The 228,333-nt window shown below is 38.6% G+C and overlaps 1 protein-coding gene, 3 long non-coding RNA genes and 2 pseudogenes across 7 annotated transcripts; 4 read left to right on the forward strand and 2 right to left on the reverse strand.

The window, feature by feature from the left end:
• The window catches only part of LOC129037595 (ribosomal protein uL30-like), a 4,107-nt pseudogene extending 3,989 nt beyond the window's left edge, over positions 1-118 (forward strand).
• A 1,460-nt stretch (positions 119-1,578) lies between these two features.
• Positions 1,579-88,574, forward strand: LOC134739589 (uncharacterized). Of its 2 annotated transcripts, XR_010126400.1 has the most exons (8): positions 1,579-1,676; positions 13,137-13,253; positions 34,465-34,705; positions 34,951-35,069; positions 39,698-39,838; positions 47,377-47,473; positions 48,425-48,582; positions 55,498-67,784. It is a non-coding gene; the product is annotated as an uncharacterized LOC134739589 (long non-coding RNA). The 2 variants fall into 2 exon arrangements; XR_010126401.1 differs by lacking the exons at positions 34,465-34,705; positions 34,951-35,069; positions 39,698-39,838; positions 47,377-47,473; positions 55,498-67,784 and adding an exon at positions 88,414-88,574.
• On the reverse strand, positions 82,298-90,719 carry LOC129037597 (uncharacterized). The gene is made up of 3 exons (XR_008502848.2): positions 90,298-90,719; positions 88,394-88,530; positions 82,298-85,755 (listed from the first exon to the last, which is right to left on the reverse strand). It is a non-coding gene; the product is annotated as an uncharacterized LOC129037597 (long non-coding RNA).
• Positions 90,367-188,667, forward strand: TNPO1 (transportin 1). 3 transcript variants are annotated; one of them, XM_054489913.2, is made up of 25 exons: positions 90,367-90,905; positions 122,566-122,679; positions 125,418-125,493; positions 129,946-130,095; positions 136,218-136,324; positions 139,970-140,103; positions 146,984-147,065; positions 149,956-150,078; positions 151,568-151,686; positions 156,794-156,854; positions 157,414-157,582; positions 161,412-161,564; positions 162,419-162,644; positions 164,116-164,287; positions 166,150-166,236; positions 167,447-167,554; positions 167,685-167,843; positions 167,924-168,011; positions 170,792-170,890; positions 171,389-171,484; positions 174,329-174,404; positions 175,296-175,395; positions 178,039-178,113; positions 179,640-179,782; positions 183,005-188,667. In XM_054489913.2, the coding sequence occupies exons 1-24, from the start codon at positions 90,891-90,893 to the stop codon at positions 179,745-179,747; spliced, it is 2,697 nt and encodes an 898-aa protein (XP_054345888.1). In that variant the 5' UTR covers positions 90,367-90,890; the 3' UTR covers positions 179,748-179,782; positions 183,005-188,667. The 3 variants fall into 3 exon arrangements, with proteins under 3 accessions (XP_054345888.1, XP_054345889.1, XP_054345890.1); XM_054489914.2 differs by lacking the exon at positions 90,367-90,905 and adding an exon at positions 122,274-122,428; XM_054489915.2 differs by lacking the exon at positions 90,367-90,905 and adding an exon at positions 122,297-122,432.
• LOC129037596 (large ribosomal subunit protein eL33-like) lies at positions 153,208-153,525 on the reverse strand (annotated as a pseudogene).
• A 9,686-nt stretch (positions 188,668-198,353) lies between the features above and the next one.
• LOC134739590 (uncharacterized) lies at positions 198,354-210,346 on the forward strand. The gene is made up of 2 exons (XR_010126402.1): positions 198,354-201,023; positions 207,071-210,346. It is a non-coding gene; the product is annotated as an uncharacterized LOC134739590 (long non-coding RNA).
• Positions 210,347-228,333: the final 17,987 nt, after the last annotated feature.

The raw sequence follows: 228,333 nt of genomic DNA on the forward strand, positions 1-228,333 counted from the left end.
CCACCTCTCAGTGGCCCGTCATGCTACCAAAAATAGAGTGAACTTCCTCAAGGAGATGGGCACACCTGGCTATCGGGATGAACGCATCAATCAGCTCATCTGCCAGCTGAACTAGACCCAGGTGCCAAAGTGCGGTAAATTTTTATCAATGAAGTGGAAGCATGTGTTTTGTTGTTTTAGGAATTTTTATCAAGTATCTTCAGAAAAGATTATTTCCTGCTTTATCTTCAAAAACTGAAAAAGGAAGGGTCAAAGAAAAGACATTAGCTGGCCGGGAGTGGTGGCTCACACTTGTAATCCCAACACTTTGGGAGGCTGAGGCGGGTGTGTCACCTGAGGTTGGGAGTTCGAGACCAGCCTGACCAACAGGAAGAAATGCCGTCTCTACTAAAAATACAAAAATTAGCCAGGCATGGTGGTGCATGCCTGTAATCCCAGCTACTCGGGAGGCTGAGGCACGAGAATCACTCAAACCTGGGAGGTGGAAGTTGCAGTGAGCCGAGATCACGCCATTGCACTCCAGCCTGGGCAAGGAGCAAAACTCCGTCGCAAAAAAAGAAAGGAAAAGACAGTAGCTTATGTTCATGGCAAGCACCTCTCATCACAGTCCAGTTCCAAGGAAAAATTCCGGCGTTTTCTACATGGGTGCTGCGTCGTCTGAAATCAGCACATTCCATGGAAGAAGGAGTCCTGCTTTGTTGCATCTATCCTAGGGTTTAATGTTGGTAAATGAGTCACTCTAGCATTTGTACAAGGCTCCCTAAGACTCCTGCAGCAGTCGACCAAGCCCAAGGACATAATTGAATCTGGAGAGTCCTGGGGGCTTGTTTTGAAAAAGACTTGAAATACACATAGGAAGTAAGGCATAAAAATAAATGTTCACTTGTCTCTGCAAAAAAAAAAAAAAAAAAAAAAAGAACTACAATATCAACTAAATGCAGACCATGCAATGAAATCTGTGAAATTTGCAAGAATGATATTAATGTTGTTATAAAAGGTTAAAAAATACAGTCCACATGTCACAATTTTAACAATAAAATAGGGGAGTTTTTGTTTTATTCTTTGGTTGTACATACTCGCTCCTGCGGAGTGTGAGTCTAGACAAAAACTTAAGCATTTTTAAAGTAGTGGTCACAATTCTTAAAACCAGATTAGCCATACTTTTTTTTTAATAAAATAATCATTTTGAGACTTTAGTGGCTTATTTAATTATTCATTTGCTCATAAAATGAATTTATGAATGCTTTTATGAACAAAGTGGCCCTGAGAAAAGGCCTACGGCAACTTTCCTTCCCTTTCACTAACCTTCCCAGTTTGATGGAATTTTGCAATTCTGAGGACATTGTATATTAAGCTTGCAAATTGCTAAGAAACAACGTTGAAAGAATGAGCACTCCTCTTTTCTGCCCTGAAATCAGCCTCAATCCTCCTTCTTAGGAAAGCTTTAAGTTGGTCAAGAACAAGATTTGCCCTTAACAACAAATCAGTGCTATTGCTAGGTGATTGTGACATAGGTAAAGCAACCTCCAATCAGAGAGAAGCCTCTGAAGTCTAACTGTGACATGTCTCTATAAAGATGAGCAATCCCAGTGGGGAGGTTCCAAGATGGCTGAATAGGCTGCAGCTCCCAGCATGAGCGACGCAGAAGACGGGTGTTTTCTGCATTTCCAACTGAGGTATTGGGTTCATCTCACTGGGGCTTGTCAGATAGTGGGTGCAGCACACGGGGCAGGGTGGGGCATCACCTCACCCAGGAAGTGCAAGGGGTCCTGGAATTACCTTTCCTAGCAAAGGGAAGCCATGACTGATGGTACTTGGAAAATCAGAACATTCCCACCCTAATACTGAGCTTTTCTTAGCAAATGGCACACGAGGAGATTATATCCTGCGCCTGGCTCAGAGGATCCTATGCCCACAGAGCCTCGCTCACTGCTAGCACAGCAGTCTGAGATCAAACTGCAAGGTGGCAGCAAGGCTGGGGGAGGGACATCCGCCATTGCTGAGGCTTGAGTAGGTAAACAAAGTGGCCTGGAAGCTCGAACTGGGTGGAGACCACAACAGCTCAAGGAGGCCTGCCTGCCTATGTAGACTCCCCCTCTGGGGGCAGGGCATAGCTTAACAAAAGGCAGCAGAAACTTCTGCAGACTTAAACGTCCCTGTCTGACAGCTTTGAAGAGAGTAGTGGTTCTCCCAGCACAGAGTTTGAGATCTGAGAACAGACAGACTGCCTCCTCAAGTGGGTCCCTGACCCCCAAGTAGCCTAACTGGGAGACACCTCCCAGTAGGGGCTGACTGACACCTCATACAGCTGGGTGCCCCTCTGAGACGAAGCTTCCAGAAGAAGAATCAGGCAGCAACATCTGCCATTCTGCAATATTTGCTGTTCTGCAGCCTCCTCTGGTGATACACAGGCAAACAGGGTCTGGAGTGGACCTCCAGCAAACTCCAACATACCTGCAGCTGAGGGTCCTGACTGTTACAAGGAAAACTAACAAACAGAAGGGACATCTACACCAAAACCCCATCTGTACGTCACCATCATCAAAGACCAAAGGTAGATAAAACCACAAAGATGGGAGAAACCAGAGCAGAAAAGCTGAAAATTCTAAAAATCAGAGCACTTTTTCTCCTCCAAAGGAATGCAGCTCATCACCAGCAATGGAACAAAGTTGGACAGATAATGACTTTGACAAGTTGAAAGAAGGCTTCAGACGATCAGTAATAACAAACTTCTCCGAGCTAAAGGAGCATGTTCTAACCCATCACAAAGAAGCTAAAAACCTTGAAAAAAGATGAGAAGAATGGCTAACTACAATAAACAGTGTAGAGAAGTCTTAAATGACCTGATGGAGCTGAAAACCATGGCATGAGAACTATGTGACACATGCACGAGCTTCAGTAGCTGATTCGATCAACTGGAAGAAAGGATATCAGTGATTGAAGATCAAATAAATGAAATGAAGTGAGAAGAGAAGTTTAGAGAAAAAAGAATAAAAAGAAATGAACAAAGCCCCCAAGAATTATGGGACTATGTGAAAAGACCAAATCTACACCTGATTGGTGTACCTGAAAGTGACGGGGAGAACGGAACCAAGTTGGAAAACACTCTGCAGGATATTATCCAGGAGAACTTCCCCAACCTAGCGAGTCAGGACAACATTCAAATTCAGGAAATACAGAGAATGCCACAAAGATACTCCTTGAGAAGAGCAACTCCAACACACATAATTGTCAGATTCACCAAAGTTGTAATGAAGGAAAAAAATGTTAAGGGCAGCCAGAGAGAAAGGTCAGGCTACCCACAAAGGGAAGCCCAACAGACTAACAGCAGATCTCTCGGCAGAAACTCTACAAGTCAGAAGAGAGTGGGAGCCAATATTCAACATTCTTACAAGTATTTTCAACCCAGAATTTCATATCCAGCCAAACTAAGCTTCCTAAGTGAAGGAGAAATAAAATCCTTTACAGACAAACAAATGCTGAGAGATTTTGTCACCACCAGGTCTGCCTTACGAGAGCTCCTGAAGGAAGCAGTAAACATGGAAAGGAACAACCGGTACCAGCCACTGCAAAAACATGCCAAATTGTGAAGACCATCGATGCTAGGAAGAAACTGCATCAACTATCGAGCAAAATAACCAGCTAACATCATAATGACAGGATCAAATTCACACATACCAATATTAACCTTAAATGTAAATGGGCTAAATGCTCCAATTAAAAGACACAGACTGGCAAATTGGATAAAGAGTCAAGACCCATCATTGTGCTGTATTCAGGAAACCCATCTCACGTGCAGAGACATACATAGGCTCAAAATAAAGGAATGGAGGAAGATCTACCAAGCAAATGGAAAACAAAAAAAGCAGGGGTTGCAACCTTGTCTCTGATAAAACAGACTTTAAACCAACAAAGATGAAAAGAGACAAAGAAGGCCATTACATAATCAAAAAGGGATCAATTCAACGAGAAGGGCTAACTATTCTACATATATATGCACCCAATACAGGAGCACTCAGATTCATAAAGCAAGTCCTTGGACACCTACAAAGAGACTTAGACTCCCATGCAATAATAATGGGAGACTTTAACACCCCAATGTCAACATTAGACAGAGTAACGAGACAGATAGTTAACAAGGATTTCCAGGAATTGAATTCAGCTCTGCACCAAGTGGACCTAATAGACATCTACAGAACTCTCCACCCAAATCAACAGAATATACATTCTTCTCAGCACCACATCACACTTATTCCAAAATTGACCACATAGTTGGAAGTAAAGCACTCCTCAGCAAATGTAAAAGAACAGAAATTATAACAAACTGTCTCTCAGACCACAGTGCAATCAAAATAGAACTCACGATTAAGAAACTCACTCAAAACCGCCCAACTACATGGAAACTGAACAACCTGCTCCTGAATGACTACTGGGTACATAAAGAAATGAAGGCAGAAATAAAGATATTCTTTGAAACCAATGAGAACAAAGACACAACATACCAGAATCTCTGGGACACATTTAAAGCAGTGTGTAGAGGGAAATTTATAGCACTAAATGCCCACAAGAGAAAGCAGGAGGGATCTAAAATCGACACCCTAACATCACAATTAAAAGAACTAGAGAAGCAAGAGCAAACACATTCAAAAGCTAGCAGAAGGCAAGAAATAACTAAGATCAGAGCAGAACTGAAGGAGATAGAGACACAAAAAACCGTTCAAAAAAATCAATGAATCCAGGAGCTGGTTTTTTTTGAAAAGATCAACAAAATTGACAGACTGCTAGAAAGACTAATAGAGAAGAAAAGATAGGAGAATCAAATAGATGCAATACAAAATAATAAAGGGGATATCACCACCCATCCCACAGAAATACAAACTACCATCAGAGAATATTATAAACACCTCTATGCAAATAAACTAGAAAATCTAGAAGAAATGGATAAATTCCTGGACACATACACCCTCCCAACACTAAACCAGGAAGAAGTTGAATCCCTGAATAGACCAACAACAGGTTCTGAAATTGAGGCAATAGTTAATAGCCTACCAATCAAAAAAAGTCCAGGACCAGATGTATTCACAGCCAAATTCTACCAGAGGTACAAAGAGGAGCTGGTACCATTCATTCTGAAATTATTCCAATCAATAGAAAAAGAGGGAATCCTCCCTAACTCATTTTATGAGGCCAAAATCATCCTGTTGCCAAAGCCTGGCAGAGACACAACAAAAAAAGAGAATTTTAGACCAATATCCCTGATGAACATCGATGCAAAAATCCTCAATAAAATACTGGCAAACCGAATCCAGCAGCTCATCAAAAAGCTTATCCACCATGATCAGGTTGGCTTCATCCCTGGGATGCAAGGCTGGTTCAACATATGCAAATCAATAAACGTAATCCAGCATATAAACAGAACCAAAGACAAAAACCACATGATTATCTCATGTGGTTTATCACAGATGCAGAAAAATCCTTTGACAAAATTCAACAGCCCTTCATGCTAAAAGCTCTCAATAAATTAGGTATTCATGGGACGTATCTCAAAATAATAAGAGCTATGTATGACAAACCCACAGCCAATGTCATACGGAATGGGCAAAAACTGGAAGCATTCCCTTTGAAAACTGGCACAAGACAGGGATGCCCTCTCTCACCACTCCTATTCAACATAGTGTTGGAAGTTCTGACCAGGGCAATCAGGCAAAAGAAAGAAATAAAGGGTATTCAATTAGGAAAAGAGGAAGTCAAATTGTCCCTATTTGCAGATGACATGATTGTATATTTAGAAAACCCCATCGTCTCAGCCCAAAATCTCCTTAAGCTGATAAACAACTTAAGCAAAGTCTCAGGATACAAAATCAATGTACAAAAATCACAAGCATTCTTATACACCAATAACAGACAAACAGAGAGCCAAATCATTAGTGAATTCCCACTCACTATTGCTTCAAAGAGAATAAAATACCTAGGAATCCAACTTACAAGGGACGTGAAGGACCTCTTCAAGGAGAACTACAAACCACTGCTCAACGAAATAAAAAGAAGACCCAAACAAACGGAAGAACATTCCATGCTCATGGATAGGAAGAATCAATATCATGAAAATGGCCATACTGCCCAAGGTAATTTATAGATTCAATGCCATCCCCATCAAGCTACCAATGACTTTCTTCACAGAATTGGAAAAAACTACTTTAAAGTTCATATGGAACCAGAAAAGAGCTCACATTGCCAAGACAATCCTAAGCCGAAAGAACAAACCTGGAGGCATCACGCTACCTGACTTCAAACTATGCTACAAGGCTACAGTAACTAAAACAGCATGGCACTGTTACCAAAACAGAGATATAGACCAATGGAACAGAATAGAGTCCTCAGAAATAATACCACAGATCTACAACTATCTGATCTTTGACAAACCTGAAAAAAACAAGAAATGGGGAAAGGAGTCCCTGTTTAATAAATGGTGCTGGGAAAACTGGCTAGCCATATGTAGAAAGCTGAAACTGGATCCCTACCTTATACCTTATACAAAAATTAATTCAAGATGGATTAAAGACTTACATGTTAGACCTAAAACCATAAAAACCCTAGAAGAAAATCTAGGCAATACTATTCAGGACATAGGCATGGGCAAGGACTTCATGACTAAAACGCCAAAAGCAATGGCAACAAAAGCCAAAATTGACAAATGGAATCTCATTAAACTAAAGAGCTTCTGCACAGCAAAAGAAACTACCATCAGAGTGAATAGGCAACCCACAGAATGGGATAAAATTTTTGCAATCTACGAATCTGACAAAGGGTTTATATCCAGAATCCTCAAAAAACTTAAACAAATTTACAAGAGAAAAATCAAACAACCCCATCAAAAAGTGGGCAAAGGATATGAACAGACACTTCTCAAAAGAAGACATTTATGCAGCCAACAGACACATGAAAAAATACTCATCATCACTGGCCATCAGAGAAAAGCAAATCAAAACCACAATGAGATACCATCTCACATCAGTTAGAATGGCGATCATTAAAAAGTCAGGAAACAACAGGTGCTGGAGAGGATGTGGAGAAATAGGAACACTTTTACACTGTTGGTGGGACTGTAAACTAGTTCAACCATTGTGGAAGACAGTATGGCGATTCCTCAAGGATCTAGAACTAGAAATACCTTTTGACCCAGCCATCCCATTACTGGGTATATACCCAAAGGACTATAAATCATGCTGCTATAAAGACACATGCACATGTATGTTTATTGCGGCACTATTCACAATAGCAAAGACTTGGAACCAACCCAAATGTCCATCAATGATAGACTGGATTAAGAAAATGTGGCACATATACACCATGGAATACTATGTAGCCATGAAAAAGGATGAGTTCATGTCCTTTGTAGGGATGTGGATGAAGCTGGAAACCATCATTCTCAGCAAACTATCGCAAGGACAGAAAACCAAACACCACATGTTCTCACTCATAGTTGGGAATTGAACAATGAGAACAGTTGGACACAGGGTGGGGAACATCACACACTGGGGCCTGTCATGGGATGAGGGGAGGGGGGAGGGATAGCATTAGGAGATATACCTAATGAAAATGATGAATTAACGGGTGCAGCACACCAACATGGCACATGTATACATATGTAACAAACCAGCACCTTGTGCCCATGTACCCTAGAACTTAAAGTATAATAATAATAATAATAAAGATGAGCACTCCCACCTATTCTTGGGCCCTTCTTCTCTCCATTCGTAACTGATCAGAGGAACAACATCCACAATGGCTAGGTCCACCACCAAAAAGTATAAGTACTCCAAAAGACATCAAACCCCAACCTCCAGAAAGAAAGCAAAGAAAGCACATTCCAGCATTGATTTTGGCCACGGAAATTACTCATTCTTCATAAACAAGGTCCTAAAGGAAGTGATGTCCCATAGAGGCATATCATCTCACACCTTGGACCTCATGAATGCTCTGATTAACTTCTTCTTTCAACACATTGCCATAAAAGCTTACAGGCTGATGTATTCCAGAAATTGCTGTAGTCTCCCCCCTGAAGATATCCTGAAGGCTGTGTATTTGCTGTTGCCTCAGAAAACAGCTAACTATGCAGTGGCTTTTGGAAGTGAAGTGGTCCACAGATATGTCCACTCCTAAACTGCATGTGCCAGCTTCATTGATCAAACTTATCATCCAAATGATCACCTCAACATTGAATTCATTCTTTTTTATTTATTTATTTTTTCTTCCAACTTTTATTTTAGGATCAGGGTGTACATGTGCAGGTTTGTTACATGGATAAGTTGCATGTCACTGGGGTTTGGTGTACGAATGATTTCATCACTCACATAGTGAGCGTAGTACCCAATAGGTAGCTTTTTATCCTCACCCTCCTCCCACCCTTCACCCTCAAGCAAGTCTTGGTGTCTATTGTTCCTGCCTTTGTGTCCATGTATACTCAATGTTTAACACCCACTTATGAGAACATGCAGTATTTGGTTTTCTGTTCCTGCACTAATTCACTTAGGATAATGGCCTCCAGCTGCATCATGTTGCTGCAAAGAACATGATTTCATTCTTTTATGGCTGCATAGCATTCCATGGTGTATATGTACCACATTTTCTTTATCCAGTCCACTGTTGATGGACATCTAGGTTGATTACATGTCTTTGCTATTGTGAAAAGTGCTGCAATAAGCATGCACATGCATGTGTCTTTATGTTAGAATAATTCATATTCCTCTGAGCATATATCCAGTAATGGGATTGCTGGTTCTAGTGGTAATTCTGTTTTAAGTTCTTTGAGAAATCACCAAACTGTTTTGCACAGTGGCTGAACTAATTCGCATTCCCACCAGGAGTGTATGAGTATTCTCTTTTCTTCACAACCTTGCCAACATCTATTATTTTTTGACTTTTTAATAATAGCCATTCTGACTGGCGTGAGATAGTATCTCATTGTGGTTTTGATTTGCATTTCTCTAATGATGAATGATGTTGAGCATTTATTCATATGCCTGTTGGTTACCTGTATGTCTTCTTTTAGAAGTGCTTGTTTATGTTCTTTGCCCATTTTTTAGTGAGGTGGTTTCTTTTTTGCTTGTTTAAGCTCCTTATAGATTCTGGATATTAAACCTTTGTCAGATGTTTAGTTTGCAAAAATGTTCTCCCCTTCTGTAGACTATCGGTTTACCCTGTTGATGGTTCCTTTTGCTGTGTCCCAGCTCTTTAGTTTAATTAGGTCCCATTTATCAATTTCTTTGTTTTGTTGCAATTGTTTTTAGAGCCTTTGTCATGAAATCTTTGCCGAGGTCTATGTCCAGAATAAATAGTATTTCTTGGGTTCTCCCTATTGAGTCTTTATAGTTTTGGGTTCTATGTTTAAGTCTTTAATCCATCTCAAGTTGATTTCTGTATATGGTGAAAGGTATGGGTCCAGTTTCAGTCTTTTGCATATGGCTAGCCAGTTATTCCAGCACCGTTTATTGATTAGGGAATCCCTTCCCCATTGCTTATTATTGAGTTTGCCAAAGATTGGATGATTGTAGGTGTGTGACTTTATTTCTGGGTTTAACATGCCTCATTGGTCTATGTGTCTGTTTTTATACCAGTACCATGCTGTTTCAGTTACTGTAGCCTTGTAGTACAGTTGAAGTCAGATTTCCTCCAGCTTTGTTCTTTTTGCTTAGGATTGCTTTGACTATTAGGGTTCATTTTTGGTTCCATATGAATTTTAGAATTTTTTTTTTCTATGAAGAATGTCATTGGTAGTTTGATAGGAATAGCAGTGAATGTGTAAATTGCTTTGGGCAGTTATGGCTATTTTAACAATATTGATCCTTCCTATCCATTAGCATGGAATATTTTTCTATTTGCTTGTGTCATCTCTGATTTCTTTCAGCAGTATTTTACTGTAATTCTTGTTGTAGAGATCTTTCACCTCCCTGGTTAGCTGTATTTCTATGCATTTTATTCTTTTTGTGGTGATTATGAATAGGATTGCATTCTTGATTCAGCTCTCAGCTTGGACATTATTGGTATATAGAAATGCTGCTGATGTTTGTACATTGATTTTGTATACTGAAACTTTATTAAAATTATCAGTTCTAGGAGCTTTTGTGCAGAGGCTATGGGGTTTCCTAGGTATAGAATCATATCATCCATGAAGAGAGATAGTTTGACTTCGTCTCCTCCTATTTAGATGCCTTTTATTTCCTTCTCTTGCCTAATTGCTTTGGCTAGGACTTCCAGTACTCTGTTGAATAGGAGTAGTGAGAGTGAGCATCCTTCTCTTCCATTTCTCAAGGGAAATGCTTCCAGCTTTTGCCCATTCAGTATGATGTTCACTATGGGTTTGTCATATATGGCCCTTATTATTTTGAGGCATGTTCCTTTGATGCCTAGTTTTTTGAGGGTTTTTAACATGAACAGGTGTTGAATTTTATCAAAAGCCTTTTCTGCATCTATTGAGATGATTATGTGGCTTTTGTTTTTAGTTCTGTTTATGTGATGAATTGCATTAATTGATTTGCATATATTGAACCAACCTTGCCTCCTAGGGATAAAGCCTACTTCGTCAAGGTGGATTAGCTTTTTAAAGCGCTGCTGGATTCGATTTGCTAGTATTTAGTTGAGGATTTTTGCATCTGTGTTCATCGGGGATATTGGCCTAAAGTTTTCTTCTTCATTGAGTTTCTGCCAAGTTTTGGTATCAGAATGATGCTGGCTTCATTGAATGAGTTAAGGAAGAGTCCTTCCTCCTCAATTTTTTGAAATACTTTCGGTAGAATTGATACCAGCTCTTTTTTTTTTTTTTTTTGTGGTAGGGCCTCACTCTGTTGCTCAGGGTGGAGTGCAGTGGTGTGATCACAGCTCACTGCAGCCTTGACCTCCTGGGCTGAAGCGATCCTCCCACCTCAGCCCCCCAAATAGCTGGAACTATAGACATGCACCACCACATCTAGTGAATTTTGTACTTTTTGTAGAGACAGGGTCTCTCCATGTTTCCCAGGTCAGTCTTGAACCCCTGTCCTCAAATAATCCCCTGACCTTGGCCTCCCAAAGTGCTAGGATGACAGGCATGAGCTGCTGTGCCTGGCCTACCAGATCTTCTTTATATATCTGGTAGAATTTGGCTATGAATCCATCTGGTCCAAGGGTATTTTTCTGGTTGGTAGGTTTTTTTATTAATGACTTAATTTTGGAACTCATTATTGGTCTATTCAGTTATTAAATTTCTTCTTGGTTCAATCTTGGAGGGCTGTAGGCTTCCAGGATCTTACCATTTCTTCTAGGTTTTCTCATTTGTGTACATAGAGGTGTTCATAATAGTCTCTGAGTGGTTTTCTTTTGTATTTCTGTGGGTTCAGTGGTAATGTCACCTTCGTCACTTCTAATGCTGTTTATTTGGATCTTCCTTTTTATTACTATCTTATTTATTCTTTAAAAAACCCACTTTTGGTTTCATTAATCTTTTGCATAGATTTTTGCATCTCAATTTTGTTCAGTTCAGCTCTAATTTGCGTTACTTCTTTTCTTCTGCTAGGTTTGGAGTTGGCTTGCTCTTAATTTTTCCAGCTCCTCTAGGTGGGATGTTAGGTTGTTAGAGATTTTTCTGGTTTTTGACATAGGCATTTGGCACTATAAACTTTCCTTTTAACACTGCTTTAGCTATATCCTGGAGATTTTGGTGTGTTGTATTTTTATTTTCATTAGTTTCAAAGAATTTCTTGATTTCTGCCTTTATCCAAAAGTCATTCAGTAGCAGATTGCTTAATTTCCATGTAATTGTATGGTTTTGAGAGATCTTCTTGGTATTGATGTCTATTTTTACTGCTCCATGGTCTGAGTGTGTGGTTGGCATGACTTCAGGTTTTTTTAATTTGTTGAGAATGGCCTTATGGCTGAGTCTGTGGTCAATCTCACAGTATGTGCCATGTGCAGATGAAAACAATGTATATTCTGTTGTTGTTTGGTGCAGTGTTCTATAGATGTGTCTGTTAGGTCCATTTGGTCAAGTGTCAAGTTTGGGTCCCAAATATCTTTGTTAGTTTTCTGCCTTGATGATCTATTTCTTGGTATTTTCCTGTTTCTCTTATCTCTAGAGATGAATATTTTCTTGCTATTTTGCCTTTTAGCTAGTTGGCCATTTAGGTTTACCTGACACCTGATTCCCACCCAGACTTCTGTCAAAACCTTGTTTTTCCTATGAATATGTAAAGCTCATTATATAAATTCGATGTCTATTGTACCGTAAGTTTTTGTTAACTATGCACAGGATGATTTTATTCAGCTAAATATGACCATCAGATCATAATGACTTTGAATTTATTGAGACATATTAAGACAAACATCCTAATAAGTATACTAGCAGTGATAAATTTCCATCAAAAAGTATTTCACAGAGCAAATTTCATTCAACCAATTTAGTTCCTGAATGAATTCTTGAAAGAGCATATTAACTATTAAAACTATTTGTTTTCATTCTTATTTCTGGATTTTCCACCAGTTCAGTTCATGTCCATGTAAATTTTCTTGAAGAAAATTTCTTAAAGGTTTGGTTCATTGAGGTTAATTGTTCCACATTTATAACATAGAACACTCATGAAGCTACCACCAAATTTATGAACTTAAGAACCTCACAAATGTCTCTGAAGCTCTTTCCCAATCCCATCTGCCTGTTCACTATCTTGAGTTTTGTCTCTTTCCCATTTTTTCTTTGTACTGTTGCTACCTATATGTGTGTCTCTAAAGAATAGGTTTAATTTTGCTTATGTTATAACATAGGGATCATACTACATGTGTTCTTCTGTGCCTGGACTTTTCTTTCAACACTATGTGTCTAAGATTTGTACCTATTGATATATGTGGCTCTAGTTCATTCTTTTTACTCCTATGCTATAAGATTCTATAGTATAAACATACTGCAATTTATTTACCCATGCTCTAGTGATAGAGGTTTAGCTTGTTTTCAGTTTTTTACTATTATGAACAATGATGCTACAATAATGAGAGTTGTAATAATAGCTAAAAATATAGCATTTGGATTGTGCCCAGCACTCTATGTATATTAACTTATTTAACCCCCATGACAACCTTGTAAGGATAAAATAATTGTTCTCAACCCACAGGTCAGGAAAATGGGGCACAGAGAACTACGCGATTTATCCAAGGTCATACAGCTGTGTAAAGAGCAGAACTGGGATTTGATCAGGTTAACAGTCTCTGTGGACCCTCTGCTACATGCTGTGAGTGTTGTTATAAATGTCTTCTGGTACACATGTCCAGTAATTTTTTAGGAAAACTATCAAAGCATGGAATTGCTGGATCACTAATATGCCCATATTCAACTTTATTAAATATTGCCAGGCTGTCTTCTGTTGTATCAATTTACATTTGTAATCGATGAAAGTAATTTAGGTTCTTCTGGTTACAAGGAACACATAAATTCCCTCAAGAAAAAGTGGTTTATTATACGTATACAGTGGGATTGGAACTGAGCCTATTCTAGGGAATAACCACCCCCTCGTCTCTCACTTAGGACCCACTCTGTTCCTCCTGGGGTGGCTTATTTCTGCATGCTTCCTTATCAGAGTTTCAGGAAATAAACCCGATGTGCTTCACTTACTCTATTTGAGTCAGGCCCAGAGAGGGGTTGCTGGCACTCTAAAGATTGGCTTACCTTTATCACATGCCCACATCTACCTATTAACTGTGGCTTGGTGACAGAAGGGCTTCATGGTCTTCCAGAGGTCAGCAAATTATAGCCTTTTACTTCAGGGCCCCACTAGCTAAGAAGTTTTTATATTTTTATAGGGATGTTTAAAAAAAATTTTTTTATAGACTGTTCAACAGGCCTAATGTCGTCCACAAAGCCTAGGATGTTTATTTACTATCTGGCTTTTTACAGAAAAAGTTAGCCAACTCTTGATATGTACAATGCTGCTACTTTTGCAGAATCTATAGTAAGTCAGGTTTTCTAAGGCTTTTTTAGTTCAGTTCAGTTCACAGATATGAAAAGTTCGTAGCTGGCTTTTCACATCACTGGAATGAGAGGGATGAATACAAATGGCACTCAACAATTGGGGCAATGGTCTAATCATTCACAGAAAATATTTATTTCAAATTGAGGTGTTAACATTAAGTAAAGGGAACTAGGAACTTTTCCATATGTTATTATCTCTGTTTTGTGTATGTTTTATAGCATTTTTTTAAAAATAACATTTCAAAATAAGATCAAGATTCTTGGGAAAAAAATTCTAGAAATGACTTTAAGACTGATTTTATAAATGCATGTGTATAAAAATATAAAATATTTTTATATAAAATGGTAAAATATAAAATTTACATAAAATTTAGCATTTTAACCATTTTTAAGAGTATAGTTCAGTGGCATTAAATATATTCATATTGTACAACTATCACCATCATCCATCTCTAGAACCCTTTCATCTTCCCAAAATGAAACCGTACCCATTAAACAAAATATCTCCACTCCTCTTCCCCCGAGCCTCCGGCAAATGCCATTCTACTTTTTGTCTCTATGAATCTGACTATTGTAGATACCTCATATAAGTAGAATCAGACAGTACTTGTCCTTTAGTGACTGACTTATTTCACCTAACATAATGTCTATAAGGCTTATCTATATTGTAATATGCATCAGAATTCCCTTTCTTTTTAATGCTGAATAATATTTGATTATATGTAGACACAATATTTGTATTATCCATTCATCCACTGATAGATATTTGGATTGCTCCCACCTTTTGGCTATTGTGAATAATGCTGTTATGAACGTGAGTGTATAAATGTCCATTTGAGACCCTGTTTTCAATTCTTTTGGGTATATACTCAAAAGCGAAATTCCTGGATCATAAGGTAATTTTATTTTTAACTTTTTGAGGAATCACCATACAGTTTTTTACCAAGGTCATAACATTTTACATTCCCAGCATCATTACACAAGGGTTCCAGTTTCTCCACATCCTTGCCAACCCTTATTTACTGATTTTTTTAAATAATACCTATTCTAATAGGTGAAAAGTGGTATCTCCTTGTGTTTTTTTATTTGCATTTCTCTAGTGATTAGTGATGTTGAGCATCTTTTTATGTGCTTTTTGGCCATTTATAGTTTCTTTAGAAAATGTCTACTCAAGTCCTTTGCCCATTTTTAAAATTGGATTGTATGGTTTTTTTGTTGTTGAGTTGTAGTTCTTCACATATTCTTGATATTTCTCCCTTCTCAGATATCAGATATCTCTTTCTTTCTTTTTTTTTTTTTTTTTTTTGATACAGGGCCCGGCCATGTTGCCCAGGCTGGTCTCAAACTCCTGGGTTCGAGTGATCTTCCCACCTCAGCCTCCCAAAGTACTGGGATTACAGGCATGAGCCACTGCACCTGGCCGTTGATACACAAAGCTTTTGATTTTGATGAAGTACAATTTGTCTACTTTGTCTTTTGTTGCCTGTGCCTTTGGTGTCATATGCCAGTTTATTTTCGTATTGCTCCTTTATGAGAAATATTTTCTATAACAATATTAATATTTAAAAAAATATTTTGGAGTCAATTCATAAAATTAACATAGCTTCTAAAATTTAAAAAGAGTCTTATACTAGCTAACACCCTAATTTTGACCCTTCTGAAGGATCAAATACATATTTTTTACATCGATAGGCCATTTTTTCCACTATTTTTTTAATCTTGGACCCAAGTAAGCTGAGACACTTAAATGGCAAAGACAAAGTAGCATAGACTGGTAGTAGTCATCTAATATACATTTATTCCTTCTCAGAAATAGAACCCACAATTTTCAGCTGAGCACATGGCCACCCAGGACAAAGACTACATTCCCAAGACTTACTTTGAGCTGGATGTGGCCCTGTGACCAAGTTCTGATAAATGGGAATGCATATGCAACTTACAGGGAGTGTCCTTAAATAGCCGCAGGGTGTTTTCCTTTTCCTGCTGGCTGGACTGAGGATGTGAAGGCTGGAAAGGAACAGTTCTCTCAAACTAGGAGTTGAACCTGTGTATTAAGGATGGCAGAGCAGCATGCTGGAGAGAGCCTTGGTCTCTGATGATTGAACTGCCATTCTAGCTCAGGACTGCTTCTGTTTACATAAGAGACATAAGCTTTTAACTTGTTTAAGCCATTGTTATTTTGAGTTTCTATCATTCACAGTCAAACCTAATTCTAATATAGACATCCAGAAGACTATGGACTGCTACATAATGTGGTTAGTTTTATTAAATAAAAACATATTAATCTAGAAATGGAGGAAGATGAACGTCTTATGTATTTGCCAGACAATGTTGCTGGAAAATGAAATCTTGCGCCTCTTAGCAGTCTTTTCTCAGGGAGATGGGAGGAGCTTGCTTGTTTTTAGTCTGTTGCACACATGATATGATTATGAAACACTGTGTAAAATGCAAAAATATGTGAGAGATTCAAAGAAGATAGGAAACAGAATTTTCCCCTATGTCAACAACATGAGCAATATGTGGATTTTGTCATAATTTGAAGCTAGTGGCACACGGTATCATAGAAGATGCCACACACCAACAAGAAAGAATAGTGCTGACTTTTCAAAACAAATCACCCAAACAATAAAGTTCTATCAAATTTACAGATTATTCTTCTCTAACTTAAGAAATCTTGCTTTGGAAATAAATAATATACTATCTTATATAATATATATGCTATAATTTACTATAATTGTTTAAAGACTTGCTATGCACACTGCTAGCTTGTTCTTGTATGAGCTAAATGTGTCAGAAAGTACTGGGGAATAGGAAAGTATCACCAAGTAAAATAACACCTTACATATGGTGCTTATAGTTCATTTATGCATTCACAAAGTATTGAATGCCTTCTTTGCACTAGGTGCTGAGAAAACAAAGACTAGTTACATCCCATTGAAAGTTTAGGATCTTATGAAACAGCAAACTGAAAAGAAAATAAATTACTGGGAACGGCTGACATGCATTGAGCATCTGACTCTCATGTAGGCATAATTCTAAGAACTCCATGTTTGTCACCTCAATATAAAACCCAAAGCAACCACATGAGACAGACACTGTTATCACTTCACAGACAGGAAACCTGAGGAATGAAAAAAGCTAAAAAACTTGCAGAGGTCACACAGGTAGTCATTTTAAAAAGGTGATTTATGGCCGGGCGCGGTGGCTCACACCTGTAATCCCAACACTTTGGGAGGCCGAGGTGGGCAGATCACCTGAGGTCAGGAGTTTGAGAGCAGCATGGCCAACATGGGGAAACCCCTTCTCTACTAAAAATACAAAAATTAGCCGGGCATGGTGGCACAGGCCTATAATCCCAGCTACTTGGGAGGCTGGGGCAGGAGAATCGCTTGAACCCAGGAGACAGAGGTGGCAGTGAGCCAAGATCACGCCACTGCACTCCAGCCTGGGTGAGACAGCAACACTCTGTCAAAAAAATTAAAAAAAAGGGCAACTTACACTCACATACTCTGGCTTCAGAGCCCACAACACAATGCAATACTGCATCTCATATGGAAGGAATCATGTAGAAGATGCTGTGGAACATGGGAGAAACATCCAACCCACACCGGAAAGCCATTTTAGAGGGGATGATGCCTGACCTAGGTCTTGAAGGATGAGTAGAAAATTCATGTAAGGCAGAAGGAACAATAACTGCTAATGCATAGGGCAATAAACAGCATAAACTTAAGGTAATTGCAGTTTAAGTGGCTGCAAATAAGCACAGAAGGGAGGTTGGTGAAAATGAGATTAGAGAGGCAAATATCTGTCAGCTAACTTATCGCTTGAATTTGATCCCAGTACCTATGAGAAGATTTATAGAAGGACTTTAAGAAGGAGAAATGTGATTTCATTTATATTTAGATTATTCTCACAGTAGTAACATGGAGGATGAATTAAAGCAAGGTGAGTCCAGTGTGCATACTACTGGAATTATCCAGGAAAGTCTTGATGAGGGCCTGAACCAAGCCAATGGCAATGGAGATGAGGAGAAAGAGATAAATTTGAAAGGAATTTTGGAGGCAGAATCCACAGGAGATACGTAAAATGTGTGCAATAACAGAGAAACCGCCAATTAGGGATTCCCAGAGCTCTGGCCCAAGAGACTGGATGGATCCAAGACATTAAGCACAGTTTACTTAGCAGTTCCATGTGAAATATCTAGACGGTATGCAAGGAAGTTGTAAATGGTGCCACATAAGAAGTATTACAAGAGTGTTCAAAGTACAGAGAATCTGGCAAAAGTCAAATGACCTTGGGCAAGTGACTAGCACTTGCTAAAAGCTTAGCTAGAAGAGGACAGCTTGAATTTTTAATACTCCAGATCATTTTTTAATCACAGCTCTGTGCTGTGCCACACAGCATGTGTTAACAGATTTTTCTCACCTCTGACAGCTGATTATTTCAGAAGACATTTGGCAGTATGGGGAATAACTAGCAGACTATGTAAATATACGGGAAGAAAATAGCAACCTATAAATATAAGTCAGGTTGGAAGGTTATTCAGCTGCATCCAAAATAAAGAATCTAGAATATAATTTGGGTTATTTGCAAAAGGAGAAAGTGACCACTGATTGATTCTAGCCTGAGTTTGGAAGCAACAGAGACATTCCTAGAAGGAAAGAAAGCACATGTTGCTTTGAAATTGATCTTTAACTGTTTATTATTGAGGATGATGATTCTTCCAAAAAGCCTCTTTTTAAAACTAAAGAGCTTTTGATTGCTCAGCAAATGAGAAAACTATTAGATGGAAAATCATCAAGGATATAGAATATTTGAAAAATATAATTAACCAACAGAACCTAATTGACATATAAAACATTCCACCCAACAAAAACGGAATAGACACTTTTTTCCAGTGCCCATGGAACATTCATTCACCAAGGTAGACCATCTCCTGGTCCATAAAACCTCAACAAATGTTTTAAAACTAAAATCATACAGAGTGTTTTTCTAACCATAACAGAAACAAACCAGGAATCAGTAATAAGATAAAATTTTCTTAAAATACTTAGAAATTAAACAACACACTTTTAAATGACCCATGGTCAAAGATGGAGTTCAAACAAAAATTTTTAAACACATGGAATTTCAATACAATTAAAATTACAACATATCAAAATATGTGGGATGCAGTTAAAGCAATGCTGAGAAACTTACAGCACTTACATTTCTAATGCTTACATTAGAAAAGAGGAAAGATCTCAAATTAATAAACTAAGTTCCCACCTCAAGAATTAGAAAAACAAGATCAAAGCAAACTCAAACCCAGCAGAAAAAAGGAAATAATAAGAGCAGAAATCAATTAAATAAAAAATAGGAAAATGATAGAGAATGTCAATGAAATTAGAGGGGGGTTTAAAAAAAATCAATAAAATTGATAATCCTTTAGCGATACTGGTAAAAAATAAAAAAAGAGAAGACAAAAATTATCAATAGCAGGAATGAAATAAGATATCACTACAGATCCTGCAGGAATGAAATAAGATATCACTACAGATCCTGCAGCCAGTAAAAGGATGATAAGGAAATACTACATGTATTAGTCCATTTTCACAGTGCTATAAAGAACTGCCTGAGACTGGGTAATTTATAAAGGAAAGAGGTTTAATTGACTCACAGTTCAACATGGCTGGGGAGGCCTCAGGAAACTTACAGTTGCGGTGGAAGGTGAAGGGGAAGCAAGGCACCTTCTTCACAAGGCATCAGGAAGGAGAAGTGCCAAGAGAAGGGGGAAGAGCCCCTTATAAAAACCATCAGATCTCATGAGAACTCACTCACTATCACAATAACATCATGGAGGAAACCACCCCCATGATTCAGTTACTTCTACCTGGTCTCTTCCTTGATGCATGGGGATTATGAGGATTATGGGGATTACAATTCAAGATGAGGTTTGGGTGGGGATGCAAAGCCTAAGCATATCACTACATAACAACCTCACGTTCATGTAGTCAACAACTTGGAAGAAATAGACCAATCAATTCCTTAAAAATAACAAACTACCCATACTCTGCCTAGATTACATTGATAACTAAATTACCCCTATAGCCATTAAATCAAATTTATAATTTAAAAGCTTCTGAATAAGAAATCTTGGACTCCCAATTTCTGGTCCAACATATAAGAAACTTTGACATGGTCACTCTGCCCTAATCACAAGTAAAAAAGCTGAATAACCTGAAAAATCAACAGCTCCTCTTAGGTCCATAAGAGAAGTGAGCTTGTAGGGCAATCTGCTGCCCCCCAAATTGGGAAGACAGGTAAATACAGAGAATCATAATTTACCAAAGCAGGAGTTCATGAGCAGAAACCTATGTGGAACTGGTGACAGGGTGAGAGAACCTGAACTGTAGTTGACAAATTGCTGGAGGCTCAGTGTGGACAAGTCTGGAAGATAAAAACTCCAGGGATACCCAGTCAAGGGGATGGGGAAGATGGCACATTTTTGTGAGAGTAAATGTCAGAGAAACATCCCTTAGTGATTCCAGTAAAAGGAAAGAAAATGAGTAATTGTGAATGCTCTAGAGCATTCTGTTCTTCTTAACAAAGCCTGCCCTCGGAAGAAACAAATCACAGCCTAACCTGCTGGGGTTTTATCAGAGTCTAGCTGACCTGGGGGAAAGGAAATATCCAACCAGCTGGTTCAAGCCTTCTTAGTAACACAAGAAAAATACCCAACTCAAGCCTCCTGTAGCCATCCTGTCCCACCTAAAGGGGAAAAACTGAGAACCACTCCCTAAGTTTACAGTCCAGAGGCATGGGCTCACTAAAAGACTGAGACCTAACCATAGGGCTATGGAAGGCTTCCCCTCACCCCACACCTTACTACCACATTACTAAAGGCTTATTTACGAAGTTCTCTTTACCCAGTACATCATGTCAGGCTATCAAAAACAAATTACATAGAAAGAAAAAAAATGATTGCTATTTACAGATGGCTGATAAAGACTACAAATCTGTGACTAGCATCTTTTTTTTTTTCTTTTTTTTTGAGACAGGGTCTCACTCTATCTCACTGTGTCGCCCAGACTGGAGTGCTGTGTCACAATCTCGGCTCACTGCACCCTCCACCTCCCAGGCTCAAGCAATTCTCTTGTCTCAGCCTCCAGAGTAGCTGGGATTACAGGAGCATGCACTACCACTCAGCTAATTTTTGTATTTTTAATAGAGACAGGGTTTCACCATGTTGGCATGCCTGATCTTGAACTCCTGACCTCAAATGATACATCTGCCTCGGCCTCCCAAAGTGCTGGGATTATAGGCGTGAGCCACGGTGCCCAGCTTCAGGCTCACTTTTAATGATGAAAGACTGAACACTGAATATTTTCCTCAGAAGATTGAGAACCAGATAAGAATGTTCACTTTTATTATTTCCTCTAAACATTGTTCTGGTGATGCCAGGAAAATTATGCAAGAAAAAAAAAGACCTTGAGTTTGAAAAGCGAAAAATAAATTATCTTTATTTCAGATGACATCAAAAAAGAAAAAACTACAAGGTATACTAAAAGGTGAAAAACATAATGTGAAAAAACAGAGTTAAGTATCAGAACCAGACCCAGATATAGCAGGGATGTTGGAATTACCAAATTGGGAATTTAAAACAACTATGATTAAGATGATAAGGGCTATTTAATGTGTAAAGTAAACACTATGCATACAGACGGGCAATGTAAGCAGAGAGGTGAAATTCTAAGAAGAAGCCCGAAAGAAATGCTAGAGATCAAAAACACAGAACTACAGAATAATGAGCTTATTGGCACATTGGACATGGCTGAGGAAGGAATCTCTGAACTTGAGGATATCTCAACAGAAACTGCTAAGACTGAAAAGCAAAGAGAAAAAAAGACTGAAAACTCCCCAGAATATTCAAGAACTGTGGGACAACTATATAAAAGGTATAACACACACGCAATGACAATACAAGAAAGAGATGAAAGAAGGAAGGGAAGAAAAATACCTGAAACAATAATAACTGGGAACCTTACCAAATTAATGTCAGATGCCAAACCACAGATCTAGGAAGCTCAGAGAGCACCAAGCAGGATAAATGTCAAAAAACTATGCCTCAGCATATTCAAACTACAGAACAACTAAAGATAAACCAAAAATCAGGAAAGAAGCCAAAGGGGAAAAAAACACCTAACTTACAGAGAAGCAAAGATAAGAATTACATCCAGCTTCTCAGAAACCATGCAAGCTGGAAAAGAATGGAGTGAAACATTCAAAGTGTTGAGATAAAAAGAAAAAAAGCCAATCTAGAATTCTGCAAAATTATATTTCAAAACTGAAGGAGAAATAAAGACTTCCTCAGACAAATAAAAATGGACGGAATGGATTGCCAATAGATTTGCCTTGCAAGAAATGTTGTAAGTTCTTTAGAGAGAAGGGACAATATGTAAGTCAGAAACTCATATCTACATAAAGGAAGAACAAGAAAGAATGAATAAGTGAAGGTAAAATTAAAAGTTTTATTTGTTCTTATTTTAACTAATCCCACAGAGAAGAGTTTGTTCAAAAAAATAATAGCAACAATGTGCAATAGTTCCCACTTATCTGCAGTTCCCCTTTCTTCGGTTTCATTTACCTATGGTCAACCAAGGTCGAAAATATTAAATGGAGGCTAGGCGCGGTGGCTCACACCTGTAATCCCAGCATTTTGGGAGACCAAGACAGGTGGATTGCTTGAGGCCAGGAGTTTGAGGCCAGTCTGGCCAACATGGCAAAACCCATGTCTACTAAAAACGCAAAAATTAGCTGGGCCTGGTGGCGCATGCCTGTAATCCCAGGTAACTCGGGAGGCTGAGGCAGGAAAATCACTTGAACCCGGGAGGCGGAGGTTGCAGTGAGCCGAGATGGCGCCACCGCACTCCAGCCTGGGCAACAGAGTGAGAGACACTGTCTCGAAAAATAATACAATACAATACAATACAATATTAAATGGAAAATTCTAGAAATAAACAATTGGTAAGTTTTGAATTGTCCGCCGTTCTAAGCAATGTGATGAAATCTCATGCCATCCTGCCTGGGGCGTGAATCTTCCCTTCATCCAGCGTATCTATGCTGTATACTAGCGGTCCCCAACTTTTTTGGCACCAGAGACCGGTTTTGTGGAAGACAATTTTTCCACGGACGGCAGGGTGGTGAGGGGATGCCTTCCGGATGAAACTGTTCCACCTCAGAGCATCAGGCATTAGATTCTCATAAGGAACACTCAATCTAGATCCCTCGCATACCGGTTCACAATAGGGTTAGCGCTCCTATGAGAATCTAATGCCAGCTGCTGATCTGACAGGAGGTGGAGCTCAGGCGGTAATGTTTGCCGGGTGCTCACCTCCTGCTCTGCGGCCCGTTCCTAACAAGCCACAAACAGGTCCAGGTCCGCGACCGACGGGGGTGGGGGACCTCTGCTGTGTACCCTAACCACATGTCAGTCACTTAGTAGCCATTTTGGTAATCAGATCAACTGCCTCAGTATCGCAGTCCTTGTGCTTGGCCCCAAAGCACAAGAGTAGTGATGGTGGCAGTTTGAATAGGCCAAAGGGAAGCCTTAAAGTGCTCCCTTTAAATGAAAAGGTGAGTTTTTTACTTAATAGGGAAAGGGGAAAAAACAAAATGCTGAGGTTGCTAAATTCTACAATAAGAATGAATTTCAATCCGTGAACTGTGCAGAAAGAAAAACAAAATGCATGCTAGTTTTGCTGTCAGACCTCAGACTGCAAAAGTTACAGCCACAGTGCATGATAAGTGCTTTGTTAAGATGAAAAAGGCATTAAATTTGTGGGTGGAAGACGTGAACAGAAGTGTGTTCCACTTGATGCCAATCAGTGTCAGTACTATCTTTGATTTCAGGCATCAACTGGGGGTCTTGGAAGGTATCCACTGAAGATAAGGGGGGACTACTGTATTTGATTATGTATCCTTCTGTGTTAGTGAAATGAATGCAAGCAGTGATACACACAGGATGGCAGGGAGGAATTGTGATTATTTTTTAATTATAAGGTACTTGCACTAATTGTGAAGCAGTATAGTGTTATTTGAATGTGGATTAGTTGTGAATATATATTGCAAACTCTAGGGCAGCCACTGAAAAAAAGGTAAAAAAAAAATACAACTGATATGTGAAGAAAGGAGAAAAAAAGAATCATAAAATATTCAATCAAAACCACAAAAGATAGAAAAAGAGTGGAAGACAAAAAGGGAATAAGAAAAAAGGGAACAAACAGCAGTAATAAGTATGCTAGATATTAATCCAAATATATTACTAATCACTTTAAATGTCAGTGGTTTAAGTGTACCAATTAAAAAACAGATTATCCAAATTGATCAAAAAAACCACCCAACTCTACATTGTCTGCAAGAAACCCACTTTAAATAGAAAGACACACATAGATTAAAAGTTAATGGATAAAGAAAGATATACTATGCTAACACTAACCAAAACAAAGCAGGACTAGCTATATTAATGTTAGAGCAAACTTCAGAGCAAGGAAAGTTCTCAGGGATAGAGAGGAGCATTATTACATAATGATAAAGGGCCTAATTCTCCAAGAACACATAACAACCTGTCACCTGACAAGCACGCATCAAAATAAAGGAGGCAAAAACTAATAGAACTGCAAAGAGAAAGAGATGAACCCACTACTGTAGTTAGAGGCTTCACTATCCCTCTGTCAGAAATGGACAGATCCATTAGGCAGAAAATCAATAAGGACATAGTTGAACTCAGTGACCCATCAATCAACTGGATATAGTTGACAAAAACCTGCACACGGATGTTTATAGTAGCTTTATTCACAGTTACCAAAACTTGGAAAAAAACAAGATGTCCTTCAGTAGATGAATAAAGTGTGGTATATCCAAACAATAGAATATTATTCAGCACTAAAAAGAAATGACTGTCAAGCCATAAAAAGACATAGAGGAAACCTAAATGCTTATTACTAAGTGAAAGAAGCCAACCTGAAAAAGCTACGTGCTGTGTGTAGCTATGTGCTATGCTGTGTGTCACATACTACAGTATATGACATTCTGGAAAAAGCAAAGCTACAGAGACAGTGAAAAGATGAGTGGTTGCCAGGGGAGAGAGGAATGAATAAGCTGAGGATTCGCAGGGCAGTGAAACAACTCTGTGCAGTACTATAATGGTACATACATGTCATTATACATTTGTGTAAATCCATGGAAGGTAAAACACCAAGAGTAAAGCCTAATGTAAGCCACAGACTTTGGGTGATAATAATGTGTCAATGTGGGTTCATCAGTTGTAACAAATGCACCACTCTGGTGAAGGAAGTAGATAATGGGGAAGGGTACCCATGCGTGGGGACAAGAGAGCATGTGGAAAATCTCTGTACCTTCTGCTCGATTTTGCTGTGAACCTAAAACTGCTCTAAAAAATAAAGTCTATTAAAAGAAAGGAAGGAAGGAAGAGAAAGAGGAAGGAAGGGAGGAGGGAGGGAAGGAAAGAGGGAAGGAGAAGCCGATCAATTGTCAGATGGTTTCACTGTGGAATTCTACCAAAAATTTAACACCAATTTTACACAATCTCTTCCAGAAAACAGAAAACTACAGACTAGTATCTTTCATGAACCCAGCCACAAAATCCTCTAAGATATTAGAAAATCAAACTCCACAATGTGTAAAAAGAATTATACACCATGACCAAGAAGGATTTAGTCCAGCTATGCAAGAGCTTTTGATATGCAAGAAGTAGAGTTTTTGTTTTTGTTTTTGTTTTTTTTGAAACAAGATCTCACTCTGTCACCAGGCTGGAGTGCAGTGGTGTGATCATGGCTCACTGAAGCACCATGTCTGATTAATTTTTAATTTTTTTAGAGATGGGGGGTCTTGCTATGTTGTCAAGCTGGTCTCGAATTCCTGGGCTCAAGTGATCCTCCCTCCTCAGTCTCTCAGAGTGCTGGGATTATAGGCATGAGCCACCCTGCTAGCCTAAGAAGTAGAGATTTTGATAAGGCATTACAGAAGACTCACTCTTTGTTCTAGGAAAGCCTACCAGAAAGGGTCTTTGGGTATGCAAGTCACAGGCCATAATGAAAAAATAGTTAAGAGAGTACCTCTCAAGGAAAAAAGAATGCTCAAGCTGAGATGAGAAAATGTTATCTATGTTATAGGACGAGCTGATTTTCTGCAAACACCATTTCCTTTGGAGGCATGTTTTCTTTTGGACTGTGGTTTTAGACTAACTGTGCCTAAACACTACTATTGGTCCTTGTGCATTTTTGGTGGATAGTTAATCCAAGACATAAAGGACCTGTTTTCATGAAACACCTTGCAATGATCTGGGCATAGGTGGTGCAGCTTCAGGGCCCTGGCAATGACGTAGGACCCAAAAGTTAGAGAAAGGGCTGATTTCCCTGTGAGAAATCAGCTGCACTGGGTCCGGCATCCCTTTAGCTCCTAGCGTATTTGTAGCTTCAGGGAAAAAAGTATATTCCAGAAAAAAAAATGGAGGCTGCAGACATGGACTCAGTGAAGCTGGAACACGAGAGAGAACACAGCAGTCCTATGTGATGATTGCTCCTAACAGGCTGGACTGTGGGCATGCATGAAGCCAGGGGCCCTTTGGAGAATGACAGAACTTTCTGTGGGAATTTTGCCAGAAGTGTGAGCTACAGGAACTTTGAGTTACTAAAGTTAAAACTGCAAAAACTTAAGATTTTACCCCATCCCTGTGAGTCCTTCCAATGGGCATCTTGTTTTTTCCCTTCTCACTACCACTGGTGGTCTCTCCAGCAGAGGAGGAAGAAAAATCACTTATCATTAAATTAATCTCTGCAGAGATGCATGCTGATCTCCCATCAGGTCAGCCTTTGAGAATGTTGTTATCAAACAAAATACCTCTCATCCCTGTCTGATAAGATTTGCATTTGGATTACTCCACAGTTAAAAGGCTTTCAAGAAAAATAACAGATACAATTTAATGTGGTAGCCAGCCTCCAGATGGCTCCCTAATGACTCTTGCCTCCTGGTGCTCATTACCTTCCTTGTATAGTTCCCTCCTACAGTATATCAGGGTTGGTCTGTGCAACCAACAGAATCCAATGGAAGTGACAATGTGCGACTATCAAGGCTATGTCACTTAAAACATTCTACCCTCTTCTTGCTTTCTCTTTGATCATTCATGCTGGGGAAACCAGCTACCATGTCATGAGAATACCAAAACAGCCCCACGGAGATATCCAAGTGGTGAGGAACTGAGGCCTCCTCCAACTGCCAGCATCAACTTGCTAACCCTATGAGTGAGCCTGTTTGGAAATGGATCTTCCAGCCCCAGTAAAGCCTTTTGAAGACTACATCCCTGATCAACATCATAACTGCCAAGTGATGGATTAGCAAATCTCATGGCAGACCCTGAGCCAGAACTACCCAGCTAAGCTATTTCTGAGTTAATGACCCTCAGAAACTTTGTGAAAAATAAATTACTGTTCTTGTTGTAAGTTTTAGGATGATTTGTTAAGCAGCAATATTTAACCTATACACCTAATTTATATCTACATGAATAAGACAACAAAGTAATCCTTCCAAAATGAAGAAAAAGACTTCCCCCACAACACATTTTATCTTCTACCTTTAGTCAACTAAAGCAAATTTCTGGCACTTTTCAAATTAAGTCACATTTTTGTCTCCACTTAGAGACAACTGTGTTCAAAAATATAAAGTCTGGGTCCAAAACACCCACCATAGCACCATATAGGCAGCTAGCTAGGCTGCAAGGACTGCTAAATTAATTTAACAAAGCAGGACAAAAATTAGTCTAAATAGTATCTATGGGTAAACAACATCATTATACTCAATTATCTGACTCAGAAGAATAGCCAAAAAATCTGACAATAATTTGATTTTAAAAGAGAACTATGATAAAATGCTATTATTAGAGAAAAACTAAGTGGTATATTTTCTAAAGCAAAATATCCACAGAAACAAACACATTCAAAATATTTTATTGAAACTCCAAGGAAAATGCTGGCCTTCACATAAGGTGAAGAGCTTCAATAAATCTCAGAGGACTAACTGCAATGTTAGAGGTAAATCAGGATGTGATAAGTAGTGCAAAAAGAAATCACCAGAACCCGAGATAACTACCCAAGTTTTGGAGGATCTCAAAGATGAGATAATGTGTTGTCATCCTGTGTGGCTTTGTATTGTAGTGTACGCTTCATGTGTCTGTCTCTTAACCTAAATTGTAGCTTTTAGAAGGTACAGACTCATTACCTAGCTGAATTTACTGCTCATAGTAAGTGCTGTAGTCTGAGTTCTCTAGAAAAAAAAAAAAAAAAATGAGCATGAGGCAAGGCTTATGGACAAGCGTAATCCCAGGGCAGCAAGAGAAAAGGAAAAGACAATTGAAGCAGCAGAATATGGGAAGCAAATGTAAGATAATGCATTGATCACACTGGCTACTATTTCAAAACAAGCATTGCTTGACTCCCACTTGGCCATGCAGGACCTGTCTGGGCAGGCTATATGGAAAAATCATAACTCAGAACAGTCCACTGCAGGGAGAAGTAGGGAGGGAATTTTTCTGCTAGCTCCATCCTGATTCCTATTTCCCCTTAATCAAAATTTGCTCTATGAGGAGCGGATTCCTCTGAACATCCAGGCTGTGGCCACTTCAGCAGCCACTAGCAGCTAGTCTTCTATGTAGGACTTCATAGAAATCTAGTAATGGTAAGATAGGCCAGAGATTCTGAGTGTTAGCCTCAGGTAAGAGAAATGCATGGGCCCACGTAGAGCTCTTCACCACAGTAGCTATGGCAAAGCCATAAAAACACAAGGCTTTAGAAGTCAAGTAAGACTGAGATTGCATTTGATATAGCCACTGTTGGTAGATATCTGTGGCTAGACCCTTCTTGTAGTCTGAACGACAAACAGGAAAATAACAGGTACCCAGGATAGCTTCAAATTTCAGTTTTATCCAACTTAATACATAAATCTAGCTTATCTAGTCAGCTTCAGCCAGCTTTTACCCCATACCAGCAGGGCATCATTGTCTCCGAGATACGGCTGAGAGACAAAAAAATGTATTGTCAGTCTTCTATCAAAATTGATCTTTCTAGGAACAACCATCAGGTTTTGGTCAAATTGCTCTTCTCAAATCTTCCCAATGTTTCAGGCTGGTTTCAGAATCCAAAAAATCCAGCCATCTCCTGAGTAGCAGCCCAGGTTGATTCATTTTATGCAAAGTTTTAGTACATGAATTGGAAATACTAGTAAATGTACATTTTGTGCATAAAATTTGAAATAATTCAAATTCTCTATTTTTTAAAAGAAATTGCATAATTTTGAAGCTTGTAAATGGTATTTATATTATTGCCATTTATTGGATCTACTTTAAATGGCAAACAAGCAAACCTACTGTCATTTTTCAGAATGAGTCATGAATTATGTGAGACACTTTAAAACATATATTCACAATGCATCTTCCTGGTATTTTGCTAGTGTTAATATCATTTTACAGATGAAGAAACTGAGTCATATGGTTGAATTTTGGGTCTCAAAGCCAAAGTGTTCGAACTCTAAGTCTTTTCCATTATATTACATCCGTGGTTTCATTCCTACCAATTTGGTGTTATGATCACATGTAATAAGCAAAGTTGATCTTCACACATCACATTAATAAAAACATTGGCTGAGCCTGCAATATTCTACCCATTTTGTTCCTTTAAGTTGATTTTAAGCTAGTAATAGATATTCTTTTTATAGTATGGGTCAACTACACATCCATTTATCTACTCTAAATATCAGCAAGACATTTATCTACAAGTTCACCATTTATCTCCAAGAAAGTAATAATGGCAATAACCATAAGAATACTAATATTTTTCATTTTTTGAGTACCAGGTACTGCCTTGGAGTCTTCACATATATTATTTCATTTAATTCTCACAACAGCCATGTAAGGCTGTACTATCATCATTTTCATTTTATAGATAGGAAAGCTGAGGCTCAGAGACATTAAATAATTTGGCCCAAATCACATAGCTAGCAAGACTATACTTAGTTCTGGACTCAGATTTTTTACCATTGATCCAAAGTACATTATGTTTGCAAAGTACATTATATTTCCAAAGTATGTTAGAACTAAAAACAAAAATGTTTGTATTATTACGTGTGCATTAACTCATTTAATATTTATCACAGCTCATTTTATCATTATCGCAGCTTGTTTTACAGATAAGGAAACAGAGGGTCAAGGAGTTTAGATGTCTTTTCCAAGTCAAAAGATATATTTTCTTATAGCTAATGAATGTCAGAGCTGGGAGTCAAAGCTCTAGACTCCTTGGTCAGGGTTCTTTGTATGCACTGTTTCTCATTAGAGACTATCAAATGCTTGGTTGAAATCAAGACTATCTGTATTCAACTCATTATTTGCTAATCTATCATCCTAGAAACACCATCTAAAAATTAGTATCCGCAAATCCTATTAAATAAAATATCACTTAGAACAGTTGTGTTCACAAGTTCCTGCCCTCTGAATTAATGAGCAACTTCTATCTTCACGGTTGTAACTGTAGATTTATGCTGCGGCCCTAGGCAAATTTCAGAGAAAAGAGCGGTAAATGAGAAAATGATAAGATCCTTACAGTAATACTGAAAACAGGAGTATGGCAATAAGGGTCCTCAAAATAGCTGACATCTTAAAGGGAAACTAACAAGAGTGTTAGAGAAGGGAAGATAGGACAAGGAGGCTAGAGATGAACAAAAACAAAACACCACACAATGAAGGCACCTTGACACACTGATAGAAATACAAAGAAAGTTCTCTTGAAAAGTTTCTGATACTTTATTAAAATAATGGTTTATTTAGTAGGATTGGGTTTGGCCATATATAACAGAAAGACCCAAAGTAACAGTGGAAATAAGATGAAAGTGTATACCTCTTTCACATAACAGAAGGCCAGAAATTGGTAGTTCAATGCTAGTGTTAAGGCTTCATGGTGTTAGAGGCCCAGGATCTTTCTACATTAATGTTTTGCCATTTTTGGCTTCTATTCCCAATGTCACCTCATGTTCCCAGAATAGCTGCTGGAGCTCCAGGCATTAGGTATACATTCCAGGCAATGGGAAAAAAGAAGGGGAAAAGAAGGGTCTACTCTCTCCTTTTAAAAGAGATTTTCCCAAAATAACCCACAACACTTGCATTTTTATCTTTTTGAGCAGATAATCCACCCACACCTAGTTGCAAGGAAGGCTAAGTCCATTATTTGGTGTATTGCCCCCATATAAATGCAAGATTCTGTTCGTAAGGAGGAGAGAGAATGGATATTTGAATGTACAACCAGAAGGCTCTGCCACAAATGGGTAAAGGGTAAATATAACAATAATGAGATACAATAATTTACTTGAGATACCTCCTCAAAGACATCCACATCAGGATATTCCAATACCATAAGTAGGTATCATAATATATTTTAGATTTATAAAATTTTTAATGTAAAATCAATTTAGGAACTTTTGTAGTAAGAATAATGGGAATAGATTGGCTATGAAGCAAAAAATAAGAAAGCTAAGTTTTGTATACTAAAATCATAATATTCCTCTAATCTGGCAGTTGGCTTTTGTCCTCAGGCTGTGGTAGCTGGACACATATGATAAGAAACCTTTTACATTTAGTGTCATCTTCATTCTCAAATTGTTACACTACAGATTTCTTAAATTGAACTTGTAGCAGCCTGCTTTTCTACTTAACTATATTCATATTTCAAGCAAGCACAGCTCAAATTTCAAGGGAAAACTCTATCAAAAGTGACATTTAACTCCTATACATTCAAAATACTGCATAGAAATTAACCATTCACCTCTTTCTAAAATCATGTGGAAATATGTGATTAAAGTGAAGGAAATTTTGAAAAATTAAGACATATGATGCATTTCTATGCAAAAATAATTGTTTTTCTAAATAAATATAACTTTTTTTTTTTTTGGCAGAGATCCAGAGGTCTCACTATGTTGCCCAGGCTGGTCTTGAAATCCTGGCCTCAAGTGATCCTCCGGCCTTAAATGATAATAAAATAACTAACTTAATGACAACAAATAATTAACACTTATTAAATGATGATTATGTACCAAGAGGAGAGCTGAGTACTTTATTTATTCAGTCATAAACTGTAACAGCTTCAGTGTATTGTCTTAAAATTTCATGGCTTAGGCTCTGTCTTTCATTTATCCTTTTCACAAACATTTGTCAAACACTTACTAAGGTGCCTAGCCCTATACTAAAAGATAAGGATACAGATATAAAGGAAAGAGACTATCCTAAGAAAGCTCATAGTACTTAAAAAAAAAAAAACTGGAAAAGGGGAAAAATAAAATGAGTATATTCTAAATCCTGCATGTACTGGCTCTGGACTAGACCATCTTGGTTCAAAATCTGGCTCTATGAGTGTCTCTCTGTAGGACTTGAAGAAAATCACATAATTTCTCTAGGTTTCAGTGTCCTCTGCTGAAAAATGGAGATTACCAAATTATTGAATGAGATAATCCATGTAAAGCACTTAACTTAGTGTTTGGCACAATGTAAGCGCTCAATAAGAGTCTGTTGTAATTATTATTTGCTTGTGTAAATGATAGCATCCGGGGGCTAAAGGAACACTAGAAAAGACACTGAACTCAGACATGAAGCTGAGGAGACGTTAGAAGGAATGATAGCTAAGTGGAGTATTGAAGGATATGCAAGTCAGCTATTCCCCCCAAGTTCTCCTGCTTTCCAAAGGCAACCTTCTCTTCAATGCCCAAATGACAATAGCCTGACCTACATCCCTGTAAAAGCAGAAAGTCACATCTTTCATTTGGTTACTTTCTCAAGTACAGCAGTGAAAACCTGAGGAATGATGGCAAGTTCTGCAAAATCTTGGGATACCCCAGACAGATGCTGTTTCTGGATTATTGGGCTACTCCGTGCACAGCACTTCCGCTCAGACCTAACCCCCTGCCCTAGACTCTTTCTGCCTTCCCAGTGTCATGTAGACCCCAAGCATGGACATAGATCCTTTCATTAATGCCCCCAAGGCACATCTAGGAAGGGGCTATCCCTTTAAATAAGGCTTCACTGAAAGATTTGAAAGAATAGAATACCCCTAGAAGGCAACCTATAGCATGACTAAAGGTGGTTACTTTGAAAGCCACAGCCCAAACACAAGTTGACTGTCTCTACCTGACTCCCACAGGTTTTTTTCTAATAGGAGTGGGAGTCAGTTGCACCCCCATCCACAGAAATCTTCAGACACTTCCATATACCAGGTGCACCCCCATCCACAGAAATCTTCAGACACTTCCATATACCAGAGGATAATCTCAATTCCCTCTTTGCTCCCAAGAAACAAGGATTGATTGCTTTCACTCCATTGTCCAAGACCCTTTTCTGTTTCACCTCAGGATGGCAGGAACATGAGAACCCAGTTCCTTCAGGGTGAGGCTGCCCTCATCTCAAAGACGCACCCGGGACAATCACTAGAGTGAGTCTTTAAACATTTCTCCAAACCAGGGCTGTTCCTTCTTAAATAGCTTCTGTGTAAGACACCAATGGTCCTACACAGATGAACACCAGTTCATCTAGCTTCAAGCCGCTCTATATCCTTATCACAGAATTCTATTTGCCTTGAGGGGAAAGGAAGTCCAGACCTGCATGATCTTCCTGCCATGGTTCCCAACCTTAAAACGACACTGCTTGAACAAAAAGACACGTAATTCCACTAACACAATAATTTTCATGTAAAGGATAGTCTAAATCCAGATTTGGGATTTTTTTTCATTAACTTGCTAATACACTACATTTATATTATTAAACAAACACTTAATATCTTACTCTAAAACTTTTGCATTTGAGATTATTACTTTACATCCTGGGCTTCCCCCCAAAAAATGGATAGGTGTTTGCCCTACAAATACATTACTAAAATAATTCACTCAAGCTGTCCACACTAAAACAAAGGGAAGTTTCACCCCAAAGACAAATGCTTGCCTGTTAACTGTCTCATTTTCTGAGTTCTGCTCTCAACTAGATTATGTGTTAGGATTCTTACTGCTTTTCCACAAGTGTATGCTTCAGTAGTTTAGAATGGAAATAGCCCAGAGCATTTTAAAAGCAGTACGGAACTGTCTTAATAAAAGGCATTTTAGCATTCTACTATTGAACACAACAATAGCCCTTGGCTAGGAACTCTTTGAGGAATGTTAGACATATAAAGTAAAGCCCTGTGGTGGTTAATTTTAGGTGCCAACCTGACTGGATTAAGGAATATCTAGAGAACTGGTTATGGATCATTTCTGGGTGTGTCTGTGAGGGTGGTTCTGGAGGAGACTGGTGCATGAGTCAATAGACTGACCAGTGAAGATCTGCCCTCAATGTGAGTTGGCACCACCAAATTGGCTGGGGATCCAGATAGAACAAAAATAAATTTCCTCTCTTCTAGAGCTGGGATATATTCTTCTCCTGTCCTTGGATATCAGAACTCCAGGCTCTCTGGCTTTTGAACTTCAGGACTTATACCAGTGGCCCCCCGGGTTCTCAGGCCTTCAGCTTCAGACTGAGAGTTAAACATCAGCCTCCCTGGTTCTGAGGGCTTCGGACTTAGACTGAGACATGCTACAAGTATCCTGGGGTCTCTAGCTTGCAGATGGCCTGTCGTGGGGCTTCTCAGCCTCCATAATCATGTAAGCCAATTCCCCTACTAAATCCCCTCTCATACGGCTGTATCTAAATCTATCTATTGATTTATCTTGCTTTCTTTCTATCTACTTAAGAACCCTGACACATGCAAAGTCCCTGTCTAGAGACCAAGGAAAACCACTTTTTGGATAGTCAATAACTATTTGGCATTCAAATATATACCCCAAAAGATTTTCATTAACATTACTCAAGTAATGATTTTAAACTCAGTGATTCATTATCTTCCCAGTATTATGCTGCAAGTGTTTGAGATCAATGAAAAGTACCTACACTAAAAACAGATCACCTTCTTCAAAGACTCAAAAGTGTTACAATTTATCAAGACACAGCTTGACAAAAGAGTCACAGGTAAGAACAGAAGTTTGTACAGCAGAAGTGTGTGAACTTTCAAGTATAAATTATAAATGGCATTGCAGATTCCACATTGGTCTTTTGTAATCCAAAGATCCAGACACCATGTTGAGAGGACACTCAAGCAGCCTCATGGAGTGGCCCATGTGGCCAGAAATTAAGACTCTTAGCCAACAGCCAGCACCAACTTACCAGCCATATGAATGAGATACCTTGAAATTGAATGTTCCAGCCTCAGTCATGTGTCCAGATGATGTAGCCACAGCTGACATCTGACTGCAAACTCATAAGAGACCCTTGAGCCAGAACACCCAATCAAATTACTCCAAAATTCCTCACCAATAGTAACTGTTAGAGAGAATAAATGACTGTCGTAGTTTCAAAAAAAAGAACAGAACAGAGGTTTGAAAAGAGGAAGTTTCTTGTTCAAGTAGGTAAGTAGCTTGTTCTACTTACTAGCTTTGTGATCTTTAGCCAATATATTTAGCTTCACTGTGCCTCTTTTTTCTCATCTGTAAAATAGGGCCAGGGGTACACACATCACTAGGTTAATGAAGGCAGTGTTTGTCAAGGATCAGCAACAAAGCCTGGTACACAGTAGGCAGTCAACAATTACTAGATCATATTGATTCTAAAATGCACACTTATTTTCACATTTTAATATCTCTGAAATTGAAATGGATCTTATATTGTGTTATGGTTTAATGACAGTTTTTTTCTCTTTCTTAACGTGCATAAAATAACAGTACATCTTATAGTCGATGGCATCTTAAGTTGATGAAATGCAGTAATTTCTTCTCTCTCTTACTACTGTATCCAAGAACGTATTTTACTCCCTCACAAACCCGACAAGTAACACAGAAAAAATAAAAGCAGCACTATAACAAGTGGTGCCTTACAACCATTTAGAATAACTGAGAACAATTTTTTCCCATTTCACCTGACTATTTCACTTTTAGAGCTGTAATAAGAGCAACTGAGATTTTTGTGAAATAACAAACAGTATTGTTTAAAAGGGCTCTTTTTGCCTTTTTCACAGACGGGCCTTATTTAAATTAAAAAAAAACAACAACAACTAATTTTGACCAGGCGCAGTGGCTCACGCCTGTAATCCCAGCACTTTGGGAGGCTGAGGTGGGTGGATCACCTGAGGTCAGGAGTTCAAGACCAGCCTGGTCAACATGGTGAAACTCCATCTCTACTAAGAATACTGGCACGCACCTGTAGTCCCAGCTACTCAGGAGGGTGAAGCATGAGAACCGGAGCTGCAGTAAGCCAAGATCACGCCATTGCACTCCAACCTGGGCAACAAGAGCAAAACTCCGTCTCAAAAAAAGCAAAAAACAAAAAACTTAATCTCTGACTGTATGTGTTAGGGTTCTCCAGAGAAACGGAACTAGAGAGGAGATAGATATATAGATAGAGAGAGAGAGATATATATCATTAGGAATTGGCTTACATTATGATGGAGGCTAAAAAGTACCGTGATCCACCGTCTGCAATCTGGAGGCCCAGGAAAGCTGACAGTGTAGCTCCAGTTAGAGCCTGAAGGCCTGAGAACCAGGGTGTAAATCCTCATCCAAAGGCTGGAGAAGGTGAGATGCGATGTCCCAGCCCAAGCAGGTGGGCAGCAAGAAAAAAGGTGAATTCTTCCTTCCTTCTCATTTTGTTCTCTTCACACCTTCAACAGATTGGATGATGCCCACCCATATTGGAGAGGGCCATCTACTTTAATGAGTCCACGAATTTGAATGCTAATCTCATCCAGAAACATCTAGAAAGACACAACAGAAATCGTATTTAGTCTAGGCACCCTGTGGCCAGTCAAGTGGATACACACAATTAATCATCTTACTCTAGATAACATACTTCTATGAGAGAAAATAAATTCTTCTTATTTTAAAATGTTCCATTTATACCATACTGGTTGGTTCTGCCAAATCATCTAGTATTTTTAAGCATGTTAAGTTGTTTTGGCCCAAGTCCTGGTTTTAGAAATGATTCATATGATTCACCTGTAATCCTAGCATTTTGGGAGGCCAAGGTGCGAGGATCGTTTGAGCCCAGGAGTTCAAGACCAGCCTGCAACATAGCAAGGCCCCATCTCTTAAAAAAATATATGTATATCCATCACCTTCCATATTTACCTGGCCAGGGGCAATGGCTCACACCTGTATTCCCAGCACTTTGGGAAGCCGAGGTGGGCAGATCACTTGAGGTCAGGAGTTCAAGAACAACATGGTGAAACCTTGTTTCTATAAAAGTACAAAAATTAGCTGGGTGTAGTGGCACGTGCCTGTAATCGCAACCACTCTGGAGGCTGAGGCAGGAGAATCGCTTGAATCCAGGAGGCAGAGGTTGCAGTGAGCCAAGATTGCGCCACTGCACTCCAGCGTGGGCAACAGAACAAGACTTCATCACAAAAAAAAGAAAAAGAAATGATTCACATGAGAACAGCCATGAATGAATGCTCACAAACACACCTAGGTCACCTGTCCCCTTCTTCCTGGGATGCCCTTTCTCTTTGTCTCCCTGTCTATCTTTTGCCTCTCAATCTATTCTCTTTGCCTCTCTATCTATCTCTTTGGCTGTCTATCTACCAAGAGCCATCTACTGAAACAAGACACTATAGAACCTTAGAACTAGACTGAAACATTTCCTGATAGGCCCAATCCAAAGTCAACTTCTTCTCAACTACTTCATTACTATATGAATAAAATAAGAGAACCCAAGTAATCACAAATGAAAATGTATACTGACTAAGAAATTAGACCTTCTGTGAAACTTGATCAGTCTTGCCTTGTCACCATTCCTAGAAAACAATGAGTTCTTGATAAGTGTTGAATGAATCTTTACCTTTCTTCTCACTGTCATTCTAGTTTTTCTAATATCTTCCCAGTTATTTATAGCATTTTCCTTTGTTTATTTGAGCAAGCAACAGCAGACTCTTCAATCTCCAGGTCATATTTACTCTTGCTATGCCCATAAGAAGCCCAATGCCTACCTCCATCCTCCTTTTCCCTCCTCACCCCTAGACTCTACAACTTCAGGTTGTGAAAGATACCTAGTTTGCTGACGACCCTGACCAACTTTATATATCTTCTTGACACACTATAATAACTATAAAAAATAGAATACTAAACCAAAAATTTAATTTTAAAAAAACTGTGGGAGAGAGAGAGAGAATAGAGTAGGGGCAGAGGCAAAAGTTACACTACTCTGAATATATTTCATTTTGTATATTTGACTTTGAGGACACATAAATATTTTACATAATTATAAAACAAAATTAAATTTAAAAATTAAATTCAATAAAGCAAAAACAAAATTTTAAAAATAGATCACACAAATTATTTCCAATGACTTTATAACACAATAATTTGATTGTTTAATCCTAGTAGGATTAAACCTAAAGACAAAAAGTACTATATAAATAACGGTAAATTGGGCCAGTGCAGTGACTCACACCTGTAATCCCAGGGCTCTAGAAGCCTGAGGTAGGACGGTCATTTAAGCCCGGAAGTTCAAGACTAGCCTGGGCAACATAGTGAGGCCCTGCTTGTACAAATAAGTTTTAAAATTAGCTAGGTGTAAAAGAGTGCTCCTGTAGTCCCAGCTATACTGGGCTCAAGATTACAATAATCGTGCCATTGCATTCCAGCCTGGGTGTCAAAGTGAGACTTTGTCTCTAAAAATAAAATAAAAGAATTATAAATTGTCTGCAGTAAACACATTGTTGGTATAGTGTTGATACAGTTATTTTGGGGGGTTATGTTCTGTGGGACAAAGCAAATGAATAATTATGTTGGTGTCCTTGAGAAGCAACCAATTTCTTCATGGAGAAAGAAGATACAGATGACGTAAGATTGATAATGTTAAACAAAAACCCTGTGATGCTGAGTTTGAATTAGAAGTATCAGTATGAATTCATCATTTATTTTATTTTTAAAAACTCCTGGCTCTGTCTACTGGAAAAACCTACAAACTTGACTGTACTTTGAAAACATCATTTCCACTAAAAAACAGAGGATACATTGGAGAAATAGCTGTTTCCAAACCTGGGACAGAAAATGTGCCAGATGAAGCTGGAATATCAGGCTATACCAAAAAGCAAGGAAACTATAAAAGACTAGGGTGAGCCTGTCAAAGGACTCAAGAGCCAAACAATTCTCTCACTGGCCAAAGATGAGACAATGTGGGCATTAGTAGGGATTAAAACACATCAAATAAATTTAAACTCATGAATTGATAATTATTCTTTTAAAAACTCATTGGTCACATATGGAGAATGCTGGAGAAGCAATTCACTATTTCAAAAACTGGCAAATAAAGAGAAAGAATCAAGCATAAGCATAAGTCTTGTTTTTTTATGCATACTATACTTCAGACCATAATAACCATATTTTATACAGAGAGGTTTATCTTTATAGATATAGCCCAGCTAATAAATAATGATACAATTTAAATATAATCCTTTTGTAAACCCTCATGAAATAATGGATCTGAAAAAAGATTTAATGGCTGCTAACATCACAAAAAAGTGACATTATTGTGTCTAGATAGAAGTACACAAGACCACCTATGAAGTAGCCACACACCAAATAATCAAAGATAAATCTCTTAAGCCTACAGAAATACAAGGAACAAGTTACAGAAATACAAAGAACAGGAGGAGGAGTCAAGATGGCCGAATAGGAACAGCTCCGATCTACAGCCCCCAGCGTGAGCGACACAGAAGACGGGCGATTTCTGCATTTCCAACTGAGGTACCGGGTTCATCTCACTGGGGAGTGCCAGACAGTAGGTGCAGGACAGTGGGTGCAGCGCACCGTACGCAAAACAAAGCAGGGTGAGACATCGCCTCACCCGGGAAGCGCAAGGGGTCAGGGAAATTCCCTTTCCTAGTCAAAGAAAGGGGTGACAGACGGCACCTGGAAAATCGGGTCACTCCCACCCTAATACTGCCCTTTTCCAACAGGCTTAAAAAACGGCACACCAGGAGATTATATCCCACACCTGGCTCAGAGGGTCCTATGCACACAGAGTCTCACTCATTGCTAGCACAGCAGTCCGAGATCAAACTGCAAAGCCACAGTGAGGCTGGGGGAGGGGCACCCGCCATGGCTGAGTTAGTTGTTTGATTAGGTAAACAAAGCGGCCAGGAAGCTCGAACTGGGTGGAGCCCACCACAGCTCAAGGAGGCCTGCCTGCCTCTGTAGGCTCCACCTCTGGGGGCAGGGCACAGACAAACAAAAAGACAGCAGTAACCTCTGCAGACTTAACTGCCCCTCTCTGACAGCTTTGAAGAGAGTAGTGGTTCTCCCAGCACGCAGCTTGAGATCTGAGAACGGGCAGACTGCCTCCTCAAGTGGATACCTGACCCCCGAGTAGCCTAACTGGGAGGCACCCCCCAGTAGGGGCAGACTGACACCTCACATGGCCGGGTACTCCTCTGAGATAAAACTTCCAGAGGAACGATCAGGCAGCAGCATTTGTGGTTCACCAATATCTGCTGTTCTGCAGCCACCGCTGCTGACACCCAGGCAAACAGGGTCTGGAGTGGACCTCTAGCAAACTCCAACAGACCTGCAGCTGAGGGTCCTGACTGTTACAAGGAAAACTAACAAACAGAAAGGACATCCACACCAAAAACCCATCTGTACGTCACCATCATCAAAGACCAAAGGTAGATAAAACCACAAAGATGGGAAAAAAACAGAGCAGAAAAACTGGAAACTCTAAAAATCAGAGCGCCTCTTCTCCTCCAAAGGAATGCAGCTCCTCACCAGCAATGGAACAAAGCTGGACGGAGAAAGACTTTGACGAGTTGTGAGAAGAAGGCTTCAGACAATCAAACTACTCCGAGCTACAGGAGGAAATCCAAACCAATGGCAAAGAAGTTAAAAGCTTTGAAAAAAAATTAGACGAATGGATAACTAGAATAACCAATGCAGAGAAGTCCTTAAAGGACCCAATGGAACTGAAAACCAAGGCACAAGAGCTACGCGATGAATGCAGAAACTTCAGTAGCCAATGTGATCAACTGGAAGAAAGGGTATCAGTGATGGAAGACAAAATGAATGAAATGAAGTGAGAAGAGAAGTTTAGAGAAAAAAGAATAAAAAGAAATTAATAAAGCCTCCAAGAAATATGGGACTATGTGAAAAGACCAAATCTACATCTGGTTGGTGTACCTGAAAGTGATGGGGAGAATGGAACCAAGTTGGAAAACACTCTGCAGGATATTATCCAGGAGAACTTCCCCAACTTAGCAAGGCAGGCCAACATTCAAATTCAGGAAATACAGAGAATGCCACAAAGATACTCCTTGAGAAGAGCAACTCCAACACACATAATTGTCAGATTCACCAAAGTTGAAATGAAGTAAAAAATGTTAAGGGCAGCCAGAGAGAAAGGTCAGGTTACCCACAAAGGGAAGCCCATCAGACTAACAGCTGATCTCTCAGCAGAAACTCTACAAGCCAGAAGAGAGTGGGGGCCAATATTCAACATTCTTAAACAGAAGAATTTTCAACTCAGAATTTCATATCTGGCCAAACTAAGCTTCCTAAGTGAAGGAGAAATAAAATCCTTTACAGACAAACAAATGCTGAGAGATTTTGTCACCACCAGGCCTGCCCTAAAAGAGCTCCTGAAGGAAGCACTAAACGTGGAAAGGAACAACTGGTACCAGCCACTGCAAAAACATGCCAAATTGTAAAGACCATCCAGGCTAGGAAGAAACTGCATCAACTAACCAGCAAAATAACCGGCTAACATCATAATGACAGGATCAAATTCACACATAACAATATTAACCTTAAATATAAATGGGCTAAATGCTCCAATTAAAAGACACAGACTGGCAAATTGGATAAAGAGTCAAAACCCATCAGTGTGCTGTATTCAGGAAACCCATCTCACGTGCAGAGACACACATAGGCTCAAAATAAAGGGATGGAGGAAGATCTACCAAGAAAATGGAAAACAAAAAAAGGCAGGGGTTGCAATCCTAGTCTCTGATAAAACAGACTTTAAACCAACAAAGATCAAAAGAGACAAAGAAGGCCATTACATAATGGCAAAGGGATCAATTCAACAGGAAGAGCTAACTATCCTAAATGTATATGCGCCCAATACAGGAACACCCAGATTCATAAAGCAAGTCCTGAGTGACCAACAAAGAGACTTAGACTCCCACATAATAATAAAGGGAGACTTTAACACCCCACTGTCAACATTACAGAGATCAACGAGACAGAAAGTTAACAAGGATACCCAGGAATTGAACTCAGCTCTGCACCAAGCGGACCTAATAGACATCTGCAGAACTCTCCACCCCAAATCAGTAGAATATACATTCTTTTCAGCACCACACCACACCTATTCCAAAATTGACCACATAGTTGGAAGTAAAGCACTCCTCAGCAAATGTAAAAGAACAGAAATTATAACAAATTGTCTCTCAGACCACAGTGCAATCAAACTAGAACTCAGGAATAAGAAACTCACTCAAAACCACTCAACTACATGGAAACTGAACAACCTGCTCCTGAATGACTACTGGGTAAATAATGAAATGAAGGCAGAAATAAAGATGTTCTTTGAAACCAATGAGAACAAAGACACAACATACCAGAATCTCTGGGACACATTCAAAGCAGTGTGTAGAGGGAAATTTATAGCACTAAATGCCCACAAGAGAAAGCAGGAAAGATCCAAAATTGACACCCTAACATCACAATTAAAAGAACTAGAAAAGCAAGAGCAAACACATTCAAAAGCTAGCAGAAGGCAAGAAATAACTAAAATCAGAGCAGAACTGAAGGAAATAGAGACACAAAAGCCCTTCAAAAAATTAATGAATCCAGGAGCTGGTTTTTTGAAAAGATCAACAAAATTGATAGACCTCTAGCAAGACTAATAAAGAAGAAAAGAGAGAAGAATCAAATAGACGCAATAAAAAATGATAAAGGGGATATCACCACTGATCCCACAGAAATACAAACTACCATCAGAGAATACTATAAACACCTCTATGCAAATAAACTAGAAAATCTAGAAGAAATGGATAAATTCCTCAACACATACATCCTCCCAAGACTAAACCAGGAAGAAGTTGAATCTCTGAATAGACCAATAACAGGCTCTGAAATTGAGGCAATAATCAATAGCTTACCAACCAAAAAAAGTCCAGGACCAGATGGATTCACAGCCGAATTCTATCAGAGGTACAAAGAGGAGTTGGTACCCTTCCTTCTGAAACTATTCCAATCAATAGAAAAAGAGGGAATCCTCCCTAACTCATTTTATGAGGCCAGCATCATCCTGATACCAAAGCTGGGCAGAGACACAACCAAAAATGAGAATTTTAGACCAATATCCTTGATGAACATTGATGCAAAAATCCTCAATAAAATACTGGCAAACCAAATCCAGCAGCACATCAAAAAGCTTATCCACCATGATCAAGTGGGCTTCATCCCTGGGATGCAAGGCTGGTTCAACATATGCAAATCAATAAATGTAATCCAGCATATAAACAGAACCAAAGACAAAAACCACATGATTATCTCAATAGATGCAGAAAAGGCCTTTGACAAAATTCAACAACCCTTCATGCTAAAAACTCTCAATAAATTAGGTATTGATGGGACATATCTCAAAATAATAAGAGCTATCTATGACAAACCCACAGCCAATATCATACTGAATGGGCAAAAACTGGAAGCATGCCCTTTGAAAACGGGCACAAGACAGGGATGCCCTCTCTCACCACTCCTATTCAACATAGTGTTAGAAGTTCTGGCCAGGGCAATCAGGCAGGAGAAGGAAATAAAGGGTATTCAATTAGGAAAAGAGGAAGTCAAATTGTCCCTGTTTGCAGATGACAGGATTGTATATCTAGAAAACCCCATTGTCTCAGCCCAAAATCTCCTCAACCTGATAAGCAACTTCAGCAAAGTCTCAGGATACAAAATCAATGTACAAAAATCACAAGCATTCTTATACACCAATAACAGACAAACAGAGAGCCAAATCATGAGTGAACTCCCATTCACAATTGCTTCAAAGAGAATAAAATACGTAGGAATCCAACTTACAAGGGACGTGAAGGACCTCTTCAAGGAGAGCTACAAACCACTGCTCAATGAAATAAAAGAGGATACAAACAAATGGAAGAACATTCCATGCTCATGGATAGGAAGAACCAACATCGTGAAAATGGCCATACTGCCCAAGGTAATTTATAGATTCAATGCCATCCCCATCAAGCTACCAATGACTTTCTTCACAGAATTGGAAAAAACTACTTTAAAGTTCATATGGAACCAAAAAAGAGCCCGCATCGCCAAGTCAATCCTAAGCCAAAAGAACAAAGCTGGAGGCATCACGCTACCTGACTTCAAACTATACTACAAGGCTACAGTAACCAAAACAGCATGGTACTGGTACCAAAACAGAGATATAGACCAATGGAACAGAACAGAGCCCTCAGAAATAACGCCACATATCTACAACTATCTGATCTTTGACAAACCTGACAAAAACAAGAAATGGGGAAAGGAGTCCCTGTTTAATAAATGGTGCTGGGAAAACTGGCTAGCCATATGTAGAAAGCTGAAACTGGATCCCTTCCTTATACCTTATACAAAAATTAATTCGAGATAGATTAAAGACTTAAATGTTAGACCTAAAATGATAAAAACCCTAGAAGAAAACCTAGGCAATACCATTCAGGAAGTAGGCATGGGCAAGGACTTCATGTCTAAAACACCAAAAGCAATGGCAACAAAAGCCAAAATTGACAAATGGGATCTCATTAAACTAAAGAGCTTCTGAACAGCAAAAGAAACTACCATGAGAGTGAACAGGCCACCTACAGAATGGGAGAAAATTTTTGCAACCTACTCATCTGACAAAGGGCTAATATCCAGAATCTACAATGAACTCAAACAAATTTACAAGAAAAAAACAAACAACCCCATCAACAAGTGGGCAAAGTATATGAACAGACACTTCTCAAAAGAAGACATTTATGCAGCCAAAAAACACATGAAAAAATGCTCATCATCACTGGCCATCAGAGAAATGCAAATCAAAACCACAATGAGGTACCATCTCACACCAGTTAGAATGGCAATCATTAAAAAGTCAGGAAACAACCGGTGCTAGAGAGGATGTGGAGAAATAGGAACACTTTTACACAGTTGGTGGGACTATAAACTAGTTCAACCATTGTGGAAGTCAGTGTGGCGATTCCTCAGGGATCTAGAACTAGAAATACCATTTGACCCAGCCATCCCATTACTGGGTATATAACCAAAGGATTATAAATCATGCTGCTATAAAGACACATGCACACATATGTTTATTGCGGCACTAGTCACAATAGCAAAGACCTGGAACCAACCCAAATGTCCAACAATGATAGACTGGATTAATAAAATGTGGCAAATATACACCATGGAATACTATGTAGCCATAAAAATTGATGAGTTCGTGTCCTTTGTAGAGACATGGATGAAACTGGAAACCATCATTCTCAGCAAACTATTGCAAGAACAAAAAACCAAACACCACATGTTCTCACTCATAGGTGGGAATTGAACAATGAGAACACATGGACACAGGAAGGGGAACATCACACACCAGGGACTGTTGTGGGGTGGGGGGAGCGGGGAGGGATAGCATTAGGAGATATACCTAATGCTAAATGACGACTTAATGGGTGCGGCACACCAACATGGCACATGTATACATATGTAACAAACCTGCACGTTGTGCACATGTACCCTAAGACTTAAAGTATAATAATAATAAAATTTTAAAAAAAAGAAAATAGGAATTCCTGGAGCTAACCCAAGAAGTGCTGAATCAGAACCTTAAATAAAAATTGTTATTTCTCTTAAAAAAAAAAAAAACAAAGAACAGCAGAATATGTTAAACAATCACCTAGAGGTGTGTCTTTGCCCATTCAGGCTGCTCTAAAAAATATACAATAAACTGAATGGCTTATAAAAAACAGAAATTTATTTCTCAAATTCTGGAGGCTAAGAACTCCAAGATCAAGGCTTTGGTGTCTAGCAAGGGCCTGCTTATAGTTCATGGACAACCATATTTTTACCATGTCCCCACATGGTGGAAGGAACACAAGGTCTCTCTTGGATCTCTTTGATGAAGGGCACTAATGCCATTCATGAGGGCTCCACCCTCATGACCTAATTACCTCCCAAAAACCTCATCTCCTAATACCATTTCCTTAGGGGCTGGAATTTCAGCATATGAGTTTTGCAGGGACACAAACATTCAGACCACAGCAGGATGCAAGAAGCGGAATCCATACCATGATTCATTCTACAGGACAAAATGACCCAGTTTCTTCAACAAATAAATCACAAAGGAAAAAAGAGGAGATGGGGCAAATATATATATATATATATATATACACACACATACATATGTGTATATATGTATGTATATACATCTGGGTTTGTTTGTGGTTTTTTTTTTTTTTTGAGACAGGGTTTTTTTGGTTTTTTTGGTTTTTATTTTTTGTTTTTTGTTTTTTTCAGACAGAGTTTTACTCCTGTCACCCAAGCTGGATTGCAGTGGTGCAATCTCAGCTCACTGCAACCTCCACCTCACAGGCTCAAGCAATCCTCCTGTCTTAGCGTCCCAAGTCGCTGGGACCACAGGCACACGACACCATGCCCAACAAATTTTTTTATGTATTTTTTGTAGAGACAGGGTTTCTCTATTTTGCCTAGGCTAGTCTCGAACTTCTGAGCTCAAGTGATCTGCCCACTTCGACCTCCCAAAGTGCCGGGATTACAGGCATTAGCCATGGCACCCAGCCAACAATTATATATTAAAAGAGACTTAAGAAGCATACCAACTAATAGCAGTATGCAGAGTGTGTTTAGATCATGGTTCAAACAAACTCTGAAAAAAAATTGAGATAATTAGAGAAATTTAACTAACAACTATTTTATAGTATTAAGAATCGTTCATTTTTTAGGTGAAATAATAGTACTTAATCTTTTAAAGATATTATTAAAATATTTGCTGATAAAATAATAGGATGTTTGGGATTTGTTTCAAAATAACCTAGGACTGAGGGAAGGGAATGGAGACGTAGATAAAATTCAGTCAAGAAATCACTGAAGCTGAGTTAATGGGTACCTAAAGTGGGGTTCATTATACTATCTATTCACTCTACTTTTGAATATGTTTGAAATTTTCCATAACAAAAAGTTTTCAAAACTTGTTTTAAAACATTTTTCCATTAAATTTTTTACAGTATCATTGTAAAAAAAAAACAGTACAACATATCTCACACCTACAGTGAATGAATCATGTAGAATATTCAAGAAGTACTAAAGATAACATGCTGGCATGTAAGTAAACTTGTTAAGTTTCCTCAAGGTGGTCAGATACTGTTTGCTCCAACACACCAATCTTCATGTAACACCACTTCTGAAAGATTCTCAGTCACCTATAATACCGAATATGTTGTTGAACATCTCGGAAACAATTGTGCTCAATCCCCTGGGTCCCCTGGCAATGCTACGGCTTTTCCTGAGCATCTGTGGCTCTGTGTCTGGGCCCCTGATTTTAGACTTACTGGTGCCAGTAAGTCTCAATGACTGAGGTCCCTCACATTTGAGGCTACAAAAATTTCTTGTACAAAGAAGATAAACACCCCTGGCTCCTCTTGTGCAGTATTCTGCTCATCTTTCAAGGTCTTAAGTACACAAAAAGATTATATTTACCTGACTAAGGCTGCTGGACCTGGACATGGGACCAGGATGGCAGCAGGGAGAGTGACAGCAGCCGCAAGAGCAGCAGTGGCTGCAGCCAAGGGAGAAAGAAGGGATTCTGTGTGTAGGCGTCGCTGGGACCCACAGAGGGAGACGGGCTTGGCCATCAGTCCCTGGAACCTAACCTTGTGGTGTCTGTACAAATATTAATTCTGGCCTGAGGCCAGGACAGGAACTGCCAGGACACAGGCAGTAAACTCTCAGTAGATTATTACAAAATAAAACTGCACACACGGACATTGTGAGAAAGCATATCAGGGAGCCATTAAAATTCTCTAAAGAGTTGAGAATCTTACATTTTGAAAACAGCCTCAACATTACAAGGCTGCTTAGAAAGAGAAATAGGCTTGGAAATGGAAAAGAAATTTAAAGATCATGGCTTAAAAATATAAAATAAATTTAAAGATGGTAGCATTTGATAGAAAAATACACTAGTTTCATATGAAGCTTCAAATGAGCAAACTATTAATGAGTAAAACAATTTCACATTTATTTATTTATTTATTTATTTATTTATTTTTGAGACAGGCTTTTGCTGTGTTGCCCAGGCTGGAGAGCAGTGGCTAGTCACAGACATGATCATGGCACACTACAGCCTTGAACTCCTGGACTTAAGGGATTCTGCCTCCAACTCCTGGATTCAAGGGATCCTTCTGCCTCAGGCTCTGAAGAAGCTGGGACTACAGGTAGGTGCCACCATGGAAGCTGAGACCACGTTTAAATTAGTTTTTTCCTTATAATTGAAGATACATTGGTAGACTGCATAAGCCATCATTCTGAATTTTATACAAATAAAGAAGCCACTTTTAATTTCTTGTACAACCTCTACAAGTTATAGGAAATGTCAGAGGAAACATTAAGATGCCGTTGTATAAATTTACATTTAAAATTAAATTTAGTCTTATACAAAACTAATTTGTATAAAGAATTAAATATTTTTAGAAAAATTGCTCCAAGAGAATTATCAGCTCTACATATGCTAAAATTTTTGTATCAAAATAATTTATCAGGCTGACCTGAGAGTAGTGAGTTATCTCAATTGATTATTCAGTCAGTTACAGATCAAACTCTTTGTTCTACTCTTTCTACCTTCTCACTACTATACTTAACTAGTCTTAAAATATAGTAGCAATAATAATTTATCAGAAATGTATCCCAAATGTAACAGGCTACAAAATACTCTTAACAGCTCCAATAACAATTGCATCAGCAGTAAGATCCTCATCAAAATTTAAAATTATCAAAAATTATTTGCAATCTGTCATTTTCCAGGAGAAACTAATGTCACTTTCAATTGCATCAATGGAAAATAAAATTTCTAAAAGTTTAAATTTTGATGATCCATTAAATGAATTTGTGGAAAAGCAAGCCTGAAAAATCTTATCATTAATCAAGATATCACATTAATAAAGTAGTATTATATATTGTATTGTATAATGTTATAATGCCAGAAAATTTTTTGTACTTTTTAAGTTAATTGTTGCTCATATATCACTATTACCTCTATAGCATTTTATAAAAATACAAATTTTAAAGGAAAATCTTTACTTATAACACTTTTAATGACACTTTTTCCCTGCTCTTTAAATGAGGGCTCTGCATTTTCATTTTAAAGCAATTTTTGAACTCTTATGTGAGAGAATAGAACAGTTATAACTCTTATAAATGTTAAACTAATTCTTGCAATCCCAGCATTATAGAAGGTTCTAATTGGGCAGGGTAGTGGCGGAGGGCCAGAAGGGGAACCTTTAAAGATCAGTAATTCCATTATATAGATAGCAAAACTGAGGCACCAACCTGTAATTGTTTCAAGGTCACACGTGATTCAGAGACAAACTTGGGACTAAATCTCAAGACTCTCAATTCTACCTGATATGAATTCTACCACCTATTCTTGCTCATTCTGTCAATGTTCTAGGAAATTACAAAGATTGAAGCTGTTTCAAAAAGAATTTATTATTGGGTGTTGTAAAAGCTGAGAATCCAAACAGGATTGCCAAACAACCTAGATATCTACAGCATCATGCCTTTATCACCAAAAGAAATAAGGCATGTTCAAAAGAGCTGGAGCAATGGGAAGAAACACAGATATTGACCAAGCCACCTCCAGAAGCAGAGAGGGAAGAAATATTCCTCCTTTCTCCCTTCTGGCCTTTCATCTTTCACCACAGATTCCCATTAGCAGAAATGAACTGGAAGCCAGCTGACAGAAGAGCCTGGCAGACTCCGTCTGCAGGAGTCAGCCTTCCATGACAGAACAGAGAAAGGGTGAGGAATGAATCGAAGGCAACCAGCAAATGACTGGCACATGGAATAAGCCAGGGATAGCCTCAGGTGTGAGTGCTACCTGAAAATCTAAAAAGTGCTGGTAGCCAGATATTAAGATAATGAAAGCCCTTGGCACAGTGCATAGCATATGGTGAGTAGCAGTTACAAAATCATCATCATCATTACTATTACTCTTAGTAGTATTAAACAGGAAGAGGTTAAAAAAATGATAAAAGTATCAGGGGAATTGGTCAAAAGATGATGAGACGAGCACTCAACATCAAAAATATTGACAAGACAAAGCTGAATGCATTGCTTCCTATAATCAGGGAGGGCTATGCCAGTCAGGCACAGCAGACAGCCTTATATCAGATTTTTCTTTAGGGGAAGCATGAAGTGCTAGGAATTGACAGACTTTCAGGGGTATGAGTGGTTGGACATCATCTGCGGCAGCTCAGTTACTCAGGTGAGACTGCTGCTGATTAGCTGGCACTGAGAGGTGTGTTTATTGAAGTGACTCTTTCCCTGTGAGCTGACTCAAGCGAGAGGGGCTCACTGATGCAGGTTATTCTTGATCAACTGAATGGGTTTAAAACTGGTACTTGTGGCTATTTTGTTTCCATTGCTACAGAAAAAAAAAAAAACAGTCTTTTTCTATGTTTGTAGGAACCTCTTTATTTTTAGTCCTTCCTACTGGTGCTTGTTCAATCAAAGCTGCAGGAGAAAACTTCAGGTGTTGTGCAGCTCTTTTCCCCTGTTGGCAATTTTCCTTGAAGGTGAAGTTTCATCTGTGGATATTTGATTTTCAGTTTTACGTGTCTATCAGAATAATTGCATTCTTGTTTTTGTCTTTGAATCATTTGTTGAATCATTTGTCAGGATGGTGGCTGCACACAAGCATTTAAGATTCTGGAACATAGACATTGAACACCAGTGAGATAAGTATAACTGGAAAGGCCCAGGAGATATTTCAGAACCATGACCCCAAATTTCTCAGACCTGATCACAAAAACAAGTCTCAAAGATTTTCCAAGTTTATTTTAGGTAGCCAGGTTGCCTTTTCTTTTAGCTTAGAGGTAGATTATTCCAATTCACTGCAAGTGTTTAGGTATAATACACAATGTTAGCAATGGTAAAGAATCTTCTCTGATTGGCCAAAATAAAATCCAAGACAATTCTATTATTTATAACTACTTGGTTTAAGGAATTTAAACTGGTTTGTTGTGTTTGCTGTGCCTCACAGTTTGGGATGTAGTATTTACTATGTCAACCAAAGTAATTTTTTTGTGAAAGCTTCTAGTAGTTTCACTCCTGTGGATAGGATCATTATTCTCAGAATTCTCTCTCCATAAAGGGTTTTATGTACTCTTTGAAATGATACATAATTCATTTGGGATGTTGGGGAATTTAGTGGGGGAGCTAAATTGTATCAGTTATCTTTTGCTCTATAACAAATGATTCCCAATTTAGCAGCTTGAAAACAAGAAAATTATGTCATATAATTCCTGAGGGTTATAAGTTTTGGAGCATCTTATCTGAGTGGTTCTGGATTAGTGTCTCTTACAAAGTTGCAGCCAGGATGTCAGCTAAGGCTGCAGTTCTCTGAAGGCTGGAATAGAGTATAGGATCCACGTACTTCCAAGAAGGATCACTCACCTGGCTATGGACTGGAGGCCTCAGTTTCTCATGGGCTGTTGGCAAGATTTCTCAATTCCTTGCCACATGGGCCTTTCCACAGAGCTGCTGACAACATGGCAGCTAACTTTCCCTAGAGTGAATTGTATGATAGAGAATAAGGCAGAAAATACGTTGTCTTTTATTATCTAACATTGGAAGTAACATACCATCACTGTTGCCATAGAGGTCACATATACCAACCTCAGCACAGTGTGGGAGAGGTATGAGGTGTACAAGTGCATGAACACCAAGAAGCGAAAATCATTAGGTATTATCTTGGAGACTGACTACCACAGAAATTACACTGTTGGAATGGCCTAACTAATAATTCAACAGAACAATTAATCTTGGTCCTATGTTGGCACTAAAGAGTTTCACTGTTTTACAGAAAAAAAAATAACAAAAATATACAGAAGAGATAATTCAACATTGATGGAACTCCAGATATATTGTTTCTGAGTACTGTTGACAAATAGTTGTTGTCTGTATTTTGTAATTTCCCTGGTGCAAGGACATTTTATTTCACTTATATATTGCATGCAGAGTATTGTTTGTTTGGCTTTTTCTGGTTTTTTTTGTTGTTGTTGTTGTTGTTTTCTTTCTCACTATGCTTCTTGGACAAAGAGTACTGCTATTGGAAAGTCAGAGTAACATACCTTAACATCATTTATTTAAATGGCTGAGCTAAAAATAGCTTGGAATAACTGAATTGTAGAGTTATGATGATAATTATCCAGATCAAGGATCAGCAAACTTTCTCTGTAAAAAACTAGATATTAAATATTTTTGGCTTTGTGAGCCATATATTGTTTTTTGGTCACAACTCAGCTCTGCTGTTGTAGCACAAGAGCAGCCATAGGCAACATGTTAAAAAAAATGGCTGTGGCTGTGTTCTAAAAAAATTTTATTTGCAAAAACAAGTGGGAGGCCAGATTAGGTCTGTAAGCCATAGTTTGTCAACTCTGGTCTAGACATAGTAACTCATTATCACTAGTAAAGTGAATATGATAGGGTAAGTCAGAAGTAGAATACTTTAAGGCAATAAAGGAGAATAGTATTACCACAAATGTAATATATAAGAATATTCAATAGAGAGTGTAATATATAGAAGAATCTTCTTCCAATGATCTGGAGCCAAAATTATCTACTCCATGTAATCATTAGCTTGTTCTGAGGATCTTGGGTTAGCAGTCAACTTCTGTGAACCATCTGCTGAAGGATCTCTGGAGAACCTCAATTTAACATATCTAGCAGATGTAACTTTTCAGTTTGGTCAAGGACCTTTTCATTTTTTCAGAGGATTAAGAGTGATAAGGATAATAAAGTTTATGACTAATGGAAAAAGACTTACATAGCTTTTATGTAAGCATTCTATAAATAAGCATTCTAATTAAATATGCCTGTGTATTAGATAATTGGAATATTCTAAGTTAGTAACACAAAATCTAGTTGTGCTTTTATTTTGTTGTTTTTTTTTTTATTTTGTTTTCTGCCATAGTAAGGGCTGTGGATTTTTGATAGGCAAATACTTCAACTTACCTAGAAAATAACTGTACCTATTAGTACACATTAATAAACACAATTGTATAAATTATATAAATCTATTTGGGGATGCTAAAACTATTACTTAGAGCAGGGGTCCACAACCCCTGGCACCGGTTCGTGGCCTGTTAGGAACCGGGCCACACAGAGGTGAGTGGTGGCCAAGCAAGTGAAGCTTCATCTGTGTTTCCAGCTGTCCTCCATCACTCACATTACCACCTGAGCTCTGCCTCTTGTCAGATCAGCGGTGGCATTAGATTCTCACAGAAGTGTGAATCTTATTGTGAACTGCACATGCAAGAAATCTAGGTGGCTACTCCTTATGAGGATTATCTGCCACTGTTTCCCATTACCTCCAGATAAGACCTTCTAGTTGCAGGAAAACAAGCTCAGGGTTCCTGCTAATTCAACATTATGGGGAGTTGTATAATTATTTTATTATATATTACAATGTAATAATAATAGAAATAAAGTGCACAATAAATGTAATGTGCTTGAATCATCCCAAAACCATACTGAGCTTAATTTAGTATAGATAATGCATGAACAGGACATGTCCTCTGTTATACTACAGAAGTTTTCTAGTCAGTGTTTAATACTGTGGCAAATTTATCCCTACTGTGATGTGGTGTTTAATGGAGAATTTTGGCAAGTGTCAATTTGAGGTTTCATCTCATACTTCAAGATCTGGTTTTGCCAGATCTTAGTCTTATGGAGCTTATAAGGAGATAACTTCCCATGTTTCTTTTAAGAATTTTGGCATCCAGGCCAGGCACGATGGCTCATGCCTGTAATCCCAGCACTTTGGGAGGCTGAGGCAGGTGGATCACCTGAGGTCAGGAGTTCGAGACCAGCCTGGCCAACATGGTGAAACCCTGTCTCTACTAAAAATATAAAAATTAGCCGGGCATGGTGGCACATGCCTGTAATCCCAGCTACTCAGGAGGCTGAGCCAGAAGAATCACTTGAACATGGGAGGCAGAGGTTGCAATGAGTCAAGATCACGCCACTGCACTCCAGCCTGGATGACAGAATGAGACTCCATATCAAAAAAAAAAAAAAAAAGAAAAGAATTTTGGCATCCAAATTTTGTATATATCTCTTATGGAATTGATGGACTTATTATTATTTTGTTGTTATTTACATGAGATCCCTGTATAAGAACTTCAGTCAGTCTGTTTAGTGTGCTATTCTGTTAAAAAATTTCAATAGTACTTCTAACGTATTTCAATAGTATCCACAGTATAGTATACTAGCTTCAATAGTACCTCTTTTACTGTGTCTCTACCTCTGTTACAGCAATTATTTTAGATATAGTAAAGACATCAAGTAATTAATATATTTGTTATTTTTAAAGAGTACTTGAGTAAGATTTTAAAACCTCTTTTTTGTGTCACAGTTTAAATAAGTGAATTATTTTAAAAGCATTACCAGCTGTTGGTTTATATACTGACTCTTTTATTTTAGTAATTTTAAGTACCCTAGAGAAGACCACAGTTCAGTCACTGGTTCAATTTGAACAATTTGATAAGGTAGTAAATTTTACAAGAGAGTGAGCTACTTATTTAAAACAGGCATAGTTTTTTTAAATTGTAGTAAAAAACACATAACCTGTAATTTATCATCTTAACCATTAAGCATACAGTTTAATAGTGTTAAGTATGTTCACATGTTGTGAAACAGATCTCCAGACTTTTTATCTTGCAAATCTGAAACCCTATACCCTGCCATGATTTAAATGTCCCCTCAAAAAATTCATTTTGAAACTTACTCCCCAATGTGGCATCTTTGAGAGGTGAGGCCTTTAAGAGGTGATTGGATCATGAGGGTTTAGCCATAATGAACAGATTAATCCATTCATGAATTAATAGATTAAATGGTTAATGGATTCATGGGTTATCATGGGAGTTGGACTGGTGGATTTATAAGACAAGCACTAGAAATTTGAGCTAACATGTTCAGCCCCCTCATCATGTGATGTCTTGAACTGCCTTGGGACTCTTCAAAGAGGCCCCACCAGCAAAAAGGCTCTCACCAGCTATCGCCCCTCAACTTGAGACTTCTTAGCCTCCATAATTGTAAGAAATAAATTCTTTTTCTTTTAAATTCTGCAGTTTCAAATATTCTGTTACAAGCAACAGAAAACAAGCTAATACAGAAAATTGGTACAGAGAAGTGGGGTGTTGCTGATAACAAATACCCGAAAATGTAGAAGTGGCTTTGGAACTGGGTAATGGAAAAAGGTTGGAAGAATTTGTAGAAACAAGCTAGAAAAAGCCTGGATTTTGAGGGCTTAGCAGACAAGAAGACTAAAGAAAGTTTGGAACTCCTTAGTTATTGCCTAAGTGGTTGTGATTAGGATGCTGATAGAAATATGAACAGTACAGTGACATCAGCAAGATTGTGGAGTAGAAGATTCCCCAGCATCAGTTCCACAACAAAAATATAACTAGAAAATATTCAAAGGCAAGAATATCACCCTGAATTCTCCAGAACTTGGGGGAGAAATGGAGACCTCCCCTGCATCCACAGAATTGAGAGAAGTCACAACTGGTAAAAGAAATGTTCATTTCAGATTGTGCCATTGCCTTTCCCAAGCCAGCAAAATACCACTTATAGAGAATTTCTTTAAACTCATGGTTTCTGTGGTGAGCGGAGGGAATTGGAGGTGCATGTTCTATCTCTCCATTGATCTTCAAATCTTTATGGAAGCCTACTCCTCTCCTGTCCCACAGGAATCATCAGGAGTTCCAGGAGGGCTAAACCACCTTCAGTGAATTGGGGACAAAAAGCAGGGCATTAGTCACCATGATTGGAAAGTAGATCTTGAGAGCCTCTCTGCACTCCAATAAGCGGAGATCCCAAGTTGAAGAGACTGATTAGCACCATAGCACTGCAAGGGTCACAACCCACAGGAAAGCCCAAATCCTTGGCTGCATGTTCCACAAAGCCCAGGTGCTTGTGTGGAGCATTGCCTTCCCAGAAACAACTAAAAGGTCAAAATTAAGTTACAGTGCCAACATAAGTCTTCCTCAGAATGGGAAATATTTGCAGGGCAGTAATATATTTCTGGGGCAACATCTAAGTTCCAGTGCTCACTGTAAGTTTTCCACAGACTCAAAAACAATATGAGGGCAACAATTTAGTTATGGAGAAGCATTTAAATTCCAGTGTTCAATATGAGTCTTCCCACAGGCCAGGAAACAACAATAGGGCAACAAGTTAGTTCCACTGCAGTGTGTCAGTTCAGTTCACCATAAGTCCTCCCCAAAATGAGAAGCAACAACAGAACAGCATTTAAGTTCTGAGAGTAAGTAGTAAAGGTCTAACACCACCAGTGAATATCTGCAAACACTGGAAGAGGTGGCGGTCTCCTCAAATTATCAGGCATCAATGTAAAGAAACAAAGATTGTGAAAACTCAAGAAATATGACATGACCAAGAGAAACCAACAAAGCTACAGCAATGAACCCAGAAGAATTGAATATCCATGAAATGTCTGAGAGAGAATTCAAAATAATCCTCTTAAACAAGTTCAGAGATCACAAGCAAATATGGATAGAAAACTAAATGAAATTTGGAAAACTATCCAGGAACAAAATAAGAAATTTGACAAAGAAACGAAAACAATTTTTAAAATAATAGAGAACCTACAAATAAAGAATACAATAACTGAACTGAAAAACTCATTAGAAAGCTTCAAGAGCAGACTTGATCAAACAGAGGAAAGAATTAATGAGCCTGAAGACAAAACATATGAAATTACCCAATCAAGGGAGAAAAAAAAAGAATTAAAAAGAATGAGGAAGGCCTATGAGAATTACAGGAAACCATTAAATGAACTGACCTCTACATAATAGGAATTCCTTAAGGAAACGAGAGAAAAGAGCTTAGAAAGCATATTTAAGGAAACAATGAAGAAGGATGACAGCATCCAGGTACAAGCAGCTCAGAAGTTATCAACCAAACTCAGTCCAAAGAGGAATTCTTCAAGACACATCATAATCAAATTAGCAAAAATTAAAGACAAAAAAGGATACTCAATGCAGCAAAAGGAAAGAAAAAAATATCACATTTGATGGAGCTCCAATATGATATGCAATGGATTTCTCAGCAGAAACCCTGTAGGCCAAGAGAGATAAGGATGCTATATTCAAAGTGCTGAAGGAAAATAAACTGCCAGCCATGCATATTGTACCTAGAAAAGCTATCCTTCAAACACAAAAGAGAGATAAAGACTTTCCCAGACAAACAAAAGCTGAGGAAATCATCAACACCAGACCTGCCTTACAAGAAGTACTGAAGGGAGTTCTTCAATCTGAAAGAAATGGATGCTAATGTGTAACATGAAAACATCTAAATGTATTAAACTTACTGGTAAAAGAAAGAAAACAGACAAATTTAGAATAGTTTAATGCTGTAATTGAGATAAAGAAACAACTAATGGCTTAAGTAAGAAGACTAAAAGACAAAACTATTTTATAAAAATAATGACAACAATTGGTTAAGAAATAAGCAATATAAAATGATGTAAGCTGAAAAATCAAGAATCAAAAAGAAGGGTGCTAAAGTGTAGAGTTTGTTTTGTTACTTTCTTTACTTTGCAATCAAAGTCAAGTCAATATCAGTTTGAGATAACCTGTTATAACTATAAGAGGATTCTGTAAGCTTTATAGTAACCAGAAAGTAACAATATATAATAGAGACACTTAAAATAAATAGCATGGAATCAACATGTATCACTAGAGAAAATTGCTTAACCACAAAGAAGACAGTAAGAGAGGGAAAGTGGAGGGAAGGACCCACAAAGCAATCAGAAAACAAGTAACAAAATGGCAGTAATAAATCCTTACCTATCAATAATACTTTTGAATGTAAATGTATTAAATTCTCCAAATAAAAGACATGAGTGGCTAAATGGGTTAAGATTTTTTAAAAGACCCAATTATATGCTGTCTTTAAGAAACCCACTTCACCTATAAAGACATGCACAGATGGAAAGTGGCAGAATTAAAACAGATATTCCATGCAACTGGAAACCAAAAAAGAGCAGGAGTAGCTATACTTACAGTAGAGAAAATAGACTTTAAGTCAAGAACAGTTTAAAAAAAAAGGAAAAGAAGGATACTATATAATGATAAAAGGGTCAATACAGCAAGAGGATACAACAAATATATATACACTCAACACCAAAACACCCAAACATTTAAAACAAATATTAATTGACCTAAAGGGAGAGATTATAATACCATGTATTATTACAGTGCAGTAATAGTAAGGGACTTCAGCACCCCACTTTCAGTAATGGACAGATTGTGAAGACAGAAAATCAGCAAAGACACATGAGAGTTAAACTGCACTCTAGATCAAATGAACCTAACAGATATTTGCAGAACATTCCATTTAACAGCTGCAGAATACACATATTTTTCCAGAACACATGGAAGATTTCCACAAAACATTCTCCAGGAGAGACAATATATCTTAATAATTTTTTAAAAATCAAAATAATAACAACATATTTTTTTCTGGAATAAACCTGGAAATCAATAATGGAAAGAATGTTTAAAACTGTACAAATTAATGGAAATAAAACAACATGCTCCTGAACAATGGAGGGACTGATGAAGAAATTTAAAAGAAAACTTAAAATTCCTCAAGACAAATTAAAATGGAAACACAATGTACCAAAACCTATGGGATACAGCAAAAGTAGTGCTAAGAAAGAAGAGTATAGCATTAAATATCTACATCAAAAAAGTAGAAAGACTTCAAATAAACAACTTAATGATGCATCTCAAGGAACTAGAAAAGCAAGAACAAACCAAACCCAAAATCAGTAGAAGAAAAGAAATAATAAAGATCAGGGCAGAAATAAATGAAACAGACAAAAAAAGATTAACAAAATAAAAAGATTTTTAAAAAAGATAAGCAAAACTGACAAATCTTTAGCTAGACTAAGAAAAAGAGAGAATACCCAAATAAATGAAATCAGAGTTGAAAAAGGAGACATTATAATTGATACCACAGAAACATAAAGAATCATTAGAGGTTATTGTGAACAACTATATGCCAACAAATTGGAAAGTCTAGAAGATACGGATAAAACTCCTGTACACATACAATCTACCAAGACTGAACCACAAAGAAATAGAAAATCAGAACTGATCAATAACAAGTAACAAGATTGAAGTGGTAAAAAAAAGTCTCCCATCAAAGCCCAGAACATGATGGCTTCACTGCTAAATTCTACCAAGCATTTAAAGAAGAAATAACACCAATTCTACTCAAACTATCCCAAAAAGTTGAAGAGGAGGGAATACTTTAAAACTCATTCTATGAGGTCAACACTACCCTGATACCAAAATCAGACAAGGACACACACACAAAAGAAAACTACAGGCAAATATCCCTGATGAACATAGATGCAAAATTTCTCAGCAAAATACTAGCAAACTGAATTCAGCAACACATTAAAAACCTCATTCATTGTGATCAAGTGGGATTCATCCCAGGAATGCAGGGATGGTTCAACATATGCAAATCAATAAACAGATATATCACATTAGCAGAATTAAGAACAAAAACCATGCGATAGTTACAATAAATGCTAAAAAATCATTCAACAATATTCAATATGCCTTTATGATAAAATCTCTCAAAAAACTAGATATAGAACTAACATACCTCAAAACAATAAAAGACATATATAACAAATCCACAGCTAACATCATACTAAATGGAGAAAAATTGAAAGTCTTTCTTTTAATATCTGGATGAAGACAAAGATGCCCACTTTCATAAATTTTATTCAATATAGTACTGGAAGTCCTAGCCAGGGCAATTAGGCAAGAGAACAAAATAAAGGGCATCCAAATTGGAAAGGAGAAAATCAAATTATCCTTGTTCACAGATAACGTGGTCCTATATTTAGAAAAAGATGTCACCAAAAAAATTGTTAGAACGGGTCAATAAATTCAGTAAAGTTGCAGAATACAAAATCAACATACAAAAATCAGCAGCATTTCTATACACTAACAACCAACAATCTGAAAAACTAACCAATAAAGCAATCCCATTTACAATGGTTATGAAAAAAAACTAGGAATAAATGTAACCAAAGAAGTGAAAGATCTCTATGATGAAATCGATTAAACACTTAAACTAAGAAATGGAAGAGGGCTCAAACAAATGGAAAGATATGCTATGCTCACGGACTGGAGGAACTAATGTTTTTAAAATGTCCATACTATCCAAAGTGATCTACCAATTCAATGCAACTCCTCTCAAAGTACCAATGATATCCTTCACAGAAATAGAAAAAAAAAATCCTAAAGTTTGCATAGAACCACAGAAGACCATGATTAGCCAAGGCAATCTTGAACAAAAGGAACAATGCTGGAGACATCACACTACCTGATTTCAAATTATACTAAAGAGCTGCTATAGTAACCTAAACAGCATGGTACTGGCATAAAAACAGACATATAGACCAATAAAACAGAATAGAACCCAGAAATAAATTCACACATTTATAGCCAACTATTTTTTGACAAAGGTGCCAAGAATATACATTGGGTAAAGGACAGTTTCTTCAATAAATGGTGCCAGGAAAACTGGATATATTCATGCGGAAGAGTAAAACCAGACCGCTATCTCTCAACATATACAAAAATCAAATGAAAATAGATTAAAGACTTAAATGTGAGACCTAAAAATCCTGAAGCTACTAGAAGAAAAATATTGGAGAATGCTTTAGTACATTGGTCTGGGCAAAGATTTTTTGGGTGAGACCTCAAAAGCAACAGAAGCAAAAATGGACAAATGGGATTACATCAAACTAAAAAGCTTCTGTGCAGCAAAGGAAATGATCAGTAGACTGAAGAGACTGTTGAATGGGATAAAATATTTGCAAACTATCCATCTGACAAGGGATTAATAAAAAGAATATACAAGGACTCAACAGCAAAAAAAAAAAAATCTGATTTTAAAATGGGCAAATGATATGAGTAGACATTTCTCAGAAGACACACAAAAATGTTCAATATCACTAATCATCAGGGCAATGCAAATCAAAACCACAATGTAATATCATCTCACCTCAGTTAAAATGGCTATTATCAAAAAGACAAAAAAATAACAAATGCTTGTGGAATGTGGAGAAAGGGGAATGCTTGTACATTGTTGGTGAGAATGTAAATTAGTATAGGCACTGTGAAAAACAGTATGGAGGTTTCACAAATAACTAAAAATAGATCTGCCATATAATCCAGCAGTCACACTGCTGGGTATATAGCTAAAAGAAAGAAAATCAGTATACTGAAGAGATATCTGCACTCCGTATTTATCGCAGCACTATTCACAATAGCCAACATATATAATCAATCTAAGTGTCCAGAAACGAATGGATAAGGAAAATGTAGCATATATACACAATGGAATATTGTTCAGCCATGAAAAAAATGAAATTCTGTCATTCTCAGCAACAAGGATGGAACTGAAGGACATTATGTTATGTGATGTAAGCCAGGCACGGAAACACAAATATCACATGTTCTCACCCAAATGTGGTAGGTAAAAAAGTTGGTCTCTTGGTCAGAGTAGAATGATGATTACCAGAGGCTGAGAAGAGTAGGGGAGAATTGGGGGTGAAAAGAGGTTGGTTAATAGGTACAAAAATACAGCTAACAGAAGGAATAATTTCTAGTGTTTGATAACATAGTAGAGTGACTATAGTTAACTATAATTTATTGTATATTTCAAAATAGCTAGAAAATATTTGAAATGTTCCCAACACAGAAAAATGATAAATGTTTGAAGTGATGGATATCCTACTCTGATTTAATCACTGTATGAATGTATCAAATATTAAATGGACCACACAAATCTTTACAATTATTATGCATCAATAAAAATTTTTTAAGAAAAAATATGGATAATAAAGGCTGTTCTGATGAGGTTTCAGATGGAACTGAGGACAAAGGTATTGGAAATTGGAGTAAAGGCTATCCTTGTTATTAATTGGCAAAGACCTATTTAGTACAAGTAATTCTCTCAGTCTCTTGTTTTCTTTTTAAGCTCCTTTTATTGTTTTTCACATTATAGATATTTTAAATGTTTGTATGGTTATGTGCGTCCATCTTCTATTTTTTCATTTCTGATTGCTCTCCTCTTTTCTTCTTATTTTCTTACAATTTGGTTTGTTAATATTTAACTTCCTGTAGTTTTCTCCTAAAGGGCAGAGACTCTGTTAATCATCATTGTATCTATATGCCTAGCCCAGTCCCAGCATGTAATGAACTACCAATAAATATTTGTGGAATGAATAAGTGAAGGAACAACTGAATTGGCCCCAGTAGTCCACAGACCACACCCACTTGAGACTACATAATAAGGTCACTTTTTCTTTCATAGCCAACTTATAAAAACTATGAACTTGCATTCCATAGGCTACAAAAAAGCTATTCTTCCGGAGGATTTCCTTCCCATGGATCTGTTAAATGTTCCACTATATCAGTACTATAATCATTTGTCAGCGCTGTTAGAGTCCAGCAAGTCACTTCTGCCATCAGATAACCAGCTTCTCTGGAATACTGCTCTGCCCTATGAGTTATTCTCCAAGCATAGACTCTGATCCCTCCCTTAATTATCTAAAGCACAGGTAACACATGAATAAAACAATTAACAAAAATGTACTGCAAACTTGGGTATGAAAGAAGTACAATGCAGGCTGGGCACAGTGGCTCATGCCTATAATCCCAGCATTTTGGGAGGCCGAGGCAGGTGGATCACATGAGGCCAGGAGTTGAAGACCAGCCTGGCCAACATGGTGAAACCCTGTCTCTACTAAAAATACAAAAATCAGCTTGGCATGGCAGTGCACACCTGTAGTCCCAGCTACTTGGAAGGTTGAGGCACAAGAATCGCTTGAACCTGGGAGGTGGAGATTGCAGTGAGCCGAAATCGCACCACTGCACGCCAGCCTGGGTGACAGAGCAAAACTCTCAATGCAGTGTAGATTTCAACTGGAAGGAGTTACTTTGGGAACACAATGTGGCAATGGCCAGCTCACCCCACCAACAGAAAATCGCCAGGCATCTCCACACTCTGGAACACTGGCCCTAAGAACCGCTGTGGTGGGAGTATATGTGTGTGCAGAGAGGAGAAAGAGATGTAAAGACAAACAAAGAGATTCAGAGAGAGATCTTTCCTCTTCAAATCCATGCCCTGCTTCTTTTGGCTGTTGCGAAGATTAAATGAGTTAAATTAAATAATTGACAGTGGGAGCACCCACTAATGCAGAGTACAGTCTGGCTCCTATGGCCAGACAGGCAATGATGAAGATCAGCAGTACATTTTACAAGTCTGAGTTATTCTGTAACTTAAGTTATTCTTAAATAACACAAGTCTGAGTTATTCTGTCTTAAATAACACTATGTGAAAGACACCAATGCTCCAAATCCAGGTGGTATTATACCAATCCTAGTCCCCTGATTCCCTTTCACAATTTTTATCTCCATAATAAAGAGCTCAGATCTACACAACACTCTTGGCATGGTCCAGTGAGACAATCTCCTGTTACCAATCACTTAGACAAAACTCTCTCTCTCTCTCTCTGACTCTCTCTTCCAAAATAAATAAACAAACAGTAGTTTGCAAGGACAATTCAGCCAAAATCCATATTCTAAGGCTACATATTTTCCCCCTCTGATTTTGAAAGGACATACACAAGCCACTAAACCCAATTTATACTTCTAAACGAAACTTGTCAGCTTACTAGAAACTTCAATCTCCTCAAAAAGCAACAAGTGAGTACTTGCTCTAGATGTGTGTAATTCAAAAGGCCCATTCTGGTAATTCTCCCAAAACAAAGAAAGCCTGCTCCAAAGATGAATCAATGACTCCATCTTTATAAAAAAAAAAAATCTGGCAACTTTTAAATGATTTAATGCTAGGTTTCCAAAAAAGTAAAGTCCTGACGTGCAGCCTCTTGCAGAATGAATAAAGTAGTGTGAGGTGAAGGTCCAAGTTAAAGTTTTTGCATATTAATATCTGGTTGTCTTAGTCCATTTTCTGTTGCTATGGAAAAATACCACAAACTGGGTAATTTATAAAGAAGAGAAATTTGGCTGGACACAGTGGCTCATGCTGTAATCCCAGCACTTTGGGAGGCCAAGGTGGGGAGGATCACTTGAGCCCAGGAATTTGAGACCAGCCTGGGCAACATAGTGAGACCCCACCTCTACCATAAAGAAAAATTAGCCAGGTAGTCCCAGCTCCTTGGGAGGCTGACATGGGAGGATCACTTGAGCCCAGGAGTTGAGGCTGCAGTGAGCCATGATCGTGCCACTGCACTTCAGCCTGGGTGACAGAGTGACCCTGTCTCAAAAAAAAAAACAACAACAAAAAAGTGTATTTCTTACATTTCTGGAGGATATGAAGTCCAAGATTGAGGGGCCAGCATCTGTCAAGGGCCTTCCTTCTGTGTTATCCCACGGTAGAGGGCAGAAGGATAAGAGAGCATGTTAGCAAGCAAGAGATCAAACTTGAAGCCTCAACTCCTTTTTATTCAGCAGTAATCCATTCATGAGGGTGGAAAATAAACATCTCCCATTAGGTCTCATCTCCCAAAATTACTGCATTGAGGATTAAGTTTCCAACCCATGCTTTTTTTTTTTAGAGTCAGCGTCTCACTCTGTCACCCAGGCTGGAGTGCAGTGGCTCACTGAACCCTTAAGCTCCTGGGCTCAAGCAGTCCTCCTGCCTCAGCCTCCCAAACAGCTGGGATGACAGGTATGAGCTACCATGCCCTGTTGGTTTTCTTACTAGTTCTTAAATCATGATTCTTTTGTTAATTACTTCATTACTTGCATAAGCTGACTTCATCATATCTTTAACATCTATGTAAACTAGGCTATCTGTTCAATTACCTCTTACTTCATTTTTTAAACTCATTCCATATCATTTCCACTCATTTCTTTTAAAATCCTAGTATCTAACAAGAATAGTTCTTCCTTACAATTTTTCTTCTCTTAGAGTACTATATGAAAATTCTGCCCATTTATTTTGGAAAACAGTTTTGGAATCATTTTATTGAGTTCTATAAAGTATTCTTTGGTTTTTAATAGGAATATGGTAAATCTATACATTAATCTGGGAAGTATTTTCTTTACTATTCATAGTCATACTATGTCTTTCCTTTCATTTGCGTTTTTAAAAATTATTTCATTAAAGTTTTCATACTTTTGTGAACCCCGAAAATCTGAGACAGGTCTTAGTTAACTTAGAAAGTTTATTTTGCCAAGGCTGAGGATACGTGCCCGTGACACAGCCTCAGGAGGTCCTGATGACATGTGCCCAAGGTGGTCAGAATACAGTTTGGTTTTATACATTTTAGGAAGACATGAGACATCAATCAACATAGGTAAGATGAACATTGGTTCCATCTAGAAAAGGCAGGACAACTCGAAGCAGGGAGGAAGCTTCCTTTTCATTGAATCATTCACTGATTTAGAGAGACAATTTCCCTGATTCCCCAGTCTTGAGTAGCCTCTCCTCACTCTTTATCACATCCTTCATTTTGCTCTCTTCATGGCAGTTATTATTGTTATTTTGAATTAGCTTGTTTGTTTACATCAGGGGTCCCCCACCCCCTGGCCGAAGACTGGTACTGGTTCGTGGCCTGTTAGGAACCGGGCTGCACAGCAGGAGGCAAGCGAGCATTACTGCCTGAGCTCTGCCTACTGTCAGATCAGCAGCGGCATTAGATTCTCATAGAAGCACGAATCCTATTGTGAACTGCATATGTGAGGGATCTAGGTTGCATACTCTTTATAAGAATCTAAGGCCTGATGATCTGAGGTGGAACAGTTTCATCCCAAAACCATGAAGGATCTAGGTTGCACACTCTTTGTAAGAATCAAATGCCTGATAATCTGAGGTGGAACAGTTTCATCCCAAAACCACCCTCCTATCCACCTCACCCATACATTCCCACACCCCTAATACCCCCACACCCCCAATACCCCCACACCCCCAATACCCCCACACCCCCAATACCCCCACACCCCCCTACACAGCCCCCACTCCAGTCCCTGGAAAAATTGTCCACAAAATCGGTCCCTGGTGCCAAAAAGGTTGGGGGCCACTGGTTTACATGTTATTGTCCGTCTTCTATGCATGGCGCCCTTACTAGTAATGCTTGCTTTGAAATCTTTATCAGTCAGATCATCTTTGCAATATCAAATTGTGATACACCCTGATCTAGCATTACAGTACTATCCTGGAGCTAATAGAATCCAAACCTGCTTCCTAAATCCTGGCTTTTCCTTCAGATTTCTTTGCAAGTCATCTCTGTGCAGAAGAGGCCTTTCACTCAGCACAGAGTACTACATAGAATTCATGTTCCTCAGTTTCTGAGCTAATGTTCTGACCTCCTCTAAGTCTTGCTGCTACTGGACACTGGGAGACCTGGGATTTATGTATACTTTGATTCAAAGATTGTACATATAAGAACCCATAATTGTTAAATATTTTTGGCAAAAGATAAAGTACTTCTAAACAAATAATGAGATCAAGATAGTAGCACTAGATAAAAAATAACACTTGGATTCCAGCCCAGATGTTTTCACTATTTACCATGTGATCTTGGCCAAATTAGTTATCCTCTTAGAGTTCTCTTCTGTAAAATGAGGTTACTGCATTAGATTTATGGATGACTGCGGCTGCAATTTAAAATGAATAACCTATTAGAGAAATGTATAAAATTAATATTAATAAACTACTCATATCTAAATTGTTAAAGTAAACCTTGGTAAACCTTTAGGTACTGCTATCTTATCAAAATACGATGATGGGATAGTGGAATTTTTGTACCCAAATATCAAATCATTTCTTCCAATTAAATCTCACAAATCATATGATTTGGAGTAGTACCTCTGCAATGGAAAACTCTGGGGTAAGTCTCTCTAGCTTCTCTGCTTGTTCTAGGAACTGCTCCTCCCTCCCTTTTTCATCCTTCCATCATAGTGCAGCTATAATGTGACCCTTCCTCCTGGCCACTGCTAATCATCTGTGTGATCCGGGTGTGGATACCTCGCCTAATCAGAGCCAGTGAGTCCCATCCTCAGGAATTTAGGTCTTGGATAGGAAAAAATATGGAAAGCAAGTTGGTCTCTCATTCTTGAAGCCATAAAGTGAAAACCTTGGGTGTGCTAGGCAGCTGTGTTCCCATGAAAAAGATAGTCTACAGAAAAAAGAAGCAAGCAGAGGATCTAATATTGCTGGTCCCTAGGCTAGCTGGATTCTTATCTGTAGAGTAGTTTGTTCAACTCATCTCAGTATACTTTATATAAGTTCTTCCTTTTGCCTAAGCTGGTCAGAGTCTTGTTTGGTGCCTTCTCCCTCGAAAAAAAAAATAAAAAAATAAATAAATCAAATAAATCTAAAAGAACACAACTTCTAATAAGATGAAATCTCTCATCTTCAGATAATCTTCCCAGCAGGTATGATTACTTCTCCCATAGCCCTGTTCACCTCTGTGACTTCTATGAGAGTGCCTTGAGTTATCTGCTCACATTACTCCTTCCTTTTAAATTGAAATTTTCCCATTAGCTTAACTAGTATAAGATGTACTTTCTCCAGCAAAAATTGATCTGTGTGGCTTAGAGATATTTTCACCTTGAATCTGTCACTTCTGAGCCCTTCTCCTTCAGATTCTGTTGCACAGAGTAGTACAGTTGTCTGTTAAAGAAGATTTTACAGGATCTTAGACACTATGTAAGCGATGTATAGATTTTTGTTGCACCTGTAAGATGGGCCTTAATTTCAGCTTCTCAGATCTTGAAGTGAGAGAAAAAATAAAAGATGTGTGATAATTTGAGAGAAATAGTCTTTTGGATTAAAACAGTTTAAGATATACTAGAATCATGGTAAATCCTTGACGTAGCAATATGATGGCCTCCTGCTTCCTCAGCAGTCAAATTCCAGTATTATATCCACAAGAATTACAAAGTAATTATGCACTCCATATATCAGAACATACTTCTGAGGAAAGAATACAATTATTTGAGCAAAAAGTCATAAATATGACTAACCAGCATAGAGAAAAGGTTAATGAGGAAGTGGGAAAGGTGTTAAGGGACAGAAATTAATAGCTTATCCACAACTATTGTTGAAATTTTCCTTTGTTTTGATTTTTGTAGATGTCTTATCAACTTATATATTCTTCATAATAAAATCCCTAATGATTTTTCTTTGTAATTTATGCAAATATGTATGCCGTCAGAAAAAATCCAATTCCAAGATTAGAAAGTCTTCCTTCTGTTTAGTCCTAAGGGACCGTGAGATATGTTTTTCCCCATGGGCAACACAAGCCCTGTGAAATGGAGGCAGAGCTTTCATGCTTTAAAATTCATTTCTCTAACTGTACAATCATTACCAGTATGGGCAAAGCAAATCCAAATTACCACTTACACTTCAGGCCAACTAGAAAAGAGACAGTTCTCATTTTAGAATTCTTTAAATCTTCCCTGACAGGAGTGCTAGAAAAAGCATAACATACGGAATCACAAATTGGTCTTTTGACAAACTGCCAATCTATTGACTCTTAAAGGAAGAAAAACAGTGAATACTAAGGACAAAACAGACGTAATACCTGAGAAGTGCAGTTGAAATTGAACTAAAAATGCAGAGGAAGAGAAAAAGAAGCCAGTCCAGCATAGGTATGACTTCAGAGCCCCAAGGGAAAACTTTATAAGGAAATCTTTCGTTACTTTAAAAGTTTGGAAGTCATCTTCGTAGCAGAAAGGCTCCATGGTTTGGTGGAATGCATTGATGCTTGGATATTATGGTTCCAGAATTTCTGGTACAGAAATTAAAAATTATAAACAGATTTTCCTATTTCCCTTATTTGGTTTCTATCTCCAGGGATAATTTAAGAGATATGTATACAGGAATCTTGATTTTTTGATCTGTAAATTTTGCTATAACAATCTAGGTTTAAAAACATAAACTTTTCTGGATAGAATGTCTCTTTTTATGAAAGCTTCGAATTCATGTATAAATTAATTTTGTGCAGAATTTTCATGACATACAAAACATGAAAAATGATATGGCAGATTATTTGGACCAATTACATGTTATTCCACATGTAATTATAATAAAATTATAAGTGACTTCTAAATTATTAATGAAATTGAAACTAAATGTTTAAAATATTTAATTCTAGTTGTAAACCTGCTAACTCAAAATTACATATAGTCACACACATGGAACTACTTTTTTTCTTACAATCAAAATTAAAAATGAAATCATGTTTAGAATATAATTTAATGGCTCTAAAAAGTAGTATCAGGCTGGGCACTGTGGGTCACACCTGTAATCCCAACATTTTTGGAAGTGAGAGGATCATTTGAGCCCAGGAGCTCTAGACCAGTCTGGGCAATAAAGTGGGACACTCTCCATACCCTTCCACCACAGTCTCTACAAAAATGAAAAAAAGAATGTTTTTAATTAGCCAGGCATGGTGATCTGTGCCTGTAGTCCCAGCTACTTGAGAAGCTGAGGCAGGAGTATCGCCAGAAGTTTGAGGCTACAGTGAGCTATGATTGTGCCATTGCACTCCAGTCTGGGCAACAGAGAAAACCCTGTCTCTCAAAAAAAAAAAAAAGAAAAAGAATAGAAACAAGGTCTTTCTCTGTTGCCCAGGCTGGAGTGCAGTGGCGCAATCTTGGCTCACTGCAGCCTTGGCCTGCCTGGCTCAGGTGATCCTCCACCTCAGCCTCCTGAGTAGCTAGGACCACAGTCGCACTACCAAGTTGGGCTAATTTTTTGTGTGTTTTTTTCTGTAGGGTAGGGTTCACTATGTTGCCCAGGCTGATCTCACTCCTGAGCTCAAGCCATCCACTGGCCTTGGCTTTCCAAAGTGCTAGGATTACAGGTGTGAGCCACAGCGCCCAGCTTATCTGGTCTCTCAAAAAATAAAATGAATTTAGGCCGGGCACGGTGGCTCACACTTGTAATCCCAGCACTTTGGGAGGCTGAGGGGGGCGGATCACCTGAGGTCAGGAGTTCGAGATCAGCCTGACCAACATGGAGAAACCCTGTCTCTACTAAAAATACAAAATTAGCCAGGCGTGGTGGCACATGCCTGTAATCCCAGCTACTCGGGAGGCTGAGGCAGGAGAATCGCTTGAACCCGGGAGGCAGAGGTTGCAGTGAGCCGAGATTGTGCCATTGCACTCCAGCCTGGGCAACAAGAGGGAAACTCCGTCTCAAAAAAAAAAAAAAAAAAAAAATTAAAAAATATTTTTAAAGTAGGATCAAATATTTTGGTTTAAGCTACTACATATATTTTTGTCACTTCTCTCTTCTGAAAGCACCTGAAACTGACGGTAAATGTCTTCCATTTTTTCTAAATTTTGGAAATGGAACTCTTCTATTTTTTCCAAATTCTGCTCTTAGAAGAGCAGAGAAACCTGAAATCAAAGTTCCTAATACCATACGGAAGTATGCTGATTCTCTCCATGAAGCTGGAAAAGGGCTCAGGAATTGGAGGTACAGAAAAGGCAGAGATGCAGGGTGGGACTGACAGAGGGAGAACCAGTTGAAAAGAGCACTGGAGCCCTACCTTATGAAGCCAGCTAACTACTCTTGTCTCACCCTTCAGGAAGGAGGAGGTTTATTTTCTATGGCATTTGAACCAGTGAGGCCCCAGATATGAGGACTCCAGGAACACAGAGAGCAGAGATGAGGCACCAGCCAGAAAATAAGGGACTAATTAGTCATAATCAACCTTCTACCTCTAGCCCTATAACTCCTTCCAGGTGCCAGGACACAAGGAATCATTCTTATTCCTCCCAACCAAGACATCAGAGGAGCCTTCTATGGAGACCCAGAAAGTCCCTCAACACAAAAGCTGTCTTAATGTCCCACATCCCTCAAGAGATGCCCACCTGTCTACAAGTTCCTCATTACAACACAGCTTCCAAACAGCTTTTCGGTGCCTTACTCTTAAATATTTCTGAAGGGAGAACCAAACCTCACCAGATATTTAAAGAAAGCCTCCAAAATCAAAGGCATAAACAAAAACGATCAGAAGGAAAAGAACTTGGAGGGGGTGGGTGAAGAATGCAGGCAATAGAAGAAAACTGATTTTTTACCCCAATTAGCATCATGCAAGAGATAAGAGAAGACTAACTCAGTCTTTTACCCCCATGCCTTTCAACAAAAGATCTAAATTTGAGATACCTTTAGATAGCATTCTCATTAAGTTTTGCCATTATTTGCCACTAGTTTTGCTTTGTTTGGATTAAACAATATGCCCAACTCATCTTTATTTTTACACTCAAAACATTTATCAATACTGAGACATTTCTAAAGAAAAAAGTTTGCATTCCTCCATTTTGGCTATACTGTTAATAATGTTAGTAGAATTGGCATTATTTTCAATTCACCTAGAACAAATTATTATGCACCCCAAGCAATAAAAATAATCATAGTTGGCATTTAGTGCTTACTTTGAGCTAGGCACTGTGACAAGCCCATTACATGCATAGGCTCATTTAATCCTCTCAACAACCTTAGAAGATAGATACTATTTTTATTATTATCAGACAGATGAGGAAACCAAGGCTTCCAAAGGCCAACTGATGTCTCCATGATAGCAAAGCCAAGATTTGAGCCTAGATACACCTGGCATTAATGCTTTGCCTTTAACCCTTGTGCTCACTACTTCTTAAAGAAGAAAAAAGAAAATCAGAGTTGTATTGTGAAGATGCAAAAGGAAGGAGATTAAATGGCAAATTGGTAATATGTGTCACTTGAGGTTGAAGAAGTCAGGAGAGAGAAGACTGGAGGGACATAATGTACAGGGAATGGCCTTTGCTAGGGGAACCATGGTTTGGCTCTTTTTCCCTTAAAATTCTCTAGAGATTTATCCGGGTTGTTGTTTGTATCAATTGTTTGTCTGCTTTTTATTTCTGAGTAGTATTCCTTGGTTATGGATATACCACACTTTCTTTCTTCATTCATTGAAAAACATCTGGGTTGTTTCCAGTTTTTAGACATTACAAATAAAACTGCTATAAACACTCATGTACAGATTTTCTGTGAAAATCAGTTTTCATTTATTTGATAACTCTTCTAACAATGGCTAGGTCAAAGGGTAATCACAAGTTTCGTTTTTTTCCCAACAGCAATGTATAAGTGATTCAGTTTCTCTGAATTCTTGCCAGATATTGTGCTGTCACTTATTTTTTAAATTCCAGACATTCAGATAGGTGTGTAGTGATGTCTTATTGTGGCTTAATTTGCATTTCTGTAATGGCTAATGATGCTGACTGATTTTTGAATATTGGATTAGACTTGCATCCATTAAAAAAATCACTTTTTCATGGTATGTAATTCTTTTTATATATTGCTGAATTCTATTTGCTAACATCTTGTTAAGAATTTTTGAGTTCATGTTCATTAAATATTGGCGTGAAGATTTCCTTTTTATGTTGTCTTTGTATGGTTTTGATAACAGGGTGAGAATAGCTACATAAAATGAATTAGGAAATGCTCCCTCCTCTCTTATTTTTCTGGAAAAGATATGTAATTGATGTTAATTCTTTAAATGTTTGGTAGAATTGTCCAGTGAAACCACCTGGGCCTTGATATTTATTTTCAAGCAGTTTTAAAATTATAAATTCAATTCTCTTAATAGTTACATTTATATAATAGTTATATAATTCAAATTATCTATTTCATGTTGGGCAAACTATAGTCATTTGTGCTTTTTAAGGAATTGATCCATTTCATCTAAGTTGTCAGATTTTTGCATGCAGAATTGTTTTTACTATTCCCTTATCATCTTTTTTATATCTGCAGGGTTTGTAGTGATATCCTCTGTTTCATTCTTGAGTTTGGTAATTCATGTCTTCTCTCTTCTTTTTCATAAGAAAAAGAGATGAACGTTTGTTGATTTTAATTTTTTTCCAAAGAAGCTTTTTGTTTCATTGATTTTTCTCTTTCTGTTTTTAACTTCATTAATTTCTGTTTCTACCTTTATTAATTCTGTTTCTTCACTTGCTTTTGGTTTTTCTTTCTTTTTCTAGGATCTTGGGGTGGGAAGGGGAAATAATGGCATTCTCATATGAAAGAAAACTAAGAGATTTTGTCACCAGCAGACTTCTTTTAAAAGAATGACTTAAAAAAATCTAACCAGAAAGTACATTATAAAAGAAGGAATTTAGGAACATTGATAACTAAGAAAAAATACTTTACTCAAAAATATGCCTAAATACAACAAGCTTCCTTCTCTTGAGTTTTCTTTTTTTTTCTTCCTTTTTTTTTTTTTTTGAGATGGAGTCTTGCTCTTGTCACCCAGGCTGGAGTGCAATGGCATGATCTTGGCTCACTGCAACCTCCACCTCCCGGGTTCAAGCAATTCTGCTGCCTCAGCCTCCTGATTAGCTGGGATTAAAGGCACCCACCACCATGCCCGACTAATTTTTGTATTTTTAGTAGAGACAAGGGTTTCACCATGTTGGCCAGGCTGGTCTTGAACTCCTGACCTCGTGATCCTCCTGCCTCAGCCTCCCAAAGTGCTGGGATTACAGGCATGAGCCACCATGCCTGGCCCTTGAGTTTTCTAAATTATGTTTGATGGCTGAAAAATCACATTATCTGATGTGATTCTAAATGTATTTAGAGGAAACATTTAAGACAATTATAAAAAGGAGACAGTAAAGAGATATAAGGGTAAATTACATTTATTGTCTTATTGATTTGAGACTTTTCATCATTTCTAATAAATGCACTTAAGTTTAACCTAACATATGCTATGAATTTCCCTTATAGCCCTGTTTTAGCTGTGTCATAAAATTTTATATGTTATATTTTCATTTTGATTCAGTTCAATATATTTTTAAATTTCCCTTCAGACTTATCTGGCCCATAGATTATTTGGAAGTGTGTTGTTTAGTTTACAAATGTTTGGAGAACATTTTGCTGTTATTGATTTCTAGTTTGATTATGTTATGGTAAAAAAACACACTATATAATTTCAATTCTTTGAAATTTATGGAGCTTTGTTTTATAACAAGGATATGGTCTATCTTGACATTTGTTCCATAAACACTTGAAAAGAATGTTAAGTCTGCTGTTATTGGGTAGAGTATTTTATAAATGTTGATTAAATCCTTTTGGTTGATGGTATTGTTGAGTTCTTCTGCATTCTTGCTGATTTTTCATCTAGCTGTTTTATAAACTATTAAGAGGTGCTGAAGTCTCTAACTATAATTGTGGATTTGCCTGTTTCTCCTATTAGTACTATCAGTTCACCTAGTGATACAGAAGTGGGCAAGGAAGTGCTGGGAAGGGAAGGGCAGGTCCCTGGCAAGGGCTTAACTGCTGGCTCTGTGCCCGTGGACCTAGGTGAGGACAGGCACTCCTGACTCCATACCCAAATGTTCCATTTCCCAAGACCACCCTGGCCCACCACACCCCCATCTTGTGCCTATAAAAACTCTCAAGATTCTAGCAGGGAGGCACACAAGCAGCTGGACGGCGAGAGGATGGCGAGGGGAGCACACTGGCAGAAGAGCACATGACAGGCACCAGCATGCCATCGACCAGCAGAACAAGGCAGAGTTTGGCCATGGCAATCGACGGAGACCCTGGGCTGCCGAGCACCCCGACTTCAAGAGAAAACTATCTCCCTTCTGGCTCCCCCATCTGCTGAGAGCTACTTCCCACTCAATAAAACCTTGCACACATTCTCCAAGCCCATGTGTGATCTGATTCTTCTGGTACACCAAGGCAAGAACCCTGGGATACAGAAAGCCCTCTGTCTTTGCGATAAGGTAGGAGCCTAATTAAGCTAACACAAGCCACCTATGGATGGCTAAAGAGCACCCTGTAACACATGCCCACTGGGGGTTCAGCTGTAAACATTCACCCCTAGACACTGCCATGGGGTTGGAGGCCCACAGCTTGCCCATTTGTATGCTCCTCTAGAGGTTTGACCAGCAGGGAACTGAAGAAGCAAGCCACACCCACATCGCATGCCCTGAGAGGGGGACAACGGGACGTTTCCTGTTTCACTAGTTTGCAGCTGTTATTTGGTGCAGACACATTTACAATTGCTGTGTCTTTTTGGTGGATTGACCCTATATTATTCCATAATATCTCCCTTTGACTCTGGCACTTTTCTTTGCTCTGAAGTATGCTTTATGTGATATCAATATAGCCACTCCTACTTTCTTTTGGTTAATTATTACATCATATATCTTTTTTTATTCTTTTACTTTCAACTTGCCTATTATTATACTTGAAGTGAGTTTCTTGTAGAAAGCATATACACGGTTCATATTTTCTAATCCATTCTGCCAGTCAAAATACAATGTTGTAGATCATTTGTGTTTTGTTTTTTTGTTTGTTTGTTTTTACTATACTTTATGTTCTGGGATACATGTGCAGAATGTGCAGGTTTGTTACATAGGTATACACGTGCCATGGTGGTTTGCTGCACCCATCAACCCATCACCTACCTTAGGCATTTCTCCTAATGCTATCCCTCCCCCAGCCCCCTACCCCCAGACAGGCCCCAGTGTGTGATGTTCCCCTCCCTGGGTCCATGTGTTCTCATTGTTCAACTCCCACTTATGAGTGAGAACATGCAGGGTTTGGTTTTCTGTTCCTGTGTTAGTTTGCTGAGAACGATAGTTTCCAGCTTCATCCATGTCCCTGCAAAGGACATGAACTCATCCTTTTTAATGGCTGCATAGTACTACATGGTGTATATGTGCCATATTTTCTTTATCCAGTCTATCATTGATGGGCATTTCAGTCAGCTCCAAGTCTTTGCTATGGTGAATAGTGCTGCAATAAACATACAGGCGCATGTGTCTTTATAGTAGAATGATTTATAATCCTTTGGGTATATACCCAGTAATGGGATTGCTGGGTCAAATGGTATTTCTGGTTCTACATCCTTGAGGAATTGTCACACTGTCTTCCACAATGGTTGAACTAATTTACACTCCCACCAACAGTGTAAAAGTGTTCCTTTTTCTCCACATCCTCTCCAGCATCTGTTGTTTCCTAACTTTTTAATAATCACCATTCTAACTGGCATGAGATGGTATCTCACTGTGGTTTTGATTTGCATTTCTCTAATGACCAGTGATGATGAGCTTTTTTTCATATGCTTGTTGCCTGCATAAATGTCTTCTTTTGAGAAGTGTCTGTTCATATACTTTGCCCACTTTTTGATGCGGTTGTTTGATTTTTTCTTGTAAATTTGTTTAAGTTCCTTGTAGATTCTAGATATTAGCCCTTTGTCAGATGGATTGCAAAAATTTTTTCCCATTCTGTAGGCTGCCTGTTCACTCTGATGATAGTTTCTTTTGCTGTGCAGAAGCTCCTTAGTTTAATTAGATCCCATCTGTCAATTTTGGCTTTTGTTGCCCTGGCTTTTGGTGTTTTAACCATGAAGACTTTGCCCATGCCTATGTCCTAAATGGTATTGCCTAGGTTTTCTTCCAGAGTTTTTACAGTTTTTGGTCTTACATTTAAGTCTTTAATCCATCTTCAGTTAATTTTTGTATAAGGTGTAAGGAAGGGGTCCAGTTTCAGTTTTCTACATATGGCTAGCCAGTTTTCCCAACACCATTTATGAAATAGGGAATCCTTTCCCCATTGCTTGTTTTTGTCAGGTTTGTCAAAGATCAGATGGTTGTAGATATGTGGCATTATTTCTGAGGCCTCTGTTCTGTTCCATTGGCCTATATGTCTATTTTGGTACCAGTACCATGCAGTTTTGGTTACTGTAGCCTTGTATTATAGTTTGAAGTCAGGTAGCATGATGCCTCTAGCTTTGCTCTTTTTGCTTCGGATTGTCTTGGCTATACGGGCTCCTTTTTGGTTCCATATGAAATTTAAAGTAGTTTTTTCTAATTCTGTGAATAAAGTCAATGGTAGCTTGATGGGGATAGCACTGAATCTATAAATCACATTGGGCAGTACAGCCATTTCTACAATATTGATTCTTCCCATCCATGAGCCTGGAACACTCCATTTGTGTCCTCTCCTATCTCCATTGAACAGTGGCCTGCAGCTCTCCTCGAAGAGGTCCTTCACATCCCCTGTAAATTGTACTCCTAGATATTCTACTCTCCTTGTAGCAATTGTGAATGGGCGTTCACTCACTAATTGGCTCACTGCTTGTCTATTATTGGTGTATAGGAATGCCTGCAATTCTTGCACATTGATTTTGTATCCTGAGACTTTGCCGAAATTGCTCACCAGCCTAAGGAGATTTTGGGTTGAGACAATGGGGTTTTCCAAATACACAATCATGTCATCTGCAAACAGAGACAATTTGACTTCCTCTCTTCTTGTCTGAACACCCCCCATTTCTTTCTCCTACCTGATTGCCCTGGGCAGAACTTCCAATACTATGTTGAGTTGGAGTGGTGAGAGACAGCACCCCTGTCTTGTGCTGGTTTTCAAAGCCCCTGACCATTCAGCATGACATTGGCCATAGGTTTGTCATAAACAGCTCCCATTATTTTGAGATATGTATGATCAATACCTAGTTTATTTAGAGTTTCCTGCATGAAGGGGTGCCAAACTCCATCAAAGGCCCTCTCTGCATCCACTAAGACAATCATGTGGCCTTTGTCACTGGCTCTGCCCATGTGATGGACCACATTCATCGATCTGCTTATGTTGAACCAGCCTTGCACCCCAGGGATGAAGCTGACCTGATCATGGTGGATAAGCTTCTTGATGTGCTGCTGAACTTGGCCCACCAGCATTTTACTGAGGATTTTCGAATTAGTGTTCACCAGGGACACTGGCCCAAAATTTCCTTTTTCTGTTGTGTCTCTGCCAGGTCTTGGCACCAGGATGATTCTGGCCTCATAAAATGAGCTAGGGAGGAGTCCCTCTTTTTCCATTGTTCGGAACAGTTTCAGAAGGAATGGTACCAGCTCCTGTCTGCATCCCTTGTAGAATTTGGCTGTGAATCTGTCTGGCCCTGGGCTTTCCTTGGTTGGCAGGCTATTAATTACCATATCAATTTCAGAACTAGTCATTGGTCTATTCAGGGATTCAACCTCCTCCCAGTTTAGTCCTGGGAGGGTGCATGCATCCAGGAATGTATCCACCTCTTCTAGACTTTCCAGCTTATCTGCACAGAGGTGTTTATAGTATTCTCTGATGGTAGTTCATATCTCTGTGAGATCAATGGTGACATCCCCTCCATCTTTCTCTATTGTGTCCATTTGATTCTTCTCTCCTTTGTTCCCTATTAATCCAGCTAGCAGTCCATCTATTTTGTTAATCTTTTCAAAAAACCAGCTCCTGGATTCATTGACTTTTTGAAGGGTTTTTCATGTTTTTATCTCCCTCACTTCCGCTCTGATCTTAGTTATTTCTTGTCTTCAGCTAGCTTTTGAATCTGCCTGCCTCTGCTTCTCTAACTTTTTTAATTGTGATGTTAGAGTGTTGATTTTAGACCTTTCCCACTTTCTTCTGTGGGCATTTAGTGCTATAAATTTCCCTCTAAACTCTGCTTCAGCTGCGTTCCAGAGATTCTGGTACATCGTGTCTTTGTTCTCATTGGTCTCCAAGAACTTATTTCTGCCTTATAATTTCATTATCTACCCAGTAGTCATTCAGGAGCAGGTTGTTCAGTTTCCATGTAGTTGTGTGGTTTTGAGTGAGTTTCTTAATCCTGAGCTCTAATTTGATTGCACTGTGGTCTGAGAGACTGTTTGTTATGATTTCCGTTTTTTGCATTTGCTGAGGAGTGTTTTACTTTCAATTATGTGGTCAATTTCAGAATAAGTGTGATGTGGTGCTGAGAAGAATGTATATTCTGTTGATTTGGGGTGAAGAGTTCTGTAGATGTCTATTAGCCCTGCTTGGTCCACAGCTGAGTTCAAGTCCTGAATATCCTTGTTAATTTTCTGTCTTGTTGATCTGTGTAATATTGACAGTGGGATGTTAAAGTCTCCCACTATTATTGTGTGGGAGTCTAATTCTCTTTGTAGGTCTCAAAGTACTTGCTTTATGAATCTGGGTGCTCCTATATTGGGTGCATATATATTTAGGATAGTTAGCTCTTCTTGTTGCATTGATCCCTAGACTATGTGTGTCTTTGCACGTGAAATGGGTCTCCTAAATACAGCACACTAATGGGTCTTGACTGTTTATCCAATTTGCCAGTCTGTGTCTTTTAATTGGGGCAGTTAGCCCATTTACATTTAAGGTTAATATTGTTGTGTGTGAATTTGATCCTGTCATTATGATGCTAGCTGTTTATTTTGCCTGTTAGTTGATGTAGTTTCTTCATAGTGTTGATAGTCTTTACAATTTGGTATGTTTTTGCAGTGGCTGGTACCAGTTGTTCCTTTCCATATTTAGTGCTTCCTTCAGGAGTTCTTGTAAGGTAGGCCTGGTGGTGACAAAACCCCTCAGCATTTGCTTGTCTGTAAAGGATTTTATTTCTCCTTTGCTTATGAAGCTTAGTTTGGCTGGATATGAAATTCTGGGTTGAAAATTCTTTTCTTTAAGAATGTTGAATATTAGCCTCCACTCTCTTCTGGCTTGTAGGGTTTCTGCAGAGAGGTCCACTGTTAGTCTGATGGGCTTCCCTTTGTGGGTAACCTGACCTTTCTCTCTGGCTGCCCTTAACATTTTTACCTTCATTTCAACCTTAGTGAATCTGACAATTATGTGTCTTGGGGTTGCTCTTCTTGAGGAGTATCTTCATGGTGTTCTCTGTTCTCTGTATTTCCTGAATTTGAATGTTGGCCTGTCTTGCTAGGCTGGGGAAGTTCTCCTGGATAATATCCTAAAGAGTGTTTTCCACCTTGGTTCCATTCTCCCTGTCACTTTCAGGTACACCAATCAAATGTAGGTTTGGTCTTTTCACATAGTCCCACATTTCTTGGAGGCTTTGTTAATTACTTTTCATTCTTTTTTCTCTAATCTTGTCTTCACACCTTATTTCATTAAGTTGATCTTCAATCTTTGATAGCCTTTCTTCTGCTTGATTGATTCGGCTATTGATACTTGTGTATGCTTCACGAAGTTCTCATGCTGTGTTTTTCAGCTCCATCAGGTAATTTATATTCTTCTCTAAACTGGTTATTCTAGTTAGCAATTCGTCTAACCTTTTTTCAAGGTTCTTAGCTTCCTTGCATTGGATTAGAACATGCTCCTTTAGCTCAGAGGAGTTTGTTATTATCCACCCTCTGAAGCCTACTTCTGTTCAATTTGTCAAATTCATTCTGTGTCCAGTTTTGTTCCCTTGCTGGCAAGGAGGTGTGATCCTTTGGAAGAAAAGAAGCATTCTGATTTTTGGAATTTTCAGGCTTTTGCGCTTGTTTTTCCTCACCTTTGTGGATTTATCTACCTTTGGTCTTTGATGCTGGTGACCTTCGGATGAGGTTTTTGTGTGGACGTCCTTTTTCTTGCTGTTGATGCTATTTCTTTCTGTTTGTTACAGTCAGGCCCGTCTGCTGCAGGTTTGCTGGAGTTTGCTGGAAGTCCACTCCAGATTCTCTGTGCCTGGGTATCACCAGCAGAGACTGCAGAACAGCAAAGATTGCTGCCTTTTCCTTCCTCTGGAAGCTTCATCCCAGAGGGGCACCTGCCAGATGCCAGCCAGAGCTCTCCTGCATGAGGTGTCTGTTGACCCCTCCTGGGAGGTGTCCCCCAGTCAAGAGGCACGAGGGTCAGGAACCCACTTGAGGAGGCAGTCTGTCCTGTAGCAGAGCTCGAGCACTGTGCTGAAAGATCCACTGCTCTCTTCAGAGCTGGCAGACAGGAAAGTTTAAGTCTGCTAAAGCTGCACCCACAGCCGCCCCTTCCCCCAGGTGCTCTGTCCCAGGGAGATGGGAGTTTTATCTATAAGCCCCTGACTGGGCCTACTGCCTTTCTTTCAGAGATGCCCTGCCCAGAGAGGAGGAATCTAGAGAGACAGTCTGGCTACAGAGGCTTTGCTAAGCTGTAGTGGGATCCACCGAGTTTGAACCTCCCCGGAGGCTTTGTTTACACTGTGAGGGGAAAACCATGTACTCAAGCCTCAGTAATGGCAGATACCCCTCCCCCCACCAAGCTTGAGCATCCCAGGTCAACTTCAGACTGCTGTGCTGGCAGCAAAGTTTCAAGCCAGTTGGGTATTAGCTTGCTGGGTTCTGTGGGGGTGGGATCCACTGAGCTAGACCACTTGATTCCCTGGCTTCAGCCCCTTTTCCAGGGGAGTGCATGCTTCTGTCTCGCTGGCATTCCAGGTGCCACCGGGGTATGAAAAAAAAACTCCTGCAGCTAGTTCAATGTCTGCCCAAATGGCTGCCCAGTTTTATGTGTGAAACCAAGGGCCCTGGTGGAGTAGGGTCCCAAGGGAATCTCCTGGTCTGCGGGTTGCAAAGACCATGGGAAAAGCATAGTATGTGGGCCAGAATGCACCATTCCTCACGGCACAGTCCCTCACAGCTTCCCTTGACTAGGGGAGGGAGTTCCCTGACCCCTTGTGCTTCCCGGGTGAGGCAACATCCCACCCTGCTTCAACTTGCTCTCCATGGGCTGAACCCACTATCTAACCAGTCCCAATGAGAAGAGCCAAGTACCTCAGTTGGAAATGCAGAAATCACTCGCCCTTCTGCATTGATCTCACTAGGAGCTGCAGACTGGAGCTGTTCCTATTCAGTCATCTTGCCACCCACCTCCAACAATCCTTTTTTCCATTTATGTTGAATGTAATTACAGATATGTTAGAGCTTAAGTCAGTTATTTTGTATTTTGTTTTCTGTCTATTCTCTCTGTTTTTCATTTCTCTGTTTTCTTTTCCTTATCTTCTTGTGGGTTACTTCCTGTGGGTTACTTTTTAGAATTCCATATTAATTTTTGTTTTTGGGTGTATCTATTTCTTTTTCACTAGTTGCTTTAGGTATTAAAATTATACATATTTTTATAACTTAAATTTTTTCATATATTTGCTATGGTTAAATGTGTCCCTTCCAAAATTCAGACATTGCCAATGTGATGGTATTAGGTAATAAAGTCTTTAAGAGGTAATTAAGTCATGAAAGTTCTTCCTCATTAATTAAGGCCCTTATGAAAGAGGCTTCATGCAACAAGATGGTCCTCAGCAGACACCAGATGCCAATGCCTTGATCTAGGACTTCCCGATTTCCAGAACTGTGAGAAAATCAATTTCAGTTTATTCTAAATTACTCAGTCTCAGGTATTGTGATATAACAGCATAAGCGGACTAAGTCAATATCGATATCAAACCTATCCCAGTGTACTTGTGGTGGCATTTTGCCAGTTCAAGTGAAGTGTAGAAACCTTATTTCCCTTTATAGCTCCTTACCTTTTTCCTTTTATAATATGATTGTCTCAAGTATTCTGTCTACCAAATCAGATGTTAAAATTTCTGCTTTAACCTTCAAATATAATTTAGAAAACTCAAGAGGAGAAGGGAAGCCTATTATATTTACTCATATTTTTACTTAGTGTTTTCTTGGTTCTTAATGTTCCAATATTCTTTCTTTCATAATTTCCTTTCTGTTTCAAGAACTTTCTGTAGCCACGCTTTTAGAAAAAAAACTGCTAGTGACAAAATCTCTTAGTTTCCCTTCATCTGAGAATGTCATTATTTCCCCTCCATTCCTAAAGGGTATTTTTGCTGGATATTGGATTTGGGTTGACAGTTTTTTCCTCTTGGCACTTGAAAGATGTTGTGTCACTTCCTTATGGAGTCCATGGTTTCTGATGTAAGATCCACTGTCATTCAAATTGCTTTTCCCTTACAAGTAAGGTGTAATTTCTTGCTCTCTGCTTTTAACAATTTTTTCTATGTTCTTAGTTTTCAAAAGTTGAATGATATATCTTGGCATGAAACTCTGAGTTTATCCTATTAGGTTTCATTTGTCTTTTTTTTTAGTAACAGCTTTATTGAGATAATTTTTAACCATGAAACTCACCCTTTTAAAGTTTATAATTCAGTGGTTTTTAGATTCACAACATTGTGTAACCCCCACTATCTAACTTTAGAACACTTTAATCACCTAGAAAAGAAACCCTATACCTATTAGTAATCACTGTTTCCCTCCTTGACCCTTGGAAACCACTAATAGGCTTCGTCTCTATATATCTGCTTATTTTAGACTTTCACATAATGTAACATGTGGCTTTTGTAACTGGCTTCTTTCACTTAAAGAAAGCATAATGTTTTCAAGGTTGATTCATACTGTAGCATGTATTAGCACTTTATTCCTTTTTAGTATCAATTAATAGTCCATTGTATACATATACTATATTCGTTTATTCATTAATCAATTGATGGACATTTGAGTTGTTTCACTTTTTGGACATTACAAATAATTACAAATAATCCTGCTTTTTGTACCACTTTTTGTGTAGACATATGTTTTCATTTTTATTTGGAGTAGAATTCCTGAGTCATAGGGTAACTCTATATTTAATTGTTTGAGGAACTGCCACAGTTTTCCAGAGCAGCTGTAGCATTTTACATTCCCACCAGCAATGTATGGGGGTTCCAATTTCTCCATATCCTCCCCAATTCTTGTTATCTGTACTTCATATTATAGATATTCTAATGATTGTGAAGTGGTATCTCCTTGTTTTGATTTGCATTTCCCTAATAGCTAATGATCTTGAGCTTCTTTTCATAAGTGTATTTGTCATTTGTATATCTTATTTGAAGAAATGTCTATACAGATCCTTTCTCCATTTTTTAATTAGGTTGTTTTTTATTATTGAGGTGTAAGAGTTTTTTATCTATACTAAATATAAATCTCTTATTGGATATGTAATTTGCAAATATTTTCTCCCATTCTGTGTGCTGTCTTTTCATTTTCTTTCTTGGTGGTGCCATTTGAAGCATGAAAGTCTGAAATTTTGATGAAATCCAACTTGTTTACTTTTTCTTTTATTGCTTGTGTTTTTGGTGTCATATGTAGGAGGTCTTTTCCTAACTCCAGGTCACAAAAATTTAATTCCATGTTTACTTCTGATAATTTTATAGTTTTAGCACTTATATTTTGTTCTATGATCCATTTTAAGTTAATTTTTGTATACAGTGTGAAGCAGATGTCCAACTTTGTTCTTTTACATGTGGATACCCTGTTGTTTCAGCACTATTTGTTAAAAAATAACTACCTTCTTCCCATTTAACTGTTTTGGCTCCTTCGTTGAAAATTCACTCAGCTTCTTGAATCTGTAGGTTTATCTCTTCCACCAAATTTCAGAAGTTTTCAGACATTATTTATTTGAGTACTTTTAGCCTCACCCTTTTTCTTTTCTCCCTCTAGGACTCTGATTTCATGAATGTTACATCTTTTGTTGCAGTCACTTAGTTCCATGAGACTCTGTTCTTTTTAGTCTATTTCCTCTCTTTTTTAGAGTGGATAATTTCTATTGTTCTGTCTTCAAGTTCCTTGATTCATTCCTTTGTCTCCTTCGTTCTGTTACTCAATTCATTTAGTTTTTTATTTTCATTATTGTATTTTTCAGTTCTAAAATTTCCATTTGGTTTTTCTTTATGTCTTCTGTTATCTAATGAGACTTTCTATTTTTTTCATTTGTTTCAAGTGTTTTTGTAGTTGCTCACTGAAGCATTTTTATGATGTCTGCTTTAACATCTTTGTCAGATAATGCTAACATTTTTGTTTTCTTGGTTTTGTCATTTATTAATGGTCTTTTTTCATACAGTTTGAGATCTTCCCAGTTCTTGATATAATGAGTGATTTTCATAAAACCTGGACATACGGGATATTTATGAGGTTTTGAATCTTATTAAAATCTCTTTTAGCTGGCATTTTCTAGCATGGTAGTGGCAGGGGAAGTGGGTATGGGGAGCAGGCACCACCTCATTGTTGCCAAGTTGGAGGAGACATCCAAGTTCCTCATTTGGCCTCCACTGACACCCAAGATGGGAGACTCCTTGTTACTGGCTTGTGATGATGAAAGTACTGGTTCTTTATTTGACCTTCTCTGACACCACCCTGGGAAGAAGGGCTTAGGGCACCTCTAAATAATTACTTAAATATTTTTCCATAATGCTAACCTGAAGATGTTTCAGTGTAAGGCAATTCTTTAAACTACCTAATAGTCTGGTGAGGGTGGGGGTTTAGGCTCTCCACTAGGACTTTGCTGACATGAGTAGGATGGGGTCACAATTCTGTCTGTAGTTTTGCCTAGAGTATGCATTTATTGTCAAAAAGTTTTCTGTCTGCTATACTCCTTTTCTGGCCCTTCAGCTGGAGCAGTGTTTTGATAGGGCTTTTTTTGTCTGTGCCATTGGTGTTTCTAGGTTGCTGATGTCTAAAGTTTCAAGTCCGGTGTATCTAAAGCAAAAAGAAGACACAGGCAATTAACCATCATGTTGTTCCTTGGGTTCCAAGGTCTCTAGTTGATCTGTCTTCTTTCCACCATTTGGAGACTTTTATGTTTGTTTTATATGTAATGTTCAGAAGTTTTAATTATACTTAGTAGGAGGAATAGGGACAAGTATATCTACTCCATCTTCCCAAAAGTGGAAGTCTAAGTAGACCTTTTTATAAGCAGAATCATATTATAATCACTAGGACATATTAATACTTACAGGAGATTTGAAGTTAATTTTTCCCAATTAATAACTCCCTAATTTATCATTTTTAAGAATTCAAACTTTATATATTGGGTTTACTTTAAATGAGAAATGCCTGTAGATTATTTACACATTTCTGAATATTGACTACAATTGTCCTCTTCAATATTTTAATTAAATTCTTCTAAATAATTACTGAAACTTTTTTTCATAATGTCAACCTGAAGATGTTTCAGTGTAAGGCAATTCTTTTTTTTTTTTCTCTAATAACTAGTTTATTAATATCTGTCCAATAAGAGAATTGTTAAAGAAATGAACCCAAAACAGAAAAGTTAAGAAGGACTCCCTTTTCTTCCCCTAATTTAAATTTGTACAGAGATGGTAAGTGGTTTAGTGAGTGGTCATGACAAGCCACACATGTGAACATCACTACATTCGCTTATTTGGCAGCGAATGATGTGGAACACAGAGTGACATACAAGAGGCTGTGATCAAGAGGGACTTTCCATAGTTGATGAGTAAATGCATTTCATTCCTATGTAGTCACTGATGAGTGGAAGTTAAATGCTGAAGATGTCTATGAAGGCGGAAGTCACCTTGCATGGGCTTGGCTAGAGAAAGCCTTCTGCTCTTCTGGCTGAGCACTAACTGATGGGTGGAAAATCAGTAATGTTATCTGAGTCTTCCCATCTCTGATGTCTTTTATTACTACTTCCTGAAATGTGAAGGAGTGTTTCTAAGACCCCATTCATGCACTTAACCACTTAAGTATGAGATCAGTATTCTTCCATTATATGATTTAAGGCTGAAGTTCTAGCTTTTTTTTTTTTTTTTGCATCTGTTTAGAAATTTATTTCATAATTTTTTTTTCTTTTATTATTATTATTATTATTATTATTATTATACTTTAGGTTTTATGGTACATGTGCCGAATGTGTAGGTAAGTTACATATGTATACATGTGCCATGCTGGTGCGCTGCACCCACCAACTCGTCATCTAGCATTAGGTATATCTCCCAATGCTATCCCTCCCCCCTCCCACCAACCCACAACAGTCCCCGAAGTGTGATGTTCCCCTTCCTGTGTCCATGTGTTCTCACTGTTCAATTCCCACCTATGAGTGAGAATATGCGGTGTTTGGTTTTTTGTTCTTGCGATAGTTTACTGAGAATGATGATTTCCAATTTCATCCATGTCCCTACAAAGGACATGAACTCATCATTTTTTATGGCTGCATAGTATTCCATGGTGTATATGTGCCACATTTTCTTAATCCAGCCTATCATTGTTGGACATTTGGGTTGGTTCCAAGGTCTCTAGTTGATCTGTCTTCTTTCCACCATTTGGAGACTTTTATGTTTGTTTTATATGTAATGTTCAGAAGTTTTAATTATACTTAGTAGGAGGAATAGGGACAAGTATATCTACTCCATCTTCCCAAAAGTGGAAGTCTAAGTAGACCTTTTTATAAGCAGAATCATATTATAATCACTAGGACATATTAATACTTACAGGAGATTTGAAGTTAATTTTTCCCAGTTAATAACTCCCTAATTTATCATTTTTAAGAATTCAAACTTTATATATTGGGTTTACTTTAAATGAGAAATGCCTGTAGACTATTTACACATTTCTGAATATTGACTACAATTGTCCTCTTCAATATTTTAATTAAATTCTTCTAAATAATTACTGAAACTTTTTTTCATAATGTCAACCTGAAGATGTTTCAGTGTAAGGCAATTCTTTAAACTACCTAATGTGAAATAATTGTCTTTCCAGAAGTATAAATGGCAACAATATTTTAGAAGATTCTATTCTATTTTATTTATTTATTTATTTTTATTTTTTCATTTATTTTTGAGACGAAGTCTTGCTCTGTCACCCAGGCTGGAGTGCAAATGAATGGCCTGATCTTGGCTCACCGCAACCTCTGCCTCCCAGGTTCAAGCAATTCTCCTGCCTCAGCCTCCTGAGTAGCTAGAATTACAGGCGCCTGCCACCATGCCCAGCTAATTTTTGTATTTTTAGTAGAGACAAGGTTTCACCATGTTGGCCGGCTGGCCTTGAACTCCTGACCTCAGGTAATCCGCCCATCTCAGCCTCCCAAAGTGCTGGGATTACAGGCGTGAGCCACTGCACCCAGGCTTATTCTATTTTAGAAGCTTGCCTGTATATAAAAAATTACTTATCTTACTAGGTTTCCATATACTCACCAACAATTGCCTATTAAAGATATTTATTTAACAATTTTTGAACTTCCAGACCTACTTTTTCAATAATATTCCTCCTTCTCAAACATCTTTGATTTATATTAATGTCTAGTAACACTTTCATTCATTGCCCTCTAACAACCTGCCCTGCAGTCTGCTAATGAGTTCTTTATGTAACTTACCTTACTTAATCTTGTTTCAGACAAAAGAAAGTGAAGCTCAGAAAGACTGAACCAAAAGCATTCATAAATGGTAAAGCCAGCATCTGCATATAGGTCCTCTGTCTGCAAGCTCCATACTTGTTTCAGCAATGCTACACCTGACAAAATAAGCATCTTGTCATTCCTAGGTGAAAGCTTACAGGTATGTTTTCTCCCTCAGATGCTATTTTGTAACTTCTAACATGTTTTTATTTTTGTCTTGGTAAATTTTTCACCTAAGAAAATAAAATTAATACAGAAATTTTAAATATAAAGTATCTATGTTTTAAAGGTAAAAACAAAGTTTATAAATTTTAACTTCATTTTTGTCATTTAAAAATTATTAATAATTCTTCAAAGTTTTACCACATGAGCATATTTAGGTATAAAGAGAAAATACTACTGTATAGCTGCTATTATATGTGCAAACTGTCAAAGAAAAATAAAATAAGCCATGTTAATAAATCCTTGTTAATAAGATTTACTGTTTAAAACATGTATTTTTAATTTGACCTAGAAGAGACAAAAAGGCTACATGTGTAATCTCTATTCAACATAGAACTATTTTATATTAATATTTTCATTCACTTTAATTTTTACAAAAGAATACATATTTAATTTGCTTAATCTCAATTTTACAACATCTGATAATCAACACTTTTTTCTTTCAAAATATTTTGGCCAATAAATACTCTTATGCTAAATAATATGTTACTTTTTCTTCAATTCATTTCAGTTATTTCCAAACTATTAATCAAGTGTACTACTAATTGCTTAGTCAGCAGTATTTACATCTGTCATTATTTGCTAATGCTTTAGATTTTAGAAATATTTGTATTTTTTCCTTTAGCAAAGTAGAATGCAAATACTACACATCTTCTGATTTGTATAGATCCTAATCCACGATGTAACTTTTCAAATGCAGAAATAAGCCATTTGTTATTTGGATAAATATGCTTTTTCTGGGTATATTTTCCTGCAGATAAACTACCATTTAGAAAAGTTTATATTACATTTTTTTCTTAGTAATCTACTCCTATTGGGGGGGGGGCCTCTTTTTGATATACACTACTGTATCCAATTACTATCAAATTAATATTATAACATGTTGAAATCATGAGTATTTTAGTTATCTATAATATTTTCCCTTGCTAAATTCAATTTCCCAATGATTAAAAAAGGTACTTTTAGTCTCAAATTTTAAGTTAAATAAACTAGTTGTTCCTGCAAAATGAAAATTATTTCAAATAGTTCAAATAGTTCAAATAGTTCAAATGAAAATTGTTAACACGTTTAGATGAACAAATAAATTATCTTAGTAAAAATTTAGACATTTTCTAGTATTATGTACTGTAATTTTACCTAAACTATGACAGGAAGGCAACAACTGTTACACATTTTCAAAATATATACAGCACTTCCAGTAAGATAGTCGGAACTGCTGGTATTTCTACTCACATTGATCATGTGAGGAATATTATCACGGGCATCATCACCTTAGAAAATAAAAATCAGCTAGCTATGCAAATTTTAAGTATTTTTATACGGTAAATTTTATATATAAGAATAATCTGAGGGAAGGGAACTGATATTTATCTCATTACCGTTGTTGCAATTGGGTATAAAAACGTCCACCACTCCCATTTTGAATCATTTGCCGTACAGAAAATACAGGACATTTTAATTTCTCATGATGGCAGGTTAGGGAGAGAAGGGCTTGTTATTTCTAAGAGCAAGAAACTACAGTTTTATAGGATTGCACACCTGGAGACGTAAAAATTTTATAAATCACTGAATTTTAATTACATAGTTTATACGCCAGATACAACATACGTCAAAAGCCCATCTTGCTCTAAGCAGGCAGCCATCCACCCGCATCTACCTACCAAAGCCATTTCTGCTTTTTACCAGCGACGCTGGAACTGTGTTATTGTGGGATATGTTCAGTGTTGAACAGGCTCCCAGGGCACGGCTGTTGCTTTGGAGGTTATGCTGGGGTACAGAAGTTAGGCTGGGGCAGGGCCATCCACCTAGGAGGGCCCAGCACTGTCTGGGCAACCACACTGGCGGGCCATTTTGCTCTCAGCCCCACCGCGCCGGGCAGCGTCTGCAGCTGCTGCGTGCGAGACCCAGAGGCTCCGGTCAGCGCGCTGGCCGCAGGGAGTGCGAGCACTTTTGAGCCCCGCGCCGGGCCGGTGAAGTCTGGTGCTACCGAGCCCGCTTAGAAAGCACGGCCGCGCGCTGCCGGACGCAGGCCTACAAGCCCACAGGCCCAGCCGACGCAGGCAGCAATTTTCCCAGCCCCGCCGCCGTTGCCAAGGCGACCGCCGCCGAACGTTCCCGCGGCGGGCTCCGCCCCCCGGCCAATCGGACCGGCGCTCGGTGAAGCCCAGATTCTCTTTGTTCCGCAGCCATTTCAGGCCCCGGACGGGAGGCAGTGCCGCTTCGGCCGAAGGCCCGAGCGCCCGAGGCCTCTGGGATGGTGTGGGACCGGGTAGGTGGCGTGAGGGTGCGCGGCCCCGAACTGGAGGGGCGGGAACGGAGGCTGGGAGCTTCGAGCTGCGTGACGCGCCTACGGGAGAGACGCCGGGCTCGCCCGCTCTCTCGGCGCCTGCCCGGCCGTTTGAAGCCGGGAGGCAGCGGCGGCGCGGTTCTAACCCCAACAGCTGCCCACCCAGGCGCCCTGCGGGACCCGGGTAGGGAGCAGGCGACGGCGGCTCCTCAAGTGTCCGAGGAGCCTGTTAGGGGCGGCGGGAGCCCGTTACAAGGGGCGGGAAGGGAAGGGTCTGATATTCAGGGGAGCGTTTGCCTCGCCTGTTAAGCTGTGGCGTTTGAGGGCCCTTGAGTGCTGCAGTCGGCTGCCCCGGGACGGCTGCCTCTCACTGGTTCTGGGCGCTGGTCGGCGCTGCCCGAGATGGGCTAGTCTTTGTCCTGCCCTGGGCCCCTCTGCCCGGGTCTCCCGCGTCCGCACACAGCGCCCATCGTCCTCACATGCAGCTGGCCGATCTCTTCCTCCTGGCGGTTCTTTCTCCTTGGGGCCTCTTGGCCTCACGACATGTTTACATAATGTTTGTGACTGTACGAGTTTTGCGTGGGCTTGTGGGTTTTGCACTTCTACCTCCACTCCCATGCGTACAAGCAACAGGGAACAGCTGCTGAGGAGCAGACTGGCCACCACAATCAAGCTATTTTCGGAATGACTTTCTTTAAAAATGATCGCGTGTTGCTTACTGATTTTAAAAATCAACTGGATTTTGCAAGGATTGCTTAGAGTTTAAGTCTGTTATCTTAATCGCTAATCAGGTTGGTCTATCAGTAGATGTAAATGTAGAAATTTGAAATTGGAGGCTATCTACAAATTGATTTTGACAGCTGTATTAAGAAGCTTAATAACTGTCCTTTGAAACTGTAATGACTTAAATGATGAATGTGTAAGTGGTACTTTTTTTACCCTAAAGAAAAAATACTTTTAAAATTGCAAGATGTATGGTGTAATAGGTGTTTGGAAATGAAGGTTGTAAAATGGCTGTCCTGACGTACTCACTTTTAGAATAACAAAAGTTCCTGCAGCATTTTAAGTTTCCCTGTTATATCAAAGCTTTCATGTTAGAGTGGTGAAGAAGCTATGTTTAGTGGAAAAGGGGGAAGTTCCGTTTTTTGGGAAAGGATCTGTTTTCCACTTTTACCTTACCTAGCACCCTAGTTGTTCCTAGAGAAGGCTGTACCAGGATGAAAATTAGCAACCACAAAAGGGAAATAATAGTTTGTAGGTGCAGATTTCTTTTTTAGTCTCTAGCTATGCAATGCATAAATTAATACTAGTTTGGCAGTACGATTTTTACTTCATGCAATTTAACGTGAGCCTAATGAAGTACTAGTGTTCTGTTTTCTTTTTCCTAAAAGGGGCCGCCACCCTTGATGTGGCTGCATCTTTGTCCTAGTCAGGAATTATTAAATTCCTCCCACTGAAATATCTATAAAAATCTTATTTGCACTTCTACCTCAACTCTCAGTGGCTTTATTACCATTATATAATGTGAGCAGAATAAGATTTTTGTAAAAATATATGATTCTAGTTGTGAGCTTTTCCAATATCAACACTTCTTATTGTGTTCATTGTTTTTATGACTGTAATTTTGCTTATTTATAATTTTAAAGCCATTCCATGAACTCAGTTTTTCTAAATGTTGTAAATGAGCTACCATATTGAAATGTAAACATCTATATTTAGAAGAATTTCTTGAATTTTAACCATGTTGGATTCTGCAAATTTTTTTTAAGAAAAAAAACCTGGTTATAAAGCGAAGTCAAACCAAGTGACATATGTAATGAAATAAATGAATTTATCAAATATAAACTGCAGAGAGGAGCACAGCAGTAAGTGGGGGAGTTCTTTTTATTGGCCAGGGTATAAATTGTGATATTTTTTCCTGAGATTGATATTTGAATACATATTGGTGCTAAAAAGATATCTTCCCCCCTCAAAACAGTTTGGTTTACCAGCAAAAGGGTGAGAAAGCTGAGAGAATCAAAGAAACTGATGAGGTTTTCAAAAACAATGGAGAACAATGCCATCCTCAAAGAGGAAGGATCAGAAACAGTGAAATTCCCCTGGAGGTTGAGATTTTTCTTAGGTGACCCTATTCAGCCATTGCCATGGTAAATCTGTTGAGTGTTGGCAGGTGAAGGAGTCTTCCGGATTGTGCAAGGGATGAACTTCACAATGGAAGACAGATGTTTGCAAGAGTGGTGCCTTAATCCGTATTGGGTTGCTGTAAAAGAATACCTGAGACTGGGTCATTTATAAAGAGAAGAGCTTTATTATTTAGCTCACGGTTCTGCAGGCTGGGAAGTATAAGAAGCAAGGCGCCGCCATCTGGTCAGCGTGTTGTGCTGCATCATAACCTGCTAGAGAAGGTCAAAGGGGAAGCCACCCCCAGGCAAAGAGGGGGAAATCTGAGGGAAGGGCCTGGCTTTCTAACAACTCACCTTCAGGGAACTAAATCATGTCCACGAGATCATGATCAGATTTCAACATGAATTTTGATGGAGACAGGCACACCATATTCAAACCACAGCAAGTGGTAACTGATTTGTAGTTGTATGCGTGGATATTAGTTAGGAGAGGTTTTCAAAAGCAAGTTTGATTGGGTTGCTTTGAAGGGTCCTTTGAAGTACTGTAAGTTGCTGTAATAAGTAGGAATATTAGAGTTCTAGAGTCTCAATGGTCAAATGAGATATTGAAATGGGAAATAGGGAGGTGGATTTGTCCTGGAATTTTCTGGAGTAGATAGAATACATATAGGAATAGTGGCTACATCTTAATCCAAAAAGACACTCCATGCCAGAGTGAATGTTACAACTCAGTACTGAAAAAAAGCTGATAACTGTGAGACCATAAAGTTGGGATTGATATATTCCTTTTTAATGGTTAAATTTTTGAAACAAAGCAAAACTTTTCAGTGTAGTCTAGAGAACAGGCGCTTTGGAGCCACACTATTTGGATTCAGATTTTGGCACCTTCTGTAATTATCTGTGTGACCTTGGACAAGTTATTTAATCTCACTTTTTCATCTTATGAGGATTAAATGAGTTAATACACTAAGCTCTTAAAACTGGGCCTGACATGTATTAACTTTTCTATAAATAATAACTACTGTTATCATCAATGTCATTATCATTGTTAATTATTTCAGAAAATATAGAAAACCATAAAATAAAAATTACAAATATCAGTACTACGTAGCAACTACTGTAAGCCCTTTTGTGCATTTCCTTCCAATGTTTTTTTCTGAGTTTATTGGATTTTTTTCACAGTTGAGACTTTACTATGTGAGTAATTTTGTATTCTCACCATAAGCATTTTCTTATGCTCCTTAATTATTTTGTCACCATAGTTAATGTTTGCATGTTTGTGTGGATTTCTCATTATTAAACAGTTTCTACTTTTTTTGCAGTTATAAGAAACACTGCAATGAACATCCTCATACAAAAATCAATTTCTGCATTCTAGATTATTTAGAGTCCCCAAAGCAAAAATACTGAGTCAAAGTAAACATCCAAAGCTCATGGTCCATACTGCCAAATTGCTTTTACTTAAGGGAATTTAATAATGAACTTATTAATATAATAAATTGAGACTACACAGTATTTATTGTTCCTGTTGCTTTGGGATTGGAGGAATAGAGGGTGGATTAACATTTTCCTTGTAATGTACTAGACATCATTTGTAGGCATTTAACATACATTGTCACTTTCGTGTACATTTTTCTCATTTATTATGTTGGCTCTGTGTTATACATGGGAGTTACTTCTATTTTACTGATGAGAAAACAAAGTGTAAATAGGTAAGTACTTTGTCCAAGGGCTCAGAGCGTTCCAGCCTGAATCTGAATCTAGATCTGCTTGACTGCAAAGCTCATCGTGCTGTTTTATTTGTATACTTTTATATCATATACATATTCAGAATTTTATACTGTAACTAACTATAGATCACAGACCACATTTTCAAGATAGCTAAACTGAGCTGGGAATAATGAATGGGTAAGTTGCAAAGTTAAACAAGACAGGGCTTAACTTTCCACATTTTAGAAAAAGAAAATCTTTACCTGGATGAGATATAATTGGTAACAACTATATAAAACCGGGTTCTAAAGTGAATGCACCAAATATCTGTGGGTGCAATTCTTAATGATCTTAACACAAATAGGTGAGAGAAAACCAAAGAAATCTCAAATTTGATTAAATTTGGGGAGTAAGAGAAATGAAAAAGCCCGTAAGTGCTTAAATTGAAATATATGTTTAGTAAAACTCCTGGTAAAGTAAATGAAGGTTTTCCTGGGGAAACAAACAAAAAAATAATATGTGTTTCACATAAGGAGAATAGAACTGCCTACAAGGTGTAGGAAGTTAAATTTATACTGAAAATTAGAGAAAAAAACACTCATATTTGAGTTGCATTTTATAGATGACTCCGAAGCCATTAGTAAAATAATTTATTAGTGGAGCCCCTTTATCCTAGATGCATATGTTTCTACCACAGATGAAAAAGTTAATGCTATGAAGGATAAGATTCCACCACTTTTGTTTTTACTAAGAAAGGAATTAAGGAAGAGAAGTATTTCCGCAAATCATGAATATACTAAATAAATGCAAATAAATTATTAAGAATAGGTGGTATCCACCAAAATTTTAGATATGAATATAAAAGTACAGATTATTGTATTATATGAAGATAAAAGTATTGATTATTATGCTACCATTTGAAATTATGTTTTTGAAAAATATTTAATGAAATTAAATATATATTTTGACTGGAGCATAGCAGAACTAGGAAATGATGAGAGAGCTAGCAAACCATGAAGGACTTTTGTGCCATTTATTACTGCTGGGATTATCTCTTGTCGAGAGATTTACATACTAGTGGAGAAAGAGATATGTAAATAAACAAGTTCAATAAGTGTATTTACAGCTTTTGTGATATAAATCTGTAAAAACACCAAGAAAGGCCAGTAATAGATTCGTTGAATAGATTAGGGGGAAAGTCTGGAGCATTTTGGGAACTAGGAACAGCATTTCAGTGAGTGTGTCAGTAAACATAAGGATCTGCTGTGTTCTTGGAACTCTTAAGTGGTTCAGGGGCCCTGAAAGGTATATAGCAGGGGTCCACAAACTTTCTGTAAAGGGCCAGATAGCAAATATTTTCTGCTTTGTGGGCCATACCATCTCTACCACTGTAGTGCAAAAACAGTTATGAAACCAATGGTATGGCCAGATTTGACTAAGGCCTTAATTAGAGAAACTAATATATAGTACAGAGGGGTGTTGAAGAGAGAGAACCTACTAAGCCTTATGTCACCCTGTCATGAGCCATTGAAAGATGTGAAATGAATCTAGAAGATTGATTTGTATGAATCATTAAGAGCAGAATAAAATAGATTTTTAAAGCACTCTACATCGATTTAAAAGGGAAAATAACTCAGTTTTTTAAGTGGGCAAGCTCCACAGAAGAGGAAATATGGCTAGCAGGTAAACATGGAATAATGATTTACCTCACCAGCAGAAAAATGCAAAGTAAAGCAGTGACATTTTTTTTTTTCTCATTATACTGGCAAAAGAGAAAAAAGTTTTGTTAGTATGTATTGAGAAGGTTGTAAGGATAACATTGAATGTATCAGTACGGCTATTTTAAAGTAAAAACATCTTTGACCCAGCAGTTTCCATTGCTTAGAGAAACACGAGTGTATCAGGAGTCATGTGTGCTAGGATTAGTCTTTGTCAGTAACCACAGAAACTCCAGACTTCCTGTTCACATTTTATCTCTGGCACTCCATTCATAAAAAGGTCTACACTTTTTTTTTTTTTTTTTTTGGAGATGGAGTCTTGCTCTGTTGCCCAGGCTGGAGTGCAGTGGCGTGATTTCGGCTCACTGCAACCTCTGCCTCCTGGGTTCAAGCAATTCTCCTGCCTCAGCCTCCTGAGTAACTGGTACTACAGGCACATACCGCCATGCCCAGCTGATTTTTTGTATTTTAGTAGAGATGGGGTTTCACTGTGCTCTGCAGGCAGGTCTCCAACTTCTGACCTCAGGCAATCTGCCCACCTTGGCCTCCCAAAGTGCTGAGATTACAGGTGTGAGCCACCGCTGCCGTCCTGGCCTGGGTCTACACTTCTTTTTTTTTTTTTTTTTTTTTTGGAGACACAGTCTAGCTCTCTTGTCCAGGCTGGAGTGGGGTCTATGCTTTTTCTTAAACCCCTTCTCAACTTTTCATACCCTTCTACTGTACTTTGTGAAATTAACTGTCCATCATCTGCAAAATCCAGTCTGAACCATTCTTAGATGTTGTTTTCACTTTCTTGCTCTAATGGAAAGCGGACTCTCTTCCACTGTGCAGTTGTGGCTGTTTTTGTTTGTTTGCTCCGTAACTTTTCTTCCACTGTTTCTAGAGGTGGGAAAGATATCTGTCATGAGTCTTCTTACTTCTTTCAGACTATGCTTCCTCCTTTCTCCCTATAATCTTCAGTTTTGAATTATGTCATAAAGGCTCACTGTCCCACTCTCCAGTCTTTTTACTGAAATTGATAAGAATGTACATAATTGATCCACCCAAACCCTGGCCTCTCATTTCCTAGACCTCTCTTCCAGTGCTCTTCCCATCTACGCCATATCAGCCACTCATTCCACAGTGATACCGTCGTGCACTGTCAATAACTGCAGTCCCTTCATAGTTGCCATTTCATGTGTTCTGCTCTGTTACCGCTTCTTCCTGTTTTTGCAGTTCACTGCTAGTGCCTCAGCCCTAACCATCTTCTGACCCCAGTGGAATCTCCAACCCATTGATCCTATTACTGCTGCCCTGCCCCTTACCCTCTTGATGTTTTCACTCCCTTTTACGTGGAATTTACTCATCTAAATTTCATGGTTAATCAGTTTAATTACTTCTTTGGATCCCTTTCCTTGCTCTTTGCTTGTTTGGCAAAACCAGAGCCCTAGTTAAAACAAACTCTGGGGGTTTTTTTGCACTCGCCCCTATGTAACTGAGCATGGCCAGAAAAAAACCACACAACCACACATGGCCACAAACCTTAAGTGGGTCTGTAATGCTGCCTGATGGTTGTACTGTATTTTCCTAGTCTGCTTACTCTTCCACTCTTCTAAATGACTATTTCATATCTTATTTTCCCCAAACCTTCTATATCTCTTTTCCCATCCTCACCTTCAGCTAATGACCTTGCTTCCCACTTTGCTAAGAAAATTGAAGTAATCAGAACTTCCATAGATTGCCACCACTCCACATACCTCTGGCACTCTATTTATGAAAGGGTCTATGCAGCATTTGCTCAGTACATGGCTGTCTTCCTGCCCGTTACCTTAGATTAACTGTTCATATTCTTGTCTGCCTTTGTACTAGGCCCCATTCTCTCTCATCTGCTCAAGGACTTTGCTTCAGGTTCTCTTCTTCCACATCATCAATTTTGTTCTTTTTATTGAATAATTTCTGTCAGCAAACAGATATGCTATTATTTCTCCCCTCTTAGGAAAAAATCTTCCACTTCACCACATTACCCCGATTTTTTGTTTCCTTTGGGAGCAGTATTTCTCAAAATAGTTGTCTGTACTTGCTATTGCCAAGTTCTCTCCTCTAGTACTGTTAAACCCACTCTAGTCAGGCCTTTGTCTGCACCACTCCCACAGAAACAGCTCCTCTGGTTCTTCAGTAGCCCCCATATTGTTAAATGTCCTATGTTATTGATTCTCATCCTATGTGACCTGTCAGCAGCATTTGACACAGCTGTTTGCTTCCCTTAGCCTTGAAACCATTTCTTCTTTGCCTTCCAGGATGTCACACGTTCCTGGTTATCTGCTGTCTCAGTGCTGGTCCTTGTAATTCTCCTTTTCCTTTATTTTCACTGACCTCTTAATGTTGGAGAGCCCCAAGTCTTAATTGTTTGTTTATTTGTTTGTATCTGTGCTCACTTTATTGGTAATCTCATTTAGTCTCATGGCTTTAAATACCACGTAAATATCAACAATACCCAAATTTAGATCTTTAGCCCCTCTCCTCAATTCCAGTCTTATATGTGCAACTACCTATTCAACATCTCCCCTAAATGTTTAATAATAGACATCAAAGTCAGCATATCCGAAACTAAACTCCTAAACTTTCTCCCCAATGCCTGCTTTACCCACAGACTCCCCCATTTCTGTCAGTGGCAACTCCGTCCTCCTGTAGCTCAGACCAAAATCTTGGCCTTATTTTTTTACTTCACTTTTTCTTTTACTCTTCACATCTGTTCTTTCAGGACAATCTGTTTTCTGTATCGTCAAAATACATCCAAAATCCTATCATGCCTCACTGCTTCCCCCACTGCCACCACCCTTGTCCAAGCCACTACCATCACATCTTGTTGGATTACTGAAATAGGTTACTACCTGGTCTGCGCCTTCTGCCCTATCCCCTCCCAGCAGTATTTTCTCAATACAGTAGCCAGAATAAACCTTTCGCAAATTAAGACAGTCCCTGTCACTTCTCCTGCAATGGCTCCTGTTATGGTCTGAATGTATGTGTCCTCCCAAACTGTTGAAATCCTAACTCCCAAGGTGATAGTATTAGGAAATGGGAGTGGAGTCCTCACGAATAGGATTGGTGCCCTTAAAAAGTCCTAGAGGCCAGGTGCGGTGGCTTATGTCTATACTCCCAGCACTTTGGGAGGCTGAGGTGGGCGGATCACGAGGTCAGGAGATCGAGAGACCATCCTGGCTAACACCGTGAAACCCCATCTCTACTAAAAATACAAAAAATTAGCCGGGCGTGGGGGCACGTGCCTGTAGTCCCAGCTACTCGGGAGGCTGAGGCAGGAGAATCGCTTGAACCCAGGAGGTGGAAGTTGCAGTGAGCTGAGGTCACGCCACTGCACTTCAGCCTGGGTGACAGGGTGAGACTGTCTCAAAACAAAACAAAACCCTAGAGAGATCCCTTGCCCTTTGTCTCTTGAGGGCACAGCAAGAAGTCTGTGAGCTAGAAAGCAGCCCTCGCCAGATACTGAATATGCCTTGATCTTGGACTTCCCATCCTACAGAATGGTAAGAAATCAATTTCTGTCATTTATAAGCTATCTCATTTATGGTATTTTGTTATAGCAACCTGAATGGACTAAGTCATTCCCTTTCATTCACTCAGAGAAAAGCTGGTCCTGTGAGGCTCTACATGATCTGCCCAATCTCCTCCACTTTCTCCTTACCTTCCTGACCTCATTTACTGTTACCACTGTCCTCCCCTTACTCACTGGCCTCCTTGCTATGTCTGTCCTGTTCCTACTTTAGGACTCTTGCTGGCTCCACTCTCTGAAATGCACTTCTTCCACATATCTGCTTGGCTCAATGGACTTAACCTGCCAGTCTTTGCTCAGATCTTACCGTCTATGAATACCCTGTTTAATACTATATTCTGTCCTGCCCTTCCCCGCCCACTCTTATCCTGGACTCCTTTTTATTTTTTGCATAGCACATACCACCTTCTAACATACTATATTAGGGGTCAGCAAGCCACAGCTCCATGAGCTTCTGCCCTGTTTTTGTACATCCTATAAGCAAAAGAATGGTTTTTACATTTTTAAAGAGTTGTGAAACAAAGCAAAAAATATGTGACATATATATGTGGCCTGCAAAGCCAAAAATATTTACTCTCTGGCCCTTTTCAAAAAAAGTTTACACTATATATTTTATTCTGTTTATTGTCCTCCTCCTCCTCCTGCAAGAATACAAGCTCCAAGAGGGCAAGATCTTTGTTTTATTTTTTGCTGTATCTGCAAGATACAGATACAGAGCCTAGAATGTAGTAGACACTTAGTAAGTATTTGTTAAATGAATTGTTCGTGATGGTGCAAAATGGTAATTATGTTAAATGTTCACCAATAGACCTATATATTACAATGAGTAACAAAATCTGTGTATAATGACTAGGAAAGTTAAGGCGTATTTTGAAGTTTGTTACAGAACAGGCCTAAAACACTTTTTGTTTCTACAGATACCTGTGTATTTAATTCCATAGAGAAGAACTCTACAAGGATACATAACCAAATGCATACTAAAGTACTTCTCGGGAGGGGACCAGGATTAAGAGAGACAGTTGAAAGGAGCTTGAATTTCATATATATTATTTGCTTTTCTTTTTTTTAGCAATGAGAAACTGTCACATGTTAATGTTTTACATTAAGTTTTTTTAATGAAGAGATGAGAAAAAACAAATACATATTAAGAAAATAAAGCAGTGGGAGGAAATGGAGAGTAAAGGGTAGGGTAGAGAGAAAAGAAAGAGGACATTGCCTTTCTTAAATGTCTTATTTGGCCAGCAGTCAATCTGAAAGAAGGGAAGGAGTGAGCAATGTGAATATGGGGGAAACAGCATGCAAAAGTAAAGGCCCTTAGGTGGGAACAAACTTAGCATGATCTGGGCACTGTAAGAAAACCAGTATGATGAACATAGTGAAAAAGGGGACAGAGACTACTAGGAGATAAGTTCAGAGAGATGGGCAGGCACCCATGTTAGGTACAGCTTTGCAGGCTGTGATGAGGATATAAGATCTTCTGTGTGATAGGAAACCATTGGAAGATTTTGATGGGGGGAATATATGATTTAATTACAGATTTAATAATTACAGATCATTTTTGCTGCTTTGTCTCAGAGAATGGGTTATGAGGGAACAAAAGAGGAGGCAGGGAAATCTGTCTAGACCATGGACTAGGGTAGACAGCAGAGGGGGTGAGAAGTGGTCAATTCAGAGTATATTTTGATGGTGTATTTTAAGAGTCTTGGCTGATGGTTAGGATTTGGGATATGAAGGAAATCAAGGGAAATAAGGATCATTGCTTGTGATCTCCATAATTGGCCTGAACAACTGAGTGAAAACTAGTAGTATTTAGTGGTATTAGGCAACTGGAGGAGGAGCAGATTGGAATGGGTTGGAGAAGGGAATCAAGAGTTTTGTTTCAAGCCTGGGCAACATAGGGAGACCCTGTCTACACACACACAAAATTTTTTTAAATTAGCTGGGCATGGTGGCATGTGCCTATAAGTCCCAGCTATTCAGGATGCTGAGGTGAGAGGATTACTTGAGCCTGGGAGGTCAAGCTTGTAGTGATCTGTGGTCATGCTACTGCACTCCAGGCTGGGCAACAGAGGGAGATCCTGCCAAAAAAAAAGAGTTTTCTTTCAACCAGCAAAGTTTGAGATGTCCATTTGACAAACAAGCAGATATGTCTTGTCAGATGTTGGATACTTGAGTCTGGAATTCAGGGTGCTTTTAATGTTGCAGACTGATGAGATTATATAGATAGGGAATAGAAGGGGGTCTAGGATATTGAGGGGAGCCAGCAAAGGAGACAAAGAGCAGCCCGTGAGATACGAGGAGAACCAGCGAGATGTGGTGCCATAAGAGGTGAAAGAGTGGTCACCTGCATTCAGCACTGTGAAGAAATTAAGATGAGGCCAAGAAGAAGTTGTTGGGTTTGGCACCATGGAAATCTCTCAGTGGAGTGGAGTACAATGGCAGACAGTGACTATTTACAACTTTCAAGATGTTTCTGTGAATGGTAGGGAGTGGAGAAATTTAGTTGTGGGGGATGAATGGAGTCTAAGCTGGTTTTTAAAGATATTATTTTAAATTAATTTTGAACTACAGAAAAGTAGTACAAATAATTCAGAAAACTCCCATATTTACTTTACCTGGATTCACCAATTTTTAACATTTTGCTACATTTTTGTTTGCTTCTCTCCCTCTCTACACACACACACACACACACACACACACACAAATTTTTGGGGGTCATTTGAGAGTAAGCTGCATACATCTGTGCCTCTTTAGCCCTTAATACTTTAATGTGCATATCCTGAGAGCCAGAATATTATCTTATGAAACTGCATACGTGAGCAAATTCAGGATATTTAGTTTTTTACAGCTCACATTACAATTTTGCCAGTTGTCCCAGTAACATTTTTTGTAGCATGTTTTTTTTCTACCAGTACCTGATCTGGTCTAGGATTTTATACTATATTTAGTTGTCATGTCTTTTTAGATGGAGGTATTTGCAATGATCGTTATATCAGAAGGATAATTAAAAAATTTCTAGATGTGTATTATAACTCATTATGGTAGATCAGTTTAATATGTCATCCTGATAAACATTAGAACAGAAGGAAGAGTGAGAAAAGTGAAGATACTTTATATGTAAATTTATCAGACTTTGGCATAAATGATGTGTTTTCAGAGTTATTGGTACTCATTGTTTAGAAAGGTAAAACAACTTGGATTCTTTTGTGATAGAGTTGAGTTGGCAGTAGTATATGGACATGGTTTAAGAGTTTTTCAAAAAGAGTTTGTTTCAGCTTGTAAAATCCTGCATGTCAAACCTTTATTAGAAAATATTATGAGACTTAATTTAGGAAAAGAGCATTAAAGAGTGAAACATTGGAACCACAAGTGCTTCAGAATAGGCATTAGAATGCTCCATTGAATTTTTGGTTCAGTGATGAACACAGTTTTCTGTTACACAGTTTTGAGGGGTAGTGAGTAAAGACTTCCGTTGGATAGAAGCACAAGTTATGATGAAAATTTGTCTCTGACATTTTCAACCAAAGATTGTTCCTGCTATTGAATATGACTTCTGCAAGAAGTCACCTAAGGCTGGCACAGTACTGTGCTCTTTCACAGGAGCCCAAGTATTTGCTGAAAGATTCAAGTGACATGTAGCTTTCACTCAGGTAACTTAGACCCAGAACTACTGTTGAACAATCGAGTTGAATACAAGTTTCCCTCAAGGATAGGAGTGGCTTGGAGATTTCAGTAGCAAGTATAAGAAGTAATGCCAGCTTCTGTATGTGAAGTATGACTATTCCTTGTTTATAGTTATCTAAATGTTTTACTTCTAGAAGCTGAAAGGAACATGGTCTTTAGTTGCTTTATAGATGAGGAACTAAACCAAATGAGAGTATGTGATTGGTGTAGGATTTCCCAGCTGGCTGTTCTTATGCAGAGAATTGAGACTAGAGCCCCAGATTCCTGATGCCCCTTCTTTTTTTCTGATGTTATTTTGGCTCTTCTTGGCACTGAAGACTTAAACACCCTTAGAGGAAGGCAGTTGGTCCTAAAGCCCCATGCAGTTACCCTGGGCTGTTAGCTCTAGACAGGTTGTGGCTGTGAGTTTAAGTGTCTGTGTCATCCTTCCCTTGGCCTGATACCCCTGCCCAAATAGGAAACAATGAAACCATAAAGGGATTGTGAAGGTAGGAGATTTTCCTGGAGTCTGGTTTTAGCATAGATAATAAGCTCTGAATCAAGAGAGTGGTATGGTAGTTCAATATTTAATGTAGGAATTTGATGGAGAAGCTTAAGAGTCAGTAGAGAAATAAAAGGATGAGACATAAAAAGGATAAGGCGCTAATAAAAATTCTAGCTTTGTTTTAACCTTACATCCTAATGGGCTAGAGACTTTTGTTAGGTACGTGGCAGGCAATTTTTATTTGTAAAGCAGAATATACACACACTCACTGGAGTGTGATTCCCGTAGAGTTTAAATTGCTCAGCAGCTAGGGCAAAATTGTCATTTTAGATAAAATTATTGTATTCTGATTCTGGGAAATACAAACTCCTGAACATCTCAAATGTTTTTGGGCAAGTTCATCAAATGCCTACCCACATATTGAATTATTGAATTTAATAACAATTTAAAATAATAAGTTAAGAAATCTTAGGAATTTCTGAGTTCATCCTCTCTTTTCAGATGTTTTATTATTATATTGGTAATTTCCAGCTGTGAGATCCTGCACATACAAGCACTTAAGAAATGTTTGCTTTTGATTTAATAGGGGGCATTCCTTCCTTCTAGGAGATGCACAGTATGCTTATAATAATGTATGACCAAGAGTTAACTGAAGATTATGTATTTTATTAACTGTAAATAATATGGATCAGTTACTACATGAAATTATTCTTTAAATTGAGGTATCATTTCATGTGACTCAAGACAAAGATTTTCTTTTTGTGCCTCTCAACCCTCCTCCAGGATTTAGGACAAGTTTATAATAAATGAATTTATGTTTTTTTCTAAGAATCGGTTTGCTGTAATGGAAATAGTATGTATTTTTGAAATAGTAATTAGACTCTTATGTCTACCAGTTGTAAGTGTATAGCCATGAATGGTATCTACCTTAAAGACTAAACAGGCACACAGAATTATGCCATTAGCTCGTTAGTCAAGATATTTGTAAGCATTCATGTTCTTTCCATCCCTTCTTATTTACCACATTAGTTTTCTTCGGCAGAAAAATGTATTAAGAAGAATCTATTGATGTTTCTAACATAAGTACTTTAGATTTATTTATTTTTGCAGTAGAGATTTTACTATGAATTAGTTTTTTACTTAACATATTTTAGTTATGATTATTGAGACAGTCTGTAGAACTTATTTCTGCAGAAGTCTCAAGAACCATTGAAGAATACAGGCCCTCTTTTCTAAGCTAAAATTCATTTTCATTTGCTTTTGGCTTTTACACATTTAGTAGGGATTTTTTCTTAGTTCTTCTAGTTCAACATATTGTTTGAGCTATTTATTGTTTTTTCTTATATTTCCAGAATTTTGTATCAGCATTTGAAAAATTAGGAAATTGATGAAAGATCCTTGTATTATTATGTCTTTTGATATAAAATAAAATTTGGGGATTTGTTCTTCTAAATTTTATACTATTACTGTTTCTGTATTTTTTACTTAGTATTTTGTAGCATTTAAATGTCAACATGAATTTCATATTATTAACATATTAAAAATTATTTTGTATACACAAGGTATCAGAACAGTAATCACAAGTATAGACTATGTAATAACTCCTGTTACCTAAGTAAACCTTCTGTTCTCTAATATTCGAGAAAGCCTTTCTCTGAAACTAAGTCTCTTGGATTATCAAACAATTTTTCTGGTACAATGATTGAGCTTTGCAAAAGTTGAATCCATTTTTTTTATAACTATGAAGATTTTTTCTTTTCAGTATTTTCTTCATGGTATGCCTACTTATTTTAATAGCTTAATCTGGGAAAAAGTTGGTCTAAGTACATTAATTGTCTAGGTAACTAAAACTTAACCATTTAGGTACCGTAACTTAAGTATTTTATCTTTTTTTCTCACTTTTTAAGCATAAATACTTTTCACATCATTACAGAAATTAACCTTCTTTTTTTGATTGTTGCATAATAGCCCCATCAGTTGAAGGTTATATTATTTGCCATATATTTATTATTGATACTAGAAATAACCCTAGGATAAAATCTTTGAGTATAATACCCTCTTTTGTGTATTTAGGATTCTTAGGATACAGGCTCAGAAGTGTAATCATGAGGACAAAGTATATGAAAATGTATATGGCTCAATATAGATTGTTGAGTTATTCCTTATAGGTCATATTAGTTTTACACTACCATCAGTAATTTGTTAAAGTTGAATCATCATCTCCTCAGCAGCATAGGATATTATCATTCCAAAATTATCTTTGCTAATTGGACTAAAACCATTACTTCATTATTACATTTATTTGATTATTAGTAAGGTTCAGCATTTTCTCATGTTTGTTTAATGTTGTATTTCCTCCTGTGAATTTTCTTTCATGTGCTACTATTGGTTCTATATTAGCTTCCCAGAAAAGTTACTAATATATTGCTTTCTTGTTGGAATATTTTAGGAGCTCTCTTTTATACTTGTTCATATAAAGCAGATATTCATCTGCTATATTTGTCAACAGTGGTACCTCCTGGAAATGCCTAAGAGATGTTATAGGTCCTTTGAGATATGGAGTGTCTGAGTCTTGAGAACCAAGTACTACCTGAAAGCTAGCATCATAGCGAGAGTAAATTGCCACTGTCCCTACATCTTCTCCTGGTGTAAAGTGTTAGTAAAATGAATATTGTGAGGTGTTTTTTCCCTCGATGGCATCAGTGGCAGTGATTGTCAGTGCTCAGAAACAAAATAGTGTAATTTGGAAAAGATAGGGGAAGAGAAGAGAGGAGAGGGATAGAAGTAGATGGGGAAGGAATTCTGTTGTCCGTAAAGAGGTGTACACCTGAATTGGCAGATGACTTTATTCTGGGTTTTCTCTACTCTTCCCACTCAGTTTACTCTCCACCCATCTGGGTATATTCATTAGACTTCCTACCTTTCAGAGACTTGCATGTCAGCTCTCAGATTTACATTGGTGTTCAAATCGAAGGAAATTAATTCCCATGGCAGTCATCAGCCTTCATTGTACCAACCCTGCAGTTCCTAGAGAACTCCCTGCTGCTGAAAACTGCCTTACTTCCTGATGGCTTTCTATTTCTAATCCATGAATGACTTAAAATAAACCTCCCCTTTTCTCTTAGACAATCCGAATTTGAGTTATTCCCCCTCTTGAAAATAAAAGAGCTTAATCAGGTTAGCAATATTAGACAAAAATTCAAATATATACCACATGATTATATATATTACATAATTATATAATGTTATGTATTATGACAAACTAGTCCCAAGATGTTTTTGCTTTAAGTGGAAGAATTTGAATGTTTTAGGGAGTTCTTCCACCTCTACCTCCCTAAGTGCTGGGATTACAGGCATGAGCCACTGCACACAGCCCCTCTTAATCTGTAATGTTGATTTCTGGGTCTTGAATTCCCTATTTTTAAAATAAGAGGATTGGATAGATGTTTTCTAGTACTCATTGCATTCTGAAGCTTAGATGCTATGATTGCCATTCTCTAATTACAGTTAAAGTTAATAAATTTTTATTTTGTGGGCTGAGGGGAATGAATACACATGATATTCAATTGGCCAACAACTTAATATCTCTATTTGTAAGACTAAAATAAGCTTTTTAATGTAAGATTCAGTTTTAAGGGTCTATGCTTATAAACAACACTTTCTTAATGTGTACAGATTAACATTATCTTTTGTGTCCAGTGTAATTTCAGATTTCCTTCCCATCTCACATTTCATTCTGTTTTTTATACTCATGAATTTTTATACGTCTCATTAATCTTGGTTGAGCCTCAATGTTTCTTTATCACAGTAACAGAAAAATAATGTGAACACTTACAGAATATATGCTGCTGTTTTTTGTACTAAACTTTTAGTTGTATGGTAGTCTATCGTATGACATTAGTTTCTACTGATTTTTTCCCACTTTTGGACCATCTCTATAGAATTTTCTTGTCCTATCCCTTTGCATAATATGAGGTCCATCCTCCACCAGCTACACTCATGCATTTCAGTCAACAATGGACTACACATACCGTGGTGGTCCCATAAGATTATGATAGAGCTGAAAAGCTTCTATTGCGTCTTGATGCCATAATGCAATGCATTACTCACTCATATGTTTGTGGTGGCACTGGTGTAAATAAACCTGCACTGCCAGTTATGTGAAAATATAGCACGTATGATTATGCACAATACATAATACTTGATAATGATAGTAAATAACTATTATTGTTTCATGTATTTACTATATTATTGTTATTTTTAGTGTACTTCTACTTATTTTTTAAAAAGCCCCTTGTAAAACCACCTCAGCCAGGTCCTTCAGGAGGTATTCTAGAAGAAGGCATTGTTATCACGGGAGATGACAGCTCCATGCTTGTTATTGCTGCTGAAGACCTTCCAGTGGGACAAGATACAGAGGTGGAAGACAGTGGCATTGATGACACTGACCCTGTGCAGGCCTAGGCCAATGTGTGTGTTCGTGTCTTCATTTTTAACAAAAAAGTTTAAAAAGTAAAACAAAAATTAATATAAAAAAGCGTGTAGAATAAGGATATAAAGAGAAAATATGTTTGTATAGCTGTACAATGTGTTTGTGTTATAAGCTAAGTATTAAAAGAGTCAAAATTTTTAAAATCTAAAGTTCATAAAGTAAAAAGTTACAGTAACAGCTGAGGTTAATTTATTATTGAAGAAAGAAAATGTTAAGTACAGTAGTGTACAGTATTGTCCTAGGCCTTTGCATTCACTCACTGCTTACTCTCTGACTCACCCAGAGCAACTTCTAGTCCTGTAAGCTCCATTCATGGTAAGTCCCTTATATTGATAAACCATTTTTTTATTTTTCATGCTTTTTATACTTTATTTTTTATTTTTATGCCTTTTATCTTTTTATGCTTTTTTACTGTACCTTCTGTATGTTTACATATGTGTAGATACACAAGTACTTACCATTGTGTTACCATTGCCTACAGTATTCAGTACAGCAACATGCTATACAGGTTTGTGGCCTAGGAGCCACAAGCTATACCATATAGCCTAGACGTATAGTAGGCTATACCATCTAAGTTTGTGTAAGCATACTCTATGATGTTACTACAACAAGGAAATTGCCTAACAATGCATTTCTCAGACTGTATCCCTGTCCTTAGCTGACACATGACTGTACTTAGTTTTTGCCCTTATACGATTTTTGTACTGATTTAATTCGTATCTGCTTGATTTCCATTTTTTTCTTTGTTCTTATTCTTCCAGTATTTCTGTTTTGATTTTTCTACTTTAGAATATCATCTGCCTTAGTCTGTTCCTGTTGCAAAATACCTTAAGACTGGGTAATTTATAAAATAATAAAAATATATTTCTCATAGTAGTACACAGCCTGGGAAGTCCAGCCAATTTGATGTCTAGTGAAGCCTTGCCCTCTGCTTCATAAATGGAGCCTTCTTGCTGCATCCCTACATGGAAAAAGGGGTGTGCCCTCACATGGTGGAAGGGGAGCAGAAAGGCCAAACTGGATCCCTTAAGCCATTTGATAAGGGTATTAATCCCATTAATGAGGACAGAACTCTCATGACATAATCACTTCCTAAAGGCTCCACCTATTAATATTGTTGCATTGAGGGTTAAGTTTCAAGATGAATTTTGGAAGGACACATTCAAATCATAGCATTCTGCCCCTGGCCCCCCAAAATTTATGTGCTTCTATCAAAATACATTCATTCTATCCCAATAGTCCCAGAAGTCTTAACTTGTTCCAGCATTAATTCAAAAGTCTGAAGCCCAGAATCTCATCTAAATCAGATATGAGTGAGGCCCAAAGTATGATTCATCTTGAGGCAAATTGCTCTCCAGCTATGAGCCTGCAAAACCAAGTAAGCCCAAGACCCAAGAAGGCAAACAAGATTAAATCTTAAGGCTCCAGAATAATCTTCTTTGACTTTTATGTGTTGCCTTCCAGATACAGTTGGGTGGGGGTTGGGCTCCCAAGGCTCCAGGTCACCCTGCCCCCATGGCTTTGCTGGGCACAGCCTATGCTGCAGTTGTCATGAGTTAGAGTCTACTGCCTGTGGTTCTCCCAAGCTGGAATTGCACTCCAGTGGCTCTTTCAGTCTAAGGGGATCCACTCCAACAGCTCCATTAGGTATTGCCCTTGTGTAGGCTCTCTGCTGTATCCCCGCTACCACAGCTCCACTAGGCAGTGCCCTAGTGGGGCCTCTGCGGTGGCCCCACTGTGTGATGGTGCTCTGCCTGAGCCCCAGGGTTTTTCAGGGTGTTCTTTGAAATCTAGGTGAGGTAACAGTGCTCCCACAGCTTGTGCATTCTGTGCACCTGCAGAGTTAGCACCATGTAGATACCACCAAGGTTTACCACCTATGCTCTCTGGAGGGGTGGTCTGAGCTGCACCTGGGTGTGGCTGAGCCACAGCTAGGGTAGCCAGGGAGTGCTGCACTATAATGTGGGTAGCAGAGCCTTGAAATCATTCTGTTCCCAAGGCACTGGCATTCTGGGCTTCTAATAGGCAAGATAGTCCCAACCATCTCTGAAATGCCTTTGGTTCATTTGTTCATTGTCTTGATGAATAGCACCTAGCTTCTTTCTGTCCATACTAATCTCCTTATCAAACAGTCAGGTTCAGAATTTTTCAAATCTTTAAGTTCTGCCTTCCTTTTAGTTACAAATTCCATCTTCAATTTGTTTCTCTCTTCCTGCATCTTACTATAAGCAGTCAAGAGAAGCCATGCCACACCTTGAACACTTTGCCAAATATCCTATTTCATCACTCTTAAGTCCTGCCTTCCACAAAACGCTAGGACATGAACACAATTCAGCAAAGTTCTTTGCCCCTTTGCAACAAGAATGGCCTTTCCTGCAGTTTCCAATAACATATTCCTCATATCTGTCTCAGAGACCTCATCAGGATAGCCTTTACTGTCTGTATTTCTACCAGTACAGAGAGGACCACTTAAGAAATCCCTAAGAGGATTGAGGCATGTCATGCAGCTCTCCTCTTCTGAGCCCTTACCAGAATAGCCCTTTACCATCCAACCTCTACCCGTTACCCAATTGCAAAGCCACTTCCACATTTTTAGGTATTTCGTATAGTAGCACCCCACTTCTTGGTGCCAATTTCTGTCTTAGTCCATTCCTGTGCTATAACAAGATATTTTAGATTGGGTAATTTGTAAGTAATATAATATATTTCTCACACTTCTGGAGGCTGGGAAGTTCAAGTTCAAGGCACCAGTGAATTAGGTGTGTCATGAAATCTGGCTTTCTGCTTCGTAAGTGACACCTTGCAGCATCCTCACATGGAGGAAGGAACAAACACTATTTTCTCACATGGCTGAAGGGGAGCAGCAGGGCCAAACAGATTCCCTCAAGCCCTTTTATAAGGGCATTAATTCCATTCACGAGGGCAGAGCTGTCATGACAATGGCAGTCCAAAGTGCCTTCCAAAGTCCCCACCTCTTAATACTATCGCATTTGGAATTAAGTTTCAACATGAGTTTTGGAGGGATACAAACATTCAAACCATAGCATCACTTCATTTAAATGATAAGTTAAACAGCCCATTTTGATACATATTCTTTGATTGTACAAAAATAATCTAAGAAATCTTCATCTTATTGTTATCTGATGGTACGAACTGCCATCAGTAAACCTGGGTCTTAATGACAATTTTAGTTGGGAGTATAGTGTGCAGGGAACAAACATTAAGTACTGACTATTGTGGTACTTTACATTCTCAGTTAATCTTCTCATCAACCCCATTTCACAGATGACTAAACTGTGGCTCAGAAGATTGGACAATTTTCCTAAAAAAGACAGCGTCAATAATTAACAGAACTGGGATTTGAGCCAATGAGTGTATGACTCCAGAACCCATGCTTCCTCTACTCCATCAGGAACTAAACTTGTAAAAATTGATTCCCTTTCAAAAGTTTTTTCTGCTGTGTCTATCTTTTCATAACTGAAATCTGACTAATATATGCCCCTGTTGTGTGTAAGATTTCTATGAAGAAATGTATGGTTAGGTAAAACCTAATGCTAATCAGCCTACTAACCACTTAACTTTTTTTTAACCTTTCTATTTTGCTATCTAAACTGCTGTGATCCTTTTCTCATTCAGCCCTTACCAATAAATACAGTGCTGTGTTCCTTTTTCTGCATACACTTGAAAATGTGAAATACTGAATCCATACATTATACTTAATGAAGGATAGCTTTGGACATGAATAAGACATTCCTGGATCCCTCTCACTTCAGAACTTCAGGAGCAATCGAACGGCAATAAAACAGTATACTTGTAGTTATCAAAATGAGCTATAATGGTTATCCCAGTGTGCTAATTTTTTTTAATTATCAGCTTGGCTTCCTATCAACTGTTTAGGTATGTCTCACTTTATTAATTTGTAAAGTGGATTCTAAAATATTGAATCATACCTTTTATTAACTTACAATTTCAGATGTGTTTCACAGGAAAATATTTGGCTATTTGCATCATAGCCTTTTTTACTAGTTCCTTAAATTCAGTAAGTATAGCTGTAATTAATAACTTGCCTGGTGCTCATATTTTGTCATTCAGTACCATTATTTTACCTAGAGTACTACAGCTTGTCTCCATCTTTTATGCATATCATCATATAAATCAGCAAATGTATAATCAGTGTAGAGCAGTGTTACTTGAAGACAAGCTACTCTTTTAATTGATGGTACTTACATATTTAATGAACTATGAATTAAAGGAATAGTTTGGAGTAGTAGAAACATTCGACAAGAAATAGACATTTATTCCAACCCAATTCTTAACATTTACTAGCTGAGCAATTTTTGGCAAGTGACTTAATATCACTGAGACAGTTTCCTTAACTCACAGGGTAGTTTTGAAAATTAAATGAAGTAAAATATGAAAGTACTTTGAAACTTTTTAAGCACTGTGTTTACTTAAAACCACTTGGCAGTGATAAGTCAATGTTCTGAAAGGAAATTTATAATACGTAAGGCTTTTAAGAAGCTTTTTTTCTTAAATCTGTGTCACAGAAAAATGAAAACTATTGGACTAGGGTTAACAATAGGCAGTGACAGTAGTCCATTGAACTACTTAAAAACTAACTCTCCAGTTGAATGTAGCAGTGTGACAATCCCTAGTAAAGCACATTAATAAATCCTATGATGCTAAGAGAATCAGGGACCTAATTATTTTGATTAATTGGTTTTTAATGTGTAGGCTTATTAGAAGAGTTTACTTTTATGAATGACTTAATATTGCCATTTGAAGAAAGATCTAGTTATTCACAAGATAAGTTGATTTGATATACAAATGTAAATCATATTTTGCCAGTTAAGGATCATAATTTTCTAGTGTGTGTTGTTATTATTTACGGGAGATAAACTTCCCCCAAAACTTACTTTTCCCAAGTTCTCATTTCTGTCTTACAACTTAAGTGGAACTTCTTACCCATTCTCTGTCACTGTTAAATTACAAAGTAAATAAACATTGTACTTACCAGTCCTTACTAAGAAGTACAAATTATTATGTAACTTTAAACAGTATGTTCTTATGTTTTGGTTTTCATCAAAGACTTCTTTAGTGATTAGTAATGTTTCCCATATTAATCGGTGCAGTCTGTATTCTGTTGTCTTTTTCTGTTTTCTGTTATTTCTAGTACAGCTAGAACACCACTGCTTATTAGAGTAAGAAATAATGGAAATTGCCAGGAGCAGATATATTAATTTAATATAATGGTTCTCAACTGGCTATAAGTTCCCAGTAATTATAATGTGTAGTCAGGGTTGAGAACCACTGATTTAAGTTGCTTAAACATACATGGAGAGTGAGACCAACCATGAAGGTTAAATCTGTTTTAGAACTCAACAAGGAGTTGATGTTTTGAGGGTGACAATGAGATAACTAAAAGTTAAATATGTGGGAGGTGTTACTCCTATCAGCCTTTTGTTTTCATTAAAAATGAAAAATTTGTGCTCTGAAAAGCAAGGTGCAGTTATCATATCTCAAGTGATTGACCTGAAGTAGACATTCATCAAGAGAGCTGTTGAATTATTGGTGATGCATGGAATAGAAAGAGAAAGAGTTGTATAACGCAGACCGCTCATAGTCTGCCCACTGTTAAGTTCTCTAAGGGTTAGTCACATGTTCGTGGGGTGGCAGAATGAGAATAATATGGCAGCGTAGTAGTTCAGTGCATGGGCTCTGGAGTTGGGTGCATCTGGGCTTGAGTCCTTGCTTTATTCATTACTGTGTGATCTTGGACACATTGCTTAAGTTCTCTTAAGCCTGTTCCTCTTCTGTAAAATGGAGATAATCATAGTACATATTCATGGAATTAAATGAGATCGTGTATTTAAAGAATTTAACATAATAACTGGCACATGGAAGGACCCATTAATGATAACAGGGTTGCTGTTATTAGTAGGCATGGTTTAGACTTTGGAATCACACAGGTTTGGTTTTGAATGCTTCATCTGCCACATACTAGCTGGGCAAGCTACTTAACCTCTCTGAACCTCGGTTAATATAAAATGGAGTTAACATCTACCTCATAGTGCTGTTGTGAATATTAAATGGGCTAAAGTATAGGAAGTGTCTGGTTACAGATTGGGTCAAATTTTGAGATCAAGCTTTCCTTCTTATCACTCAATTTGATACCACACTTTTTTTTTAATGTTGATTTGTAAACTTTAACTAGCATTTGGTAAGCATGTCTAGTCATCTTCAAAGTTCTTCCAGAAAAGGCACTCTAAGCATACATTTATTCAAACTTTCCTTAGTACCTATTTTCCATTTTCTGTGTCTCTTAGATGACAATAACTTTGTAATGCCAGAAAGTTAAAATTTTAACATCTTAGCCTATTTTCAAGTGGTGAACCAAATGATTTACCCGTCAGTCTCAATCGAGGATGATTTAAAACCCATGTGCCTACCACTGTGTAACATGAGTTATGGTCCCTGCCCTTCTAATCTAGTTGAGCTCATTTCCGCAACTAATATGAGTTCAACAGTTAGTCTTGCATTTTTTTCTCTTCCTTCTTGATCCATAACCTCTGATTTTAGACTCTCTCTTTTTTTTTTTTTTTTTTTTTTTTTGGAGACCGAATTTCCCTCTTGTTACCCATGCTGGAGTGCAATGGCACAATCTTGGCTCACTGCAAGCTCCACCTCCTTGGTTCAAGAGATTCTCCTGCCTCAGCCTCCCTAGTAGGGATTACAGGCGCCCACCACCACGCCCAGCTGATTTTTTGTATTTTTAGTAGAGACGGGGTTTCACCATGTTGGCCAGGCTGGTCTCAAACTCCTGACCTCAGGAGATACACCCGCCTCAGCCTCCCAAAGTGCTGGGATTACAGGCGTGAGCCACCGCGCCTCGCTCATTATAGATTTTTTTTTTCCGCCTCCCTGGTTCAAGTGATTCTCCTGCCTCAGCCTCCTAAGTAGCTGAGATTACAGGGGCATGCCACCACGCCTGGCTAATTTTTGTATTTTTTTAGTAGAGACAGGGTTTCACCAGGTCTCGAACTCATGACCTTGTGATCCACCCGCCTCGGCTTCCCAAAGTGCTGGGATTACAGGAATGAGCCACTGCGCCCAGCCTATAGACTTCCTTAAAGGACTTTCTAGTTCCACTGATAGCTATAATTTAACAAGTTTGTCAACATTTTGATTCATCATTAGGTGCCTGTAAACTTTTCCTTCTTTCCCTTCATACCTGAACTTTGGTTCAATTTCTCATAAAAGTTTTATTAAATAATTGTATTCTTTAAATAGCATGCTCTTTTTAGATCATTGGATAGCTGTGATTTTTTTTGTCCTTGCTCATCATAGCATTTTTCTGTAAAAAAAAGAAAACAGCATAAGAGATATTTTCTGTGGAAGTCTACATATCTGATTCACATTCAGCAAATGATTCAGCAAATTTCTTAAGCTGTTTTGATTTATCTGCTTGTCAAATAAAAATAATACTTGCTACCTACTTACGACAGAGGGGTGTTGTGAAGATTATATTTAGAATGTTTTTAACTCATTTACTCAATGCTACGGAAATACCTCATTTTTATTATATTGTCATACTATATACATACTACTGGTTTTTTAGATCTATTATGACTTTAATGATGGTGAAGTGTGATTTTACTTTTCTCTTTTACCTCACCACAAAGGTATAAAAATATATGTTCTTTAGTATGCACATGGTTATATTTATGAGTAGTTTCCCAGTTTATGGAGATTGATGTTTCTTTTGGAAAGGCAGTATATCAGGGGTTTCCAGACTGGACACTGGAGCCGGATTAGTTGGGTTTGAATCATGGCTTTGGCATTTACTAGCTGAGCAACCTTAGGCAACTAACTTCTCTGTGCCTCAATGTACTTATTTGTAAAATGTAATTAATAGAGCAGCATCATAGAGTTGTGAAGTGCTTAGAACATTGCTTGGCACTCAAAAAATATTAGCTATCACTATTACTGACAAAATAGTGCATGTGTTTAAGTCTTCAATATTTAAGTACCAGAGTTTTTGGTAGCATCTTGGCTCTCTGTGAAACAGGACTGCCCTTCCCCTAACAAACTGGAATTCCATTTTATATGCAGATTGGACAGTTAGGTCTTCCTATGGCTCCTCCTGCCCTCATTGCAAACTGATGGGTTTTAAAAATCATTTTTTATTGAAATATGCCACATTCTAAAAATTAACCTAATATTGAAGCTATAGAGCAAAAGATGAACCTCTCCTTCCCCATTTCTAGGAGGATTAATTCTTTTCCAGACTTTGATCGTGTTTTTTATCAATTTAAACCCCTTTCACAAGCTTTGTATTATCCTTAAGATAGTCCAAGCTTCCTAACATCATCTATGAGGTCCTCCTAGCCTCACTTTTGCTTTTTGGTAATTCCTGTTAGATTTCTGATAAAGAGTCACTTCATCAAGGAAGTCCTTTCTTGACCTCCTAACTGGGTTAGCATAATGTTTTCACAGCCCTTTGTACTTTCCCTACCATAGTCATTCTCCACTGAGGCAGTGCTGCTCTCTGGAGGTGTCCTAGTGACTGGGAGGTGCTCTTGTCATTTACTGGGCAGGGCTGAGAGGTGCTAGATGTTCACCATGAAGAATTGTCCTAGCTTTGTATGATTTATAAATGTCTCGTTAGATAGTCACAAAGGTGTAAGAAATCTGTTTATAGATATCAGAGCCAAGAGCCTAACTCAATTTTACATATACACGTGGAACTTTTTGCAGAGTTTTAATATATGTTGAATTTTCTAGGAATAAAAACTATGGCCGGGCAAGGTGGCTCACGCCTGTAATCCCAGCACTTCAGGAGGCTGAGGCGGGCAGATCACTTGAGGTCAGGAGTTCCAGACCAGCCTGGACAACATGGTGAAACCCTGTCTCTGCTAAAAATTCAAAAATTAACCGAGCATGCTAGCACACACCTGTAATCCCAGCTACTCGGGAGGCTGAGGCAGGAGAATTGTTTGAACCTGAGAGGCAGAGGTTGCAGTGAGCCGAGATCGCACCACTGCACTCCAGCCTGGGTGACAGAGCAAGATTCCATCTCAAAAAAAGAAAAACAAAAAACAAAAAACTACTATGTTATTGAAGGACAATTGTACCTTGTTTTGTTTGGATCTCTACCAAGAGTTGTTTACCATTTTGGGAAATGACGTCACTAATAGCAACATTTCTCACATTCATAGTGATTCAGCATATAGATGGAAACATCTGACTTTGAATTTAGTTGAAATTAGATGGAAAAAATTTTAATTGAACCAGATGGGGGGAAAATGCATCTCTCTCTCCTGGTGGAATGTATTTGCTTTTCTCTCTTTTCCTATTGTACTTTATCATATACTTTATTCATTGACAGCTCATCTGCGTCTCTCACCAAATGAGAACTTAGTGGGGATAAAAACTATATTTTACTTATCTTTGAATCTCCGAAATTCACTGAGCACATGGTAGTTGTTCTACTTAATATTTACTCAGTTGAATTAATAGCAACAACAATAGTGTTTATTCAACAAGTATTTGTTGAATTGGACTCTGCTAGGCAAAGAAAGTGAAAAGACACTGTCCCTGCTCTCAAGGAACTTGTGATCTATTGCCAGGACAGACCTAGAAATAATTATAATACAATATGACAGTTTCTAGAATGGAAATAGCTATAAACCATAGATCTGTAATGAAAAATACACTTAAGTCTTGTGGGGAGATCTTGGAATAATGACACAGAAGAGAAATAGTATCCAGTATCAATCATAGTGCCAAGAAAGACTCTCAATAAATATTTGGAAAATCAGAGAATGAGGGTAGCTCTAAAGAGTGAGAAGGAGTTTGCCAGTTGGTCAGGTTTAAAGAGGGCATTCCCAGCAGGAAATCCCTATGCAACAGCTCAGAGGTAGGAGAGGTGCAGGAAAAGATGATGGAGCATAAAGTTGGAAGTTGAGTCATAGATAAAAGTGTCTTTGAAGGTGATGAACCAGATGATGAAGAGACTTCTTCCATGAAAAGAAGTTAGATTTTTATCTTGCAGATGCTAGAAAGCCATTCATTTAACTATAAAACTACTATTTTTCAAATTACACATATTGTGTGCAAGGTACCTGTGATCTGCATACAGAGCTAGTATATTCCCATTTTAGGGTTGGGAAACTAAGACTCATTAATTAACTTGCCCAGGTTTTCACTGCTATTAAGTGGAAGAACTAGAATTCAAACATAGGTCAGTTGAGTCCATATCTCCAGTCTGCTTTTTAAACTATATTTTACAGACTATCCAGCAAGGAAGAAGCTATATATTTTTACTTTCTCTTCAGCCAGTCTGGCTTCTTTACCTCACATGATTCTCAACTGTAGCAAATTCAAAATTTTTATGTAAATTTAAGTTAAAAACTTACTCATGAGTAAGCTCTAGTCTTCTGAAAGTCCAAAATGGTATCACAGTAACTCACCACTTGCAGGCTACTTTTTATTCTGGGGCTGTCTTCTATCTTGTTTTTCAAATAACTATTTTGGCTTGTTGAAATGCCTTTTTTTTTTTTTTTTTTTTTTTTTTTTTGGTCACCATTGAATGTCATGGGCCAATCAGGCATAAGTTGTAAAGTTAATATTAGTGTAGTATGGAGTATCATCTAAGGGAGTGAAATTTGAAGTACTGCTTCCTTTTTTTGAGATATTTAGAAAGCTGAGCCTTCAACATGCAAAAAGAATACTCCAGGTAATATTTAAATTTTATAAGAAAATCCAATATTGATCTTGATATTCTATTTAATTAATATAAATGTAGTTTACTATTTAAATAAATGATTTCTACCTCATATAATAATCCTGATGTGCTTGGTTAGCTTGAAGTACTTCAGATGTTATCTAATTAACCCTGCAATGTCTGGCTACCCCAGGGTATAAGATTTTTCCTAATTTTAATGGCTTTTAAAATATGGTAAGTTTTGGAGATGGATGCCACTGAACTGTATACTTAAAATGATAAATGTTATGTATGTAGATTTTATCACACTTTTTAAAAAGATGTGATAGAAAAGTTCAAAGTGGCCTAAGATCTCTTATCAAGCAGTCATCTGAATCAAATATTCTTGAGAGCCCTTTATTACAGATAATTTGAGTAAGGTGTGGGGAAACACCTATTCTGTCATCATAGGCTGATCAAATTAAATGTCCTTAATACCAAGCCATTTGAAAAGAAAACCCTATTTGATGACAGAAATAAAGAAGGAAGCATGCTATTGGCCTGATATTATGGTGCAGCCATCCTCAGGATGGATGTGATAATGAAGATGCCTTTCAGACTTGACTGCTATTGGTCCCTTGCTTTAGTTTCTTGTTTAAAAGGGCAGCTAGGGGGTTAAGTGGGCTATCTGAATGTCACCTCAGCAGGTAGGGTATGCCTGGTAGCAGCTCCAACTCTAATATTACTAAGGCTCAGACTTTAAGTTCCCCACCCCCACTAGTATCAGGGGAAATTAAATTGTCATTGGTTAGCTTCATGAAAATTAAAAGAATGTGCTGGTGGAGATAAAGGAAACATTCATATTGTTGGCGTGTGTGAATTGTGTAACTTTTTGGAAAGTAATTTGGTAATAACTGTTTAAAGTTTTTAAATTCACATACTTTTTGGCCTAGTAACCCCACCAGGTTGCCACTATTACGTAGGGACATTGGTACAAGAATTTTTTTACCGTGTTGTTGGTAGTGGCAAAAAAGTAGAAGCAATCTGGAAGCCAATCAGGAGATGGTTGAACAAATTATGCTCTATCCATTCTCAAGACCAATGTGCATCTATTAAAAGGTGAGTTAAATTGGTATGTATTGGCCGGGAATTATGGCCACGTCATATTATGTGTAAAAAACGTTGTAGAGTTAGTGTTAGTGTAGTGTTGAGGATGATCTAAAAAAAAGAGGAAAAATATATATGAGATTAGAATGTAGAAAGATTCACATAAAACTGTTAAAACAGATTCTCTAGGGAGCCTAGAGATAGGATTGAACTAACTTGTCTTATACAACCATGTTGTTTGATTTATTATAATATTTGTAGTTTTTTAAAAGTTTCTGAAGTTAAGAGAGGGAAGGGGAGAAATCTATAGTGATAGAAATTATACTGGGGATTACTTTAGGAAGGGTTGATGGCTGGGATTGGACACAAAAGAAACCTCTTCGTACTCAGCGATCTCTATCTTGAGCTGGGTGTTGGTTACACAGATGGGTTCACTTTGTAAAAATCCATCTATGGATCATATGCTTATCATTTGTACAATGTTGTGTCTATATTGTATCAAATAAAAGTGTATAAAAATAAATGACATAGTGGTACAATGGAATACTACTCACTTTTTACTGAAATATTTTCAATAAATATTTAATGATATATAAAGTCAGGCAAGAAACAGGACAATCCCATTATTATAAAATATAATGTGCATAAAAACACATAGAATGAAGACTAGAATAAAAACACTACAGTATTAATACATTTTATGTCCAGATGGTGGTGATTTTGTTTTGGGTTTTTTTTGTTTAAGAACAGTTTATTAGATTAGGCCATTTACGAAGTCATTAGAACTTGGTGAGCAAAGTCAGATTACAGGATATTAAGCAGAAAAATAAGAGTGAAAGAGAGAGGAAAAGGCATTTTTAAAAAGAAAGAAAAAGCTAACTAGAGAGGTGGAAAGGTAGTAGTTTTTTTAGCCCCTACTAGCAAGGGACTTTTCATGTTAAAAATCCTCTCCTTTATCATACTGTTTGGTTTTTACAAATAAGTTATGCTTGATAATTACATTTTGTTGTTTTTGTTTAAGCGTTTAGTTTTAGTGAAAAATGCCATTAATAGCTTCAGTTGATTGTAGCAGATGCCACTCACAGTAGCTTTAAAAATCTATATTCGTGTCTCAGTCTTCACTAATTAAGTGTGGTTGTTTGCTCAGATCTTTTTTCGCTTTAGTTGCCACATGGAGGCAAATAATACCTCACTAGGTTGTAATGAAAATCAAATGAGAAAATGTAGTATGTGAAAATACTTTAATGGAATTAAACACTATCCAGTTGTAAAATTACATCATTTTTATTGTGTTTCCTTCGACCCAAAGTCCTTACTTTTGGAATGTAGTTATTTCATAATGGAATTTATTTCCCTTGATAAGAGTTCAAAAGTTGAAGTTTATGCAGAAATGCAATTTTTTTTAAGTCAGGTTCTGCAAATGTTGCATATAATGGTTTTCGAGGTCTGGGTTGTGACTGCATCAATATTTTAGACTATTTTTAGTGTCTTATATATCAAATTGAAATGTAAACATTTTTATTGCTTCTAATTATTGCTGAACTGTCAGGGAAATTAACAACCTTTTTACCCTATTTCGATCATTTTTCGTTAATTCACCATGTGTATGTAAAATAATATACCCAAAACAGATCTCTTCAGGTGTTGCGCAGGGGTTTTGATAAGGACTTGACTTTTTATTAGCCCTTAAGTCAGTAGTAATCTGGTCGGAATTAGAGATGGGTTGGGTTGGAGAAAACTGCGTGGCACTAGGACCCAGGGGGCTCCCGTGAGCGGATCTTGGGGCCAGATTGCAAATTCGCGGTGACTCAGTCTGGTCGGCTCCTTGCGCTCGGCGGCCGCGGCGGCAGCAGCAGCAGCAGACGTTGGCGGCCGGGCTGCCAGGAGCAGTTCCGCCGGGTTTCACTGTCCGTGACTTCCTTCAGGGCACCTCAGGCAGGTCCGCGGCGTCTGGGTAGCGCTGGGGTTGTGGTGGCGGGGAGAACGGGTCAGCTGCGCGCGGGAAGCCTCTGGGCCTGTGCACCGGGAGTAACATTTGCTCCGTCTCTTCCTGTGTCTGGCTTTATTTGCAGCAAACCAAGATGGAGTATGAGTGGAAACCTGACGAGCAAGGGCTTCAGCAAATCCTGCAGCTGTTGAAGGAGTCCCAGTCCCCAGACACCACCATCCAGAGAACCGTGCAACAAGTATCCTTTCCGAGGCCTGGCCGCCACCCGCGCAGCTCGCCCCGCGCTGCGGCCCAGCTCCCGGCGGCCGGGGGCTCCCGTCGCCTCCGCCTCTGCCCCTCCCCCGCCCTCCGAGCCCGGCCTCCTCCCTGGGTCCGCGCGCGGGGGAAGCCGCTGCCCCTGCCGGGCGAGTCGCGCACGCGGCCCTGGTGCCTGGGCCGGGGGCGCCGCCGCGTGGGGCTCACGCCGCCAAGGCCACCGGCTTCCGGCGCGCAGGAGGCGGGGGCCCCCGGCCGCCGCCCGGGATCGCGACATGTGCGCGGGCCGGGCCGCCACGTCCCCGCCCGCCGCTGACCTGCCGCGGGGATAGGGAGCGGGCGGGCGGGAGCGGCCCGGGCCCACACAATGCGCCCCGCGGGTGGGGGTGGCGGGCCGAGCGGGAGGCCGGGTGGAGGGCGCTGTGTGCGCGGCGGAGCTCGCCGCCTGACTGGCCAGAAATGGGTGGAGCTGGCGCGGGGTTTGAACTGCAGCTGTGTGGGTCCTGGGGTTTTTTTTCCACGTCCTTTCCCCAAAAGGGCTGGGGACCTACAGGTGGGGGAAAGGGGTCTCTGTGCCTCACCCTGGGGTTATTGGTGTTAACACCTGTTGCGAGCTCCGTGTCACCCAAGTGAGATTTTCTTTTTAAAGCTTTGGCTCAAGGCTGACTGCACAATTATCTAGGTCTTTACCGAGTGTGCTGGTGTAGTGATCCTGTTGCTACGGTTTGAGAGACAGAAAAGGTTAAGAGAACCAAAACTGTACCACGTATGCTTTCTGTAGTGCCCTAAACCGTGCTCAAATGGAGAGCTCTTATTGGATCCAGTAAAGGAAACATTCACTCATTATATCATGAATAACCTTTTAACCCCCGATCTTTTAAGCCTAAAGAAGTTAGTTAAGTCTACTATTTTTTGCAGAAAAGCCTCTTGATTTTTATTGTCAAAAAGCAGCAAAATTATTTAATATGGAGTTTGGTAAGTAAGTTCTTCGTGTTTGAGTTTATTTACATTTAAAACATCTATAAAGATGAAGTTATTTACCCCGAGGGTTTCGCAGAAATACTGCATTGCCGTAATTTAAAACCTTCAATAGATGACAAAATTAGTACTTACCTTCTTGGTTAATGTAATACTTCCCATTTAAAAGTGGAAGGGATGATTATTTAGATCTGCTTGGATTTTTTAAAGCCATTTTGTTTGGATACTTCTAGTACTGAGGAAAGAACAGTTTTGGAATGTATTGCCGTTTGTATCTTGTAAACCGTGCTATGGCTCAGTCTTAATTTGTGTTGTCATAGTTCTAGGGATGATAGAAGTTGATAGTTGATTAATTGCAGGTATTATACAGTTACTAGTTTCTTAACTTAGCCCAATCCTGCATTGTAGTTATTCTGTGGCACCATATATCATAATTTCTTGTTTTAGTCTACATTTATTAGGTACCTCATAAATGCTTAGTACCGTGCTTGGGCTAGTAGTCTATTTACAGTTTATTCTGTGTGCCTGGAACTTAGTATGTCCTCTGAGAAAGAACAACTTTCTGTTGCTTTGAGAGGAAAACTACTTTAGCTAAAAATACATACTGCTGTTTCAGAGTGCCTTATTTTGTCTCTCCTAAGAAGATAATATATTTAATTATTGTTTTGTATAGGCTTTTGAGTACTTTTTGAAAGACCAGTATAATAGGATAAAGAGATGTAGCTCAAGTTGTAAGAAGGTAAACCTTATCAGGAAATAGTTTTGAAAAATTCATTGGCATATCAGCATGTTGTTAATCTGGGCCATTCACTAAAACAAGAATTACTGTCTTGGTTGGAGAAAGTAGTTACACCTTGCAGTTACTAGAGACTATGTTGTTGGTTCGTTTACTTTCTGACCCCTAAACATTGAGGGTATTCAAATATGTAATAAATAGCTAATAAAGTGTTACTGGAGTTTGATTCATGGATTTAATCAGAAATTTAGATTTGTTGGGTAACAAAACATTTTAATCTTTCTGTGTAGTAAAACACAATTGGGAAGCATATTAGTTAGGAGTTGGGAGTCAGGGCTTGAAAAAAGATGTAATAGAGCATTTTGTCACAGCTGCCTCCCGACAGCGATGAAATACCTGCAAATTGGTATCACTAGAAATGTTGAATCTTGGGGATGAGGGGAAGAATTGTACAACTGTAGTGCAATAATCTCATAATGCTGACTTTATAATAAGATATATAGCCTTGTGCATAAATGGCAGTTTATCTTTTTGGATTCTAAAGAACAAATGAGTCTGAAAAGTATCTTTTTTTTAAAGTTATTCTGTAAAGTTAATTTCTCTAAATGATCTTCAACTCTGAGAGACTTGTTTTCATTTGGAATGCTTTTATTTTTGTCATTTTATGCTTAAATACCTTTCTATTTAGAGTGGTTTAAAGTTGAAATCCAATAATTTTTTTGAATATTTTTTGCTATATTGAGCATGCTGAAGCTGGAACTTTCTTATGTTGTATTGCATGTAATTGATACATTTCAGCCATAAAGCACCTAAGAGGTTTAGCAAGCACTAGCGTGTTTTTGAAATAGCATGTTGATAGATTTAGTAAGATATCCTTATTCTTAGTTTAAAAAAAAAAATGTAGGACTGAAAATATCACCAAAGAGATCCTTGATTTTTAGATTTAAAATGCTTAATTTCTTCTTGAGATTACACAGAGAAGTTTCCTTAACTACTGTTTGTTCTAGAAACTGGAACAACTTAATCAATATCCAGACTTTAACAACTACTTGATTTTTGTTCTTACAAAATTAAAATCTGAAGGTAAGTAGGATTTGTATTGATAACTATTTAAAGTTTCTTTAAGACCTATTTAAATGTACTGAGAATTATTCATTTCAAAGGATTTCGTTTTGTAGTAGCCTTGTGCTTTATAGATGTGGGATGAACAGTCTTAGTTAATACCACTCAGTATTTACATGTTTAATAAGCATTCCTTTTTTTTATGTATATACAGATAGAGTCTCACTCTATCACCCAGGCTGGAGTGCAGTGGTGCGATCTTGGCTCACCACAACATCTGCCTCCCGGGTTCAAGCAATTCTCATGCCAAACCTCCCTGGTAGCTGGGATTACAGGCATGCACCACCACATCCAGCTAATTTTTCTGTATTTTTAGTAGAGACAGAGTTTTGCCTTGTTGACCAGGCTAACCTTGAACTCCTGGCCTCTGGGGATTCGCCTGCCACAGTCTCCCAAAGTGCTGGGATTGCAGGTGTTAGCCACCGTGCCCAGCCAGCATTCATTTTTAATAGGGTGTTTGTATAATAAGTTACTTAATTCTTTGCAGATGAAAAATTTGTTGTAAAGTCTACTTTAATGTTTTGCTTTCATGCATATAGATGGATATAGCAAAGGTTGTAATACAAAGATTGAATGTAGGTTTTAATAACTGAATATGTGTGTTTTTTGTAGAAAAAAATTGAAAGGTCATATAATCAAAATGAAAAATTATTTATCCCATCTTCCAGAGATGATTATTGTTGATCTCTTGAATTACATCCTTCTCTGCTCTTATATAGCCACATACTATTTTAAAATTATTTAGCAAAAAGTGGGATCATTCTATTCATAAGTAGACTTTTGTAACTTTTTAAAAAACTTCTAAAAGTATACATGAAACTTTTTCATGACTCTTAATTTTAAATTTAAATGATTTCTATGACAGTTTAAAGCCTGAGTAGTCTGATTTTTAAATAACATGGTCATTTGATTATTTCTAATAATGTGTAATGCATCCCACTAGACATTATTTCATAAATATTTATGGAGCACCATCTCTGCCATGCAATTTACAGGCTCAAGAGAGAAAAGTGAACAAAACAGACAAAAATCCTGCCCTCAAGGAGCTTACGTTGTAGTGAGAGTTGTTTCTCATAGCATTATTTGGGTATTCCCTTCCTGAAACATTGTGGACACATAGAAGTCAATTAAATATTTATTGAGCAACTAATTGGCCTCTAAATGAAAGCACTGTACCCTATTCAGTGATTAGTGTTTTAGAAGCCATGGTGCAATTAATAAAATCACTGCACTTGGAATTGGGAAATAACAAGTTTTAGACAACCAGACCATCTGTAAAGTTTCAGCTCCAAATTCTGACAGGTTAATGGTGTTAATGTGTAGTAAAAACTCACGATCTTGTATCAGATTTTCATAATTCATGCACGGTGATTTCTTTTGAATTATTTTCAGTTGATTTTGTAGTTAATTTGGGGGATTTTATTTTCAGTTGATTTTGTAGTTAATTTGGGGGATTTTAATTTGTGAATGAAGGACACAATAGAAAATTTAGAACTCTTAAGTCTAGGTTTTAAGAAACTAAGAATTATTTCAACAATTAATATTCCTAGTTTGATAAATATATTTGTGATACATTGCTTCTTAATGTAGAAGTTTTTCTGACACAGGTTGTGATCAACCTGTTTGTTTCTTTACTAAGATATTTATAAATGGATTTTTTAAATCTAATTGTTTTATTTGAAATTTTTAAATTTATTTTTACTAAGCTGTCCACTCTCATGTTCTTATCCTCCATTCCAAATACTAGGATTGTTAAAATATTATACTTTTGAGTAAAGCTTTCTTGGGATATGAGGATACTTCCTTCAGGCCAGGCAAGGTGGCTCAGGCCTGTAATCCCAGCACTTTGAGAGGCCAAAGCAGGAAGATTGCTTCAGGCAAGGAGTTCAAGATCAGCAACATAGTGAATGGTGAAACTCCATCTCTAAAAATTAGCTGGCATAGTGGCACACACCTGTGGTCCCGCTACTCAGGAGGCTGAGGTGGGAGGATCACCTGAGCTCAGGAGGTCAAGGCTACAGTGAGCTGTGATCCTGCCACTGCACTCCAGTGTACTTAAGTACTTAAGAAGTACTTAAAAAAAACACAAACACACAACTTGTTCAGTAGTGGCAAGAGAGTTTGGAAGTCATTGCTTCCACAAAGACATTAATTACAAAACCATAAAATGTTGGAAAGGATTTTATTCAGATTTTCTTGACCCTAAAATGTGTTTATGTTCGTTATGCAGTTTCTCCGAGGATGCAGTAGTTTTACGTTGGTATAACACTTGGTATTTCTTCCTGTGTTTATGCATTTATTTTTTTTCCCTGGGAAGATTGGGACACAAGTTTGCTGCATGTAGTTTTCCATTTTAAAAAAATCTTTGCATCATGGCTGTTCATATTAAAGCAGCAATACAAGTAACATCTTAAATGAAAATGCTAATTTAGTAATCTTATCACTGAATTGTAGAGTAAAATTTTTGATCTATAAGAGACCTCAGATCAGCTGCTCTAATTACCTCACTTTACAAATGAACAAATTGAGGGTCCACTGAAGTAGTCATAATTTTTGTAAAACAAAGGAAATCGTTAGTCGTTGAATTTTTAAAATGGATTTTAAGAGAGTATATACTTTTAATATTGAGTTGTTTCACCTCATGTTGTGGTTTATTAAAACTCATCATCTTGTAACCTTTATGGTAAAAACAATATACTATATTTCTTGTAAACAAAGTCATGCCATTTAAAATAATTATATGGCTGAATTATTAACAGGTAATTTAAGGCAAGTTTATTGCTTAAAGAAGTTAAATATCTGGCTTCATTTATTTCGTGGCAGTTTTTAACTTTTAAGAGACTTTAAAGGTATTTTTGTTTGTTTGTTTTGTTTTGTTTTGAGATGGAGTCTCGCAATGGATTGTAATTGAAAATGGAAAGTAGTTTTTAAATGATGACATACAAGGTTTTATAGTGCTGTGATGACCTGAATGAAGTTTGTGTGCAGAGAAACTGCTCTTTTTGCCTCTACATGTGCTTCACTCTTGAAGATTTCAGCGCCAGTCAGAGTTTGGGAACATCATACTAACTAGAACAAGCTTGGGATATATTATTTTTTAATAAGACGGGTAAAACAATGGTGTTACAGTAACATTCTGTTCAACATGCCAGCTCTTCATCTTACAGCCCTTTGAGAGGGGGGTAATACTGAAGAATGATTCAAAGTCCTTAGTTTCTTCACTTGTGCAATGGGGTGAATAATACCTGGCTCATGAAGTTGTAAGGATTAAGTGCAGTGCCACTTGGAAAGCACTTAGCAATGTTTAATAAGTCATAAGCATTTCGAAGATGTTAACTGTTGCTAATATTGTTGGTGTTGATGCCAACTGGTAAAGCCATCAGTTATGTTTTACTAGTATTAAGTAGCTTTTTGAAAATTTGTAAGTACTATCTATGGATTAAACTTATTTTAAGAAAACTCTTTTTAAATGTTTTTGGAGGTTTTTTTTTGCTTTTAACTTCAGAGGCAAATGAAAAACATGATATAAATTAACAGCAATTATATTTGTTACATGAAGATGATCTTATATATTCTTTGTCCACTTAATTTTTCAATATTTTTTTGACACTGGAGGAAAATGATTTCAAAAATTTTTTTTTTGTTTTTGAGATAGAGTCTCACTCTGTCGCCTAGGTTGGAGTGTAGTGGCATGATCTTGGCTTCTCTGCCTGCAGCCTCTGCCTTCTGAGTTCAAGTGATTCTCCTCCCTCCGCCTCCCAAGCAGCTGGGATTACAGGCACACACCACCATGCCTGGCTAATTTGGGGGTTTTTAGTAGATGGGGGTTTCACCATGTTGGCCGGTCTGGTCTCGAACTCCTGGCCTCCCAAAGGGCTGGGATTATAGGCATGAACCACCACGCCCAGCCTTAAAAAAAAACCAACAACAAAATTTTAATAGGATATTTTTAATGACTAATACTTCCAGCCCTATAATGATGTTTATATCAGGAAACAATAAAGCTTGAGCACAGTGGCCATACATATAAACGAAATTAACTCTTAAATCAGTGGTTCTCAACCATTGGCAATTTTAACCCCCAGAAAACATTTGACATTATCTGGAAACATTTTTGGTTAACACAACTTGGAGGGGTGCTGCTGGCATCTGTGGCTGATGATGCTACTTAACATCTTAAAATGCACAGGACAGCACCCTCCAACAAATAATTGTCAGTATGTCAAGGTTGAAAAACCCTGAGCTATAAATGATAGAGCTAATCTTTTGTTAATCAGTTATAATTATTTTAACTGGTTATAGCAAGTTTGAATGTCAATCAACTTTTGAATATAAATATTTTTAAAACTATTATCGGCACATTTTGAAATTAAGACTACTTCAAAACTCATTACTATTACTATTTTATTACAGATGAACCCACAAGATCATTGAGTGGTCTCATCTTGAAGAATAATGTGAAAGCACACTTTCAGAACTTCCCAAATGGTGTAACAGACTTTATTAAAAGTGAATGTTTAAATAATATTGGTGACTCCTCTCCTCTGATTAGAGCCACTGTTGGTAAGTTACATTACAACAGTTTTGCTTACTTTGTTTGTAACTGGGTCATTTTTAGAGATGACAGATTATTTCCTTAGGAATTTTTATCTGTTTCATGTTAAATTGTGATGGGGAAACTTTCATTGCCTTTAAATTCTTTTGAAATGGTATAATCATGGTAAAAGCTCTCTCATCCAGTGAAACCAGTGACCCTGGGTAAGAGGAGAGCCTAATCAAACTTAGCCTAATCAAAGTTGGTTAAAATGGGGCATCAACAAGTGATATTAATTTGCGGACACTACTTTTTCTTGAGCATGCAGATTAGAGTTCTGTTTTTTGTTTTTGTTTTTGTTTTGAAGCAGTCTCTATTGCCCAGGCTGGAGTACAGTGGCACAATCTCAACTCACTGCAACCTCCGCCTCCTGGATTCAAGTGATTCTCCTGCCTCAGCCTCCTGAGTAGCTGTGATTACAGGCACTCGTCACCATGCCTGGCTAATTTTTGTACTTTTTAGTAGAGACAGAGTTTCACCATGTTGGCCAGGCTGGTCTATAACTCCTGACCTCAGGTGATCTGCCTGCCTCAGCCTCCCAAAGTGCTGAGATTACAGGCCTGAGCCATGGCGCCTGGCTTGGAGTTCCTATTTTCTGTCTAGCATAATGCATAATTCCTTGTTTCACTTTTACATGTGAAGAAATAATTTTTAATTGTTTATGAAAAACCTAAGTGTATGTAGGATTCTAGATTTTTACTATTTTCTCCCTTGTTTTTAAATATTTGCCTTGTCAGTAATTCAGCAGCAACTTTTTAGTCTTTTCAGAGCGTTCAACTTATTTTCAGGCGCAGTACAGCTTTCTGTTAGCTTATGTAATACTGAATTAACATGCTTAATTATAGTAACTCTTATAAGTCTATTTGGAAACACACACAACTGGCTATTGGTTAACACAATTTGCCAACCAATGGAAGCAGTAATAAATAGCTATACTGAAGAGGAGCCTACTAATGGGCAGCCTTTAGTATACCATGGGCTTAAGCAGCTAACTTCTACAGGGACCTGGAAAGCTTCTGTTAATCTACCCAAGCTGGTTAAATGAAAGTCCGTTAAATGAGTCAGATGCTTTCATTAAGAGTTCCTGGCCAGGCACAGTGGCTCATGCCTGTAATCCCAGCACTTTGGGAGGCTGAGGCGGATGGATCACCTGAGGTCAGGAGATCGAGACCAGCCTGACATGGTGAAGCCCTGTCTCTACTAAGAATACAAAAAAATTAGCTGGGCGTGGTGGCGTGTGCTTGTAATCCCAGCTACTTGGGAGGCTGAGGCAGGAAAATCGCTTGAACCCGGAAGGTGGAGGTTGCAGTGAGCCGAGATCACGCCATTGCACTGCAGCCTGGGTGACGAGTGAAAATCTGTCTCAAAAAAAAAAAGAGTTCCTATTTTGTCTTGTTGTGGGTTTGAAAAATATTTATCTCTTACTTACAAAGCATTGGCTCTATGACCTCCCTCCAGATACTCTTGTATTAAACAGTGCCATCATTGACACTGATTTTAAATTTGATGGGTAGAGGACATTTGTGGTTTGAGAAAAAGGACTCCCTAGTTTACTCTAATGTACTCTTACGTACCTTGAGGCTTTACCTACTCTTGACACTGTTAAAAAGAATGGTGAGTGTGTGCCAGCTTTTTCCGTTTCAGATCCAGGAGAGAAATCCCCATACATAAGTGGAATGGGATTTAGAAGGAAGGTGGGTTTCCTCTGAGTGTTGGCAACTCAGCTGAAAGGAAAGGAGAGGATATAGAAACTAGATATGAGATTGTTTCTTCCTAAACTGTATTTCATTATAAACCTATCTTTAAGTGCCATTTGGTTCAAACTACAGTACTTTGTGTCTTTAAATTTGAAAGGTTAGAAGTAATAGAACTAGGGAGAGAGAATTGGTTTTATCTCCCAATGAGTGCACTCACCTTCCATAAGGTTTTTGAACATGTTTAGGAGCTGACTTTATCTTGGGAATTATTTAAGCACTTAGGTATCATCTGACTTATTTTAAAACAGAGATTGGTGAAATTGACTTAGGTAGGCATTTTTATTTCTTGCTGTGTTTTAGTAGAATACGAAAGGTCTTTCATTTTAGTTTGTTTACGTTAAGTAGATATTTAAGTATTCTAATTGTGAGGGACCACTGCAGTTTTCAGTATAGAAACAGCTTTTATTTAGTTGCTTTACTACAGATGAAGGAGCTTCAAACATAACTGCAGTGTATTTTCAAATGACATGATGTCTGGGATTTGATAAAAAAGCAATTAGGAATGTGAAGGTGGTTGTGGGTAGAAGTATGGATGAAACACGATTGACCATGTATTAATGATTGCTGAAGCTAGTTAATGGATACATTTAGTTCATTATATTTTTCTGTTTTTATATATGTATGTGAAATTTTCTATTTTAAAAAGTCTGTAATATTAACTAGATAAAACAGCTATGAGCTTGAAATAAGTTAGCTAAAAATGAGTTCATTTTTGTCCCTCCTCCCTTCACACCCACCTCCACCCCGATTTTTGATATGCATTGGTGAAGGTGGTGGAAAGTATGATTGACAGATTCTTCCCAAAGAGGGGAGAAATTATTCTGGGGGCACAGCATTAAGACTCTAAAGTATTGGCCAGGTGCGGTGGCTCATCCCTGTAATCCCAGCACTTTGGGAGGCCGAGGTGAGCGGATCATGAGGTCAGGAGATCGAAACCATCCTGGCTAACATGGTGAAACCCCGTCTCTACTAAAAATACAAAAAATTAGCCGGGTGTGGTGGTGGGCACCTGTAGTCCCAGCTACTCGGGAGGCTGAGGCCGGAGAATGGCATGAACCCGGGAGGCAGAGCTTGCAGTGAGCCAAGATCGCGCCACTGCACTCCAGCCTGGATGACAGAGTGAGACTGTCTCAAAAAAAAAAAAAAAAAAAAGACTCTTAAGTATTTTATAATTTTGTTGTTGTTTTATTTGTTTTGCTTCAGGAAAATTGATGAGTTATTTAAACAGGTGCTTTCCAACAAATCTGGGAAGGTTTTTTTTTTTTAATCACCCAAATTGCCTAATCTTAGTTTACATGAGAAAAAGATTTAAAACACTTCTAGGAACATATTTTGTAAGTGAAATAATTTTTTAGAGTTTCTGAAAATCATCTCTAAGAATTGGCAACAGACTCTTCATCACTTAGTAACCTTCACAGAAAATTCTTGGTATATGTATAGTAGTGCAAGTACTCTGACTCTACATTATCAGTTGATGTAGGACTCTGTTCCTCTAGACCAGAGTTTTCCAACCTCAGCACTTGACATTTTGGACCAGATAATTCTTTGTTGTTGGGCTATTTTGTCTGTGCACTACAGGATGTTAATCAGCACACCTGACCTCTACCCACTGGATACCAGCAGCAGCCACACACCCTGCTGTAGCAACCAAAAATGTCTCCAGACCATGCCACATGTTGGGGTCAGGGAGTGCCTGACTGAGCTCCTTAAGGGCAAGGACCATGTGTTATTTTTGTATTTCTCAGCATCTATTAATAATATATACAATACTTAAATATTTTAATTAAAAGATTGCTGATTATAAAAATAGACTAGCAGCTTTGGCTTGTAAAATTTTTATTAACCTTAACAATACATGTTGGGAATCTTATCAAGGAAGTCTATTTGGAAGGGACCACATCTTAATGACTGTGGGGAAATTCATCAGATGAAATAAAGATGTTTCTCTTGTTTAGAGAGTATACAGTTTGTTTGTAATTTTATTATTTCAATGAATATTATCTCCTATATGTTTGTATACTTACAGGAAAATTTCTATAGGATTAATTTGTGTATTTGGCATTATTGGGTCAAAGTGTGTTTAAATGTTTTTAAGATTTTAGTAGGTGTTGCCAAGCACACTGATTTCATTCCCGTATTTGTTATAAATACTGAGAAATATGTGTCACTTCCCACTTTTTGCAGCTGTGCTAGGTATTAGATGCTTCTTCATGCTTGGGTGAGATTATGGGTCCAGATAAGTTTGTTAGTCCATCAACATTCTTTAGTGTTCTGCTAACAGAAGTAATGAATGTGAGCAGTTTGTTAGTACCAAGTTGTAGATTGGGTTTAATTTTTGTTATTTATTGCTTGTTTGTAGTCTTTTTTAAGTTATGCTTGGTTTCTTTTAGACAGATCCAGATCTTTCTCATTCCCTTATTTCTTTTATATTTTAACTTTAGGAAAGACTAATTTTCAGGAAGGATCAGATCTTGCTGCTTTTGGATCTTAATGGAAGGCTATTTTATTGTAAGGGCTGTATCTTGAAAATGCTATCAGTACATTAATTCTTACTATACAATTTAATTTTTTTGTGCGTGGAGAATAAATTTGCCAGGAGCTTTACTTTCTAGATTCTTTTTTAGTTCTTTATCATTGAGAGCAACCTTCTCAAAACTAAAGGTAGAAAATTTATACACATGGTGATATTTGCTGCTCAGTAATAGTCATTGAGTGTTTACTAGATGCCAGGCATTTTCTATATATCCAATTGAATTTTCAAAATAACCCTATGAAGAGTTTTCTTTTTTCATTTTTGTACACTCCTATTTTGCAGCTTAGAATGCATATAATTTGCCTATTGTCAGAGTTTATACTCTTCTGGCACTAAAAGATCCATAATCACTAAGCATATTATATCACTAATATGTTTACTAAGGCAGGAAAAAATATTAACACGAAACCTTTCTGTTGTCCTTGTGTTTGTATTAACAAAACTTTCCTTACGTTTGTGTGTATTTGCGTAATTCATTGACTATCACAACTCTACTGCATAACACAGTTGAGATAATCCATTCAGTCAGAACAACATGATCAGTGAGCATGGGCCACCCAGCCTCCAAGATCACCTTTCTGGCGACTCATTCTTGATCCAGTAAGTGGGAACTGTTGTAGGAGTATGTAGCCTGCCTACATGAGGGAGAGTGTTGTAAGCAGCGAAACAAAGAGGATTATTTTCAAGTGATACTCATCTACTTAAGTTTTTCCTACCATGGTCCTTGGCTCTGGTTCCAGATTAAGTCAGGGAGCTATTTTTAGCTTCTTAATGTGTCTTTTATTTGAACCTAACAGACTCATAAGTTCATCACCCAGTGTTAAGTGCTGCTAACATTTTGGCATATTTTCTTTCTACTCTTTTGTACGGATAAATTAGAATTTTTATTTATTTTTAATTTTTTATTTTTTTTTATTTTTTTTTTTTTGAGCCAGAGTTTCGTTCTTGTTGCCCAGACTGGAGTGCAGTGGCGTGATCTCGGCTCACTGCAACCTCCGCCTCCCGGGTTCAAGCGATTCTCCTGCCTCAGCCTCCTGAGTAGCTGAGATTACAGGCATGTGCCACCATGCCCGGCTAATTATGTATTTTTAGTAGAGATGGGGTTTCTCCATGTTGGTCAGGCTGATCTTGAACTCCCAACCTCATGTGATCCGCCCGCCTCGGCCTCCCAAAGTGCTGGGATTACAGGTGTGAGCCACCGTGCCCAGCCATTAGAATTAATTTTAATTGGTGGAGCTATTGTTGGTATTATGACAGAAAAAGAAGTTGCATTCTTATACTTGGTAAATTTAACTCAAAAAACCTTAGAGGGTAAAATGTTGAAAAACAGTATTAGAAACAGATCTGGTTTATGTGAGGTTTTTTTCCGACAAGGTACGCAATGGTATGGGTGTTGGTGAGTGTTACTAATTTTTTGAGACAGGGTCTCCCTCTGCCCAGGCATGAGTGTGGTCTCATAGTCATGGCTCACTGCAGCCTCGACCTCCTTGACTCAGGTGATCCTCTCACTTCAGCCTCCTGAATAGCTGGGATCACAGGCACGTACCATCATGCCCAGCTGGTTTTCTTGTATTTTTAGTAGAGAGAGGGTTTCACCATATTGCCCAGGCTGGTCTGGAATTCCTGGGCTCAAGAGATCTGCCCGCCTCGGCCTCCCAGAATGCTGGGATTACAGCATGAGCCACCATGCCTGGCCAAATGTTATTATTTACATAAAATGTGTTTGTGCACACAGTTGCTCACATGGCAATACCTGACATAATGCTGTTGGATTTCCTAAAGAAGTGTGTTTTTGTTCAAGGTATTTTGATCACAACTATAGCCTCCAAGGGAGAACTGCAGAATTGGCCTGATCTCTTACCAAAACTCTGTAGCCTGTTGGATTCTGAAGATTATAATACCTGTGAGGTAAGGGTATTTGTTTCATACATAATTGGGTGTTTTCTGTTTTTCTTGTCATGTTGTGTATTAGCAGCTTTTGGGAAAAATAGTTCCTCTGAAACATACAGCTTCTCAAAACTTAGAAACCTAAAGTTACCTTTGTGTTATATTACATTTGTAAATCATTTATTTTTCTATAAAACCTGTTACATTATAAACCTCTTTTACTATATTTCACACAGGGACGTATCTTGCTTTTCTGTTCTAAAATTATTCTTGGATGTATATGTATGTAATATGCAGTTTTTGTCAAGCTTAATCAGTTAAAGATAGAATGAAATTTACCAAATTTCTGGACCATGAGTACTTTTTTAGCTTCTCTAAATTGTTTTTATGCCTCTTAATGTGAGATATCTAAGGGATGCTGAACTTGTGTTTTTTATTTTTTTATTATTATTTTTTTTTTTTTTGAGACAGCGTCTCACTCTGTCGCTCAGGCTGGAGTGCAGTGGCACCATCGTAGCTCACCTCAACCTCCTGGGCTCAAGCAATCCTCCAGCCTCAGCCTCCCAAGTAGTGGGTACTACAGGCATGTGCTATCATGCTAGACTAATTTTTTCTTTTTTTTTGGTAGAGATGGGGTCTCGCTGTTCAGGCTGACCCTGAACTCCTGAGCTCAAGCAGTCCTCCAGCCTCAGCCTCCCAAAGTGCTGGGATTACAGGCATGAGCCACTGCACTTCACTAAACTTGTCTTCGTTTTTTTTGTTTGTTCGTTTGTTTCAAACGATCTCACTCTGTTGCCCAGGCTGAAGTGCAGTGGCGCAATCTCAGCTCACTGCAACCTCTGCCTCCCAGAATCAAGCGATTCTCCCACCTCAGCCTCCTGAGTAGCTGGGATTACAGGCATGAGCCACCAAGCCCGCCTAATTTTTTTTGTATTTTTAGTAGAGACAGAGTTTCACCATGTTGGACAGGCTGGTCTTGAACCCTTGGCCTCAAATGATCCACCTGTCTCAGCCTCCCAAAGTGTTAGGATTACAGGTGTGAGCCACTGCGCTGGACCATTGTCTTCATTTTAATCATACATTAACTCTGACCTGTGGGGTTTAGTTTGGTTTGGTTTGGTTTTTTTTTTTTGCCACTGATTAGATCACTAGCATCCTTTTCGTTTGGGGAGAGAGGATGATTTCTCATGGTTAGTGGATACTGTAAGTATCTCTTTAATTAGGCTTCCAATTTGGGTAGAAATCTATTTTTTGTGGAAACCATATTTGGTGTTTTGACTCTATAAAGCAGTGACTCCTCTACCTCTCAAAGAGCGGAGGTTGAAGGCAGGGCAGGCACAGGAATAACCTGTCAACAACAAAAAACCCCCACAGGAATAACCTAACCTAAAAGGGAAAAAAAACGATCGGGCATGGTGGCTCACACCTATAATTCCAAGGCCTAGGTGGGTGGATTGCGTGAGTTCAAGACCAGCCTGGGCAATGTGGTAAAACCCTATTAGAAGAAATTGGCCAGGTGTGGTGATGTGTGCCTGTGGTCCCAGCTACTCAGGAGGCTGTGGTGGCTCACACCTATAATTCCAGCACTTTGGGAGACTGAGGCAGGTGGATCATTTGAGGTCAGGAGTTTGAGAGACCAGCCTGGCCAACATGGTGAAACCCCATCTCTACTGAAATACAAACATTAGCCAGGCATGGTGTCGAATGCCTGTAATCTCAGCTACTCTGGAGGCTGAGGCAGGAGACTCGCTTGAACCCAGGAGGTGGAGATTGCAGTGGGCTGAGATTGCACCACTGCACTCCAGCCATCTCAAAAAAAACGGCTTTGGAAATACACTGATAAGATTACAGATTACAGAAAAGCTAAATGATAAGTCATCATGTGACAGTTGATTGCATTTAAATAGTGCTTTGGTGTGATGGTAATAATGTAAAAGAAGATCAAAATTTTAAGCAAGTGCTTTCCAAGAATAAAAAATTTAAGCTGCAGTAATTGTGAAATTGTTGAGCTAGTGTACTACATAGAAGTCATACTGTAAATAAACAGTATTCCCATCCATCTGAACTAAAGATAGTGGTTTTCCAGATGTTGGTATGGAGTGATAGCTAAATGTTTGTTCTTATTTGAAATTTTTAATTGCCACATGGGTAACAAGTTCACATTTAACTTGATGTAATAGGCTTTCAGAAGTAAAGCTTTTTTTAAAAAAAAAACCCTTAATAATTGAATATTACTATTTTAGCATGACAATTAAAATTCCTGATATTTAATGCATATTAAATTGAAGACTGAAATTTAATATATTGATTTAATTTTAGACTTAAAAATATTTTCAGATTTAATATTTTTAAGACATTATAAAATCTAAAAGGATGTTGGGTAATTTCCTTAAAGGATTTTACCTTCTGTTGGACACTTTAAAACTGTACTATGGAGAATAAGCATCAAGTTGCTGCTGATGGAATTATATAATATAAACAGTAAAGTAGGTGGGTGGGTAACTAGTAGGTTACATGTTATGTACAAAGGCTCTGGATTATCCCCTTTAGTATTAAAATGGTTATAGGAAAATGGTTGCCAATTTGCATTGCCTGCCCTTGCAACAGATTTTGTCACCAGTTACCCAGTGAATACTTTTATATGTAAGTAACTTTTTTTTTCTATATGTAAGTAACTTTTTTTTTCTTTTTTTGAGACAGAGTTTCGCTCTGTCACCCAGGCTGGAGTGCAGTGGTGCCATCTCAGCCCACTGCACCCTCTGCCTCCCGGGTTCAAGTGATTCTCATGCCTCAGCCTCCAGAGTAGCTGGGATTACAGGCATGCACCACCACGCCCAGCTAATTTTTTTGTTTTTAGTAGAGACGGGGTTTCACCATGTTAGCTAGGCTGGTCTCGAACTCCTGACCTCAGGTAATCCACCCGCCTCGGCCTCTCAAAGTGCTGGGATTACAGGCTTGAGCCACCACACCTGGCCTAAGTAACTTTTTAATGGTATTAATGACCTCTCTGTGCTTCAAAAAGAAAAGTATTACAGTGGTTAAGTACTCTTCTATGTAAATGTGGAGTTTTATATTTAATTTAAACAAACTGGTATTTAATTCCTGCCAACCAAAATATCCTCCACTTCTAAGTCATTTAATGCTAAAACTAAAATATACCCTTGCATTTTAACTGAGATTTTTACATACTCGATGATATAATAATTTGTTTTAAAATTGAATATTAGAGCGGGCGTGGTGGCCCTCGCCTGTAATCCCAGCACTTTGGGAGGCTGAGGCAGGCAGACCAGCTGAGGTCAGGAGTTTGAGACCAGCCTGGCCAACACGGTGAAACCCCATCTCTACTAAAAATACAAAACTTAGCCGGGCACAATGGCAGGCACCTGTAATCCCAGCTACTCGGGAGGCTGAGGCAGGAGAGTCACTTGAACCCGGGAGGCAGAAGTTGCAGTGACCCGAGATTGTGCCACTGCGCTCCAGCCTGGGCGACAGACCCAAGACTCCGTCTCAAAAAAAAAAAATTGAATGATTAAATTTACGGATTTTAGAAGGCATTTTATGTGGGCTGAGAACATTAGTCCATACAAATTAATCAGCATTCTTCAGTTTGTTTTCAAATGACTTCTTTTTTAACAAATTCTAATAATTTAAATATGTCTCTTACAGGGAGCATTTGGTGCCCTTCAGAAGATTTGTGAAGATTCTGCTGAGATTTTAGATAGTGATGTTTTAGATCGTCCTCTCAACATCATGATTCCCAAATTTTTACAGTTCTTCAAGCATAGTAGTCCAAAAATAAGGTATTTACATTGCCAGTACTAATTGATTAACTCTGATAGAAACCTGACCATTATCTTAGTTTTCATTACCTAATATTTTTGACATTAGCAAAAGATATTGGATGTTCCAGAGAGGTGAACTTATGTAATTGAAATTGACTACTTCAGTAACAAAACCTGTGAAATGTTGACTCTTTGTGAGGAAATTTTCGTTAAACATGATAAAAGTTTTGTGCCTTTTACAGTGGTTAATTATATTCATGGTAGTTAACAGGCATCTTCTAACTTCCTTTATTTAAGGCCAGGATTAGTTGTGGGTGTTTTTTTTTTGTTTTTTTTGTTTTTTTTTTTAAGCTTTGATTTTAGAATTGGGATACATGTGCAGGTTTGTTACAAAGGCATATTGCGTGATGCTGGGGGTTTAGAGTACAAATGAATCCATCACCTAGGTGGTAAGCATAGTACCCATTAGCTAGTTTGGCCCTTTCCCACCCCCTTCTTATATTCCCCAGTGTCTGTTGTTCCCATCTTTATGTCGATGTGTACCAAATGTTTAGCTCCCACTTATAAGTGAGAACGTGGAGGTATTTGGTTTTCCATTATTACAACATTATTATAATGTTGTTATTTCTGGCATAGTTAACTGGATAGGAGTTCATGTTTCCAGGAAGCTTCCCCCTTTTAACATTTTAACTAAGGTAATGAAAATGTGGCAATATACATACTTCACTTTTTGTGACTGATTCTCAGTAATTAAAAAAAACAGCTGGGCCTGGTGGCTCATGCCTGTAATCCTAACACTTTGGGAGGCCCAGGTGGGTGGATCACTTGAGCTCAGGAGTTCAAGACCAGCCTGGGCAACGTGATGAGACCCCATCTGTACAAAAAATATAAAAATTAGCTGGGCATGGTGTCACACACCTGTGGTCCCAGCTACTTGGAGGGCCAAGGTGGGAGGATTGCTTAAGCCCAGAAGGAGGAGGTTGCAGTGGACTGAGGTTGTACCACTGCACTCCAGCCTGGGCGACAGAACGAGACCTTGTCTCAAAAAAGAAAAACAGAAAAAAATTCAAAAACCATATTTCTGGTAATTGATACACCATTGCTGGATATTAAATATTAATAAATATTTTTTCACAATTTTTATTTTGTAGATGGTCATTTGATTAAAACATTAGGTAAAGTAGAGCAATTCAGAAATATTTCACCTAAAATCACAGCACTTTGGGAGGCTGAGGCAGGAGGATTGCTTGAGGCCAGGAGTTAGAGACCAGCCTGCACAACATAGCAAGACCCTTTCTCTGCAAAAACTAAGTTTAAAAAATTAGCCGAGTGTAGTGGTGTGTGTGCCTATAGTCCTAGCTACTCTGGAGGCTCAAGCAGGAGAATCACTTGAACCTAGGAATTCAAGGCTGCAGTGAGCCACTGTGCTCTAGCCTGAGTGATGGAGTAAGACCCTGTCTGAAAAAAAAAAAAATTCTGTTCCATGAATGTTGATTAATACCCATTTGAGATTCTGTTGTACATACTTTTAGCATTTTTCTTTTTAATGTATATTTGGGTAAATAACTATCTGCTGTAAATATATACTAAATGTATCATCCATCTTTAATATGATGTTATTCTACATTATTTAATACCTTATTAATGTAGTTTGACATTTACTATGTACTCTTAAGCGTTCTTCTCTCAACATAACTGTTGGACTTCAAGAATATAAAATTAGAGTATAGGAAACTGTATTGCCTAGTTCTATAGGTAATGACTAAACAATTTAAAAATAAGAACCATTTTATCAGACTTGAGGTACTCAGAATTTAATTATTCTTAGTTGATGACATTCTCATCATGGCCTACTCGTATTTAGCCTTTAGTTATATATTATTTTTAATAACATAAGCAATCAGATCCACCACCTGAAACAAAATGAAGACCTTGACAGCAGTCTACATCTAAATCCCAATTTCATACTTGCCTTACATTTCTTGATAGATAATTTTATTGCATGCATATGCAAAGGGTGATATATATCTTAGTTTTTAGCATTGTAAGAACTGCACAGTACTGAATGTAGACGTAGGCAACTTTAATGTTATGTTGCATTCATCTGTACTGAATTACTATAGCTCATTTTGACTCCTGTAACATTCCATTGCGTGACAATTGGCGTATTTTTTAAGTGTTGCCAATCAAATAGATATTTGGTGTTTCATTATGGTCTTGATTATACTCTGCTATCATTAATGATGTTGAAGATCTTGTATGTTTTTTGCCTTTATCTTGTTCTTGTCTCTTCCTTTTTTCTACTAGGTTATTTGTACTCCATTGATTTATAGGAATTCTCATCCTTTATCAGTTATGTGTGTAGAGAATATCTTAATCCCTTTTTGTCTTTACTAAGAGTTTAAAATGTTAAGGGCTTTTTGACATTTAAGAGCTTAATATGGCCGGGCGCGGTGGCTCACACCTGTAATCCCAGCACTTTGGGAGGCCGAGGCGAGCGGATCACGAGGTCAGGAGATCGAGACCATCCTTGCTAACATGGTGAAACCCTGCCTCTACTAAAAATACAAAAAATTAGCCGGGTATGGTGGCAGGCGCCTGTAGTCCCAGCAACTCAGGAGGCTGAGGCAGGAGAATGGCATGAACCCGGGAGACGGAGCTTGCAGTGAGCTGAGATTGTGCCACTGCCCTCCAGCCTGGATGACAGAGCAAGACTCCATCTCAAAAAAAAAACGAAAAAAACTTAATATATCAGGCATTTGTGGGTGTGTTATGAGATAGATAAACATTCTGTCTTTTCCATTTAGGTAACTTTTTCTTGCTGTCACATTTATTTTATAGTCCTTTCTCCCCATCAGTTTAAAATGTCACCTCTGTTATATGCATGCATAGGTGTATTAATGGGCCTCTATTTTATTCCATTGCTGTTTCATGACTAAAGCTTCAAATTGAATTCTGATATATCTTAGAGCAAAAATTGGAGTGTTTGAGGCTTTTTTCTTTTTTTAACAAGTTGCAGTTACTTAAAGTTTAGGCTGGGGCGTGGTGGATGACCTGAAGTCAGGGGTTCAAGACTAGCCTGGCCAACATGGTGAAACCCTGTCTCTACTACAGATACAAAAAATTAGCTGGACATGGTGGCGGGCGCTTGTAATCATAGCTACTCGGGAGGCTGAGGCATGAGAATCACTTGAACCTGGGAGGCGGAGGTTGCAGTAAGCCGAGATCGTGCCATTGCAACTCCAGCATGGGCAACAAGAGCAAAACTCCATCTCAAAATAAAAAAGTTTATAACGTTGCAATGAATTTCTACACAGCAAGGAAAGAGTTGTACAAACAGCTCAAACTATATTAAGATAATTTTTCCTTATTTTTCTTGTGTTCTGGCTTATCTCAACTTGGAAACAATTTTGGGTAACGTTACTCCTATTTATAAGGTAAATTTATATTCTGTCCCAGAATGGAATGAAAATAAGGCCTACAGTTTTACAGCATATAAATTTGGCAGAACTTTTAAAATAATAAACAGCAGGGCATGGTGGCTCGCACCTGTAATCCCAGCACTTTGGGAGGCTGAGGCGAGTGGATCACCTGAGGTCAGGAGTTTGAGACCAGCCTGGCCAACATGGCAAAACCCTACCTCCATTAAAAATACAAAAGTTAGCCTGGCATGGTGGCATGCACCTGTAATCCCAGTTACTCAGGAGACTGAGGCAGGAGAATCACTTGAACCCAGGAGGCGGAGGTTGCGGTGAGCTGACATTGTGCCACTGTACTCCCTCCTGGGTGACAGAGTGAGACTCCATCTCAAAAAATAAATAAATAAAAACAGTTTTACCTTATAAAAATATGAGTTGAAGAAAGGCTAAAAATCAGAATTTGACCTGGAATATGCAGACTTTCAGGATGAGAAATTAGAATTGAAAATATACATGATTTAGCAGAATTACTCTGAGCTTGCTAAATACCTCAGATGCTTCTAGGGGGAATATTTTCTTATAATCTATAAGGAAGAGATCATATTGGAAAAAAATTCATTCTTCACAAATGCCATTTATATAGTATCAGACAGATCTAATTAACAAATTGATATTGATTATTGATTATTTATTTTTAATAACAAAGGCCTTTGTTATTGCCTTTGATCACCAGAAATCAATACAAGGAAGTTTTATTTTTATATACACAGATATCCATAGCATTCCAAGTTTATCATCTGTATTTCTGGCCTAGATCTGATTTCTTTTATTAGGAAATGATATTTAGAGCTTACAGTAGGACAGTAGGAATGCCTTTTCTCTTCCTTATAAATTCTACAGTTGTCAAGTTTCATGAAAAGCCTTGTTGGAATTTACATTGAAATAACATTAAATCTGTAGATCAATTTAGGAGAAATAGTCATTTTCACAATACTAATTGCTTTTTTTTTTTTTTTTTTGAGATGGAGTTTTGCTCTTGTCTCCCAGACTGGAGTGCAATGGCATTATCCCTGCTCACTGCAACCTCCACCTCCCAGGTTCAAGCGATTCTCCTGCCTCAGCCTCCCAAGTAGCTGGGATTACAGGCACATGCCATCACTCTCAGCTAATTTTTTTATTTTTGGTAGAGATGGGGTTTCACCATGTTGGCCAGCCTGGTCTCCAACTCCTGACCTCAGGTGATCCACCCACCGTAGCCTCCCAGAGTGCTGGGATTACAGGCGTGACCCACCGTGCCTGGCCAATTGCTTGTTTTTAATGAAGTTTTATACTTTTCTTTTTAGAGGCCTTGAACATATTACATATTAAATGTATTCCTAGGCACTTGGTCTTATGATACTATTGTAAATGGTAGCATTTAAGTTACACTTTCTAGTTTTTTTCTTAATTGCTGATGTATAGAAACTATATTAAACTTCTAAAGAAAGCATGTCAAACTGTTTGTTTTAATTTAAAATGTAAGTCCTAACTGTTCCCAAGTTTCTAAAAATGGTTTGGGGAGGCTAGTAGTAGGTGCCTCTGGAGGTTGGGGATAGGAGAGATTTCTGCCTTTAAATTTTGCCTTACATGCACACAAAAAAAATGCAAGTTAAAAGATTTTTGTTCTTGATTTAAAGGCCCTTTAAAAGACTTTATTGTATTATTTTTTTTCCGTTTGTTTACTATGCCAAGTACTTAACATATATTAGCTCATGTAGTTTAATCCCCCCCAACAAATGAATGAATTGTAGGTTACTATTGTTTTTGAGACAGAGTTGTTTTTTTTTTTTTGAGACTGAGTCTCACTCCATCGCCCAGGCTGGAGTACAGTGGCGCAATCTCGGCTCACTGCAACCTCCGCTGCCCGGGTTCGAGCGATTCTCCTGCCTCCTGCCTCAGCCTCCCGAATAGCTGGGATTACAGGCATGCACCACCAGGCCCGGCTAATTTTTGTGTTTTTAGTAGAGGCAGGGTTTCACCATGTTGGCCAGGCTGGTCTAGAACTCCTGACCTCAAGTGATCCGCCCGCCTCGGCCTCCCAAAGTGCTGGGATTACTGGCGTGAGCCACTGCGCCCAGCCAGTAGTAGTTTTATAGAATGAGAAAAACAGACTTTAAAGCATAGGCAGCTTACCCTGTGTTGAACATTTAAGTGGTTGAGCTCCCCATAGTATGCTTTTTTCACTTAATGTTATTTTAGTAAATGTTTATGTGCTTTGCTGTAACTGCAGAACCAAAAATCAACTGTTTTTGGCACAGTGGTTAAGACAAAGAAAGGTTTTCATGGGGTTATATTTCAGAAGAGGAGACAGGACAGATAATGAATAAGTAATATGATTTCATACAGTGATAAGTACAATGGAAAAATAATGAGATCAGGGATAGACAGTGATTCAGAGATACTTTATAAAAATGGCTCTCTGTAAAGGAAACATTTGTGCAAAGACTGAACAAAGTAAGGAAGTGAGTCTATGAAAGATGGTGAAGAATGTTTAAGACAGAACAGCAAGTGAGAAGTCTCTGGAATTAGGAATCAGCCTTTTAGAGTGACAAAAGAAAGAAACTTTGGGTTGTAGCAGCATAATGGGAATTGAAGTTAGGGCGTAAGGGAGGAGCCACAGTATAAAGGAATGTCTAGGCAAGTAGTCAGCAAACTATGTCCCATGGAGCCAAATTTAGCCCATGACCTGCAAGGTAAGGATGATTTTTAAATTTAAGAGGTTGTAATTAAGAGGGAAAAAAATGATAACAAAGGTCTTCATGTGGCCCATGAAGCTTAAAATATTTACTGTTTGACCTTTTGTAGAAAAAGTAGATTAAGTTTTACTGCAGCAATCTGAATGAGAGTATAATGTGGTCTGTGTGTGTCAAACAGGCTGTAGTGGGGTTTGGCACAAGGGAAGTCAGGAAACCAAGTACAGCCTATTTCATTAACCCTGGTAAGAGATCAGAGATCATGGCTTGGATGAGAGAAGTGAAAGCAGTGAGAAATGATTAGATTAAGAGTAAATTTTTAAAGTTGGTGCCAATAAGAACTGCTGAGCAATTGGATTGCATATGCCAGAACACATGGACTATTCTCCATTTTTAGTTTGAAAAGGAATGTTTACCTATCATTTTTAAATCTGTAGGTATCTAAAAAAATAAATTTTGCCCCTCCCCAGTCTCCACTCTTCAGGGGTATGCACTATTAAAAATTTGCACATCCTTTCTAACATTTTTCAGTTGCTTAGAAATACATATTGCTCTGCAACTTGCATTTTGCACTTAATATTTCATTCAAATTCTTTCCTTGTTGATACAGAAGTTTGACTTATTCTTTTTAGTGGGTGTATTGATAGACATACCATAATATTTTTATGGAGGAATGTTTTTGCCAATTTTCTATAGATAGAACAAAGTTACAATGAGCATATTTTAAATTTTAAACTTTGTTTCCAGGTCTCATGCTGTTGCATGTGTCAATCAGTTTATCATCAGTAGGACTCAAGCTCTGATGTTGCACATTGATTCTTTTATTGAGGTAAGACTTGTTCTTGTCTCCCACCCCACCCCCCAGCTTTTTTTTTTGAGAAGGTTAGGTGATGCTAACTGCATGTAGTTTTGCTTTAAAACAAGAATCATTTATAATTCTAAACTCAATATTTAATTAAATTATTTCTGATAGTATTAAAACTGGATATGGGATAGACTGTAACTTTTGTTAGCTGAGAAGGCACTTTTACTAATTTTTCTCCTTGTTTCATTCTACAAACACTGATTTTGGTGGCGGGGGATGTTTAGTATCTTGACTACTTTAAAAATTTTTCCTTCAATATACTGTTCAAATTGCATATGGAAACCAAGTCCCTCAGCTCATGCAGTTTTTGAAATGTGAAAAATTGGTGAGGTTAGATTAAGTTGATTTGGTAGAATCTGAAGGCACACACTACAAGGACAGTATTTTCCATTGGTTTCCATTGTAAAATTAGAGGCATCAGGAAAAGTAGACTCTTAAAGGCATTTTGAACTTTCTGATAAAAGCGGAAAGAAAAGAGCATAATTTTCTGGCCAGGAACCATAAGCACCACAATTTCTTCTCAAAATCTCTGCTACTTGATAACAATTAAAAGGATTGTTAAAGTTCCTTAAGCACCTTCACTTTTATTTTCATGAAATCGAATTTTAAAAGTCCCCAAGTCAGACTGCTTATGCTACTGTTGGGAAATTATAAGGAAGAGAAGGGGGGGTTACGTAACTTTTTTTCTCGTCACTTAAATTGACCAGCTTCTTTCTGAGCATCTTTTACTAATAAACTAAGAGTAGTAGCCATAAAGATCCTTTAGCCATTTACAAGTTAAAACCAAAATGTGTCTTAAATAGTTTTACTGACTACTACCTACTATGGAACAGATAACTGTGTTTGATACTAGGGATACTTAAATTTTATGCCTGCAAGGTGTTTTCTTTCAGTCTAGTCTCATAATGTAGTGGATAATAGTAGAGGTCTGGAGTAGACTATTGGTGTTCAAATCCCAGCTTCTCAGTTTAGTAGCTTTTAACCTTAGATGCTTTATTTAACTGATGTTTTCTTTATATCATCTGTAAAATGAGTCAATAATTGACCTACCTTGTTGGATTGTTATAAACCTAGTTGATATAAGTAAATTGGAACAATGCCTGCCACAGAGTAAGCAAGCACTTCATGTTAGCTATTAAAGTATTAACAGTAGTATTTCTGTTGCAATTATCCTGGCGTTTTCTTTTAGTATTATTCTTTCACAGTTTAATAAAGGGGACAGTGATAGACATACCAGCACCTTATAAGGAAATATAATCTAAAATAAACGAAATTGAATTATCTCTGAAAATAAAAATTTCATAGGACTGTACTCAGCAAGTGAGGCAGAAACATTTTCTAACATTTTAAAATATTTTGCTTTACTATTAAATATGTTAATATTTGTTTACTACTTGATAGTCCTACAGGATTTAGCCAATTCTCCACCCTACAAAAACAGTAAACCTCTGGAGGAAGTGCCTCTAACATATAGTAGGCTCTCAGTAGCAATTTGCCAAGTGAATAAGTAAACTAATTTTCTTCAGTTGCCATTGTTTTCATGGTATCATGTCTGCTAAGTCTAACATATTGATGAAAAGTTTGTTGGTTACCAGTACATGGCTATAATGTATAACCTTGGCAAAGCTGGGTATTCATTGACAGTAGTAACAAAAGTGACAAATGCAAGATGATGGCATTGGATATCCCCACCCCCAAGCCAGTTGCTGTTCTCTAGAGTAAATTAATGAAATCTTTTAATAAAATTTAATGGAGGATGTACTGTTAATGGCAATGCCTGCTGGGAAAACAGTGCTCTTTTCTATGTAAAATACAATTAAAACAGGAACTACATAGTTTTGAGAGTGTCAAATGTGGAAGCAGGACTTGGGGAAATCAGCATTTTAAAAATGCTGCAATAGTACTTCACACAATGTCCCATTTGATCATTGAATTTCTCCTCTTTCTTGTAATGAGATTTTAGGTTCATTTTGTAGAGGGTTTCTGTGATTTCCCGGAAAAAGACAGTGGGACACATGGGATGTTACTTACTTTTTAAATGCTTGTTTTACTGCTTTTAATACATGTATGTGTAAATAAAGTAAGACTTTATGTGTGACATGAGGAAGGCTTCATTGTGTTTTCCTCTCACATCCCCACTCTGAGAGATGTCTTTTTTTTCTAGTGGAAGCTTGTTGGTATAGGGAAATGAGTGTGTGAACTCTGATTCCATGAAAGCCAGATTCACATCTTCTGCTGGTTATCAAGTTACTTAACTTCTATTAGTTTCTTTCCTTATTTGTAAAATTGAATAATAACATCTTAGAGTTTTGAATATTAAACAAAATAGTCTATTGTCCATTCAGACATTGCTTTTTACTTGCAGATGTAGGGAACAGCATAGTATTTATTACTAATTTTATTGAACAGTATCAGTTTAGGGTTAAGTTAGAAAATCAGTATATACTAATATTTGTCGACTTTTGAATCTGTATCACCTTTTTATAAATCTTGAATCTATTACCACCCCTCACCTTAAAAATCAGGGTTGGCAGGGAATAGTCTTTTGTCTCTGCTTCTGGATGAGCAAACAAATGCTCCTATGTCCTAATGACGTGGTTTCTTAAAAACTAAAAATTTCCTCAAAGTACAACTGATTGTACTCTATCAGAAAAGAATAGCTCTTCATCTTTTATCAAAATCATAATCTTTGTCAGTTATCATTATTTAATTCTTATAATCTAATATTGTAGGCCAATTCAGTCAGTTTTTGGTACCTTTGTAGGGTTCCTTTAAATGTCACCAACTTGCAGGTTACTTATTACTTGTGTGTAAGCCTTTCTAAAACTAGAAAAAATTATTTCTTGTGCAACAGAATCTCTTTGCATTAGCTGGTGATGAAGAACCAGAGGTACGGAAAAATGTGTGCCGAGCACTTGTGATGTTGCTCGAAGTTCGAATGGATCGCCTGCTTCCTCACATGCATAATATAGTTGAGGTAACATTGGCAATTTAAAGGCTCTTTCATCATCTTTCCCCTAAGAGAAATACTAGATAGAAAATACAACATACCGGATGAGAAGGGGACTGTAAAATAATTATGATTGTCTTAAAATTTTAAGTTATCTTTGTGGGGAGTTTTGTATTTCTGGGTATAGTTGTACATACTGTATAACTTTGGAAGTGTTTTAAGTAGTATGTTATCTAGAGCCTCCTTTTCACTTCCAAAGTTCCATATGGTAGAGAGAAGGGAGGATCTTTTTTAAAGGATGCAGTCTAAGATCTGTTAAAAGGCTAGCATTCATGGTATGCAGCAACACCTGTTCTAAAACTTTACACATGGCTGCATAAGGTAGGCCTGTTTTTTCTTTGGAAAGTCAGGCGGGACTGATTGAAAGTTTAGTGTTAACTAAAGTGAAGAAATTTTATCAGTTGCTTGGTCACAGCTTGGGAGCCTAATTTATAATGTTACAGTTTTTTCTTCCACAATACTCAGTAGCAAAGGAGTAGGACCTGATGTAGCATGTAATAGGGGTTGGCCTATGACACTGTTGTGTGGGCATATTTTGTTAGGTGAGATGTTTCAGTCCGTAAGAGGATGTGTACAATCTGTTAGTTGGCACTTCTACCCTCAGGTACATTGTGAAATCACGTGAGTGAATTTGGCTTGGTGTGTTCAGAGGACATGAGAAATCTATTTTGTTGAGAATTACAAATTATATTCACACTAAGAAATGTCACTACTATTTCCCAAATTAAAAATTATCTTTATAATTTCAGTGTGTATATGTCACTTTAAATACGTGAAAGTCTATATACAAGAGACAGCTTGAGTAGTTGTGGAGTCTTCATTTTAAGAAATATATAATGAGTTCTTAATTTTTATTTTTATGTTTCTAAGAAGGCTTAATATTTAACATTCACATTTCAAAAATCTCAGTAGTATCATAAAAAAACTACACAGAAACAGATAATACATTCACTGAACACTTTTCATTGAGTAACAGTTTAAATCAGTGTTTCTTAAATTTAACTGTATTTTATAGTCACCTAGGAAACTTTTTAAAAATTCAAATGCTGGCCAGGCACGGTGGCTCACACCTGTAATCCCAACACTTTGGGAGGCCAAGGCAGGCAGATCACGAGGTCAGGAGATCGAAACCATCCTGGCTAACACGGTGAAAGCCTGTCTACTAAAAATACAAAAAAATTAGCCAGGCGTGGTGGCGGGCGCCTGTAGTCCCATCTGCTCGGGAGGCTGAGGCAGGAGAATGGCATGAACCCGGAAGGCGGAGCTTGCAGTGAGCCAAGATCGCGCCACTGCACTCCAGCCTGGGCGACAGAGTGAGACTCCATCTCAAAAAAACAAAAAAATTAAAATGCCTAGGTTGAAAACCATAAGGTCAAAAGCTTGCTTGATAATAGGACTGAATTGATATTAATTGTGTGATTTAAACTGACTAATATTAAGGATCTTGTGTTTCCAGTACATGCTACAGAGGACTCAAGATCAAGATGAAAATGTGGCTTTAGAAGCCTGTGAATTTTGGCTAACTTTAGCTGAACAGCCAATATGCAAAGATGTACTCGTAAGGCATCTTCCTAAGTAAGTGTTCCCTCTTATAAATGCTGCCTTGTTCTTTAATTTCTTAAGTGATTCTTCATTTTCATATTTTTATAAAATTCATTCTTTTGCCATCGGAGTGAGATTCTAAAGAAGCCACTTAATTTTATTGTTGGTAAAGAGATTTTTCAAAAAGCAATTGCCTATTTTAAAAAAAAAATGTGAGTATGGTTTGTTCTAAATTATAATTGATTTTGGATAATTTACAGCACAGTATTTTTGTGGGGTTTTTTTGGTTTTTTTTTTTTTGGTTTGGTTCTTACAAAACAATCCTTGTTATTTAACCACAGACTGTATTGTGAAGTTTTGTTTTTTTCCAAAAAATAATTTCCCACTAGTTGTGATGCAGCAAAATTTAGTTAACTTAATGTTAAGCCCATTTTTCTAAAAGTAAAGTAATATAAGCTCATGGGAGAAAACTAAATTGCAGAAAATTTTATATTTTCCGCATTTTCACCACCCTGAGTAATCACTGGTAGTATTTTTTATGTCATCTTTTAATGTTCTTTTCTGTGAAAGTACTGTATACTAAATAGCATGTATTCAGGGTGTTTGAGAAGGAATTTGATTTAATAATATATAATACATTAACATGACATCTTGCCTATAGTTAGTGCTTAAAATTTTAAGTATACTATTTAATGGTTTGTTCTTTTCAGTTATTGTATGCTGTGTGCTTTCCTCCATGTCATTAGTCTTTAAAACTTCAGTGGAGGGATGCTATTCCATCATGGTATACATAACCATATTTACATAATTGACGATTATATATGTGTACACTATAGAGAGAGAGAGAGAGACTGTTCTCTGCCATTGAATATTTAGGTTGTTTTGGCTTTTTTTCACCTCATAAATAATCCTGGAGTGAATTTCTTTGTCAATAAAAGGTTGTTTCTTTTTGTTATAATTACTAGGAGTGATTTTTTTCCTCAAAGTATATAAGCATTTTAATGTTTTTTCACAATATTCCAAATAGTTCTCTAGGAAATTCATAGAACTGTATATACCCCACTGTGTGTCTATTCTGTCACAACTTTGCCAGCCATGAATTTTAATTTCTCAAATCTTAGCCATCTGGATAAGCAAAAACAAAAAAAGTTTTTAATATGTCTTAATAGTAAAGGGTTTTTTGGGGTTTTTTTTCAGATGTTTATGGTACTTGAATGTTCCTATTTTCATATGGTCAACTGAGTTTTTTCTTTCCATCAAGAAAGCAACAATTCCAGTCAGTTTATTTGGAGGGTAAGGTTAAGCAAGGTGCGTCGTATCTTGCTTAACCTTGCCCTCCAAATACACTGACTGGATTTTTTTCTCTTTAGGAAATCTATTAATTGTTCTTCCTTTTCTCTTTACTTTGTAATACCACTTTGATGATGCGTTTGGGTTTCTGTGGGGTCATATAATTCTAAAAGTCATAGATACTAATTTTTATTAAAACTGCAGAGATTTTCTTTTTTTCTTCAAGAGCAGAAATCCACTTTTATTTATTGACTTTTCATTAGTTTAAATCCTTGAGGGGTACAGCATCACTCAGATTTTGTGTCCAATGGTCTCAGCAGGAAGATTGTTTTGAAATTTGGCACGAACCGTGCCACCGTTTCCATGGGCCCAGATTACTCTGGCTTTGTTTAGTTTGTCGCCAGGAGTCTCTGTGTTGTTCTTTGTTTTATGTACATAAGCACATCTCTTGCCCAAAGAGAATTCTGTTTCACCTCATGCATCAACATCTTCAATTTTAAGAAGAGCTGTGTGTTTCCTTTGGTTCTGGAGACCCTGCTTTTAACCAGCAGAAAAGGCCTTGGGCCACAGCCTTCCAGACATACTTCCTTTTAGAAGTCCTGTTCCCAGCAGGCTGCAGTTATTTGCCCCCAAATTTCAGCAGCAGCTGCTTCACTCCAGAGATTTTATTAATAGAAACCTAGGCTATAACATAAACCTATGCTATAACAAACCTATGCTAATGAAAACCTAGGCTATAACATTAGAGATGATGTTAAAAATATGGAATTATAACTAGGTACTCTAACTCTATTACTGCACTAATATAATCCAAATATTCCTAAACCAAGCAGGAAATTAAAAGATTAGCACCACCCACTTTGCTGTGCTAATTAGTGCCAACATTAAACAACTCAAGCCAGTCATGACTTGAGTATGAGAGGAGGTCTCACTGTACTGCCCAAGCTGGTCTTGATCCTCTGGCCTCAAGCAATTCATACTGCTTGGCCTCCCAAAACTTCGGGATTACAGCCATGGGCCACGGTACCCAGTGGGAGCCACTTTTATATATAAAACGCAGCTGTTTTTATTGTTTTCGATAATGTATTGACAGGATAGCAGAATATCAACATCAATCTGATCCTGAGATTAAAAAGCACAATGCAGTAATTTGTTTTTCCTATTAATAGGAAAAACAAGTATTATACACTTGCTTAGTATAATACGAGCAAAAAGTGTTTGCATAGGAATTAAAATTGTGTGTGTTACAAGATCACTCATAAATATAAACTCATTTAGAAAGCACCATTGTAGACTGGGCACAGTGACTCATGCCTTTAACCCCAGCACTTTGGGAGCCTGAGGCAGGCAGATCGCTTGCGCTCAGGAGTTCAAGACCAGCCTGGGCAACATGGTGAAACCCGTCTCTACCAAAAATACAAAATTAGCTGGGCGTGGCAGCACATGCCTGCAATTCCAGCTACTTGGGTGGCTGAGGCAGGAGAGTCACTTGAACCCAGGAGGCAGAGACTGCAGTGAGCCATGAGCCGAGATGGCACCACTGCACTCCAGCTTAGGCAACAGAGTGAGACCCTTTCTCAGAAAAAAAATGCACCAGTGTAACAAGGAGGATATTAAGTTCTATTATCATTCTGGGCTATATAGTCTCTCTTTTTTTTTTTTTAACTAGTACTGTTTTTATTATTGAACATTAATGTATTTTGTGATTTGATATAGCAGCTCTTGATTTCTGTTGTTTTTACAAAATCATTTGGGCTTTTTTCCACCTTTATTCTTGTACATTAATGTCTTATAGGGCTGTTGTGTGGATTTTCCATGTAAAACAACCCAATGCTCAGCCCATATTTAAGTATTCAGTAAACGTTTATTGTCTATGTTATTACTTTATGTGATGTTGCATTAAAAAACTCATTTTTGACTGGGTGCAGTGGCTTATGCCTGTAATCCCAGCACTTTGGGAGTCCAAGGCAGGTGTATCACCTGAGGTCTGGAGTTCAAGACCAGCTTAGCCAACATGGTGAAACCCCATCTCTACTAAAAATATAAAAAATTAGCCAGGCATGGTGGCGCATGCTTGTAGTCCCAGCTACTTGGGAGGCTGAGGCAGGAGAATAGCTTGAACCCGGGAAGCGGAGGTTGCAGTGAGCCAAGATTGTGCCATTGCACTCCAGCCTGGGTGACAAGAGCAAGACTCCATCTCAAAAAAAAAAAAAACTCGTTTTTAATGGCTACATGGGGGCTTCAGGAGAAATCTTCACAATTAGACCTGCTCAAAGATAAGAGTTTGCCTAGCATGATTAGACTTGGCCAGGCACATGCCAAATTGCCACATGGTCACAGTTAATTTCCATGTCTTATTTTCTGACCTCATTTTTTCTTATTTGCCCAGCTTTACCAGCCAGTCCTTTATTTCTTGCAAACCTTACTAGGCCCATCTGCCACCCCATTCCAAGCCCCTTGACCTCTTTTTGTTCTAATCTGATTCTTTTATTATTATTATTATTATTATTTTGAGATGGAGTCTCACTCTGTTTCCCAGGCTGGAGTGCAGTGGCGCAGTCTCGGCTCATTACAAGCTCCACCACCCGGGTTCAAGTGATTCTCCTGCCTCAGCCTCCCAAGTAGCTGGGACTACAGGCGTGTGCCACCACGTCCAGCTAATTTTTGTATTTTTAGTAGAGACTGGATTTCACTATGTTGGCCGGGCTGGTCTCAAACTCCTGACCTCGTGATCTGCTCGCCTCGACCTAATCTGATTATTTTTATTCTCTCTTTATCTGACAAATGTCAGAGCCACAAATAAACCATACTAACCTGAAATTTCTATCTACCCTGCTCTAGACTAATTGAACTCTGAACTCTTTTCTTTAACCAGGTTGTCGAATGCCTTTGGGGAAAGTTACACTCCCCTAGGGGGATTGTTGGCTATAGAAATCTGTGGTCTTCAACCGCAAGTGGTCTCTTCACAATCTGCTAATTCATGTTCTAGATCAGCTTTTATCTTTTATTCACCAAGAGCAACTGTTTGAAACCTTTATTACTGTTTTGATATTCTCTTAATTCACTTTGAGCACTTAGGCTTGTAAAGAAAGCAGGTGACCCTTTATCTTGCCCCAAAACTTACAGATAGTAATTTCATATGAGCTGTTCTCTCCTAACCGATTTTCTCCTTAAGGGTCTGTATAGTATAAAATTTTCTTATACCCAGAGACCCTCACCATACCAGATAAATATTCACTCTTAGCTTCTCCTTGTTGCCTCATTTTCCATGACTTTATAACTTGCTGCAGCTTTTTGCCTTCAAAAAAAAAAAAAACTCAAACTTTTTTTGAGTGGGACTTACTGTCTTCACTTCTTTAACCCACATCTTGTTAACTCTTCATTATCTTAACATTCTGATGTCTGTCCTCACCATTTCCCTGAAATTGTTGACAAAGATCGTCAGTGATTAACTGTTAGTGTCCAGATACACCTGGTTCTCCTGCAAAATGCCTGTATCTTACAAAATATAGTTCTATGTATTGTAAGTCTTACCTAGTTAAATTGTGCTAGCTCTAATGTTTAATTACTACTAATCTTTCTATTTTAGAATTTAGAAGGACTTTGAGCATGAAAGTTTGGCTGGCCCACATTTCTTAAACCTATCCAGGGGATTTTGTATTTCACTGCTTCCTTTTCTCTATTAGCATTTCTTCAGTTAATGAGAGCAGACATATATCACTGAATAAGTTCAAAGATAATATTACCGTTGATTATCTCATTGGTTTTATTAGTACGTGTAAGGTTAAGACTTACTAATTATTCTGTTGAGATCTTTAGGTCTTTGTTTCATGAATTTCTTTCTTTATAGGTTGATTCCTGTGTTAGTGAATGGCATGAAGTACTCAGATATAGATATTATCCTACTTAAGGTAAGGAAGCTTTTTTGATGAATAGGGAACATGATTTGTATATTGACTTAGTACATCTTTGGATTTGGCCAATAAAGCATTCATTGAGAATAGATCTCCTGTAAATAGACTTCCTGTTATCCACAATAGGTTACAGAAGTGTAAAGATAGAAGCGTAAGTTTGAGTAATGATAAATTCTTGCTTAATTTGGTACTAGATGGTGACATTGGTAGGGTTATTATTAATTTCCCCTTAATTACTTGAAGTTATTTTAAAAACATTCTTATATATGCTGCTCTGAATTTGATTCAGGTAACTTAGATTATACCAGCCAGTGGAGGCCATGTAGTTGGCTGAAAGGTCCATATAACCTAACAGGTGTGTTATGTCAGTCTGTTCACCCCTCTGTAACGAATATGTTCTGTACATGGGCGTGGTTCTTAATCACTCTGGAAGTATACTTCAGAATTCTGTGCATGACCCATCTCTGGATATTCTGTTTCTCTTACTCATGTACATATTATTAGCCTATAATGAATGCCACCAAAAATTTCTCTTAAAAAAAAAAAAAAAAAACAGGGTGATGTTGAAGAAGACGAAACGATTCCTGATAGTGAACAGGATATACGGCCACGTTTTCACCGATCAAGGACGGTGGCTCAGCAGCATGATGAAGATGGAATTGAAGAGGAAGATGATGATGATGATGAAATTGATGATGATGATACAATTTCTGACTGGAATCTAAGTAAGTCAGAAAGGGAAAAGCACAGTTGCCTACTTTGATGATAACTTCATGGGGGTATAATTCATCTACTGTACAATTTACTACCCATTAAAGTATACATTTCATTGGTTTTTAGTATATTTAGAGAGCTGTTCAACCATTACCACAATCAGTTGTAGACTATGTTTTCATCACCCATACCCTTTAGCAGTAACTCCCTATTGTTCACTGGCTCTGGGCAACTACTAGTCAATATTCTATCTCTGGGTTTGCCTATTCTAGACATTTCATGTAAATGGAGTCATACAATGCATTGTCCTTTGTGACCATCTTCTGTAACTTAGCATAAAGTTTTCATGGTTCATGTTGTAGCATTCACTTGTATTGTGAAATAATATTTCATTGTAGTAATATGCCACATATTCTCCATTCATTGGTTGGTGGACATCTGTGTTTCTCTTTTTGTAGCTGTTGAGTTGTGATGCTATAAATACTCATGTATAATTTTTGTGTGTAGACTTTTTTTGTTTGTTTGTTTTTTGTTTTGTTTTGTTTTGAGGCAGGGTCTCTGTCACCCAGGCTAGCGTGATTATGCAGTGGCGCAGTCATGGCCCACCGCAGCCTTGACCTCCCCAGGCTCTGGTGATCCTCCCACCTCAGCTCCCCAAGTAGCTGGGACTACAGGTGTGCACCAATACACCTGGCTGATTTTTTTTTTTTTTTTTTTTTTTTTTTGGTAGAGACAGTTTTGCCATGTTGCCCAGGCTGGTCTTGAGCTGTTGGGCTCAAGCGATCCACCCGCTTTGCCCTCCCAAGGTGCTAGGATTACAGGCGTGAGCCACTGTGTCTGGCCCAATGTGTATTCAGTTCTCTTGGGTAAACACTCAGGAGAAGGATTGTTGGGGTCGTATGGTAACTGTATGTTTAACCTTTTGAGAAATAACCAGGATGTTTTCCAAAGTGACTGCACCGTTCTGCTTTCCTAGCAGCATTGTCTGGAGGGTTCCAGTTTCTTCACATGCTCACTTGCTTTATTATCTCTTTATTATTATAGTCATTCTAGTGGATGTGAAGTGGTATTTTGTGGTTTTGGTTTGCATTTTCCTGGTGGACCTGCTCTTATTTTATCATTATTATATTCTTAAACTACCATTTCTCAAAAGGCTGTTTGTTTTAATACTGTAAGAACATTGCCACAAGCTTTTTTGGTTTTTCTAATATGAGTGTTTTTTGTGTGGTAATTTGCATGAGAATTGGCTATCATAGGTAATTCTAAAATAATATAAGTTGCTTTGTTATATTCAAAACTTATGAAATATGCTTTTTAAAATACGTTAATTTCCAACCTTAGCTGCAAAATCATATCACCTGTGGAGCTAGCATTCTGGCCCACACTTCCTAATTGGGGATGAACCTAAACACCTGTGTTCTGATTTTGCTTGCTTGCTTTCTGGATTTTAAACCTCTACTGCTCTAGTTCAGGGTTTCTCAGCCTTGGCACTATTGGCATTTTGGGCCACATAATTCTTTTTTTTTTTTTTTTTTTTCTACATGTGAGTGCCACATCATGCACGTAATTCTTTGTTGCAGAGGCCGTCCTGCACGTTGTGGGATGTTAAGCAGCATCCCTGGCCTCTACCCAAAGATGCCAGCAGCACAAACACAATTGTGACAACCATTATCTCCTGGGGGAACAAAATCAACCCCAGTTTAGAGCCATTACTCTTAATTCAAAGTGTTGGGATTTCTAATAACTATGATTAAAGCAGTTAAGAACAGACATTATCAGTCTGGGCTGTGTTATTCATTTGGTTAGATAATGCTAATTTCTCTGTTGCCTCTTCAGTTTCCTATAACTAACATTCTATTTAGAGTGCCTAATGTGCCAGGCACTGGGCCAAGGACTTTGCATGCATATCAAAGTCTGTTTAATCGTAAGTAAGAATAAAGTAATATTTAAGAATTCCAACAACCTTGAATAGGCAAGAAAACTGCAGAAATAGAGATTTACCCAAGGTTAGCATAGCTAGTACTGATAGCACATCTAGTATTGGGACCCAAGTCTCACTTGTTAAGACAACACATGGTGTTTACTACTATTACAGATTACTTCCCAGTGTATCCCTACTTTCAGATTGGGGGAGCAGGATGGCTCAAGATCATTACACAGAAAACTCTACAAAATAATATACATGGATGGGGGAACACTTCCTCTTCATATCCCATTCTTTGTATCCTTCCGAAAGCTTTTCTGTGCATGCTTGGAAAAACATACAGGCATCTTTTTTAGAGGAGAAGCCAAATTTCTAAAAGTGAAATCAAATTATATGTACTCTGCTGCTTTCTTTGTGTATATCATATGCCTTATTCTTCCTCAGTACTTACAGATTTAGATTTCCTTTTGTTGCATGTCAGTGTACTGTTTAGTTGTGTGGCTCTACCATGTGGTATAACTAAGATCCTTATTGATGGGTAAGGTGTTAATTTCTGGCCAATGTAATGGTTTTGTTTTGGTTTGGTTTGGGTTTTTTTTAAGGATTTTATTATTGTCTAGTAGTTTGTGATTAGCCATTTGCTATGCCTAGTTCACGTTGGAAATTTTTGATATTTTCGTAGTCCATTTTGTGCTACTATAACAGGATACCTGAAGTTCAGAGTGGAGGGGCTGCGTCTGGTGAGAACCTCCTTGCAACATCATCTGATGACAGAAGGACACACCTAAGAGAGAGCTCAATTCACGCTTATACTAAGCCAACTCTCTTGATAACTAACCCACTCCTACAATAACGACATTAACCCATTTATGAGGGCAGAACCCTTAAGACCTAATCATCTCTTGATAGGCCCCACCTCCCATCTTTGTTGCTTTAGGGATTAGGTTTCTAATACATGAACTTTCAGGAACACGTTCCTACCCATAACAGTTAAATGATATTTTGTTGTTCTTTTCGATTTTGTTGCTCTTGTCTAAATTATTATGATAATAAAAATTGGGTTGATTTATAGTCCCATAGTTAATTCTTTGTCTGTAAAAGAGTATTTTCTAGCATGTGTTATGTTTCATGTGCCAGTGACTTCTTCCAGTTTTTGTGTCTAAAGTCCAGCTAAGTAATTGTCTGTTTAATTCTAGATGATATACTGCTGGAAATGTTAAGTAGAGTTAATAATGTATGTTTTGTGCATGATTGTAACAGTGATTGTAATCATGATTGTAATATGAGTGTATCATATTGAATGGTTATGTTAGAAGCACTGAATTGAGTGGCACAGTATTTGTTTTACTGTATAGACAGAATTCTAGTATGACAGTTATGTACAGAATACAATGTCTTCACAATTAATTTGCCAAGTAAGTTCTTGTCATAAAAAATATTCATCTTAATAGAAAATGTTTTCGGCCGGGCGTGGTGGCTCACACCTGTAATCCCAGCACTTTGGGAGGCTGGGGAGGGTGGATCACGAGGTCAGGAGTTCGAGACCATCCTGGCCAACATGGTGAAACCCCATCTCTCCTAAAAATACAAAAATCAGCTGTGCGTGCTGGCACGCACCTGTAATCCCAGCTACTCAGGAGGCTAAAGCAGGAGAATCACTTGAACCTGGGAGGCGGAGGTTGCAGTGAGCCGAGATTGCACCACTGCACTCCAGCCTGGGCGACAGAACAAGACTCCGTCTCAGAAAAAAAAAAAACAGAAATGTTTTCACATGACAGACTACCTCCTATTCAGTTGAATTCTTATTTTAAAACTCTGTATTAGAGATATGAATAAAATGTTACATATACAATAAATATTTTAATATATAAGTAATAGAGGTTAATGTAATATTTTTTAATTAAATATTTCCTTAGGAAAATGTTCTGCTGCTGCCCTAGATGTTCTTGCAAATGTGTATCGTGATGAACTGCTGCCACATATTTTGCCCCTTTTGAAAGAATTACTTTTTCATCATGAATGGGTTGTTAAAGAATCAGGCATTTTGGTTTTAGGAGCAATTGCTGAAGGTAAGCCTAAGTCCAGTTTGAATTATGTAAGTTGGCTTCTTACTACTATTAGGTACTAATAAGGCTAGGCTACTTTAAGGAATTTCTATTTTGAACCAGATAACTAGTATTAAAAAGCCATAGGCTGTCTTCTAACCCCAGCTAGATATTTTGCAAAATGTTTTTGTTATAATAAAGGTAACAGAGGCCAGGCATGGTGGCTCACGCCTGTAATCTCAGCACTTTGGGAGGCCTAGGCGGGTGGATTACCTGAGGTGGGTTCAAGACCAGCCTGGTTTACATGGTGAAACCACATCTGCTAAAACTACAAAAATTAGCTGGGCGTGGTGGCATGTGCCTGTAGTCCCAGCTACTTGGAAGGCTGAGGCAGGAGAATTGCTTGAACCTGGGAAGTGACAGTTGCAGTGAGCTGAAATCGTGCCATTGCACTCCAGCCTGGGTGACAGAGCAAGACCCTATCTCAATAAAAAATAAAAAAAATTAAGGGAACAGCATGAAAGGCTCTGATGTCTGAAGCATCCCCATTGCTTTAAAAAAAAAAAATCCTTGATTCTTTAGGAAAGTATAGGAAGCACAATAAGGCAAGACTCTCATCATTCTCTATGAAGGGTTATTATTGATTTTGTCCTGGCAGTAAACATCTATTAGAAGAAATTGAAACACTGTAAGATGCTTGGGAGCAGGTAGCTCTAACTTCAGGGTTTTAAGAATAATTTTGGTATAGATTATTGTAGTATGTGTATAGCAGTAGAGATATTCTGAATTTTTTCATAGATAACGTGTTTTATTTTCATAATCAACCAAAATAATGTTAACTAAATTTTAGCATTTTGAAAGATTTATTTTTTTTCTAGGTTGCATGCAGGGCATGATTCCATACTTGCCTGAGCTTATTCCTCACCTTATTCAGTGCCTCTCTGATAAAAAGGCTCTTGTGCGTTCCATAACATGCTGGACTCTTAGCCGCTATGCACACTGGGTAGTCAGCCAGCCACCAGACACGTACCTGAAGCCATTAATGACAGAATTGCTAAAGCGCATCCTGGATAGCAACAAGAGAGTACAAGAAGCTGCCTGCAGGTGGGACAGATTCGTAACACAGTGTTCTTTGTGGTAGTGAAAAACTAATTTTCAACCTTCTGATGGAGTGTTGGTGTTAAACCTTTAATGAAGTGTTTCGTAATTGAAAATTTTCCAGTTACATCAGAAAGCTTAGTTTTCTTTTTTCTTGGTGAAGTTTTTTGCAGGATCTGTAGCTTTTGGGTTTGCATATTAGCATATTTTATACATTTTGTTTGGCCAGGAGAATTTTGTCATGTGGGTTTTACCTGATGATTTTGTAGATCTAAATGTGATGACATCGATCTTAGCTGTTTCTTCTTTGGCTCATTTTTCCCACTCAGTGGTTATTATAACAGAATTATCTTACACCCTAATTCCCTCAGACATCTGAAGTAGTGATGGTAGGACTCCTACTCTTGAAGGAATAACAAAGTTTGAGCAGATTGACATCCTTAGACTACAGGTCAACCACCGTAACTCAGAAAGTCCCATAGGGACCTGTGGTCTGTCACTTAACCAGTTACAGGTCTTTGAGCGCTTAGTAGTTCTGCTCTAGTAGCCATTCTATTGGTTGGTTTGGAAGCTGTCTCTTTATATCAAGCCAGCAGTTGCTTTTATTACTACAAATATTCCAGTTTCCTGCAACATACCTTTATATTTTAAAAGGGCCTTCTGCTTATGTTTATAGTTCTTTTTCGAGTAGGTTTGCTTTTACCATTGACCTTGATAGTAGGAAAAAATAACTGTTGAACAAAAAAAAGTAAAATTTTATTTTATTTTTTTTAGATGGAGTCTTGCTCTGTCGCCCAGGCTGGAGTGCAGTGGTGTGATCTTGGCTTACTGTAACCTCCGCCCCTCGGGTTCAAGCAATTCTCCTGCCTCTGCCTCCTGAGTAGCTGGGACTACAGGTGTGCGACACCATGCCCAGCTAATTTTTGTATTTTTAGTAGAGATGGGGTTTTGCCATGTTGGCCAGGCTGGTCTCGAACTCCTGACCTCAAGTGATCCACCCATCTTGGCCTCCCAAAGTGCTGGGATTGCAGGTGTGAGCCACCGCGCCTGACAGGGAAAGTAAATTTGAGTTTAACCTTAATCCATCTGAAGCAGTCATATCTGGAAGATATTAAGGGAGGGAGGATATAGATTATGTTTGAGATCCTATAATTTATTCATTCAGTACCTGGGTTTTTTTTAAGCTATTAATTGTTAAGCATATACTAAATGCTGAGTTTACATAAAGTCCCTGCCATCTTGAGACTTACAGGTTAGTAGGAAGTAGAAAGCAACAACATAATTATCATTTATGGCAAGTGCTATAGAAGAAATCGGTAAATAATTCACGGTGCTGATGACCAGGGCTTTCATTAACAGATGGCTTAGACCATTTTAGGAAATTCCTGATTGGGTGAAACAGAACATAAACATTTTAGAAATTAAGAGTTAGATATATCTTACAGTCAATAAGTATTCTTTTTTTTTTTTTAAACAGTGCCTTTGCTACCCTAGAAGAGGAGGCTTGTACAGAACTTGTTCCTTACCTTGCTTATATACTTGATACCCTGGTCTTTGCATTTAGTAAATACCAGCATAAGAACCTGCTCATTCTTTACGATGCCATAGGAACATTAGCAGATTCAGTAGGACATCATTTAAACAAACCAGTAAGTATCTGTTAAGAACTATTATGGAAAATAATGTGTAGCATAGTTACAATCAATAGATTAGCATATATTTAGAAATTAAGATGTTTTGGGAGATGTGAATAGTTAGCGTTAGCTACTTTAAGAGTATAGATCTTACAAAGGCAGCAAGTGTATCCCCTTTCGTATGGTATTCTTAAAGTAAGTATATACTTGGTGTGGGAACTACAGCAGCATTTCACATGAATGCTCTGATGCTTTTTAGAATGACTAAAGCAAAGGGGTAAAAAAGTTTTTATAATCTGGATATCTGCTTTTACTTAATTCCTAATGTTTTTGAATCTACCGCTTCATAAACACTGTAGCTTTAGAGTACCATATCTAGACATCTTTGTTTTCTCAGCAGGTATGGGGAATATACTGTATAAAACAATTAGAAATTGGGGTAGTAGGTTTAAAAATGCTAAATAATAATGCAAAAGTTCCTTGTTTCCAGTAGTGTTAGTAGAAGAGGAGGATGGATTTGTCTAATGAGGATTTAAGTGATAGTAGAATTTTAATATAGCTCCACATACCCTGCTGAATAGACTTCTATATGATTGCTATATCCAAAGTCTTAAGAAATTGTTTTATTTTTAGGTTACACTTAAGATTTGGTATAGGGCAGTTTATAGGTTTGCTTTGCTGTTGGTTGCTTGGTTTGGTTTTCGTGGGGGTTTGTTTTCTGAATGTCTTTAGAATCTGTGCCCCTGTTTACATGATCACTATGTTTAGTCGTTTTATGGATCATTCTTTAGTTTGACACTTAAATGATTTTAAGTCTGTTTTTCTACAAATGCATCTGTATAAGTTTACCTGTTGATTTAAAAATGTACTATATAGTAACAGCCATATTACACGTTACAGTTCCATGACTAAAAGGAATTTCTTTTTTTTTTTTTTTTGTGACAAGGTCTCACTTTGTCGCCTAGGCTAGAGTGCAGTGGTGTGATCACAGCTCATTGCAACCTCCACCTCCTGGGCTCAAGCAATCCTCCCATTTCAGCCTCCCCTGTAGCTGAGACCACAGGCGTGTACCACCATTCCTGGCCAACTTTTTGTAGAGATAGTTTTGCCATGTTGCCCAGGCTGGCCCAAACTCCTGGGTTCAAGTGATCTGCCTGCCTCAGCCTCCCAAAGTGCTGGAATTACAGGTGTGAGCCACCATGCCCAGCCCCAGAACTAAAAATATTCTGTAACTTAAAGAGAAAAACTTAGGGCCGGGCACAGTGGCGCACGCCTGTAATCCCAGCACTTTGGGAGGCTGAAGCAGGCGGATCAAAAGGTCAGGAGATCGAGACCATCCTGGCTAACACGGTGAAACCCTGTCTCTACTAAAAATACAAAAAATTAGCCAGGTGTGGTGGCGGGCGCCTGTAGTCCCAGCTACTCGGAAGGGCTGAGGCAAGAGAATGGCGTGGACCTGGGAGGCGGAGCTTGCAGTGAGCTGAGATCACGCCGCTGCACTCTAGCCTGGGCGACAGAGCGAGACTCCGTCTCAAAAAAAAGAGAAAAACTTAGATCTTCCTTGATTGTGATTTTTTAAAGTAATAGATTTTGATTAGCTGTGTGTTTATTGATAGACTTTTTTTTTCAACAAGGATAAAGATCAGTAGATCACTAGTTCTAGATCTAAAACTAGAACACGGTCATGTAAGTATAAAGGTAGGCAAAAGAAAGGAAAACTTTAAAAGGGACTATGCAGAGTGAAGAATGACTCTTAAAATGCCTTTTGTAATGATTTTACACAATTGCTCAAAATGGATTTTAATTTTCAAAGACTCAAAATGGTCTTGTTGACATGTGATAGTGGAACTTTATATGTTTTTCATCATTGTAAATAGGAATATATTCAGATGCTAATGCCTCCACTGATCCAGAAATGGAACATGTTAAAGGATGAAGATAAAGATCTCTTCCCTTTACTTGAGGTATGCAGGGCTAGTAATATTTAATCTGTTGCCAAGAACACATGTTCAAATCCAAAATGGGTATATATGATAAGAAAAGTGTTAATAAATTTATATTCTGAAGTAGACAAAGGAAATTATACATGTTGTTCTCTAACCTGCTTTACTTAATTGATAATAAATTAGAGTTTTAAGTTCTGTTTTGTTATCTACTGTCCAGAGTAGATAACTTACTGGGAGGATATATATACCGGAATATACATGTATCTTTTCACTCATACATATCATGTGGAGTAGTGGGATTTGGTGCCAGTAAGGAGGTACTTATTTTCGAATTTGAAAATGTTTCCATGTGTACTTACTACTTTTTTTTTTTTTAACACCCCTTCCATTGCAAACTTTTATATGATGTTCTAGTAACTGAACACACTGTGAAATGTAGTCACTTAAACTTAGTTGAACTGACATCGATAGAACCAGTTCAGGCCTTTTCATTCTTGCTCCCCGTTATTTCAAGGTTCACCATCTTCTACTGTGGATTGTCCTTAACCAAAGAAGTTAAATTTTCTATGACCAAGAGCAATTCTGGGCCCAACAAAACAAGAAGAATCATTATGGTTCTTTTTTTGTATGCAGTCATCCCTCAGTATCCGCAGGGGATTGTTTCCAGGACTCCCCTTGGATACAAAAATCCAGCGATGCTCAAGTCCCTTATATAAAATGGTGTGGTATTTGCATATGGCCTATGCATCTCCTCCCAATATACTTTAAATCATTTTAATTGTTTTTCTAAATACTTTTGATTCAAGATTGGTTGAATCCGTAGATACAGAGGGCCAACTGTATATATATTACTTTCTGGCAGGATCTCAGAATGTCCCCAGTAAAGTCCATTCACAACATTGACCATGATGGGAGCATGAAATGAGTCTCTTCAATTTGAAGGAAAAATATGAACACATAATACTCAATCTGTCCTTGAAATATAATGTTTCTTGTAGAAACGCTTCCTCTGAGTAAAGCTGACCTGATTGGCCTGCAAACTAACAACAATGAATGGCTTCCAAAAGAGAGGTTTGGGCGGGGGGTAATTAAAAAAACCTGCTACTGTAGAAACTAGTAGAGCAAGCTCATAAATGACCAGGAGATCCTGTTGAGCGCAGTTTTTAAGCATTCATCATAATCTTCAATATACCCAGAAAATTTAGCATGTGTACTTTATTCTTCCTAGTGCCTATCTTCGGTTGCCACAGCACTGCAGTCTGGCTTCCTTCCATACTGTGAACCTGTGTATCAGCGTTGTGTAAACCTAGTACAGAAGACTCTTGCACAAGCCATGGTAATTTTTTTAAAATGTCTTCCCCTTCTTGACATGGTGGACATTTTTCTAAAGATAGGCATAATGTATACAAACTTCTTAAGTAGTTAATTAAAAACAAACTTACAAAAAACATTGTGTCTAATTTCAGCTAAACAATGCTCAACCAGATCAATATGAAGCTCCAGATAAAGATTTTATGATAGTGGCTCTTGATTTACTGAGTGGCCTGGCTGAAGGACTTGGAGGCAACATTGAACAGCTGGTAGCCCGAAGTAATATCCTAACACTAATGTATCAGTGCATGCAGGTGAGACTTGAAAGGTGAAAATGAATTGAAGCCTGTTTCTCTGTGTCACATTGGGGTTAATTTCTTCTTATTTCTTGTAGGATAAAATGCCAGAAGTTCGACAGAGTTCTTTTGCCCTGTTAGGTGACCTCACAAAAGCTTGCTTTCAGCATGTTAAGCCTTGTATAGGTATGAATATTTTCTACTGCTATGAATATGGTTTTTTAAAGTTACTTTTACATCAGCTTTGTTTTTTTATTATTAAACTGAAATTGCATGGAATCCCAACATTTATAAATGTACACTTTATTGGTTAAAGTAAACTTGCTGTGATTGAAACAGGCAAGATGGCAGGAACCCCTAATATTTCCTTGAGCTTGCTGTCATCTCAGCTTTTTAGGTACTCCTGTGACTGGAGGAAAGCTTAGTAATATACTTTAGAGTAAAGGACATGCCCACCAGGGAAGCCTTGGTACCATGGACTAGTTAATAGATCCTTTTTTGAGTAGCCACCTTTTTGGTAGAGGTACACAGAAATAGTAATAATCAGGTTTTCTTCTCTAGCAAACCAGCATACTTTTTCAGATATTGCAGAAAACTTCCAACAAATGTCACTTTAACTGAGACTGGGCCTGGGAGCTCACACCTGTAATCCCAGCACTTTGGGAGGCCAAGGCAGGCAGATCACTTGAGGTCAGGAGTGCGAGGTTCGAGACTAGCATAGCATTTGTCTTGGCCTTTTGTGACAATGATAAGGAATTCCTTGAATGTTGTACCCTGAATTGTTCTTAAACCTATGGGTTATAAATGAGTTAGGGGATTTTTTTCCCCGTTTTCTGTATCTCAGCATGTTGGGTAACAATTGTTTTAATACGGCTGGGCACAGTGGCTCACACCTGTAATGCCAGCACTTTGGAAGGCCAAGGCGGGCAGGTCATGAAGTCAGGAGATCAAGACCATCCTGGCTAACACAGTGAAACCCCGCTTCTACTAAAAATACAAAAACTTAAACAGGCGTGGTGGCATGTGCCTATAGTTCCAGCTACTTGGGAAACTGACGCAGGAGAATCGCTTGAACCCGGGAGGCAGAGTCTGCAGTGAGCTGATATTGTACCACTACACTCCAGCCTGGGCAACAGAGCGAGACTCCGTCTCAAAAAAAAAAAAAAGAAAAAAAATTGTTTTAATACTTCATTTAAACCTTAATTTAAAATACTAATTGAATGTTTTATCATCTGATATAATTGTGCTTTTGGATAATAACCATTTCTCAAAAAACTAACATAATTAACATGAATTATGATATATTAAGAACCATCAAGTTTAAACCTAACAGTGTAATGAATTCTTATGGGAAGCTTATCATTCTCATATTTACCATCTAGTTTAGTCTTTTAGTTGAAACTTATATGAAAGGATTTAATTTTTTTATTATAAAGTGTTTAAGATGTACAAAAGTAGAAAAAATGTAACAAACCTCCTATCACCCAGCTTCAACTGTCCAGTCATGTTTCCTATATACTGTTGTCAATGGTGAGATACATAGATCTCAGATATTTTGGAGCAAATCTCAAACACAGCATTTGAAGTCTTAATATTTTAGTACATACTATACTATCTCTTCTTAACAATTGTTTTTTGTTAAAGAAACCATGTTTTTTATTCTAAAGAGTTTCGTTTACTGTGGATTTTACTGATTGCATCTTTCTGTTGTCTTTAACATGTTCCTCTGTCCGTTGTATCTACTGTAAATTGTTTTGATACGGAGACTGAGGTTTAATGAGATTTACGTTGTTTTGTTTTTAAGACTTTATAGATGGTATTGTGTACTTACTGTACATAGTGTCTAGTTGCCCCTCCTTTTTTTTTTTTAAATGTTATCAATCTTGATGGTTGTCTCAATTAGTGATTCTCAACTAGGGGCAATTTTGCCATTCAGGGAACATTTGCCAATGTCTGGAGACATTTTGTTTAACGCTGGAGAGGTGCATTGATGTCTAGTGGGTAGAAGCAAAGCATGTTGCTAAACATCTTATAATACAGGAGACAGCTCCCCTTCCCCCCAGCAAAAAAATGATCTGGCCCAAACTGTCAATATTGCTGAGATCAAGAAACCCTGGCTTACATCTCCTGATTTATTAGGAGTTTAAAAAATTATGATACTCTAATTCTTCATTTAATAATGAAGATACTTATATAGAGAGACATTTCCCATATCAATAAATTACTATCCTGAGGTAAAATCATATAGCAGAGGCAAGATAAATACTTGATTCTTTTTTTATTTACCAATTTTCAAAATAATGAATTGATTCCTAGCATCCTCCAAAGGTATCTTTGATGTTTCAGAGTTTAGTTTTTGTTTTATTTTTTTTTTAGTGCTAGTGTGACTTCATGATGTTCAAGCTGTTGTACTGCTTGCAGTGAGAACTTAAGTTGGCTCCCGAGTTCTTTCATTATGACAAGATAGTCCACTTATTTTGCACATTTCCTGCCTTTGCCTGTAATGTGACATTTTCTGAGAGTCCATTTTTTTTTAGTGGAAAATGATATTCAGAGACCACAATCAGAGCACAAGAGTGAAAGTTGCTTTAAAAGCCAAAATCACTGATTTTTTTTTTTTTTTTTAGTTTAATTACAAGAGATTACTCTGACCAACTCTTTTTAGTGGTATGTAAAATATACCCAAACTTGTATTTCCTGTTCCACATTATTTGAAAGTTCATTGGCCAGATACTGCTTTCTTCAGTTTCTTAAGATAAACATTACCAACCCCTTTAAAAAATATTTTTAAATACAGTTGTCTAGTTTATTTCCACCAATTTTAAAATTGATGTTGCAATAGTTTTTTTTAATGGTGAAACTTGTTATTTCTTGCTTAGATTTCTGTTTCCACCTAGTAGATTTCCTTTAAAGTACAATATACTGCTATTGAAAAGTTTACTACATAGTTTAAATTTTTTTTCTAGCTGATTTCATGCCAATATTGGGAACCAACCTAAATCCAGAATTCATTTCAGTCTGCAACAATGCCACATGGGCAATTGGAGAAATCTCCATTCAAATGGGTAAGATGTTTTTCCCTATTTAAAAGCATAAGGCCTGGCGCGGTGGCTCACGCCTGTAATCCCAGCACTTTGGGAGGCTGAGGTGGGCAGATCACCTGAGGTCAGGAGTTTGAGACCAGCCTGGTTGACATGGTGAAACCCCGTCTCTACTAAAAATACAAAAATTAGCTGGCATGGTAGCGGGTGCCTATAATCCCAACTATTTGGGAGGCTGAGTCAGGAGAATCGCTGAACCTGGGAGGCAGAGGTTTCAGTGAGCTGAGATTGCACCACTGCACTCCAGCCTGGCGACGGAGTGAAACTTTGTCTCAAAATAAATAAATAAATAAAATATACATTTTTAGGTGCCTTGATATTTTTGTAATTGCTTTAATTTTAATTATTTGTATTTCTATATATGACATGTCAGAGTTAATACAGGAAGCAAAATATTTCACATTGATATTTTAACGTTCAATTTTTTCTTTTTTGTTTTTTTCTTTTTGGGATGATCTCTAGGTATAGAGATGCAGCCTTATATTCCTATGGTGTTGCACCAGCTTGTAGAAATCATTAACAGACCCAACACACCAAAGACGTTGTTAGAGAATACAGGTACCATATGACTGAACTGTTTCAGTGAAGAGAAAATTTGTTGCCTTTTAATTTTAATATGCGTAGAGAAACCAAAGCAAAACTAGCTTTTAAAATCTAGCTTATTTTGTATTTAATTGCTATTTTGGATTTTCAGTAATTAGACTGTTTCAGCTACATTCTATAACCAGTTTTCGGTGGTTATATATTCAGTGGTATCACCAGAAAAACACTTTTTTCCCCTATTCCAGTGTTATAATACTTCCTAAAATGGATCCCAGCAAAGATAACTATTGAACCACCTGAATTTTGCTTTTAAATCAATTCGGAGAGTAACTGGGAGCTGGGAAGTAATGTTTTTTTTAATCTGTCCAAGTGTGGTCAAAAAGATTCAGTGGCAAATTGGTTAACAGTGGCATTTGTAGTTTGTATTTCATCATATAATTTTCTTCGAATTGGGAATTTAGGCAGTATGTTATGGGATTTTTTTTTTTTATTTATTTATTTTTTTAGGAAGCTTGTTTCTCTTTTGCATTTATAGAGAGCATGTTTATATTAAAGAGTACCTTCCATACTATAGAACACATTTGTGGGTGGATTCGGTCCTTTTCTTTCTACCCTCCCTGATTGCTGCTAACAATCCAGAAAAACAGAAATTTTGTTTTCATTCAGGCACATTCCTTTCTTTACATACTAAGATGATTCCCATAATTTATTTATAATTCAATGAGTATTCTACCAGAATACCAAAGATTAAAATAAGGTTTTCCAAATAAGAAAGTTACTTTTCAAAGGCATTTTTATTTGGTATTTTTAAGTTATAGAAAGTTCATTTTATTCTAATGCTATTAAAATTGATAATGTTTATTGGTATGGAAGGAAATCTTTTAATTATGAAGCAGTTATCTGGCTGTTTGGCTGTATGGGTACTGTTTATTTCACAAAGTGAATTAGATTTTCTTGCTGAAAAGTACAAAAATCTATGTATAGGATGGGTTATGAAATCTTGTTAGGATTTTATCTTTTCAGAATGCAGTACCTATACATGACATTCAGATTTGAAACAGTTGCCATTATAAAATTATTGTTGAACCTAAAGAAACTTCTATTTATTTTTAAATGTGAATGCTTAACTGCAAATAAATGTTGAGTGTAATGTATATGAAAGTTTCTTGTGGGATATCAACTGGTGAATTTGTTACATAGTTTAACAAATTGGCTTTATTTATAAGATTATATTTTAAGTATGATTATGTCCTACATAAATAAATAAGTCATAATACCCTAAAGTTGATGGATTAAATTGATATTATTGAGAAACACACTTGGGATTCATTAGATTACCTGTTATCACAAGTGGCTACATAAAGTATTGTTTTCTTTATTTCTTACCCAAAAAAGTGGGTTTTTTTAATTATTAAAATCGTTGTCAATGGCTAATATCTAGATTTTAGCAGCTTTTAATTACCTTTATCTCAGTATTTCATAAAGCCAATTCCTTAGTCTGCCATTAATTTGCTTTTTTCCGATTAGTATATCCTGCACTGAACTTTTTCAATGGACCATCATCTGCTTTATCGCATGTTTCATTGGATTGTTCATACTTGCCTGTTTAATGAGAATGTTGCATAGTTTGTGTCTTTTGAACATAGGTTTTCTTTCTCTTGCTTCATATGAATCTGCTGGATTTTAGTATTATCTGTGTAGTTTGCTTCAAGTAATCCTTAAACATTTTTCTTTATCCCCCACCCTTTTTTTATGAAAGGTTAACCTGTAAGTTTTTGAGAGAACACCATTAAAGCACTTCATGGTTTGTTTTCTGTTTGTATTTTTTCCTGTTGTGTATGAATGTATTTACATGTACGTACCTTTGAATTGCAGAATGCAGTTCCGAGTTGCACTTGTTTTAGCTCTTTGTAAGTTTAAAGACTTCCTCAATTTCTATGGTGAATATATGTTTGCCCACTTCAAAATTGTAAAAAAAAAATAGTATGTAATTAGTAAAATGTAGTATCTATTTTGTGCTGTACCTTTAATAGCAGAAACAGAATATTTATTTTTTCCTATGGTCCACATATCATATGTCATTGCAGTGGACTGTAAATTTCCTTTATTAGAATTTTATTTCAAACATGTCTTAAAGTTAGTGGACTGTTACCTGAGTTATCAGAGGTTTGACAACATGAGATTTGACATTGTAGCATAGCAATATTCTAATCCATTCGTTCAGTGAGTACCATGAGACCTAAAATCTGACAGTTGATTTTGATGTAAGGTAACAAATTTCCACTGGTTGGTTTGGCAAATGTTAATCAAAGAAAAAATTTTTAAAACTACCAAAAATTTGGTTTAAATTCCCTAGATAATTTCCAAGGAATGGAAATCACTTTTACCTGTATTAGTTTGAGATACTTGAGAAATATAATCACATTTACTGATATTTCCTCACGAAAAAAACTATGGATTTTATTATTAAATTCTGAAATTTTGGCTGGCTTTTGAATGAAGGTTCTCTAAATTTGTCCATTTAACTGCTCATCTTATTAACAGAATGATACCTTGACACTCGATTGAGCGAGAAAAGCAATTCATCATGGTTTTTGGTGTTCTCTCAATCTTTAGATTTTTTTAATTCCTTTTGTTTTTCTTTTTCCAAGAGTATGCCATATATGTTGCTGCCCCTTATTTTAGGGGGTGGTAATAAACAGCACTGGTGAAATCTTATGTTTATTATCATACACAAATTCTGTTGGTTTCTGTTTCTGAGTTATTTGTTGTTTTTTCTTTATTTTTTCTCCTTCCCCCTCATTTGCTCATGTCTTGGTTGGCGTTTGGTGGTGTATAACCGTGATTGCGTTACCTTAGCAATAACAATTGGTCGTCTTGGTTACGTTTGTCCTCAAGAGGTGGCCCCCATGCTACAGCAGTTTATAAGACCCTGGTGTGTATTATTCAATCTTTTTTTTTAATTCATTTTTCTTCACTCTTTCTTTCTCTATCTCACTTTTAGATATATTTTCAGTTGGTTACAAAAATCACAATCCTTTATCATTGCCAACCATGTGACTAATCTTGTCCTATCAGGTTTGTGAGGTTTTTCAATAGCATCGTCATGTATATTTATTTTATGTTGTGGCTAACGACTAATTGATGCATGGGATAAGATTGTCACATGCTTGCTGTGTTAAAAAGCTTGATTATACATAAAAAGCATTTAAATATCCACCAGAAAAATAAAGATGCATGCAAATTCTATAAATTTAGGTTTTTGCATTACGTTTCTTTTTTAGAATTAATTTGGAAACTTGGATTGCATTAAGAAATACATGTTTAAATTTGTTATGTATAAAAATATTATTTGCTTGTTAATGTAGAAGTTAAACATCTACACCATAAGCTATATAGTAATAGTTTATATTGTGGCACTATATCCTATGTTTTGCTTCTTTCAATTGATAATCTTTCAATTCAAATCATTTTAGTAGTGTTTAATGGAATACAAGTCATGAGTACAATTTTAAAAGTTAATTTGGTAATTTGTTCTTCTTGGCTCAGGCTCATTAATAGTTTAAATGGGAGATTCAAATTAGTTATCTGCTTTATAAATGCAATTTATTAAGAAAATGTGGATTTCACTGTTTCTACTGTATTGAGATAAGATGGGCCCAACAAACAGGAAGTATGAGTAAACGAAACTAAAGCTTTCCGAAAAACTCTTTTAATATAATCATTATCTATACTGTGGTGCTTATTCCATTAAATACTGTCCATTAATATTGTAATTGAATCTGCTTGTTACTTAAATGCTAAACTCAATTCTGTAATTCAATAGGTGCACCTCTCTGAGAAACATAAGAGACAATGAGGAAAAGGATTCAGCATTCCGTGGAATTTGTACCATGATCAGTGTAAATCCCAGTGGCGTAATCCAAGTAAGATGTTCACAAAGATTTGTTTTTAATGTCTAATTAATAAAATTTTAAAGGAAGAAACATTCTAATACTTTAATTATAAAAAGTTATTTTCAAAGATATCAAAATACAGTTAAACCTTTAAAATGTATATTTCTTAATATCTTGAAATTGTAATGCCTTTTTTTTTCCCTAAAGTTTTTTTGTCATGAAATGAGATAGTAACAGCAGATTGGGACAACAAGGTTATATTCTTGTCTTGAATCAGGCCATGGCTTCTTTCATCCAAATTTCAGACCTCATTTATTTACTTTGTCCCTGCCTCCCATCCCTGGTTATCAGTTTGTGGATATCTACACTTAATAGAGTGACCAAATAGTAGGAATACTATCTCTCTGTTCTAAATAAAATACTTTGAATCAGATTTAGAAATAATGAATAAAACAAAATACAAATCAACCATTGAAATTGCTCTAATTTTGAGAGCTTATGATTTATTCATCTTTACTATGTTTTCCAAGTTCAAGTTATGTGTAGACATTTTAATTATTCGAAAGTAGTATTGAACATGAGTCCAGTTGAGCATCTGGATCCAACTGCCAATTTTCTAAACACAACAAAACAAAAACATGTTGAATTACACCATGTATATTCAGTGAACAAAATGCTAACTGTGGGACTCTAGGTTAAATACCTGGATTCTTCAGCAGACACGTTTAAGGAAAAGAAAGCGTGGAAGAAATCCTGTAGACAAGAGACCCAAGATACATCAAATCAATTAAAAAATGTAGTTGAGGCCAAGGCGGGCAGATCACGAGGTCAGGAGTTCGAGACCAGCCAGGTCAACATGGTGAAACCCCGTCTCTACTTCACATAAAAAATTAGCCAGGCGTGGTGGCAGGTGCCTGTAATCCCAGCTACTCAGGAGGCTGAGGCAGGAGAATTGCTTGAACCTGGGAGGCGGAGGTTGCAATGAGCTGAGATCACGCTATTGCTCTCCAGTCTGGGGGACAAGAGCGAGACTTCGTCTGGAAAAAAAAAATGTAGTTGAGGGAAGGAAGCGAAGAACTAAATTTTGGTTTCCAGGAATGCACACAAGAGTTATAAAACTGCCCCAAAAAAATGCTTTTATAGCAATAACTTTCTCACAATTCTTAATTTTCAAGAAAATTGAAACTTTCCACTCCAAGAGGGGTGTTTTGAACATTTTTAAATTGTGACCCTTTGATGTTTCCTAGCTTGTATTGTGGTTTTTCTTCACTCGGTTTTAGAAACGTTAATTCTGTTTTATAAAATTCAAATCGATATAGGTGATAGACGTTGAAAACCTACAAGTTAGAATTAGAAAATAACTTCTGACTGATTTCACACTCATAAAATATTCATAACTTACTGTTAGAACAAGCCAGTGCCATCTTGAGAGGTTTCTAGTTAAAAAATAAGCTTTTGACATTTTCTGGTTTTTTTTTTTTTTTAATACTTAAGAACTTTGTGTGATCTCAAATGTGTGTTAGAGGTATCTGATATGACATGTACCATCTTTTTCAAAAGTATCTTCCGACCAGGATTTTATTGTTTCTTTCTTTTTGAATTAATGTTTTAAGATGATAAAAGTAGCACATGTATGATCATAAAATTGTTACCAACTTAAGAGTTGGTAGAAATTTCTGTTTTATAACTTTGATTCACATACCTTATTTTGGATATGGTTAAAATAAAATGTCATAGGTTTATTTACATTTAAATTTTTTGATCACAAATTCTAGGTATCTGTGCATTTAAATTTTTAACATCAGATTTGGTATTTGGAAGCCATAATTTGAATAAATTATAAATTATGTTAAGCAAATCTTATTTGCTTAAATAAACATACACACACTGTAGTATTACCAAATTTTTTGAAATTAGTGAAGTTCTCTGAATTTAATAGTAAAATTTATAGTTGACATGTCAAAATCAGCAATATGTTGAATGCTGTTTGTTGAACTGTTAATGTTTCAGTATGATAGGCAAGATTGAGAATATTTTAATGAAATGCTTAAAGCATATTATCATCTTGTTCTTGTAGTCAGAATAGCCTGATTATCTTTTAAGTAATTGTCCAAAAGTTGGGTTTTTTGTTCTTGTTTGGATTGGGTATTTGTAATTACATAATTAGTTTTTCTTCAATTTTTTGGTTGTTTCAACTAAGTTATATCTGAAAATGGACCTTGAAATTACTAATTTCTCTATTTCAAATCAAGGTCATTTAATATATATTTAGCTAGCTTTAATTTCTTTCTAGGCCAGTCAGAACTGTAAGATCATTGGTTTTATGTTTTTCTTTAATCCGGTAAATGAAAGAGTATTTTTATGGGTGTCGATTTGGTGCTTTCAGTTCATTTCTGATGCTGAACATTTACTGCACAGGGGGTTATTTTGTTGTGTGGTGCAGGACATTAAAGTCTGGTATAAACTGAATGAGTTGAGGTTCCTTGACTGTGGGCTAATAGGGACAGCCATTAAGGTAATCTCTTCTACTTCCTTATGATCATAGTTAATTTTTAAATGTTTCCTTTTTTAAGCTAGATTCTATTGTGACTTAAACTCTGAGGTTTACATATATCTTTTGCTGAGTTTGACCAATATAATATCAACCTAAGATGTGTTTCTTGATTGTTACAGGATTTTATATTTTTTTGTGATGCCGTTGCATCATGGATTAACCCAAAAGATGATCTCAGAGACATGTTCTGTAAGGTAACTAATAAGTCTTTATAATGCATCATCTTGGGACTGTTAATATCTTATTGGAAAACTTTAAATTATGTTTACATTTTTTGTGAAACTTAGGCTCTTCAAGTCAGTATTGACAGTTTATATATATAACCTTTATTCTTGGTAACAAAGTTGGCTTGATCTTTTCTTAAAATGCAGCAGTGACTCTTATCTGTAGAGGATGCACTTTGAAAGTATTTTCCCAAGTGTACCACTAGTTTAGGTGGTCCCATTATTCCATTTAAGGAAAATAGTATATGTTTTTCAAGATGGAAATGGAGACTTTGAGTATAATCTGAAAAAGAGTAAATCTAAATGGCTGCCACAGGAGTAAGCCCATGTCATTATTTGCTTTGTTAATACCCCCTTTTGATTAACTCATCAGTGCTCAACCACAGTAAAAAATAAAATGCAGTTACACATTTGAATCACCCAAGATTAAAGTTAGTGAACTATAGTTTGCCATGAACTCAAAGCTTGTATATTTCCAGTTTGAAAAAATACAACATAAAAATTGTATTGCTTGGATGACTTCTCTACTGCTTTGTTTTTTCATTAGTATGGTATCAGAGATTGCTTAGAGTATATCTGTTACTGGAACACTTGCCAAATTCTAAACTTCTCAAAGCAGAGTTTAAGCATATGCTATGAGGTACTTTTAGGCAAGGCCAGTGTATTAGTCCATATTCACGCTGCTGATAAAGATATGCCCAAGGGCCGGGCTCAGTGGCTCATACTTGTAATCCCAGCACTTTGGGAGGCCGAGGCGGGTGGATCACCTGAGGTCAGGAGTTCAAGACCAGCCTGGCCAACATGGTGAAACGCCATCTCTACTAAAAATACAAAAAATTAGCTGGGGGTGGTGGCAGACGGCTGTAATCCCAGCTACTCAGGAGGCTGAGGCAGGAGAATCACTTGAACCCAGGAAGTGGAGGTTGCAGTGAGCCAAGATCGTGCCATTGCACTCCAGCATGGGCAATAAGAGTGAAACTCTGTCCCCCCCAAACACACAAAAAGATATGCCCAAGACTGGGTAATTTACAAAAGAAAGAGGTTTAATTCGACTCACAGTTCCATGTGGTTGGGGAGGCCTCACTGTCATGGTGGAAGGTGAAAGACAAGTCTTAAATTGCAGCAGGCAAGAAAGAAAATGAGAATCAAGTGAAATGGGTTTCCCCTTATCAAGCCATCAGATCTCATGAGACTTACTCACTACCACCAGAAGAGTATAGGAAAAACTACCCCAATGATTCAATTATCTCCCACTGGGTCCCTCCCACAACACGTGGGAATTATGGGAGTACAATTCAAGATGAGATTTGGGTGGGGACACAGAGCCAGACCATATTAGCAGGGAATGGTGTAGAATCCTACGAAGTTTGAGAATTGCTACTTTAAAATGGATAAAATTTATAAATAATAAAATCAGTTGTGTTGGATTTCAGAAGCTATGCTGATCTGAATTTTTCTCTTGTTATTGATAAATTAATGGTTTTTCACTCTTACAGATCCTTCATGGATTTAAAAATCAAGTTGGTGATGAAAATTGGAGGCGTTTCTCTGACCAGTTTCCTCTTCCCTTAAAAGAGCGTCTTGCAGCTTTTTATGGTGTTTAATCTAATACACTTAAGCTGCAGTCCCAAAATTAGGGGTAAGTTATAAGAAGTTTGGAAATTTTCAGGATGAAGAAAATTTTGTTAGGGCTATCATTTCAAACTACTAAATAAAATAAAAAGCTATTCGTTTTCTATAGAGGTTGAATAAAATGTAGCCTCATATCATTCTATCTTGGGCTTTAAATTTAAAATTACTTAGGTGAGCCAGGTGTGGTGGCTCATGCCTGTAATGCCAGCACTTGGGGAGGCCAAGGTGGGCAGGTCATTTGAGGTCAGGAGTTTGAGACCAGCCTGGCCAACATGGTCAAAACCCATCTCTACTAAAAATACAAAAATTAGCCACGTGTGGTGGCACGTGCTTTTGTAGTCCCTGCTACTCAGGAGGCTGAGGTGGGAATATTGTTTGAACCTGGGAGATGGGGATTGCAGTGAGCCAAGATCTTGCCACTGCACTCCAGCCTAGGGGACAGAGCAAGACTCCATCTCAAATAAATACAAAATAAAATTACTTAAGTGAAGGCTAAAGAAATTTTCTTAATAGAACCAACAAGCCAAGAAAAACGAATAGCTCCAGGTTGAATCGTAGGTATAAAGAAATCCATGTTGGTACACTGGTTGGATTTCTCGACATTGCTTCAACTATTCCTTTTTTTCTTTCTTTCTTCCTGCAAGAAGACATTGGCATTCGTAGTTATGGAGTAAAATTGATTTCATTTTGGAGCATGAATTTATAGTCTCTGCTATAACAAGGACTTTTCATTTCATGTGCTTTGAAAGAAAACTCAATTGGGTTTTCCCGCTGTTTTTGTTTTTCACTGTATGTTTCACTGGGTACCTACCATGTGCCCATCACTCTTTTTTTTTTTTTTTGGAGACAGAGACTCTTCTCGCCCAGGCTGGAGTGCAGTGGCGCAATCTCGGTTCACTGCAATCTCCGCCTCCTGGGTTCAAGCAATTCTCCTGCCCCAGCCTCCCAAGTAGCTGGGATTACAGGTGCATGCCACCATGCCTGGCTAATTTTTGTATTTTTAGTAGAGATGGGGTTTCACCATGTTGGCCAGGCTGGTCTCGAACTCCTGACCTCATGATGCACCCACCTCGGCCTCCCAAAGTGCTGGGATTTACAGGTGTGAGCCACTGAGCCCGGTGCCTAGCACTATACTTTAAAATAAGTAATGAAAGATTCTGTTTTAATTTGGGATGGACTATATTCATTTGGACTCTTGCTCCTTGAGCTTTTCTGTACTTAAATGGGACTAGCAGTTCTCATCTCTGAGCTTCGGTTTTGTCATTGAGTTATGTTGAGGATTAAATACTATACTGTATGTGATGCCAGAACTTAGTATGTTGCCTGGCACACTAAGTTGACTCAGTAAAGGTTAGGAACTGGGCCAGTACAATAAATATCAGGGTTTCGACATGCATCTTTAGATTTTCAACATGAATTAAGACATATTTGACTGGAAGCCAGAAGATGTGCTGAATGAGCATGTACAGAAGATGTACACCAAGTTGAATTACACTTTAGATTGAATTGGAGGGTTTTTTTTTTTTGGCTTGCTTGCTTGTTTACTCCAAGCTAAAATTTAAATCTGGAAAGATTTCACCATCCAAGCTGTCTAACCTAGAAGGTAGTAGAAATGGACTCGAAGCTTCCAGAATGTGTCAGAGCCCTTTGTATGTGTTGTCCTCCTTCAGTCTTGAATCCTCAAGAGCTGTTTTCCAAAATGGCTTTGGCATTTTGGAAAAGTGCTGGATTCACCTTATGTTAGATTATGAGAATGCAAAAGATGAGAATGACTTGTAGCTTCAAAGGTTCAATGAGCTACTAACAAGTCTTGAGCACTTTCAGATTTATTACCTCTGTGGTCTCATCACCAATTATGAATTAACTGTTCTAAGACAGTATGAAATAGTTCTCGGTTTTGTAATTAGAGCTAAAAGTAGATCAGTATCTTTTATTCCTGCCTTTTTATACTCCTCTTCCCTTTCTTCAGAGGCAGGAGAAAAGGGGTTGCTTGTATTTCTACACAGATGGATTAACTGCCCTCTGTGAATTCACATGAACGTTCGTAAATGACCAAAATTTGGCATGATTGGGTAGTAGAGTTCTGTTTGTAAAAGGACCACTATCAGGTAACAGTTTAAATCTCCCAATAATCTTACCTTATTTCTTAATATCCTTTTTATCATTAAAACTGTTTAGCATAGAAAAAAGTTGTTACCAGGAAAACGAAGTGACTGGAAGATAGTGGAAATGACCAAGTGAAATAGGATCAGAATGAGAACTAATTAGGAACATCAAGAAGGCAAGTGTAGGCAGGGTGTGATGGCCCACATCTATAATCCTAGCATTTTGGGAGGCTGAGGTGGGAGCATTGTGAGCCCAGGAGTTTGAGACCTGCCTGGGCAACATGATGAGACCTCCATCTCTATGAAAAAAATTAAGAAGAAAAAAGTTAGCTGGGCATGGTGGTATGCACCTATGGTCCCAGCTACTCAGGAGGCTGGGGCAGGAGGATTGCTTGAGCCCAGGAGGTTGGGGCTTCAGTGAGCCATATTCACACCACTGCATTCCAGCCTGGGTGACAGAGCAAGGTGCTATCTCCAAAATAAATAAATAAATGTTAAATTTGCCTTTTTCTCTCTGTTTTTATGTAGAATTTGTTTTCTGATAATTACTGAATGTAGTGACCCTGCTGTGGTAATGAACACTTCTAGTGCCTTCTAGGCTAAAATACCAGACAACCCCAAATAACAAGTGCTCCTTTGTGTTTTGATAGGTTGGATTTTTGTTTGCTTAATATTGGGAATACTGGGGGGAAAAAAGATGGGGTTTTCATTCTAAGGATTGTCCTAAAGAAAGTGCTACTTTATTTTTAAGAAAGTAAGGCCACTTGTTATGTAAGAAATAACCAGTTCCCGCTGGGTCCCATTTTGCAAAAGGGGATAAAGAATTAGACTGATAGCATCATACGAGGCATATTTCACTATACAAAGTTGTGCACCTGTCTATACAACTCTCCTACCCAGCTTGGCCTCACTTTTCATACCTGATGCAGCAAACAATTCAGTGCCATAGGAGAAGGAAGCAGCATGGTTGTAAGTGACTAACACAATATTAGGCAATTTGTCCAAATTTCTCCTTTTCCTTATAGGTAAAGATAGCATTCTTATTTGATTAATTTTGTGTTCCGCTGGCTTTGAAAGACAAACGATTGTTAAAGATAAAATTGTTTTTGTTCTTTTTCTTATAGGTCCTTCAGTCTTGGAGACTATGAGGGAGCCTCTGCACCCAGGGAAAATGTTACCCTTTACAGGGGGGAAGGGTAAACCAGTAGGGAATACAGTACAATCCCAACCCTACTGGGAGGGGCGGGAGGGAGGTGTTGCCGTCACTGTATTAAGTCGATGTTGGGAAATGTTTTAACATCTGGAGTCTTTGTGGGTGGAAATATGTCTCCAGTTACAACTCCGCAGTGGATGTGAAGAAGCAAAAAAAAAAAAAAAAAATCTATTCAGTCTACTCACAAAACAGTACATTGTGGAATATTATGGGGAATTGTACCAAAACAAGAACCATATAAATGATGCCTAGGGACAAGAAAGAGGAACAATTCTATAGCGCACAATAAAGGAAACCTAAGAATGGGAGTTACAAATAGTAAAGAAGCTTTTTTTTTTTTTTAATTTAAAGTTTTTTTTATATAAGTTTTCCCACATGATGGGGCCTTGTTTTGCATGTTGATGAAGAACTACACAAACAAAACTAATATAGTTAAAGTCAGCTTGCCTTCCCATAGTAGAAGCAGGTTCTTGGAAGTTACAATTTAAGGTACCCCAAAAAAGTTGGAAATAAAACAAAACAAACATAAACAATGAAGCACCCTGTGAAATGCCAAATGAGTCACTCCTTTTACCTTTTTTGGGGTGGGCAGGGAGGGGAGGAATAAATGGGGTTGGGCATATCAAACTAAAGATGACATCTTAATTTTGCATTGAACATTAATGTAGCGGATATAATTTGATGGTTCATTAGATTTAATTTCTAGGCCAAGATGTTACTTTTTAAAGTGCAGTTTAAGGTTCAGGCATGCATTATGGCTCATAGTGGTTGAAAGTAATTTAAATTAGTGGGAAAGTAGCATGCTTGCATCACATAGAGTGAGATTGGTATTCATTTACCTATGTTGCGCCAGTTTGTGTTGCGGTTTACCAATTCAATATAGCCCTGCATTTAAAGTTCCTTTTTAAGATTTGTGGATTTTATTTTTATTAAGAATATAGATATATAAAGTACTGTAGTTTACAGGTAGGCCTTGAAATATCTTTTTTAGGATCTGTTAGGAATAAGATTGATATTGTATTGTGTGTAACCTGCACAATGTGGAAAGCTGATATACCTGTGCAAAATCTTTGCCTCTGTGCTGTCAGTGTGATGTGCTTTCTGCATGGTTATATACTACTAGTGATTTTATCAAAACTTCTAAAATTTAAATTACATGGTAAAAGATCTGTAAAAGGCTGCATAAATGTTAGTTGGCACATAAAGACAATTGTAGAAGTTGAAAAATGATTGCTATATTTCAATGTTTATTCCCACTCAACATACTGCCTTCTAAGCTTCCCTTTTTTTGTTCAAAGCATGATCTTAAAGATATGTTTAAGTTAATGGATGTAATGCAGGGTTCCTACACTGTATTTTGGCGCATGTTGGTGGCCCTCTGTGCCCTAGATATATGCACACAGGGTGCAAGTTAAAAGCTACAGAGTGAAAGTTGGTTTGGATCCTCTTCATTTCATTTGTTTAGCTTTTCTGTTATTTTTCTCTACTTACATGTATTCCTGTGAATAAATCCTTGTTAAGTTAACCCTTTACTTTTCCTTCCATGTGTATTTTCTTATATACTGTGAATGTGAAAACCTAACTGGTACACTTGATCTTGTGTTCATATGAAAGTGCAAGTCTTTATTAATTTGGATTGCCTGAACAGTGTATCCCATGATGATGAAGGAAAATGGAGAGATTTTTCTTTTTAACTCTGCTGGTCAGAGATGAAGCCACGCCTTTCCATTTTTCAATGCTGCATATTTAATCTGCAACAAAAATGTTAAGCCATAACAGCCTTTTTATATTTTAGTTTGTCACGTTTGCATTGCAGAATAAATACTGAATAACCATTTTTATAAGCAGTTGCTCCTCTGCATGGTTCTATTCTCTAAAAGTGTTGAATGATACAGCCATTGCACTGAAGTTTGAGCTGTGTGCGTGTGAATTTATACTGTTTCAAAAATTTCAAATGCATGGTAGCATGTAGAAAGGTTTTTGTTACTGTGTGTGTGTGTGTTTTGTTTTGTTTTGTTTTGTTCTGTTTTTTAACATGTTCTTTCACCTTTCCTCTACTTTGGCTTTGCAAATTTCAGTCTGTAGAGCCTGAAATTAAATTATTTTATAGTGCCTGATATTTTTAAAATTATAAGTTGGATTCAAAGGGTATACAGCATTTTGTTTTCTAGTACCATTGCTTCACTGGGAGCTCAAAATTTGCCTCCCTGTTAGTCTTTTAATAACTGAGTAGAGTAGCTGTTTTATTCTTAGATTATAGTGATACTCTGTAGTGCTTCAAATACTTAGAATTCTAATATGAGAGATTAATATTCTGGAATAGATAGTATTTTAAATGGACATGACCAAATTCAATTTAAACACATAACAATCTTCAGTAAAGTTATTTGAACCTGTGGTTGACAATTCTGTATTGACTAAAGGCAATATTGTCACCTGTCTCGTTAAAAATTAGTTTCCAGTTAGGCAGATGAATAACACTATTAAAAATGCACCCAGTTTTGTAATCACTTGACTTTTTTTGTATTTAAATGAAATTTAATTTGAAAATAGAAAATAAAATTAGGTAAATATGACTGGCAATCTGAATTTGAGTTGGGATTTTTTGTGTACTTTTCACCCTTGAGGTTATTGTTTCTTCCTAATTTATATTTCAGATACATAGTGTAGAACAGGAATTTGCAGAAGCCATTTAAGTTATCTTTTGAGGTAAGCTCTGATTTAGCATTTATTCTGATAAAACCTAATACATCATGGGATATATATAAAGCAACTTAATTCTTGTGGTGTAGTCTTAATAGTTTTGAATGTTGACTGAATGTCTATGAAATTGTGAGTTTGTCTTTGTTACATTCCAGTGTTTCTGCCTCTTGGCATGCTTAAAGCACGGCTTACTTCATCTGCTCCTTACACACTAAAATGCTGTTAGTGTGCTCAACTACAGAAATAGCCGCTGCTAAGTGATGTAGATTTTCTACTTGAATATTTTTATGTTGTAGGAACCTCAGGAGGTCAGTGTTTACTGTTTTATATATGCCTTCTTTTTCCTGTTTGAGCTTCTCTCTTTGAAGGATTCTAACAGAACAAAGCTGCTGATCAACCTAAGTTGGAAACAGAAAGTGTAATTAATATAACTTAAATGCATGTTTGGCAGTTCCGTGTTACAGTCCATTAGCGAGTGAACTTAGTGCCACAGGTATTCATTTATTCAGGAAAGAATTTTGCTTTTTGTATTGTCTAATCTCTTCAATGACTTCATACTGTGTAAAAAAAAAAAAATCACTTTTTTATATTTTTTGGTTGGTTATTTCCCAAATAATCAACATGTAAATAATCTTTTAAGAGCCAGTTCTGATGCTTTACATTATTGCTACTTGATTTTGTTACGCAAGTTAGATTTCAGAAGAATAGATTTTAAAACACTTAACCAAGCCATTACATCTTAAAAACAAAACAAGTAGCATACATTTTGTAATTAACATTGATAAACACTGTGATTTTTTTGGTTAAGACTTTTTCATTGATCTGAATTGCTTAAATTGCATATATTGTAAAATAGGATCAGATGTATATTTTAAACTAATTTCAATGGAGTTTCCTCTTGAAATGCTGTGTCTACTCAGTTATAAAATATTCAGATACAAGTTTTATCTCAGGTGAATACTCTTGTATTGTTTTTGCTTTGGTGACATGCTTATAAAGGGTCATCTTAGTTACATTCTTTGTTTTTTAGTGTATTTCATTGAGAATCTTTCCATTTAGTCTGATTTTTTTCCTAATATTCTAGCAGGCTGGGGTGGTATAAAGCCCTCCTGACAAGCCTTTTGCGTACAGGTTTACCTGAAAATGAGCTACATACGGTCGTCATTTTCTTCAAACTCTCAAAATAGGAAAGTGGAAATTTTTCTCCCCTATATATAATTATTCTGCCTAGCAGAAATGCCAGAAATAAATTAATTACATCTTAAACTCTTAGTCTAAATTTAAGTCCTTTGCCATGAGGGAAAAGTGGTTTTTTGCTTCATATTATTCATATTGAATGTATTAACATAATGGTGCAAAAGCATTCTTCCCAGGGGAAGAGTGTATCATGCATAACTGCAATTTAAGTCCTTCCTTTGATAATACTTTAAAACACACACAGCTTTGCTTACTGAATTATTTTTGCAAATAATACAAGGTGGGGAAACTAACTGTTGCTACTAGTGTTGTTAATGAAGTATAGGCCTTGGAACATTTAAGAAAACTGGTCTTAAGATAGTTAAGGGCCTGGGATAATCTAAGTGAAAAGTCAGATCAGTAATGAGCTGTGTTAACAATATTATCTGGTAATAATACCATGCAATATAGCATTGTATACCAACTTAGTGCATTTTATACTGTATTAAATATGGAGATACTTCTAATGCCTCTCTAAAATTAGATTTTACATAAAAGTTAGTTTTATTCACCTTTAGGCTTTCCAAGTGAGTTGTGACTAATTTTTTCAATCTTACATAGATCTTTCACCCATTAGCATTACTTACGTAGATAATTCTTTATGCCTAGTTATTATACATATTAATTTTTAAGGTATACATTTAAATTACACAATTGTTCATTGTGATTTGTATCCCAGAATGTATTGTGTTTTTTAAAAGATGCATAATAGCTGAATGTATGCATGACTTTGAAAGAAGTTAAAATGGTGATTTTTTTTCACATCTTGTACATTTTAAAACCAGGCCAAATCTATTTGCCAAGCAATGTATCACTAATAAGAAAAGCAGTTTTTCCTTTTATTGCAGTTTTTGTTTATCTACCATAGAATTTCCTTATACTGTGGCTTGGTATTATTCAAGGTTAGCTATTTCGCTGGTATTACATCTTTTTAAAAGCCTGTTATAACATGGTTAGCCTATAAGGCAGTGTTGGTCCCCTTCTAATATCGGCCTCATAAAGGGGTTCCACTGTACTTTCCGCATATTACTTTGTTGTTGTTTTCCTTTATGGATATATAAGCACATTGAGCTTGGGTGATTTTTATGGAGACAATAATTAGACAATACTGTATAATTAGTTTTACTTAATAGATTATCATCTTGTGAGAAGAGATGTTTAAACGTGGTAAATCACTTCATATTACAAAACAGTTTTACACTTAATATGTTAACATTGGGTGCAATAATTTAGTAGCATTAGCTTTAGTTATAAATAACTGGATCTTTCTGCTGACAACTTAGGTTGTATGAGTTATGCTTAAAAGCTTTAAATCTTGTTTCCTGTACCTGCCACACTATGTTAGAATGTGTCCTTCAAACATATCCTCCTGCAACTTCTCAAACTGTACTAAATTGATATTTCTTGAAGTCTAACTCTGTGCTAACAGATCTCCATTTTAAATAGAACACGGTTTTAATTTTTGATAAGCTGCTGAATTTTAAAGAGAGTTTTTTGGGGCCACCAAATATTTTGGATCATGCAGAGAATATATATTGTACTGTAGTAATTTTGTATTTACATTTGTATGATGTGACATAATAGATGTGAATGTTAATCACTGCTTGACTATGTTAATAAAGTTGTTTAACTATAGATGTTGCACTCTGATTTTTAATGAAAGGAAATGAGTTTTCTTTTTCCCTCTTACCCCATTTTGGGTCTAGATAAGCCTTATGTTTTTTGGGATTTTTTTCCTTGTTTTTAGTATGAGGTTTTGTTTTGTTTGTTTTTTCCTTAGCTTACACATTAGTACACTTTTGTTGTGGAACATCATTTATTTCTTAAAACAAGTGTTTTCTTATTTGTATAGTATAGTAAAAACCTATTTTTCCGCATTTTAACTTAACTCCTTGATGTGTTTTAAACAGTTGATTATAGGTTCTGCTGTTTGAGGATGGGGAGATACTATTCTGTAAAAGGAATTAAAGGTGAAATTGTGAATATAAAACGTTGATGTAAGGAGAGATTGCATGAGTGTGTATGAATGTATGTCCTATTAAGGCTTCCTGTTTATCCTTCAAACAGTTAAGATTTGTAATTTGGGGAATTAACATTTATAAAATAATTTTTTCTTCAGGTTGTAATCCATTAATATAGTTGCATGTTACTAATTAAATGTATTAACACATTTCAGGGAGTATGTGTGCATAACTGTCATATGTTTTTGTTTGTTTTTTGTCTTTTGTTTTTGAGACGGAGTCTTGCTCTGTTGCCCAGGCTGGAGTGCAGTGGCACAGTCTTGTCTCACTGAAACCTCTGCCTCCCGGGTTCAAACGATTCTCCTGCCTCAGCTTCCCAAGTATTTGGGATTAAGGCATGTGCTGTCACGCCCGGCTAACTTTTATATTTTCAGTAAAGATGGGGGTTCACCATGTTGGCCAGGCTAGTCTCGAACTCCTGGCCTCAGGTGATCCACCTGTCTCGGCCTCTCAAAGTGTTGGGATTACAGCTGTGAGCCACCGTGCCCGGCCTTGTCATACAGTATTTTATTTGAGATTTAGAACAGGAAAGAGCCTAAGATTAGATCAGTACAATTCCAAAACTTTTAAGAGAAGTGAGGCTTGGGTTTCTTTTTCTTTGTTACCTGGCCAAGAAAATATTTGAGATACTTCTGTTGTGTTAACAAGAAAATAAAATTGGAACTTGGATATCATGTTCTAAAACACAGCCTCAAGAGTTTAATATTCCAGAATTTTAGGACTTAGGTTGTGGGGAAAAGATAATTAAAGTTATCCTAATTCTTATTCAAGATTAGAAACCGAAAGTCTTCCTAAGTCGTCAATATTTTAGTGATACTAGAGCCCTACCCATTTTATGCAAATGATCTTTTTCTTCTCAGTTCAGGTGATTAAACCATCGTAATGATAAATGAGTAAGGCTGGCTTAACAATTCTTGGACTGGTGGGCATTCTTGTAATGAGTTCATAATCAGTATGACTCCACAATTTCACGTGATTCTTTAAGAATGATTCTTTAAGATTCTTTAAGAATGATTGGAAAAGTGGCAATAGGAACTACACAGTTAACTTTGAATTTTCTTTGTGTTCTATACAGTGGAATATGGAATTGCCAAAGCTCTGTCATTTTTAAAATTCTTAATTTCTGAGTTGTGTTAATTTGATGTAAAAGTTTAAGAACCTCCTGAAACATCTTCAGTATTCAGATAGACACAAATAATTTACACATCACAATTTTTAAATTCTTTTTTTAATTGAGAGGACTCTCGCTGTGTCTCCCAGTCTTCAGTGGCACGATATCTGCTCCCTGCAACTTCCGCCTCCTAGGTTCAAGCAATTCTCCCATCTCAGCTTCCCAAGTAGCTGGAATTACAGGCACACGCCACCACGCCTGGCTAAAATTTTTTTTTTTTTTTTTTTTTTTAGTAGAGACAGAGTTTGGCCATGTTGGCCAGGCTGGACTCGAACTCCTGACCTCAAGTGAACACCTTGAGTGATACGCCCACTTTTGCCTCCCAAATTGCTGGGATTACAGGTGTGAGCCACCGCCCCTGGCCACGATTTGTAAATTTAACACAATTTCTAAACCATTGGCAAGAACAATACAGAGAAGAGTTAGATACTGAGACCCTTTAGGTTTTTGTGCCGGTCAATTCACTTATATGCATGTTATGGCAGTCTTACTCTGATTATTTAAATCTTAAGTATTCTTTTCAAGCTTTGTGTTACTTCTTGAAGAACTTGAAACAATTTTGAGAAAGACAAGTGAACAGTTAAATGAATTGTAATACAACTACCTAGTGATAACTGCTGTTAATATTCCTGTGCACATATATAAATATATGGTGAATTTGTGTTTTTAGTTATATCCAGAATTGTTCGTTAATATACATGGACATACCTACATATTCTGTAAGCAATTTATGCAACTATCTTACTGTTGTTGGACATTCAGAAGTTATTTTTAATTTTTCACTCTTAGAAATAAAGTTGTAGTGAGAGTCGCAATGCTTAAATGTTTGCAAACATCTGTAGCGATTTCTTAGTGAAACTAGCAGGTCAAAGGTAGTTGGTCTAGTCAAATTACCTTTCAGTTAAATTGTACTAATTTTCATATCCAGCACCAACTTCAGTGGATTCTGTCATGTGTGCTGTAAGTTGTGATTTAATAGCATGATTTTCTAACTTTAGGAAATTTTATATACAGAATCTAGGTTTTTGTTAACATATTTAACAGTTATTTGAGTCTTATATTGCAGGCAGTGTTCCATGATCTCATGGAGCTTAACATTCTCTTTTAGGAAGACAGATAGTAGTGTGTTAATGGTGGCAAGTGCCCATAAGGAAAGAAGGAGATGGAAGATGATGATAGAGTAGGGGAGGTTGCTTTTTCAAATGGAGTAAGCAGGTGGGTCTGAGAGGGTGTCATTATATGAGCAAAAAGCTGAAGAAATGATAGATGTCTGAGGAAGAATACTTCAGGTAAAGGGAACAATAAGGACAGATGTCCCAAGAACTGTAGTGCATTTGTGTAAAACAAATGAGAGGTTTCTAATTTGAGCACCCAGATTAAGGGAGAGGAGTAGATTAGATCTGAGAGAGAACTGGAAGGCCAGATGGTATAGGTGTTATATCTGAATGAAGTAAAGGGTTATTGTAGGGTTTTGGGTTAGAAAAGTGATGTAGTTGAGAATAGACTATATAGCACAAGGGTCGAAGCAAGTAGACCCTTTAGGGGATGCTATTATGAACAGGGAAGAGTTATCAATGGCTTGAATCAGGGTGGTAGTGGGGAAGGTGAAAAGTGGCTGGATATCTGGATATGTTTTAAGGAATCAACATTTGTCAGCATACTGGAGTTGGGTTGTGGAGAGAAGAATCACAGGTGGCTCTTAAGACTTTTGGTCTGACTTGAGCAGCTGGAAGGGTGCAGTTTACCTTAACCAGAGTAGGGAAGATCTGGCATTTGGTTTGAGACATCCATGAGAAGTAGAGTAGGCAGTTGGAGTTCAGGGAGATAACCTGGCTGAAGATGGAAAGCAGGAAGTTGGTGTATAAATACTGTTTCAAATCATTGAACAAGAACATCATCTGAGGACTGGAACAATTAAAGATGGTAGGGACTAACCGTGTAGCACTCAACATCAAAGTCTGAGAGCTGACTAAAGATCAAAGGAGCGTAGTATTGTGATGTATATTGCCGCAGTGAGAATTACATTTATAGCATGAAGGTCATTATTTTGGCAGATTTCTGTATGGCTATGGGAGACGTAGAATGAGAGCCATCTCCTTCCTCTCTTCTAGGATTCTACAAAGCTTGGGCTTCTGTTCTCCTCAAGGCCAAGTTCAGTGGCTTTGTTTCTTTAAAACTGAGTTGTTCAAAAAATTTGGAAGCTTATGAAGAGTGAATAAACAGGCCAAAGTGGCCAGATTACAACCCTGAATATTACCAGCTTCTAGTGTCTACATTCAAAATAAAACACCATCCCCAAAAAAAGATGAGCAACAAGTTTTTGTAATTAGATGAGATTTTCGAGTTCATATGAAAAAGTAAGATAAGGCAGAAAAATTGTTAAAACAATAATGAGTGTGGGACAATGCCAGTTTGACATTCTTTTAAATTATGGCTTCAGGAATTAAAACTGATGGATGAATAGGCAGCTTAGAAGAACTAAGTTTAGAAACATCTAAATACACTAGTATATTTGGAAACTCTTCTATGGCACTTCAAAGTATAATTTTTAAAAGGCCAGGTGTGGTGGCTCATGCCTATAATCTCAGCACCTTGGGAGGCCAAGGCAGGTGGATCTTGAGCTCAGGAGTTTGAGACTAGCCTGAGCAACATGGTGAAACCCAATCTCTACAAAAAATACAAAAATTACCTGGGCGTTGTGGCACTTTGGTTGGACAAGTTGGGAGGATTGCTTAAGCCCAGGAGTTCAAGACCAGCCTGGGCAACTTAGGGAGATGCCCATCTCTACAAAAAATAAAATTAGCCGAGCATAGTATCACACACCTGTGGTCCTAGCTACTTCTGGGAGGCTGTTTCGGGAGGATCACTTGAGCCTAGGAGTTGAAGATTGCACTGAGCTATGATCATGCCACTGCACTCCAGACTGGACAGCAGAGTGATACCCTGTCTCAAAAAACAACAACAAAAAAAGTCTACATGACAGTAAAGCTTGGGAAAAACTTGACAGACTCCTTTCACAGAAAATGGTAATGTTCTAATCTATAAAGCACTACAAGTCAGGATGGCCCAATAGAAAAGTAGGCAATGGATATGTATAGTTCACTAGTTTGAGTTTAAGTTTTAAAGATAGTCACTCCAATCAACTGAAATTTAATAGGTCACACACACATTAAAGGTGAAAGAGGCTTGAGGACATACTCTTATCTAGGGAATATAGAAACAGATATTCATACATCGCTAGTGGGAGTAACTTAGTACAACGTGAAGGGAACTTATAAATTACTAATATATTTAAAATACATATATATGTCTGTGTGTATAGTTTGACCTATAAATCATCCCCTAAGTAACCTGCATGATAGCCCGTAAACAAATGGAAAGGTGCTAAATATCTTCACATTCACTGAACTGGCAAAAATTGAAAACTCAGTCTCTATCAATTGTTAGGATGAATGGTGGAGGAATAGGAACTTACAGTGATGATTTAGTCCAACTGCTTTGGAAACCAATTTGCCATTACCCAGTAAAGTTGAACACTTGCGTAGGCTAAAACCTATGCCTACCCCTAGACCTATGTTCTACCCCCAAGGTGTATGTACAGTGTATATATGCCTTAGAATAACTTGACATATGTGCCAGGAAACAGTGTATATCAGCATTGTAATAGCAAAAAAACAAAAAGGAATAACCCAAATGCCCGAAAGAATGGGCAAATTTTTAAAATAGAGCTTGGCCAAAAAAGCCAGTCTCAATTCTGTACCTAAAGAGAAGCCATTTATATCGAAGTTTAAAAAAAAAATACATAGTGATGCATGTATACATGTATAATACAACATTAAGATGGTTACATCTTTGAAGCAGAGCTGAGAATACAATCATGAACATCTGTGTACCTGGGTGGTGGGCACATGGTTATTCTTTAAATGGTACATAAATACTCATTTCACACATAACTTCATTGCACCAGAGGAGATCTATTTGCTTACCATACAATGGCAGCATATCTATTATTTTTTTTTTAGCAAGTTTGCCTTTTATAATAGAACTAGGACTGGGAAAAAAGGCAGTTTTTTTGTTTGTTTTTTGTGTGTGTTTTTGTTTGTTTGTTTTTTGAGATGGAGTTTTGCTCTTGTCCCCCAGGCTGGAGTGCAGTGGCACCATCTTGGCTCACTGCAACCTCCGCCGCCTCGGTTCAAGCGGTTCTCCTGCCTCAGCCTCCTGAGTAGCTGGAATTACAGGTGCCCGCCACCATGCCCAGCTAATTTTTTTTTTTTAATAGTAGAGACAGGGTTTCACCACGTTGGCCAGGCTAGTCTCGAACTCCTGACCTCAGGTGACTGACCCCCATCTCGGTCTCCCAAAGTGCTGGGATTACAGGCATGAGGCAGCATGCCCACCCTAAAAAGGCAAATTTATAACAACACTTATTATATGATGTGTTAACTTAAGATCATTTCTAATCCAGTATTCTTGGGAACTAAAGAGTATAAGAGGTTTTGTTGTTAAACTCAAGTATTCAATATTTTCTACAAGGACAGATAATATATTAGGTTGATGCAAAAGTAATTGACGTTCTTACCATTGAAATTTTGTCATCTTTACTGACAAAATTCCTTAAGTACTTTCACTTTTTCACTTTGAAGGCACATATTCCCAATTAGAAAAGTATATTTGAGATGCTCTCTTCTTAACACTTCCTTACAGTTTAAAAGTTAGCACTTGTTCGAAGGCCCACTCTTTATATGTGAAAAGAAAGGAATTGAAGGTTACTAAGTCTTTCCCATGTATGCTAGGATTTTACAAGCATTTCTGTTTTTGTTAAACCTCATCCTTTATTTGTCCTTTGTAGGCATGCACATTTTCCTTCAGATTCTTAGAATGAGTTTTTTCTTGAGATTCTCTTAGGACTCTAAGCTTAAGCTATACCCAGTGATGTATAAATCAAAATATTTCCATTAGAGGGAGCCATTTACCTAGATTAACCCTGGAATGTTATTATCGGAACAGTATTTTGTAGGAATGTAAGGCATATACATATAATAAGCATATTTCCACCCCTTAAGGTCAGTTATTTCAACGTGCATTTTTACATGAAAATAATCTTGAAAACATTTTTTAGAGCAGTTTTACAATTTCAATGCCATTCTCACCTTGGAATGCAGGAAACCTTCAAGATATTTCCTTAAGTCCAAGTACAGTATTTATGATATAGACAGGACATTTCAAACGTTAATGTACATGTGGGTCTCCTGAGAATCTTGTTAAAATGCATCTCTTGATTCATTAAGTCTGTATTGGTCCTGAGATTGTGCATTTCTCACAGGCTCCCAGGTGATGCCTCATTGTTTATGGACCTTACTCACTCACTTTGAGTTAGCAAGGACCCAGAGAGTTCTTGGGAAATTGAAGTTCCCTTTTAATAACAATAACAAAATAGCATGTACACTTCACAAGATGTCAGAGGCTTTTTGTATTTTGTTTGCTCAAGTATCTCCAGTGCCCTGAAAAATTCCTGAAACAAAGTAAATGCTCAGTAAATATTTGTTGAATGAATGAGGACATGTCTAAGTGTTTTATGTATATTAACTCATTTAATCTTGACAGCCTCTGAGGTAAGTTCTATTATTCCTGGCTCACAGAAGCAAATAAGTCATATGTAATGAAACCAGGATTTGAACCCAAATAATTGATCAGTGTGACTCAAGAGCCCATGCTTTAACAAAAATACTCTACTGTCACTGCCACCCATTTTTAGGTAAGTCGTTACCAACACAGAGCTCAAGTATCAGACTGATACAGGTGATTATTGTCCAAAGGCCTGATATATCTGTTTATGGTTGCTTGTTCCTGTCTGATTGTGAGGTTTGCTATGCCACAACATAGAGTCCTGATGATGGTAGTCAAGACTGCACACTGTTGGTGTGGGGAGCATTTCCCCACTCTGATTGGGCTCACACATTAGGGGTGGGAAAGAAACAAGAGAGACATTCAGTTAAGACTCACTCAGGGTTAATGAAGGAACAAGGGGCCCAGTAGTCCTTAACCCATTATCTAATTTGGTTAAGTCTTCTAGTTTCATCAGCCAAAGGAATGAATTGTCATAATCCCAAATTAAAGATGATTGATAAAGACAGGAGCTCCTCAAGTGTTTGTTGGCAACCAGCCAAATGGAGTTATTTAATATCTATTTTTCAGGCTTTCTGCTGCACCAGAGGTCAGTACTAAGCTATCTTCTGTGGCTTTCTGATAGGAATTGCCATTCCAGTTAATCATCATATTATCAGAAGAAAGTTTTATTTGGTGGTGTTACTTTTTCTAATCTTCCAAAGCCACCAATTTAATCTTACTTGCAAATCTGGCAAAAAAAAAATAGATGACTATTTCAAATTTTTCTATCTACCAGAAGTTTGCACATAAATGGTGAGATGTGTAGTATTAATAAATACATTTACTGTTCAATTAATCCATTTTCTATCTACAGCAAATTTGTTTTGTGGCTGAAAGTTAAATTCCTGTAGTTTTGTATTTAATATTGAATAATAATGTCCCAATTTAAAAAAATTTGTTTGTTGATTTTGCAATTTGGAAGGAGAAGTGCCAAGCAAAAGGGGGAAAAGAACCTTATAAAACCATCAGATCTCGTGACAACTATCACAAGAACAGCATAAGGATAACCACCCCCATGATTAAATTCCCTCGCACTGGGTCCCTCCCACAACACATGAGGATTGTGGAAACTACAGTTCAAGATGAGATTTCAGTGGGGACACAGCCTAACCATATTACCAGTTGTAGTAAATTCTATTTTTGCTTGCCTAATTTTTTTTTCTAATTCTGCTTTCTTTCTTGAAAGATCTTTTCACTGGGCAGATAATTCTGGGTTGACATTTATTTTCTCTTAGCACATTGAAGATATCATTCCATTGTCTTGAGCCTTAAATTGTTGTTGTTGACAAGTAAGTCCTCAGTCTAATTACCTTTTTTTATTTTTTTATTTTTTTATTTTTTGAGACTGAGTTTCACTCTTGTTGCCCAGGCTGGAGTGCAATGGCACGATCTTGGCTCACCGCAACCTCCGCCTCCCAGGTTCAAGCGATTCTCCTGCCTCAGCCTCCTGAGTAGCTGGGATTACAGGCATGTGTCACCACGCCCGGTTAATTTTTTTTGTATTTTTAGTAGAGACAGAGTTTCTCCATGTTGGTCAGGCTGGTCTTGAACTCCTGACCTCAGGTGGTCTGCCCGCCTCGGCCTCCCAAAGTGCTGGGATTACAGGTGTGAGCCACCACGCCCAGAGAATTACCATTTTTTTTCATTTTTTTGATAGGTCATCTGCTTTTCTCTTTGTTTCTCAGATCTTAAAATAGTGTGGAAATCCTTCTAATTTATCCTGTTTGTGGAAATATTTCTAATTTATCCTGCTTGGGAGACATTGGTCTTGCTAGGTATGCAGATTAATACCTATTAATAATTTTTACCAGTTCACTTCTAAAACATTGAATATTTTCTTGTCTACTTGTGGAATATCATAAAATGTTTGTTAGACCTCACTCTTTTGTCTGTCTTTTAATAACTTTTAGATAGATAGATAGAGTCTTGCTCTGTCACCCAGGCTGGAGTGCAGTGGTGCGATCTTGGCTCACTGCAACCTCCACCTCCTGGGTTCAAGCGATTCTCCTGTCTCAGCCTCCCGAGTGGCTGGGATTACAGGCGCCTACCACCACAACCTGCTAATTTTTTTGTATTTTTAGTAGAGATAGGGTTTCGCCACGTTGGCCAGGCTAGTCTTGAACTCCTGACCTCAAGTGATCCACCCACCTCGGCATCCCAAAGTGCTGGGATTACAGGCATGAGCCACCAGGCCCGGCCACTTTTTAGTATTTTTATCTCTTTCTCACTGTCTTCAGATATCTATCTTCCAGTTCACTAATTCTGTCTTTGGTTCTGTTTAATTCTCCACTTAATTTTTCCATTGAATTTTTAATTTTATTTATTGTATTGAACTAAAAGTTCTAGTTAATGCTTTTTCAAATCTGGTTACTTTATATAGTCTCTTATTTCCTTGCTTATGATTTTCAATTTCTTTTTTTTGTGTAAACATATTAAACATAATTTTTTTTCTTTTTAGAGACAGGGTTTCAGCCTGTTGCCTGAGCTGGAGTGTGGTGGTATGATTATAGCTCACTGCAGCCTCAAACTCCTGGGCTCAAGAGAGCCTCCTGAGTAGCTAGGACTGCAGGCACATGCCATCATGCCTGGGTAAGTTTTTTATTTTAGTTAGAGACAGGATCGCACCATGTTCCCCAAGCCGGTCTTGAACTCCTGGCCTCAAGTGATCCTCCCATCTTGGCCTCCCAATGTGCTGGGATTACAGGCATGAGCCACTGCCCCCCAGCCAACATAGTTGTTTATACTGTGTGTCTGATAATTTCAATATCTGAATTCTTTGTATGTGTGATTCTCTTTTATTTATGGCACCTGATTTCCTTGTGTTTTGTGATTTTTAACTTTGCTTATTTCATGTTTCTTAGAACTTTATTTGTGGAAGTTCTTGAGGCATGAGTTGAAATTATTGTTGTCCAGAGAAAATTTATGTTTGCCTCTGCTACTTACTTGGCATACAAGTAACCCAGGGCCACTTTGAAATACATTTTCTGCTTGAGAGTTGGTTGATTTTTTTTAAGTACCATGAACTCAGGCTACACATTCATGTACACCCTGGTTTGTGGTTATGAATTTTTAGCAGAGATTTTCTCCATCTAGTGTGAAGGTCAAATTAGCAAATTTCCTTTCTATCCCCTTCTGTGTGTAGGTTTATTTTATGCTCAACTTTACCTTGATAATATTGCCTTAGGGGCCCAATTTATGATAAAGGTGATATTTTAAATCAATAGCAAAACGATGAAAAATTTAATTAACTGTTGTGTTATAACTAGAAACAAAATAAAGTTAGATTTCTATGTTATGACTCCATCTAAACTGTATTCTAAATAGGTTAAAGATTTAAAGGTAAGCTGGGTGCAGTGGCTCACACCTATAATCCCAGCACTTTGGGAGGCTGAGGTGGGCGAATCACTTGAGGTCAGGAGTTCGAGACCAGCCTGGCAAACATAGTGAAATCCCATCTCTACTAAAATACAAAAAAAATTAGCCGGGTGTGGTGGCACATGCTTGTAAATTCCAGCTACTCGGGAGGCTGATACAAGGAGAATCACTTGAACCCAAGGTGGAGGTTGCAGTGAGCCAAGATTGTGCCACTGCACTCCAGCCTGGGCAGCAGAGTGAGACTCCATCTCAAAAAAAAAAAAAAATTTAAAAATAAATGAAATAAAGGAAGATTGTGAGAAGTGACAACGTGCTAGCAGCCCTCACTTGCTCTCGGCGCCTCCTCGGCCTCGGCGTTCACTCTGGCTGTGCTTGAGGAGGCCTTCAGCCCACCACTGCACTGTGGGAGCCCCTCTCTGGGCTGCCTGAGGCCACAGCTGGCTCCCTCTGCTTGTGGGGAGGTGTGGAGGGAGAGGCATGGGTGGGAACCAGGGCTGTATGTGGCGCTCGCAGGCCAGCACGAGTTCCGGGTGGGCACAGGCTCCGCAGCTCCCCACTCGGAGTGGCCAGCCGGCACTGCCGGCCCCGGGCAGTGAGGGGCTTAGCACCCGGGCCAGCAGCTGTGGAGGGTGCGCCGGGTCCCCCAGCACTGCCGGCCCGCCCGTGCTGTGCTCGAATTCTCACCAGGCCTCAGCCGCCTCTCCGTGGGGCAGGGCTCAGGACCTGCAGCCCACCATGCCCGAGCCTCCCCACCCCCAGTGGGCTCCCACGCAGCCCGAGCCTCCTCGACGGGTGCCGTCCCCTGCTCCGCGGCACCCGGTCCCATCGACCGCCCAAGGGCTGAGTGTGGGTGCACCGTGCAGGACTGACGGGCAGCTCTGCCTGCGGCCCCGGCGCAGGATCCACTAGGCCAAGCCAGCTGGGCTCCTGAGTCCTATGGGGACTTGGAGAACTTTTATGTCTAACTGGAGGATTGTATATGCACCAATCAGTACTCTGTGTGTAGCTCAGGGTTTATGGATGCACCAATCAGTGCTCTGTATCTAGCTAATCTGGTGGGGACTTGGTGAACTTTTATGTCTAGCTAGAGGATTGTAAATGCACCAATCAGCACTCTGTGTCTAGCTCAGGGATTGTAAATGCACCAATCAGCACCCTGTCAAAATGGACCAATCAGCTCTCGGTAAAATGGACCAATCAGCAGGATGTGGGTGGGGCCAGATAAAGGAATAAAAGCAGGCTGCCCGAGCCAGTGGTGGCAACCTGCTCAGGTCCCCTTCCACGCTGTGGAAGCTTTGTTTTTTCACTCTTTGCAATAAATCTTGCTGCTGCTCACTCTTTGAGTCCGCGTGGCCTTTAAGGGCTGTAACATTCACCACGAAGGTCTGCAGCTTCACTCCTGAAGCCAGCAAGACCATGAACCCACCGGAAGGAATGAACAACTCCAGATGCATTGCCTTTAAGAGCTGTAACACTCACTGCGAAGGTCTGCAGCTTCACTCCTGAAGTCAGCGAGACCACGAACCCACCAGAAGGAAGAAACTCTGGACACATCTGAACATCTGAAGGAACAAACTCAGGACACACCATCTTTAAGAACGGTAACACTCACTGCGAGGGTCTGCAGCTTCATTCTTGAAGTCAGCAAGACCAATTTCAGACACATTTTGGTGACCCAGATGGGACTATCACCTATCGCCGAGTGGTGAGACTATCACCTATCGCTGAGCGGTGAGACTGTCGCCTATTGCCAAGCGGTAAGACTGTCACCTATCACCAAGCAGTGAGTACCATCAGACCCCTTTTGCTTGCTATTCTGTCCTATTTTTCCTTAGAATTGGGCGGCTAAATACTGGGCACCTCTCGGCCAGTTAAAAGCAACTAGTGCGGCCGCCAGACTAAAGACACGGGTGTCAGGCTTTCTGGGAAAGGGCTAACAACCCCCAACTCTTCAGAGTTGGGAGCATTGCTTTTCCTGTACTTCTGGGCTGAGCTGAGGGTTGACAGAGAGGAAAGCCATTCAGCTCCGGGGTCCCGACAACAAGTTGATTGACCCTGCAGCCATGAGCGGAACTCTCAAAGTCATGTCGCCCAAGCAAGACTCGCCCATCTATTCTATCTACCCTGACCCTTGCCTCTTGGGTCCTAATGCCTGCCCAACAAACTTCCTCTTGCCTCTCTTCTCCGAGGCTAGTCCCACTTCTAAAAATCACTCCCTGTCTCTGGTGCTTTTCTAGTTTCTCCTATAAGAATGATTTCTAGTATAAACTCTAGGACTCTATTCCTTTCTTTAGGCACCCAGGCTCACCAATCAGAAAGACATAATTTTTGCCCAAAGCCCCATCGTAGGGGGGACTACCTGGAATTGTAGGATCCCTCCTCAGACTAGCAGGCCTAACAAAAGCTATTCCTGAAGCTAGGATATGGGGAGCCTCAGAAATTGTATCCTTCCTATTCATATAAGTGAGGACAAAAGATGTCACTCTTCCAACCCTGGAGAATCCCTTCCCTCCCTCAGGGTATGGCCCTCCACTTAATTTTTGGGGCATAACATCTTTATAGGACATGGGTAAGGTCCCAATACTAACAGGAAAATGCTTAGGACTCTAACAGGTTTTTGAGAATGCGTCAGTAAGGGCAACTAAATCTGATTTTTCTTGGTCCTCCTTGTGGTCTAGGAGGACAGGCAAGGGTGCGGGTTTTCGAGAATGCATCAATAAAGGCCACTAAATCTGACTTTCCTCAGTCCTCCTTGTGGTCTGGGAGGAAAACTAGCATTTCTGCTGCTGTGTCAGTGAGTGCAACTATTCTGATCAGCAGGGTCCAGGGACTTTTGCGGGTTCTTGGGCAGGGGTTGTTTCTGCTGCTGCGTTGGTGAGTGCAACTATTCTGATCAGCAGGGTCCAGGGACTGTTGCGGGTTCTTGGGCAGCGGGAGAAACAAAACAAACCAAAACCGTGGGCAGTTTTGTCTTTCAGATAGGAAACAGGCATCAACAGGCTCACCCTTGAAATGCATCCTAAGCCATTGGGACCAATTTGACCCACAAACCCTGAAAAAGAGGCGGCTCATTTTTTTCTGCACTATGGCTTGGCCCCAATATTCTCTCTCTGATGGGGAAAAATGGCCACCTGAGGGAAGTATAAATTACAATACTATCCTGCAGCTTGACCTTTTCTGTAAGAGGGAAGGCAAATGGAGTGAAGTACCTTATGTCCAAGCTTTCTTTTCATTGAAGGAGAATATACAACTATGCAAAGCTTGCAATTTACATCCCACAGGAGGACCTCTCAACTTACCCCCATATCCTAGCATCCCTATAGCTACCCTTCCTATTAATGATAATCCTCTTCTAATCTTCCCTGCCCAGAAGGAAATAAGCAAAGAAATCTCCAAAGGACCACAAAAACCCCCAGGCTATCGGTTATGTCCCCTTCACGCTGTAGGGGGAAGGGAATTTGGCCCAACCCAGGTACATGTCCCCTTCTCCCTGTGTGATTTAAAGCAGATCAAGGCAGACTGAGGAAGTTTTCAGATGATCCTGATAGGTACATAGATGTCCTACAGGGTCTAGGGCAAACCTTCAACCTTGCTTGGAGGGATGTCATGCTACTGTTAGATCAAACCCTGGCCTTTAATGAAAAGAGTGCAGCTTTAGCTGCAGCCCAAGAGTTTAAAAGATACTTGGTATCTTAGTCAAGTGAATGATAGAATTGACAGCCAAAGAAAGGGATAAATTCCCTTCCGGTCAGCAAGCCGTCCCCCGTATGGATCCCCACTGGGACCTTGACTCAGATCATGGGGACTGGAGTCATAAATATCTGTTGACCTGTGTTCTAGAAGGACTAAGGAGAATTAGGAAAAAGCCCATGAATTATTCAATGATGTTCACCATAACTCAAGGAAAGGAAGAAAATCCTGCCTTCCTTGAGCAGCTGTGGGAGGCCTTAAGAAAATATACTCCCTTGTCACCCAAATCACTCGAGGGTCAATTGATTCTAAAAGATAAGTTTATTACCCAGTCAGCTGCAGATATCAGGAGAAAGCTCCAAAAGCAAGCCCTCGTCCCTGAACAAAATTTGGAGGCATTATTAAACCTGGCAACCTCATTGTTCTATAATAGGGACCAAGAGGAACAAGCCCAAAAGGAAAAGCAAGATCAGAAAAAGGCTGCAGCCTTAGTCTTGGCCCTCAGACAAGCAAGCCTTGGTGGTTCAGAGAGGACAGAGGGTGGAGCAGGCCAATCACCCAGTAGGGCTTGTTACCAGTGTGGTTTGCAAGGACACTTTAAAAAAGATTGTCCAATGAGAAACAAGCCGCCCCCTCGTCCATGTCTGCTATGCCGAGGCAATCACTGGAAGGTGCACTGCCCCAGAGGACAAAGGCTCTCTGGGTCAGAAGCCCCCAACCAGATTATCCAACAACAGGATTGAGGGTGCCTGGGGCAAGCGCCAGCTCATGTCATCACCCTCACTGAGCTCCGGGTACGTTTAACCATTGAGGGCCAGGAAATTGACTTCTTCCTGGACACTGGTGCAGCCTTCTCAGTGCTAATCTCCTGTTCTGGACGATTGTCCTCAAGGTCCGTTACCATCCGAGGAATCCTGGGACAGCCTGTAACCAGGTATTTCTCCCATCTCCTCAGTTGTAATTGGGAGACTTTGCTCTTTTCACATGACTTTCTTGTTATGCCTGAAAGTCCCACACCCTTATTAGGGAGGGATATATTAGCCAAAGCTGGAGCTATTATCTACATGAATATGGGGAACAAGTTACCCATTTGTTGTCCCCTACTTGGGGAGGGAATCAACCCTGAAGTTTGGGTATTGGAAGGACAACTTGGAAGGGCAAAAAAATGCCCGCCCAGTGCAAATCAGGCTAAAAGACCCCACCACTTTTCCTTATTAAAGGCAATATCCCTTAAGGCCTGAAGCTCATAAAGGATTGCAGGATATTGTTAAACATTTAAAAGCTCGAGGCTTAGCAAGGAAATGCAGCAGTCCCTGCAACACCCCAATTCTAGGAGTATAAAAACCGAACGTTCAGTGGAGACTAGTGCAAGATCTTAGACTCATCAATGAGGTAGTAATTCCTTTATATCCAGTTGTACCAAACTCCTATACCCTCCTCTCTCAAATACCAGAGGAAGCAGAATGGTTCACAGTTCTGGACCTCAAGGATGCCTTCTTCTGTATTCCCCTGCACTCTGACTCCCAGTTTCTCTTTGCCTTTGAGGATCCCACAGACCACACATCCCAACTTACATAGACAGTCTTGCCCCAAGGGTTTAGGGATAGCCCTCTCCTGTTTGGTCAGGCACTGGCCCAAGATCTAGGCCACTTCTCAAGTCCAGGCCCTCTGTTCCGTCAGTATGTGGATGATTTGCTTTTGGTTACGAGTTCAGAAGCCTCGTGCCAGCAGGCTACTCTAGATCTCTTGAACTTTCTAGCTAATCAAGGGTACAAGGTATCTAGGTCGAAGGCCCAGCTTTGCCTACAGCAGGTCAAATATCTAGGCCCAGAGGGAACAAGGCCCTCAGCAAGGAATGAATACAGCCTACACTGGCTTATCCTTGCCCTAAGACATTAAAACAGTTGTGGGGGTTCCTTGGAATTACTGGCTTTTGCTGACTATGGATCCCCTGATACAGTGAGAAAGCCAGGCCCCTCTATACTCTAGTCAAGGAAACCCAGAGGGCAAATACTCATCTAGTAGAATGGGAACCAGAGGCAGAAACAGCCTTCAAAACCTAAAAGCAGGCCCTAGTACAAGCTCCAGCTTTAAGCCTTCCCACAGGACAAAACTTCTCTTTATGTGTCACAGAGAGAGCAGAGATAGCTCTTGGAGTCCTTACACAGACTCGTGGGACAACCCCACAACCAGTGGCATACGTAAGTAAGGAAACTGATGCAGTAGCAAAAGGCTGGCCTCACTGTTTATGGGTAGTTGCGGCGGTGGCTGTCTTAGTGTCAGAGGCTATCAAAATAATACAAGGAAAGGATCTCACTCTCTGGACTACTCATGATGTAAATGGCACACTAGGTGCCAAAGGAAGTTTATGGCTATCAGACAGCCACCTACTTAGATACCAGGTGCTACTCCTTGAGGGACTGGTGCTTCAAAAACGTACATGCATGGCCCTCAACCCTGCCACTTTTCTCTCAGAGGATGGGGATCCAATTGAGCATGGCTGCCAACAAATTATAGTCCAGACTTACGCTGCCTGAGATGATTTCTTAGAAGTCTCCTTAGCTAATCCTGACTTTAACCTATATACCGATGGAAGTTCATTTGTGGAGAATGGGATACAAAGGGCAGGTTATGCCATAGTTAGTGATGTAACCATACTTGAAAGTAAGCCTCTTCCCCCAGGGACCAGTGCCCAGTTAGCAGAACTAGTGGCATTTACCCGAGCCTTAGAACTGGGAAAGGGAAAAAGAATAAATGTGTATACAGATAGCAAGTATGCTTATCTAATCTTACATGCCCGTACTGCAATATGGAAAGAAAGGGAATTCCTAACCTCTGGGGGAACCCTTATTAAATACCACAAGGAAATTATAGAGTTATTGCACACAGTGCAAAAACCCAAGGAGGTGGCAGTCTTACATTGCCAAAGCCACCAGAAAGGTGAAGGAGAAAAGGCAGGAGGAAACTGTCGGGCAGATGCTGAGGCCAAAATTGCTGCCAGGCAGAACCCCCCACTAGAAATACCTATGGAAGAACCCTTGGTATGGAACAACCCCCTCCAAGAGATTAAGCCCCAGTATTCCCCAGCTGAAGCAGAGTGGGGACTTTCAGGGGGGCATAGTTTTCTCCCCTCAGGGTAGTTGGCAAAAGAAGAAGGAAATGTACTTATACCCGAAGCCAGCTAGTGGAAAATACTTAAAACCCTCCACCAAACTTTTCATATGGGTATTGAAAACACTCATCAAATGGCCAAATCCCTATTAACAGGGCCAAATCTCCTCCGCACCATCCAACAGGTAGTCAAAGCCTGTGAGGCGTGCCAAAGGAATAATCCCTTGGTCCATCATAAGGCCCCTTTGGGGGAACAAAAAATATGTCACTATCCTGGAGAGGACTGGCAGTTAGACTTCACTCATATGCGTAAGTCAAAGGGATTTCAGTACTTGTTGGTCTGTGTTGATACCTTTACAAATTGGATAGAAGCTTTCCCCTGCAAGACAGAGAAGGCTCAGGAAGTGATTAAAGTCCTAATTCATGAAATAATTCCTAGATTTGGGCTTCCCCAAAGCTTACAGAGTGACAATGGTCCAGCTTTAAAGCCATTTAAAGCCATATTGTGGCTTTAAAGCCACGATAACTCAGCGAATTTCCAGGGTGCTAGGGATACAATATCACCTTCACTGCTCCTGGAGGCCACAATCCTCAGGGAAGGTCGAGAAGGCAAATGAAACACTCAAGAGGCACTTAAGGAAACTAACACAAGAAACTCATCTCCCATGGCCTACTCTTTTGCCCATGGCCCTGTTGAGAATCCGAAATTCTCCCCACAAAATAGGGCTCAGTCCATATGAAATGTGGTATGGACGACCTTTTCTCACAAATGACCTCATACTTGATCAGGAAATGGCCAACTTGGTGAAAGATATAACTTCTTTGGCAAAATATCAATAAAACCTTAAAAACCTACCTGCAGGATGTCACAGAGTAAAGGGAACAGAGATGTTTCAACTAGGAGATCTAGTGTTGGTCAAATCTCTCCCATCTACCTCCCCATCTATGGACTCTTTGTGGGAAGGACCACACTCGCTAATCCTCTCTACTCACTGCACTTAAGGTGGCAGGAGTGGAATCTTGGATTCACCACACCCAAGTTAAACTTTGGACATCCCCTGAGGAACCTGCAGGACTATCAGCTTTGGAGTCCCAAGATCAGCCAGACCAGCATTGATACACCTGCGAACCATTGGAGGACTTGCATCTCCTATTTCAGAAGGAAACATCCCAGACTAAAAAGTCTCCTACCACTGATCCTGAGGAAAAATCCTTAAAAAAGATAAGTGAAAACAGCATACTAACCATACTCTTTGCGATAGGACTATATACTGTAGCTCCTGCCAGGACAAAAATCCTAATCACATCAACCTTCTTTTTATCTTCCTTCCTTTTGACAGCAATTTACTCCTACTTTTAACTCAGACTCGATAAAATGATCTCGTGTTCCAGAGCACCCCCTTTATCTTCCTATTTGCTCATTGCCTATGTATCCCTCCTGCTTCCTTGGATACCTTATACAATCACCCCTCCCCTTCCACTAGCTCCTAGTTACCTCTACAAGACTCTCAATTTAACCCACTCTCTGTTAAACCAGTCCAGTCCTTCCCTGGCAAATGACTGTTGGCTTTGTATCTTTCTATCAACCTCTGCTTATGTTGCCACTCCCATTCCCGCAAAAAACTGGGTCTTAACCAATTTAATGTACCACCCTTGTTATGAAGGAAAAGACTCTTTCTGACTTCTAAATATGCAATCATCAGCCAACTTCTCCATCTCTGATAGGACCAAGAATACCCTAACAGGACGTGCAATCCAACTTTTAAGTTCTTACATTTCCAACCTCACCTATTACACAAGCAATGAAAAGCCCACACATGGCCCGGTAACTATGAATACCATCTTAACTTTCCAAGCCCCTTTATGCATCCAATGCAACCTGTTATCAGGCCTGCCCCTGGGGCACCTACTACCACATCAGTGTAATTACAGCCTACAACTTCAAGCCCCAACTGATCATAGTAACTTCCGAGTCATCTAAACAGCTCCATTCAGATGGCTTGTCCGCTTCTCAGGGCCCCCAAAAATCATCAACTTCTCCCTGCTTAATGAACAGTCCAGGTTTGGTAATGGCAAACATACTCCCTGCATGACCATTCACCCCTGGACCGCCTGTAAAAGCTCCCCCACCACTAGTGAATGCCTTCTAATCCCCTATTTCAATCACTGTCTTGAATGGTTCCTAGTGGATACAAAATGTTTTTTTCTCCAATGGGAAAATAGAACACAGGGAGCCACTCAGTTTGCTCCCAACACCCCTTTCCAGCCACTCACTGGAGCTACCTTGGCAAGTACTCTAGGAATATGGGAAAATGAAAACAACAAATACACACACCTTTTTAACATACACAACCAGTTCTGTCTACCCAGCAAGGTATATTCTTCTTATGTGGAACATCGACCTATATCTGCCTCCCCACTAACTGGACAGGCACCTGCACCTTAGTCTTTCTAAGTCCCAACATTAACATTGCCCCAGGAAATCAGACCTTATCAGTATCCCTCAAAGCTCAAGTCCATCAGCGCAGAGCCATACAACTAATACCCCTACTTATAGGGTTACGAATGGCTACTGCTACAGGAACCAAAATAGCCAGTTTATCTATTTCATTATCCTACTACCACACACTCTCAAAGGCTTTCTCAGATAGTTTGCAAGAAATAATGAAATCTATGCTTACTCTACAATCCCAAATAGACTCTCTGGCAGCAGTGACTCTCCAAAACCACCGAGGCGTAGACCTCCTCACTGCTGAGAAAGGAGGACTCTGTACCTTCTTAGGGGAAGAGTGTTGTTTTTACACTAACCAGTCAGGGATAGTACAAGATGCCACCCAGCATTTACAGGAAAAGGCTCCTGAAATCAGGCAATGCCTGTCGAATTCTTATACCAACCTCTGGAGTTGGGCAACATGGCTTCTCCCCTTTCTAGGTCCTGTGGCAGCCATCTTGCTGTTACTTGCCTTTGGACCCTGTATTTTTAACCTCCTTGTTACATTTGTTTCCTCTAGAATCGAGGCCATCAAGCTACAGATGGTCTTACAAATGGAACCCCAAATGAGTTCAACTAACAACTTCTACCGAGGATCCCTGGACTGACCTGCTGGCACTTTCACTGGCCTAGAGAGCTCCCCCTCTGGAGGACACTACAACTGCAGGACCCCTTCATTGCCCCTATCAATCAGGAAGTAGCTAGAGCGGTCATTGGCCAAATTCCCAACAGCGGTTGGGGTGTCCTGTTTAGAGGGGGGATTGAGAGGCCTCCTTGGCCTCGGCGTCCACTCTGGCTGTGCTTGAGGAGCCCTTCAGCCTGCCGCTGCACTGTGGGAGCCCCTCTCTGGGCTGGCCGAGGCTGGAGCTGGCTCCCTCTGCTTGCAGGGAGGTGTGGAGGGAGAGGCGTGGGTGGGAACCGGGGCTGCATGCAGTGCTCGCGGGCCAGCATGAGTTCTGGGTGGGCGTGGTCTCAGCGGGCCCCACACTCAGAGTGGCTGGCCGGCGCTGCCGGCCCCAGGCAGTGAGGGGCTTAGCACCCAGGCCAGCAGCTGTGGAGGGTGCGCCGGGTCCCCCAGCACTGCTGGCCCGCCCACACCACACTCAAATTCTTGCGGGGCCTCAGCTGCCTCCCTGCGGAGCAGGGCTCAGGACCTGCAGCCCACCATGCCTGAGCCCCGCCAGCACCATTGGGCCCCCATGCAGCCAGAGCCTCCCCGACGGGCACCGCCCCCTGCTCTGTGGCACCCAGTCCCGTCGACTGCCCAAGGGCTGAGGAGTGCAGGCGTGTGGCGCAGGACTGATAAGCACCTCCACCCACGGCCCCAGCATGGGATCCACTAGGCGAAGCCAGCTGGGCTCCTGAGTCGGGTGGGGACTTGGAGAACTTTCATGTTGGAGGGTTGTATATGCACTAATCAGTACTCTGTGTGTAGCTCGGGGTTTGTGGATGCACCAATCAGCACTCTGTATCTGGCTAATCTGATGGGGACTTGGAGAACTTTTATGTCTAGCTAGAGAATTGTAAATGCACCAATCAGCACTCTGTGTCTAGCTCAGGGATTGTAAATGCACCAATCAGCACTCTGTCAAAATGGACCAATCAGCTCTCTGTAAAACGGACTGATCAGCTCTCTGTGAAATGGACCAATCATCAGGATGTGGATGGGGCCAGATAAGGGAATAAAAGCAGGCTGCCTGAGCCAGGAGTGTCAACATGCTCGGGTCCCCTTCCACGCTGTGGAAGCTTTGTTCTTTCACTCTTCACAATAAATTTTGCTGCTGCTCACTCTTTGGGTCTGCACTGCCTTTAAGAGCTGTAACATTCACCTTGAAGGTCTGCAGTTTCACTCCTGAAGCCAACAAGACCACGAACCCACGGGAAGGAATGAACAACTCCAGATGCGCCACCTTTAAGAGCTGTGACACTCACCACGAAGGTCTGCAGCTTCACTCCTGAAGTCAGCGAGACCACGAATCCATGAGAAGGAAGAAACGCCGGACACATCTGAACATCTGAAGGAATAAACTGCAGACACACCATCTTTAAGAACTGTAACACTCACCACAAGGGTCTGTGGCTTCATTCTTGAAGTCAGCGAGACCAAGAACCCACCAATTCCGGACAGAATTGTAAATATACTCTTTATATTCTTCCTCTCCTGGAGCAGCTCAATAATTTGGTGAAAGTTATGGGGAAAGTTTGATAATTGCCAGAGCCCTCAGGGGAAGTCCCACCTATTAGACTGAGTTTTGGATTTTTTGGAGACAAGCAGGTAATAGCCAAGAATGTATCTATGGCTATATAACAAACCACTCCAAAACCTAGTGGCTTAAAACAACAACGGTCCTTTATTTTTGCTTAGGAATCTGTTATTTGGGGAGGTCTTAAAAAGGAATCACATCTCTGTTCCACATTTTATTGTCAGGAATGGCTTGCCTGGGCCTAGGGGATCCACTTTCAAAACGTCTCATTCACATGACGGCACCTTGGGGCTGGCTGTAGGCCAGGAGCTCAGCTGGGGATGTGAGCCTTGGGCCTCAGTTTCTGGCTGTGTGGACTTCTCCGTGGGCTGCAGGCTTCTTTACAGCGTGGTGGTCGGATTTCAATATTAAATGTTCCAAGAGAACTATATGTATATTGCATTACCTTTTAGGACCTAGCCTCAAAAGCCATATAGCATTATTTTCATTGTAGTCACAATTCTGCCCAGCATCAAAGGGAGGAAACACGGGCTTCCATTTCTAAATAAGAATGTAGTATCAAAGTTACATTATAAGAACAGCATGTGAGACGGGACACAGTGTTTTGCCCATTTTTGGAAAATACATTCTGTCTCTAGGAGATAGGCTTGCAATAAATCTGCCTCTTTAATGTGACTTGGAACACAGTCTGCTGAGCTCACTGATGCCCTTACACACCTCAGCAACTACAGCTACCAGACTGTTTCACAGTGCTTTGGGAGTTTTCCATCGGAGGAGAGGCCACTACATATCTATCCACACACCTACCTGGTAGCCACCATCACGACGAACTCATTACAACTGTCACAAGACTTCTTGAGTGTCAGTCCTGCCTCAACCACTGAGTGGCTGAATGGCCTTTCTGTGTCTCAGTTTCTGTGTCTGCAAACTGAGGATGATAACAATACCTACTTCAGAGGATTGTCTTGAAGACTAAATGAGTTAACTCACCTAAAGACTTAGAACAGTGTCTGTCACAAAGTTAGCCTGAAGGAGTTTCTGCCTCAGACTCACTCTATTCTGTGCCCACCTGCCCACGTTTCCAGAGTAAAGTGAAAGTTGCTCCTGTCCAGAACGGGCCTTCCAAGTGTGGAGGTACAAGTAGCATCAACCAAAGAGTCACATAGAGGAGATCTGGGGCTGACCACTTTCAACTACCTTCTGAATAAATGTGGGAAATCCTCTTATTTGACCTGTGAGAAAGGAAAATGCTTACTTGGATCCTTTTGCACCTGGGCTGCTCTTCTCTGGCCAGTGTGCATGGCCTCCATGAACAGAGCAGTGTACTCCACAACTAGAGCCCAGGTGGAGAGGCAGATGGCCTCAATCAGGCTACCAAAGTTTCCTCAGAAACCCCTCAGCAGCCAGTAGCCTTGGTTAGTCAAACCATCATCCAGGATAATGAGCTTACAGGAAAATCACTGGTTATGGGAGGCGAATCAGCCTCTGAGATGAAAGAGGAAGTGACTTCCAGTAAAAACAAGTTAAGGCATCAAATAGGAGACGGACTTCCGCTTTGCCATTCCTTCTCCAAATTCCACTGAAATCACAAAGAAATAGAAAAATAAATTCAAAGCAGCACAGGAAAACCAGAAAAGGTGCTTCCAGCAAACAACATAGAAAGGAATTTTTGAAAAAAATAAAAAACGTGGGAATTGGTAGAGAAATCTAGCAGGACATAAGAACCTAAAACCATTCAAAGGAACAAAGTACTTTGTTAACTGAAGAAATAACGGAGCCATACCCCTAAGTCCCCATCAATTCCTGGAGTTGCTCTTGGAGCAGCTGGCTCCATTGTTTGGGCTTAGATGAGTGTCATGGGTATAGTTTTCTGACATAGTACAGCAGCCCCACAGCAATGGTATTCTAAATGAAGTCAGTCTCTTAAGAATCTAGTTTGCACATCTCTTCTCAACTCCCCATTCAGTGATTGTTATGTTGCTAGCTTGAAAATTGGCTAGGGTGGGAGGTTTTACATTGCATGGAAATCAGGAAATGCTGCAAACTAGGACTTCCCCCACTCCACCCAGAGCTGGCTGTCAAACATTTACCAACATACTACTGTTCCAGAGTAAGCTAAGGTCAGAGGAAAAGGACAATAACCTGGAGGGTCAGGAAACCATTCTAAGAAGAGACGTTACCTACAGAGTCTGCCTATCCCTACCAAATCCCATGAGGCAGATTCTTGTAATCAAAACTTGCATTCACTGCCAGGTAAACATGAGTTCTCATTTGAAGTGAGGAAATGCGTCCAGCTATGAATTTCAGTCTAGACTGAAATTCTGTTCCTACAAATGGAACAAAAAAAAAAGAACCAACAAACATTTGGAGAAACCAAGAGCATTAGAGACAGCACCAAATTTAACAAATAGAACTAGCCCACTTAAAAAAAATAGTCAATAGAAACAGATAAATACTTGAAATTAAACATAGTTCATATCCTCAGAGTTGCTTTAAAGTATATCACATTGAAACAAGAGACAGCTGCTGTGAAACACAACCAGAATTCATGGAAATTTTAAAATATTATTGTGGCCAGGCATGGTGGCTCATGCCTGTAATCCCAGCACTTTTGGAGGCCGAGGCGGGTGGATCATTTGAGGTCAGGAGTTCAAGACTAGCCTGGCCAACATGGTGAGATCCTGTCTCTACTAAAAATACAAAACTTAGGCGTGGTGGCAGGCGCCTGTAATCCCAGCTACTCAGGAGGCTGAGGCAAGAGAATTGCTTGAACCCGGGAGGCAGAGATTGCAGTGAGCCGATATTGCGCCACTGCACTCCAGTCTGGGTGATGGAGTGAGAATCCTTCTCAAAAAAAAAAAAAAAAAAAAAAAAGATTGCTAAATCCAATAATTGGGCTGAATATACAATAACCCTAACCCTAACCTGAATATACAATTAATGAGTTGGAAAACTGAGCTGAGAGACTTTTCCAAAATTTATGCAAAAAAGAAAAAAAATGAACAAAAGAAAAAGTACAGCAATAGACCAGGCGTGGTGGCTCATGCCTGTAATCCCAACACTTTGGGAGGCAGAGACGGGCAGATCATGAGGTCAGGAGATCGAGACTATCCTGGCTAACGCGATGAAACCCCGTCTCTACTAAAAATACAAAAAAATTAGCTGGGCATGTTGCGGGCGTCTGTAGTCCCAGATACTCAGAGGCTGAGGGGGAAGAATGGTGTGAACCCGGGAGGCAGAGCTAGCAGTGAGCCGAGATCGTGCCACTGCACTCCAGCCTGGGCAACAGAGCAAGACTCTGTCTCAAAGAAAAAAAAAAGAAGAAAAAGAAAAAGTACAGCAATATTAAGAGATACAGAAGATAAATATAACTAAAATTATACAGCTATAGGACTGTAAGAATAAAAGGGAGACAATTATCAAAGAAATAAAAAAAGAACATTTCCCAGACTTGGATTGGAAGAGTCTACTAAATGCCAGGCAGAATTAATGCAAAATGATCTTCTGATCTTATCTAGGTATTAATATGGCAAAGAACGTAGGTCTTTACTGCCTAGCCACCCAAAAGTAATAAGAAGAATAAGAAACGGTAATGTCAACTCTATATCTGATGCAACTAGAAGACATTTGAAACTAAAATAGAAAAAACTTCTGCCAAAAGCAGTGAAGATCAAACAGAAATGTACAGAGCCAGCAGAATCCATGACTCTAACGTGAAGTGCGTAGCCTAAGATGAAAAATCAATAATCTCTTTGTTTGCAACAATGGAATGAGATTCTGGTGGTGGGAACTTTTCTGGACAGTTTGGTACTGAGAAAAAGCTGAGGAAGCAGATTTGAGCAAGAAACATCATAAACTAATCATATTTTTCAGGAAGTAGTCTGTAGTTGAGGAAAGAGCAGGGGAGAGAGTCTGCATTGTGACATCCCATTGGTGCTGATCTCAAGGAGGCTGCAGAGAAGCAAAACACAGTTTATTCACACATGTAGCACATAACCCTGTCTCATGAGGAGAGTTTCTGCTGACCATGAATACCATCTTGGCCTCTTCCATACAAAACTCCAGTAAATAGATAAGAACTCACCTTATTTAAAGTTGACCTAAAATAAAATAAAAACTAGCATAGGAACTATAAAAAAAAGAAAAGATGGGAATACCCACCCCCCGCCCCCGCAAAACAAATAGTAGATAAAGCATTCTCACCATAGAGCAAATAAAAGTTGAGACTAAACAAATTGTCATGAATTAAAAGAACACAAAGCAGAAATATAAGCGTCAAGGAAGATAAGATAAAACATGAAGACAGCCGAGTGTGGTAGCTCATGCCGGTAATCCCAGCACTTTGGAAGGCCAAGGCGGGCGGATCATGAGGTCAGGAGATCGAGACCATCCAGGCTAACACGGTGAAACCCCATCTCTACTAAAAATGCAAAAAAATTAGCCGGGCACGGTGGCGGGCGTCTGTAGTCCCAGCTACTCGGGAGGCTGAGGCAGGAGAATCGCTTGAACCCAGGAGGCTGAGATTGCAGTGAGCCGAGATCGCGCCACTGCACCTCCAGCCTGGGCGACAGAGCGAGATTCCATCTCAAACAAACAAACAAACAAAACAAACTTGAAGACGTATTTTTCTTCCTGTTGACGAAACATGAGACAGCAAGGCCTAGAGAGAAGTGAAAAGAATGTTAAAATTTGCGGAAGTGAACATGATGTGCAAGCAGCACAAAGGAAAACAGACATTGTTGAAAACACAGTGATGTACACAGAGGGCAGGATTTTTCTTTTTTTAAAAGAAAAACATTTTTTAAGTGACAGAAACTTTTTTGTTTTTTGAGATGGAGTCTTGCTCTGTCGTCCAGGTGCAGTGGCGCGTTCCTGGCTTACTGCAAGCTCCGCCTCCCGAGTTCACGCCATTCTCCTGCCTCAGCCTCCCGAGTAGCTGGGACTACCGGCGCCCTCCGCACACCCGGCTAATTTTCTAATTTTTTTTTTTTTTTTTTGAGACGGAGTCTTGCTCTGTTGCCCAGGCTGGAGTGCAGTGGCACAATCTCAGCTTACTGCAAGCTCTGCCTCCTGGGTTCACGCCATTCTCCTGCCTCAGCCTGCCGAGTAGCTGGGACTACAGGCACCTGCCACCACGCCAGGCTAATTTTTTTTGTATTTTTGTAGTAGAGATGGGGTTTCATCGTATTAGCCAGGATGGTCTCGAACTCCTGACCTCGTGATCCGCCCACCTCGGCCTCCCAAAGTGCTGGGATTACAGGCGTGAGCCACCGCGTCCGGCCGACAGAAACAATTTTTTTGAAACAGGGTCTCACCCTGTCTCCCCAGGCTGGAGTGCAGTGGCACCATCATAGCTCACTGTAAACTTAATCTCCCCAGGCTCAGGTGATCCTCCTGCCTCAGCCTCCCAAGTAGCTGGGACCACAGGTAGTCCACGCCACCACCTCTGGCTAATTTTTTTTTTTTTTTTTTTTTTTTTTTACTAGAGATGGGGTCTCCCTATGTTGCCCAGGCTTGTCCCCAACTCCTGGGGTCAAACGAACCTCCTGCCTCAACCTCTTAAAGTGTTGAGATTACAGGAATGAGTCATCACACATGACCAAAATTTTTTAAAGTTAGAAAGAATTGAAGGCTGGGCATGGTGCCTCATGCCTATAATCCCAGCACTTTGGAAGGCTGAAGCGGGCAGATCACTTGAGGTCCAGAGTTGGAGACTGGCCTGGCCAGCATGGCAAAACCCCGTCTCTACTAAAACTACAAAAATTAGCTGGGCGTGGTTGCACGCACCTGTAATTCCAGCTACACAGGTGGCTGAGGCGTGAGAATCGCTTGAACCCACCAGGTGGAGGTTGCATTGAAACGAGATCGCACCGCTGCACTCCAGCCTGGGAGACAGAGCGAGACTCTGTCTCAAAAAAAAAAAAAAAAAAAAAAAAAAAAATCAAGGAAATAAAGTATGACACAATAATTGTACACCCAACTGACACTAGTTAAATTATCATTGAAATAAAAAGGCATCAGGAAACGATGCCGTGTTTTACTTTATTTTACACATACTAGGACCTTTGGGGGTGATGTTCATGTTTTTTCCTATCGAGCATATCCAATCCATCGTGGTACCTTTAGTTATAGCCCTGTCCCTCAACCTTGATTTCACTACCACCTTTTAACATCTGGGTAAAATGATTCTGATTTTTTTTTTCCTTTTAATGTTTATTTATGTTTTCTTTATTTTTCTGTTTTTCAAGTTTCCAACAATATTTATCTATTTTTAAATAGGTAATACATTCACATAGAACAAAATCCAAGGCTGGCTGCGGTGGCTCATGCCTGTAATCCCAGCACTTTGGGAAGCTGAGGCAGGCACTGATCACGAGGACAAGAGGTCAAGACCATCCTGGCCAACATGGTGAAACTCTGTCTCTACTAATAATTACAAAAATTAGCTGGGCATGGTGGTGCACGCCTGTAGACCCAGCTACTCGAGAGGCTGAGGCAGGAGAATCCTTGAACCCGGGAGGCAGAGGTTGCAGTGAGCCGAGATCGCGCCACTGCACTCCAGCCTGGCGACAGGCGAGACTCTGTCTCAAATAACAAAATTCAAAAATTGCAAAAGATAATCTTTTAAATCCTGTAATCTAGTTCCCTTCTTCAAAGTATCACTGTTACCAGTCTCTTACATATCCTTCCTTCCAGAGATAGGATATGTATATGAAGAAAATACATATCTAATATACATTGTGCATATGTATACATGTAATGTTTATGTATAGCTGTAAAATGTATGTATGTGTATATATACACATATATGTTACAAATACACACATATAGAGATTTTTAAAATGCAAATGGCAGTATATCACTCATTTTGTCCCACACCTTGCCTTTTTCTATTTATTAGTATATCTTGAATACAGTAGTGTGCTGGTACATGTTTTTAACAACCAGCTGTCTTGCCCCTTTTAGCCTATTCTCCACATAGCAGCCAGGATAATCCTTCTAAACATTAGGTCATGACGCTGCTCAGCTAAAAGCCCTCTGATGACTTCCCATCACTCTTAGAATACCACCTGAAGTTTTTCTATGACCTGTAAGGCCCTAGCTGATTTGGCCCAACTCCATTCTTTTACCACATTCCCTACAACTATTACCCACTCATTCTGCTCAAGCCATACCAACCTCATCTGTTTTTCTGTGTGCTTTTTCTTCTGCCTGGTAGGTTCTGTCTGGTAGACATCACAAGATTTGTTTCCTTCATTTCATTCACCTCCTCAGATTGATTTTCATTAAACTTTAATAGGACCCCCATAACTTCTGGTTCTTCTTAATATTAATAGTTTATAATAATAATTGTTATTATTATTTTTTGAGATGGAGTTTCGCTATTTTCGCCCAGGTTGGAATGAAGTGATGCAATGTTGGCTCACTGGAACCTCCGCCCCCTAGGTTCAAGAGATTCTCCTGCCTCAGCCTCCTGAGTAGCTGGGATTATAGGCGCCCGCCACCACACCTGGCTAATTTTTGTATTTTTAGTAGAGACAGAGTTTCGGCATGTCAGCCAGGCTGGTCTTGAACTCCTGACCTCAGGTGATCCACCCATCTCGGCCTCCCAAAGTGCTAGGATTACAGACATGAGCCACCACGCCCAGGCTTATTGTAACTATTTTTTGAGACAGGGTCTCACTCTGTCGCCCGGGCGCTGGAGTACAGTGGTGCAATGACAGCTCACTGCAGCCACTACCTCCTGGGCTCAGGTGATCCTCCCACCTCAGCCTCCTGAGTAGCTGGGACTACAGGGGTGCACCACCATGCCCAGCTAATTTTCTTTGTATCTTTAGTAGAAATGGGGTTTTGCCATGTTGCCCAGGCTGGTCTGGAACTCCTGAGCTCAAGTGATCTGCTCGCCTCAGCCTCCCAAAGTGCTGGGATTACAGGTGTAAGCAACAGTGCCCTGCCATTGTTTTACATATTTTAACTCATTTAGTCTTTACAGCAACTCTTTGAGGTAGATACTATATTATCCCCACTTTACAGACGTGCAAACTGAGTCATACAAATGATTAAATAACCTCCCCAACGTTACAAAGCTCATAAGTATCAGAGCCAGGATTAAAATCCAGGCAGTTTAATTCCAGAGCCATATTCTATATGGTCATCTCATCTGCTATATATATTTTTTAATTAAGTAGTTGTTAAATTGGCAAATAAAAATCTTATATATTTATCATGTGCAACATGTTATTTCGAAATATGTATACATTGTGAAATAGCTAAATCGAGCTAATTAATACATTACCTCGCATACTTATAATTTTTTTGTGGTAAGAAAACTTAAAATCTACTCTCAACAAATTTTAAGAATACAATACCTTGGTTTTAACTATAGTCACCATATTGTATCCTAGATTTTCTGATCTCATCTGCTATTTTTAAACAAGACATTATACTGCTCTTGCCCTGCTTTATTTTTGTAACATAGCACTTACCACTATGCTATGTATCTACTGACATTTCAGATATTATACTATGTGTCTACTTGTTTGTGTTATTTTTGCCTATGATCCCTACTGGGAGTTAAGATCTCTGAGAGCAGAATTCAACTTTTCTTCACTGCTGTCTATCACACACCTAAAACAGTGCCAAAACACTATAGGTCCTTGTTGAATGGATGAATGAATGGACATCTATATCTGTAAAGCTATACATACTCCCCCCACCAATATGGAAGCCCCTGTATAAACTGAAAAGTAAGAGATGATGTATTTTTAAAAGTGAAGAAAGGATGATGAATTCTTCCTCCGACTATGATCACCAATACAAACACATGCACCTGCAAAAAAGAGAAAAAAAGAAAAAAACAAGAAAGCATCACAAAGAACAGTACAAAGCTCTTTGGACAAGATATAAATTACTCAATTTGAAGGATGTATCACTCAGGAAATACGTAGGAAAAAAGAAATATGAGATTATACAGAAGGTAATGGTTTTGCAACTTTCTTTTTTTGGAGGAGATATATTTGAAGACAGCTTTGAATAAATGGAAATAAGTGGTTTTAGCTGGCATGTGGGAAGTAGGAAGAAAAAAATAACATACATTTTCTGGACCTAAATGAAAAAAATAACTAGTTGGTGACAGTTTGTTCTTGAAACACTATAAAGAAAAATGTATAAAGGCAGATAACATCCAGTGGGATTTTAAGGCTGGAAACAATTTTTTTTTTTTTTTTTTGAGATGTAGTTTCGCTGTGTTGCCCAGACTGGAGTGCAGTGGCACGATCTCGGCTCACTGCAACCTCTGCCTCCCGGGTTCAAGCGATTTTCTTGCCTCAGCCTCCCGAGTAGCTGGAACTACAGGCATGTGCCACCATGTCCGGCTAATTTTTTTGTATTTTTAATAGAGACAGGGTTTCACCATTTTGGTCAGGCTGGTCTTGAACTCCTGACCTCAAATGATCTGCCCGCCTTGGCCTCCCAAAGTGCTGGAATTATAGGCCTGAGACACTGTGCCTGGCCTGGAAACAAAAATTTGATTTGATTACCTTTGGATCTAGCCTGTTTGACCCAGCCCATTTGCCTCCTCCCTGCAAATAGTTAATGAGAACTCTGTGGCCTTAAGGATTTTTATAAAGAATATTACAAACATTTCTACAGGCTGATATGGTTTTCTGTTTCCTTCTGTCTACAAAAGGGAGTGGTTTTTAATACAATTACCAAATGTCCTGTTTAAGGTAGGTCAGCCTTAGATTTTGATTAGAATCTGAAATTTTGAACAGCTATATTTCTTGCGTGTTTCAGGATTAACAAAGAAGAGAGAAGAGACTTTTTAAACAGTAAGATGTAAACACATTTCCTTAAAATTTTTTATTTTTTTTGAAACGGAGTCTCTCTTTGTCGCCAGGCTGGAGTGCAGGGGCACAATCTCGGCTCACTGCAACCTCTGTCTCCCGGGTTCAAGTGATTCTCCTGCCTCAGCCTACTGAGTAGCTGGGATTCCAGGCGCCCGCCACTATGCCCGGCTAATTTTTTGTATTTTTAGTAGAGACGGAGTTTCACCATGTTAGTCAGGCTGGTCTCAAACTCCTGACCTCAGGTAATCTGCCCGCCTCAGCCTTCCAAAGTGCTGGGATTACAGGCATGAGCCAACGTGCCCGGCCTCCTTGAAATTTTTATAGGATTCTTATTAGTTAGCATTTATATTTACCTAAAGCACCTAGTTAGGGAGAAGGTGACCAAGAAAGGGACCTCTTTATGGAAAGAATGTGGAAACTGAGGAACACCAGATCCACCAGTTAAAAACAAAAACCCATAAATAAAATCCCTGGGTGGCCGGGTGCGGTGGCTCATGCCTGTAATCCCAGCACTTTGGGAGGCTGAGGTGGGTGGATCATGAGGTCAGGAGTTCAAGACCAGCCTGGCCAACATGGTGAAACCCTGTCTCTACTAAAGATACAAAAAATTAGCTGGACGTGGTGGCGGGTGCCTGTAATCCTAGCTACTCGAGAGGCTGAGGCAGGAGAATTGCTTGAACCTGGGAGGTGGAGGTTGCAGTGAGCCAAGATTGTGCCATTGCACTCCAGCCTGGGCACCAGGGCCGGACTCCATCTCAAAAATAAAATAAAACTAAATTAAATAAATAAAAATAAAAATAAAATAAAATAAAATAAAATACAAAATAAAAGAATATCCCTGGGTGGATGAGTTTAACTTTCACCCTTCACCATTCCTCGTCTTTTGACCTGTTTTGTTGCTTGAGGCATTGCTTCCTCCATAACACTTTATTCATGCCTCTCTTGTACTCCTAAATTAACAGTAGTTTCCCATTTACTTGTTGTATGACCTTGAGCAACTCGTCTAATCTCCTAGATCATATTTTCTCATTTGTAAAATTGGGGTAATCGTTGTGACCTCACAGGGTTAGTATGATGATTCAATGAGATAATACATGAAGGATGCTTTTAATATGCAGAACTACAATAACCTATAGTTCTTATTTTTTCCAACCAATTGATCAAGAACCTATTAGACTTATTAGAAATCCAGAAACACCCTCTTGGAACTTCACTTTTATTCTGGATCTCATATTCTTTTCTCTACTCAAGGACTTCATCTCTGTAATTATCTCTCTTTTCCCCCCTCTTTGGTTCATCCTCTCTGGAACTCAAATTGCTTTATTACATCTCATCTTAATACTTACTCCCTCCCTTTTATCACTTGTTCTCTTCAATACCTGCCTATTTTGCTGCTTCATTTCATAGCAAAACTTCTTGAAGGAATTGTTTATACTTTTTGTCCTTACTTCCTCTTCTCTCTTCAACCCACTTCATTCAGATTTATATCTCCACCCCTTCAAAGAATCAATACTTGCCAAGGCCACTTCCAACTGGCTAAATCCAATGGTCGTTTCTCAATATTTGTCATGCATCAATGACTTCTTAAAACACTCTCTGCTCTTGGCTTGAATGTCATCTCTTTTTCTTGGTGTTCTACTTTACATTAATCTCTTTTGCTGGCTTATCCACTTCTCCTAACCTCTAAATGTAGGAGGGCCCCAGGGCTTTTTCCTCAGTTCCACAGGCTCTCTATCTCCCTCCCTTCCTCTCTCCCCTTTCTTTCTATGTGATCTCATCAAATCTCCTCTATTCATGCCAATGACCCTCCAGTTTACATCTTGAATCCAACCTCTGTCCTGAGCTCCAGAATCATATATCCAATTGCCTGATAGACATTTCTACTTGTATTTCCATTAGGCCCTTCAAATTCGAGAAGTCCAAAGTAGAACCACTGAGTTCTGGCCGGACGTGGTGGCCCACACCTGTAACCCCAGCACTTAAGGAGCCCGCGGCAGGTGGATCACTTGATGTCAGGTGTTTGAGACCAGCCTGGCCAACATGGCGAAACCCATCTCTACTAAAAATACAAAAAAAATTAGCTAGGCATCGTGGCACATGACTGTAATCCCAGCTGCCTGGGAGGCTGAGGCAGGAGAATCACTTGAATCTAGGAAGCAGAGGTTGCAGTGAGTTGACATCACACCACTGCACTCCAGCCTGGGCGACAGAGTGAGACTCCATCTCAAAAATAAATAAATAAATAAATACATAAATAAATAAGTAAATAAATAAAACCACTGAGTTCTTTCTTTCTCCAAACCAGCTCTTCTCCACATTTTTCTATCATTGTGGCACCATTCACTATACACCTAGTTGTTCAGGCACAACTCCTAGGATCATCTTTGATTTCTTTCCTTCCCACCCTAAATCCAATCCATTAGCAAGCTCTGTCAGCTTTACCTTCAAGTAGATCTTGAGCCTGATAACTTCTTACATTTCCACAATTGTCACCCAGTCCCTGCCATCACCTTCCCTTGCCGGGTCTATTATATCCATCTTTGGAGTGGCCTCTCAAATATTTTTTCCACTACCCTTCCTTTCACAGAGCAGTCAATGTGATTTTTTTTTTTTTTTTGAGATGGAGTCTTGCTCTGTTGCCCAGGCTGGAGTGCAGTGGCGCGATCTAGGCTCACCACAACCTCTGCCTCCCGGATTCAAGCAATTCTCCTGCCTCAGCTTCCTGAGTAGCTAGGATTACAGGTGTATGCCACCATGCCTTGCTAAGTTTTGTATTTTTAGTAGAGATGGAGTTTCATCATGTTGCCCAGGCTGGTCTCAAGCTTCTGGTCTCAAGTGATCCGCCAGCCTCAGCCTCCCAATGTGCTGGAATTACAGGTGTGAGCCACCATGCCCAGCCTGAATGTGATCTTCCTTAAAACGTAAATCAGATATCATTCTGCCGCTTTCAAATCTTCCATTGGCTTCCTATGGTGCTTAGATTACAAACTAGCCTCTCTCTCTTTGACTTGACTCTGCTTTCCTGTCTGACCTCATTTCTGTTCTTCTTCTGTTTGATCACTGCACTCCAGCCAAACTGACCCCCTTTTCATTTTCTTGAACAAATCAAGCTCACTGCTACTTCTGGACCTTATTGTTGTTGCTTTAATGTGGACTACTCTGCAGATCTTTGCATGGCTACTTCCTTTAGCCCATTCAGGTCTCTGCTCAAATGTCATGTCCTCAGGGAGGCCTTTTTGACCATTCTAGGTAAAGAAGAAGCCCCCTCTCCCTACTACAACCTATGTCAATTATACTGCAAAGCGTGTATCACTATCCAAAAGATATCATTTATTTAAATCCTTTTGGTCTGTCTCTGTACATTTAAGTGCCATGAAAGCAGCACAATTATTTGTCTCATTCACCATTGTATCCCCAGTGTCTAGAAGAGGGCCTATCTCAATACAGGTGTTCAATAAATGTTTGTTAGATAAACAGTGAATAGGACCACTAGTACACTGTGTTCTGTTGAAATCTGGTGCTACAAGGTGTACAGAAGGTGCTGGTCCATTGGTGACTCATATTCAGTGGCTCTTCAAGGGAGTAGCTCTTCAAGTCCACTTCCTCCATTCTTAGCTAAGCCAAGGGTGCTTCTTGCTTGGGCTCCTATTATTACAATTTCTAGTGCCCTGTTCTTCATAAGCATCCATCTCCTAGGGAGCTAGCTGGCTCCAGGACTGAGTTTCAGAAGTTGCTCTGGACTCTACTACTCCATGGACCCCCAAATCAGTGTGCTAATGGAGGATACCCTCGGTGAATCCAGGGCAGTTTCCTGTCACTTTCCTTGCAGAAAGAAAGGAGGGAGTTGAAGGGAAAAGGAGAGAAGGAAAGAAAGAAGGAAAAGACAATAAAAATACAAATTACATTTCTTTGCGGTTACGTTTTGGAACAGTGATTCATTAATTAATGCATTTAACAAATGTGTATTGCTTGCCAACTATGCGTCAGGCACTCTTCTATGCACATTATTGCTATAATTGCCATGATCTCTATCATCTTCATCATGCGTCTATATTAGACTGTGAATTTCTCAAAGGCAGAGATGGCCAGGCATGGTGGCTCACACCTGTAATCCCAGCAGTTTAGGAGGCCAAGACGAGAGGATTACTTGAGCCCAGGAGTTCAAGACCAGCCTGACAACATAGGAGGATGCCATCTCTACAAAAAATAAAAAATTAGGTGGGCATGGTGGTGTGCGCCTGTGGTCCCAGTTATTAGGGAGGCATAAGTAGGAAGGCTTGCTTGAGACCAGGAGGTTGAGGTTGCAGTGACTTACGATTGCGCCACTGTACTCCAGCCTGGACAACACAGCAAGACCCTGTCTCAAAAAAAAAGCAAGCAGAGACAATCTTTTCATTGTAACAAGTGCATAGTAAATGTCTACTGCCTGAATGAATGAAACAGAGGAGAGTTAATGAAAGACATTAAAGAAGATTAGGCCCAGTTACATTTATATTCAGACAAAAACATAGAACAATTGTTCTTTAAATTGTACAATGTTATTGTATTAAATTTTAAATGTCTTCCATGTTTTATATTTGTCTATTTAACATAGTTTTTTTTTTTTTACATATTTGTAATTTTTCTTTCCTTTTTTTTTTTTTTTTTTTGAGACGAAGTCTTGCTCTATCGGCCAGGCTGGAGTGCAGTGGCATGATCTTGGCTCATTGTAACCTCCGCCTCCCAGGTTCAAGCAATTCTCTTGCCTCAGCCTCCTGAGTAGCTGGGATTACAGGCAGGCACCACCACACCCAGCTAATTTTTGTATTTTTAGTAGAGATGGGGTTACACCATGTTGGTCAGGCTGGTCTCAAACTCCTGACCTTGTGATCCGACTGCCTCGGTCTCCCAAAGTGCTGGGATTAGAGGCGTGAGCCACCACACCTGGCCCATATTTGTAATTTTACAAATAAAATGTATGACTCAACGTATTTGTAATTTGACACCTTCTGTCTTTCCACTTAACATTAATGACAAACATTTTTTAGTGTTTTTTTTGATTTTTGTTTCTGTTTGTTTTGAGACAGCGTCTCGCTCTCTTGCCCAAGCTGGAGTGCAATGGCGCGATCGCATCTCACTGCAACCTCCACCTCCGGGTTCAAGCAATTCTCCTGCCTCAGACTCCCAAGTAGCTGGGATTACAGGCGCCTGCCACCACGCCTGGCTAATTTTTTGTATTTGTAGTAGAGATGGGTTTTTGCCATGTTAGCCAGGCTGGTCTCGAACTCCTGACCTCAGGTGATCCACCTGCCTTGACCTCCCAAAGTGCTGGAATTACAGGCGTGAGCCACTGCGCCCAGCCCTGAGTGTTTTTACATTATCACTATCTTCATGGCTTTCTGTAATTTAGTAATTTCTCTTATTTTTGAAGCATTGTTGGGTTCCCTGCAGTCACTAGCAATGCAGACCCTGGAACAACTGGTCAGGTGTTTGTGCTTCTTCCACAAATGACAAGATGAAGGAGCACCCGGGAAAGTACATCTCATTCTGGAGGAAGAGATGGCACCACATGAGGAGCAGGCAGGGAGTCAATCCCAGGTGCACTTAAGAGATAAGAAAGGCACATCTACCTGGTAAGCTGCTCTGAAATGAGAAAGTAGTGTGCAGGGTGATGTTGAGCTCTATTCTGCAGTTCGATCAACATGCTTCTACCTCTTGGCCCTCACATAGCACACTGCCTGGCTGCCATCTGCCAAGCTTTTGCTTTTCTTTCTGTTTTGCATAAGGCTTTTGCTTTTAATATGCTGCTACTGAGTATAGAAAAACAAGAGCATACCAGACTTCAGGGATCTGCCTGTTTCTCTTCTGCCTTTTAATAGAGCTTAGCTCTTTTGCCACTTGTTATTGTCAAGTACAACATGAGTTCAGAGAAAGAACACTGCACCTGACGGGATGGATGCCACGCCTTGATGAAATTGGCAGGAAACAGAAGAGGTTTATAGGATCTTCTCTTCTGCCACTCCCATCTTGGAAACAAGTGGAAATACATTTGCAAAATTATATTGAAAATAATGAGAAAATGCATTTTTCTTTATAGTCAACTCTTCTGACATGGACCTAGTTTCAAATGAAGTTATGAGGAAATGGCCCTTGTGACTAAATGTTGATTCATGTGCTGTGAGCTGTGAACCCAGGATGAGAAATGGGAGGAAATCAAACTGAGGAATAGAAAGTGAGAAGTGCTCTGGGTGCCTTGCCTAAGAGACTGAACCCTCAAATCTTGGAAATAAACCATATTTTGTAAACCAGATAATTTAGACTTAGGTTATTTTGTGTGTCTTTTCTCTTATTTGGTATCATTTATCAAGTTATGTTTTAAAAGTCTATAGCTTTGGGCTATAACATATATGCTTAGGCCAGAGTTTAATGGGGATCAATAGCATCCCTGGAAGCCGATATCTCTTTAGCAGGTATAGAGAGAGATCCTAAGAGAAAGATGATTCTGGTAGCAGTGACACCCAAAAATGAAAGTCCAAATTGAGTAGGGACTCCTTTCCAAGAGGCAGTCTCTTGCTACAGTAAATCTTGGATGTTATTTAAATTTTATTTTTATTTCACAAAGTACACTAACGCCAGGTGTGGTGGCTCATGCCTGTAATCCCAGCACTTTGGGAGGCTGAGGTGGGTGGATCACCTGAGGTCAGGAGTTCAAGACCAGCCTAGCCAACATGGTGAAATCCCGTCTCTACTGAAAATACAAAACTTAGCCAGGCGTGGTGGCGCATGCCTGTAGTTCCAGTTACTCTGGAGGCTGAGGCAGGAGAATCACTTGAACCTGGAAGGCAGAGGTTGCAGCGAGTCAAGATTGTACCACTGCACTCCAGCCTGGGTGACAGAGCAAGACTCTGTCTCAAAAAAAAAAAAAAAAACAAAAAAAAAACTCTGTCTTTTAAGAAGTACCTCAAGCCCACAAGAATTCTTTTGAATATATTTAAAGTAATGTGAGAAAATTAAATCAAAAACTTAAATAATGACATTTTCTACAAACTCTAGGATCAAGCACCAATTAAAGAGCATGAGTTGGCTGGGCGCAGTGGCTCATGCCTGTAACCCCAGCACTTCGGGAGGCCCAGACAGGCGGATCACTTGAGGTCAGGAGTTCGAGACCAGCCTGGCCAATGTGGTGAAACCCCGTGTCTACTAAAAATACACATATTAGTCAGGCGTGGTGGTGGGCGCGTGTAGTCCCAGCTGCTTGAGAGGCTGAAGCATGAGAATCCCTTGAACCTGGGAGGTGGAGGATGCAGTGAGCTGAGATCGCACCACTGCACTCCAGTCTGGGCAACCAAGCGAGACTTTGTCTCAAAAAAAAAAAAAAAAAGAGTATGTGTAAAGATAATGGAATTATTACATATTCAAGGTCTCATCTACCTTGACATTTCTATGATAGATGTCATCATTCATTCACTGAACATTTACTGACTCTTAAGTGACAGATATTATAGGCAGTGACTTCTATACTGTTGTTATCTGTGTCGGTTTTTAATAATTTAAAAATGAAATACATTTTGATAAGCAAAGGCTAAGTGTGTGTGGCACAAATACTTTAACGCATACAAACTCAGTGGCTCATGCCTGTAACCCCAGCACTACCCACTCAGGGGCTTATCTATGCTCTGCCAGAATGTATGTTCATCCCTGGAAACCTCACTTGAGAGTGCAGAAGGTGGCTGATACCATCCAC

This window comes from Pongo pygmaeus, chromosome 4 (assembly GCF_028885625.2).
Source record: "Pongo pygmaeus isolate AG05252 chromosome 4, NHGRI_mPonPyg2-v2.0_pri, whole genome shotgun sequence".
In the NCBI taxonomy this organism is placed as follows: Eukaryota; Metazoa; Chordata; class Mammalia; order Primates; family Hominidae; genus Pongo; species Pongo pygmaeus.

What these genes read in the sequence shown, in the direction of transcription:
- TNPO1 (XM_054489913.2), top strand. An exon ending in TTTAGGAGCAATTGCTGAAG is followed by an intron (nt 161,565 to 162,418) that starts GTAAGCCTAAGT and finishes TTTTTTTTCTAG; the next exon opens with GTTGCATGCAGGGCATGATT. An exon ending in GTACAAGAAGCTGCCTGCAG is followed by an intron (nt 162,645 to 164,115) that starts GTGGGACAGATT and finishes TTTTTTAAACAG; the next exon opens with TGCCTTTGCTACCCTAGAAG.